Source organism: Erinaceus europaeus, chromosome 5 (genome assembly GCF_950295315.1).
Source record: "Erinaceus europaeus chromosome 5, mEriEur2.1, whole genome shotgun sequence".
Classification (NCBI taxonomy): Eukaryota; Metazoa; Chordata; class Mammalia; order Eulipotyphla; family Erinaceidae; genus Erinaceus; species Erinaceus europaeus.
In genome coordinates this window covers 72,545,646-72,789,438 of record NC_080166.1, presented here as the reverse complement: position 1 = coordinate 72,789,438, position 243,793 = coordinate 72,545,646, and the positions used below count along the sequence as shown (strand labels likewise).

The window sequence follows — 243,793 nt, the reverse complement described above, 5'->3', positions numbered from 1 at the left end:
TACTTACTTATCAGATAGAGACAGCCAGAAATCAAGAAGGAAGAAGGCGATAGAGAGGGAGAGAGACAGAGAGACACCTGTAGCACTGCTTCACCACTTGTGAAGCTTTCCCTCTGCAGGTAGGGACCGGGGGCTCAAACCTGGGTCCTTGCACATTGTAACATGTGAGCTCAACCAGGTGCACCACCACCTGGCCCTATAATTGGGTTTTTTTTTCTTCCAATAATATTAACATCTCATACATTACCATAGTCATTGGTTTTGCTCAAAATATTTCTGGCTTTTCATCTTCTGACACATGGACAATAACCTCATGTGCTTTAATATGTTCTGTTCTGGCAAACATTTCCTTTCTTTCTATTTTTTTTTTTTTTTTTGCCTCCAGGGTTATCGCTGGGGCTTTGTGCCTTCACTACAAATCCACTGTGGCCATTTTTTTTTTCAACTTTTTGAATAGGAAAGAGAGAAATTGAGACGGGAGGGGAAGACAGAGAGGGAGAGAGAAAGAGAGACACCTGCAGACCTGCTTCACCTCTTATGAAGTGACCCCCTTGCAGGTGGGGAGTAGGGGTCTCAAACTGGGATCCTTGTGCGGGTCCTTGCGTTTCATACTATGTGCGCTTAACCCAGTGCGCTACTGCCTGGCCCCCTAAACATTTCATTTCTTTCTTTTTTTTTTTTAATTTTTTATTTAAGAAAGGATTAGTGAACAAAAGCATAAGGTAGGAGGGGTACAACTCCACACAATTCCCAACACCCAATCCCCATAACCCACCCCCTCCCCTGATAGCTTTCCCATTCTCTATCCCTCTGGGAGCATGGACCCAGGGTCGTTGAGGGATGCAGAAGGTAGAAGGTCTGGCTTCTGTAATTGCTTCCCCGCTGAACATGGGCGTTGACTGGTCGGTCCATACCCCCAGTCTGCCTCTCTCTTTCCCTAGTAGGGTGTGACTCTGGGGAAGCTGAGCTCCAGGACACATTGGTGGGGTCTTAAATCCAGGGAAGCCTAGCCAGCATCCTGGTGGCATCTGGAACCTGGTGATTGAAAACAGAGTTAACATATGAAGCCAAACAATTTGTTGAGCAATCATGGATCCCAAGCTTGGAATAGTGGAGAGGAAGTGTTAGGGAGGTACTCACTGCAAACTCTAGTGTACTTCTGCTTTCAGGTATATATTTTGCAGTAGTTTATGGATACGTGTGCACATAAGCTCTCTCTCACAGAAACTGGTGTATATCTAGGTTATGGGACTTTGTTAGAAAGTGAACTACCTGAGATGAAATTAGAGTGTACTATTAAAGGAAAGGTCTCACCCGAGTAATGAAGCTGAAGGGTTGTCATTCCACACGTGAAGTCTCTGGATACATTCTGAGGTGAAGCATGTTGAGGTAGCAACCGTTGCTTTGGTAAACATTTCATTTCTAATGTGTGATCTTTCAGAGACATCCTTGGGTTCCCTGCTCTGATCAACAAACAACATTTCAAATGGGTTAGAGTTCTGTCAGAATCCTAAAATGACCATTGTGGTCACTATAACTCCTCCTCACACTCCAGACACTCATCTAGCACAATAACATGAAAGAAGAAGAAAAAAAATTATATAAACCATTAATATTTCAAGGCAAAACTTGTCTTTATAGTGATCCCTATGAAGAAACTTTTTTTTAGGAGACAAAGCTTGCCTGACATGATTTGGAATCATAACATTCTAGGAGTCAAACAATCTAGAAGTCAGCTATTTTTTTTTTTTTTGAGTTTGACAAATTTATTGGTATTTAGTAAAGACATTCATCGCAGTCATTTCTCTCTCCCATCTTGACCTTATGTTAACAGTTCATCTGAGTCAAGAAAATAATAGTAAGGAAAGGTATGTTATATTAGCATAAATAGTAAAATGGACAACAATGGAAAGGTTGCCTACATTAAAGCAAATTAAATTCATGAATCCTGATAAAATTAAATCACTTTAGTTAGTAAGAACTTATAGTTCTATATACATTTCCATTGTTTTACTTGGGACTTATGCAAGTGAAGTGTTAGAAATATATACAGGCTGCTTCTCTGCAGTTATTACCTATTAAAAAAGCTCAGTGAGTTACCACCAAATACAATAATGGAAGCTGCCCCCAAATGTTAACATTGTAGTTTTTCAAGAAAACCATTATAATGTATTTTCCTTTACCTGTAGCTATGCTTCTAAAGAGGTGTTTACCACTTAAAAAAAAAAAAAGACCTTATATATAATACAAAATACTTAAAGAAAAAGGACCAAACTCTGTAATAGACAGATCTGACAAAATATGTGATTGAAGATTTCATAAAGTATGTTTGAAGATGCATTTTCTTTTCAGTACCCAAGATGTGCTTTTGAGAGGCCATTCATTGGTCAATATGTATATACTTAAACCATATTACTGTACTAAGTAAACTCCTATAGTTATTAGATCAAATCAATAGCATTTCACAATTTAGTGACTGAAATATATTGACAGTTACAGGAATTGCATCTCCTTATTTTCCATCTTCATATAATGCTGCCCCCCCTTCCTTGGTACTTACACCTTTTAAAAAACAAAGGCAGCCAAATATTTAAATTTTATATACATTTATGTTTTTGGTGGTGAAATGCATTTTTAAAAGAAATAGCTTCCTTATAATTTGCTTCAAATTCTGGTGGAAACGCTGACAGGGTCTGTCTGACTAGTAAGAAACCAATAAAAGCACATTCAAAATACTGATTTACTTTGGTAGCAAAGGGTTTTTCTGTGAAAACTAATGAAAGTAGACAAGACCCATTAAAGAGAAATGGATTATTTCAAATAATCAACAGTTTACATGAAATTTAAAAAATTTTTTTTTAAGAGCCAAGCATTTATATCCAATGATAGCAATACAATACCTAGTTTATGATGGCTTGAAACAAAAGAAGAACCTATTAGGGGGTGGGGGGGAAGCGAAAACTTTATTTAATTTTATCTAGTTTACTTTCAACCAATAATCGTTAACATTACCTTCCCAATACAATACTCCCTTCTCTATAAGGCTGTTCCTGGGAGCCAGACAGTTTAGTTAATAAGGGAGTTAAGTAATTGGTTGCAGTTTCAACAAATACTAACTTGTTGCTTCCCTCTCAATTTGCTAATAGTTGTGTCTAAAAAAATATGCAATTCTTAAAAAGGTAACATTTCTGATTTTTTTCCCTACTATCTGTAACCTTTGGGAACTTAGTTGCATGAAACTACAAAACTAGCAAATGTCTTGAAATCTATATATAAAACACAAGTTACCTCTAATTCCAAACTCTCATTTATTAGTGTACCACTCAATCTTAAAAGAAAAAAAAAAAGTGGATCCAAAGATAGTCTTATACCATTCTTTAAAAAAGTAAACTGTTCCTTTTATCTCCACACCCACCCCCAACCCCAATTTCAAAACACATAATCATTTAATTATCTTGGTCATGAACATTTCCAAGATGAGATTTTATATTTTTCTCCCATAGCTTCTGGTTATCAGAAAATCCATGCTTTCCTTTACTGAAGGAGTTTGGTCCAGCTGATGTTGGTGTGTCCCTTCCAATATTCTTCATCTTCATCTTTGCTTCTGGAGGCATTTCCTCTGGTTCACTATCTTCATCTTCATTAAAAGCTGCTGCTACTATGAGGGTTTTTGGAGCAAGAGTTGGAACTGTTTCTTTAGGTTTACTTGATCCAAGTTTGATGGATATGGCTGAGGCTTTCTTTGTCGTCTGACTACCTATGGCAAATCCAAACTTGGAGATCTTTGTAGGCTTTGTGGGGAGGCCTGCAGCTTCTTCTTCAGCAGATCGCTTCTCAGCGTTGCGACTGGAACTTTCCCCTCCATTACTCCAGCGGCTCCAGCTCGCCGTGGCTTCTCCGGCTTCTCCTCTCCCACCTTCCCGTCCGCCATTTCCCCCGCCGTCAAAAGTCAGCTATTTTAACTCCTTTTCCTATTGAAAAGTTATCTTCTAAGTGATACATTCTAGAATCATGGTTAATAGTTTAATAGCAAATTCCTTGTCTTTATTTATAGAACCCAATCCTTTGATTCATCAGTTGAGGGACACGGGTTTTCACTTTTTGGCTATGAATGATGCTTTTATGAATATCCATATACATGGTTTTGTGTGGGAATATGCTCTAATTTCTCTTGAATGCAATTGCTGAGTCATGGTAACTCTGTTTAATATTTTAAGGAACTGCCAAACAACTTTTAAAGGTTAGCATGATTTTACACTCTTGGCAATGTATGATGGTTCCAATTCCTACATATTCTTACCAACACTTGTTATTGTTAATCTTCTTACCTACAGCCATTTTACTAGGTATGAAGTATGTCATTGTGGTTTTGATCTGCATTTTCTTTAGGGCTGATTGTAAACATCCTTTTATTTGCTACTTGGACATTTGTATATCTTCACTGGAGAAATCCTGTTCAAATATTTTGTCCATATTTTAGCCAAGTTGTCTTTTCATCATTGAATTATTTATATTTTCAATACAAATCATTCTTTTTTGCTTATTTGGTAGACTGCCTTTTTTGAAACAAATGATGTAAATTTCAATTTTCCACATTTTTCTTTGTTTCATTTATGCTTTGTATTTCATATTTATTGCCGAATTCAAGGTTTTGAAGATTAGGCTCTTAATTTTCTTGAAAGACCTTTGATTTTATTTTAAATACATAATTGATTTTGAGTTCATTTTTTGTGTTGATGTGTGAAAAGGTGCTGGGAAATTGTGCATACACAGTCACATCTGCCATGTTGTGCCCTCAGGGCACTGTTGATTGCCCCCATAGTTGGAGTGCTGTGGTTACTCCTCCCCCTTTCCATTCTCACAGAGTTATTATCCTACCCTGGAGTGCTGTGGTTACTCCTCCCCCTTTCCATTCTTGCTAGAGCTAGTCCCATAAAAGCCCTTCTTCTTCTGCACCTCACTCCTCACTCTCTTGCTGCCTTTCACTTGGGTGACTAGAGGCAGGATAGGTTGCTGCCCTGCGTTTGGCGGCTGCGCTTGGCGGCCATTTTTGCTACCTCCATGTGGCCCAAGCTGCTTCTCACTCACCCAACTCTGAGGTACCAGCGCAAATAAAGGATCGAGTTCCCTTTCTGCTCCAAACCTCCTTTTTCTGCATCCCGTCGCTTCAAGTGACAAAAAGGGTCTTACTTTTAATGTTTTCTGTGGTTATTCAGTTGATATGTCAGTTTGCTTTGTTTGTTTACTGACCAGAGTACCACTTGACTCTGGCTATTGGTGGCACTGAGGATGGAATGTGAAAACTCTCAGATGAAAGTCTTGCGCCTTACCGCTGTACAATCATCCCTGCCTCACTAGCACAATTTGTTGAAATGACTCTTTTCTCTTTCTTAAACCCAAAATGTGTTTGTCTGTTGTCATTCTTCTAACACATTTCCTGATCAATTTAGCAGTTCTTCATGGTTCCCTGGCATTGACTCGTCAGAGTCATTCACATGTTATTTTAGTATTGTCTGGGATAAAAATTACTTAAATTTCACAAATTTAGTATCCTTGAGATGAGCTTGGTACTCTGCATAATTTCATTTCCTTTGATTTCTATTCCTGTTATCCATATTCTTATATCCTTTCTCAGACTAAGAAGTTTTTCTTCACTGAGAAGACAGATGTAAAACAAAGGTGAATGACTCTCAGTTTCTCTGTTCTGTAAATTTATACCAAGAATCCAATAAATAGCTTTTTTTGTCCTCCTATACTTAAAGAAGATATTTTTATCATTCTTGGAATCTCTCCCAACTTTTAGCTCATAGTAGACTTTATATTTTCTGTAAGTCATTATTTATCTTATTAAAGTAGGAATACCTTTTCTTTTTAAATCAGCAGTTAGTATTTTCCATGGCACTTATTTATCTATACATATTATAATCCCAACCTAAAATATTCTGATAAAGAAGAAATATAATCTTTTTTCCTGAACTATTTTGCAAAATTTCAAATTAAGAAAAAAATAGATTATATATGCACACACATACATAATATATACATGCATATATATATATAAATATATATACACACACATACATACATTCCCCCCTCTATATATATGTATGTCACTCATATTCTCCATTGAGCTTCACCCATTTTCAGTGCTCTGTTACATTACCTTGTGCTTTGGATTTCATATTTATTGCCTAATGTAAGGTCTTGAAGAGTTGTATTCTATATTTTCTTCAAGGAATTTTGTAAGTTTTGCTTTTATTTTAAATTTATAATTGATTTTGAGTTATTTTTGTGCTGATTTATGAAAGAGGTCTTTATAACCTTTTCATGTGGTTCTGTAGTTGTTGCATCATTATAATTATTTATTTATTGACCATATATTTATGGATACTTTTGAAAATAAGTGGTAAGCACAATTCTTCTTTTAAAATATTTATTTATTTCCTTTTTTCTGCCCTTGTATAATTGTTGAAGTTATTATTACTGTTGTTATTGATGTTGTCGTTGTTGGATAGGACAGAGAGAAATGGAGAGAGAAGGGGAAAACAGAAACGGGGAGAGAAAGACAGACACCTACAGACCTGCCTCACCGCCTGTGAAGCAACTCCCCTGCAAATGGGGAGCTGGGGACTCGAACCGGGATCCTCCTTGCGCTCTGCGCCACATGCGCTTAACCCACTGCTCTACCACCTGACACCCGGTAAGCAAAATTCTTCAGCCATAAATGTTTGGTATACAGCTTCTAAGTTGTATAGAATGCCATTATCACACCTAGGAAAATCGTATTTCCATTGTACTATCCAACTTTCTAGTTCATATTAAAATCTACATATATATATTTGGCTAAAAAAAAATCTTTGCCCTTTTTTATCTTCAAAAATGTTAAGGAAAAAAAGTCCTTTAGGATTATAATTTGTCATGTCTCTTGAATCTATTTAATCTGGAAAAATGTTGTTGTGGTGGTCTGGTGTCGGGCTGCACCACGGAGAAGAGAGCGGACGTCCAGAGCAAAGGGGTACACAAATCTTTATTATAGGATGGGGGGGGGGGTTGGTTCAGACCACGTGGATCCAGCCAGCAATGGCTGACCACGGGGGGAGAGCAGGGAGCGAGACCTCAGAGAGGGAGAGCCGAGAGCCCAGAGAGGGGGGGGGGTGAGGGGGCTTTTTATTGGGCGACAACCAGGGGTGACGTGTAGGGCCAGGATTGGTTGAAAGGGGGCCCTCTAGGATTTTGCGGGGCGTAGAAAAACCTGGGGGCAGAGACTGCATCAGAATAACTCCTCAGCAACATCTCCTCCTATCCCTTTATATCTAAATGGACACAGTAAAGAAAAATGGAATGGAGCAGGCTTAAATGTTTTAGAGGAATGCCATGCTCATGTGGGAAGATGTAGGACTTTCTGTGGAGGATGGAAGGCTTAAATGGCTGCGAACCTTGTGAGATTTATGTGTCCTCCTGTGCTCAACCCCTCTTTAGAGAGAGAGACTTACCTGGAGAGACTCATCTCATAGGTTTAAGCGCAGCCTGCTCAACCATCTCTTCACAATATCTCTACATCTTTTCTATCTTTCTATCTAGTAATTACATAAGATGTACAAAGTCTGTAAAAGACTATCATGGGGCAGAAACCTTTTGGGCAAAAGCCTAAATGATATAACAAAATAGGAAGGGACAAGTAGGGGAATAGTAAAAGCCAGTGTGGTGTGAAGGGAAGGATTGGTGTGTAAAGGAACATTCCCTGCTTGGGTGGGGAAAGGGGCAAGGGTACATAATGAGGGGGAGGCGGGAGGCATGACCCACCAAACAGAGGGGCTATTTGGCATTGTATAGTCCTCAAGGCAATAGTCTGTAAACTCTATGAATTACTCAGGATCAGTCTATGAAAAACCAGCAGCGTGAAGGGAAATAAGCTGCTTCAAAATTGTGTAAAATGTATATAGGGTATGTCAGAAAGTCCGATACAAGTCTCAGTCCGAAGTAGATGGCTAGGGGAAGAATTGGCAGGGGATGCAACGCTGCATGAGGGAGGTCAGCTGCTGGAATGTTGCTCTTTTGTAGATAGCCAGCTGGAACTGCCAACACGTGACAAGCAGGTCAGAAGCAGGAACGGTAACCAGGCATGAAGAAAGTTCTGTCCTTGGAGTCTGTGTATCAGGTTCTTCAGATCGCGTTGAGTGACATCTAGGGTTTCGGGGGTGTGCCACGGTAGTCGTGCCATCTAGTGGGTGACGTCAGGGTGTGCAGGGGTTCAGATGGTTTTTCTGGGATTCCTGTGAAAGAAGCACAATCTGCTTCTCGTGGTTAATTTGAACTTGTAACAAGTTATAGGTTTGTTATAGTTGATACCTCAATGATTATAATTGGTTTAGAATCTCTTTATGATTTTATTTAAAGGTCATCTAATGTGACCTCCTGTAGCAGCCTCTACCGCAGGATCTTGAGACCAATTTTAGCTAAAATATGTATTTTAAACAGACTCAAATTGCTTAGAGAGTTAACGCATATTCATGACAATGATTTTAACGTTTACAGTGCCAGATTGATGCCAGATCTGTTGTGGATTAATTTCCACAAGATAGTTTACAGGGCACCTTTGGGGGCCCTTCAAAGGTGTCCTGTATATAAAATTTATATAGTTTAGTTTTGGGAATGAATAGTCACATTGAACATTTAGACTTTTACCTAAATAGTAAGTTACCTTAACAAATTAATTTTTACCTTGTCTGGTAAAAGTGTAGCTGTAGGGTTACACTTTTGACCGTTAATTTAGTGTTACCAAACTTGAGAAATACCCATAAACATTTAGTTATAACAAACTGGAGGAAAAAGAACTTTTGTTATAAAAACACATTATTTAAAAACAAATTTAAGTCTGTTATTAGTCACACAGTTTAAGACTAAACACTTACATATATACCAAAACTATATATAAAATTCAAAAGAGGGAGAAAGAAAAAAATTTTTGGAATGTTTCTGGACGTCTCCAGAAACTTTGGCTGCGTCCAGCATTTTTATATAAAGCCAATTACCTTTTAGAGTACTCCAAGCAGATGGGTCATGCAAAAAAAAAGTTTTTTTTTTTGTCATTCAACACACTCACTCACAAAAACAACTGGCCAGTAATAACATAAGACATACAGGGAAAAGGTAGGAGAGAGGTCTCTGTGAGCCAGATTTTGTAGGTTCTGCCATGTCGTATTACGGGTCCTGGGATGTATCCTGCATCTGGTCCTCTTGTATTTCTTGTTCTTCAGGAATAACAGCGCCATCCTGTGGGTATTGTCGGACATGGCGGGCAGGAACCCAGACAGGTTTAGAGAAATTTTGAGGGAAAATGCATGCGAAACCCCTTCCCATGGTCAATAATGGGTCAGGCCCTTTCCAAATTTTATTGAGTGGGTCTCTCCATTTGACCTTAATAGATGGGAGGGTAGATGGTGTTTGCCAGTGAAGAATAACAGGGGGTAAGGCCGAGTTATTGTAAATATTAAAGAGATTTAACGTAGTTAAGGCTTTTGCTAGCTGGATATTGGGGGGATATGTTCCTCCTTTATCTTTATTTAGTTAAGCCTTCAGAGTTTTATGGGCCCTCTCGACAATGCCTTGTCCCTGTGGATTGTAGGGAATGCCCGTGGTATGAGTAATATTCCAGAGGGAACAAAAATCTTTAAATTGTTTGCTTGTAAACATAGGTGCATTGTCTGTTTTCAAAAATAATGGGACCCCCATAACGGCAAAACAAGAGAGCATATGGCTTACAAGCTTTTTAGCACTTTCTCCTGTCTGAGCTGTAGCCCACATAAATTTAGAAAAGGTATCAATTGAGACAAACACATATTTTTGTTTGCCAAAGTTTGTTATGTGGGTGACATCAATTTGCCAAATAGCATTAGCTTTTAAACCTCGGGGGTTAACCCCAAGGGTCTGGATAGCAGGTGTCTTTATGAGACTTTCACAAGAAGAGCATGTAGCGAGGATATGTTTTAACTGTGGTACAGGAACATGAGGGAATCGAGCTCGAAGGCCTTTAAGATTAACATGGGTTAGAGAATGAAAATTAGCAGGATCAGAGACAGAGACTGGGAAAGTTCCTGTAGAGGCAAGACGGTCAACTGCGGAATTCCCTTCGGACAGGGAACCAGCAAGAGGGCTGTGGGAATGAAGGTGTTGAATATACAGTGGTTGGGTTCGAGAACAGAGCATAGAGGCAGTTTGAATCAAGAGAGGGGAAAGTGGGTTGTCATCAATTTTCACATAAGAATGAGCAAGCCATGGAAGTAAGTTAACAGTATACACACTATCAGAAAAAAGGTTGAAGGATTCTGGTATAGCTTTTAGTGCAAGAAAAACAGCATAAAGTTCTTTGTACTGAGGGGAATTATCAGGAAGCTCAGTAAAGAGAGGTTTAGGAGATTGTTTGTCTGGGTAATATATAAGGGCAGCAGCTCCCCTTTTTCCGCCATCAGTAAAGATTGTAGGAGCAGAGGGAATGGGATCCCGAGAGAAAAGTTTAGGTGCTAGTAGAGGCAGAAGAGGTAAAGAAGCTATCAATTTATTAGAAGGAAAATGGTTATCTATTTGTCCTGGAAACCCCACGAAGCTTACAGCAAAGTGGGAATGATGGCGTATAAGCCACTCTGTATCTGTGAGAGAAAAGGGCAGAATGATTAAATCCGGTTCTTTCCCTAAGACCTGCACAGACCTATTTCTCCCTTGGCGAACCATGAATGCTAATGCGTCTATCTCAGTAAGGAGTCTTGGAGCTCCTCCTACTGGCGTGTGAAGCCATTTGAGAACCCCATGGTCTTGCCACAGTGCCCCTACTGTGGGGGTGGAGTTGAAGATTAGAAGGTTTACCGGAGAGGAGGGGGAGAATCGAACAAGATGCATGTCCTGGAGGGCCTGGTTAACCCTTTCCAGTGCCAAGGAGGCCTCAGGAGTTAACTTACGTTTTGAAGAGGGCTGTTTGTTTCCTTTCAACAGGTCAAACAGTGGTTGGAGGCAGCTTGTGGGCAGATAGAGATACTGCCTAAGCCAATTTAAATTTCCTAGAAAACTTTGTAAAGAAGCAAGAGTAAGGTTAGAAGGGAAGGTAACATTAGGTTTTAAGGGACGAATTTGCGTTAGAGAAATCTCTGAACCTAGGAAGGATATTGGAGGGATTAGCTGTATCTTCTCGGGGGCTACATTAAGGCCGCTTTTCTTTAATGCAGGAATGAGAAAATCACGTAAGGCATAGAGATCTGTATCTGATTTTCCCCATATTAAAATATCATCTGTATAATGAAAAATATTAAGGCCCTTATGAATATATGGGACAAGGGCAGATTTAACAGCCTCCTGACAAATTGTAGGACTATTGGCCATACCCTGGAGCAGCACCACCCATTCAAATCTGTCAGCAGGGCTGGCGTTATTAATAGATGGAACAGAGAAGGCAAAAGGTTTACAATCTCGCGGATGCAAGGGGATAGAGAAAAAACAATCTTGTATATCAATAGCTATGATTGGAATTCCCATGGGAATTGCAGAAGCAAGAGGCAAACCCCTTTGGGGGGAGCCCCAGACCTGCATGGTTTTATTTACTGCATGGAGATCTTGAAGGAAGTGCCATTTTCCTGAGCGCTTTTTAATCACAAAGACAGGAGTATTCCATGGGCTTCGAGAATGACGAATGTGTCCCAAGGACAACTGCTCTCGGACGAGCTCTTTTAAAATTTTTAGCTTATCCCTAGGTAAAGGCCACTGTTCCACCCAGACAGGCTCATTAGAAAGCCAGCTTAAGCGGGGTGTTTGGCTACAAACCGTGGCATTTAGTATTGGGGATGCTGAATAGACCTGGTATCGCGGGAATGAGTTTTACACTCTGCAGAGGCGTCTGTGGATATCCTAACATCAAGACATTCCAGAAGATCCCTGCCCAGTAAGTTGGTGCTAATATTAGCTACCAAAGGGCGGAAGTGTCCGGTAGAACCTTCTGGGTCTTCCCACATAAGCGAGTCTCGTGTGCAAAATGCTCTCGTCATCCCTCCTATTCCATGTAAACTGGGTCCAGGGATGAGTTCCCAATCTTGGGGAACCTCTTCTTGACTTAAAATCGTCTTTTCTGCCCCCGTGTCAATCAAAAATTTAAAAGGAATATTGCCAATCTTTACTGTCATAGAAGGGTGGCCCCATTCTAAAACAGGAGTGGTCCACAATATCTCATGCCCTGAATTTGTACCATTCAGGGGTGAACCATCTTTATGAAATTGGGACCAACAATCTCTCTTCCAATGAAACCCCTTACGACATTTTGGACAAACAGTATGTGGTCTCTGGCTCCCTGACTGAAAGCGGGGTTGCTCTGGCTGGAGGCGTGGTTTCCCTGACTGGAGGCGTGGTCGCAACTTATCAGGACATTGGTTACGCCAATGTCCTTGGTGACCACACTGAAAGCAGGCCCCGTTTTGCTTATGTGGGGCAACTGCATAGACCTGTGTCATAGCGGGTGCCCCATAATTGCCTGATGTAAGTTCCTGTGTCGCTAGAATCCAATTATCTGGGTGTAGGTGTTTAAGATTAAGGCATACCTGACGGAATTGTGGTGTCATGCCTTCCCAGACAATAGAGCGCAGGAGTAGTTTGCGGACATCAGGATTATAAACCTTTCTCTCTAAGCTTCTCTTCACCCTTGAGATGAAGCTCGTCAATGATTCATCAGAGCCTTGGTGAAAAGAGTTAATGGGAGCTGACGGATCTACATCAGGTGTGGTCACCCTTTCCCATGCTTGTGTTGCACAGATGCGTACCTGTTCAAAATAACCGGTTGGAAACCTGGCTTCTGCCTGCTGAGCTCCAGATTCATAAGCTCCTGCTCCAAACAAAGCATCAGAATTCCATTCTACCTGTTTGTTACTATTTTCCTGCGATTGTCTGATTGTCTAGAGCACTCATCGTGGAAGCATGCCTGCCATTGAAGATAGAGTGGGTCTGGGAGTGCATTACGAGCCAGATCTTTCCAGTCTTGTGGTGTATTTAAATGCTGGTAAAAACTCCTCAAGACGGACTTGGTCCATGGAGAATGCATTCCGTCCTCCCTGACTGCTTTTCTGAGTGTTCTAATACCTTTAGAGGAATATGGCTGCCACGGCTGAGGGTTTTGTTTAGAAGGGGCCAAGTTTACCGGGAATGTGTGGATTTGGTCCGATGGCATGGGAGAGGGAGCTACAGAAGTGGAAAGTGCTGTAGAAACTGCTGTGGTGGCTGCAGGGGAGACTAAACGCATATGTATGGGGACGGAGCTCCCGGGGTGGACTGCACATGGTTTAAAATCCTTAAATGCTGAAAAAATATCCTTTAGCTCTCGTATCTCAGCCACTAGGTCCCTTAATGGTGACGTATCAGCAGGGGGAGGGGTCAGGGACGAGGAAGCCTCAGGCAGAGCTGAAACCGCGGTGGCAGGGGCCGGGGGCAGGGTCAGGAATGCAGAAGCTGCAGGTGGAACTGAAACCGGGGCGGCTGGGGCAGGTGGGGGGTTCAGGGTCGCAGAAACCTCAGGCGGAGCTGAAACCGGGGAGGCAGGGGCAGGGGTGGGGTTCAGGAACGCAGAAGCTGCAGGCGGAGCTGAAACCGGGGAGGCAGGGGGCGGGGTCAGAGGAGGAGTGTTCGAACACGTGTGCGTGTCTGTGGGAACGGAATTCTTGGGTTTAGCCGCTGATCACTTAGGACGTCTAAGTCTTAAGCACATGTGATTTAACTCTCGTACCTCAGCCTCAAGGTCACTTATCCTTATGGCATACCACGTTTTACATATCTTGAAAGTGGCGACCACAGTTAAAAAAATCCAAGGGGTAGCGAAAATTAAACCATTTATGACAGCGCGAATCTGTCCCAGGTCAAGAGATAATGACTGGGACACCTCCTCATAAAACGAGAAATTTCCCATGGTGGAGGGAAACGCAGGGCCACAGAAGTGGGCGGATGCCACTTACCTGTGTCTGGGCGGTTTCGGAGACCTCAGGCCGGGCGTGGTGTGGGTACAGAATACGATGGGCGCCAGATGTTGTGGTGGTGGTCTGGTGTCGGGCTGCACCGCGGAGAAGAGAGCGGACGTCCAGAGCAAAGGGGTACACAAATCTTTATTATAGGATGGGGGGGTTTGGTTCGGACCACATGGAGCCAGCCAGCAATGGCCAACCACGGGGGGGGGGGGAGAGCAGGGAGCGAGACCTCAGAGAGGGAGAGCTGAGAGCCCAGAGAGAGAGGGGGGGGTGAGGGGGCTTTTTATTGGGCGACAACCAGGGGTGACGTGTAGGGCCAGGATTGGTTGAAAGGAGGCCCTCTAGGATTTTGCGGGGCATAGAAAAACCTGGGGGCAGAGACTGCATCAGAATAACTCCTCAGCAACAGAAAAAAATACTTATACTGGCTTATTTAACAACTACCTGCCAAGATTCTTATAGAATATGCCATTTTGGATTTCTCCCGCCCCCCCCCCCCCATTTTCTCATGTTCTACTTGTTCAGATATCACCAATGTATTTCACCTTTGGCTCTGTTGACAAATAATTGTTGAAGGGTAGTTATCTGCTTTGTAGGTATTTAATAACACCACATTCTCCATGAGGTTGTGACCAATAAGAATGTCAAAAGTTCCACTCCCTGTTTGGGAACTATTTTCTAGGAGATTGATTAAATTCTAATTAAACAATTCCGACAAAAATATTAAATGATGCTGTATACTTTTCACTACATTACATCAGTGTATATTCTATTTTCCCATTATAATTATTCTAAATTTTATCACTTTTTTAAATTTAGTGTGGTGCTTACTTGTTTTGTTATTTTTACTAGGGCTTCACTGCTTCAGATGGGCTTTTCAGATAGAAAGGGTGAGATAGAGACAGACACCATAGCCGAAGAGTTATTTTTCAAAGCATGTAGTTGGAACCAGGCTCTCACAGTGATTTTTTTTTTGGGGGGGAGGGAAATAAGCTTTCCCCCTTTGTAATAAGCAAGTCATAGTTTGATGCTTTGAGATGATGTGAGATCTTTTCTGTATGTTTAGAGTCTTCCACCTAGAGGTTTTTAGTATACTCTAATGGACTGACTAAATTAATTGTGATGGATATGGGAAAAGTGATTTTCTTCCATCCAAGTATTAACCAGACATGACCCTGCTTAGCTTGACAGACAAAACACATTTGGGGTGTTATGGCTGTAGATTGATTCTCTAGTTCTATTATTTGTTCTTCAATTAATCCTAATAGAGGCTCTGACAAAGCTAATGCATTTTCTTTATCTACTTATTCTTTTTTAAGTGGTAATGGGGCCTTCTACGTTTGAGGTAGACTAAGCTATAGAGCTCCATTGCTCCCAGCCTAATTCTCTTTTTTTGTTGTTTTATTTCAGAAAGACAGACAGAAGGAGAGAAATCACAGTATTGCTCCACCACTTCTGGAGCTCCAAATTTCCTGGTGTTTCCCTATTTCCAGACCTCCAACCCAGGCTCTACATGTATGGGAGGGGCATTCTACAAGATGAACTATCTCCAGGATCTTTATCCAATTAAAAAATCAGTTTTTAATAAATTGATTTAATTAACAAATCAAGTGACTCAATCCTGGTGTGGAGAAAAAGGAACACTTTTCCACTGCTGGTGGGAATGTAAATCAGTTCAGTTCATGTGGGAACACAGTTTGGAGACACCTCAGGACACAAGACATGGACCTACTCTGTGACTCAGCAGTCCATCTCCTACGTATCCAAAGAAAACAAAAACATCCATCCAAAGAGATTTGTGCACTCTTATGTTCACAGCAGCAGTAGTTGTAATGGCCCAAACTTGGAAATAACTTAGGTGCTCAATGATATAGGGATGATTATATGTACTGCTCATCTAGTAAAGTGGATGAAATCATCTCCTTTGGCTCATCTTGAAGGAATCATGTTGAGTGAGATAAGTCAGAAGGAAAGTGACAAATACCAGTTGATCTCACTTAATAGATGGAAATTAAGAAAAAAGGGAGGAAAAGGCTAACCACAGGGTGAAATTTGGAATAGAGACAGTCTGTGGAAGCAAGACCAGGAGATGGGGGGAGAAGATTGAGAGGAGGGAGCTGAACTGGCACTGAGTACCCAATGCAGAAAGCTGGGGGTGGGATCAGTATGTAGATACCTATCCATGGAAGGATGAGAAATTCAACTAAGTGGTAACCATCCAGTAAACCAAACTATTTTCCCTACTAATACAAAAATCAAATACTTTTTTTTTCTTTTGATGCACATGACATTTAAAATTTCTTTAGTAGGAATGTTCAACCCAACTTTCAAAACATTTCTTAAAGTACAGGTAGGTGTGTATATGTGTGTGCGTGTGCATCTGTGTGTAGAATTTTATGATGTTTTAAGCAACGTGCAATGGCAAATTTTTAGTGTAACAGGTTGTGTAGATATGAGAACAAATGTGTAAGGTGTACTGTTTACCCATGGACCCATTTACAGAGTGGAGAATTCTCATGATTCAGACAACATACCATTTTCATGGATAACAATTTATGCTAATTAACATGAGATGTATTTACCAAGAATGTGGGGGAAGCATGAGGGGAGGGAGTAATTTAAATTCACAAGTGGTAAATCTTTTCCTGACTCTGGAAAAATGAAACATACTTGCAGCTCTGCATGACCTCAACATCATACACCACTGCAGACAGCAGAGACCATGAACACACAATTTCTGCTGTGAAATGTTTGCACACCTGTTTTGTTAAAATCCGTACCTACGCCACGTGCTTAGAAACACTTCATATTCATGAGAGTGATGCAAACGAGGGCAACTTGTATGACTTCTTGGCAGCGCAAACTGGCACACCTCAGTATAAACATGAGGATTTCTGTAATGGAATTTGAGCTCCACACAGAGCAATAATTCCCTACCTTCCGTAACTGTCAGTTACTCCCCAAGCCCAGGAGTGGCTCTGTCTCTGTCTCTTTAAGGCAGCCGCGGTGATGGAGTGAGTTTAAAAATGATTAACAGCTTTCCCGTGAGCATTTAGCAGTTGGGGCAGGAGCCAGAGAGAAAGTATCTCTCAGCTCTGAGCTGTCACTGAAGCGGGACACCCGGGAGGGTGGAGCCCACTCGGGAGACCTTCCCCTGAACCTCCGCCGGCTTCCTCCGATTCCTTCCTGAATGGCGGGAAGGAGTCTCGCTCGTCCAATCACGTGGGAGCGTCCTCCGCGCCACTGACTGACGCCACCGCGCATGCCCACTCGGGGACCCGCCCCTGCGCTTCAGTCTGCCGGAGCCGGGCACCACCGTGGTACGCTGGGGAGTTGACTGCCGGCTTCCCGGCTCGGCGCCAGCGTGCGTGTGGCCACCACGCAGTGAGCAGCAGAGACACTAAGCAGTGACACAACCGGCCCCATTGTCCCACACTACCCCTTAGGAGCAGCTTTTCTTGGAGTTGATCATTTTTTACTTTTACTGCGGTGTGGCCAATGTGACTTGTACATGGGGACTAGTTTTTATTTTATTTTATTTTTTTAATCTTGACTTAGTTGGAGGGCAAATGGGGAAGTGTCTTTATAGTCCGACTAACTTCTCCTCTGCAGAAATGGGCTGGGGACACCTTCCCTCTTGGAGACGCCCTGTCCCCCTTTCTTTAATTGTCGGTCGCACCCGTTGTCTTTGAGTTGACCGCCTGTGGGCGCTGGAGACCGGACCTTCCTTTCCCTTCTCTAAAGAGTCCCAATTCGATCCCAAGGCGTTGCGGCTGAGTAAAGGGACCCAAAGTCAGGCCGTCTCTGGGGAGGCAGCGTCTTCGGGGGCCGCCAGCTTACACACTGACGTCCGACCTCCGAGCCACCGCCGGTCCAGGGCGGATCGCGGCCCCCGGCGCGCCGCAGCCTCCCCGCCGACGCCGGCCCGGCCCGGCCCCTGCGGCCGCTCGGAAAACGCGGCGAGCGGAACCCGCACGCGGAAGCGCCGGTCGCACTGAGCATGCCCAGTCGCAGCCCGGCCGGAGGAGTTTTTTTCTTTTCTTTTCTTTCTTCTTATTTTCTTTTGGATTTTTTAAAGTCTCAAGTAGGAGGCGCCCTCCCCCCCCCCGCCCCCGCTCCAGCTCCCTTCACCACCACCCCTCACACACCCCCCTCCCCGGCCTAAGCAGCTACCATGGCCGAGGTCCCCGGCGTGGCGTTGTCCCAGGCGGGTTGGTAAGTGGCGAATCCTGCCGGCCGCGGGCGCGGGTCGGGTCGGGGGGCCCAGTAGAGGGTTGGGGTTGGGGGCGGCGGGGTGCGCGTCTCGGGAGGCGGAGGCCCCGGCTGGTCCCCGGCCTGGCCCTGGGCTCTCCGGCCGGGCTCCGCCCCCGGCGCCACATGGAGCCCAAGGAGTCCCCAGCTCCGCTCGGGGCGGCGGCGGCGGTGGCGGTGCGGCCTGGGCCCCGGGTGGCGGGCCCGGGACAGGCCGGGGGCCGCGGGGCAGGGCGGGCGCCGGCCCAGGCCCGAACGGAGCCGCGGGGGGACACTGGCAGCGCGGTCGGCGCAGCTCCGGGATGTGCGGCTGCGTCGGGACGCGGGGAGGCGAGGGCAGGGCCAGCGAGTGCGGCAGAGGGACGATCGCGGGCCCAGGGCAAGTTGAGAGGAGACGGGAGCACCGCCAGGGCCACCTCTGCTTTCATTTTTGCAAGTCCAGCATGGAGTGTTGTGAAGCTGGCCTCTGTGACACACACACACACACACAACTTCTGAGGCTAAGGATGATCGCATTGGCACCTCGTATGTGTCACCTCTGCTTTTTTTTTTCTTATTTGCAAGTCCAGCATGGAGTGGTGGGAAGCTGGCCTGTGCGACACACACACACACACACACACACACACACACACACACACACACACACACACACACACACACACACACACACACACACACACACACACACACACACACACACACACACACACCCCTTCTGAGGCTAAGGACTGGGCATTGGCAACTCGTGGGTGCTCCGTACTTAGGACTTTTCTTGCAAGGGCGGCGGTGGTCTGGTTTTCCAAGACGTTTCATGTCAAGATTTTAGAATTTGAAAGAACTGAGCAGATTACTTGCCAAATGAAGCAATTTCTCTAGTTGCTGAGGCCACAGACATTGTAAACATCCAGTTTCATTCAATGACATTTTCTCTGACCTGCCTAGGCACACAGTCTGCGCTGAGGGTGGTGCTGGTGGTGGTGGGGGAAGGTTTGTCTCCACTTTCTGGAAATTCTTAATCTTTGTGAAGAAAGGAGCGAGGGAGGCAATAAAAGAATCAACAACAAACACACACAGGAAGGTAATAGTGGTAAACTGTACAGAGGAAAAGGCCAAAGTGCAGTGGATTTTAAAGGGAAGTAAGAGTTATTTTCTATAGAGAAGTGAGCCTTGAAAGATGGTGAGGAAAAGATTTTCTTGACACTGAGCCCCTGGAAGTGAGGCACAGGAGGATATGTTTATTTGTTTATTACACTAGAATCTGTCCAGTACTTGGTTTCTGCAAGTAGGAGTGCATGCAGAAGGCAAGGCCAGGTTATGGAGGCTGCAGGTGCTTGAAGGATGTGGGTTTGATGCAGAGAATGAGGTTTTTAATCAGTGATCGAACTCCTATGTTCTCTCCTTTGGCTCTATAAGCACCCGTTTTGCGGATTGGGAGACTGAGGCAAAGAACTGTTAACTATGGGAAAGTGACTTTGCTACACTGGTGTTGAGTGAGTTCAGGGGGAGTAAGGGGTTTTATTGTTCTTACAGTTCTTGCACAGCATACCTTTACTTTGACAACCCACCTATTTTGTGTTCTTTTTTTTTTTTAAACTGGAATCTAATTTCAGTTTATTAACCTTAGTAGGTTGTCTTGAATTATCTTGGATCACACTTTAATTTGAACTTTCACCACTGTTCATTAGGTTGCATTTTAGATCTTCAAACTCATGATAATTTGAATAAAAAACATAGTCTTTTATGCTTTCTAGCATGACTATAGCATTTTAAGAAAGGCTAGTCTTTTTTTTTTTTTTTTCTTTTCTGAGCACATACTAAGTTCTTTGGGTTCTAAAGTCTTTAAAGACAGGAAGCCACATCTTGTTTTTCTGTGCATATGTAGTGCCAGGGAATACATTACAGTAATCTCCTCCCTGCCCCCTTCTTCAGGTTTTTGCTTTCTGATGTTTCAGTTACCTTTGTCAACCAAGGTTGGAAAATAAGTACATAAGAAAGTTTAAGAGAGAAATTAATTAATGTTAACTTTTATTATAGTGTACTATTACAGGTGTTCTAGTTTTCTACTAGTTATTATTAACCTTTTACTGAACCTAACTTATAAATTAAATTGTATTGTTAAAAATAGTGTATTTCTGTATTTCACGCTTTCACAGGAGATCTTGGAATATAGCCCTTGTGGGTTCTTAGTAATGTCTGACAAAGTTGTTCTTGGAATGCCCTCACAGATCAGAATTCCCTAGCTAAGGCTCCAAGTAAGTTTAAATAGAGCTTCCCTTCACTTTGCTATTTGTTATAAACTTTCAGCACTTTCATTGATTGTAGTAGTTACCACTTTCTGTTGTAGGTTTTCTGTTTATAGATTTTTTTTCTTTCACCAAACTGTTCATCTTTTCTAAGTTTGTTTAAGACATAGACTTGTTTAATAATTTCCAGATTTATTCATGAATTTTTTTTCCTCTTTGGAGATTTTCCTTAAGGGGAAAATTGCATGTTTCTACTAGGCTTTTGAATTTATTCAATACTAAAAAAATAGAAATATCAACCTGCTTGAAACTTTAAAATAGAGAAGCACATTTGGAGAACATAATCTGCTATGCTTGTGTTTTTTGCAAGGTATTTTCAGAGCTAGTGATTGTGTAGTTGGACTTTGTAGAGCCCACATATTCAGAATGAAGGTTCAGAGCTGGTTTCTTTTTAAAAAAGATTTTATCTATTATTTATTTTGTGGGTGCATGTGTGTATGAGAGAGGCACAGAGACCAGAGCACTACATGGTCATACACAGCACTAGGGACCAAACCTGGGGCCACACACATGCAAAACATGTACTTGGACCAGTTGATCCATTTCCCCTGTAATTCAGTACTAATTTCTTTAAAATCCTAGTGACCAACTTACATTTTAAATTATTGACCAGAAGTAATACATTGTAAAAACTAGCTTTATCATGTTATTTAGTATGTAATTTTACTTTCTTCTTTGAGAAAGATATAGTGCTTATCCTAGGAGTGTTGTGTTGGAATCAAATATTTATCTGGCAGTGACACATTGATTAGGTTTATTGATTAGGTTTATCTGATTTTATGAAGTTTAAAAATATTTAAAAGGTAGGCTGGGTAAAAATATCTAAAAGGTAAGTTATGCTATTGCGTATCTTTGTCTAGCCTAGCAGTTTGGAATGAAGACACCATGAGGTAGCTAGCATTAGAAATAGCATTTTGGGTGGCCAGGTGGTAGTGCAGCAGGTTAAGTACACTTGGTGCAAAGTAAGAATCCCGGTTTTAGCCCCCAGCTCCCCACCTGCAGGGGGTCTGGGGGAGGTCGCCTCACAGTGAAGCAGGTCTGCAGGTGTCTTTCTCTCTCCCTCTCTGTCATCCCCTCTCGATTTCTCTCTGTCCTGTCCAGCAACAGCAATGGCAACAGTAATGATAACAGTAACAACAACGACTGCAATAACAAGGTAACAAAATGGGAAAAATCCAGGAGCAGTGTATTTGTAGTGCAGGCACCAAGCCCCAGCAGTAACCCTGGAGAGAAAAAAAGAGAAAAGAAAAAAAGAAAAGAAACCCTGAGTTTCTGTTGTCCAAAATTTAACCAGGTTGTTCTGTATTATTATTATTATTATTATTATTTGTTTATTGTGAGGAGAGGCAATAGAGAATGAACATAATGGTCTTCTTACCTTGTCCTTCTTGTATTTCACCTTCCCTTTTGGGGTTCTCTCTTTTTGTTTACTGGTCCTAATACCTTATTGACATATTGACATCCTCTGGCCTGAGTGTATGCATATGTCAAATTCTTTTTTTTTTTTTTTCTTTTTTTCACGTTTGAGCAACTACAAAAGGCTACACCCTATACATCTTTATCAAAACATACTGCTAGAGGAAAAGAATCATGGAATAAATTGAGAAGATTAATGCATTGACAGTATTGGTTATAAAGTGTTAACTCTCTTCTCTTGAGGGCTGTGCCCTATTCCTTATGTTACTATGTAGTAAGCAGGGAGGTGGAATTTCAGAATATTTTGCTGGAATTTCTAATATCTAGCAAAGCTGCCGTCTATGGGTAGATTGTTCTGAACACTCCTGATCTAATAACTAGTAAAATTTTTGGAATTTAGGATTTTCTGTTCACATTTGAAGAGCTTCATATGCCACTAGATAGAAACTTCCACCTAAATACGTTAGTGATCAAGATTAGGAAAGTCAGGAGTTTCCTGTCAATCAGCTTATCCCTATGCCTTTCTTGTCTGTTTGGTTTCAGTTTTCTGAGAGACACACCTTTGAAAATTAATTAATTAATTTATAAAATGGAAAAACTGACAAGACCATAGGATAAGAGGGGCACAGTTTCCACCACCAGTGCTCCATATCCCATCCCCTCCCCTGTTAGCTTTTCTGTTCTCTATCTCTCTGAGAGTATGGAGCCAGGGCCATTATGGGATGCAGAAGGTGGGAGGTCTGACTTCTGTAATAGCTTCCATACTGAACATGGGTGTTGACTGGTCAGTCCATAGTCCCAGCCTGGAGAGACATACCTTGTCCCCAGGAAGAGACTGCTGGTGAACTTGTCAGTCTTCAAATGAGAAACAACCTTTGCAACATCATCAATATAATTAACTATACTTTCATATAATACACTGTTGACTCTTACACAATGTGGAAGTTTATACAAGGTTATCAGAAGTTTTGCTTCATATTATTCTAGCACAATTCTTAAGGCATAGGTGTATTTGTACAGAATATTAGTAATTCTTTACCAACTTTATTGGCAAAGGTTTTTTTTTGTATTAGTTAGAATTAAATTGTCAGTACTCACAGTACACTTTTCAGATGAGAGTTTAAAGGGTGAAAATCATTACAGTGCTTTTTAGCTGAAATAGTGTTTAATATGTGGGAGTTACTGGATGTGATTCCAAATAAAACAATATCAGACCAAACCAACCAAACACACAACTAAAACAAACAATAATAGGTCATATTGAAGAACTCTAGAAGAAACAGTCCCCCCCCCCGTCTGTTTTATTTTATTTAGTTAATTGGTGTGTCCCCCTCCCCCACCCCCACACACTATAGAGAGGCAAGAGGAGAAAGCAGAATGGTGATCAGAGCAGCTCTATAGCCCATTGCTTATGCATTGCTGCCAGTTGCACCCAGGACCCCATCCTTGCAGTCGAGCTTTTGAGCACTTCACTACTTTCTAGCTTGCTTTTTTTTTTTTTTTCTTAGACTTATAATAACCTATTGGTTTCTAGTTGGCTTCTCAGGAGAGCTTATTGAAGACATTATTCTGTCTTGTAATAGTTCCTGCTTTTTCATGAGTATTTGTAACTTCCCCTTTGGTTTATGTTTGTGAAATTATGTTTCAAAGGTATTAACCTTTTATTTATTTTTTTAATTGCCTCCAGGGTTATCACTGGGGCTCTGTGCTAGCACTATGAATCCACTGCTCCTGGAGGCTATTTTTCTCATTTTGTTGCCCTTGTCGTGGTTATTAGTGGTTGTTGTTGTTAGATAGGAAATGGAGAGAGGAGGGGAAGACAGAGAGGAGGAAAGATAGACACCTGCAGACTTGTTTCACTGCTTGCAAAGCGACCCCCCTACAGGTGGGGAGCCGGGGGCTTGAACCGAGATCCTTACTCCAGTCCTTGCGCTTTGAGTCATGTGCACTTAACCTGCTGTGCTACCTGTCTAGCCCCCTTAACCTTTCTATCCCAAATGTGGTACGTACTACTTGGTTACTTGAGGACTACTAAAAGTAACTGAATATTCTGTAAAACTACAAGTTTTCAGATTTGGGTAATGCTTGCAATGATACTTTTCCATGAATAGCCTATAAACCTACTTTCAGCTGCCTGTAGACTTGACTGCTTCAAGCACAAAGGGGGTATAAAAAGAAACTTGCTACCTCAGCAAGTTGAAAATAATTTTCTCTTCTCACACAGTAGCATTTGCTAAATCAAGAAAAGATTACATAGTAACATTTCAAGAAACAAAAATATAACTATGTCAACTTTTTTTACTTTGCATATGTTTCACATTGCATATGTTCTTTTTTTTTTTTTTTAAAGAGGAATTTTGATATTTGACTTGTCCTACTAAATTTAGGTCCTTTCTAGTAATTCTGACTCTTTGAAAGGTGTAAGACCTGGAACTACCTGAAGAACATTTTACTTTCAGACAATTTTTTAGAAGAGGTAAACTATACTTCTAGCTATGCAGACGTTTTCATGTAAAAACTTGAGACAAATTTGTGAAATCATACAATGACGAAGAAAAATAGAGGGAGAAGTTTGTGGTGAAAATATAGGACATCAACAAGAATGACAAATCAAAGTACTGATATCAGAAAAGTAGACACATTGCTGATGCAGAGAAGGATGAAAGAACTAACTACATCATGTTCTAGGACTAGACAGAGTACCGTAGTACTAGACAGAAGTACCGTAGTACTGTAATCCTGTGTGGTAGGTACACATGTGAACATTTCTCATTCATCTTGCAATCTTAGAGCCTTTAGCATAGAGACAATAGACAGCTTCATCTTAGTAAGTGCTGTTGAAGATAATTTTACAAGATTAAAGAAGTCACAATGTAGAGGAAATATGAAACCTCATATAGTAGTTTGTCTACTGAAATGCATGTGTGGGCTCTCTGAAAAGTCAAGTATTTTTGCATAGAAAAGCAGAAATAACACTTCATCTTTTCTGACAACCCAGTAGTAAATATTCATGCTTTTTATGCACAAGGCTCTATGTTTCTTATTGGGATATAATTGATGTACAAGACAGGAAGAATTAAACATGTTGTACATTGGTATTTTATTTGCAGGGTGTTGTTGAGAGAGGATTTAACTCAGGCTTGGGAAATCTAGAAGGCTTTCCACAACTAATGATGTATATGCAGTATATATTATATATGCCGTCAAGGGGGAAAATAAGGCAGAGATTCATGGATGCACTCATTCAGCAAATAATTATTGAACATCTTGTCGTGGCAGGCATTTTCTTTTAATACAATCAGATGTAGTCTTTGGGGGGAGAAAGCCATTAATTACATATTCAAACACATTGCATCTATTAGAGAGGAAAAGAAACATGCTTCAGCAAGGGCTTATTTAAGGAAAACTTGCTGACTTCATGGAGGCCATAGAATGCTTTCCTCAGAGCTGGAGGATAAATAGGACTTCAGTAAACCAAGTAAGCAGAACACTGTATATACAAAGATAATGTGGTTGTGGAAATAGTATGGCGACTACAAAGGTCTGGCGGGCCAGGATTGGTGGAATATAAGACAGAGTGGCAGTGTAGTGAAGTAGGGCTGGAGATACATATCTTTCTTGGGTCTTACAGGCCATGGTAAGCTTTGTTTTTATTCTGGAAGCAAGATAACATGAGTTGATAAGTTTTAGTAGAGTATGGAAAGGTTGAAGTTGGAATGACCTCGTAATTAAGTTTTGAGGCATCCTTGCATTGAGGATAATGAATTGGAATTTGGTCTTGGATAGAAGTAGTTGGACTGGGGTCATAATGCTAATTTGAGATGAAGAGCAGTTGAGAGTTGAGAGATGCTTAGAAGTAAAATAAACAGAACTTTTTGATGACAAGCAGTTGATTTCCAGGTTTCTAACTTACATACCCACATTTGATTATAATTCAATTAGAAGAGGACTACATATTTTTGAGGTGAATCATGATTGAAGTTGGCATTATTTGAGTGTGAGGTTCTTTGGAGTCATCTAAAATAAGATAATCTGTTAGGACTGAGGAATGCTTATACTTCCCTGTGAAGAAAGATCCAACTGGAAATAATAAATTTAAAATCATTTGAGCATAGCAGGTGATTGAGTCAGTGAATTGATGAAATTGTCTAAGGCTACAGTAAGCAATGTCGTAGACATTGGCCATGTGTAGCTACTTAACATTTGAAATGTCTTTAGTTCAAATCCAGATGTAAATTTCACCCAATTTTGGATGATAGTATACACACACACACACACACACACACACACACACACACACACACACACATTTCATAAACTTTTATACTGTTTATATATCAAACTGCTGTTTTTGACGTGTTAAATACATTCTTAAATTAATTTCATTGCTTTATTTTTATTTTTTAAGGTATTGCTACTAGACAATTTCAAATTGCTTATGTGACATTATTGATCTATTATTTAGTAGCCAAACATTGACTAAGAAGAGGCTAGGTATTGTACTGAGTAAATTTAGTATTTCTAGAGCAGAATTAGTTTTTTTTATTTTATTATTATTTTTATTTAAGAAAGGATAAATTAACAAAACCATAGGGTAGGAGGGGTACAACTCCACACAATTCCCACCACCCAATCTCCATATCCCACCCCCTCCCCTGATAGCTTTCCCATTCTCTATCCCTCTGGGAGCATGGACCCAGGGTCATTGTGGGTTGCAGAAGGTGGAAGGTCTGGCTTCTGTAATTGCTTCCCCGCTGAACATGGGCGTTGACTGGTCGGTCCATGCTCCCAGTCTGCCTCTCTCTTTCCTTATGGGTGGGTCTCTAGGGAAGCGGAGCTCCAGGACACATTGGTGGGGTCTTCAGTCCAGGGAAGCCTGGCCGGCATCCTGATGACATCTGGAACCTGGTGACTGAGAAGAGAGTTAAGATACGAAGCCAAACAAATTGTAGAGCAATCATGGACCCAAAGCTTGGAATAGTGGAGAGGAAGTGTTAGGGGGGTACTCACTGCAAATTAGTGTACTTCTGCTTTCAGATATATATTTTGCAGTAGTTTATGGATATGTGTGAACATATGCTCTCTCTCACAGAAACTGGTGTATATCTAGGTTTTGGGACTTTATTAGAAAGTGAACCACCTGGGATGGAATTAGAGTATACTATGAAAGGAAAGGTTTCACCCGAATAATGAAGCTGAAGGGTTGTCATTCCACACGTGAAGTCTCTGGACACAGTCTGAAGTGAAGCATGTTGAGGTGGCAATCGTTGTGTTGATTAGGTTGCGATTAGCAGATGCAATATTATTTGATATGGATTGGTAGAGGCATACGGGAAAGTGGGCCCTATCCAAGGGTTCCAGGACTGGGGGAAGTAGAGGCTCTATAGTGGAGATGTGAGGTTCTTGCTGTCTTAGGGTTCCAAAAGACAATCGATAGTTAATGTTATCATCACATTATTTGGTAATTGGGTTAACTTTGAAACGTCCTTTTGTTAGAGTTTGCTGTACACAGAATTAGTTTTTAAGGAGCTATCAGAGAAGGAAAAAAAGTATTATACATAATAAAAGTTATTGATCTTGTTTTTAAGATAAATTAATACATTTTTAACTTTTTAAAAAATATTAATGTTCCTTTTTGTTGCCCTTGTTGTTTTATTGTTGTAGTTATTATTGTTATTGTTATTGATGTCATCCTGGTTGGATAGGACAGAGAAAAATGGAGAGAGGAGAAGACAGAGGGGGAGAGAAAGTCAGACACCTGCAGACCCAATTCACCACCTGTGAAGCGACTCCCCTGCAGGTGGGAACTGGGATCCTTACACCAGGTCCTTGCGCTTTGCGCCATATGTGCTTAAGCCGCTGCGCTACTGTCCGATTCCCCATAAATAAATATATTTTTAACAGTGAGATTATGTTCTGTATTGAAGTTTTTGCTTTGCTGATACTAGAGACAAGCATTTTTTTAAAAAAAAATTCTTTGCAAATTTAGACATCTGAAGGTCCTTTAAAAATCCTCTCTCCACTCCCCCTCGACTCCAAATATAAAATACAAATAAAATGTAATTATTAACTTTAAAAAATTTGTCATGGAGACTAGGTGAAGATGCTAAGATAAAACTTGGATTTTGGGGTTGGAATGAAAGCACAATGGTTATGTAAAAACATTTTAATTTTATTTATTTATTTATTTATTTATTGACTCCAGGGTTATCGCTGCAGTTAGGTGTCTGCACTACAAATCCACTGCTCCTTGAGGCCATTTCTTTAATTTTTGTTGCCATTGTTGTTGTTGTTGTATAGGGCAGAGAGAAATGGAGAGAGGAGGGGAAGACAGAGATGAGGAGAGAAAGACACCTGTAGACCTGCTTCACCACTTATGAAGAAACCCCCTCCCCTCAAAGGTGGGCTCAAACTGGGATCCTTATACCAGTCCTTGTGCTTTGCACCATGTGTGCTTAGCCCACTGCTCTACCGCCCACCCCCCCAAAAAAAAATTTCCGGGGCACCAAAAGTCCCAGGTTCAGTCCCCTGTATCACCATTAGCCAGAGCTAAGATTGCCTTAGCTTCTCATTTCTTTTACACATTTGATATTTTATGAGATATGCTACCAATTTTTACTTTATACTTCATCATTGCATACTAAGGGTCCCTATTAGAAGGAGATTAAATGACGAGGTTGTAATTCATTCCAGGACCCTTGATTAGGTGAAGAAGTAGGTGTTTAGGTATTTTGCTGTGCACTAAGTTAGCATATGGTTCCAGCCCATTGTAGTCATATATGAAGTTTGTAAAGCACAGTTTAATTTTGTTAATTTTTGGTTATTAACCACCAGATTGATCATGTCTGTTATCCTGGTTACAAAGCATGTTAGGTAGACTTCTTTTCAGTGCCCTTCATTATAATTAAAATAATAATAATTAAAATAGGCAATACTGGACTCATTCTGCCTGAGCAGAGAATCCAAGATGGTATATGAGAACTTCTTACTGTGATCATTTGTCCAGACTCTCTGCTTATTCCTGTGCTTCATTCTGTTTCCCTTTAAATTATAAGGAAAAATTGAGTCTTATGTAGGATTGTGTAGATTTGTGTTTTTCAGAGGAGGGTTTGGATTTAGTCTCTTATCAGAATTTCCTTTGGCTGCTACATTTTAAAGTTTTATAGGATCAGGACATGCTTTTTCTTAACTTGGCTACTATTGATAAAATCTGACAACTTTTCCTGATAGTGGTTCTTTGTTTATATTTTCCCCTTTGTTTAGTTACATATCCATTAGAAGTCTTTGTGGGTACACATTGTTTCTTTGATTAAAACTGATAATAAAAGGAATATACTTCTATATATTCTATATAAATTTCTATATCAATGCCATGATGTATCAGTGCTTATTTTCATGACTGTATTTTTGTTGGTATTGGTGCAAAGTGGCCAACCAAAATGTGTTTATCTTTACTAGTACTCAGTCTTGTTACTCTTTGCTATATTGGCACCTGCCATACCACTTTTCTAGTTATAAAGACAAGATTTTTCTTTCAGGAATAGTCCAAATTGAAAGGCATGTTTATATAATTAGATGTAGTTTCTTTAAAACTTGAGAGTTTCACAGATTGAAATTTTGATTTGACATAAAAATGATAGTCCATTGGAGTGGTGTGTATTTTTAATGGGTACAGGCTAATGAGGAAAGACTTAATATTAAATGATACATGACAGAAATCATGGTGTGCATGTTGAAGTCTGATTATCTTGAAAAGGCAGTTGAACCTTGACATTTTTACCAGTTTATACTTACGATAAATATTTACATTGATTTTTCTTAGTCTATGTTTTGAGAGAAGAGAGAGAGAAAGAAAGAGAGAGAGAGATCAAAGCACTGCTTCTTCATTCATGTAGTTCCCTTGGTGTTGTCCATAGTGCTTCCAAGTGCTGGGGAGTGAACCCACAGCTTCATTCATAATAAGGCTTGCAGTTTACACACACACACACACACACACACACACACACACACACACACACACACACACACACACACACACACACTCACTCACTCACGAACCAGCAGAGTAGTTGGCTTTGGTTTGTGCTGTCATTTAGGGGCCCAGGTTTCTTCCTTCTTACTGCTTTTTTGTCCTTTCACCCCTGCTACTCCGAGTGTAGTGTTATCATAGTCTCCATCTCATAGCAGAATAGTGCCAGATTTGGGTTTCAGCTAGCAGGGAAGAGCAGTAAAAAGTCAGTTTTCTTTTAGGGGAGGTGGCACATATAATGATCTTGGTTTCTAAGAACTTAATCTCACATCTATCTGAAAAGGGACTTTGAGAAGTATGGTCCAATTCAGTGCTTCCTGAGCTGTCTACTATTTAACTCAGAATTCCAATTTATAGCAAGTCAGTATTTTGTAAACTATAAGCTTTTTTTTTTTTTTATTAATATTGCATTGCTCTATAAGTTTCTGAGTGCTTATTTCTGTTTTTGCATCAGCTCATCATAGAGCAGTATCACAAAGATTGTGAAGATTTGCACTGGTCCATCAATCACATGTGTAGTAATTCTTTTCTACCTGTACATATTTTGAATTTTTATTTATTTTTAGTTAATTAATTTTTGACACCAGGTTTGTCACTAGAGTTTGGTGCCTGCACTTCATATCCATCACTTCTGGTGGCTGTTTTTTGTTTCCTCTTCTCTTCCCCCCCCCCCCCAATAACATCAGTGAGGATAGAGAGAGGAGACATCTACAGCACTGCTCTACTGCTTGTGAAGCTTGCCCCTGGGGACTTGAACCCAGAGTGCCACTGTCAAATTATGGTAAAGTTGAGTATGAGTGAATGAAGTAATAGCTCTTGCTTTTGCTTTTCATTGATTTATCATTTCTTTTTGCTTTACATTGATTTAATTTACTTTGATAATGTTCTGTTGTAAACATTCTCATTCCTAGCGATAATCCTAGATTTCTGAGGGACTTTTCTTGCAAAGCCTTAATTATGTTATTCAGCCACAACATGTAGTATGTATGTACTTACTGAATTACTTATAAGGAGAAATCTTAAGCCTTTATGATGTAGTCATTTTGCTGATACCTAGTATGATACATCAGAGTGGTCATTATGAGGCATGCTATTAGATAATGCCCCATTTTTTATTTGGTGCCAGGGAATGAACCCCAGTGTTGCATAACACTGCTAAGCTTTCTCCCTAAAGCAATTCCCATTCCATAGTTTTTCAGAGAGAGGCAGAGGCAGGTGGAAAGATATTAAGGCACCACTTCACCATCAATACAGTAACATTTTCCCTTGAAAAATTGAATTGTTGATGTGCTTTTAAAATGTTTTATCATATCACATAACTTTCATGTGTAATTTGAATTATAATAGTTATTGATAGTGTTTTAATACTTAAGCAAAAAATAAACATCTACGATTATAGATTTTTATATGTATATAAGATTTAAATTTTTTTTTTTCTCACCAGGGTTTTGCTAGGGTTCAGTGTCTGCATGACAAACCCACTTCTTCTAGAGGCCTTTCTCTTTTTTCTTTCTTTTTTTTTTGGATAAACACAGAGAGAAGTTGAAAGGGAACGGGGAGATAGGGAGAGAAGAAAACCACCTGTAGTACTGCTTCACTGTGCTGCCCCCAGCCTTCAGGTGGGAACTAGGGGCTTCAACCCGAGTCCTTTCATATGGTAATGAATGTAGTGCTCTACTAGGTGTGTCGCTGCTGGACCCCATAGAAACATACTTTCTACATGAGACATTGATTAATGTGTGCTATTATTTTTTTATTTTATTTTATTCGTTATTGGCTAGAGACAGAGGGAAATTGAGAGGGGCAGGGGGAGTACTGAGAGACACCTGAAGTAGAGAAACTCGACTTCTCTCATGAAGCTTTCACCATCTAAGTGGGGACCAGGGGCTTGAACCCAGGTCTGGCGCTCTATAGTGTGTACTTAACTTTTGACAGAAATGGTAGAATTGGTAAGAATTTTTTTTCTGGCAGAAATAGTTGTCCAGTCTCATGGAATAAATTACTTTATTATTGAATATTATTTATATTAATTGATATATGTAGAATTGAAAGGTTTCAATTTTTAAGAAGCCATACATTCTTTACTAGTTGTAGTCAATAAGAACATTCTCTTTTTAAATGTGAAGCAAAATTTATCCTTTTCCTTTTAAGAACTCAGAAAATAAAGAGTACCATTTTTTTTGGAATATTTTCTGGAATAACACTGAGAGCGTAGCATTTAAGGTGGAAGGAAACTAGTATTTATTTAGCATCTACTTCATGCCAAGTATCCGCTAGTTATTTTATTCTGTCTTATTTATGCATTTAGAATAATTCTATAGAACAACTCATAGATAAGTGTTTTCAATATTGTCTCCTCTCTGTTGGAGAGAGAACTAAGGAACAGTAAGATTAAGTAACTTGCCTAGGATCCCAATATATTAAAAGATGATGTTGAGATTTGCATCTAGTTCCATCTCACTAAAATATAAATCAGATGACAATCTCTTTAAGATATTTATAAAAATGCCTTCTATCTTCTTTCTTTTTTAATTGAGGCAATGCTATCTTACAAAACTTGTCTCAGGACTACAGTTTTACATCTCCCCAAAATATATCATCCATTACCTGGTATCTTGAATTTTTGATATAAACTTAACCAAACAAGCATGCAGTCTTCAGGGGTTAATCCTGGGAGGTTTATGGAGTGGGATCTGGGCATTGATGCTGTATTATAGATGGCACTGAATAGACTATCAGACCTGACCTGGGCTCTCCTCCTCCTCACTTTTCTTCTCTCCTCCTTCTCCCACCTAGAGACAGAGAGCAGTGAAGAGGCAGGTCTTGGGGAGGGGGAGGAGAGGAGTGGTTGCAACCTAGGTTGTGCACATGACAAAGCATTGCACTATTCAAGGGAGCTCTTTTGCTAATTATTGAAGTGAGTCCTCCAAACTGATAAAATGTTTTTATAGCTGTCAGCTTTGTGCTTAGAAAAGATAGATGACTGAGAGGCCGGGCAGTAGCGCACTGGGTTAAATGCACATATGAAGCTCAAGGACCTGTGCAAGGATCCTGGTTTGAGCCCCCCTACCTCCTGTAAGTCTGCAGGTGTCTGTCTGTCTTCCTCTCCCCACCTCTATCTTTCCCTCCTTTCTCAGTTTCTCTCTGCTATATCCAATTTAAAAAAAGGCCTCCAGGAGCAGTGGATACAAAGTGCTGGCATGGAGCCCCAGCGATAACCATGGAGGTAAAAATAAGTGACAGAAATAGTCAAATGATAATACATTTTAAAATGTAGTTTATTAAAAAAAATAACCTTAGCTCTACTTCTGAATTAATAAATGTATGAATTAGGGGGCCAGGTGGTGGTGCACCTTGTTGAGTGCACATGTTACAATGCCCAAGAACCCAGGTTTGAACCCCCGTCCTCACCTGTAGGGGGAAAGCTTTACAAGTGGTAAAGCAGTGCTGCAGGTGTCTTTCTTCCTCTCTCCCTCTTTCTCCCCCTTTACTCTTGATTTCTGGATGTCTCTATCAAATAAATAAAGATTAAACATTTAAAAAAAGGAACGTTAAATTAGAGGAAGGACATAAATTATAAACTTCAGTGTAATTAAAAATAACTTGACTTTCATTTTAAATTTATGTGAAGGCTTGTTTTGTAAAAATAAATGATAGTAAGGGCCAGATTGTGACACATTCAACTGAATGCACATGATGCTGTGTGCAAAAACCCAGGTTCAAGCCTCCCAGTTCCAACCTACAAGGTAGAACTTCCCAAGCGGTGCAGATGCCTCTTTTATCACCCCCTGTCCCCATTTCTCTCTGTCCTATTAAGTAAAAAAAGGGTGACAAAAGGTTGCTTGGAGTGATGGATCTGTTGTCCACGCACAGAGCAGTAACCCTGGTGGCAACAAAACAAAATAAAAAACAAAATACAAAAAAACCAGCCGCGGTTAGGTTAGATTCCCATTACTAATATTTTTTTATTATAACTTTTAAATTTTTATTATTTATTGGATAGAGGCAGCCAGAAACTAAGAGGAAGGGGGAGATAGGGGAGAGAAACAGAGACAACTGAAGCAGTGCTTTACCACACCCAAAGCTTTCCCCCTGTAGGTGGGGACTGGAGGCTTCAACTCAGGTCCTTGTACATTGTAACATGTGCTCAACCAAGTGTGCCACCATCCACGCCCCCTACTATATTAATCATGGAATTTCAAAAGTATTATTCACAGATATCTATTTTCTTGGATATTGTGAGTTTTAATCTTAAACAAATATTTCACGGTTAACACTGCTACAGCTGGCTTATGTATTACACAGAGATATTTTAATATCTGAGAAAGGTCATAAAGATAAAATTTTTATCTTTATCGTCACACATCTTCTTAATTCTTAAAATTGACATATTTGATTTTATTATAGAGAGTAACAGCTATTGAAATACTGTTAACTTTTGTAACTGTTAATTTTTGTAACTGTTCCACAGGGGGAATCTATTTGGTTTTTTTTTTTTTTCTCTTATGAGGTGATACCTTTTTGTATGCTTGTTACAGCTTGGCCCCCAAGGTTGTATCTTTTGAATGCCTGCTAAATGAGTTAAAAATCCTGAGTAGTCTGTGTATATCAATCACACGTTTTGAAGGTTTAAGTATCATTTATTTTCTCTGATATCTCTGTCCCTCAGTGAAAAACAAATATTAGAAATCTTTGTTCTAAAGTCAGTTGCATCTTCTCACCTCTGATAGGAGAACAACAACAGTAAGGACAGTAATTGGATGAGAATGTTTTACTTGTAAAGCAAGGTTGTCATCTAGTGGCGTTTTAAAGTAGTACATTCTTCAAATTGTCTATAAAACTTCAGTTTTGTGAAGGAAGTACTTAACAACAATGAAACCTCCAATTAAACCTTTTATTTTTCTTAAGATTTTAAACTATTTTAATTGTTTGAAATTAGAGCACTACAAAGGATTTTTTTCCCTAGAGCTTTTTTTTTTCCTCTCTTTTTTTTTGATTTCTACCCACCACTCTTAATGATCTGTCTCTGGAAGAACAAAAATTCTTCCATAGTATTACATATTTTTAAGTTTCTTTTTTGCTTATTCTTTCTGTTGTGGCAGATTGATTTTATAGAGCACTTAGACTTAAATTGCTAAGGTTTTCAGGTTTCATGATAATTTCTTTGTTTTTGTGCTGTAAAAGTCTGAAAAGTTAGTGTAGAAGGAATTACAGTAGATTTTCTTATGTGTATGTGTGTTTTCTAGGTATATTTGGGAAAAAGTAATAGGTTTGCTAAATGCTTGCCGCGTGTGCACGTACACACACACACACACACATACACACACATATATTTCTACATGGAAAGAAATCATTAAAACTAAAAACTGCTAGCGCTTAATTTTTAAATTAATTTTATTATTTTGCCTCCAGGGTTATTGCTGGGGCTTGGTGCTTGCACTATGAATCCGCTGCTCCTGGAGGCTGTTTTTTCCCCTTTGTTGCCCTTGTCATCGTCATTGTCGTCGTCATTGTTATTATTATTGTTGCTGTCACTGTTGTTGGATAGGACAGAGAGAAATGGAGAGAGGAGGGGAAGACAGAGAGGGGGAGAGAAGCAACCCCCCTGCAGGTGGGGGGCCGAAGGCTCAAACTGGATCCCTGCGCTGGTCCTTGTGCTTAACCCACTGTACTGCTGTCCAATCCCCAGTAATTAATTTTTTTAATTTGATAATACAAAGAGAAATTGAGAAGGAAGAGAGAGACAGAGAAACACCTGCAGCACTGCTTCACCATTTGTGAAGCTTTCCCCTGCAGATGGGAACCAAGGGCTTGACACTGGGCCCTTGAGCATTGTAACATATGCACTTAACCAGGTGCACCAATGACTGGCCCCAAATTTGATAACAGTTTTTTAATTAAATTATATTTACATTAGATTGACTGTAATTTACTATATTAAGATCAACAATGAGTGCTTATACATTTATTTAATACATATATTTGGTCAGGTCATAAATAAGTCATAGAGAAAATTTAAATTTTTTTGGAAAATTAAATTAAAAAATTTTAAATAGCAATTGTTTGAGTTCCTCTTGTAGTTGTTGATTGAAATAAGGATTGTGGTATTCATTTTGGCATGGTAGGTAACTAATAGGAAAGGAAAATGGTAGTGATAGAAAAGGTGTACTGGGTTATTATCAGAAACTGAATATAATTTTTTTTCCATCTCTCACCTTTTGTGTGACATGGTATACTATTTTTTGATTTATCTTTGATAGGTCTCTGCAGAATAATTTCAAATCCAACATAGGTCCTTTTCTACCATCATGCAGCAGAATCCCAACTTCCTCTCCACTCCCACTTTCCCCCCTTCCCGGGAGTCCATTGCTGTGGCACAGTACACCACACTCAGCTTTTACTTCTTAAGTAAAAAAGTTGTGCAGGATTACAGATTAAGAGATTGAGGAAAACAGATTTTGAAATGTATTTATGGAAAAAGGAAACAATTAAAAATCGTTGTAAAAATTTGAAGTATTGGTAGGGGGTGGGGACCAGCGCAAGGATCCCAGTTCAAGCCCCCAGTTACCCACCTGCAGGGGTTTCACCTCGCAGGTGGTGAAGCAGGTCTGTAGGTGTCTATCTTTCTCTCACCCTATCTTCCTCATCTCTCTCAATTTCTCTCTGCCTTATCAAACAACAACAATGGAAGAAAGATGGCCAACAGGAGCAGTGGATTTGTGGTGCAGGCACTGAGCCCCAGTAATGGTCCGGGAGCAGAAAAAAAAAATTCAAGTATTTATTGAACTGTAATTAAGAATGTTTTATTTGAACGTAAATTTAATAATATGTTTTAATTTTGTGGCTGGGCAGTGGCAACCCAGTTGAGTGCAGTCCCCAACTGCAGGGGGAAACTTCATGTGAGAAGTTGTGAAGCAGTGCTACAGGTTCTCTCTCTGTTCCTGTCTGTTTTCTTCTTACCTTACAATATCTCTGTCTTATCAAATAAAAGAAAGAAAAAAGGGGGAGGGTGACTTCTTGGAGTGGTAGATTCATACATAGTACAGCCACATCAGTAACTCAGGTGGCAATTAAAAAATAAGTGTGATTATCATGCAGAAATTTAGCCCATTTGGTACCTTACTTGTAAAGTATTCCTGGTATTTTAAACTTTAAATTAGCAGTTATTAGTTTTGTAACATTGCTATTCCAAATTTGCCAAAAAAAAAAAAAAAGAAGAGGTAGGTGCCTTTGCGAGCTGTTATAGTAAGTAACAGGAACAACTCTCTAGGATTCATTTCATATTTCTTATTTAGGCACTGAGCCCTTGGGCTTTCATGCTCAAAGATGGGAACTGATTAAAATTCTCTTCCTTTGAGGTCCATCAGGTGGACATTCATAGGAATAAAATCAAGTGCACCTATTCTAATCTTTAGTTCCTTTCTTTCCCAGTGCCCACAATTAAATTGGTGATTTTTGTTGTTTTGTTCTTTCAGTTACTTTATTATATCTTAGCTGATTTGAGCATTTGACTCATTTTATTACTTGTTTTGCTCTTTGATAATATTAGAACTTTAAATGCTTACAAAACCAGAAAGGTTAATTGCAAATCCCAAGTTATGGGTAATTTAGTCCTTTTGTGAGAATGTATTAGTGTGTACTGAAGGATCACTCAATTGTTAGTTGGAGAAAGTTGTGAATTGGGCCTCCTGTTTCTTGATAATTACTGACTAAAACTGAACGCCTCAATTCTATTAAGTTTTCTAAAATATGAACAGAGGAAATCATGTAGAAATCATGTAATTAGACTGTACCATATTTTATAATTTCTTATATTCAGCAGGCCTTTGATAAGCATTATTTACAATAAGTTGCATATTTAACTTACACATATACAAAAACAGGTTTCTAACCCCTTTGACTATTTTTTTCAGAAGTTTCATTTTTTGTGCTTTCTGTAGTGTTTTTATTTATTTTTAATTATCTTTATTTATTGGATAGAGACAGCAGAAATTGAGAGGGGAGCAGGGGATAGAGAGGAAGAGAGACCGACATCTGCAGCCCTCCTTCATCACTCCTGAAGCTTTCCCCCAGCAGGTGGGGACTGTGAGCTTGAACCCGGGTCCTTGTGCAGTGTAACATGTATGCTCGACCACATGCGCCTCCACCCAGCCCCCCCATAGAGAAGTGTTTTTATTGATGTTATAATATTTAATCTCTTAAGTGTTAGTATTATTTCCTCGATATTTTCCTATGAAACTGGACGTAGTTTTGCTTAGTATATTTTAGAATTAATTGTTTAAACTTTGCCTGCTTGCTTGTGTGCGTGCATGTTTGTGTATTAGTGAAATGTCTAGTTGCATAAGTGATTTATATAGATATTGATTTTTATTTATGAGATATTCTCGATTGATTTTGTATTATTCAGGTTTGTATTTTGTGGCAATTTTATTTAACATCTTTCAGCCACCCTTTATCTGTAAAATGGAAGAGTTGAACCTTACATTTTATTGTATTTCTGTTCATCTGGAACCTTATAGATTTTTAATTTTTTTTTAATTTAAGAAAGGATTAATTAACAAAACCATAGGGTAGGAGGGGTACAACTTCACACAATTCCCACCACCCAATCTCCATATCCCACCCCCTACCCTGACAGCTTTCCCATTCTCTATCCCTCTGGGAGCATGGACCCAGGGTCATTGTAGGTTGCAGAAGGTGGAAGGTCTGGCTTCTGTAATTGCTTCCCCGCTGAACATGAGCGTTGACTGGTTGGTCCATACTCCCAGTCTGCCTCTCTTTTTCCCTAGTAGGATGGGTTGCTGGGGAAGCGGAGCTCCAGGACACATTGGTGAGGTCTTCAGTCCAGGGAAGCCTGGCTGGCATCCTGATGGCATCTGGAACCTGGTGATTGAAAAGAGAGTTAAGATATGAAGCCAAACCAATTGTTGAGCAATCATGGACTCAAAGGTTGGAATAGTGGAGAGGAAGTGTTAGGGGGGTACTCACTGCAAACTCCAGTGTACTTCTGCTTTCAGGTATATATTTTGCAGTAGTTTACGGATATGTGTGAAGATATGCTCTCTCTCACAGAAACTGGTGTATATCTAGGTTTTGGGACTTTGTTAGAAAGTGAACCACCTGGGATGGAATTAGAGTATACTATGAAAGGAAAGGTCTCACCCGAGTAATGAAGCTGAAGGGTTGTCATTCCACACTTGAAGTTTCTGGACACAGTCTGAAGTGAAGCATGTTGAGGTGGCAATCGTTGTGTTGGTTAGGTTGTGATCGGCAGATGCAATATTATTTGATATGGATTGGGAGAGGCATACAGGAAAGTGGGCCCTATCCAAGGGTTCCAACACTGGGGGAAGTAGAGGCTCTATAGTGGAGATGTGAGGTTCTTGCTGTCTTAGGGTTCCAAAAGACAATCGATAGTTAATGTTATCATCACATTATTTGGTAATTGGGTTAACTTTGAAAAGTCCTTTTGTTAGGGTTTGCTGTACAGTACCCAGTATCTTGTATATAGCTGTGCTATTGGATGCTTCTAATCTATTTGGTCTAGGCTTTTGAGAGAGTCCGCATATCAAATACACAGCCTATATATTGAAAAGATTCAGTTTGTGATTTGAAAAACTTTGAGACGTACAATTGATTTCCCCCCTCTCATATTAATTAACTAGTGATTTTATATGTCTACATTTTGCTAGGAGTGTACATAAACACCATTCCCACCACCAAAAGACTGTGACCCATCCCTCCCACCCACTCCCACCCCCCACTGGCCCAGGAAGCTGCATGTCTACCCCTCACCACAGGGCTTTTACTTTGGTGCCCTACTTATAGTTTGGTCAGGTCCTGCTTTTAGTTTCCCTTTCAGGTCTTCTTAGTCAACTTCTGTTGATGAGTGGGATCATCCCATACTCATCTTTATCTTTCTGACTTAGCTCACTTAACATAATTCCTTCTAGCTCTGTCCAAGATGGGTCAGAGAGGGTGGGTTCATTGTTCTTGATAGCTACATAGTATTCCATTGTGTATATATACCACAGTTTTCTCAGCCACTCATCTGTTGTTGGGCACCTGGGTTGCTTCCAGGTTTTAGCTATTATGAATTGTGCTGCTATGAACATAGGAGTACACACCTCTTTTTGGTTGGGTGTTATGGAGTCCTTGGGGTATAACCCCAGGAGAGGAATTACTGGATCATATGGAAGGTCCATGTCTAGCCTTCTGAGAGTTTTCCAGACTGCTCTCCACAGAGGCTGGATCAATTTACATTCCCACCAGCAATGTAAAAGGGTTCCTCTGTCCCCACAGCCTCTCCAGCATTTGTTGCTGCTGTCCTTTTTGATGTATGCCATTCTTACAGGAGTGAGGTGGTATCTTAGTGTTGTCTTAATTTGCATTTCTCTGACAATCAGTGACCTAGAGCAGTTTTTCCTATGTTTGTTAGCCTTTTGGATCTCCTCTGTAGTGAATGTTTTGTTCATATCCTCTGCCCATTTTTGGATGGGGTCATTTGCTTTTTTGGTGCTAAGTTTGCGGAGCTCTTTATATATTTTGGTGATGAGTTTCTTGTCTGATGTATGGCATGTGAAGATCTTCTCCCATTCTGTGAGGGGTCTCTTTGTTTGTTTAATAGTTTCTTTGGATGTGCAGAAGCTTTTCAATTTGATGTAGTCCCATTGGTTTGTTTCTGCTTTAGGCTTCCTTGCAATTGGGTTTGATTCATCAAAGATGTCCTTGAGGTGTAGGTGGGAAACTGTTTTAGCAATGTTTTCCTCTAAGTATTTGATTGTTTCTGGTCTGACATCTAGGTCTTTGATCCATTTGGAGTTGATTTATGTTTCTGGTGAGATAAGGTGGTTCAGTTTCATTCTTCTGCAGGTTACAACCCAGTTTTCCCAGCACCATTTATTGAAGAGAGCCTCCTTTTTCCATTTAATCCTTTGGGCCCCCTTATCAAAGATTAGATGTCCATAGGTGTGGGGATTTGTTTCTGGGCTTTCAATTCTGTTCCACTGGTCTGTGTACCTATTTTTGTTCCAGTACCATGCTGTTTTGATGATGATGGCTTTATAATATAGTTTAAGATCTGGAAGTGTGATGCCTCCATTTCTGTTTCTTTTCCTTAAGATGGTTTTGGCAATTCTAGGTGTTTTCAGGTTCCAGATAAATGATTGTAGTGTTTGTTCTATTCTCTTAAAGAAGCTTGGTGAAACTTTGATGTGTATTGCATTAAATTTGTATATGGCTCTGGGGAGAATATTCATTTTGATGATATTTATTCTTCCAGTCCATGAGCATGGGATATCTTTCCATTTCTTGGTATCAGTTTCTATTTCCTTGAGTAGCGACTCATAGTTTTCAGCATACAAGTCTTTCACTTCTTTGGTCAACTTTATTCCTAGGTATTTGATTGATTTTGCTGAAACAGTAAATGGGAGTGATTTCTGGATGTCTTCTTCAGATTTAGTGTTTGCATAAAGAAATGCCACTGATTTTTGTACATTGATTTTGTAGCCTGATACCTTGCTATATTGCCTAATAACTTCCAGTAGTTTTCTACTGGATTCTTTAGGTCTTTCTATGTATACTATCATATCATCTGCAAATAGTGAGAGCTTGACTTCTTCCCTTCCAATCTGTATTCCTTTGATTTGTTTCTCTTGCCTGATTGCGATGGCAAGAACTTCCAATACTATGTTGAAGAGTAATGGTGACAGTGGACAGCCCTGACTAGTCCCCTATCTGAGGGGGAATGCTTTCAGAGATACACACATAGAGAGTCCACTCTGAGTCAGATTTCTTCCCCAAAATAATTCAAAAATTTGGAAAGGCAAAGAAGAAGGAAGGAAGAAGTGTAGGACAAGATAAAAAAAAGAAGAAAAAAGAGATAAGTGAGAGAAAAGGGAAAAGATAAGAAAAAGAGCTGTAATTAAAGAGCAGTGAAAGGAAATGTTTTTTTTATGACTTTATTTTTAATTTAATTTAATGTTTTTTTTAATTAGCTAGGAGGAGGATGGAGGGGAGAACCTGTAGAGGAGGTAGGAGTAAGGAGACAAGTTCCTCCCACAATAGATAAGATGCCCACTACCCTAGCAATGAAAGATACCCTAAGAGTTAATTCTGATCAACCTAAAGGGGGGGGGGGCAGATATATGTCTTTATATAATATTAATAATAAAATAGAGCAGCGTAAAAAATAAAAAAAAAAAACCAGTCCCAGATTACCTCAAACCTCGTGATCAGAGGCAGCTGATTGTTAAGAATGAGAAAAAAAAAAAAAAGATCCTCAGGACTAGACAAGGATAGCTGAAATAGACAGTTATGCAAATCTACTATCCACTGTATATTCTAGGGGTGGCTAAAGGAGGAAGGGAAGTTGAGCAGAGACACAGTGAGAGTCCACACTGAGTCAGAATTCTTCCCCAAAATAATTCCCAAATGTGTATCAGTGAATTCAAAAAAGCACACTGTTTGGTGGTGTGGGGGCTGGGGCCTGTGGCTTTGGAAGCTGTAGGATTAAGGAAGAAAGGATGACAAGAATGTGAAAAAGAAAAAAAAAGGAGAGAGAAAAAAGAAATTGATAAGAAAAAGTACAGTCATAAAAGAGCGGTGAAAAGAAAGAGTTTATTTATTTATTTTTAATTATTTAATTAGCTATGTGGGGTGAGGTGGGGGGGTTGGTTACCTAGAAAGAAAAAAGGTCAGAGGTTTCAGGCTATAGACTTAGAATGAATGATACTCCCTGGTGGGGCAGGAATTTGGTAAAGACAGAAGCTCAGCAGGTGAGCCTGCTATGAGCTGGTCCCCAGGGACTGGTTATGGGGGGGGGAGGGGGAGGAGGTGTGCTTTATAATTAAACAGAAAAAAAATTTTCCCCCCCTTTTTTCTATTCTATTTCTTAACCCAAATTAAGTTATAGTCACCTCCTTGGTGTCACCGATAGGACCCCTTATTGACTGGCCTACTAAAGGCAGAAAATCCTACTGTTTCCAGAAGATGTGGTCAGAGCTCAAGCCACTTGCAGCTTCTCAGTCCGTCATCTTCCGGGAACCCCCAATTTTTTAATTTTAAAAAGTTATTGTTAATTGAAAACAAAGTGTTTTTTTTTTTTTGTCTCCAGGGTTATTGCTAGGGCTTGGTGCCTGCACTGAGAATCCACTGCTCCTGGAGGCTCTTTTCCCCCTGCTTTGTTGCCCTTGTCGTTATTGTTGTTGTCATTGCTGTTGTTGTTGTTGTTGTTGGATAGGACAGAGAGAAATCGAGAGAGGAGAGGAGACAGAGAAGGGGGAGAGAAAGATAAACACCTGCAGATCTGCTTCACTGCCCATGAAGCGATCCCCCCTGCAGGTGGGGAGCCAGGGGCTGGAACTGGGAGCCTTCCTACAGTCCTTGTGCTTTGTGCCATGTGCGCTTAACCCGCTACACTACTGCTGACCCCCACTATTTTTTTTAATTACAAATGTGTTCCCCACTGTGTAGGAATTTGGAAAGTTATGTTTTTGTAGTTAAGTAACATTTAGTATTTTCCTTATGTTCCTCTACCCACTTTTTATTTCTAAAATTGTGCTTAAGCTATACTAAAATACTCTTTTATGAGAGAGACAGAACACCAGACCATTACTCCTACAAACGCAGTGTTAGGGTTTCAACTCTGGATCATAGTTGTGCAAGTCTTCTGGGGCTACTGCAGCTAACTTATCTCTCACGGCTCCCCATTTTCTGTCTAAAATGTTCATATCTGACAGTGTACTTCACTTTTTTGCTTTATGCTTTATTCCATTTTGAGGGACTTTTTTCATGTTCCTAGCCACTCTGAGCCCTCAGAACATTTTATTTATAATTATTTTGGCCTTGTAAGATAGCTATTTATAGATTGTGTTATCCTGTATATGAGGCTATAAATGTCTTGCAGGCAGGTGCTAATTTTCATCTTACAGACTCACTGAATACTTTTCATATAAATAGGGTTTAATTGATATTTGAGAATTGAGTTTTTAAAGTGATTAACTAAAATTACAAATACCATCTTTGGAATTTAATTGGAACTTACAGATACTGGCTTGGAACACTGGAAAATCAAAAAAATGATAAATTAACTTAGTCATTTTGAATTACTGCACTCAGTCCATGTTTCACTTTGTTTTTCCTTTCTGTTCTGGCTGTAAGTGAGGTCATTCAGTTTTTGTCCTTCCCTTTTTGGATTATCTCACTTAACATGATTTCCTCAGGTTCTATGCAAGAGAAGGCAAAGGAGATGACTTCATTTTTAACAGCTGACTAGTAACCCATTATATATATATATGTATATCACAGCTTTCTTAGTCATTCATTTGTTTTTTTGGCATCCAGGCTGCTTCCAAGTTAGAGTTGTTATAGATTGTGCTGCTGTAAACATAGGTTGACATAGATCTCTTTGAATAGATGTTTAGTTTCTTTTAGAAAAATTATCAGGAGAGAGATTGCTAGGTGATACGATATATAAATTTCAAGTTTCCTGAGAAGTTTCCAAACTATTTTTTCATAGAGGATCTGGACCAGTGTACATTCCCACCAGCAGTGCAGAAGAATTTTTTGTTGTTGTTGTTCTTTCTAGTTATGTGACATTCTCCCAGGTGTGAATTAGTATCTTATTGTTGTTTTGTTTTACGTTTCTCTTTTTAAAATTTTTTAAAATTATTATCTTTATTTATTGGATAGAGACAGCCAGAAATCAAGAGGGAGGGGGTAATAGGGAGAGAGACAGAGAGACACCTGCAGCCCTGCTTCACCATTCATAAAGCTTTTCCCCTGCAGGTGGGGACCAGGGGCTGGAGCCCGGGTCCTTGTGCATTGTAGTACATGCGCTCAGCCAGGTGCGCCACCACCTGGCCCCTACATTTCTCTTATAAACAGTGCTTTGAGCTCTCTATTATGTGGTTATATGATGTCATGTCTGTTAGCTTCCTGGATCTATTTTTTGGTGAAAATTTTGTCTACGGCCTCACCCCATTTTTAATAGAGTTGCTTGTTCTTTTGCTGCTGACTTTAGTAAACTCTCTCTATATTTTGATTATTAGTTCTTTATTTGACATGTCAAGAGCTCCCATTCTGTATGGTTCTTTTTCTAGTTTGGTGATGGTTCCCTTTGTTGTGCAGAAACTTTTAGTTTATTTTTGTTTTCATTTTCCTTGCAGTTGGACTTCAGTCTTTGAAGACATTTCCTAAGCACAGATTGTAAGTGTCAGTATCTTCTGTGTGTTTAATGGTTTCAGATCTATTGTTTGTATTTTTGATCCATCTGGAATTGACTTTTCTATATGGTGATATGTAGTGGTCTTGTTTCATCTATTTGTATATTTCAACTGAGTCTTGCCAACACCATTTGTTGAAGAGACTCTTTTCTCCATTTAATATTCTACCTCTCCCCTATAAAAAAATAGTTGTCCATAGGTGTGTGGTTTTCTTTCTGGGTTCTCAATTCTATTCCATCAGTCTATCAGTGCCTGGTTTTGTTCCAGTACCAGACAGTTTCATTTACAATAGCCCTGTTTATAAGTTGAAGTCAGGAAATGTAATACTTCCAGCCTCCAGTTACTATTTTTTTTTCTTCCCTAGATTGCTTTGGCAGTCCTAGTAATTTTCTAGTTCCAGATAAAATTTTTGTAGCTTTTGTTCTATTCCATTGAAGGTTCCTTCTTGGTGGGACCTTGATAGTGATCACATTAAATCTGTATATGACTCTGGGTAGGATGGTTATTTTAACTGTGTTAGTTCTTCCAATCCATGAGCAGAGGATATCTTTCCATTTCTTTCTATTTCCTGGAAGAATAACTCAGTTTTCACCTCTTCCTTTTAGTCAAAGGTAGTTGTTTATGTTTGCTGCTATAATAAAAGGAATTGATTTCAGAATTTTTTCTCTTTAGTATTTGCATAAAGGAATGCTACTGATTTGTGTATATTGATTTTGAGCCTGCTATCTTACTATATTGTTTAATAAATCCCAGGAGTTTTCTACAGGATTCTTTAAAAAAATATATAGGACCATTTTACTTCTCTTCTAACCTTTCATCCCTTTAATTCCTTTCTCTTGCCTAATTGCTATGGTTCAGACTACCAAGACTATGTTTAATATTAATAATGGAGGGCAGCCAAGTTTCTTACTATTGAGTAAGTTGTTAGTTGTACGTTTGCCATATGTAGACTCAATTAGTTCTTCTTCCTTTTTTTTTTTTTTTCTTTTTTCTCCAGGGTTATCAGTGGTACTCAGTGCCACACAGTAAGAATTCTCTGCTCCCAGAGGCCACTTTCTCCATTTTGTTGCTCTTGTTATTGTTATTGTTGGCTAGGACAGAGAGAAATCGAGAGAGATTGGGAAGACAGAGAGGGAGAGAAAAAGACACCTGCTGACCTGCTTCACCTTTTGTGAAGCCTATGACAACCTACCCCCCCCCCCCATGGGGAGACAGGGTCTTGAACCTGGATCCTTATGCCAGTTCTTGCACTTCATACCATGTGTGCTTAACCCACTGCACTATCACCTGGCCTCCATGGCTTCCGTAATTTCTTCTCTGCTGAAAGTGTTTTTGTTGTTGTTGTGGTTTTACACTTTTAATAGTATCTAATTTGGTAATTAATTTATTATACTTTCTTTCTGTCTTATCTTCTTAATCTTGTTCATAGGCTTACTAACTTTAATCTCCTGTTAGTCTTTTGTACTCTTCCTATCACTTACTTTTAATTCACTTGCTCTTTTACTTTTAAGAACTCTTTTATCTGCTCTTTGCTGTCTCCAGGTAGACTTTATATTGATAAGTCTTTGAGTCAGCCTAATGCTGTAGGTTGATGGTGGAACTGCTAATCTTCGAAAAAGAGGTTTTGCTTCCTTAGACTAGTGTTCATAGATCTTTCTGTTGGGAAAATGTCTGCATTATGGTATAATGCCAGCCCACTGATATTGATTACAAACTAAATTGTAAGTTAAAACTGGATGTTGGTGGGGGGCAATGGGATTACTTAAATTATAAAGAATTTAAAAACTGACCATGCTGGATATAAATTAATGGATAGAGATGATTATGCTCACCAACCCTTGAAGTCAAAAACATTTTTGTTATTGAGTAAATCATTGCCTGTTACAGACATATAATTGGTTTTGATGGAATAAAAGAACAGAGGACAATAAAATAACCAGTAAAAATAATATTTGTACCATTGAAGTCTATAACATTAAAGGATTCTTGGAAGCACATTAAAGAAGCATGACTGTGCAGAAGATACGAGAAAGTAGCCCTGAGGACTTATTTACTGGACTAAAATTACATCTCCCGCTCTAAGATTATTACTAAAATTTGTTTGTATATAGTAAAGAGTAATAGTGGAGAGTAGATTGTTTTCCTTGAATATATTAATATTTAAATAGCTTTTTTTTCAGAAACCGTATGAATAATTTTCTTAACATAGTATCTCTTCGCAGTATGAAAGAATGAAGTTTTTTTTTAATCAAAGATAATAAATAGGGAGTATCCATAACTCATTCTTCTAATTTATAGTAATAAAATTTTACAGTAGAGAACAGAATTGCATATAGACTTATTAATTTTGGTTTTAGAAAATATTAAGCCATTTATTTTATTTTAACAGGTATCTTTCAGATGAAGGCATTGAAGCTTGCAAAAGTTCTCCTGAAAAAGTCAATATAAATGACATCATCCTGATTGCTCTCAATGTAGGTTATATTTATTAACTTATAAACATTTTTAATGTGGAGGCTATATTCATGAAAAACATCTAATAGAACAAACCTGATTTTATGACAAGTAATTTGATGAATATCTTTCATTTTTATTTCTATTTTTTAAGTCACAGTGTTGTTTGTTGAACTTGGCAATTTCACATCAGTCTCTTATTTCTTCAACATCTTATATAAAATATTATAAAAAGGAAGAATAAGTTAAAACTCATTTTTAACCTAGTTATCAATGATTGAATTTTATAGTGTTTATAGTAGCTATATATTTTCCAACACCATCTGTTGAAGAGACTACCTTTTCCCCATTTCCTTTAAGTATTTGATAGTTTCTGGTCTAGCATCCAAGTCCTTGATCCACTTGGAATTTATAGTAACTATAAAGTAACAGTGAAAGCATCATACTCATTAAATTGCCATTTAATATATGTAGAAACTGTAGCTAGATTATAGGTTTTTGAAGTAGAATTATTGTTTCAAAGTAACATTGTCTGTTAATATGATACATATATTCAAAAGCACAATTTTCAAAAGTTACTTATTACTGTTAATCTTTTGGCATATATTTTCAATTTTTCTTCATCCACTTGTCTGTGTAGTTAAAACTTTTCCATTTGGGGATTAACTTTTGGGGTTTTATTTTAGATTTAGAATTTTTGAAGTGCAGATGTAAGTAAATGAATGTAGCTAAAAGTCTTTTTTTTTTTTTTTTTTAAGAGACCAAAGTACCACTGCACCATTTTTTTTTTTTTTAATGTGTGCTGGAATCAAACCCAGAGCCTCATGCACTTAAGGCATATATACTGCTGAGCCACCTCTCATGTCCCTTAATACTCTTTCATTTTCTTTTTACTGTTGTGGAGATTTCTTCTATTTTGTAATAGCAGGGTTTTTAAAAAATATTTATTTATTGTTGCCCATGTTTTTTTTATTGTTGTAGTTATTATTGTTGTTGGATAGGACAGAGAGAAATGGAGAAAGGAGGGGAAGACAGAAGAGACGGGGAGAGAAAGACAGACGCGTGCAGACCTGCTTCACCGCCTGTGAAGCGACTCCTCTTCAGGTGGGGAGTCGGAGGCTCCAACAGGGATCCTTTCTCCTGTCCTTGCACTTTACTCCACCTGCGCTTAACCCACTGCGCTACCGCTCCACTCCCTTTAAAGAAAGACACCTGCAGACCTGCTTCACCACTTGTGAAGCGACTCCCCTACAGGTGGGGAGCCAGAGGCTGGAACTGGGATCCTCACGTGGGTCCTTGCACTTTGCGCCACGTGCACTTCAGCGGCTGCGCTACTGTCTGATTCCCGTAATAGCAGTTTTTAGTTAAATATATACTATACATAATTAATGAAATTCAAAAGATAATTACTGTCTAACAATTCCATCATACCATTGCAGAATAGTATATAAAACAGAGTGGCTATAATTAATAAGAACATTTAAACAGAAACAAATAAATATGTAAGTCTTTGGAACTTTTTCTTTTCAAATTACTTAATATAATTAAACGTGAAATTAAGCAGATACATTTATATTTTGACAAGTATCTTTTTTCCAGCTTTAAATTTATTTATTAAGACTGTAAAGAGCTTAGAAGCTAAGCATATTTTTAATGAGTAAAGGACTATAAAATCTTTATCAGGGCCCGGTGCACTTTGTTAAGTGCACATACCACAATGCGCAGTGATCAGGGTTTCGAACCCCCACTCCCCAACTGAAGGGAGGACACTTCATCAGTGATGAAGCAGGTCTCCAGGTGTCTTTCTTTCTCCCTCTCTCTCTCCTTCCTTCTCAATTGCTATCTGTCCTGTCAAATAAAAATAAAATGGAAAGAAGAAGAAGTAAAAAGGAAAAATAGCTGCCAGGAGCAGTGTGCTGGCACCAAACCCCAGTGATAACCCTGAGGGCAAAGAAAAACAAATAAATCTTTCTAATAAACATATTAGGAATGCTATATTTGGCCGTAGGGAAATGTATTCTTATACCCATAGTCAGTGAATTCTATCTTTAAATGTTATTAACTTTGTTGCACAGTGGAAAGCACATTGGACTTCTAGTGATAAAAATTTCACAAAGAACTCTACTTTCTTTATCTTTGAAAAAAAAATCCCAAGAATGATAAAAAAAATTTTTTTAAATTTACAATAGTCTGCTGTTCTTTATTTTTCTTTTTTCCCCCCCCCTTTTGTTGCCCTTGTTGTAGCTTCGTTGTGGTTATTATTGTTATTGCCATTGTTGACGCAATTCGTTGTTGGATAGGACAGAGAGAAATGGAGAGAGGAGGGGAAGACAGAGAGAAGGGGAGAGAAAGATAGACACCTGCAGACCTGCTTCACCGCCTGTGAAGCGACTCCCCTGCAGGTGGGGAGCCGGGGGCTCGAACCGGGATCCTTACACCAGTCCCTGCGCTTTGCGCCACATGCGCTTAACCCACTGCGCCACCGCCCGACCCCCTCTTTATTTTTCTTATTTATAGTCTTAGGTAGGTAGCAATGGGCTATCTGTAGTTGCATATGAAAGTTAAAAGTCATAAACTTTAAAAACATATTACTTGGTGTAAGCTTCATCATGATGAAAAAGGTTTTGTTTTTGTTTTTAACTTATAATATGGCATTCCATCTTTGGCTTTGGATTGATATTTTCAACTATATTATTCTAGAGAAAATCATAGCAGTGAATTAATTCATTATGATAGTGGCCATCACTACCTAAATGGCATATGGCAAATATTGACATAAATAAATAGACTTATTTTAAACTTTCACATGCAGTTATAGATAGTTCATTTGCTTTGAAGATTGTGTAAAATATAAAGTCATTTTCCAAGTAGATATTTTGCTAAAATAACTTGGGTAAATAGTCAATGTGTGTGTGTGTGTGTGTGTGTGTGTGTTTCTGTTCACTGTAATTACATTTTAGGGTGTGTGTGTGTGTGTGTGTGTGTATGTGTGTTTCTGTTCAGTGTAATTACATTTTAGGATCTTTTTGTCCTAATGATATATATAAACTTGATATATAAACTTGCATTTGCGGAAACTGCACATTGCTTTTGAATTTAGCATGTTTAATTTTTTTTAAATTTACATTGAAAATTAAATTAAAATTAATGAGATTATGCCTAGGACTTGCATATGTAAGGTTCATGGTTTGATCCCCAGCATCACAATGTTAGAAATGAATGGAGCTCTAGTTTAAAACAAAAAACAACAACTAAAAAAGTAGTATATATACATGCCAGCCTCAGTGATAACCCTGGTGGGGAAAATGTTATTATTTTATTTTTATTTATTTATTTATTGTTATTGTTGCTAGTGCTTCACTGCTCTGGGCTGGCTTTTCTCTTTTCTTCTCCTCTTTTTCCTGATAAAGGTCCAGATAGTGGGAGACAGTGAGAGAAGGGGAAAGATAATAAGTTTCTCCCAGTGGATGGTGACAGGTTTGAATTGGAGTTCTGTGCATGGTAAAGCTATACCTACCTTCCAGATGAACTTTCTCATTTCCCTTCCCCATATATTCTTTTTTGCTAGATATATGTATCTTGTGAAAGAAAAAAACAACAAAGTAACATTTATTTATGTATATGTTTTAAATGTTAGTAAACTGTGAATGTAGTGTCTCTTCTTAGCCTGAGAGATATTTGTATGCTAGGATTGGTGTTATTTTTGCCATTTTATAGATTGTATTTTTGATTTTATAATTTCTCATAAAAACCAGAAGTGAGGGGCCATGGTGTTTCTCATACATATTTAAACATTTCAGCCTTTGAATAGCTTCAGAATATTGTCTATGTATTTATGCACTTTTGTATTACTGCCTTTATAGGGCTATATGTGTTCAGAAATAACAAATGTATGTATATTTACTAAAACAATAGCTAACATTCTTTCAGTACTTAATTTTTAGAAGTCCGCATGTTTGGTACTTTGATATAGGAAAATGAGGATAAGTATTTTTTTTCCATGTATAGTCTGTATTTTCAAAAGTGAGAAGACACACAAATTGAAGTTTTTTGTTGTTGTTGTTGCTTTTTTAATTATTGCATATGGGGTTAAAAAAAGATAAACCTCTGTAAAGAAAAGAATCATTATGTATGCACTTGGATTTCTGGACTTACTTTCTTGGAAGTTCCTGAAAGTTTCTTGGAAATGAGTTTTCATCGAATAGTAACCTTTGCATTAAATTTCAATATTTGTATATTTTAAATTAGAGGACTTCATCATTATAGGTTTTCAGAGAAGACTATCCTTCTAGGTATCAATCTCATACTATTTTCATTAGCTAGTGTTTTCTCCGTGATTGTAAGTTTCTCTCTGATAGTCTATGTGAATAAAAACATTCTAAATCTTTTGTCTACTATTTTGTTATTAACATTGAGAACTGTGATTTACTGTGTTTTAAGGAATCCCAAAGCAATTGAAATTTAGTTATTAATCTAACCCGAATCATCTCAAGCTTTAAGATAATTTTTTAGCTTAACTAATTATCCAATTTTAGGCTGGGGAGACGGCATAATGGTTATTCAAAAATGGCTTATGCCTAAGACTCTAAGGTTCCAAGATAAAATCCCCAGCATCACCATAAGCCAGAACTGATAAGTGTTCTGGTCTCATATTCTCTCTCTCTCTCTCTCTCTCTCTCTCTCTCTCGCGCGCGCGCGCACTCTGTCTCTGTCTCTCTCATTAAAATAAGTAAATATAGTATTAAAAATAATTAGAAAATACACTATTTCAAGTTCTTAAAAAATAACAATTAGTCCATTTTTGTAGGCTTTCCTTTAGTTTTCACTTCTTAAAGAGAACAGTCTTTAAAAGTTCTACTTTTAATAATTTTGTTTGATGTCAGAAATACTGTAATTCTGTTCTTTTGTTTTGCTGAGCAGTATGTACTTACTTGTTACCATATAGTTAGTCACCAACTTTTACTTCTGTAATTTATTTAAACAATTGAAATATATATGTGCTTTTCCTCCAGTAGAGTCTCATTATAACTTCCTGATGTTGTAGTGATGCTGTTCCATGGATGCTTGTTAGTGTAATATGTAGATTTGTTGTAAGTATCACAGCTTACAGAGTATGCTGTGTTATGTTATACATTATAACATTAGTTAGAACTATCACAGCTTACTGTTTTCATTTCTCTTTATATCAGCATCATATGGAAACTAGTTGTTCAAGACATTACCCCGTTTAAGAATTGGGACCAGTGAGATAACTCACCTGGGACCTTGCCTTCTTTGCTATGTGTGTAACCCAGGTTCAAGCCCAGCCACCCATTCTACTTGAGAAAGCTCTGGTACTAGGGTGTCTCTCCCTCTCACTGTCTCTGAAAAAGTTAGGTCCTACCAACCAAAACCAAAGTGGTTTGGATTGTGGCATTAATTTTTAGTACAACTATAGTTTGAATAAGTTCAATTCCTAAATTATAATGAAGAAGATATAATATTAAAAGGTTACTACAGAAATACAACAAAAAATAATTAAAAAAACAGAAATATGACTAGAGAGACCAAGGAAAAGCTCACTTGGACAGTGTGTTGTTTTGCTATTCATATAACCCAGCTTCAAGCCCAGCCCCCACCTCAATGAAGGAAGCCTAGGTGCTAGTCTTTTTCATTCTCTCTCTCTAGAATTGAAGCCTCATATATTATCATGTAGCTTTCTGGTGCATTTTAAGCAACATGCATGGATATAATATTATCTAAGAATATTGACTATACATATGCAGGCCTCATAATAGTTAAAAGGCGTTTGTTTAAAGTTCTACAAATCTTAAGTAAACTTACCCTTTGTGAAATTAGATTTGTTTTCCCCATACCTGTATTTTTAATAATGATATTTTTTATTTTAGACAGACTTGAGAACAATCGGCAAGAAATTCCTACCTAATGACATCAGTGGTGGAAAGGTAGAAAAGGTAAAGAAATCATTTTCTTAGCTTATAGAAACTACAGTAAATATCAACAGCTACTAAATCAATTCGTGTGTGTGTGTGTGTGTGTGTGTGTGTGTGTCTTTGTCAGTAAAGACTGCAACTGTAAAATATTTTGGAGGTGAAGAGATCACAAAGTCATTGGTGTGGTCACTTTCTGTATACATGAAAAGTAAGATAAAATTTCGACTCCTGGGTAGGGGTGACAACATAATGGTTATGCAAACAGACTCTCATGCCTGAGGCTCCTAAGTCCCAGGTTCAATCCCCCACACCACCATAAGCCAGAGCTGAGCAGTGCTCTGGTGCTTCTCTGTGTGTGTCTCTCTCTGCATCTCTCTCAAAAATAAAAAAAAAATTAATAAAAAAAATTTAAAATTTCGACTCCTAAAGAAAATTTTTTGTTTCAAGAATTAAAACCATGAGGGTCCTGGTGGCAGTGCACCTAGTTGAGCATACATATTACTGTGTGCAAGGATTTGAGTTCAAACCCCCAGCCCTCCCTTTTAGAAAGGAAGTTTCATAAGTGGTAAAGAAGTGCTATAAGTGTCCCTCTCATTTTCTGTCTCCCCCTTTCATCTTAGTTTGTCACTGTCTCTATCCAATAAATGAATGGATAAAAATATTTTAAAAAAGAATTTAAACTGTGAGATACTCTACACACTAGACTTAAATAGTATGAGAACTCAGGACAAGTCCATTTCTCACTATCTTTTCAATTTAGTTAGCTGTTTATTTAATAAAATTATTAATAATTAGTTAATTATTAATAAGTTTATTTAATAAAATTATTAATACAAAAGTGAAAAATTGTGAGTGAATATTAGGTGCACTATGGCAAAGTAGTACAGATGTTTATAGTTTCATTGCAAATAATATATTTGTGTTAGTGAAATTTTCAGTGACTTAAAATACTAGGATATAATATTTAAATACCAGTATTATTCTTTATATTAATTTATGTTCAGCTTAAAAGTATATACTGAATACAAATTATGTCAGTCAAAAATTTTATACAAGCTATTGGTCACTTTAAAACTATTAAATAATTGAAGAATTTCTGAGATCAGACAAGATTGGGTGTGTTAAGGGTGGTGTGGCTGTAGACATTCTTACAATTTGAAGAGATGATTTCAGTATAAATATTTATGCTTGATAAGTTATTCTTATATTTTACCACGTACATATTTATGTTATTTTATCTCTGATTTAAATTTTAGGTGATTTTAAAATGCTTATAATTAATAAATTATATTTGCATTTTTGAATAATAGTTCGTTTTTGCAATCTGTGTGAACCATTTAGCTGGATAAAGCTGTGAGGGTTTCTAATCTATTCTAGTTTTTTAAGCAGTTTCTCAAAGGGTTCTACAAACTTCTCAGCAACTCTTTTCAATGTTTAACAGTACTCTGTGTCAGCAAACTTTAATTATATTCTAACCTAAATTTCCTATGCTGCAACTTAATCTGTAATGTCTTCTTTATCTTCCCTGGAGATATGGAGAACATCTGGTTACCTTCCCTTGTGAATACTTCTTCATACACTTGAAGACTTGTAAATGTCTCTGCCACAGATTTCTTTTTGCTGAACCCATCTATCTTTTACAATTTCTTTGTTTACTGTTAGCCTTAAACTTTTCAGTACTTACTTAGTGCTGTTCCTGGTGCTTCTGTTTGCCAGGAATTGAACTCAAGGCCTCCTCTACTGGGTGAGCTCTCTACTGGCTCTTATTTAATTTTTAACTTATACAATATTTTATTTTTTATTGACATTTCTTTTTTGATAATTGAGATAATGTTTTACAAAATTATTTAAGAGGTGTAATTTCTTTCTTTCCTTTTTCCTTCTTTCCCTTCATCCCTTCATTGCTTCCTGATTTAGAGGGGCAACAATGAAGAAAGTGAAAGAAAGAGCTTCCTTCAGTCTGGTAGGGTTAGGCTCAAACCTGGTTTGTACACATGACAAAGCAGTACATTATCCAAGTGAACTATTATACTGTTGTCCCCAACCCCCTTAAATTGTTTTATTGGGGAATTAATGGTTTATAGAACAGATATTAACACATGGGTTCAATTTCTCATCTTCCTGTGTTAAGTGTCTGTAGAATACTTTTACCTCTTTGGTTCTTTTCTACCGTCATGCTTCAGGACCCCAGTGCCCCTCTATCCCCTCCCTTTACCTCCTTAGGGCCCCCTGCCTTCCTGCATCTCTCTCTCCCTTCCTTCCTCCTTCCAACGATATTGTTGGGCCCAATTGTCTATACTATTCCTCTGTTCTCAAGTTTGTTTTTGATAGTGGATGAGAAACAAAGATAGGGATCTTCACGACTCAGGACGCTTTCCTCCAGCAAGTGGGGGTAGGGGAGGACTTGATAATATGTGTACTCAATCAGGTGAGCTTCCATCCAGCCCCTTGGGGTATAATTTCATGTCTTTTCAAAATTAGTGTTACCACACCCAGGTGTCAGTCTCCCTTTACCACAGACAGTCAGACCGCTTTTCCTCTCGGTTCTTCTTAAGGCTCCTCCAGTTCCATTCATTTTATCCCATAGAACACAATATCTTCTTTTTTGATTGCAGAGAATTATTACATGGAATAAATATCCTGTAGTTTCTTTAGCCAGTCATCTGTCAGTGGGCATTTAGGTTACTTCCACTCTGGCTATTGTGAATCATGCAGCTATGAACATAGGTGCACATATATCCTTATAATTAATGTTTGTGTGTCCTCTGGATAAATGCTTAAGAGTGGTATTGCTGGATCACAAGGTAATTCCATTTTTATTTGTTTAAGGACTCCCCATACAATCCTCCATAGAGGTTGCAACAGTTTGCATTCCCACCAGTAGTGTAGCAGAAGTCCTTTTTCGCCACAACTTCCCCAACACCTGTCATTTCCTGTTTTGTTGATGTAGGATATTCTCACAAGTGTGAGATGGACTCTCAGTATAGTTTTAATTTGCATTTCTCTAATGATAAGTGAAGTAAAGCATTTCTTCATATGTTTGTGGCCCATGTGTATCTGTTCTTTAGAAAACTGTTTAGTTCTTTGGCATATATTTATAGTAGTATGTATTCATTTTATAGAGCTCTATAATTTTTTATAGATGTTTGTTAGCAGTCAGTTGTCAGATGTGTAATGTGAAAATATATTCTCCCATTTAATGGGTTGCTTGGTTATCCTTGTGTAGTTTGCTTTCAATGTGTAAAAGCTTTTTAGTTTCATGTAATCCCATTTATTTACTCTTGTTTTCATGTCCTACGCCTATGGGGTTGAGTCACCAAATATATCTTTGACATGAAGATCCTGCAAAGTTTAACCAGTGTTTTTTGTTTGTTTGTTTTCTCTATAAATTTTAGAGTTTTCAAGTCTAATATCTAGATCTTTTATTCATTTGATCTGGTTAGGTGGTTATCTAGTTTTACTTATATATTAAGTGCTGCATATGTGTGTGTTAATTTCTAGGCTATCAGTTCTTTTCCATTGACACAAGTGTCCATTTTCTTTTCCCAGTATGATTCTGTTTTAATTACTGTTGCTTTGTAATATAAACTGAAAGTTTTTTCTTTTTTCTCAGAAGTGCTTTTGGTTGTTGTTGTTATTATTATTATTATTATTATTATTATTATCATTATCATTATCGTTATTGTGGTTCCACACACATTTTTGGACAAGTTCAATTCCCTTGAAAAGTGTCATTGGGATCTTGATAGGGATTGCATTGAAATTAACAATTGCTTTTGGTACAACAGCCATTTTAATAATGTTTACTCTTTCACAAGTCAGGAACAAGGAGTATTCTTTCATTTCTTTGTATCATTCTCTATTTCTTTTAATAATGTCATATAGTTTTCCCTGTCTTTTTTTTACCTCCTCTGTGAAACTCACCCCCGGTATTTTATCTTTTGGCATTTGATTGTAAGTGGGATTGAGTCTTTTATTTCCCTTTCCACGACTACTCTGTAAACAGAAATGCCACAGATTTATGTGTATTGATTTTTCATCCTGCTACTTTGCAGAATTTATTGTTTATTAACAAACTTTTTTTCTTTGGTGGAGTCTTTGTTTATTGTCATATCATCAGAAAATACTGATAGTTTGATTTCTTTCTCTCTAAATTGCACACCTTTGACATCTCTTTCTTGTCTGACTGCAGTGGTGAGGACTTGAAGAACTATATTGAGTAATAGTGGAGATAGTGAACATCCTTGTTAGGTTTCCACTGTTAAGGGGAAAGCTTTCAGTTTTCCCCCATTGAGAATGATGTTAGCGGGGCCAGGCAGTGGTGCACCTAGTTAAGTGCATACATTCCAGAGCACAAGTACCTGGGGTTAAGCTCCTCCATCCCACCTACAGGGGAGAAGCTTCACGAGTGGTAAAGCAGAGCTGCAGGAGTCTCTCTGTCTTTCCCATCTCCCCCTTTCCTCTCAATATCTCTCTGTCTCTGTCCAATAATAAGTAAATAAAAGAGAATGAGTGATGTTAGCTATGGATTTGCCATAGTTTTTATTATATTGAGGAATTTATCCTTCTATTTCCAATTTCAGGAGGGTCTTTAACATAAATAGATTTTGGATCTTGTCAAATACCTTTTCAGCATAAATTGATATAACTGCTTTTTTTTTTTTTACCTTTTAGTCTTTTTTTAAATATATGTATTTGATAGGAAAGAGAAATTTAGAGGGGAGGGGAAGGTAGAGAGGGAGGAAGATAACTGTAGTACTGTTTCGCCACTTGTGAAGATTCCCGTGCAGTTGGGAACCCATGGTCTTAAACCTGTTCCTTGTGCATGATAACATGTGGACTCAACAGGGTATGTGCCCCCCCCCACCTTCTTTTTGTTGATGAGTTGCATTGATTGACTTGCAGTTGTTGAACCATTCCTGTTCACCATCCCCTCTGGCCTTGGTGAAATTTTCTCTTGATATGTTGTCAGATTCAATTTTCTAGATTTTGTTGGAATCTTCTTATCAATGTTCTCCAGTTATATAGGTCTATAGTTTTCTTTTTTTTTGGTAGAATCTGTTCCTGGATAAGTAGAGAATTGGGGTAATTTTTCTTTTTTTCTTTTTCTTTTTTATCTTTATTGGATAAAGACAGCCAGAAATCAAGAGGGAAAGGGGGTTATAGAAAGGAAGAGAGAAAGAGATAACACCTGCAGACCAGCTTCACCACTCGCAAAGCTTTCCCCCTGCAGCTGGTGACTGGGACTTGAACCTGGGTCCTTGCACACTGTAACGTGCACTCAACCAGGCGTGCCATCACCTGGTCCCTGGATAATATTGCTATGATACCAGATACTGATGTATTGCCCTAGGCCACAAAAGTTAGTTTCTGCAAACTGGACTAATACAGAAAGGGGAGTGCTTATTAGAGAGTGTGACATTGGAGTACTTCTATTAGATCAGACCAAATCCTTTCTGGTAATGGCCACTCCTTAATATTTGTGTAGATAGGGGAAAGCTAGATGCCTGGCCACCTGACCACCCATCACCTGGCCATTGACTATCTGCCCATACAAGTCTGGTTCTTTCCTCCGAGAAAAGAAAAAGGGTGGGGATTATTGGTTGATGTTGTCTTTTGTTTTCAGAATCACATTATAGAGATAAATTTCCTCAATCCCCAACTACTCTTTTTATCCTTGTTTGTAAACATTCCTTTTGGGACTGTTATTTCACTCATACTTTGAACATGCCTGATTTTGGTTTAAATACTATATTCTGGTTTAATTTTTTTTAAGGGCTTAAGTCAGGATGATAATCCTTCTGGCTTCATTTTTACATATAAAAGATTACATACATTAAAAAAAAATAACATTGTTAACCCTCTTCCAAATAGATCATGTTGTCCAAAAACATTTATTTTTCACATTTCCCGCAAATTTTCCCAAAACAATTTTAGACAGAAAACTTAAAGATATGCAATGACTTGCTATCTCAGAAAGTAGAGACATAGTTGTGATATGAGAGGGTAGATAAATTGATAGATTGATATCATAATAGAAAGGTACAAACTGGGTAAGGAGGGGAAAATTACTAATTTTACGTTAATTGAGCTGAGTTCACATTTTAATTCTCCTGCATGTTAGTGTTTGTGACTTCTGGTAAGCTTTTAAATCTTGATCTATTTACCTTTTTTTTTTATTATTTAAATGTAACTCCCTTTGACATAGAAGAATTAAGTGAAATAACTGCATGATGTCCTAAAAGGTAAAACAATGCTTATGGCAAGTATTAAGGATTATGAGTAATTTAGATATTTTTGTTCTGGAGATCTAAGAAAGCCAATCCTTAGTCCCATTGGTTATCTTGTTTCTGAGAGATCTCAAGGGAACTCAGTGAACTTAGTGAGGCAAATGGATAGTTCATTGTTAACTAGGCCAATAACGGTCCAAAACTGGTATAGAACTCTATTACTTGAGCTAGGTAGTCTTGTAATAGAATCAAAGCAAGTTAAAAATCCCAAGCTTATATGTGATATCACCAATCCTAAGAAAGGAAACCTTGACAATTAGGATTTGCTTCAGTATTTAAAAGAACACACTTGAGAAAAAAAAAAACTTGTCGTGGTCGGGGGAGGTGGCACAGTGGCTAAGGCACTAGACTCTCAAGCATGAGGTCCTGAGTTCAATCCCCGGCAGCACATGTACCAGAGTGATTGTCTGCTTCTTTATCTATCTATCTTTCTCTCCTATCTTTCTCATTAATAAAGAAATAAATAAAATCTTTAAAAAGAAGAAAGTAAGAAAAAAGAACTTGTCTACGTTGGTGTTGCTTTTGTTCGTTTTGATTCATGTGAAGGGGGCCTCAGTCCACTATCTTCCAACTCCCTTGGAAATTCATTCCTTAAACCTAAGGTTTAATAATACAATGGGAGAGAGAGAGAGAGAGAGAGAGAGAGAGGGAGAAATTGGTTACTGGGATCAGTAGATTTATAGTGCAGCCATCAAGACCCAGAGAGAACCATTGGTGGCAAAGAAAAAAAAAGTAGATAACTGATAGATATATGATCAAACAAGAAATATTATACGTATGTAGTTCTGAGATGATTAATCCTGGACATAGTGAATTTGCAATTCTTTTGTTCTAACAGAAATCTGAGACTGCCAGAAGGATATTGTCGTTTGTTGTTTGAAATTCAAGCCTTAATTGCTATTAGGTATCTCCATCTGGGAGAAAGTAGAATGGTAAAAGCTGCAAGTAAATTTTAAATAAATAAATAAGTCGTTTTGATTACGTTCTTTTTTCTTCTCTCTTAGTTGCTTCTTAACAGTACGCCATAGTTCCTATTATTTTATTTTTCCTATAAAGCTGTTTATGATGTTGATGCAAAAGAGTCTTAACAAATGTATAGGAGTAATGGATAGATATTTTTCTCCTTACATTTTTCAGATGCTATAAAGTCTTGAATATTGCAGCATGTAAATTAAAAATCATGGGGAAAAGTCATGAGAAAAGTGAAAATTGTATTTCTTATACAAATGTTAAATATTCATTAATATTTTCTAAGTTTAATATTTTGCTGTATTTGTTTGCCCAGTCAGGGTTATCTTTTAGCTTAGTGCTTGCATGACTTATAGTTATTTTTGTATTTCTAACCTCTAAATCAATACCTGGAAGTTAATTATAAGATATAGGTTAGTATAAAATTACTTTGTTACTGGCCCAACTAAGAATCTTTTTTTTTTTGTGGAGTCCTTTGAGTAAAGACTTTCAGTTCTCCGTATTCATTTTTTTTTTTTTTATCTAAAGTGTAGGGGAGTTGGGCTGTAGCGCAGCGGGTTAAACGCAGGTGGCGCAAAGCACAAGGACCGACATAAGGATCCCGGTTCGAACCCCGGCTCCCCACCTGCAGGGGAGTCGCTTCACAAGCGGTGAAGCAGGTCTGCAGGTGTCTATCTTTCTCTCCTCCTCTCTGTCTTCCCCTCCTCTCTCCATTTCTCTCTGTCCTATCCAACAGCAATAAAACAACAAGGGCAACAAAAGGGAATAAATAAAATAAATATTAAAAAAAAATCTAAAGTGTAAGATTATATATGTCTTTTTAAATGTGAAACTGTGATTAAAGATATTTTTCCAAATGGATGTGATTATTTCAAAAGTTTTGGCAATAGGACTGGTAAGATAGCTCACTTGACTAGTGTGTTGCTTGGCTGTGTGTGCATGGTCCAGAGTGAAGCTCAGCCCCACCACACTGAAAGAAGATTTGGTGCCCTGGTCAGATTTCAGGCTCAGGGAAGAAAAAAAAAAAAAGAAACTAGTGTAGCCACAGGCCCTTTGGAATACAACTAAAATATGCCTACTAGCTATCTACACAAGGGAGACCCCCCCCCCCCAACTCATCATCTGCACTATTCCAGCCTTTAAGTCCATGATTGGTCAACAATTTGTTTAGCTTTGTATGTTAACTCTCTTTTTAGCCACCAGGTTCCAGATGTTAGCATGATGCCAACCAGACTTCCCTGGACAGACAACCCCACCAATGTGTCCTGTAGCTTCGATTCCCCAGAATCCCACCCTACTAGGGAAAGAGAGAGGCAGACTGGGAGTATGGATCGACCTGTCAGCACCTATATTCAGTGGGGAAGCAATTAGAGAAGCCAGACCTTCCATCTTCTGCATCCCACAATGATCTTGGGTCCATACTCCCAGAGGGTTAAAGAATGGGAAAGCTATCAAGGGAGGGGATGGGATACAGAGTTCTGGTGGTGGGAATTGTGTGGAGTTGTACCCCTCTTATCCTATGGTTTTGCCAGTGTTTCCTTTTTATATATAAAATTTTAAAAAATAAAGAAAAAACAAAAAAAAAATGTTTCAGCAATACCAACAAAAGCCACAAGATGGCTTCACTGCCTTAAAATTCAGCATGAATGTTCTCTTACTCAGATGACTTAAGAATTAGGTATCTTGAAAAGAAAAATATTTGAAAAAGTTTTCACTTAAAGTGTAACATACTTCACATAAAGTTCATCTGTGCCAAATAATATAATTCACTGGTCTTTTTTTTAGTGAATTATTAAACAGGTACTTTTATTTCTCAGAAAAATGCATTATTTGAAACTGATTTTACTTTACTTTAGTTGCAAGTACTTATTGTACTCATTAGTAGATCTGTTAATTTATAAATAACTGAAGGTGACAATACATAATAGAGAAATACTCTCTAAGAACTGGCAACAGCTTGTTCCTGGTGGTGACTATGTTAATTTTGGTTCTAGAGTTTAGAAAGCCAGAGAGGTAAAGGATAGAGCTGTGGAAATAGGGAGTTGGGCGGTAGCGCAGTGGGTTAAATGCATGTGGTGCGAAGCACAAGGACGGGCAGTAAGGATCCCAGTTTGAGCCACCAGCTCCCTGCATGCAGGGGAGTTGCTTCACAGGCCTTGAGGCAGGTCTGCAGGTGTCTGTCTCTCCCCCTCTCTGTCTTCCCTTCCTCTCTCCATTTCTCTCTGTCTTATCTAACAACGACAGCATCAATGACAGCAACAATAATAACTACAATAACAATAAAAACAAGGGCAACAAGAGGAAAAAATATATAAAATAATAATAGTAAATTAAAAAAAAGAACTGGTGCTCAACAAATTGTTTGGCTTCATATGTTAACTCTCTTTTCAATCACCAGGTTCCAGATGCCACCAGGATGCTGCCACCAATGTGTCCTGGAGCTCAGCTTCCCCAGAGACACACCTTACTAGGGAAAGAGAGAGGCAGACTGGGAGTATGGACCAACCAGTCAATGCCCATGTTCAGCGGGGAAGCAATTACAGAAGCCAGACCTTCTACCTTCTGCAACCCTCAACGACCCTGGGTCCATGCTCCCAGAGGGCTAGAGAATGGGAAAGCTATCATGGGAGGGGGTGGGTTATGGAGATTGGGTGGTGGGAATTGTGTGGAGTTGTACCCCTCCTACCTTATGTTTTTGTTCATTAATCCTTTCTTAAATAAAAAATTAAAAAAAAAAACTGGAAATAGGCAGTTGACGTCGTAGAAGAACCACTGCTTTTTATTTTTTAATTTTTTATTTATAAGAAAGAAACATTGACTAAACCATAGCATAAGAGGGTTACAACTTCACACAATTCCCAACACCAGAACTCTATATCCCATCCCATCCCCTGATAGCTTTCCTATTTTTTAACCCTCTGGGAGTATGGACCCAAGGTCATTGTGGGATGCAGAAGATTGAGGGTCTGGCTTCTGCAATTTCTTCCCCATTGAACATGGGCATTGACAGGTCGATTCATACTCCCAGCCTGCCTCTCTCTTTCCCTAGTTGGGAAGGGCTCTGGGGAAGTAGAGCTCCAGGACACATTGGTGGGGTTGTCTGTCCAGGGAAGTCTGGTTGGCATCATGCTAACATCTGGAACCTGGTGGCTGAAAAGAGAAAAAAAAAAAAAAAAGCCAAACAAATTGTTGAATAATTATGAACCTAAAGTCTGGAATAGTACAGATGAAGAGTTGGGGGCCCTCCATTTTGTAGATTGCTAGTAGGCATATTAGTTATATTTCAAAGGGCCTGTGACTATACTAATGTTTTTTTTTTTTTTTTGCCTGAGCCTGAAATCTGATATGCAGGTGGATCCTAATTATTGTCTGGGAAGGTGATGTCATGGCTGGGAAAAGGACCAGGAAGCTGGATCAGGGAAGAGAGTAGCTCCCAAATATGGGAAAGGGGTATAAATATTGTTGACTGTAAATCTCATTGGTTTGATGACCTGGGGCCCATATTCAGCTTAGGAGCCTATTTGACCTCTGCATCCCATGTATATCTGAGCTCACATTCTGTGGTCAAAAGTAGGAACCTTCCAAGCTGCCCCAATTTCAGGACCCATCTTCCTCTGGTGTAGCACAGAGTATGCTGTTCAGCCTCCCTTCAGAAGATGGAACATTCTCTACTATTGTTGATCCAAGTTGAGGCCAGGGTCCTATGGGGGGGGGCACAGAGGGGTCTATTATGTTGTTCCTGATAGGAATGACTGGTAACAATGGAGAGAGGGATTTATTCGAGTTCTAGGCCCATCATGTCTGTTTGGGAATCTTAGGACTCCCCGAATAGGGCCCCACTGATAGGTTGGCCTCATAGTGACTAAAGAGTCATTGTTTAAGTATGCCAGTCTCTTGCCCTTATTCAGCTTTTGCAGTCCTTGCTTTGATGAGCTTAGCTTTGGAGTGAGTGAGAGAACTGTAATAGGAAGTAGGTGTGGAGGGTATCTAAGTCTTCTATTTCATTATGAACTTTATACTGACTCACTACAGACTATTGTGTATTTTTGCTTTCAGGTATATATTTTGCCCTAATTTGTGGATACATGTGGACATATGCTCTATCTTATGGGACCTGGTCTATATCTAGGTTTTGGGATTTTGTTAGGAAGTGAACCACCTGGAATGGAATTAGAGAATACTGTGAAAGGAAAGGTCTCACCTGAGTAATGAGGATGAAGGGTTGGCATTCCATGCCTAACGTCTCTGGACATAGTCTGAAGTGAAGCATATCAAGGTGGTACTCATTACATTGATTAGGTTGGGTATGAATTGAGAGAAGCATGCAGGAAAGTGAGCCCCACCCTAGAGGTTCTAGGACTGGGGGAAATATAGGCTCTAAGGAGGATCCTGCTGTCTTAGGGTTTAAGAAGACAATAGATAGTTATTATTGTAATCACATTATTTGGCAATTGGGTTAACTTTTGAAAAACCCCTTTGTTAGGATTTGCTGTATCATATACAACATCACCATAATTTGTGTCCTTTGACATTATTTGTATATAGCTGTGCCACTGGTTGCTTCTGTTCTCCCTGGTCTAAGCTTTTAAGAGACTCAGTCTGTGATCTAAAATGTTTGAGACATTCAATCAATTTTTCCCCTCTCATATAAATTAAAGAGTGATTTATATGACTACAAATTGATAGAAGTGTCCATAAATACTATTCCCACCACCAAAAGACTGTGTTCCATTCCCCATACCCCTTATTCCCCCCACCACCACCCCATGAAGCTGAATATCCACCCTCACCCCAGGGTTTTTACTTTGGTGCCCTATTTCAGATTTAGTCAATTCCTGCTTTGAGTTTCCCTTTCTCTTGTTTTTTCTCAACTTCTGTTTATGAGTGGGACTATCCCATACTTATCTTTATCTTTCTGACTTAGCTCACTTAACATAATTCCTTCTAGCTCCATCCAAGATGGGCCAGAGAAGGTGGGTTCATTGTTCTTAATAGCTGCATAGTATTCCATTGTGTATATATGCCACAGCTTTCTCAGCTACTCATCTGTTGTTGGGCACCTGGGTTGCTTCCAGGTTTTAGCTATTATGAATTGTGCTGCTATGAACATAGGTCGACACATTTCTTTTTGTTGGGTATTATGGAGTCCTTGGAGTATATCCCTAGGAGAGGAATTACTGGGTCATATGGAAGGTCCATGTCTAACCTTGTGAGAGTTCTTCAGACTGCTTTCCACAAAGGCTGGGCCAGTTTACATTCCCATCAGCAGTGCAGAAAGGTTCCTTTATCCCCACAGCCTCTCCAGCATTTGTTGCTGCTGTCCTTTTTGATGTATGCCATTCTCGCAGGGGTGGGATGATATCTCAATGTTGCCTTTATTTGCACATCCCTGACAATCAGCGACCTGGAGCAATTTTTCATGTGTTTTTCAGTCTTTTGGATCTCTTCTGTAGTGAGTGTTCTCATATCCTCTGCCCATTTTTGGATGGGGTCATTTGCTTTTTTGTTGCTAAGTTTGCTGAGCTATTTGTGTCTTTTGGTTATTAGTCTCTTTTCTGATGTATGGCATGTGAGGATCTTCTCCCATTCTGTGAGGGGTCTCTTTGGGTGATGGTTTCTTTTGTGGTGCAGAAGCTTTTCAATTTGATGTAGAACCATTGGTTTGTTTCTGCTTTAGTCTTCTTTGCAACTGGGTTTGTTTCATCAAAGATGTCCTTGAGGTTTAGGTGGGAAAGTGTTTTCCTCTAAGTATTTGATTGTTTCAACCTAGTTTTCCCAGCACCATTTATTGAAGAGAGCTTCCTTCCTCCATTTAATACTTTGGGTCCCCTTGTCAAAGATTAGATGTCCATAGGTGTGGGGGTTTAGTTCTGGGCTTTCAGTTCTGTTCTACTGGTCTGTTTACCTATTTTTGTTCCAGTACCAGGCTGTTTTGATGATGATGGCCTTATAATATAGTTTGAGATCTGGGAGTGTGATGCCTCCATTTCTGTTTCTTTTCCTCAAGATTGTTTTGGGAACTCTAGGTGTTTTCTGGTTCCAGATAAATGACTGTAGTGTTTGTTCTATTCTCTTAAAGAAGCTTGTTGGAACTTTGATGGGTATCGCATTAAATTTGTATATGTCCCTGGTGAGAATATTCATTTTGATGATAATTTATTCTTCTGATCCATGAGCTTGGGATGTTTTTCTTGATGTCATTTTCTATTTCCTTGAACTCATAGTTTTCATTATATAAATCTTTCACTTCCTTGGTCAGCTTTATTAATAGGAATTTTATTGATATTGCTGCAACAGTGAATGGAAGTGATTTCTAGATGTTTTCTTCTTCAGATATGGTGTTTGCATGAAGAAATGCCACTGATTTTTGTACTTTGTTGGGGCTCTCACCAGATGCTGCTTGCAAGTCGCCATCTTGGCTCCGCCTGAACCATTGCTTTTGACGGGGATTTCCTGTTATTTTACTTTTATTTATTTATTTTAAATTTATTTTTTATTTAAGAAAGGATAAATTAACAAAACCATAGGGTATGAGGGGTACAACTCCACACAATTCCCACCACCCAAGCTCCATATCCTGATAGCTATCCCATTCTCTATCCCTCTGGGTGTATGGACCCAGGGTCTTTGTGAGTTGCAGAGGGTGGAAGGTCTGGCTTCTGTAATTGCTTCCCCGCTGGACATGAATGTTGACTGGTCGATCCATACTCCCAGTCTGCCTCTCTCTTTCCCTAGTAGGGTAGGTCTCTGGGGAAGCGGAGCTCCAGGATACATTGGTGGGGTCTTCAGTCCAGGAAAGCCGGGCCGGCATCCTGATGGCATCTGGAACCTGGTGGCTGAAAAGAGAGTTAACATACAATTTATTAAAAAAAAAATTTATTAATGATTTAATAATGATTGATAAGATTGCAGAATAAGAGGTGGTACAATTTCATAAAATTCTATATAGTTCCTACCACCAGAGTTCCATATCCCCTCCCCTCCATCAGAAGTTTCCCTATTATTTAGCCCACTGGGAATAGGACCAAATATCTTTATGGGTTGCAGAAGGTGGGGAGTCTGGCTTCTGTAATTGCTTCTGTGCTGAATGATCCATATCCCCAGCCTGTTTCTATCTTTCCCAAGTGAGGTAGGGCTCTGGGGAGATTAGGTTCCAGGACACATTAGTGAGGTCCTCTACCCAGGGAAGTCAGGTTGGTGTCATGGTAGCATCTGTAACTTAATGGTTATAAAGCATTAAGGTATAAGGCAGAACAAACTATTTATTAATCAGGAACCTAAAGGTAAAAGTATAGCAGATGAATTTGGGGTCTTCATGTTGGAAGATGCTAGGAATTCTGTTTTAGCTATATTCCAAGGGGCCCATCTACTTTATGACCTGGCAGTTCCTCACCTGGGAATATATCCAGGGGAAGTGAATGCATCTTTCCAAAGAGATCTTCATAAACCTATGTTTATAGCAACACAACATAGCTTCCAAGTATGTAATAGCCCATACTTGGAAGCATCTTAGATGCCCAACATCAGATGAATGACTAAGATAGATACGGTATATATACACAAAACACTGTTGAGCTGTTGTTACAAATGATGAAGACCTACAAATGATGAAGACCTACAAATGATGAAATCACCTCCTTCCCTTCTCTTGGGTGGAATGTGAGGGAATCATGATGAGATAAGCCAAAAAGAGAAAAATGAATACTGGATGATCTCAAAGTTGGAACTTAAGAAACAAGGACAGGGGAGTTGGGCAGTAGCACAATGGGTTAAGTGCATGTGGTGCAGAGCACAATGACCAGCGTAAGGATCCTGGTTCAAGCTTCTGGCTCCCCACCTACAGGGGAGTCGCTTCACAGGTGGTGAAGCAGGTCTGCAGGTGTCTATCTTTCTCTCCCCCTCTCTGTCTTCCATTCCTCTCTCCATTTCTCTCTGTCCTATCCAATAACAATGACATCAATAACAACCATAACTACAACAATAAAACAAGGGCAACAAAAGGGAATAAATAAATATTTAAAAAGGGAATAAATAAATAAATAAATGTTAAGAAAAAAAAAGGAACAAGGACAGAAAGAGAAAACACAGAGTGAAAACATGGTCTGGATTTGGTGTATTGCACCAAAGCCAAGGACTGTGGGGAAGGAGGGGAAGGGAAGGGGCTGGGGAACTTTGAGAAATTGGCTCATGGTGGACGAAAGTTCCTTAGATGAGAGTGAGAGTGTTTTTCAGATTCTACAGGGAGATGAGAGACTGGACCTATGTGTCAACAGCTATACTTTATATAATCCAGTAACCTTTCAATAAAGAAAAAAAATCAGAAAAATTTAGTGTATACTAAATAATACTTCATAGTGTATGAAGTATTATTTCTCTATAAAATTAAACAAAAGCTTTTGTATCACAGAAACTATGGAAAGTAAAACTTGGCAAATCATGATAAGTAGCAATACATGAAAATTATAGTACATATTTGATTACTGGAACATGAATTTTATTTCTGTTTTAGGGGAGTTTCCTGTCATCAGTTTTGGTGATGGATGAAGTGCCAGATGTATTTTCCTGAACCTTCTTTGTTGCCTGGCCATACATATTTACCTCTATTGTGCTGGTCTGGATTATATCCCCAGCATTTGGAGTAGTCATATCAACAAAACAAAACAAAACAAACAAACAAAAAAAAAAACAGCAAAGCTGCTGCAATATAGAGTTTGATTAAGTAAGATTAAGCTGGACGTGTGAGTGTTCTGCAGACAGCTTTCACAGGGAGAAGAGAAACTATATCCATGTGTCCACAACTGTACTGTCAATCATTAGCTTCCCTCTCCCCCCACCCCAATTAAATGATTTTTTAAAAAGATTGAGTTTCTAGGGTAAGAGCTGCAATAGCATTCTTGTAAGTATCCAGGGCCAGGGAAAGTGATGAAAGGAATAGTGCTAAATGATTGCAGTGTGCTGGATCCAGGTTGTTCCTGCTCATAAACTGTAAGAATCAGTGTTTTCTTCCCAATTTAAAGCTCAATGAGGTCTAGCTAATACTTAAAATTGGTCATGGAAATTAATAGATGCTATAAATTAGAACTTTTTCTTTCTCCCCATCCCAGGATTGTTTTACCAACACAACATTGTCATCAAAGTAGTCTCATGGTTTGATTTGAAGTGGTTTTTTTTTTGGTGTGTAGGTTACAGACCTTGCTCTTTAATTTGTATGACATTTAGTGAACTTAATTTCAAAAGATTATGTAAATTATTTTAACTACTTTAACTAAATATTTGGTATATACACACATATGTGTTTTGGAGCTTTGTAATAAAGTAAACACTTGTGAGAAACCTCAGCCTGAGGTAAGGAGTAGGACTTTGCAATACTCATAAACAGCTGTTGAGAACGAGAAACAGAAAGGGAATTTCAAAGCGGAATTTGACTGAGTTTGGGATATTGCATCAAAGTAAAAATCTCTGGGTGGAGGGCAAGGGTAGATTTACAGCTTCACTTTGGGGGGATGAGGGGAGGATACAGACCTTTGGGCATGGTGTTAATATACACTCATTAACAAAAATTAAAAAAAAATACTGGGAAGTATGGGGTAGTATTTTTTCAGCTTACGGAAATGCTTTTTCAATAAATCAAGTATAAATATTACTAATATTTTATTTATTTGTTTAAAAAATAAATTAATATCCACAGAAAGATCTTATTTTAATATTATAATAAAAGGTAGTCTTGTTCTTTCTGTAGACACAAAGTTACTTAGAGGCATGATTTATTTTAATTTTTTATTAGTGATTTAATAATTTAAAATATTATTTTTCAGTGGGTCATTGCTTTACAGTGCCACCAATGATAGATGAATACAATTTCATTATGAACGAGGACCTTAGTTCTCTTCCACATCTCCCCAGTCCTTCCCCAGAGTCTTTTGCTTTGATGCAATACACCATGCCCATTCTAGGTTTCATTTTGTGTTCTCCCTCCCTGACCCTATTTATTATGTCCTGCTCATAAATGAAATCTTTTAGTATGTTCTTCTCATTTTCGCTCATCTTACTTAACATAATGTCTTCTAATTCCATCCAAGATGACTCAAAGGAGACAGATGACCTCATCATTTTCAACAGCTGAGTAATATTCCATAATGTATATAGACTATAATTTTTTTTATTTAAGAAAGGATTAATTAACAAAAGCATAGGGTAGGAGGGGTACAACTCCACACAATTCCTACCACCCAATCTCCATATCCCACCCCCTCCCCTGACAGCTTTCCCATTCTCTATCCCTCTGGGAGCATGGACCCAGGGTCATTGTGGGTTGCAGAAGGTAGAAGGTCAGGCTTCTGTAACTGCTTCCCCGCTGAACATGGGCGTTGACTGGTCGGTCCATACTCCCAGTCTTCCTCTCTCTTTCCCTAGTAGGGTGTGTCTCTGGGGAAGCTGAGCTCCAGGACACATTGGTGGGGTCTTCAATCCAGGGAAGCCTGGCCAGCATCCTGATGGCATCTGGAACCTGGTGACTGAAAAGAGAGTTCACAAAGGAAGCCAAACAAATTGTTGAGCAATCATGGACCGACCCAAAGGTTGGAATAGTGGAGAGGAAGTGTTAGGGGGGTATTCACAGCAAACTCTAGTGTACTTCTGCTTTCAGGTATATATTTTGCAGTAGTTTATGGATACGTGTGAACATATGCTCTCTCTCACAGAAACTGGTGTATATCTAGGTTTTGGGACTTTGTTAGAAAGTGAACCACCTGGGATGGAATTAGAGTATACTATGAAAGGAAAGGTCTCACCCGAGTAATGAAGCTGAAGGGTTGTCATTCCACACGTGAAGTCTCTGGACACAGTCTGAAGTGAAGCATGTTGTGGTGGCAATCACTGCGTTGGTTTTAGGTTGTGATCGGCAGATGCAATATTATTTGATATGGATTGGGAGGGGCATACGGGAAAGTGGGCCCTATCCAAGGGTTCCAGGACTGGGGGAAGTAGGGACTCTATAGTGGAGATGTGAGGTTCCTGCTGTCTTAGGGTTCAAAAAGACAATCGATAGTTAATGTTATCATCACATTATTTGGTAATTGGGTTAACTTTGAAAAGTCCTTTTGTTAGGGTTTGCTGTACAGTACCCAGTATCTTGTATATAGCTGTGCTATTGGATGCTTCTAATCTACTTGGTCTAGGCTTTTGAGAGAGTCCGCATATCAAATACACAGCCTATATATTAAAAAGATTGAGTTTGTGTTTTGAAAAACTTTGAGACTTACAATTGATTTTCCCCCTCTCATATTAATTAACTAGTGATTTATATGTCTACATTTTGCTAGGAGTGTACATAAACACCATTCACACCACCAAAAGACTGTGCCCCATCCCTCCCACCCACTCCCACCCCCCACTGTCCCAGGAAGCTGCATGTCTACCCCTCACCACAGGGCTTTTACTTTGGTGCCCTACTTACAATTTGGTCAGGTCCTGCTTTTAGTTTCCCTTTCAGGTCTTCTTAGTCAACTTCTGTTGATGAGTGGGGTCATCCCATACTCATCTTTATCTTTCTGACTTAGCTCACTTAACATAATTCCTTCTAGCTCTGTCCAAGATGGGTCAGAGAGGGTGGGTTCATTGTTCTTGATAGCTGCATAGTATCCATTGTGTATATATACCACAGCTTTCTCAGCCACTCATCTGTTGTTGGGCACCTGGGTTGCTTCCAGGTTTTAGCTATTATGAATTGTGCTGCTATGAACATAGGAGTACACACCTCTTTTTGGTTGGGTGTTATGGAGTCCTTGGGGTATAACCCCAGGAGAGGAATTACTGGATCATATGGAAGGTCCATGTCTAGCCTTCTGAGAGTTTTCCAGACTGCTCTCCACAGAGGCTGTACCAATTTACATTCCCACCAGCAATGTAAAAGGGTTCCTCTGTCCCCACAGCCTCTCCAGCATTTGTTGCTGCTATCCTTTTTGATGTATGCCATTCTTACAGGAGTGAGGTGGTATCTCAGTGTTGTCTTAATTTGCATTTCTCTGACAATCAGTGACCAAGAGCAGTTTTTCCTATGTTTGTTAGCCTTTTGGATCTCCTCTGTAGTGAATGTTTTGTTCATATCCTCTGCCCATTTTTGGATGGGGTCATTTGCTTTTTTGGTGCTAAGTTTGCGGAGCTCTTTATATATTTTGGTGATGAGTTTCTTGTCTGATGTATGGCATGTGAAGATCTTCTCCCATTCTGTGAGGGGTCTCTTTGTTTGTTTAATAGTTTCTTTGGATGTGCAGAAGCTTTTCAATTTGATGTAGTCCCATTGGTTTGTTTCTGCTTTAGTCTTCCTTGCAATTGGGTTTGATTCATCAAAGATATCCTTGAGGTGTAGGTGGGAAACTGTTTTAGCAATGTTTTCCTCTAAGTATTTGATTGTTTCTGGTCTGACATCTAGGTCTTTGATCCATTTGGAGTTGATTTTTCTTTCTGGTGAGATAAAGTGGTTCAATTTCATTCTTCTGCATGTTACAACCCAGTTTTCCCAGCACCATTTATTGAAGAGAGCCTCCTTTTTCCATTTAATCCTTTGGGCCCCCTTATCAAAGATTAGATGTCCATAGGTGTGGGGATTTGTTTCTGGGCTTTCAGTTCTGTTCCACTGGTCTGTGTGCCTATTTTTGTTCCATTTACCATGCTGTTTTGATGATGATGGCTTTATAATATAGTTTAAGGTCTGGCAGTGTGATGCCTCCATTTCTGTTTCTTTTCTTCAGGATGGTTTTGGCAATTCTAGGTGTTTTCAGGTTCCAGATAAATGATTGTAGTGTTTGTTTTATTCTCTTAAAGAAGGTTGGTGGTGCTTCCAGGTTTTGGCTATTATGAATTCAGATGCTGTGAACATAGATTTACATACATCTCTTTGATAGGTTCTTTTGTTTCCTTTGGGTAAGTTCCTAGGAGAGAAATTGCTGGTTCATAGGGTATTTCTAGTGTTCTGAGAAATCTCCAGACTGTTTTTCACAAAGGTTGGACCAGTGTGTACTTCCACCAGCAGAAGTGGTTGCCCCCACATCCTCTTCAACATTTGTTGTACTGTCCTTTCTTGTTTTTTGCTTCCAGGGTTATTGCTGGGGCTTGGCACCTGTACCATGAATCCACTGCTCCTGGTGGCCACTCCCCCCACCTTGTTGCCCTTGTGTTGTGGTTAACTTGTTGTTGTTATTGATGTCGTTGTTGTTGGATAGGACAGAGAGAAATGGAGAGAGGAGGAGAAGACAGAGGGGGAGAGAAAGATAGACAGGTACAGACCTGCTTCACTGCCTGTGAATCGACCCCCTGCAGGTGAAGAGCCGGGGGCTCAAGCCAGGTCCTTGTGCTTCCCAGCAGGAGCGCTTAACCCGCTGTGCTGCTGCTGACCCCCTTGGCCTTTCTAATATATGACATTCTCACAGGTGTTAAGCAATATTTTATTATTGTCTTTATTTGCATTTTTCTGATGACTAGTGACTTTGAACACTTTTATATGTGTTTGTTGACCCTTTGGCTCTTCTTCAATGAAGTTTCTGTCCATGTCCTCACCCTACTTTCTAATGGGACTGTTTGTGTTTCAGTTTCAGGTTTATTGAGCTCTTTATGTATTTTGGTTATTGGTCCTTTATCTGATGTAATTTACAAGATTTTTTTTTAAGACTTTTAAAAAATTTTTTTATATTTATTTTATTTATTCCCTTTTGTTGCCCTTGTTGTTTTTTATTGTTGTAGTTATTGTTGTTGTCGTTGTTGGATAGGACAGAGAGAAATGGAGAGAGGGAGGGGAAGACAGAGAGGAGGAGAGAAAGATAGACACCTGCAGACCTGCTTCATCGCCTGTGAAGCGACTCCCCTGCAGGTGGGGAGCCGGGGTTCGAACCGGGATCCTTTTGCCGGTCCTTGTGCTTTGCGCCACCTGCGCTTAGCCTGCTGCACTACAGCCCGACTCCCAATTTACAAGATTTTAAGACTCACACCCATGATGTAGTTCTACACACTACACCCAGTACAAAAAGTAAAGCGTGATTTTTTTTTAATGTAGAAAGTATCCCTGTGTGTTAAATGTAGATTTCAGACATATAAGCAGATATACCTGTCATTTATCAACTATGTCATACACATATTATCACACAAACTTTTTTCTTTTTTAATTTTTTTTTTTAATATTTATTTTCTTTATTTATTCCCTTTTGTTGCCCTTGTTGTTTTATTGTTGTAGTTATTATTGTTGTTGTCGTTGTTGGATAGGACAGAGAGAAATGGAGAGAGGAGGGGAAGGCAGAGAGGAGGAGAGAAAGATAGACACCTGCAGACCTGCTTCACCGCCTGTGAAGCGACTCCCCTGCAGGTGGGGAGCCGGGGTTCGAACCGGGATCCTTATGCCGGTCCTTGTGCTTTGCGCCACCTGCGCTTAACCCGCTGCGCTACAGCCCGACTCCCCAAACTTTTTTCTTACTACTGAATTAGATCAAAAGTTTTACCTTTGTCTTAGAAATATGGACAGAGAGAACATTTTTTCTCATTACCAGCCAAAGCTTATAATACAGTATTCATTAAAATTTTTTTTAAATAGTAAATATAAAACATTTTTGAGGAGGTTTATGTTAAAATTTTATAGGATATTGTACATTTTATTTATATTGATAGATTTTTAAACTTGGCATTTTTAAACAAATAGTATTTCTTTCAACTGCTACGATGAAGTTTATGTACCTTAAGGATTTAACAAATTTTTAAGCTTCTGATTGTTTTTTAATTTACATGGGAGAAAGGGGATGCATATAAACTATTTAAAATATTTAAGACTATAAGAGCAAAAACTACTGATACACCTTTAATCCTGAAATATAACTTTTTCCCCCCTAGAGTTTTTTTTTTCAATATTACTTTCTGAATGTAAGTTTAAAAGTATTTTTAAAACGCTTTTACTTTTTATCTTTAACAAAAACCCTGATGAATATAATATAATATATAATGTTTCATTTTTCCCCTTGTCGTTTGAACTTTACCACTCCAAACCACCTCTATTTTATTTTAATTTAATTTAATTTAATTTAATTTTATTTTCTCCTTTCCTTCTCCACTTCCTCCTTCTTCTTGTTCTTCTCCCTCCTCCTCTTCAGATAGATAGAGAGTACAAGATACCACAGAACCAATATATCCTCCAATGCTGTCGGGGACTGGGAGAGGGATGGTGCTTGAAACAAAGCAGGTGCACTATCCAGGGGAGCTATCTTGCCAGCTCTAGCTTCAATTTTTTTTATCTTTTCTAATAGAAATAATTATAAATGATTAAAAATTCACTTGAAGCACTATAAATAAAAAACAAAATCTAGTCTGGAAAGTGATATTTATCCCTTTGTGTTTTCACAGCTTGAAGGTCCTTGTGTTTTGCAAATACAAAAAATTCGTAATGTTGCTGCACCAAAAGATAATGAAGAATCTCAGGCTGCACCAAGAATGCTACGCTTGCAGATGACTGATGGTCATATAAGTTGCACAGCAGTGGAATTTAACTATATGTCAAAAATAAGGTGATTGGCACTTTATTGTGTATATTTGCTGTAGTGTTTTACGATGCTATTTAAAGTGAATTTCTTTTTAAGAACTTTGGAAAAGAAGAAATCAGCCACTTATATTCCTGTTAAAACTTTTCAGAAGAATGTTGAGTTTATATTTCTACTTCTTTGTGAAAATTAGTATAAAGACTGTAGTTAGATGGTCACTCCTCACTAACTTAATACTTTAATACTTAATACTTAATCCTCAGTACTAACTTAATACTTTAAACATTTTTTAAGTTTATTTTTTGTTGCCCTTGTTGTTTTATTATTATTGTAGTTATTGATGTCATCATTGTTGGATAGGACAGAGGGAAATGGAGAGAGGAGGGGAAGACAGAGAGGGGGAGAGAAAGACACTTGCAGACCTGCTTTACCGCCTGTGAGGGGCTCGAACTGGGATCCTTAACCCCAGTGCTTGCGCTTGATGCCATGTGCACTTAACTCACTGCACTACCGCTGGACCCCAAAATTAATGCTTTTATGAGTGATTTACTGGTTTACAAAAGTATAAGATTTCAAGAGTATAATTTTACTCCATACCCCCCTGTTGGCTACCTTTAGTTCTGTCCATTTTGTCCTGAAGGATACAATATCATCTTCTTTCTTTTCTCTTCTTTTTCTTTTTTTTTTTCCCTTTATTTTTATTGCTACCACGGTTATCATTGGGGATCAACACTACAGATCCACTGCTCCTAGTGGCCATTTTTGTTTGTTTGTTTGTTTTTATTATATAGGACACAGAAATTGGGTGGGGGGTGAAAATGGGGGAAAGAAGATAGATGCCTGCAGACCTGCTTCACTGCTCATGAAGTGTCCTCCCTGCAGGTGGGGAATGGGGGCTCGGCCCAGGGCCCTTGCACTTGGTGATACGTGAACTTAACCGGATACACCACCTCCCAGTCCCACAATATCATCTTTTTAAATTGCAGAGTAGTATCTATCCAAGGAATATGTCCCATAACTTCTTTATCCATTTCTGTGTCTTTGGGCATTCAGACTGCTTCCATTCCTTGGCTATTGTGAATAATACAACTATGAGCATGGGGTGGGCTATTTCCCTTTGAATTAGCACTTTAATGACCTTTACAGTATATGCCTAGGAGTAATACTACTGAATCATAAGAAAATTTCCATTTTTATATACTATTTTCCATAGGAGTAGTGCCAGTTTGCATTTTCACCAACTGTGAAACAGATTTTCGTTTTCTCTACATCCTCAACATGACTTGTCACTTCCAGTTTATTTGCATAGAGAAATTTATATTATTTTTGTATTACTCTTAATTTCTCTGTATCATCAGTTGTAATTTCACCTCTCTTGTTTTTTTTAAATTTTAATTTATAAAATGGAAATATTGAAAAGACCATAGGATAAGAGGGGTACAATTCCACACAGTTCCTACCACCAGAGTTCTGTATCCCATCCCCTCCCTTGAAAGCTTTCCTATTCTTTATCCCTCTGGGTTTGGGTTCTCCATTTTGGGAAAAGCTAGTATATTTTAGGTGTATTCCAAGGGGTCCATGACTTTATTAGTTTTTGCCTGAGCCTGACATCTAATATATAGGTGACCTAAGTTATTGTCTGGGGAGATGGTATCATAGTTGGAAAAAGGACTAGAAAGCTAAATCATGGAGAGAGTAACTCCCAAATATGGGGCAAGTATATAGATATTAACTGTAAATTCCATTGATTTGATCTGGGGCCCATATTCAACACAGGAGCCTATGTAACCTCTGCATCCCTGTAGGTCTGAGCTCACATTCTGTGGTCACAGCTAGGAACATTCCAGGCTGCTCCAATTTCAGTACCCATCTTCCTCGAGTAGTAGGTAGAGTATGTTGTCCAACCTCCCTTCAGAGAAAGGAACATTCCTTGCCATTGTTGATCCACATTGAGGGCAAGGTCCTATGTGGGGGGGCCACAAAGGGTCCATTGTGTTGTTCCTGATGGACATGACCAGTGGCAGTGGTGAGAGGGATCTGTTAGAGGTCTAGGCCCATCATGTCTGTGTGGGAATCCCAGGACTCCCTGACTAGAGCCCCAGGTGGCCTGGTAGTGACTAAAGAGCCATCATTAAAGTATGCCGGGTTCTTGCCCTTATTCAGCTTTTGTAGTTCTTACTTTGTCTTAGCTTTGGAGTGATTGAGGGACATGTAATAGGAGGTAGGTGAGGAGGGTATCTAGGTCTAAGTAGAAACTATTTGATTAGGTATCTTATGGTATCTTTTTAGGTCTTTCAGCTTGCATTTATTGACTCACTGCAAACTACTGTGCACTTTTGCTTTATGGTATATATTTTCTTCTAACTTATGGACAAGACTTGTCAATTCTAATTTATTTACATAGAGAAATTAATATTATTTTTATATTACCCTTAATTTTTCTTTATCATGTCTTGTTTTATTCCTTTTTCTTTCTTTTTTTTTTTTCCTCCAGGGTTATCACTGGGGCTCTGTGCCTGCATTTATGAATCCACTGCTCCTGGAGGCCATTTTTCCTGTTTTTCGTTGCCTTTGTTGTTATTTTTATTTTCGTTATTATTGCTGGTGTTATTGTTGGTTAGGACAGAGAGAAGTCAAGAGAAGAGAGGAAGACAGAGAGGGGGAGAGGAAGACACCTGCAGACCTGCTCCACCACTTGCAAAGCACCCCCCTGTAGGTGGAGAGCCAGGGACTCAAACCAGGATCTTTGAGCCGGTCCTTGTGCTTCGTGCCATGTGCACTTAACCACTGTGCTACTGCTCAGCCCCCTGCTTTTTTTTTTTTATTGATATAATTAGATGGACATTGCTTTGTAATTCATTCAGTCCCTCTATCATTTTGTTGATAAATTCAAACCATTCACATTTACGGTTATTCATATATGTGGTTTACTGACAGCTATTTTGATTTTTGGTTTGAAGTTGTTTTACATTTTTACTGACCATTTCCATTATGCTATATTTTGACATTTTTGCTATTTTCAGATAGAAAAAATATTGTCATTTCTTTAGTGGCTCATCACTGAAGTAGTGTGCCCTCCAATGGTATGAGAACAAAAATTTACAGAACTATTTTTTTTTTTAACTGCTTTATCTGATAGGTCAGAGAGAAACTGAGAGGGGTGGGGAAGATAGAGAGGAGAGAAAAAAATGACACCTGCAGACCTGCTTCACCACTTGTGAAGTGTCCCCCTTGAAGGTGGGGAAGGGGTTTTGAACCTGGATCCTTATACATGGTATTGTTTGTGTTCAACCAGATCCACCACCACCTGGCTACCTACAGAATTATTCTTCTTACATGTGAACTTAGGAGACTATTTTCAAAATAACTTTGGCTAATTGTTATTTTAAAAGGGAGATAGATGAACTTAAGAGTTTATAAGGACTAATATTGGCTAAGTTGTCTGCAATGACTACTGCATTTCTCTGGGTTGATTTTACTATCTTACATCCTTCTCATCTCACCGTGTGTGTATTCGTGTGTATGTATTATTAATAACTGACAAGATTGTGAGATAATGAGTTTAATTCCGTATAGTTCCCACTACAATCTTTTTGTTGTTGTTGTGATTTAATAATCAATCATTATTGAGATTGTGGGATAACGGGGGTACAAATTCTTTACAATTCCTACCACCAAAGTTCCATATCCTTTCCCCTTCATTGGAAGATTCCCTATTCTTTTATCTCTCTGGGACTGTGGACCAAAGATCTTTATGGGGAGCAGAAGGTGGAAGGTCTGACTCCTGTAATTCCTTCTCTACTGGACATGGGTGTCCATATCCCCAGCCTGTTTCTGTCTTTCCTTAGTGGTGTAGTGAGCAGTTGGGGTTCTAGGACACATTGTTGAAGTAGTCTGCCCAGGAAAGTCAGGTTTATATCATAGTAGCATCTGCAACTTGGTGGCACTTCTCTGTACTTCTTTGTCCTCTTCAGTGCCCTTTTGCTAATTTATAGATGAGTTAGAATATTCCATTGTGGTTTCTCCCTGTCATTTCCTCTGTAGTTTCTTTACTACAGATCTGGAAATTCTACTCTCACTTGGAATTCCTAGGTTTGTTTGTTTGTTTGTTTTGTGGAGAATGGGCCAGGTGTTGTCCTCAAGCCATCATCTTGACTCCACCCTCCTTTTGTATTGTTTTAAATTGCAGTGAAAGAGTAACATCATCATGGGTATCAAAATAGGAATTAATTCAAAATAAGATATTGGAATAAAAGTGATAGTCCTAAAGTTGACAAAGTAAAAATAATTAGAATTTTAAATCCTATTTATTTATTTTTGTAGAACTAGAACTACAGTTTAATCTGGTGAGTAGAATTTTTTTTCCAGTTACCCTAAGTGAAATATTAGGTCTGTCTTCAAACAGTGCTAGCCTTTTCCTTTCAGCCTATAGAGATTTGGGGGGAAATACAATGATTTTACATTAAATGTTCTGTTATTTACTTTCCATTTGTTTATTTTTTATTTTGCTAATTTAATGTTTTTACATTTTTACTTTATTTTTTAACCAGTTCATAACAAAGTATTGCCCAAAATGGTTTAGAAGAAAACATATAGGTCTTCTGTAACACTAAATAGTGTTTGTTTGTTTGTTTTTGAAGTAAGGAATATGACAGCCTGATATCCTGGGTATTTACATTGTTAGTTATCCCTTCTTCTTCTTTTAGCGTCCCTAACCAGTGACTGCTATGAAGAAATCTGCTGAGTCCCAAGAAAAACATCAGTTCTTGGTGTACTTTTATTCAATTGCAGATGCTCTTAAAGTCTGTTGGAGATTTTTCTAGTTATACTACATTTATCACTTCAGAACTTTATACTTAATGGTTATTTAGGTGAGCCAGGACTCTTGATGACTATTTGTTCTGTCATTGACTTGAGTTTATTAGTGAAACTTGTCCTCAGAACATTTATTTTAACCAGGTAATGTCTTATACTACATGAGGTCATTGAGGCTTCAAAAATTGGCATGTTCTGTGACCTGGTTCTTGGTACAGTGAATAAAACCTTAGAGCCACAGGCATGAACTCCTGAGTTTGATCCCTAGTGGCACATGTGCCAGAGTGATGCTATTCTCTCTTTTTTTTCTCTTCGTGGATAAATAAATCAGTATATTAAAAAATAAAAACAAGTATATTCTGAGAGTATAGTCTGAAACAAGGCAACAAGAACCTATTATGTCTAAACCTACCTAGTATAATACAGAAGACTCAGCCCTCCCCCTCCCTCTCCACAACATACAAACAACATTGCCACAGTACTGACTGCTGGCTGAACAGCAGAAACCAGGCTTAACTAAAACACGGAAAAACAAATTCAACTATGGGAAAAATGTGTGTTTGAATTTAGAAAGCTTATTATGAAGGTAATTCATGACTCTATAACGTACGGACACAAATTCATGATCTCAGAGATCATTTCATAGAAGAGCTACAAAACACACAACAAAAACCTCAAACAGCTACAGGATGTGAGGGACCATTGGATGGAGTTAAGGCTTATATTAGAGGCATAGTAAGTAGAATATATCAAAGGAAATAACATCAGGTCTAGAAAATAAAATCACCACACTATTTGTGCAGAGTGATTGAAGAAGAAAACCATGAAAATGAAACAAAATCTGTGTAATAGCAGACTTTATCAGAAAAACTAACATGAGAGTTATTGGAATGCTTCAGGATGAAGAATAGGAGAGAGGAGCAGAACACATATTCAAAGAAATCATAGCAGGAATTTTCTATACCTAGGCAGCATTCCAAATATAGACATCTAAGAAGTTAAACGAACACTCAAATTCTTGAATCCCAAATGGCCACACCATGACACATCATGTAAAAGTATGAAGAAGCAAGGGCAGTAAAAAATATTGTAGGTGCTTAGGGGAAGGGGGGGATCTGATATACACAGAAGTAGAACTATCAGGCTTTTATCAAATTTCTCTACATAAACATCAAACATAAGCTCTATAAGGTCAGAAGGGAGTGGAATGACATATTCATAGTAATCACAAATAAGAGTTGCCAGCCAAAAATATTCTACCTTGTTAAATTATCCAAGTAGGAAGGAGAAATAAAAATCATCCCAAACAGACACACAGAAATTGAAGGAATTCATTACCACCAATCCTGCCTTGTAAGAATTATTGTCAAGAGTCCTACATGAAAAGATTCAAAGGAACTCCAACTCTAAATGAAATGATTTGTTGTAGAATAAAACCAGGAACACCAGCAACAGCAACAGTAGAAGCAAATACATAGGAAAAAGGAGGGCAGAATGGACAGTGTGGTAAGACCAGTGTGGGTGAATCAAAGGAAACCATTAAAGACCTAGATATTCAACCAGAAATTCTAAAATGCCAGTCTTTGCCTCACGTTGGTTTGAACCTAAAGTTATAGTGGTTGGGATGAGTCAGGAAGAGACGGAGGAATACTGGATGACCTTGCATGTATGTAGATCTTGGAAGACAAGAGTCAGAAAATATGAACACAGGATGGAACTTGGACTAAGGTTGATGTACTGCACCAAAGCAAGGGACTCTGGGAAAGGAATGGAAGAGAGGGGCTTGGTGGGATGGAGTGGTGAAGGAGGGGTTAGCGTCCTAGAGTAGTTTGCAGACAACTGTTATTGGAGGTAGGGAAATGTGCTCATGATAACTAAGCTGTATACCCCCCAATAAAATGCTAAAAACAAACAAAAAATACTCCATTTCTTCTTGTTAATAGCTGGTATCTTCAAAATAGATCAGACACACCAACATTTTCTATGATTTTACATTGCATATGTCAGCACATTATCAATTTCATTGTTTCTAAAATGTGAATATTGAAACCATATTAGCATAGTTTTCTAAAGAACCCTCTGTTTTATAGAACACTCTTGACTCCTACTTGGAGTGTTTTGTCTCTTATGTATGAAGAGATTAAATGGGGCTTGGTAGATGTGCTTTTACTTTAGATTAAACCTGTGTCACGAAACAGATTTTTTTATGTTGTTCCCTTTAACAAAAGATTAAGAATCTCACCTCTGCCTTTATTTATTTATTTATTTATTTATTTATTTTTTAAAGAAAGAGTTAGGTGTAGTTTTCCCTAAATTACTATTGTCCTTTTATAGAAAAGTACCTTTACAACTAGCATGTTTTTATAATAAATAACTTTCATTTGATCTTTAAGTGATTAACAAAAAAAAAACCATTATTTTATGTGATTTTTTTTTCACATGGAAACTGAAGTGCCTTTCATTGTCATTAAAATATAAACATAATACTAGTTTTACACCTAAACAAAATAATAGTCTTACAGTAAGTCCTGATTTTCTGACTTCCTCCCTGGTCATCTCTTCACACTTTATAACCAGCCTCCTCAAGGCTATCTTTCATAGTGAATTTTGAGAACTTGACTAGATGATTATTATATTGATTTCCAGCTTAAAGGAGGAGTTTCAATGTCTTTTTTTTTTTTAACTCTTTCTTTCCCCCCTTCTTTAGCTTGAATACACCTCCTGGAACTAAAATTAAGCTCTCAGGCATTGTGGATATAAAAAATGGATTCCTGCTCTTGAATGACTCTAACACCACAGTTCTTGGTGGTGAAGTGGAACACCTTATTGAGAAATGGGAGTTACAGAGAGTAAGTGTAAACTTAAGAATAGCTTGAATTTTAAAACACTTATACTCTTTTTATTGCATTCTCCACTTTAAGATCTTTTCATAATGAATAGTAAAATTAGCCCTTTGTGACAGTTCAGCGAAATGGAACGCAATGATCTTTAGAGAAACTAATGTTGTTTAACATATTTCTCCAGTAAAGAAGATGTCATTTTTCAGTATTTATTGGATCTTATGACATATTTTTAAGAGTCATGTGTTACAAATTTTCAAAACTTTCAAGATGCCAGTTAAACTGTGTAATGTGTCTCTGTATAGATATTTCTGTGTATGTATAGTTGTCTTATCTTCATATGTACAATAAATATAATTGGAATCTAGTTAAGTTTTATTATAATAAAATATTCTTGTACATTTGTCTTTTTATCAGATTAGTTGACATGGTCCCTGCTTATCTTATTTTTTTCTTCCTCCTAGTAATATTGGTTATCTAGTTATTGTTACGCTGTTATGTCCAAACTGTTGATTCACTGTGGTCTCATATCAGTCCCTTGATTTCATAACTGTCAGTCTAGTTTAAGTCATTAGCATTACTTGTCTAGATTGTTACGGTAGTCTTTTAGCTGGCTTGTTCACATAATCTTTCTCCATCTTCTAATTTATTTTATATATTCTTATAAGATTATCTTTCTTCAGCATAACTCAATACTCGCTTTATTTCAGATTCCTTAATTTGGGATTTAGAGCCACTTATAAATCTATACCCCTAGTTACAATTTACCTTTTTAGCTTTCTAAATAATTTTACATATGTTTTGTTTAAACAAGTGAAACTATGTAGTCTTTCCTCAGTTAAAATTTTTGGGGAAAATGTTTTGCTCTGATTAAAGTTGCCTATTTTTTCTTTTCTCTTCTAACTCCTATATGATCACATTGAGCCCATATTTTTGGACTCAGATTACACACTTCCTTCTTCACAAAGTGAAGTACTTGCTCCTTTATGGAATTCTTAGAACCTTTTGTTTTTCTGATAATTTTTTTTTTAATACGTAGCACTAAAGTTGTAATTTTAAAAAAAATCTTCTTTAGTAGATTATAAGTTTCTGAAGATCAGAATTTGTGTTTATGTCATCTTTTTTTAATTATTCAACACTGATTTATTTGTTGAGCCTTATACCTGGTACAGTCTTAGATCTATTTTATAGATTATCTTTATTTTTAAGTATTTTACTAATTTATTGGATAGAGACAGAAATTGAGAGGAGGAAATAGAGAGGTAGAGAGACACTTGCAGCCCTGCTCTACCTCTCATGGAACTCCTCCTCCACTCCCAGAAGGTGAAGCCTGGGGGCTTGAACTCAGTTCTTTGTACATTGTAATTTGTGCCCTCAACCAGGTGTGTACCATCGCACAACTCCCCAAATCTTATTAGTGTTTAATTTTTTTAAAAAGTGTATATATGTGTGTGGGGGGGTAGTAGCACACTGGATTAAGCGCACACAGTGTGAAGCATGCCTCCCCCCTCCACAAGGATCCCAGTATGAACCCTTGGCTCCTCACCTGCAGGGGGATTGCTTCACAAGCTGTGAAGCAGGTCTGCAGGTGGCTCTCTGTCTTCCTCCCCTCTCTTGATTTCTCTCTGTCCTATCCAGCATCAACAGCAACAGTAGCAACAACAACAATGGAAAAATAATGGCTTCCAGGAGCAGTGGATATAACCCTGGAGACAAAAAAAAAAAAGGCAATGATTGGGGTTGGGTGGGCAGTTTACTGGCTGAGTGCACACCTTCTTGTGCATCAAGGACAGAGAGCTGAACTCCAGTTCATTGTGGTGGTCTGCTGTATCTCTCTCTTCTCTACTCTCATAAAATCATTTTAAAAAAGTGTGTATGTATGCATATACTGTCAATATCTATATTGATAGAGAAAGAGAAATTGAGAGAGGGAGATAGAGACAGAGAAAGAGATATTTGCAGCACTGCTTCGCCACTGGTGAAGCTTAGCCCCTACAGATAGGGACCTGGGGCTTGAACCTGAGTCCTTGTGTGTTGTAGTGTGTGCTCTCTGCCAGATACACTACCACCTGCCTCCTCAGATTATCCTTAGATCTTTACACTCACTGTCTGATTTAGTTAGTTACTCTGGCACAGATCACTCCTGAATTTAATGTTATAAATACTTGTTCAACATTGTCTGTAAATATTGGCTAGTTCTATCATCTGATCATCATATCAACTTTATAAGGATGTATTATGTCCAAATATATTAGAAGATAAACTTTAAGAACTGTAAATAACTTTTAGTGTGATTAGATATGGCATCTCTGAACCATATGGTATCTCTATGTCTAATTTTTAAATAACTAGTAATGTTTTCCATTATACCACTCTACATTACCAGCAGTACAATAAGAGGGATCAAATTTCTTTACATTCCTACCAAACCCTGGTGAGTTTATTTCAGGAAGTGTGTTAGGTCCTTGCTTAAGCAGGATTTCATTGCTTATTGGTCACCTTTCATTTATATAGAGACAGAGAGGGAAAGACAACTTTTATTGATATGTGAAGCTAAGACTCAAAAACATGTACCATATCCAGTGAGCTACCTTTCCAGTCCCTTTATTATTATTTTTTATAATAACCAGTCTGTTAGGAGTAGAGTGGAATTTCATCATGATTAAATTTACATTTGCAATCTTATAGTTTTTGATATGCACATCTTCTGCCTCTTTGATTAAGTTTATTCCTGAGTATTTTATTCCTGTGCATGCTACTGTAAATGAAAGCATGTATCTTGCAGTTTTTTTTTTCTTTTTCTTAGTCTTATTCTCAGCAGTGACTTAAGGATATTTCCATGTAGCTTTCAGGAGCTTTTATCTGTAACTCTTTTCTGAAAATCTGCTCACTGACTCTACATGCTTCATTCTTCCTAGACTATTAGATTGATTTTTCTCAGCTAAACTCTGTGCTTTCTGTCTGCATTATGCCTCCAAACAGAAAGTCAGTACTTGGTTTTATTTTTCTTTCTCATAAATTAAGTCCAACTGTCATATTCATGAGAATGGGAAATAGAAATTCTCTAATGTTTTAAATTATATTGTATGTATTGAGAAACAGTAGTATTATTGGCAGTTTGTGTGAGTTTTTTTTTTCATTTCTTTATTTGGGGATGAATGTTTTATGTTCAGCAGTAAATACAATAGTATGTACACGCTTAACATTTCCCAGTTTTCCACGTAACAATACAACCCCCACTAGGTCCTCTGTCATCCTTTTTGGACCTGTACTCTCCCCAGTTTGTGTGAGCTTTTAAAAGGAAATTATAGTGTCTAATTCCCCCTAAACTACCCAAACAAATAAAATCAAAGTATAAATTAAAATTATGTATTACTGTTTAAATAATTGAAAGGGCCATAGATAAAAGATATAAATGAGTAGCTAAATGAAGAGGTATATAGGACAAGATCTGGATGAATTTTGAGCACAGAAGCTTCTTTCCTAGTATGCACTAGCTTTCCAGTATGTGGATCTCTGAATTCCAATGTTTAAAGTCTTTATGGAGGGTCTGGGTGGTGGGTCACCAAGTGAGTGCGCATATTACATCTGGGTTCAAGCCCCCAGTCCCCTCTTCCAGGGAGGAAGCTTCACAAGAGGTGAAGCAGGTCTGTGGGTGTCTTTCTGTCTCTCTCCCTCTCTCCCAATTTCTCTCTCTCTCTCTCTCTCACTATATATATAATAGTTTTTAAAAAGAAATTCAACAAATAAAAAAGTTTTTGTGGAGGCTCATTATTGCTTAAAACATTGGCTATTGATAATCAATTTATTCTAGCACATGACTGGTTCCTTTAGCAATCAGCTGTCATCTGGAACTGTCAAGGAACCCATCAATCTGGACTCATTAGCATAAAATATTACTCTGAATGATAAAAGATAACCATATCACCCTCTGTAACTTAGGTAATTTTAGGGATTTTGGGAACTCCATTGTTTGTTTATAGATTTTATGTCTATTAAAGTCATTTTGAAGATAATTTTCAGTTAATATTGCTTGTTAGACTGTAGTTTTACTATTTCAAAGTGATATTTTTGTTAACAAAGTTTTCTTTGGGGGTCAGGTGGTGACACACCTGGTTGTGCATATGTTACAGTGCACAGGGACCTGAGTTCAAATCCCCATTCCTCACCTGCAGGGGGAAGACTTCATGAGTGGTGAAGTAGGGCTTAGGTGTCTCTCTGTCTTCCTCTGACTGTGTCTATCCAATAAGTAAATAATAATAATAATTTTTTTACAGTTTACTTTGAATTTACTGTAAGTAGGGTTTTTTTTTTAATCATTGTATTGAGGGATTGATGACTTACAGTGCAGTTTGTGACACATGGGGTATACAGTTTCTTTCTCACTATGATACATGTCTATAAAACATTCCCAGGGGTCGGGCGGTGGCGCAGTGAGTTAAGCGCATGTGGCACAAAGCGCAGGGACAGGTGTAAGGATCCTGGTTTGAGCCCCGGGCTCCCCACCTGCAGGGGAGTCACTTTACAGGCGGTGAAGCAGGTCTGCAGGTGTCTATCTTTCTCTCCCCCTCTCTGTCTTCCCCTTCTCTCTCCATTTCTCTCTGTCCTATCCAACAACGAACAACATCAACAATGGCAATAATAATAACCACAACGAGGCTACAACAACAAGGGCAACAAAAAGGGGGAAAAAATGGCCTCCAGGAGCGGTGGATTCATGGTGCAGGCACCGAGCCCAGCAATAACCCTGGAGGGGGGAAAAAAAAAAACATTCCCTCCCTCTATCATCATGTACCAGGATCCCAACACACTTGTAAGTACACACACACACACACACACACACACCCCAAATCTTTCCTTGACCTTCATCCCCAGAGTGAGAAAAATCAGAAAGAGAATGATAAATATTGGATGATCTCAAAACTGGAACTTAAGAAGCAAAGACGGAATGGTAAAACACAATGTAAAATATATTCTGTGTTTGGTGCATTGCACCAAAGCCAAGGATATTGAGGAAGTAGAGGAAAGGAAGGGGCTAGGGGAATTTGAGGAACTGATCCATGATGGTAGAAAAGTACCTAAGTTGGGAGTGTGTTTGCACACTCTTACCTCTTAAATATTACACTTATATCACAAGGACATGAGAAATTGTACCCATGTGTCAGCAGTTGTGCTGTATGTAATCTATTAGCTTCCCAATAATGTTAAAAAAAACAAAAACTAGAGGCATTAATCTATGTAACTAATAAACTAGAAAAGGAAGAAATCAGGAAGCAGCCATGCTTGTAATAGCATCAGAAAGAATTATATATCTTGGACTATTTAAAACAGGAGACAAATGATTTGTGCATTGAAACTTCTGAACCATTACAAATAGAAGTTAAAGATGACACAGAAATCGAAAGATACCCATATTCCTGAACTGAGACAGTTAACATAATTAAAATGACTATCTTAGCAAAAGCAGTATCCAGACTCGATGTAATTCCAATCAGTGTTCCTATGAGCTTCTTTAAAGAAATAGGACAAATCATACAGAAGTTTATCTAGAATCACAAAACAGCAAGAATTACCAGAGACATCCTTAAAAAAAAAAAAAAGAATAAGAATGGAGGGTTTGCACTCCCTGACTTGACTTTAACTACATTACTGGGCTGTAGTAATCTATGTGGTATAGGATCCGAGAGTGGCACATCTGGTACAGCACACATTAGTCATGTGCAAGGAGCCAAGTTCAAGCCCCCAGTCCCTACCTCCAGTGGGGAAGCTCCACAAGCAGTAGAGCAATGTTGCAGTTTGATCTAGTTTGTTCTCCCCCACCCCCCTCCTCCTTCTCTGTTTCTGTCTCTATCAGAAAAGAAACAAAATGGGAAAATAAATGCTGCCCGGATCATTAGCTTCTCCCTACAGGTTGTGAACTACAGTGATAATCCTGGTGGCAAAGTAAAATAAAATATTGGTACTAGAACAAAAATAGATACTCAGATCAATGGATAGAACTGAGAGCCTAGAACTAAGCCCTTATATTTTTATACACAATTAATCTATGACAGAGGCCCAGAACATTAAGTTGAGAAATGTTGGGTAAATTGTATGGTCATATGCAGAATAATGAAACCACCACCACATGTCACCGTACACTTAAGTAAAAGCTCAACAAATTAAAGACTTCAGATGTTAATGCATAGAAGAAAACATCAGTGAAATACTACATGATATCTGCTTTGGGAATGCCTTTGAGAGACTTGAGCCCAAGAGCAAAGAAAACAAGCAAACCAAAAATTACGTCATTGGGACTATATCAAATTGAAAATCTTTTGCACAGCAAAAGGAACCATCACCAAACAGACACTCTATAGAATGGAAGAAGGTAATTTATGTTTCATATGCCAGACAAAGGGCAGATAACCGAGATATGTAAAAAAAACAAAACAAAACAAAAAAAAAACAACAAAATTCAGAAGCAAATAACCCAGTTAGAAAATGCAGCAAATAACTGAATAGACCTTTCATCAAAGAACATATGCAGACAACCAAAAGGTATATGAATAAATGCTCAACATCAAGACTACAATGTGATACCATCTCCGCTGTGAGAATTGCCTACATCAAAAAGGACAGAAACAGTAAGTACTGGCAAGGATGTAGGGAGAAGGGAAGCCTTCTACATTGTTGGTGAGACTGCAAATTAGTACATACAGCCTTTGTGGAAAATAATTTGGGTAATCCTGACAGCATATACAATGAACCCACCATGTGATCTATGACTCAGCAACTCTTCTATGCCTTTGTTCAAAGAAGACAAAATTTTTGTTCTGAAAAGATCTGTGTACACCCATCTGCATGGCAGTGCTATTTGTAATAAACAGCCAACATTTGGGAACCCAAGTGGCGAACAACAGGCGAATGCTGAAAGAAGTGGTAATACATATCTATAGATTTGCATCTGTATGTGTATATATATATATATATATATATATATATATATATATATATGTATGAATATTATACAGCTATAAGAAACAACAGCACATTCTCCTTTGCTGCAGCATGGATGGAATTAGAGGGAATCATGTTGAACAAAATAAGCCAGAAAGAGGACAAATACTAGACGATCTAATAAAGCAAAGGACAATAAAGAGTGCATTTGCAATGCATTGTAGCCTTCTGCAACAGTTTTAGGGACTCACAAGGGGGATGAGAGGACCGTTGAGGAGAAATTGGGAACTTAAGTTTTAGAGTGGAACGAAATGATGTTAGTTGAAAGTGAAATGATACCTATCTTGGGAAAATGTAGACATGTACATGTATGACATCAGCAATGCTGTAAATCAACATTTTCTCAATAAAGTGATATTTGAATAAAACAATTTATACAAGTATTTTCCCTTGTTTTAAGAATCTACTAAAATAGGTGAATTTTTCATATTAATGCAATATGTTGTTATGTGTAATTTGTTTTATGACCTGTTTTTCTTACAGAGCTTATCAAAACACAATAGAAGCAATATTGGAACTGAAGGAGGACCACCTCCTTTTGTACCTTTCGGACAGGTAATGACTTTCATGATGGCAGATGAATTTTAATCAACAAAACTTTTTTTTTCCCATTTGTATTCAAGCAATACTTATTTTTTGACGAACTTCAGAGGTCATATGACTGGACAGAAATACACTAAGTATAGGACTATAATAATTATGCTTTTTAAAAAAACTATGCTGGGAGTCGGGCAGTAGCGCAGTGGGTTGAGCGCATGTGGCTCAAAGCACAAGGACTGGTCTAAGGATCCCAGTTTGAGCTCCGGGCTCCCCACCTGCAGGAGAGTCGCTTCACAGGCGGTGAAGCAGGTCTGCAGGTGTCTGTCTTTCTCTCCCCCTCTCTGTCTTCCCCATCTCTCTCCATTTCTCTCTGTCCTACCCAACAACGACGACATTAATAACTAAAACAATAAAAACAACAAGGGCAACAAAAGGGAATAAATAAATAAAATAAAAAAATTAAAAAAAACTATGTTATAGGCTGCTGGGAGGTAGGGCAGCAGGTTAAGCAGACACTGTGTGAAGCACAAGGACTGGTGTAAGTAAGGATCCTGGTTGGAGCCCCCGGCTCCCCACCTGCAGGGTGGGGGTGGGGGTCACTTCACAGGTGGTGAAGCAGGTCTGCAGGTGTCTTTCCCCCTCTGTCTTCCCCTCCTCTTTCGATTTCTCTCTGTGCTATCCACCACCAACAGCAATGGCAACAATAATAACTACAAGGGCAACAAAATGGGAAAAATAGCCTCCAGGAGCAATGGATTTGTAGTGCAGGTACTGAGGCCCAGCGATAACCCTGGGGGCAGAAAAAACAAACAAACTATACTGTAATTAAATTTTTGATATAGATTATTTTCTCAAGAGTTGCTAATTCAAGGAGTGAAGCAATTAAAGAGCACACCTGAAGAACAACTTTTCTGAGAGAGAGTCTAAAAACAAATGTAGACACAAATATAAGATGTAAAGGTAAAAGCACAAGAGACGGGGTGACATTACACTTTAGGAGTTGCTGTCCCAGTTTGTCCTTTCCAAGGTTCTATTCTGCCTTGATTGAAATACCCTTTTTCCTTTTAGCCACAATAGCCCTGAACCTTCTACATAAGCTGAAGATTTTCTATTGCCTATTTTTTCAGTTTTTGTGCTCAAGCAGGTACATCATCGGTCAACCCCTACTATTTCTCATTTTTCTTTTCCCTACTTACTATAAAATGCAATTTTGAAATAGTTTATTAGATAGCCAATATCTTGTTTTACTAACGGAACCTAGCAGTAAATTACACTCATAGCAATCACTTCCAGCCTTCCCCTGTTTTATTCCTGACTAGTGTGAGAATAAACACTGTGGCAGTCTGTCCTTTGCCTTATGTTGCTACCACAATTTGGCTATTGGTAATCTCCCATGCATTTACTTCCTTGTTATTTTTCTCTAAGAGTGCTGTCTCGGGTAAAGATGAATTAGGAAACAGAGAACTAGATAACTTTTTTTTTTTTTAAATTATGGGATGAGAAACACTCATCCATCAAAAATATAACAAGTTAGTGTCATTTGACTGACAAGCTCTTTACAAATGTTTTTGTGAAATGTACTCAGAAGAAATTAAAATCTTCTTGGCTATTTTGATATTATTTATTAAATAGATTTTTACTCTGTTTTAGAACAAGGAACAACCAGGATAAAAGGAAACAGGATGCCTTTTTTATATGATTCATATTGATGATGTTCTCACTTTTATCAGTGCATTCATTAAATACCACTGCAATGAAAATAGAGAATAAATATTCTAATAATTTATACTTGAAAATAATAGATATGTTTCAAATGATTGCTTTTCCATTAAACTCTCATTAATTTATAAACTTTCATTTGATAATAAATGGTCATTCAACTTTGGTAACATTTATTTTGTAAGTTTCTCAAAGAACTTCCAGCAATTGATTATTTTCATTTTAAAATATTTTAATGAGAGATAGACATATAGAGAAAGATACACAGAGACAGAGAGAGATAGGCACACACAGAGAGATACCATAACACTGCTCACTTCTGGCTTATAGTAGTGTTGGGAATTGATCCTGGGACACTGGAATCTCAGGCATGAGAGCCTTTTGCATAGCCATTATGCTATCACCTCAGTCATTCAACTGATTATTTTCAAGAATTTAAAATTGTTTTATAGTATTAAGAGAGATAATAAAAGCTCTAGCTTTAATAGTGTTGTTTATAAAGTATGTTTTCATAATACCTTTCTTTGCCTTGCATGTGAGTTAAAGAAGCAGTGCGGGCTATGTGTTAAGGACAATAGGGTATATTTATTTTCCAAAAACCATTATAGATATTGTGTATTTGTTTGAGAGTATTTTATTAATGAATTGAAGTTTCATTTTCTAGAATTTTAAAGTTAACTTTGTTATACTGAAAATCAAACTCCATGTAGTCTGATTGAAGAAAATGGCAGTCTTTTTTTTTTTTTTTTAACATTTAGTTTGTAAGTTTAGGGACATTTTTGTTTTTTCCTCTCACCAGGGCTTCAGTGTCTGGCTTATTTTTTCAGGCAGAAAAAGAAAAGCAAAGCCAGAGAGGCAGAGAAAAGATACCACGGCACTGAAGCTTCCCTCAGTACAAATGGCCTGGCCCTAAACTGGGTAGCATGCGTGAAAAAGCAGACAACCTTGAGATGCGCTATCTTACAGGCCCACAATTTTTTTAATGAGATTAAGTAACTACCAATGAATCTTCCTATAGATGGTGTGTTATAATGTGGGAATCAATCTATTAATATAATATGAAGTCAATTTATTTTTGCATAGTAGTCTAAACTCTTTGAAATAAAAAAAATTTAAGTTGGTGTTCTAGAATGAAAATTGAATTTCTTAATTTGCTTTATGTTTGAAGTATGTGCCTCATAATAAATGGCCGTATTTTAGTATAGCTTTTCTTAAAATTTACTTTACTTAATTATATTTACTTAAAAGTTACTTCGATTAGTTTTCTACCTTAATTTTGAGTTATATGGGAAAGAATCATAATGGGCTGTCAACTGTTGTGATAAAAACAAACAAAAGTATTACTTTCTTATAAAAAACTAGAGTCCCTTTTAGAACTACTGAATTAACTTAATTTTTATTTACTATCACCAGAGGTGTACATCTCATGTCCAAGTGGATAGCAGAGAACTTGATCGAAGAAAGACGTTGCAAGTTACAATGCCTGTGAAACCTACAAATGATAATGATGAATTTGAAAAGCAAAGAACTGCTGCTATTGCAGAAGTTGCAAAGAGCAAAGAAGTAAGAAACTAAATTTTAACTTCTCTTATTTTTTATCATGTTCTATTTTTATTACTCAGAATCATTATTCTTTTCACATCAGATAGCAAATTCAACCAACTTTTGACATTCTTGTAGAAATTTGGTAGAAAATGTCCTAGAACATGGAGTCCTAAGCTTATGTTTGTACTCATAGTCCTATTTCCAAATCTCTGTGACAGTTTAATTTAATTACTTTCCTAGCAAATGACCCGTCTTTTTTCCTTTCTTCTTCTTTCATTTTGTGATTTAATACTTATTTACAAAATCAGAAGATAACAGGAGTATAATTCCATACTGTTCCCACCATCAGAGTTCTATGCCCCCATTCCTTCCATTGGAAACTGCAGTCGTTCTCCCAAGGTCACAGATAGAGGCTGACTATTCTTTCTATAATACAAATATATAATGTTCTCATTTTATTCTGTGGACCTTCTTTTCTAAGTCACACTGACACCTATTACTACTTCTTAGTGGCCTTTCTTTTTTTCCTCTTTGCTCTCTGGGCCTTGATGGAATTTTGTTAATGAAATGGAATTAGGTAGTCCCATGTGTTAGGAAAGGTCTCACCAAATTATTGGAGTTGGAAGGTTGACACCTCAGGCTCGATGTCTCTGATTATAATCCAGAGCAAACAGACAGTGACAGCATAATGTGGCATGATGGCGCTGGTACTGCTGATTTTAGTTGAGGTCAGCAGAGGCAGTATAACAAGAGTAGAGGATTGAGAGGAGAGGCATCAAGAAATACAAGCAAAGTCCCAGAGGTTCCAGGACTGGGAGAAATATAGATGTTAAAGAGAATGGGCAAGCATCCTTGTAGTCTTGGAGTTTAAAAAGGCAATAGATAATTATTATTATAACAAAGTTAGTTGGAAGCTTGTTTTTCTGCGAAAAACCCATGGCTAAGATTTATGGTACTATACTTGACATTATCATGATTTATGTCATTTAATGATATCTGCTAACAACGTTTAATATGTCTGGAAAATTGATTTAATATTTCAAGTTCTTTATCTACCTAAATTTTAGTTCTGAGCATGTTTTTTTTAGTCTAAATATTTAATGTTTCAGATTTGTAAGATTGAATTCTAACACTGTGCTTAAATAGTTTTAAGGAGTTCTAAAAACAAATTTTCTCTAAAATACCTAAGGTACCTAAAACGTTAGACCAGATTGATCAAAGTCATTTGGTCCTGGCAGTGTCTAAGATATAGTTATTAGTAGATGTTATTAATTTGGAGTTTACTTTATTTGTGGTAAAATGTAGTAGTTCAGTTTCCTTCTTCTGCAAATTTCTACTCAGTTTTTCCAACACCATTAGTTAAAGAGATTCTCCTTTTTTCATTTAATATTTTACCTCCCCCCCCCCATTGTAAAATATTAGATGAATGGGCGGGGAGAAGATAGCACAATGGTTATGCATACAGACTCTCATGCCTGAGGCTCTGTCAAGTCCCAGGGCCAGGGTTAATCCCCCGTACCACCATAAGCCAGAGCTGAGCAGTGCTCTGGTTTAAGTAAATAAATAAATAAAATAAAATAAAGTAAAATAAAAATAAAATTAGATAACCATAGTTGCAGGGGCTTGTTTCTGAGCTCTCAATTCTATTCCACTGATCAGTGTGTCTATTTTTGTTCCAGTACCAGGCAGTTTTGATTACAGTGGCCTTATATATCAGTTTGAGATCTGGGAGTGTGATGCCTCCAGTTCTGTTCTTTTTTCTCAAGGTTGTTTTGGCAATTGTAGGTATTTTCTGGTTCCAGACAAACATTTGTAGCTTTAGTTCTATTCTCCTAAAAAAAAAAACAAACAAACTGGGTAGACTATAGAAATTGCATTAAATTTATATACAACTTTAGGTAGGATATTCATTTTGATGGTGTTAATTCTTCCAGTTCATGAACCTGCAAGATCTTTCCATTTCTTTGTATCTTGTTCTATTTCCTTGAATAGTGACTTAGTTTTCAAGTCTTTCACTTCTTTGGTTAGGTTTGTTCCTAGGTATTTTATTGTTTTTGTGAATGGACTGATCTCTGGATTTCTTCTTAGTGTTTGTGTAAAGGAATTTCACCAACTTTTATATGTTAATTCTGTAACTTGACACTTTACTATATTGCCTGATAATTTTGAGGAGCTTCCTGCTGGAATATTTAGGTTTTATGTATACTATCATATTATATGCAAATAATGACAGTTTGACTTCTCTTCCAATCTGTATTCTTTTAATTCCTTGCTTATCACTTTGCTCTTAGTGTGAGAACTGAACACAGATTTTTTCCCCCCTCCATTTTCATTCTTTACCAGAGTACTTCTCAGTTTTGGCTTGTACCAGGGATTGAACCTGGGACGTTAGGCCATTTTCTTGGCCCAAGACTTTATAACATAGAAAAGCATTTCCTATTAATGAGACAGAATGCTACGTTTTAAGGACCAATTTTCCTTAAATAGCAACTTCTGAAGAATAAAAGTTAAATCATGAGGATAAATCAGTGATTCAGGATTAACACTTCGATCAATTTTCAGTCTTAAATCTATTTAATATGTAAGTATATAAATAAAATTTATATAAATGCATTTTGAATTGTATATAGTGCATACATCTGAAGTATATTGTTGTTATTTGTTAATTTTTTTCTTTCTTATTTTCTCATTGACAGTAGGATTATTGCTGGTGCTTTTAGCCTATAGAGTGAATCTAGTGATCCTGATGGCTATTGTTTTTTTCTCTAAAAATTATTAATATTTTTCATTTGGTAGGACAAATAGGATTTAATAGGAGATAGATATGGAGAGAGAAAGAGAGACACCTGCAGACCTACTTTACCACTTGTGAAGCTTCTCTCCTGCAAGTGGGGAGCGGGAACTGGAACACCTCACACATGGTAATGTGTTTGCTTTACCAGGTGTGGCACCTTCCAGCCCCCTCTCCTTTGAATTTAAATATCAGACTTCTTGAATTTTTATTTTCCTATCAATCTAAAATGGGAGCAGTTTTTTAAATCCTATATATTTTTATTTATAAAAAGTGGATAACAGTATTACATGCTTCACCTGGGTACTGTGAGAATTAAAAGTAAGAATGTTTAAAACAATACATGATACATATTTGGGTTTCTCTCTCCCTCTCTTTTTCTGGTGATGCTGTGGGCTCATGCACACACAACTCCACCACTTGGCTGATATTTCATCCTTTCAGTTCAGATTTATAAAGAGAAGATCGAGCGATAGTGGGAAGACTGTAGCACTGGATCATTGATAGGTTAGAGTTGCTTGTCTAGAATTGAGAAGACTAGTGTAGAGTAAGTTTTAGAGAAAGAAGACCTGTTTTCTGTTTTGAACATATTAGCATTGAGGTTGACTCTCAGCCAGATAATGTTCAGTAGGACAGGGCTACGGAAGACAGTTGTTGAAAGATGAACGTTGGAATGAATACATTTGAGAGTTTTAGGCATTCAGATTAAATTTAAAATAATGAAACCAACATAGATCAACAAAGGAATGAGTGCTAAAGGGAAGAAAAGGGTCAGGAGTGAACCTGATAACTTTCCAACCCTAGAGGCTGAATGAAAGAAGATGAATCTGCCACTATGTGACCAGTAAGAGATGAGCAAAACAAAGAAATACAAAAAAATTGTAACACAAAGGGTTATCATTGTAGTTAAAAAAAATTCTTATTTAGAATAGTCAAGAAAATAATGTTAAGATGTTACCTGAGGCTTAACACACAACTGGGAAGGTTGTTCATTTTCTCAGCATTTCTTATTCCTGTGAATGATGATAAGATGCAAAATATGATGTGAAGATAAAGTATAAGTGTTCAGGCATCAATGAATGGGTTAATGTGATGAAAATGGATTTAAGTTCTATAGTATTATTTCAGTTTTTCAGTGGGGTTATAATAAGGCTAACATTGTCAATGTGGAAGAAGATGCTAGTTTTATTTTCGTCATTGAGGAATTAATGTTTTACATTAGACAATAGTTTGCATAACATTTCCCACTTTTCCATATAACAATACAACCCCCATTAGGTCCTCTGTCATCCTTTTTGGACCTGTATTCTTCTCCCCCTTCCCTCCCCCCACACACATACCCCAGAGTCTTTTACTTTGGTGCAATACACCAACTCCAGTTCAGGTTCTACTTGTGTTTTCTCTTCTGATATTGTTTTTCAACTTATGTGTGAAAGTGAGATCATTACATACTGAGAATGATTTTAAAATAATTAATGAACACTTTAATTTCTCACATATTAGATTTTAACTACAGTTTTGCTAGTGCTTCTAGTTGTAATAGTCTTTCAAGCTGTTTTTTAAATTTTTAAATGGTATTTATTTGCATGTCTTTTATCTTTCTCTTATCTAAAGACCAAGACATTTGGAGGAGGTGGAGGTGGCGCTAGAAGTAACCTCAACATTAGTGCTGTTGGTAATCGAAACCGGGACGTTTTACAGAAAGAAAAGCCAATCAAATCAGAGGGGAAACATGAAGGTGTCTATAGAGAACTGGTAAGGCTAAAGAACCAGTGACAGAGTTAATGTGTTCTTTCTTTAACTGTCTTTACTTTTAAAAATTATTTTTCACAGCTACCACTTGTTTTGACAAGTGTACTACAGATGTCACAACTAGAAGAAAGCTTTCATTAAGATTTACAGTGAATTTGTTTAGGTTTGTGTTTTATTTTTTTATTCAGGTAGTATTGATTTGCAATATTAGGGTTTTAGATATACAACTTTACCTATTTTGAAATAGTGTGTTGCTAAGCCATGTAAATCAGCAAGGTATATGTCGCTCTTCTTCCTCTGAAGTTCATGAGGGCCCCATCCTTCCTATCCCTTTTTACTAGCTCAGTTCTGCATCAGAGTCCTTGGTCTTTTTTTGATCTATTTCTTTATTTTTTATTTTTTTATTATCACGTGAGTGTGAGCATCCAGTGTTTTGCTTTTCCCTTCTGCCTCATATGGCTACAATTGAGCCACTCTAGTTCTGTTCATGTTGTAACAAAAGATAAGATCCCGGTCTTTCTTATAGCTAAGTAGTATTTCATTGTGCAATTATATAACATCTTTTTTATCCCTTTTGTTGTTGGACACTTGAATTTTTTTTTCACAGATCTTGACTATTCTAAATAAGACTGCAATGAACATAAGTGTGCATATATCTCTTGATCAGAGTTTTCGTGTACTTTGGATAGATACTTAGGAGTAGAATTATAGATCATAGTCTACGGCCATACTACCCTGAACACACCGATCTCGGAAGCTAAGGAGGGTCGGGCCTGGTTAGTATTTGGATGGGAGAATTACAGATCATATTGTAGGCCTGTTTTTAATGTTTCTAGAAATCTCTCTACTGTCTACTCTAGGAGGGAAGCCAACAGTTAGACACTGAAATGGTCCCACAACATCATACACTGGGTCTCTAGTGCCTTCCAACCTCCTCCTGCTTCCCTCCTTTAGAGTTTTAGAAAAATTTGTCTTGTTTAAAAAAATTACTTAAAACTTCTATTTCACTTAAATATCCAAAATAAGAATTTTTTTTAACTACAATGATAACCCTGGTGGCAATTTAAAAAAAAAGTGCTATACGTACACAATGGAATGCTACTCAGCTATGAAGAATGATGAAGTCACCTTCACCTCATCTTGGATAGAGTTTGAAGGAATCATGTTAAGTGAGATAAGCCAGAAAGAAAAGGACAAATATGGGATGATCTCACTGATGGACAGAAGTTGACAAATCAAAATAGGAAGGGGAAACAGAAGTGCGCCTTGGGTTAGGTCTGGTGTACTATATATACCAAAGCAAAGGGTGCTGGGGGTTGGGGAGCTTTCAGGTCCTGGAGCAGGATGGCAGAGGAGGACCTAGGCTGGGGGTAAAAGAGTGTCTTGCAGAAATTTTACAACTGTTACCCATGTACCAACAACTGTATTTACTATAAACCATTAATGCCTCCAATAAGAAAAGAAGAAAGTCTTTATCTGGGCAAATAATTGGAAGGAGGCACTTTAAGCTATTGGATAGATTTGCTTCTTGTCATTCCTAGATATAGCTGTATGAGAATTTATACTCCTTACCATTAAACTCCCCCCCCACGGATTAATCATTTTTAATAACAGTGTCAGAGGAGTCTGCTTTATGCTGCTAAATGTAAAGCCAGATAATTCAGAAGAAAGCACATTCACCGGAAACCTTTGTATATACTGCTGTCATTGCTAATAAAAAAAAGTGAGATACAGTTATAATTTTAAAACAGTAAGTTTAAAAAAAACAGTAAGTTTTTAAAATTATAAAAAACAGTACTTTTGGTATTTTTCTATTGTATAGGACAGTATTCTTAAAAATTTATTTAGCAGATAATTTGGAGAATTACTGGCTTTAGAAAGTTTGGTTTTTGGGACCAGGTGGTGTGGCACACTTGGTTAAGCGTTCACATTACAGTGTGCAAGGACCCAGGTTCAAGCCCCTGGTCCCCACCTGCAGAGGGAAAGCTTTATGAGTGGTGAAACAGAGCTTCAGGTGTCTCTCTGTTTCTTTCTTTATCTCCCCTCTCTTCTCAATTTCTCTCTGTCTCTATCTAATAATAAATAAATAAAAATAAAAAAGTTTGATTTGGGGAGTGCAGGCGGTGGTGCATCGAGTTAACCACATATAGTATGAAGCTTAAGGACCCACATAAGTATCCAAGTTTGAGTTCCAGCTCCCCACCTGCAGGGGAGACACTTCACAAGCTGTGAAGTAGGTTTGCAGGTGTCTTTCTCTCTTCCTCTTTATCTCCCCTTCCTCTCTCAATTTTCCCTATCCTATTCAATAAAAATAAATGGAAAAAGTGGCCTCCAGTAGTGAATTTGTGGTGCTGGTACTTCTTCTTTCTAGCGTTTGCCCTTCTTCCGTAGCCAGTCAACAGTGTCAGGTTGAGCCTGATGTAAAGTTTCGAGACCTCCTTTGAATCTGGAGAGGTGGCAGTTGTTGACTATGTGGGTCATAGTCTGTCTGTAGCCGCAGGGGCAGTTCGGGTCGTCTCTGGCTCCTTAGCGATGGAACATAGCGGCGCACCGGCCATGGCCTGTTCGATAGCGATTGAGAAGGGCCCAATCAGAACGTGCTAGGTCAAAGCCGGGTTGACGCCTGCAGGGGTCTGTGATGAGGTGTTTGTTCTTTACCTCAGCTGACTGCTAACTCTGTTTCCAAGAGTCTGGAACAGAGAAGTTCAGTGTAGGCGTAGGAGACCAGATTGGATGACAAGACGTCAAGCGTTGAACAGGGTGGGTGAAGATATCCGCGTATATTGGCAGGTCCGGTCCAGCGTAGATGTGGGAAATGAACTTAGATGATGCCGCATCCCAACGAATATCTGGCGGGGCGATGTTGCTAAGAACTGGCAGCCATGGAACCGGGGTGGAACGAATGGTTCCAGAAATTATCCTCATGGAGGAATATAATTTGGAATCGACCAAGTGGACATGGGGGCTACGGAACCATACTGGGGCACAGTATTCTGCAGTGGAATAGCATAATGCCAGAGATGATGATCGTAGTGTGGAAGCTCTCGCGCCCCATGAGGAGCTGGCCAGTCTTGCAATGATGTTATTCCTCGCGCCCACCTTTGCTGCAGTTTTTATGAGATGTTCGCGAAATGACAGGGTGTGATTGAGAGTAAGGCCAAGATAGACTGGCTGGGCTTCATGCCGGATTCTCGTATCGCCAAGCTGCACATTAAGCTCACGCGAGGCCGAGGCATGGTGTAGATGGAAAACAGATGATACCGTTTTTGCAGTGCTAGGGATTAGTCGCCATTTTTTACAGTAATCAGATATCAGAGACATGTCTTTCGTGAGTGTTTCCTCGAGGATGTCGAACTTGGATGCCTGAGTTGCACAGCAGATGTCATCAGCGTAGATGAACTTCCTTGAAGAAGTTTCTGGGAGGTCATTGATGTAAATATTAAATAGCGTAGGAGCCAGAACAGAGCCCTGGGGGAGGCCACTTGAGACAAGTCTCCATCTGCTAGACTTGTCACCCAGATGCACCCGGAATCTTCTGTTTTGGAGAAGAAACGATATAGTGTTGGCCACCCATGGAGGCAGGCATCTTGAGATCTTGACTAGGAGACCAAGGTGCCAGACCGTGTCATAGGCTGCTGTGAGATCAACAAAGACAGCACCCGTCTTTAAATTCTTCTGGAATCCATTTTCATTGTAAGTTGAGAGGGCCAGGACTTGTTCGAAGGTAGATCTTCCTGGGCGGAAACCAGCTTGGCCGGGTGATAGGAATTTCTCTGTAAGAGGAGAAATACGTGACAGAAGCAGCCTCTCAAGGAGTTTGTAACACACAGAGAGGAGAGAAATTGGTCTATAGCTGGCGGCTAAAGACCCAGTGTTGGGTCTTTCTTTGGTTTCAAAACTGCTATTATCTTCGCACGATGCCAAATTTTGGGCATAGATTCGGATTCCAAGATGTGGGACAGGAATGTAGTGAGCCACTTCTTTGCCACGGGGCCCAAGTTAAGAATGAGTTCTGGGGTGGTGTTATTATAGCCAGCAGCCGTTCCCAGTTTAACCCTCTTCAAAGCGTCTTCCAGTTCAGACAGTGTAAAGGGAGAGAGTTTTGGAGATGGACAAGATAAACGGAAGTGGGATGACCACTCATGGGAAATTTCTCTTTTCCAGACTGGGTCGATCTTAGCACGTCCAACTTGAGTTAGGTGACTGGCCACTGAGTTTGGAGATACGGGAGGACGGGAGACAGGAGAGGGTTGGCTACCGGCACCCAGACTATGAAGAAGCTTCCAGGCTTTCCTACTTGAGTGGGTGAAGTTCAGACTTTCCGTGAGTTGTTGCCAGTGGGCTTGGCGTGCTGCATCCAGGGAGGCAATGAGGTGGTCGGCCACATCTGGGTCGCCCGACTCATCATACTGCTTTAGTAGTTGCTCGCATTCAGCATCAAGACCAGGCGTATAGTTAGCACGTCTCCCACGAGGAATAGCTTGGGAAGCTGCTTTGAAGATGGCTTGGCAGAAGCGCCTGTAGGAATCTTCAGAGGGGAATAGAGTTAATTGGAATTGCAGGAATAGATGTGTTGGTAAGATCACTGAACAGACGCCAGTTTGCTTTCCGAAAGTTTTATCTTAGTTTGTCCGAGCACAGAATCAGTGGGAGCTGGAGACCAATGTGGATGATAGCTGGGCGGTGATGACTATGCTGGTACTGAGCCCCAGTGATAACCCTGGGGGAAAAAAGGTTGTTATTTTTTTCAGATCATTTTTGTAGGGATAATGATTTATAGTACAGATGCTAACACATCAATACAATTTCTTTTCCTTTTATTGAACATTAATGGTTTACAGTATTGTTCTTGTCACAGGTACAACCTTTCCTCTCTTCATGATAGGTGTTTGTAAGATACTCTTTTTTTTTTTTCTTTTCCTATCTTCCTTCCTTCCTTAATCCCTTCCTCCCTTCCTCTCTTCCTCCCTCCATCCTTTCCTTCCATCCTCCCTTGATCCTCCCCCTTCCTTCCTTTCTTTTGATAGAATATAGAGAAATAGAAAGCTAGAGGGAGGAAGAGTGGAGTTTCCCTCACTATTTCCAACAAGTGGGGTCTAGGAGCTTGAACCAGGTCCTTCTGTATGGTAACATGTATGCCCTACCCAATGTGCCACCATCTGGCCCCTACATTAGGTTTTTAATGACAAGGGTGAATCACAGTTTTGATGAGCAGCTCTCATTACATTTACTTTAGTATATTGACAGCAGAGAGATATAGTGTATCTTATATAGCAATTCTGATCTGTTGACAGTAACTAATATAAATAGTCTGTATTTGGAAAGGTACATTCAAGATTTGTACTTTGTTTTTATCAATGAATACATAAAGATCAGAGTAAGTATATACAACATATTCTGTTTTTTTAATATTTATTCCCTTTTGTTGCCCTTATTGTTTCATTGTTGTAGTTATTATTGTTGTTATATCATCATTGTTGGATAGGATACAGAGAAATGGAGAGAGGAGGGGAAGACAGAGAGGGGGAGAGAAAGACACCTGCAGACCTGCTTTACTGCTTGTGAAGTGACTCCCCTGCAGGTGGGGAGCCAGGGGCTCAAACTGGGATCCTTATGCTTTGTGCCACCTATGCTTAACCCACTGTGCTACCGCCTGACTCCCACAATGTATACTGTTTTAAGGCCTATGTTAATTAAGTCTTAGCTTTATAAACTTTACATGTGAATAATTTTTTTTCATGTAATATATTTTATAACTTAAACAGTTCTTAAATTCTATTCATGTTCAGATTTTTTTAAATAAAACTTTGGAATCTGATATTTGCAAAGTAAAATTTTCCTCTTTGAACTACAGAGTGTCAAAGCACCACAGATAGTATGTATAATGAATATACATCAGAATACTGAAAAGAACAACAACAACAAAATATTGAAAAAAGCAAAATTACTGCATTACAGTTTTTTTCCCTAAGGCTTACAACTATCAACCTTGAAATCTTTTCATTAAGTAGTATTCACTGTCAATATTATTTTCAAAAACCCGATTCTTATGTAGTATACAATTTTCATTTTTGTTTCATACATGTGAAATCAGAGAGTGCTCAAAGCACAGTCCCACTTATATGAGATTTTTCTTTGCCTTTTTATACATAGAATAAGTGAGTTAGGGGGTCGAATCAGGTGGTGATGCACCAGTACACATATTACAATGTACAAAGACCCAGGTTCAAGCCCCTGGCCCTCTCCTGCAGGATGTTAACTTTGTGAGTTGTGCAGTAGTGCTGCACGTATCTTGTTTCTCCCTTTCTATCTTCCCTTTTCTTCCCAATTTCTGTCTCTACCCAATAATAAATGGGTAAATTATTAAGAAAAAGCCCAGATAAATGCTACACAATAGTTTTTCTATAATCATGAGATAAAAATTCAGTTTAAAGCAATGTATAAAACCTATGCTTTCTTTATTTGTCAGCTAATAGCATACTTTCCATTTCATGCAGGTTGATGAAAAAGCTCTGAAGCACATAACAGAAATGGGCTTCAGTAAGGAAGCATCAAGGCAAGCTCTTATGGATAATGGCAACAATTTAGAAGCGGCATTGAATGTGCTACTTAACAGCAATAAACAGAAACCTCTTACAGGTCCACCTCTGAGAGGTATAATTTATTAGGTATAATTTATTAAGCAGTGTGCCAAGTAGTATTGTCTGTTTCACAGAGAGTGTGTATTGTTGACAAAAGTTGGATTTGTTACTTTGTAAGCTGTAACACCATGCACATTGTGGTAAGTGGAAGTAACACTGATTTTGGAACCATAGACTTATGCAGATTTCTCTTGTGTCATTGTCTTAATCTTCATATAAGGTAGACCTAATAATTTTTAGTTGGGTTATTATGAGTAATAGAAAACTATATATTGGGAGTCTAGCAGTAGGGCAGCAGGTTAAGCTCAGGTGATGCAAAGTGCAAGGACTGGTATAAGATCCTGGTTCAAGCCCCTGCTCTCCACCTACAGAGGGGTTGGTTGCTTTGCAAGTGGTGGAGCAGGTCTGCAGGTGTCTATCTTTCTCTCCCCCCTCTGTCTTCCCCTCCTCTCTCCATTTCTCTCTGTCCTATCCAACAACAATGATATCAATAACAACAACAATAACTACAACAATAAAACAACAAGGGCAACAAAAGGGAATGAATAATAAATATTAAAAAAATCTTTAAAAAAGAGAAAAATATATTGGTGAGTTCTTTTCTTCCCATTTTATCAAGAGGTTAATGGTTTATCGCACAGCTGTCAACATGGGGACTTCCTTTCCCAACTCTGCATGGGTGTCTGCAAAATACTCTCAGCCTGAATCTAGGAGCCCCCCCCTTCCCCCTCCTCCACTCTTTCCCCAGAGTTCCTTGCTTTGGTGCAGTTCCCCATCCCCAGTCCAAGTTTCACCCTGTATTGTCCTTCTGAGTGTGACCAATGAGCAGTCCTCTCTCTCATCCTGACTGGTCCCACCCAATACTTTTCCTTCAAGTTCCAACCAAAGTGAGGCAAAGATTAGGATTTTAGAGTTTCTATTCTAGTATTTGGCCTTGATTCCCCAGAATTGTTCATATTGCTTTGTCCATTTTGTTCTCACTTTCCTGATATCTTTGCTTCTTTTGTTGTGTTGCTGCTGTTTGTGTTTCCAATTCTATTCTACCATTGATCAATTCATTTAAAATTGGAGTTTGTTTACTACTAATTGTGTAGGACTCCTTTCAGTAATTCAGTAATTCTTTTTTTTTTGTAATGCCACCAGACTTATCACTGGGGCTCAGTGCTGGCATTATAAATCCACTGCTCCCAGCAGCCCTGTTTTCCTTTTATTTTCTTTCTTTCTTCTATACTTGATAAGACAGAAATTGAGAGGGCAGGGGAGATAGAGTGGAAGGGAGAAAGACACCTGTAGATCTGCTTCACTACTCGTAAAGTGCCCATCTATAGGTGGGGAGCAGAAGCTTGAACCCAGGTCCTTATGTATGGTAATATGCGCACTTAACTGGGTGCACCACTACTCAGCTCCCTCAGTATAAATCTTGCAAGGCACTATTGGTGGTGTTGAATTGTTTCATTTTCTAAATGTTTGGGAAGGTTTTATTTTCTCTTCCATACTTGAAAGATCATTTGACAGGGTATAGTATTCACGGTTGGGAAATCTTTATCCTTTAGTACAGTTAATATGTCATTCTATTCTCTTGTTTCTAGTGTTTGTGGTGAGAAATATGAAGGTAGCATGATGGTTCTGCCTTTGTGTGTCAATATTTCTTCCCTAGTGGCTTTCATTAGCTTTTCTTTGTCTTTACTTTTACATAGTAGTGTATGGACCTTTATGAACTTTGTCTGTTTTTCCCTATAAGTTATATATGTCCTGCTTTAGTTTGTTGATTTGTCTTTTCTTTTTTAAATATTTTATTGAGGTATTCATGGTTTACAGTATAGTCATTGACACACAGGCTCAACCTCTCATCTCCGCATGATAGTTGCCTAGGTGGCACTCACTCCCCCAACCTACACTGTTTCCCCTCATCATGCACCAGGACCCCAGTGACTCTTTATCCCATCCCATTCGCTCCTTTCCTTGAGTCTTTTGCTTTGATGTAAAACACTATGCCCAACCCAGGTTTCACCTTACATTTTCCCTTAACTTTTTTTCTTTAAGCTCACCCATGAGTGAGATCAATTGGTACTGGTCCTTCTCTTTCATCTCCTTTGCAATATCTTGATCAAAACTTGAATGTATCATGTTTTTCTTCTTTTTAAGGTAAAGGAAAAGGCAGGGGGCGAATAAGATCTGAAGATGAGGAAGACCTGGGAAGTGCAAGGCCATCTGCACCAAGTACATTATTTGATTTCTTGGAGTCTAAAATGGGGACACTGAATGTGGAAGGTAAGCTAACTTAAAGTAGATTTCTTTTTAAAAGATGAATGCCAGATGATCTTACCTAAGGTAGAACTTAAGAAAACAGGGACATAATGGGAAAAACACAAAATCAAACTTAGATTGGATGTGGCATATTGCACTGAAACAGAACCCTGTGGGAGGCCCAGAAAGTAGGAGATAGAGAGGGTGTTGGGAGTCCTGGTGTATGATGGATGAAAAGGACCTAAATTGAAGGTGAGAGTGTTGTACAGACACCTATCATGGGGAGATGAAAAGTTGTATCCATGTGCTAGTAATAGTACTATAAGTCATTAACTTCCCAACAGAATGAGAAAAGAAAAACAAAACAAAAAAAAACTTTTATTTGCAATTATAAAAAACATCATAGTAAACAACAATATTTTCCTCTACCTCAGGTGTTTATAGTTTTAATTACCAATTTCATGTTTGACCAAAACAAAATAAAATATAACAAAAACAAAAAAATTCATTTCTGCATTCTGAAAATGCTAAGTGAAGGCTTATTTTGCTATATAACTATATGAGATCACCAAGATGATTTCTCCAAGTTTATTAGATAAAAGACTTAGCATGAACAGATTGTTTTATTAGAGAACAGGTTATTGTATATTTTCATTGTAAAATATACATTTCATATGTAATGTATGAACATATTCAGACAGTGAATGAATATTAACCTACAATATTAGGTATTTTATAACATATTTTAGTGATTAACTTGTTAAAAGAAACGTGTTAAATGGATATCATTTTAAGTATAGAATTTGGTAAATATGTTTTCAAAGTATAATTCTAAAAAATTAGGACAATATACTTTGAATTTTCTGTCTGAATAAAACTAAAACTCAGAAATACAATACTTATATAGCAAATGGAAAGTTTCAGATTTCATTTTTGAATGAACAGTGTCAAATACTTATTATACATGTACTATATTTAGAGGCTCTATCTGCATCTGTCTCAATCTGAGGACAAATATGCATATAAACAACTAACAATTATTCATTATCGAATGGATTGAGTACCATAGGCTAGAGTTATAATCTTCAGTTGTAAACCTGAATATTCTTCATTCTTTTCTTTCAGGCCTTTTGATTTTCTTTTTCTTAATGTAAATGAGACTTAATAGACATAAGAGCAGTATTTTTATGATATATTGGCTTTCTTTTGCTGTATAACAAATTACCACAAAAATCAGTGACTTAAATAAATTAAAATTTATTATCATAGTTTAAAATTTATCATTAAAATTTATTATTAGGATTTCAGGGACAGCTTAGTTGAGTTCTTGACTCAAGGCCTCAGATACTGAAATCAAAAGCTTAATTTACTTGGTCTGTATTCTTATTAAAGAGATTTTGGATCTTCTTTCACTTGTTAGCAAATGCGGTTATATATGGTTGTAAAACTGAAGTTCCTATTTTCTTTATTCCTGTTGCTTCTCTGATGCTTTTAGTACTAGTTGCCCTCATTTGTTGCCACGTGACTCTTTCAGTCGGATGTTTACAACATGTATGTCTGCTTCTATGTGTCCTACTTTGTCCCAAGGCTTGAACCTGGGCCATGGGCATGGCATGGCATGGCACGCACCCTACCTGGTAGACTCTCTGCTCTCTTTATTTTAATCAAGTTTCAGTTCAGTTAGTTTGACTTATGAATTTCCAGATTTAATTTTGTTGGCTCAAGAGAATTGATCGTAGGAAGGAAATATACAATGGAAATAGCTTGAGTTGAAAGGCAGCAAACCAGGTCAAAAAGGCAGAAAATATGTATATGTTAGGCTGTGTGTTCTTCTGAAATGTTCTCTATGGAAAATTTCACCCATTCTTCGATTCTTGTGTACATTTACATCCAATTGTGCCAAACATCATCACTCTTCATTCTCCCATGCAACTGATTGCAATTAATGGGGGACACAGGGATGAATGTTTACTAAGTTGGTGGCCATCAACTCTTGGTATAATAGGATGTGTAACTACTAACCTCTACTTGCCATCATCTGTTCCTACCCATCCATAACTTTTTATTGCTTATAGGTCTGATTCCTTTCTTACCATTTTCTTTGTTTGTTTATTTATTTATTTGCCTTCAGGGTTATTGCTGGGGCTCGGTGCCTGCACCATGAATCCACTGCTCCTAGAGCCTATTTTTCCCCTTTTGTTGCCCTTGTTGTTTTAGCCTTATTGTGGTTATTATTATTGTTGTTCATGTCGTTGTTGGATAGGACAGAGAGAAATGGAGAGAGGGGAGACAGAAGGGGAGAGAAAGATAGACACCTGCAGACCTGCTTTACTGCCTGTGAAGTGACTCCCTTGCAGGTGGGGAGCCGGGGGCTCGAACTGGGATCCTTATGCCGGCCCTTGTGCTCTGCGCCACGTGCGCTCAACCCACTGTGCTACCACCCAGCCCCTGATTTTGTTTATTTTTTAAGTGCAGTATTGCTCTAAGTTTTTAGATAGTGCTTTTGGATTAACAGGAAATTATTTCTATTCTGTTTTTTGAGTTTATTACATATATTAATAGTGAATAGTGCTACTTAGTGTATTGCCACAAATAAGTACAGAGAATAATTGATATTGACAGTTATTATTCAGAAACTCTTTTAGCAGCTTGAGTTGTTGGAATCCTCATTCAAACCTTTGAATACATGGTAAAGCAACACACTATACAAGTAAACTGTTTGACCAGCCCTAGAAGTCATATATTTTTAATCCCAATACTTATCAATTTAAGATCCAGAAAGATTCTAAGGCTGTACAGAGACTAATCCTTGAATGACTGTGATAGGTATGTACTTCTAAACTGGCGTAGGATTCAGAAAATGAAGTGAACAAGGACTGTATATGTGTAACTTGCAGTTCTATTTTATGAATGTCTTCTGAAATAAATGGCCAGAATAACATACATAGATAGCTGTACTAGAGGAAAACAGTTATTTGATGACAAAGACAAATCACTTATTAATATGACTAATTAGGGACATTACATTAGAAATATAGAGCTCTAAAGAAGTAGAGAAGATTAAGAGAATAAGGTATGCAAGATGTTAAAATAATAATTTTCTATTAGCATAATAACTTTAGGCTTTTAAAGATAATTGTGCAGTCTGTGTGCTAATATGTATATTATTTATTTTTCAGAACCTAAATCACAATCACAGCAACTTCATCAAGGACAAAACAGATTATCAAATACTGAGCAAAATGGAGTAAAAGATAATAATCAACCAAAGCATTTTCCACGAAATGATACTAGGCAGCCGCGAAATGAAAAACCTCCGCGTTTTCAAAGAGATGTGCAAACTTCCAAATCAGTTTTAGAAAGCAGTGGATTACCTAGAAACCGAGGTTCTGAAAGATTGAATACTGCTTCACCTGAAGTTTGGACTGAAGAGAGAATTAAATGTGATAGACCATATTCTAGATATGATAGAACTAAAGATACTTCATATCCTTCAAGTTCTCAGCACAGTGACGGTGCTTTTAGAAAAAGGGATAACTCTATGCAGAACAAATCAGGCAAAGTTCCCTACTATGCAGAAGCAAAGGAAAGTCCACTTCCTCCAGAATCTGTGGATTATTATAATCAAAAACGTGGGAAAAAAGAAAACCAAATTGTAAATCCTGACCAGTTTTATGACAGGAAACCACGAACAGTAAGTAATGAAGCTTTCAGTGGTGTAAAAGTTGAAAAGCATTTTAATGTAAATACTGATTACCAGAATCCTGTCCGAACTAACAGTTTCATTGGAGTTCCAAATGGAGAGTCAGAAATGATACTGAAAGGAAGGCGAGTAGGACCTATTAAACCAACTGTTCCCATCACAACTACATCCTATGATGATAAAATATTTTACAATAGTGGACCCAAAAGAAGATCTGGGCCAATTAAGCCAGAAAAAGTACTAGAATCATCTATTCCTATGGAGTATGCAAAACTGTGGAAACCTGGAGATGAATGTTTTGCACTTTATTGGGAAGACAACAAGGTATGTATACTATAAAGTTATATGCCAATATCACTAAATGTGACATTCTTATAAGACTTCAGAGAGTTTTTGGGACTATTGAGTTTAGTTCTATATATGAAATTATAATATTTGAACAAATTTATACACATAAAATTAGAAAAGCAAAGTATGTAATATTTTTATGAATGCTTAAAAAATTCTATAGATCTGGCGAGATTTAGTTTGATTTTAGCTTACTTAACCAAAGAGTATTATAGAAGTGATTATGTGATGTTTAGTAATTTCATTTATCATCAAATGAACTATTAATAATTGTTTTTCTCTATAGTAAAATTACACTGACTTACCAATCATCTGAGGTATTGGTCTTGACGAATGGAGGAAATAAGTGATTATATTCCAAATCTAGTAATGTTTGAAATGTTTGGTAAACAATTCAAGATTTTATTTGAAATTCTGTAAGAATTGTATATCCGCCAACTAATACCAAGAAGCCATGAAAAAGCCTAAAAACAAGCCTCTACAAAATCAGGGCTGTATTTGTGAACTATGTCTGCTAGAAGAAAATATAGTGCTCTTTAGTAGAACCTCTTCAGTATTTCATCTGTAGTATATAGGCATTCTGCAGAAAATCGGGGGGCATCATTTAAAAAACAAAATATGAATGACTAGAAACAGAATAATAACACAACTAAAGATATTTAGATATTAGACTTAGCAAACAAATTCTTGAGTGAATATTGAGTATTCAATAAACTGTAATTGAATGGCTGCTGTCAGGCTTTTGAAATATATAAGATAGTTCTAACTGTTCTATCCAAAGTACCCTGGTACCTTCAAATACCTGATGAGATTGTCAATAAAACCTTACTTTTAACTATAATTGCCTCAAAAAAATTGGTAATTTCATCTGTTGCTTTTGCTGGAAATATTTAAAATAATGACAAAACTTCTAAAGTCACAGCACCCAGGGATACCCAAAGTGTTTTTGAGCTTTTTGAATATTCTTGAATCATTCAAGGATCTTTCAAGGTAACTGCTTCAATTTTAACTGGATATATACTGTTATTTAAGAGCGAAAGACTGTGAGTTAGCTCTTCATAGATTATACCATTAAGAATATAAGGTAAACAATAATAATCCTTCAAATGAAATGGCTTTAATTATCTTCTGAAACCACCTGATCTTAGAGATAGTTTTTAAATGTTGTGTTAAGATTAGTTTCTTGTTTCAAAGATTTGTGAGAATTACAGTGGTTATCTTTGGAAGGTGGGAGGGTGAGGATACAGAACTTTGGTGGTGGGTGTGGCATGGAACTATATACACTGCAATCTTATGATCTTGTAAACCACTGTTAATCACAAATACAAATTTATAAAGAGATTAAATTTCTAATTTTCCAGCCAGAGACCAGGGTCAAGTTTTGATTTAGGATAAGGTACTAGCATTGTGGGAATATTTGAGGGATAGTATGAGCTATCATTTAAAAGAATTCTCATAATATATTTATTTATTTATTTATTATTTTATTTATTTATTTTTTTCCTCCAGGGTTATTGCTGGGCTCGGTGCCTGCACCATGAATCCACCGCTCCTGGAGGCCATTTTTCCCCTCTTTTTGTTGCCCTTGTTGTTGTAGCCTCGTTGTGGTTATTATTATTGCCATTGTTGATATTGTTCATTGTTGGATAGGACAGAGAGAAATGGAGAGAGGAGGGGAAGACGGAGAGGGGGAGAGAAAGATAGACACCTGCAGGCCTGTTTCACTGCTTTTAAAGCGACTCCCCTGCAGGTGGGGAGCCTGGGGCTCGAACCGGAATCCTTACGCCAGTCTCTGCGCTTTGCGCCACATGCGCTTAACCCACTGCGCCACCGCCCGACCCCCCATAATATTTTATATTCTCTCAAGTTTCATTTCCACAGGAAGAAATTGGACAGCCCTCCTTTTTCTTTATTCTTTTTTTTTAAATATTTATTTATTCCCTTTTGTTGCCCTTATTTTTTTTATTGTTGTAGTTATTATTGTTGTTGATGTCGCTGATGTTGGATATGACAGAGAGAAGTGGGGAGAGAAGGGGAAGACAGAGACGGGTAGAGAAACATAGAGACCTGCAGACTTAATTCACCGCCTGTGAAGTGACTCACATGCAGGTGGGGAGCCGGGGGCTCGAACCAGGATACATGCGCTTGGTGCCACCTGCGCTTAACCCGCTGTGCTACCACCCGACTCCCAGTCCTCCTTTTTCTATAGACTGCCATAATTCAGTTTTCTGGCTATAATACTGTTTTCTTAACTATAATACTGTATCAGCTTCCAAATTACTAACCTTGCCTTGATCATACTCTTCTTAAACATCATGAAAATTGCCACTACTGTGATCCCTGTTTTAGACCATATCATTCTTTCTAGTTAAAATCTAAACAACATGCATACAACGCCTCTATCAGATGGTTCTTACCATTTAGTCCTGTGTAATTTCGTATAGATTGGCCCATCTCATATTATACCACAATTTACTTTAAATTACTTCTTTCCTGCACTCATGTTCATATTTTATGTCTCTGCAATTTTCCATGAAACAAACTCCTCAGTTCTTCAGTTGACTAAATCTTCACCTGCAGAGATTTTCTAGCCTGACACAGTTGTTATCTGTTCCAAGAAGTGCTTTGCAAACGTGTCTACTTTAAGTATTGTATTACCACACTTAGGTTACAATGCTTTCCACATTATATAAAAGTTATTTTACTACCATTTGTCTTTTTTTAAACTCTAAGTTCCATAAAGAATGTCCAACTGGCTTGTTTTTGCTCACTATATCATAAATCGCTGCTGCTGAACTTAATTTGGACTGACATAATTATTACGGAAGTTTACAATTGATGTAGAGGTTTAGAAATACTGTCAAAAATGGCACTTTCTGTAGAAGGCCCTAGGCAGTTTTGTCCTGCCTGTTCTCCCCTTTACAGGGACTGGAAATAAGAAAGTCTCACTTGGCAGCACCCCACAAAACGAGAAGGGATGAACCCCACAAAAAAATCACCCAAGGTCCAATAAAATGCCTCAATCACTGAAAAACAAACAAAAAAGGAAAAAAAGAAAGAAATACTTACAAAAATTTATAGACCACACAGTATGAGGATGAGAAGTAAAAGAAGAGAAGTGAACATGATTGTATATCAAGAATTCAAATATGAAAGAAAAGGCCATGGATTAGCTTAACCTTTTTAGCAAAATGCCTGTTAGTAAAAGCTGACTTATACGTGTACTTTATCCAGGGTAATTATTTTTTTTTAGAAGAATGTGGAGCATATGGCTTGGCATCTTTACAATGTTCTGAATATGATGTCCATAATAAAAGACTGTTAGAATATGATAATGTTAAAAAAAAGAATATGGTGATGTTGTAATAGAGAGCCCAGTTACCCTCACTTGAAGAAAACACTCCTTTAAAAAGCTTTTCATTTCCATTTCATGTTCACTAAACAAAATTCAGATCTTTTAAGTTGGGTCTTAAACCAAAATTGGTTTACCTATAATAGAAGAGTATTCCAGTCAACTGGACCGATTACCTTGAAGAATAAAGTTAAGCAGTGTTGATTTTTATATGAATAGATTGCATATAAATTGTTAATATACATCAGTTTTCAGAGCAGCTAAATAACACTGGGTAAACTGGTAAAGGTATTTGTTCTTACGGTATCACAATCCTAATTGCAGCAATTGCTTACTCCTTATTCTACATTCTCCACAATCCAGTTGTCTCTGATGACAGCAGCAATGGACATTCCTCTTTGATAGCTATTTATTTATTTATTTATTTATTTATTTATTTATAAAAAGGAAACATTGACAAAACCACAGGATAAGAGGGGTACAACTCTACACAATTCCCACCACCAGAACTTCGTATCCCATCCCTTCCTCTGATAGCTTTCCTATTCTTTAGCCCCTGGGGAGTATGGACCCCAAGGTCATTGTGGGATGCAGAAGGTGGAAGGTCTGGCTTCTGCAATTGCTTCACCACTGAACATGGGCATTGACAGGTCGATCTATGCTCCCAGCCTGCCTCTCTCTTTCCCTAGTGGGGCAGGACAGTGGGGAAGCGGAGCTCCAGGACATATTGGTGGGGTTGTCTGTCCAGGGAAGTCTGGTTGGCATCCTGCTAGCATCTGGAACCTGGTGGCTGAAAAGAGAGTTAACATACAAAGCTAAACAAATTGTAAATTAAAGGTTAGAATAGTGCAGATGAAGTGTTGGGGGGTCCTCCATTTTGTAGATAGCTAGTAGGCATATTTTAGTTACATTCCAAAGGGCCTGGGGCTATACTAGTTTTTTTTTCCCCCTGAGCCTGAAATCTTTGATAGTTTTTGTCATTTATTTGCTATAGAAACTACACCATAATTCTATATTCCAATTGGTATGAGAGAATCATTTTACATTCAAGGGTTTCAGTAGCTAACACCAAAAAGTAATACAGTTTTCTTTTTGATACCCATTAATATGTAGATATTCTTCTCTACCAGTCCTTTTAGATCTGTTCTAAAATTTTACTTAACTACTCAGTGCATGGCATAACTCAGATAAATCAGAGAAATTTTCATTTACTAGTCAATATATGAATATCCAGAGTAAACTTTAAAGTAGTATTTTCTTTAAGAAAAATACTGTGGTTTTAAGGCTGCTAAGAGTAGATTTGAAAAATTCTCATTACAGTAATTAACTAATTATTATTTTTGCCTCCAGGGTTATCACTGGAGCTCTTTGCCTATACTATGAATCCACTGCTTCTGGTGGCCATTTTTTCCTTTTTTTTTTTTTAAATTGGATAGGACAGAGAGAGGAGGGTGAGATGGAAAGGGAGAAAGACACTTGCAGAAATGTTTCACTGCTTGTGAAGTGAGCCCCCTGCAGGTGAGGAGTGGGGGGGGGGCTCAAACTCATATTCTTGTGCAGGTCCTTGCACTTACAGTGTGTGCTTAACCAGGTGCACCACCGCTCAGATATTTGACATTAAACTGACAGTCATTTTGCAGTATATGCATACATCAGGTAATTATGGTGTACATGTAAGATACTTTGTCATTTACTTATTTATTTATTATTTGATAGAAACAAAGAAATTGAGAGGGGAGGGGAGATAGAGATGGGAAGAGAGAGACATACCTGCAGCCCTGCTTCACTCATGAAGTTCTTCCTCCCCCTTCAGGTGGGGACCAGGGGCTTGAACCTGGGTCTTTGCGCACTGTAGTGTATGCACTTAACCAGTTGTACCACTGCCTAGCCCTTCAGTTTTCTTTATAAAAGAATAATTTAGAAAAGACTCTAGATTTCAAAAATTATAACATTTAGTAATTGCATTTTAAATCAAATAATGCCCTTTGTGAACTATGTGGTCATATTTTTAAATTCTTTTTTATCATTTTGTTGGTGGGTGTGATATGGAATTATATCCTGTAATCTTATAATTTTGTAAACCACGCTTAGTTACAAATTAAAAAAAAGGCTTGGAAAAAAATAAAATGAAATTCCCTTTTATCTCCTCAGTTTTATCGAGCAGAAATTGAAGCTCTCCATTCTTCAGGTATGACAGCAGTTGTTAAGTTTATTGATTACGGAAACTATGAAGAGGTTCTATTGAGCAACATCAGGCCCATTCAAACAGAAACGTGGGTATGTGATCCAAATTCTCTACAAAGGCATAAGCTATTTTGAAGAAAACATATAACTCTAAAAGATTAGTTATAGTTGCACAGTTTACAAGTGGAAAATATTTCACATTTGCTCAAAACTGGCTACGCCTGAAGTAAGACTTTAATAATTATAACTAAACTACAGTAAAAATAAATGCACTGGAGACATTTTTCTTGTATAATGCTATTTATTATATTATGCTTTGGAAAATAGATGCTCTTATTGATATGCTTGCCCAAAGTTTGTATGTAGAAGATGGATTTTATGCATATTATGTTCTTTTGTAGCATGTTACCTTAAATTTGACTAGATTATTCCCAGCAGCTGTCAGTTTTAAACTTCTGCTGGATACATATATATTTTTATTCTCTTAGTTACAAACAGAACTATAAAAACACTTTAAATTATATATGAATGCATACTGCATTGACTACATATATATTTACATATGTGTATTTATAGATGCACTATAATATCTGTTTAGTAACTGTTTAATTTATTGTCATATGTTATCTCAAAACTGTGTGGTAATTTTGATGATGTAAGTTAGCATATATTGATCTAATGGAGATCATCTTATATGGGATTTATGTGGCTATATTTAGAGAAATATTCTCAACTGTACGCAAAGGCAGGACAGGCATATTAAAATTTGTTTCATAAAGTTTTAAATTTTTCTTTTTTAAATTTGTAGATAGTTTTTTTTAACTTGCCATTAGAAGTTTAATATGCTGTTATTTTCCTAACATTTCAAGATACACTAAGAAAATATGTTACGTAGTCAGTTACATAATTATATAAACATTGGGTTTCAGAAGTCATTACATATTTTTGCATAGAAAATACATCGTGGCATTCCTGATAACCCAACATACAGGTTTTTTTTTTTATCTGTTTTTAATTTAGTTTTAGTTTTGTTCTTTTTCAGTTTCTTTCTGGCATGTCCTTTATGTCACTCTCAGTCCCCAAAGATAAATAATAAAAACCAAATACCTAGTAGTAGTATTCATGTTTTAGACTGTTAATCTTTATTTTCAACTGTGCTATTCTAGAATAAAATAATTTTCTTGATAATTTGCCATTTAATATATTATAGTATATTATTACTTAATGGTTATTTATGTTTAATTGAAAGATTATATCTTATTATTTTCTAAAGTTTATCTGCTTTTTCCCTTAAAGACTAAAATACTATCAATATCTAAAATACTACTATTTCTTTTGCCCTTGGATAAACTTTATTTTTGCCCTTCTGGCTTTCATATAATGGCTGTTTTCATTAAAAAAAATTTTTTTTAGTGTTCTTTTAAAAATGTTTATTTACTTATTCGAGAGAGACAAAAAGAATTTAAGAGCAGAGAGAGAGAGAGAGACCTGCAGTACTGCTTCTCCGCTTACAGACCTTTTCCTCTGCAGATCGAGGATTGGGGACTTGAATCTGGTTCCTTGCACATAGTAAGATGTGCTCTCACTTGTGTGCGCCACTGCCAAGCCTTTTCTTTTTATTTATTAATCCATCTTAATTTAGTTTTGGTGGTAAAAATATTTAAGTCTACTTCCCCTCCACCCCCTCCTCCTCCATCTCCTTCGTTTGAACTTCAATTTTCTGCTCCAGGATGACCACCACTGATGAGCACATTTGTCCTTCCTAACTTTCACCCCGAATTATTTGATTACTCTCTGGTTGCTTTTGCAATGGTTTTAAACAATAAATTCATCAAATTTGCCCATGTAAGGATTCTGTTTAGATCCACGGCAATCCTTCCATATTCTTCTGTTCACTTGTGGTCTGTGGCTTATTGTGTTTTTTTTTTTTATTTTTTTATTTTTGCCTGTTTACTTTTCTGCAATCAACTTGAAAATTCTCTATAGAGTGCTTGAAATTTATTGATAAATAAATTTCTGGTTCTTTTTGTAAATAATCAAATGATTATTAGTGCTTCATAATTTTGCATAAATTAATATAACAAATATTTTGAGGTCATGTGCACCATTATTGAAGAAAAGATCATCCCTTATTTAGATGAATAGTTCATTAACTTTAGAAACATATTTTTGATAAAGAGAAGTTATTACTTAGTATAGTTTTTCCCTCTCCATTTTTTAAAAGATTAAAATGTGGATATAAATACATAGTAAGTCACTGAAGAAAAATCTATACACTTGTCACCACATGTAATGTAGAGTTAGATTTCTCTTAGCTCCTGCAAGTATTAAACTTGGTATCCATGAACATTAACTCTTATTCAACAGTGGAATTTCAGCATGCTTTAAGATAATTAGAATGCACAGAATCATAAGAAAACATTTTCTGTAGCAATATCAAAGTAATTCTTTGCAAATAAATAAATCATGCAATAAAAATAAATGGGTGTACAGATGCATCAGAATTGTTAGAAACTTCAGAATAATTATTTACTCAAATTAGGGCATTAAATTTTAAAAAATTATTTCACTACATATAATACATGTACATTACTTTCTGTTATGATTAATATTGTATCTTTTGTTAAGATTCTGCTCATTATTACTGCAAAGTTTTGAAATATTCTTAAAGTTATCAAAAATCATTCATTGATTTTTTTTTTTTAAAAAGTAATTTGCAGTAAGAATAGCCTAAAATGCTACATATAAACCAAAAGCTATCAGAAATCAGTTTTCTATACATTCTCTTAAAGGTGTAAAGAAAAATCATTACATAAGAATCATACAGTATTAAGAGATTCAATCACTAAGTTAGTAGTCTATGGAAATTAAAATTAAAAATCAACTTAATAGTTTACATGTATGTGTTGATAATTTTCTCATGAGAATTTGGTTATCATGAGAATTTTGGTATCAATTTAACTTTGTAAACTAAGGGTCAATTTTCCTTTTCCATCTAGACATAACTTTTAGTTCTATAACAAACTAGTGATATTTTAGAAGTTTTGATTATGACTAAGTACTGTCTTTGTTCTTCAGAGTTGTTTACTAAAGGACTTGATGAGTCATCCTTGAATTTTTTTGTTCTAGGTAGATTTCACATTTTTTTAAATTAACTATCATGTTATTTTTTAAAATTATTCACATCTCTATCATAGTGAACTGGCTAGTTATTGTACATAATATAAGGTTAACAACTCCTAACTGGGGAGTCAAGCGGTAGCGCAGTGGGTTAAGCACATGTGGCGCAAAGCGCAAGAACCAGCATAAGGTTCCCAGTTCCAACCCCCAGCTCCCCACCTGCAGAGGAGTCTCTTCACAGGCAGTGAAGCAAGTCTGCAGGTGTCTTTCTCCCCCCCCCAGTCTGTCTTCCCTTCTCTCTATTTCTCTCTGTCCTACCCAACAATGAAGACATCCCTTCTTCTCTCTACTTCTCTCTGTCCTACCCAACAATGAAGACATCAATAACAACAACAATAATAACTACAACAATAAAACAACAAGGGCAACAAAATGGAATAGATACTTGAAAAAAAATTTTAAAAAACTCCTAACTGTATAAAAGTTCAGATTTTGTTCAATGTTTTTCCAACATTGTAGAATTTTCTTTAATAATGTAAATGAAGAATTTATTGACTCATAGTGAGAAAAATTATATTTCTGACCATTGTATGAGAAAATATTCATATTTCTGACCATTGTATGAAAAAAATTGTGTTCTGCACAGTCGTCAGATTTTTTTTAACTTTAAAACTAGTACTAGGTACCCAGTTAAAAAAAAAAAAAGATGAAAGCAAAAATGTACTATACTACAAGCAATTTAAAATTACTTTAAAATATTCTCACACTGGACTGTTTAGATAAATATTTTGTCTTTTTAGGTTGTTGCTTCTAAATTGTTTTTTTTTTTTCTAATTTGGAAGAACACCTTCAATTCCTGATTTTTCAGTTATATTTATTTATGTTAGAGAGTTTTTTACACAGTGATGGAGATGAAACCTAGCATCTCACTCATGTGCTTTACCACTGAGCCACCTCCCACTGATTGACTTTTTTTTATGTCTTTTGGAGTGGGGTGGGGGGAGGGAGAGATAGAGAGAGGTAACAGCCTGGTGCCATCATCCCTGGAGCTCTCCTTGTTGTTCCCATATGTTTGTACCTTATCCTCCCGACAGTTAAACCCAGAAAGAAACTCTGGCACTCTCCTACTTCCTTGTACTCCACCTTAATTTGAAGGTAAAATTAGCATGATAGAAGAAAGTATGGCTTAGTAAATTTATTTGTTTTAGAAGTCCTTATATATTTTATAAAGCAAAAAAAAAAAATTAGGAAGGTTTGGGTTCTGCTTTTGTAATAATAATATATTATCATTTTTTTAAAAAACCTTTCAGTCTTGTTTTACTTTTGAAGAAACTACAAAAGTACAAAATATATTTTATAATGACATCCTGGGAACATATTTGAAAGTTTCTTTCAAATTCAAATAACATTCATAAGCAGCACATAAATTATTCTATCACTTAAAAGTATTAAAAAGATAAACAACAAGGGCAACAAAAAGGGAAAATAAATAAAATTTTAAAAAAAGTATTAAGAAGAAACATAATAACAGAATCCCTCATCTACTTAAAAGAGCAAGGAGATTGAGAGTTGCAGTATCTAAATTAATGAGTTAAAGTGGATAAGAACAAGGTCATGTTAGTGATTTTAATGGCCTATTAATAAACTTAAGCTTTATCTAGCTTGTATGCGATATCAAGAGAGCATAATCTACATTAAAGAGGGCAATTGTTATAGAAACCATTAACTTTTTTTTTCCTGTTTTTTTGCCTCCAGGTGCCAGCACTATGAATCCACTGCTCCTGGAGGCTATTTTTCCCATTTTTGTTGCCCTTGTTGTGGTTGTTATTATTAGTGTTACTGTTGTTATAGCAGTTGTTGTGGTTGGATAGGACAGAAAGAAATCAAGAGAGGAGGGGAAGACAGAAAGGGGGAGAGAAGGATAGACACCTGCAGACCTGCTTCACTGCTTGTAAAGCGACCCCCCTGTAGGTGGGGAGCTGGGCTATCGAACCCGGATCCTTATGGCGCACATATCCTGCTGCGCTACTGCCCAGCCCCTGAAACCATTAACTTTAAGGGAAAATTGAAAGTCTGTAACAGTGATATTCTGCCAATTAGTGTCTAGTAAAACGTTCAAGCACATATCTAATCGTAGTCCAGAGATTGTTTGCATCCTTGCTTATGAAGTTTTAAATAAATTAGTGAGTGCAATTTTCCATTTTTCCTTTTTTGCATTAAAATATACTTTTATTAAAGTCACCGAAAGATATTTTCTTTCACCATATTTTGGGAAATTTTCCTTTCAAATCTTGCCATATGAGCAGTGCTTATTTACTTTTGAAGTATAAATACTAAATAGGCAGAATGTTCCTATAGAGCTAGTTAAATTCTTTTTATAATCCAGTAGTCAAACCCTAGGTGGTAGAATTTGGGGAATTTTATGCAATCTGTTTAAGCTTTATTTTAACAAAATTTGGTTATATTTGATTACTTTTTTATTTTTCCATCTTATTTACCATCTCCACATGAAATTCTACATTATATAAAAAAAAATAACTGGAGATATGAAAAATGCTAACATAAGGAAAATAATTTATTTGTAAACGCATTCCATATGCATAGATATGTCAATTTAGGTATTGTTCTTATATACCTATTGAATCCCAAATTTAGTTTGTAATGGAAGTTAACAGATTATTGTGAAATATTTGTGTTCTAGTTTTAACTTGACTGTGTCATTCAATAATGCCTTTTTATGTCACCATTTAAATTAATACTGTGAGAATATTGTTATTTTTACTAGGCATTGATGAATTCCTATATACTTTTTTCAAGTCTATACAAAAAAACCTCCATCCAAAATTAGTTAAATATTATGAAACAGAAATAGGGATACTCTTAAAGACCTAACAACTCATTATCTTGTGATCTTTGGAAGAATAATGTACTATCTAATGAACCTATGCAAAAATATTGTTCGATTTTCAATATTTAATAAGACATTGTAATCTGTTCAAGAAAGTGTTCTGAAGAACATCTTTTAAACGTTTCTGGGTAATCTGAGTTTTCTTTCACTGAGCAATGAAAGTACAGATTATAATGTTTTATGTCACTTTTTCTTTTCAAAGGTGATATGACTCCTAAATTAAAAAGAGAGAGACTTCATGCTTGCTATTTTTCTTTTAAAGTTATTTTAATGGCATTATTCAGATGTAACTGTAGTTTATAATACAATATAAATTCAGTATCAAACTAGCATAATTGAAAAATTGGCAGCAATCCTTTTAGTATGCATGGTAATACTAGAATACCAGCAGATACAATGTTAACTTGCTGTCATTGAGTTTTCCCTTTATTAATGGATATCTGAAGTATGAACTTTGAATTCTGGTGTTGGTTAAGAAATAAATTCACTGTACTTTAGATATATGCTGAATATTATACAATCCTAATTTTTCCTATAAAATAGTCTTATGGAGGCATTGTGGGTGAGACCTGTAGTTTAAGAGGGCTGGGATTGTCGGATGAATATACATTTTTCTTTGACATATTTGATTCAGTAGATTCAAACCTTGCTCTCTTTTTAAATGTAAATTTTGTTTCTTAATTACTCTACTAATAGAGCTTTTGAAGATGTAATTTAAAATTGCACTGTTTTACTGTTCTTTCGCATTCTGTATGCAGAAGACTTAATAGATTCTCTACTCAGGAAATCAATTAGTTAAATAAACAAGTCTGATAAGTATTTTGTTTTATTTCTTTATTTACAAAGATATTAATCATATATTGGACATGTCCTTTGACAAGGTACTTATGTCAATGTATTTAAAGAGTTTTATAAGTCTGAAGAAACATTCTTTTTGATTAGCAAGAATACATACACTTCTGTTTTAGCTTCTAGTGCATTTATAAGCCCCTACCATGGGCACCTGTACAAACAAAAAAATAATGCTGTTTATTGCGCTATAGACTTCATCCTCTTTCAGATGGAGCTCATAAACACTGCAACTTACCTCAAGTCAACTTTAGAAGTTTGATACTGATGGACTAAAAATACACCTATATGTCAGTTGTCTATCATTGTGATTTGTCAGGTGTACCTTTTCCTTTTTAATTTTACACAGTCATCTGTGTCTCTGCTAAATACTCTTTTTCTACATAATTGCACTTATCTTGTTTATTATGTTTTCATTCTTTAAATATTACTTTATTTTTTGAACTTTACTTAATTTTTTTTCACTTCTAGTGTTTTATGTGCACTATTGTTCCTGCTAATCCTAATTTCTTGAACTTTGTCAGACCTGTACTACTAACTATAGGTTCATGTGCAATAGATTTCACTGTCACATATCTAATAAAAGAGCGAAGTTGATCCTTTTCCTTGTGAGAATTACTCTAGTGTCATAGAGCTTCCAGTTCCATTAAACTTGGGAACTACTGGCAAGAATTTTATACCTTGATTGAAATAACTCCTTTTAGTGTCCTGTCATTGGGTGAGAGCTCCATTCAGAAGGGAAAGGAAATACTGCAACAGTGAGTACATTTTATTTCCCTTAAAAAAGGAAGATGCTTTTTTTTTTAACTTATATAATAAAGAGGCTCTAGTTAAGCAGTTTAGACCATCATAAGGATACAAACAAAAGTGACAGTATACTTTGTCTTCAGCCTAATCCAATTAGCTCAGGTTTCCAAAATGTGTTCTGAAAACAGTTAAGCTCCATAGTTAAACAATGTTAGGAAACACTAGATTAAAAAAAAAAATCAAGTAGGGACTCGGGCAGTAGCACAGTGGTTTAAGCGCATGTGGCATGAAGTGCAAGGACCAGAGTAAGGATCCTGGTTCGAGCCCCTGGCTCCCCACCTGCATGCGGTGAAGCAGGTCTGCAGGTGTCTGTCTTTCTCTCCGCCTCTTTATCTTCTCCTCCTCTCTCCATTTCTCTCTGACCTAACAACAATGACATCAATAACAACAACAATAATAAAAAAAACAAGGACAACAAAAGGGAAGAGAAATATTTTTAAAAAAATTTTTAAATCAAGTAAAAATTTTAATTAAGACTCCTCTGAGCCAAGTAACAGGTTAATTTGTTATAAGTCTCCAGGCAAGAGATCTGATTGCAAACTTACTTGTCCACAGAACTCCTTGCACTCCCATCCCACTATAGAAGCTGCTATTGAAAGCCTACGGGGGTACTTTGGAAAATGTCATGACTGTCTTCTTAATTTCTTTCTCATTTTTAAATTTCCCATCTTTAGTAAGTGGTGACAGTTTATCTTTAAAATATACTTCTTTGTATATTACTAATTTCTCAATAGTAATAACTGCGTTGTCGGAAAAGTCATTACATATTATTTTCTGTTTTTTATGCATAAATGTGTCATGACTTTTCTTACAACTCATTATACCACTGCTTTATAATATTTAATAGAGACTATGTAAAAAATAATCTCGCTTCAAACATGTGCCAGGATTCTTTACTTTTCTGTGAATAGGGGAAAATATATAAACAATTATAATCCTATGTATGTATGCAATTGATAATAGTTTTATTATGTGAAAAATAAAATTAATACTTTATTTTACATATAAAACGGCTCAATAACCTTTCAACTTTAACAATTAAATCTGGAAACATTTACCTTGATTTTTAGAAATTATAGTTTGTGAGAAAAACCAGTGTAGCTTTTAAAATCTTGATGTCCTTTCATATATGATGTGTATAGTTTTAACAGTAAGGCATTTTCATCATTTGGGTCATCTATAGTCCAAGACACAATCTAAACCCCACCCCACCCCTTTTTTCTTAAGTCCTTATTAGCTACTAAATCAAAGCAAAGTATAAACATATTCTATTGGGTATGTGGACATTTTTAGAAATAGGCATCATACACACACATAATAATGATATATATGTTTGTTTGTTTTAGTTTTTGTTTTATTGCTACCAGGGTTGTTGCTGGGGCTCAGTGCCTGCATTACAAATTCACTGTCTATGGCTGCCTTTTTCTTTCTTTCTTTCTTTTTTTTTTCCTCTTTATATTTTTTATTTTATAGGACAGAGTAATTAAAAGGAAGGGGAAAATGGAGAGGGAGAGAGTAAAATAGACAGGTGGGGAGCAAGGGCTTGAACCCAGCTCACCTCTAAAGGTGCCTACTTTGCCAGCATGCAATCCAGGTTATAGCCTGATCCCACTATACTAGAGAAGCCTTCGGTGCTGTGGTATTTTTCTCTCTCTCCTTCTGCTTTCCTGTCTCTCTCTCTCTCTCTCTCTCTCTCTCTCACTCTCTCCTCTCTCTCTCTCTCTCTCTCTCTCTCTCTCTTTTTATCTGAATAAAGTTGAACTGGAGTGGTAAAACCTAGGTGATAACAAGAGGGGGGACAGAGACAGAGACAGAGAGAGACAAGAAAGCAAAGGGAAGGGAAGGCAGAAGGAAAGGAAGGAGAAACATCTTTTTCTAAATACTCATAAGCAAGGACAGAATTTATGGTAAGATGGTAGCTTGTGATAGGAACTCTACAAATAAATGATAGATATAAAAGTACCATCAGGAGGGTCTGGGTGGTGGTGCACATGGTTGAACGCACATGGCTACAGTGCTCAAGGACCCGGGTTGGAGCCCCCGGTCCCCACCTGCAGGGGGAAAGCTGTGCAAGTGGTGAAGCAGTGCTGCAGGTGTCTCTCTTTCTCTCTCCCTCTCTGTCTTCCCTCCCCTCTCGATTTCTGGCTATCTTTATCCAATAAATAAAGATAATAAAAAAAAAATTTAAGTACTATCTATTTTAGAACTTGAATCTGGGTTTTAAGTGAGCACATACTAACTTGGTAATTCAGATGGTAGAAGGAAGTTAGTAATTGTTTCAAATGACCTGTAAAGCCCAAATGTTCACCATTATTTCTACAGAATTCTTTAGTCATGAAGTCCAAGTTTGAGGACCTAATTTGATAGTTTTTCAGCAAAATTTCTTTGAGTGTTTTGAGGAACAAAATGGCTTTGGAAAACAGATTGACCTATATACAGAAGGGATTAAAAAATTTAAAAGAGAAGTAGAAGAAAAATTCCCATCTGATTGGTTGGGATGTTATCACTTTGGTTCTTGATTTCAGTTTTGTTGTTGTTAAATTAATAGCATAGTTTAAGGACATAGTCGGGAAAAACCTCTTGAAGCAAGTAAAGTAAGCTTGATTTCTCCTATTGTGTGATTAGAAGACTCAGTCCTCGTAGTCATGCTTGGCAAAGAGCTTCTTTGTATAAAGCAAGAAATCAGAAGTCAGTTTATTTATGTTTCCCTGTATGGTTCAGTCCTAAACCTTAGGAACTTAGGACTTTATTTTCTTTAGAATGTTGATAAGCACTTTTGGCATATTATTTAGTGAATAATTTAAAAGACTATAATGAACATTTAAAACATTCACATGTTTTAAAAAGTAAGTCTTAAAATAATGTATAGAGAATTATACTAATGTATTTCCTTCTCATAAAATAGGTGATCACTATTATAAATAGTATTATTAAGAGTTCATGAATTTGACTATCAAAATCCAAAAGATTATTAGCTTTCATTAGATTTTAGTGGAATTCCAGTCTTTAACACAGAGGCATTTACCAAGACCTTGTGACTATTAATACTTCTTTAATAAACTTTATTCTAAGTAAATACCTTTCCTCTTCCTTTGGTCTCTTTTTATCCCTTTTTTCTTTCTCCTTACCAAGACATCTTGTTTGCATTTAGTGTCTTGTGTCTGAATGTTTTCATTTTTGTTACTCACCTCAAAGTTTTCAAGTGGTTTTCCACTATTAGGTTTTATATGCTCCATCCTAGCTAGGGCTGATACTCAAATGAAGTTTATTTAAGTAGAATATCTTTTTGAGTTTAGGTAATCTCTAAATTCTTTAGGCACAAATAAATTGATGTCTCTGATTGTTCTTCTATAATAATTTGTATTTGTACTTAATTAGTACCTGGTCCTACTGATGGTAGTTTTAATAATTAAAGGGTCTGTTTAGTGGCTAACATGTACTGGAGCTTATTACTAGTATATCTGAAAATGACAAAAAGATTGGTCACTTGTCATCCATTTGAAAATTAGCAAAGCAAAGAAATATATTTAAAATGTTTAAAATTTATTAGAGGGGCTTGGGTGGTGGTATACCCAGTTGAGTGCTACAAGGACCCAAGTTGAAGTCTCTGGTCCCCACCTGCAGGGGGAAAAGATTCCTAAGCAGAGAAGTAGTGCTGTGTCTGTTTTTCTTCTCTCCCTCTTTCCTCTCAAATTTTCTATCTGTATCCAATAAGTAATAAATAAAATACTTTTAAAAATTTATTAGAAATCTAGTCAAGATATCTAATCATGCTTTAGTTTAATTTTTTATACATAACTTTGTAAGAAAAGTAAAGGAACTACTCAAGGATATAGAGACTGAAAACTTTAATTTTTTAATAAAAATCATATAAAGCTACACATTAAAGGCATTTTAAATATAATTTAGAAATGCATATAATATTTACAACTCTAGAAGATAATACAATTTCCCACTTATTTGTTAAATGATTGAATCTTCTGTTTATTCTAATTGTTATAATTGTTTTTTTAGTGAAAAAAATTACCAAGGGACGATGATTAAAATGTGAGAAAATGACCATAGAGTTGGTTATAGGTAGTTTTATTATTTTGGTCCAAAGGTGTTTATTTTATTTATTTTATTTTTTGTGCCACCTCCGTAGCTTCACTGCTCTAGGCTGACTTTTTCAGAGAAAGGCAGAAAGAGAAGAGGGAAAGAAACCACACCACCAAATCTTCTTTCAATGCAATAGGATCTGGACTTGCATCTGGATCAAAAAGCATGGCACTGTTCAAAATATTATAATGGTATAAGCTTAAAATTTGATATTACTTAATAGACTACAGAAAACTTAATGAAAATAAATTCTACTTTCTGAATTGAACATTGTTATTCTTCAAGGTTCCAGTAATTTTCACATAAATGGGAAAATTCAGGCAAAAACACTTCTGATATTGTTTACCCAAGAAAGCCACATTTTCAGATTCTGTGTGCTTTGTCCTGAAAGAGTTTTATGAAAAGGGGTCAATGAGAGAATTAAATGTCTACTCTGCTTGACCTCTGGAAGGAGGGGAGCAGGAAAGGCTGGTCTTGGGCATATTACTTCCACCTCCCTTTTTGCCCCTGCTTCAGCTCCAGGGGAGCTGGGAATGCACAGGAGGAGTAAGAAGACCTGGGTCGAGTCCCGGCTCTGCCACTTACTACCTATGTGACTTTGGGTAAGTTATTTAATATTTTTGGGCCCCAATTTTAGTATAAGACCATGTGAGGCTGAAGTATCATGGTTAATTAAAAATGCATTTGGTAAACTCTTAAATTGAATAAAACATAATTTTGCTACTGTCATAAGGCTTAGCATCCTTCTTCCCTATTTTTCTATAGTCAAGCATACTCAGTCCTCAATTATGCATTTTTTAAAGTGACATAAGATGACTTAACTCTGTGTCTTGCCTAAACTGGAATTCTCATTCTGGTTCTCCGCATGTTTTAGAATTAAATATCCACTTTATACAGAATGAGGCTGGTTAAATTAATCTTCATTATATTTTATGAATCACTGCTACCTTTCTTACTCTTCATACTTTCATCTTTTTTTTAATCTTCTCAAGATTAGTATTCTCAGGATTAAATGCTGAGAAACATAAAATAATACCTAATGCATAGAAATTCAGACTATCTAGGGGAGAAAGCTATTTGGCAAAGGGAAACTATTTAATCCTGTTATCAGGTCATTCATTAGTGGGTAAGGTTGACTAGGAAAATAGGAAGATAATTATGCCTCTAGTTCTTTATCAGGAAGGGAAGGAAATAGCTTATAGCTCTTGAACTATTTCACTGAAAACTTATATCCTTAGCTTGAGGAAGAGTCATGGAAGGAAGAGACAAGGGATGGTGACCATTTATTTTACTACCTTTGAATTATATCTGACTTTGCTATGTCTTTGTGTCTGAATAAAGTAATTTCTAGCCTACTTTCAATCAAATTTAGAATGCCAACTGTCAGTACTGGGTGTTTGGATATTAAAGATTGTTTAGAGATAAAGAAGATAGAACTTGCCTTCTGGATCATGAGCTATTTAGAATGGTATAAGAAAAGGGTCTACCTCTGCTTGGTTCATCTCTCCCCACAATCTTGATATGGCTATATAAAAATAATAGTAATAATAACCACTTACATGAATTGCTTGCCATTAATGCTTAATTCCCATAGAGCACAATAATTGTTACTCATGTCATGGTTAGATTAAGTTTCTTAGAGATTTTGCTTTTCATTTTACTTTTATAGCTTTGAACCCTTTATTTATGCTCAATGTGGTTTCTTGCTGAAGTAGCAATGTCATCTTTCATACCTAAAACTTAAAAATATTGAACTCTGGTAGTAATCAAAGAAAATAAAAGAAAGTAGTATGAAATTTATAAATTAATGGGATATTTTTTAACAATAACATTCATGCTGACAAAGATATAGTGGTTTGAATACTTATACATTGCTGATAGCAATGTAAATTGGCTGATTTTCTAATATTTTCTAAACCTTAAATGTCCTTTATACCAGTAATTCCATAATTGTTGATCTCTCCTAGGGAAAGAGGAAAGAAAATAAGCTTATTTCTACCTAATGATCTTTGCTACATTATTATAATAGTGAGCTTGAAGCTATTTAAATGCCTATCAATAGTACAGTGGTAAACTAAATTATTATCTGTGTGTTGGAGAAAGCATTACACAACTGTGATAAAGTTATCAAAGCTATAGTAGCTTAGAAATATCTATTTTAACTTAGTGAAATGAATTTATTGATTTGAATGAGAATACACTTAAAGTAGTAATTGTTTTGGTATAGTAGAATTATGTGCAGTGTTGGTCTGCTTCTAAATTCTGCTTCTAAGACCCCTTCTGTTGCAGTGCTTGACGCTGTAGTCTATTTACATAATCATTGTTTAATCCCCACTGGTTCTCGCTCTTTTTCCACTCCGCCCCCTCTCCTAGTCACATCCTGTTTTCCACATTTTAATCCCCACTGGTTCTAGGGTTTTTTTTTTTCCTTCTCCCCACCCCCTATCCTATGTAATCCTCTTCTGACCTGACACTTACACCTCGGGAGATTATAAAGGATAGGGCTTTCTAATGAAGAGAGATTAGATAGCTTGCATTGCATTCCTCATCAATAAAGATTGAACTGCGTTCCCAGCTCAGCCATGAGTCCCTGGGTCCCTGGTCCTCTCTCCTGCCCGCGAAGCTAGCCCGGCAGTGCAATACAGTATGTCTGGAGTGAATGTCTGTTAATTGATTCATAAAAGAGTCAAGACCTGGAAGTAGGGCTGTAGCACAGCGGGTTAAGCACAGATGGTGCGAAGTGCAAGGACCAGCTTAAGGATCCCGGTTCTAGACCCTGGCTCCCCACATGCAGGAGAGTAGCTTCACAGGCAGTGAAGCAGGTCTGCAGGTGTCTGTCTTTCTCTCCCCTTCTCTTGTCTTCCCTTCCTCTCTCCATTTCTCTCTGTCCTATCCAGCAACAATGACATCAGTAACAACAACAATAAAACAACAAGGGCAACAAAAGGGAATAAATAAATAAAATAAAAAATAAGTTTAAATTTTAAAAAAAATTTAAAGAGTCAAGACCTTCCCTAACTATCCTTATAAACCAACAACGCACAATTACAATAATTTTCTATGCCTTTGTCCTGCTTTATTTTTTGCATATCCCACTCCTTCATCTAACCCTTAATTGAAGTGTTTATGCAAACAAGGGCTTTGTTTCAGGTATTACTTCAGCAATCAGAATAGTACCTGAAACATGGAAGCATTCTCAGACCCCTGTTAAATTTGAAGGAACAAAGTTTAATGTGAGTCTTGAAGATCTTGAGGGAAAGTTGGGATTTAGTTTGGACAAGAGAGGAAACTGACATTAAGATAAGTCAGAGAGCATAAAGGGGCACTGTGTTTTGACAGTGTTGTAGGGTGAGTGCAGTAAATGCCATTAATGAGACAGCCTGTCTATTGACTTACCCATCTGTTACTGACCCATTCATGAAGAGAGGTTTTCCAACATGGGTGCAGTTTTAAATGAGGAAGAAATGCTTTTAAATGATTATCTTAATTTTGCATGAGAACTGTAAAGTTATCAGCAACTATTTATGGGATTATAAAACAAAATCCAAATAACAAACCAGACAATTTTTAAGAGTATGTGCTCTTCATACTCATAGAATCAATTTATAAACTATGATTGGGTAGTCTTGATCAGGTAAAATGAAGGCAACTAATCATAGATACTTGTTTCCTTTCTAATTGCTGCCATACCAAAATTAAGATAAAGGTTAAAAAAATAAAGCCTAGAACAGCTTACAGCCTCTCACTAAAGCCAGAGAGACTATAGAAAAGTTGTCTGCTTTAAAGCTTATGCCACTAAGTGTGATAACATTCATAAGGGAATATGTAATGTGAGTTTTATCAAACTATGAAATCCATTAACATCCTTTATTTCTTCTTCTAGCGTTTGCCCTTCTTCCGTAGCCAGTCAACAGAGCGTCATCCTTTATTTAAATTGAATTACAATTGCAAGTTCTCAAGTCAGTTTAACACCTTGCCAATTAAATATTAAAAAGACAACTACTTATATTAATTTAAGCCTGTGAGGATAAATGTCTTTAGCACATAATAGTTAATATGAAAATATTTGTGTTGATGAGTTTTATTGCTTTGTAATACTTTCCTCTTATTAGCAATATTTTCAGAGGAGTTAGTGCTTTATATCAGTAGAAACCGAAAAGTAATATTTTCATGGATTATTTTTTTTCCTTCACCATGGATAAACTATATAAAGACAGTCACTGTATTTTGATAAGCTATAGAATTTGTCTTAGTAAAGATGAGGCAAAAATTCTTCTGGTCCTTTTCTTCAAGGGAAGAAAAATGAACAGGTTCACCAGGTTCTTGGCCTCTCTTGTGATTATTAACACCACTAATTATAAAATTACTTTGTAAAGTGCTACACAAAGGTTCATTTATCATTATGTTAGACTCTCAAATTTCTATAATTCACTAGGATAATATAGTCAAATTGTTTGACTCAAATCAGAAAAATTAAAAATGCATATATGGAGTATTATGAAGAATAGAGCTTTTCACTTGTAAAATGGTAATAATCATTTTACTGAATACTTAATTTTGTACTAGATATTATTTTAAGCCTTCCAATTACCATTAATTCCTTTAAGTTGTAGTTGCTGTTTAATAGTGTAGCCATTTCAGGGTAGTTCATTTTCTCAGTTGACAACAAAACCAGGCACAATCAGGGTAGGAGGGCGGAACTGAGTCATTCAGAGTGTATGATGTTCTAAGTAGAGTAGCATTGTGGATAATTTGTGTTTAACAGTAAGAACTTTACTTTTTCATTAATTTAATGATGTATTAAATTAATGAAAAAGCAATTGGTTTTGATCTGTTTGTGTAAACCTTATAAGAATTTGACATAACCGTTCTAATTCTCTGGTTTAGCTCTGCATATATATATATATATATATATATATATATATACTATGTATAGTATGTATGGAAACAGTATGTATGGATTTTAGAGGCCAACATAGCCTGTGAAAGATTTATGATTTTTTTAACCTCAATGTTGTTTTATTTTTTTTAGTAGTAATAAAAACATTATCTTTTAGTCTTGTGAGGAAAATAGTAACTGCTCAATAAACCATTTTGTCATTCAATGATTGAAATGCCTGGCTCATATATTTTTTTCATTGCCACAGTTCTATTCCTTTAGGTTTCCTTCTGTGTTTTGGAAGGAACCAATTCCTTTTGATCATATCTTCAAAGTAATATTTTTTAGTACTGAATTGTAGCAGCAGATACTAACTGACCATTCCCAATTATTTGAGTATTCCAAATTATTCCTCTTAAAAAAAAAAATGAGGCCAGGCGGTGGCATATTCAGTGAGCATACATGTCATAACGTAGAAGGACCTGGGTTCAGCCCCCGTCACCCACCTGCAGAGTAAAACTTCAAAATTAGCTGTCTGTCTGTCTCCCTCTTGATTTCTCTCTAACTTTATCTAATAATAGTAATAATAATAATAAACCCAAACTGTTATTTTGTATCTGATTTTTCTTCAAATTAGCCTTTGCCCTTCTCTTTTTCTTTAATATAATTCTATTCTATTTGAATGTTAGTAAAATGATGACCTTCTACATTAGTAGTTAAAATATAACCCTATCCTTTAAACGCAAACTAGTTTTTCTTACAAAATGAAAGAACTGTGTTCCATTAATAGTACTGCCTGCAGATTTATAAAAAATTTTAACATTTCACTTTATGGCAAACTGTATGCCTTTGCAATTTCTATAGTTTCTAACCGCTTTCATAAATTGGCATTTTCTATCTTAGCTCTGACATAAAAGTTTCAGCTCATCCTGATGTCAATGTACCTACTGCTTGACATTGACAGGATTCTTGTCAGAACCAGGAGTTTGAATAAATTAATGATTATTAACCTTGGGCAGACATTTCCTTTTTATTTCAGTTCAGCTTTTAAGATTGTCTTCATAGTGAAAGTGGAATTTGACTATGTATCATACATTGTATAGTCTAAAGAAGTTTATTAACTATGGAGATAAATAACCTTTCCTAGCTATATTGATTTCTCATTAAGCCTTAGCAGCAAGCCTCAGTTTTACAAATTGCTGTGTAATATGGGGATAATCACTGACACCCCACTAGTATTTTCTTTCAGTGTAGAGGGTTCTTACTTTTAGTGAACAGTTTACATTCCTCTCCAAGAGAAGAGAAATAGAACGTAGTTTCTAGATGCATGAAAAGTAACATTTAAATAATTTTTATGGATATATATATATAGAGAGAGAGTTTATTTTAAGTTGTTTAGGCCAGGAGTGGTGGCTCAGTTGATAGAGTACATGCTTTCCATGTGTGAAGTCCTGAGTTCCAATTTTAACTGCCACATAAGAACACCAGAGACAGACCAGTGGCATTCCTTGGGTTGTGAATCAGTGCTTTGGGGTATCTCAAAAATAGACAATGAAAATAGGGCCATGATGATTTAGGGGTAGAGGGCATGTGTAAGGAGTCTTTGCGTTAATTTTCATGCACTGTATTAAAGAGTTGTTTTACTTAATGCTTTTCAGAAAGGTGCATACTGATACTTGGAAAAAAAATCATTTCATTTTGTAATATAGACTTCATCTCTTCCTAACTTGTTATCATTGTTCAGCTGTGCTGAGAGGGAGTAGAAATAGCTTTATTTATTTATTTTTAACAAGATAGATAGAATAGCACATACGTAATTCTTTCTTTGGGTAAAATGATGATCAATTTACTCTCCAGATTTTATTCTTAGCTCTTATACTATGTATTTTTTCTATAAACATATCAGATGTTTCAAGTGGGGGATTAGAGATAATTAAAATGTAGTTTCAAGGGGGCTTGACAGTGGTGTGCCTGGTTGAGTACACATATTACTATGCTCAAGAACCTGTGTTCAAGATCCTGGTCCCCACCTGCAAACAGCACATTTCACTACTGGTAAAACAAGTTTGTAGCTGTCACTCTTCTTCTCTCTCTCTGCCTCCCACTCCCTTCTCAATTTCTCTGTCTTATCATATAAAAAAAGATAAACAGATAGATAGACAGATAGTTGAAAGAAGGAAAAAAAGGAGAGAAAAAAAATCTGCCCAGAACAGTGGATCTAATGCTGGCTCCAAGTCCCAGCAATAACCCTAGTGGCAAAATAAATAAATAAATAAATGTAGTTCCTGATTTTATTCAATACATCTTCAATAGTTTATTTCAGCAAAAGGAAATATAGTTGATTGATTTAATTAATTCAGTTAATATATACTGTCTCATTGCTTTTTAAGTTCATATAGATACCTTTTTCTCATATCAGTCTAGTGCTTTAATTTTTTCAGCAGCTGTTCAGTCACTACTTACTCATGTCATCAAACAAAATCCCCACAATCAAAAAAAAAGGGCAAATATACATATAAATATAGATAGGTAGTTATAGAATTAATAGTCAACAGTATCTTCCAGTAGAGGGAATGAGGATACAGAACTCTGGTGGTGGGAACAGTGAGGAATTACACCACTGTTATCTTATTAATTTTAAAATCATTATTAAGTCACTGATAAAATTATATATATGTGTGTGTGTGTGTGTATATATATATATATATATATATACCCCTACAACCAAGTTGGTAGATTTATTTCAATTCTATATTCAAAGAGTGAATTTCCCAACCTAAATATAAAATCTTACATTAATTCACAGTTGAATATAATGAAAGATAATGTTTTGGCACGGTATTATCATTGATGTATTTTGAATAATTATATAATATTAAATCTTTTTTTCTGACAGGCTCTTTCAGTGATTTGTTAGCCCTTTTTTTCCCCTAAATGTAACTCAGAACACTATCAGGCGAATAACACTTGTACATTTAAGCCTGAAACAAGATTCTAGGCATTCATGAAAGTATTCTGGCTTATAGTGGTATGAGGGATTGAACCTGGGACATTAGAGCCTCAGGCAAGAGAATCTATTTGCATAACCATTATGCTATCTTCCCACTGCCTGCCAGGAAGGTATTTTTTATCTGTAGAATCATGAAGTTAATTAATTCAAAAGTAGTATTGTAAGGATGAATAAGATAAAATGCAAACTGTCAAGTACACAAATATTCCTTCCTTCCCCCCCCTTAACATTACAGATAAACATGTGTATTTTTAAATGAACGAGAATGAGGAATTAAGATGACAGAAATAGCTCCTTTGTGTTAAGAGTATAAGATCCTAAAAAAAAAAAAAAAAAAAAAAGAGTATAAGATCCTGATGTTAGGGGAAGAACAATAATGAATAGAGAGTACTATATTTGCTTGTACTGTAATTAAACATCTAGTTTCCGTCCATGTTTGTTTTTTGTTATGTTTATGTTGTGTTTTAGTTGGCAAAGCATAGGATTAAAAACACCATTGATCTAGGTATTTAGATGATTTGATTTCATTTTATTATATGAAATTAGCAACTTCAGTTTTTGCATGGCTTTAGAAAGTAAACTTTTCTAAAAAGAAAAATCAGAACCACAATAAGAATGTCTCAGAGTCCTGAAATTTTTTTAAAAACTTTTTAGTTGTGAATCTGGAAACAGTTGTTTAATAATTAGATTTAAGTCAGCTTTGTCAACAGTGAAATACAATAGTTTATACATCCATAACATTTCTACATAACAATATAACCCCCACTAAGCCTTTCTCTGCCATCATCTTCCTGGACCTGAACCCTTCCCCCATCCCCACCCCAGAGTCTTTTACTTAGGTGCAATACACCAACGATGTATTTTTATTATTTTTTTTCCTCCAGGATTATTGCTGGGACTCAGTGCCTGCATTATGAAATCCACTGCTCCTGGAGGCCAATTTTTCCCAATTTTGTTGCCCTTGTTGTTATTATTGTTATTGTTGCCATTGTTTGTTGTTGTTAGATAGCACAGAGAGAAATCGAGAGAGGAAAGGAAAACAGGGAGGGAGAGAAAGATAGACACCTACAGACCTGCTTCACCTCTTGTGAAGCCACCCCCCTGCAGGTGGGGAGCCGGGATCCTTACACTGGTTCTTGTGCTTCCTGTCATGTGCGCTTAATTGCTGTGCTACCCCCCCCCCCCCCCCCGCCCTCGATGTATTTTTTTTTTCCATGAAATTGGTTTACATAATAGCCTTCAGCCAGGACGGGTGGGGAAGTCTGAGGCCAGGTGCCTGTGCTACCTGGTGGATTTTAAAGAATAGGAAAGCTATCAGGGGAGGGGCTGGATACAGAGTTCTAGTGGTGGGAATTGTGTGAAGTTGTACCCCTCTTATACTATGTTTTAGTCAATGTTTCCTTTTTATAAATAAAAATTAAATAAAAAATCGGTTTAAATATTACGGGATATGGTACATAATAGTAAAAAAGCAATATTAGAGCTACTCTAAGAAGAAAAGTCTATAAGAGAAACTAATTCCCCATGATATTTTCTTTTAAGGAATATTATATTACTCCTTTCAAAGCCAGATTAATTCTATTATAAAATTTACAAACTTTGTCAAGCAAAGTATCAAATGTATATTACATACAATAAATGTCTTATGTTAATTTGGGTCTTTTTCCCCCATTTAGGTAGAAGAGTTTTAGTATCAGAGATACTTAATTTATAATAGAAATAGTCTTTCTCTGATTTTTAATATTTTATTTATTTTAATGAATGAGAGAGAGTTACCAGAGTACTGCTTACCTCCGGCTGATGGTGATGCTGGGGATTGAATCTGAGCCTTTTTTGCAGAACCGTTATACTGTCTGCCCAGCTCTAAAAACTATCTGTTTTAAAAGGCAAAAGTAAAGGGTTCTGGACTCAGTCTGAAACCACTATCTCATGGTCCAAGAGGTGGCGCGGTGGATAGAGGGTTGGACTGTCAAGCATGAGGTCCTGAGTTCCATCCTTGGCAACATATGTACCAGAGTGATGTCTGGTCCTTTCTCTCCTTCTCTACCTCTCAATAAATGAATAAATAAAGTATTTTTTTAAAAAATGCCATTTTAGGCTTGCAAAAATAGTTTACTTGGATAGTGTGCTGCTTTGTCATGTACTTGACCCAGGTTCAAGCCCAGCCCCCATTGTACTGAAGGGAGCTTTGGTGCTGTGATCTCACGTTATCTCTGCATCTTATGTCTCTCTCTTTATAAAGAAAATTAATAAGGAGATGGGTGGTTGTGCACTCAGTAGAGTTCACATGTTAACCATGTTCAGGAACCTGGGTTCAAGATCCTGGTCCCCACACTAAGAGGTAAAGCTTTAAGAGTACTAGAGCAAAGATGCAGGTGCTCCTCTTCCTCTCTCCCTTTCTAGCCCTTCTTCCCTCTCAATTTATATCTCTATCCAAAAGAAGAAGAAGCCACCAAATCATTGCCTGTTTGTGATTTAATTCACCTTCTTATAGTAGACAAGTTATTCATCCTACTTGGTATCGAGTGTATAGCAGAGATGGCCTAAACTGGTTTTAAATTTTGTATCTTAGAGGTAGAAGAGTTTGTGGGATCTTAGAAAGAAAAATTCAAGGTGATATAATATGTACACGTGTGGGTACCTTACTCTGAGCACATCTATTTTACATAGGAATCCTTCAAAAATGTTTTATTTAAAAGTGTCATACTTATCCCCAAATACAAATAATAATACTTGGGGTTTTTTTTTTGTTGTTGTTGTTGTTGTTTTTTTTTTTGCTGTCACAGTTATCACTGTGGCTCCAAGCCTCCACTATTCCTGACAGCTCTCTCTTAAGAGGGTCAAAGACAGGGATAGAATGAAATGGGGGAGGTAACACCTACAGTAATGCTTCACCTCTCATGAAGTTTTCCTCCTGTAGTTAGAACCAGGGACTCAAACTTGGGTCCTTGGGCATGGTAACTTGTGTACTCTGCCAGGTGAGCCACCACCCAGTCCTCTGATATTTTAATATTAAATTTAGTTTAATTTTGTTATCTAAATTCATTGTACCTTTGTTCCTTGATCTCATTATCTGGAAGCTGAGAAGATAGCAGTATGAATCAGAAAGATGATTTCTAGTTTAGGATAGGTAGCTCTTAATTTCTTGAACAAATAGTAACATACTTGGATGAATAGACAGGACTCTGCAGAAGTTTCCTGTGTTGCAGACTGGGGTTCCAGGCTACCCTGAGTATAGCTTATTTTTGGTAGAAAAAAACATTGAAATGAAGCTTACTCCTAAAACAACGATCATTGGTAAAGTAAAGCTCTATTAACCATAATGCATGACTTCTGTGGGCACAAATGTTATCTGTGATTTTTACAGAGAATGATTTGAGCCAGCTGTTACTTTTCATTGCCCTTGTTGTTTTGTTGTAGTTATTGATGTCATCCTGGTTGGATAGGACAGAGAGAAATGGAGAGAAGAGGGGAAGACAGAGAGGGGAGAGAAAGACGCCTGCAGACCTGCTTCACCACCTGTGAAGGGACTCCCCTGCAGGTGGTGAGTCAGGGGCTCAAACCGGGATCCTTAGGCCGGTCCTTGCGCTTTGCGCCACATGCACTTAACCCTCTGCGCTACCTTCTGACTCCCCAGCTGTTACTTTTCAAGTTTTAGTTATTCTAATATGAACAGACGATAATTGGTGTAAACTATATCCTAAATTCTATTTTAAAAAAATGTCTTGTATTATAGGATGCTAAGCAGCATTCTTGACTTTACCCATAAGATGTAGTAGCAATTCCTCCCCTACATTCCCACCTCAATTTTTAAGAACCAAACTGTCTCCAGACTCTCTAGATACCAGCTGAGACAACCAGAGATGACTTCAGGCATTACCTTGATGACCCCTACAGGCCAAAAGTACTCCAGCTGAGAAACACTAATCTTATAGTATAGTTGATATGCCAATTACTCTTCACTCTACACAAGAGTATCTGGCCATTATTTGTGTTTCTACCTGTGGAAGTAACTGAACTGAGCATTTTATAAAAGGGCATCTATTAAGGACTAGAAATGGATACAACATATCATAAGAAGTGGTTATTATGGGTAACCACGTTTACCCTTAACCATTCTGTCGCTGGAATATTGAAATTATCATTGGTTTACAATGCTAAATAGATTTCTGGAGCATAATTCTATACTTCAGAGAACTATTTAATTTTTTTTAAAGATGTAAGATTGTTTCTTTGACAATAACTGTGAACCAGGTTGTCTGAATTGTTTTAGTTTTCAAGTCCACTTCATATTTAAGACTGTTATGCATGTATAAACTATTGTATTTACTGTCGAATGTAAAACATTAATCCCAAAATAAAAAGAAAAGACTGAAGGGGGACCTGGTGGTGGTGCACCTGGTTGAGCATACATTACAATGTGCAAGTACCTGGGTTCAAGCCTCTGGTCCCCACCTGCAGGAGGAAGCTTCACGAATGGTGAAGCAGGGCTGCGGGTATTTCTCTGTCTTCTTCCCTCTCTAACTCCCCATTTCTCTCAATTTCTGGCTGTTTCTATCCAATACATAAATAAATAAAGATTAAAAAATTTAAGACTGTGACAGCATCAAATAACGTGAAAGAAAGCTCATAGTTGGGGGGTTGGGTGGTGGCATACCTGGTAGAGGCACATGTTACAATGTCCAAGGGCCAGGTTGAAGCATCTGGTTTCCACTCACAGGGGGTAAGCTTCACAAGTGGTAAAGCAGTGCTGCAGGCACCTCTCTTTTCTCCCTCGCCCTCCTCTTCCCTTGATTTCTCTGTTTCTGTCCAGTAAATAAATAAATAAAATATTTAAGAAAAGAAAGCTCGTTGTTGGGTATCTCTTTTAATCCATGTAATTGTCTCTAGTATAGTCTGAATCTTAAATGAAAAGGAGTCAGCTTTTCAAATAGGTATACCATATTTAATTAATCCAGTTAACTCAGGAAGTAAAGTCTCTTTAATAGTGAACTTTATTGACAAAATATAGAGTCCCAGATGTCTACTAGCCCCTTCTGCAACTGGATGTGGAATAAGTAGCTTTCCATTTAAATTCTTGAAAGATTTACTCGAACTCTTACAGCAATATCAAATACATTTTCATGTAATATGCCGAGCTTCAAATTTTGTTGTGGCCTATAATATTAAATAGCTCCTTTTCAAATTTAGTTGTACTATCTGACAACCATTCATAACATTGACCAGCATAATAAAAAAATTCTTGACTTAACTGAATACTTTAAAAATGTCATTCCTACATTTTAGTTGTTTTACTGTAACAGATGTAAAAACTTACATTTTTTAAAGTTTTTTGATAATGATTGTTGAAAAAGGGCAGCTAGTCTAGAATTGTGTCTTTAGAATATAGTTATTGAGTTATGCCTGGTATATTGTCATATTCCTGAATTTTCATGGTAGTGTTTTTGAATATTTTTCTCACATGCAGATTGGAGTCTTAAAGACTGAAGCAGCAGTATTTAAATCACAACCCTTGCTTTCCTTAGATGTATTAGGGCAAAGTTACCAAACTTTGAGTGTCCTTTATATAAAGTGGAAATAATGATTCTTAGGAATACTGTTATTGCAAAGGAAACTTAACAGTGAGAATTATGTTTGTGCTAAACATTAAGTATCATTTCTAAATAACAGGACTTGATCAGATTACTTCAGCATCTTGCATAGTTGAAGCTGTAAATTTAAGGAATAGAACTTAGCCTTTCATGTAATTGTCTATATTATTAATAGGGTCAAAGGAAAATAATCTTTTGGGAGTGAAGATTCAAAGATAAAAGGTAGAAAAAAATAGCATACATTTCCAAGAACATGAAAATTATTGTGCTCTGATAATTCATTTGGAACTTAAACTTTGCTTTTGAAATAGATGCTATCTCTTTCACAAACAAAATTGAGAGCCATTTTTTTCCTTTGCTATCTCTAAAAAGGAACATTCTACATAACTGCATTAATTTAAAACACTAAAATAGCAGGGTGGCAGCACTCAGTAAGAAACCAATGTGGTGTTTGGCTACATTTTTGTTGCTTCTAAATCTTTTCATATATTATGAATAACTCTAATCTTTGGGCTTTTTAATCTGCTTATCCTAATTTACCCATGCTATCCCTTATGCTGATAGATCTATCACCTCAGTAAGAGAGAAGGAAAAAAAAAATAGGTGTGTCTTACAGTGTTGATTGCTATGTCTTGCATGAGGTTTTCTTTTATATGTAAAATGTATTTCTCTCTTCATTCCATTCCATTTATAGCCTATTTCTGGACATTATTTTTTTTTTAATGATGTCAGAGATTTTGTCAGACAAAAGCAGGTAGCGGGTGAAAGTTCTCTGGTTCTTCAGCCCCCTTTATTACATCTTTACTCAGACTCCTTTCCATGTTAATCAGAAACAAGTAGAAGCTCAAATATCAAGAAAAACCATATGATAGTGCTTGCTTGTCTTATCTTTTCACCACAGTGTGTCAAGTTATAAGTCATTTGGTGAGGTGATCATGTTCTCATACAGAAATAGTTTCCTTTTCTAGGATTAAATTTGATTCTAATACCACCACTATAAATTTCATTCTTATATTATAAAGAACCAACAAAATTGTTAACACTGTTAATATTGTCCCCCTCCCCCCCATCTCCATCTCCATCGTAAAAATTGACAGATATGAATCTTAGGACAACTTAACAGACTATATAAAAATGGGAAGCATAAAGTGCATCAAACTTTGGAAACTAGGACCTATTTTTTTTTTTAAAACACATTTACTCTTTGTAAATAGGAGGAAGAAGGCACCTATGACCAAACTCTTGAGTTCCGTAGAGGAGGTGATGGCCAACCAAGACGATCCACTCGGCCAACCCAGCAGTTTTACCAACCTCCACGGGCTCGGAACTAATATGGAAAGGTACATTTGGCATTGTGAAGTGATGTTTGTTTAAAGAAAGGTAACATTTATGTTGACTATAAGCTTATTCAGGAGTTCATAATACAGTGTTCAAAAGCTGATGTTTAAAATGTTTCAGCTGTAACGTATGCATATCATGCATACTTTTGACATTATGCGCAAGTTAAAAGCTACTTTAAAATATTTATTTTTTTGTAAACCGATAGGAGAGGAATTGAGAGGGATGGGGAGATTGAGAAGAAGTAACAAAAATGCCATCGGGAGCACTGCTTTACTGCTTGTGAAGCTTCCCCCGCCTGCAGGTGGGGGCTGGGGACTTGAATTCAAGCCCTTACACATGGTGATATGGGCACTCAACCGGGTGGTAGCGCAGTGGGTTAAGCGCACATGGCCCGAGCACAAGGACCAGTGCAAGGATCCCGGTTCAAGCCCCAGGCTCCCCACCTGCAGGGAGGTCGCTTCACAGGTGTTGAAGCAGGTCTACGGGTGTCTGTCTTTCTCTCTCCCTGTCTGTCTTCCCCTTTCAATTTTCCCTTCTCTCTGTCCTATCCAACAACAATGGCAACAATAATAAGGGTAACAACAAGGCCAACAAAATGGGAAAAATGGACTCCAGGAGCAGTGGATTCATAGTGCAGGCACTGAGCCCCAGTGATAACCCTGGAGGCAATAATTATTATTATTATTTATGAAAGAAAGAGAACCAAAACATCATCCTGGCATATGTGATATCAGGATTCTAACCCAGATCTAATGCTTTCAAGTTCAGTGCTCTTGCCACTGCACACACCTCCTCCTAGGCTACAGTTAGAAACCATTTTTCTACTATCCCTCTCTCCACAAGTACTATCTCTAGACCCCTTGGTCCTTCTCCTCCACCTCAATATACTCAGATTATGGTTTATAACAGTGAAAGAATAAAGATCAGAACTGACAAAGAAAAAAGATACACAGGGCAAACTCTGGGAGAATTCTACACATGAGCAAGCTTTCAATTTCCTGTTCCCAGTGAATTTATGTGAGTAGTGCTTACACTTTTCTCTGTAATGACATGTGGCCACACTTATGGAGTAGTGCGAAACAGGGGAGCTTAGCATAGTCTCACTCAGAGTTTTACTAGGGTCCGCCACCTACACATAGGGAATGGCATGTGTGGCTGACCTTAGTTTCTATACCCTCTAGAGATCAGACTGCTGCATATGCCCTAAGTGCTCCATTAAGATCATATTATTGGTGTAGTCTATAAGGTGAAGACCGTGGGCTTCCAGGTAAATTTAATGCTAATATTATTCTAATACTCTCATAAGACAACATATTCCAAGAACTTGGAGCCTCTGTCTTGGGTAACTGGGGTCAAGGACCAGTCTTCTTTTAGGGAATGTAAATTCTTTCCTGCACAGCCACTGTCTTTATACTGGTCAAATCCACAATGCCTTGCTTCGCCTTTGATGTACTTTAGATCTGCTTTGATGTTCTTAACAATCTGGCTTTTCTTTCTTTCCCTCTTTCTCCTTTTTCCCTCTGGCTAGAAAACTGATTCCCTTTGCAATTGCCTCTCTTTTTAATTTTACTGGCCTTTTGAGTATCTCTTGAGTCTATACCATCTTTTCATTCTCACTGTCAAAGTGACTGTAGCCCACATAGTAGGCCAGGATGAACACCTGCTAAATCTTTCCACCTGGATGTCTCCCTTATAGTCAACCCTCCATATAGCTCCTGCAACAATGCTAACTGAATAGCACCATTAGTCTTACTCTTCAATTTAACCATCTTTGGAGATTTACCTTATGCTTAATACTCAAGCTCTCTTGGCACTTCTATTGGCCTAAAAACATGTGTTGTTTCTTTCAATTCCATTCCCTGTCATTTCCTCCCATTAATAGAATTTATTATTCAAGTGTGATTATACACACCCTTATGTATTAGCTCTCTACATGTGGATTATTTTCCTGTCCACTCTCAGTACTTCCCCAAGGCTGGATTCCTGTGTCCTCCCTTCTGCCTAATTCTTCTCGCCAAGATAAACCATAATCCCCTTTATTCTCTATACCTGCCTTGTATTGTAAGTGATGACAATCTTTGAAATGATTATAAATTTGAAAACAGGAAGATGATGAAAATAAACAATAACCACCAGATTGTATAACATTTTTGTTTAATTAATTTTAACCCCTTTTAATAATGAAAAAAAAATCTTACGGTGCATCTTTAGAAATTGAGTGGAAACATGACTGCTTATTGAGATTCAATTTTGGGGTTCAGTACTGTCAGTCCAGAAGTTTTTATCTTAAAAGCTGTAGAAAGAGTGATCTGAAAATCACCATCAGTACGAAGTTAAATTTAACAACAAAAATTAGGAGAGTAGGGGATGAATTGAAAGCATCTCATTTTGATGGTTAATACTTAGTTTTTTAATGTTTTATTTTAAAATCAGTGATTTAATATTGATTTACAAGATTATAAGACAACAGGGGTATAACTCCATATAGTTCCCACCACCAGGGTCCTGTGTCCCACCCCCTCCATTGGAAACCTCTCTATTGTTTGCTCCTGGGAGTATGGATCAAAATTCTTTTTTGGAGGTGCAGAAGATGGGAGTTTTGACTTCTGTAATTGTTACTCCATTGGATATGGACATTGGCAGATTGATCCACACTCCCAGCCTGTTTCTGTCTTTCCCTAGTGGAATAGGGCTCTGGAGAGGTGAGGCTTTAGGGCACATTGTTGAGGTCGTCTGTCCAGGGAAGTTAAGATGGAATCATAGTAGCATCTGCAACTTGGTGGCTGAAATGTAGTAAGATGGAAGGCAGGAATAAACAAGAACCATATAATAGAAATAGAACAGATGAAAGTAAGTACTTTAGGGTGGGAAGAAGCTAGGAAGTACATTTTAAGTACATAGCTTCTAGGAACCTATAACTTAATAATCTTTGCTTGAGCTTAATAGCTAACATGAGTTGGACCAGAAATACTGTCTGGGAAGTTGGTGTCACAGCTGAGAGTAGAACTAAGAAGCAGGATTAGGGCAGAGAGTTGCTCACAAGCTTGAAGAATATACATAAGTACAATTAACTGTTTTCCACAGTGATCTAACTCAAGGCCCATATCCATTCATATTTAGCACAGTAGCCTGGACAACCTCTGAGTCCCTGTTAGACAGCTCATAGCTCATAGTCACAGCTGGGAACATTCTAGGCTACACTCATTTCAGAACTAGTCTTTTTTTTTTTTTTTTTTTTTTTTACTGGATAGAGACAGAGTTGGAGGGGAAGTAGAAGGGGAGCGAGACAGATACCTGCATCCCTGCTTCACCGCTCGTGAAGCTTTACCCCATGCAGGTAGGGACTGGGGGCTTGAACCCAGGTACTTGTGTACTTTAATGTGTGAGTGCTTAACTGGGTGCACCACCACCACCTGGCCCCCAGAGATAGTCTTAACACCTAATTTCTTTATATGTATTTGGAGGGAAATACATATTGTCATCTTTAATAGCATTTCTTCCTTTCTTTTCCTGTTATACTATGATTAAAATAAACACTCTAACTGGACTGCTAATAAGTCCTCAAATCCTTTCCCCTCAGGTATTCTTGTCCATCTTATATCTGGCAATATAGAGATTAATTTTAATCATAACATTCTTATTCAGAAGTTCAGGGTAGTACTAACCACGTAAGGTTCAAATTCTGAATGTGTCTGAAAACATAATATTTCTGTCTCTTAACACCCATTGTTTTGGTTTACATACTCTACTACACAGTCACATAATAGTCGCTGTAGTTTTTTATTTTTTTTATGACCTTAGAATGTATTTAGAGAACTCCACTCTCCCATGGAAATGAAACATATAAATAAATGTCTGAGGTCTGTCATTATTAATTGGTATCTAGTTCCTAGAACTTCCAGCATGTTAAAAACCTCTTCTAATTCAGGGTTTGGGTCAGTTTTACTGATTAAAGAACTATGTATAACATCTCTGTCCATACCTACTCATATATCTATGACATTTATAATGTGTCTGGAAATATGAACTGTGGAATTTTGGACTCTTTTTCCCTTCAAGGTTCAGTTCTAACTTCTCAATAATTATTCTCAAATGTGGGTCTATTTCTTCACAATTATTCCTTGAGATCTCCTTCTCACACATAGCCCTACTTTTAGTTATCACCTGCTTTTCTTAGACATTGATGTTGTCCTTAGTCTGAACTTCAAGTGAAATCTAGTTCCCTTTTGGGAAATTACATATATATGTGTCAGGTGGTGGTGGCTGGGATAGTGTAAGTGGCCTTGTACAAGTGTTTTATGTCTTTCTGTGAAAAGAGAAAAAGTGTTAGAACTATATGGGAAGAGTTTGCTAAGACATAACAGCATGAAACTCCTCAGTATAATGAAGGTTACAGTTCAACATGTAATGTCATTTAACAAATGTATACTCACTTTGTAAACTTCATTTCTGATTTCTCGCTTGATAAAAGTATGGTCATTACAGCTTTATGTATTAGCGAAAATCTTAAGATTAATGACTTGATAAATACTTAATTTTATTTTGTAATATGCATCATTTAAAACAGTTACTGACTTTTTGATATTTTTATTTATTTGTTATTGGATAGAGACAGAGAGCCATCAAGAGGGGAGGAGTGGTGACCAGGGGCTTGAATCTGGGTCCTTGTGCACTGTAATGTGTTTGTTTAGCCAAGTTTGCCACTACCTGGCCTCCTCATTTAAGACATTTATAGCTTATAAGAAATATTATTTTTAAATTTATTTTTTTTAGACAGTGTGGTCCAAGATCCCTTTGCAAAATTTTTCAAATTGAGGTCAGAGAAATGATCACTATAAAGCTAGTGAGCCCTATAAAATTCCAGCGGGATATGCATCATTTAGGATGATAGTACCCCAGACTCTTTATTTTCTAAGCAGGAGATTATGCACTTTGGATGACTTATTAGATATTTGTGTAGTAATGGGAACTCTATCCTTCCCTTTCCAAGCATTCTTATCTTCACAAAGCTGGACTAGGACTAGAGCAAGCAAGGATTGCTTATCTGCCTTTTCAGCATTTTCTAGTATTGCCAATCAAAGTGGCTCATTAAGAGTGTTACCTGATAAATAGTGGGAATAGGCATGGGGAAATTAAAATTAATTACCTATATAAACAGAACCAATTCAGAGGTTTATAAAAAGAATTGTTTGGGGTCGGAAGTAGTTTATTGGCAAACTACGTCTTTTATGTTGTGGGTCATCTTCTGCTAAAAAATGATTCAGTTGATCGAAATTCCTGAAATCAACATCCTGGCAGTGACTGGGTGGACTTTAAGTACAGCAGTAGACTTGCAAGCATGAGCCCTCAGGCTCAATCCCTGACATTCTACATCTCAGAAATGAATAGTGTTGTGATCTTTCTGTTTTCTTTTTTTCATAAAAATAAATAAAGTTTGCTTTTTGGTTTACATATTACTTTATAGAAAATATGTACAAATTAGACAGTAGTATCCAGTTTATTCTACTTGAGATCTATTGTTTCTGGCTTTAGCACTTCACTTTGACAGGTAAGTTTTAGCAGAAGTACATCAAAGTTTAGAAAAGTAAATCTGGGGTTCCTATTTAATTTTCATCTCTCTTTCTCTCTTTTAATAGACTCTTTGTAAAGAAAACTGATGACTGAAACATCCTGGTCAAAACATGGTTGGTGATACACCTCCTGCTTTCCCTTAAGAAGATGTAAACATGGTGGATATTATTTGATGAACTAAAAGCACTAGGGGGTGGGGGGGATTCAACCCTTGCAAAGAAAGATAAAAACACTGGGTTAAATAAATACTTTTTACAAGTGAAGCAAGCATTTTTCTCTTTTTCTTAATTTTCCTTTCTTTTCTCCTATTTTTTTCTCTTCTTTTCTTCTCTGTTCTTTTCCTTTCTTTTCTTTTTTCTTTCTTACCAGAGTACTGCTCAGCTCTGGCTTATAATTGTGCCAGGGGTTGAACCTGGGACCTGTGGTGCCTCAAGCATGAAAGTCTGTCATGTTGTACAGATGGTGCTATCTCCCCAACCCAAGCAAATAGTTTTTCTTTGACTTTCAATAAAACCAGTATACTATTATCTGGATTATTTTACTGTACATTTTGTCTGCTGTTATCTTTCTTGTTCATCTGGCATTAACCCAGCACTAATTGCCTTCTGTACAGTAGCAATTGTAGAATACAGAAAATTTCTCCTATAGTTAAACAATAAAGTGATTTGTACAGCTTGCTACATACATTTCTTGCAAAAATAACTTGAATCTAAATAACCATTCGTAGTATGGTAACAGCTGTTAAATATGATAGAAAAAAGAAGTTAAAACTTGAAGGTGCTTTTTTTTTTTAGTTTTTATTAATATTTATTTATTTATTCCCTTTTGTTGCCCTTGTTGTTTTATTGTTGTACTTATTGATGTTGTCGTTGTTGGATAGGACAGAGAGAAATGGAGAGAGGAGGGGAAGACAGAGAGAAAGATAGACACCTGCAGACCTGCTTCACCGCCTGTGAAGTGACTTCCCTGCAGGTGGGGATCCAGGGGGGAGGTTTTGTTTTAAATATTCTACTAGCTTTTTCAAATACAATTTGATTAAAAATCTGACATCTTCCAGAAACAAGTATCACCTTTCCTGATAAAATGTGTGATGTATCTTTGGTTTTTTTGTTTGTTTGTTTTGTTTTAAAGCCACATCTGGTTATAGATAACAAAAAAACCAACTCAAACTCACAAATACTATAGGAATTGACAGGCTCACTTTACCAATCAGAAGCACAGTAGGCTTTGTTTGACTTAATTCACAGGATGACTACAACTCCCCAAATTGTTAAACTCAGGGATGGATGGTAGTCACCTCCAGAAATGTACTCAGAAAAGAAGCTTTTCTCCTTAAGCCACATTTATCCTTATTGTATCAATTTTCTGCCTGTGAACCAGTAACTTCAGCAAATGTTTGGGTGTCCCAAATTTTTAAGTGGGATGGTTTATAATCAGAGTTTTTAAAATAATTTTTATTGAATATTTGACTCGAGGCATAGGCTAGGCATCTGAAAGCAGATACTTACCAAAAGAAGAGGTAGGAGGTTTTAGAGACTCAACAGAAAAGATACATGTCTTAGCTATTCTTAGCTATAAAGTCTTCATTTAAGAGAACAAATATGGTCTTTCAGTAATGAGAGGGGAGATGGGAGGGAGAAGGAAGCGTGGGAAAATAGGACCTCTTCCAGAATAATTGACAAAATGTACTACTTTGCTACCAAGGAGAGGACAAATCTATTATTAGCCCAACATCATGTAATTTTCCTTTTTTTTTTTTTTCTTTCTTTTCTTTTTATTTTATATATCAGAGTACTGCTTAGCTCTGGTTTATGGTGCAGGGGATTAAATTTGGGGCTTTGGAGCCTCAGGCATGAGAGTTTTTTTGCATAACCATTATGCTGTCTACCCCTGCCCTTTCCTTTATTTTTGTATAGTGCATCTCTTGTTGGTCTTTCTTTGTTACTCCTTAACTCACACATTGTAACTAGTTCATATCTAGTAAGGTGAAAACAAGGAGTAAATACAGAAGGAGCAACTAAAGAAAATGTGATTGATTGTCCAAGAAAGGTGTTCCCACTATGACAGGTCCTATATGTTATTATTTTGGGGTGAATAAATACAATGTGCTATTTTTCAGAAGTAAAAGATGTGCAGAATGTTTACATTCATCTCTACTTCCTATTCTGATAATACTTAATGAAATCTTTAATATAAAATTTTTCATTAGGACAATATAATATGTTTACATAAAGAAAAACAAAGGCCATAGATGTGAAAAATTGTTTTATAAACATAGTAAAAGGGATCAGATCTTTATCGTTTTAATAGCAGAAGGAAAAATCTTAAGTGCAATACTGTAGTTTATAAATAATGGTGAAAACATTAGTCAAGAGGAGCAGGCATTTAGGCACTGCTTCTCTTCTCTGAGAGGGAAGAGGGAAAAAGAAAAAGTACGGGAGTCGGGCTGTAGCGCAGCGGGTTAAGCGCAGGTGGCGCAAAGCACAAGGACCGGCATAAGGATTCCGGTTCGAACCCCGGCTCCCCACCTGCAGGGGAGTCGCTTCACAGGCAGTGAAGCAGGTCTGCAGGTGTCTATCTTTCTCTCCTCCTCTCTGTCTTCCCCTCCTCTCTCCATTTCTCTCTGTCCTATCCAACAACGACAACAACAATAATAACTACAACAATAAAACAACAAGGGCAACAAAAGGGAATAAATAAAATAAATATTAAAAAAAATTAAAAAAAAAAAAAAAAAGAAAAAGTACCTGGAAGTAGTAGTAGGTTTAGGAGCAACTTGGAAAAGAAGGCAGGACCATTGCAAAACTGGGGGAAAATCTATCTACATATAGATATAGGTAATCATAGAATCATTCTCTGTTGATAACCTTGGGGGAACTATTATAGTTTTCAACAAAGGGTACTAGGACACAGAACTCTGTACAGTGTGGTAGTGGGAAGCATATGAAGTTATACCCCTGTTATCTTAAAATTTTGTACATCAATATTAAATTACTAATAAAAAGTAATTTTTTTAAAAAAAAGAATAGGCATTCAGTCAGAGAAATAGATTCTCCATAAGCTGGGAAAATGTTATGCTCTCTAATTGTTAGGGATGTTGAAATTCGAGGAGACAGCAGCCAACATTGGGTGATGGAGAAAGGTAGCTTTATTCTCACACGTGAATTGAGAGCCCTGGTCACCCTGCAGACTCTGGTCCGGAATGGGCATTGTAATATTTTATACCTGGATGTAGAAGCAAGCTAAGTTAGCTTTAGGTTACGGAAGCAGTACTGGTGGTTATTGTAGTTACATAATCATTGGGATCAGGGTACAGGGAATCTTGTCTTTCAGGACCAGAACCAGGAATGAGGGAATGTGTGTGTGGGGGGAAGGGGGAATCTTATCTTTCAGGTCCAGGGATTAGGGAGTGGGTAGACTTACTGGAATTCCCCTCAGCTAAAATTTTCTGAATTCTTTCTTGATTCCCTCTCATACTGCTGAGGTAAACTGACAAATCTCCTTCAGCACCATTGAACACTTGTAGATAGGTAGAGGTGATACCATGTTCGCACTGAACTCCCACAGCACACACTGGATCCACTACCAGAAGAACCTCTGGCTTGTCTGGCACCAAGGTACAGTACCTTAAGATGTGCAAGGCTCAAACGAGAGGCTTAGTGAGATCACACACACAAGCTCAGCTGTCTAGGTTCTCTATCCTTTGTTAAGTTTGTCAAGCTATAGAAAGAGCGAATACCTATCAAATTACTTAGAAGATAGGGTTACTTACAATCAACTGCTCTTGTAAAAGAAACCTCAAAAGATGAGATATTTGGGTTCCATACCAAAAGAAAAGTTATTAATACTTCAGTATTTAAAAGTCTGAGCAGTGGGAAGGTTGATAAGACACATGTGGTGAGCATCCTACTACAAAAGACTCAGTGTCCTCCTGCACTAGGGAAATAACTGGCAAAAACTAGGGTTGTTACCTCGAGAATATGGAACTTCAAGCCGTGCTTGTTAAAATATTAGATTCTGCTCACAAGAGGCAAGACTGCTTCCTTCCACAAAGTCTGTTGGGTGCCAGAAACACAGGAGTTAAAGGGGAAATGGAACTAAAGTGAAGATCATCAAATAAACAAAAGAGCTCATTGGGGAAATGCCTGCAAATAAAGAGAAGGCTTTTTCAGCTTCTGTTCTCCCAGAGAAGAGGCCATCTGCATGATGGAACTATTGAGAACCTCTGACCTCACCATCTAGGATGCAGAAAATCTACCTCTCATGCTAACTCCTAAGTGTTCTGAAGGTGGTCTCTGAGCATAGTAATCACATTCAGTGAGGGTTTTTTTTAAATTTATTTAAAAAATTAACAAAACCATAGGATAAAAGAGGGGTACAACTCCACACAATTCCCACCACCAGATCTCCATACCCTATCGCCTCCCCTGATAGCTTTTCTATTCTTTATCCCTCTACGAGTATGGACCCAAGGTCACTGTGGGTTGCAGAAGGTAGAAGGTCTGGCTTCTGTAAGTGAGGGGGGTTTTATTGAATTTCTAGAGATTAGCTGCTCGTTCACATGGTCTAAGTAGTTTTTGAAAGATGATACATTTGAGGCTGGGTGGTGGTGCACCTGGTTGAACACACACATTATAGTGCACAAGGACCCAGGTTTAGGCCCCCCCATCCCCAGCTGCAGGGGGAAAGCTTTGCGAGTGGTGAAGCTGTGCTGCAGGTGTGTCTCTTATTTCTTCCACTAGATTTCTAGCTGTCTCTATTCAATAAATAAAGATATAAACAAAATAAATTTTAAAAAATAAAGATGATGCATTTAAAACAGCAATAGAAAGGAAAAATGCCTTCATGAAAAAGCAATCACAGGGCAGGGGGTAGATACCATAATGGTTATACAAACAGACTGTCATACCTGAGGCTTCAAAGTCTCAGGTTCAATCCCCTGCACCACCATAAACCAGAACTGATCAGTGCTCTGGTAAAAATAAAATAAATTAAAAAATCATCAAAAATTAAAAAAAAAGAAAAAGAAAATAAATCATCAAAAATTAAAAAAAAAGAAAAAGCAATCACCACTTATTTTTGATAATTGCTTTTATATTAGCTGGAGGGCCTTCAGAACTAACCAAATTATAGGCAGTTGATTGTTTTTGAGATTTAAAGGAAAAGAACAAAATCTAGAGGTGACATTCTGATGTTAGGTGGCAAGACCTTACATAACCTTTTCATCACTAAAGAAATGCAATTCTGTTAGTTCAGGCTTTCACAGGTCATATACTTACGGTTAGAGTAGAACAACAATGGATACATTTGCCTTCCTGTCTGAAACACTCAACTGGACAAAACCCTGGAACTCGACATTGGATATGAAGCATCTAGATGCAGTGACTTTCAAGAGATGGGAAGCAAGTAAGTGAATATTTAGGTTGCTCCTGTTTTACTTCCTAGAGGAAGGTTTGAAATATAGGGAGGGAGATTGAAAGTGGGGACATTTTGTACTGTTTTATATAAAGTTGAAGGTAAAATTGTCAAAGGTTTTTGGATATTCAAAAGTAAAATTTAAGAAATAGTTGGCCAGAAGTTGTCAGGCTTTTTTTTTTTAGTTATGAAATAGCAACTTTATTATTATTATCTTATAATAAATTCATGGGGGGGTGTCAGGTGGTAGCGCAGCAAGTTAAGCGCACATGCGCGAAGCGCAAGAACTGGAGTAAAGATCTGGGTTCGAGCCCCCAGCTCCCCACCTGCAGGGGAGTGGCTTCACAGGTGGTGAAGCAGTTCTGCAGGTGTCTGTTTTCCTCTCTCCCTCTCTGTCTTCCACTCTTCTCTCCATTTCTCTCTGTCGTCCAACAACGACGACAATAATTACTACAACAACAATAAAGGGCAACAAAAGGGAAAAATAAATATTAAAAAAAGATAAATTCATTCAATGTAAAAACAAAATAAAATTTTATTTTTTTTTAAAGCAAGTTTTTTTTTTTTTAAGATTTTACTTATTTATTAATGAGAAAGAAGAGAGAAAGAACCAGACATCACTCTGGTAGATGTGCTGCTGGGGATCAAACTCAGGACCTCATGCTTGAGAGTTCAATGCTTTTTCTACTGAGCCACCTCTCAGACCACTTGAACTTTCTTTCTAAACTCGGTGGTAGTTTTACTTAAAACTATACCATTTTACATGTGTAGTTTTAAAGTAATGTGCTATGCAACTTAAATTTATACTAAGTTCTAATTACATTTTATGTAGTCTACAGGTAAATTTTATGTGGGTAGGGTGGTAGCGCAGCAGTTTAAGCGCACATTGTGTGAAGCACAAGGGCCAGTGCAAGGATCCCGGTTCGAGCCCCCGGCTCCCCACCTGCAGGGGGGTTGTTTCAGGGGTGGTGAAGCAGGTCTGAAGGTGTCTCTCTTTCTCTTCCCTTCTCTGTCTTCCCTTCCTCTCTCGATTTCTCTCTGTTCTATCCAACAACAACAACAGGAGTGGCAACAATAACAGTAACAACAAGGGCAACAAAATGGGAAAAATAGCCTCCAGGAGCAGTGGATTTGTAGTGCAGGCACCGAGCCCCAGGGATAAGCCTGGAAGCAAAATAAATAAATAAATAAAGTAAAAAATTAACTTTCATGTTTACTGTAAGATCAGTTAAAAAATTAAAAATACTCATGGAAATAATACAGATTATAGACACTTGTGCAAATCAAGGCCAAATTCATGTTATACAGGTGAATGTATAATCCTGTTTCCTCATAAATGTTGTATTAGTAAAGAGGGGAATTCATGAATCATCTGCCTTTCTATCCATCATTTTAGTCAGTCACTAAATTAAACTTAGCATCATCTACTGTTGATACTATTTTAGGTTCTAGATTTTTAAAATTAGGGGACTGTGTATGGGGAGTAGAAATCATTTCTGTACCCCTTTGAGCTCTTCAAGATGTGCAAATAATCATACAAGCATGAAGTAGATGAATAAGGGATAAGGTCAAGAGGAATGTATTAGCAATATGTATGCCTTCAGTACCTTCAGGAGAGATCTGTGTATTCTGAGATTGCTCACTCAGAATTTCCTGACAGCCATATCAAAATCCTTGTAAACATGGGGATTTTGTGAAGGGAGGGCAGGTTAAGTTGATGTAAACTCCACCTTCCCCAGTAAGGAGGAGGAAGTGCTGTAAATGTGACAGCAAGTGCCAAGCCATGGTTCCACTCCAAGTTGCTTCAGGAAATCCAGACCAAGCAGCTCTGGAACTCAGCTCTGTAGAGTGACCATGATGCTTCTTCACTGTCTTTTGCTGACCAGTTTCTCCTGGGAACCTTCATCATTAAGTTAAGAGGAAAGATGAAGTGTGATGTGTCTTTTATATCTATGGTTTTGTACTTGAAGGTAGCTTTCAGAAAGATAGGAATCATCTTGAAAAGAAATAAGGGTATAGATAGAAAAGAGTGTCTACAGCCATACCAGCCTGAACAAGCCCGATCTCCTCTGATCTCAGAAGCTAAGCAGGGTTGGGCCTGGTTAGTACTTGGATGGGAGAAAAAAACTATGAACTTCTGATACAAAGAAATCTGAGTTAACTTCTGAATATATGTATCTGTATATATCCTTTTTTTTTTTTTACTAGCTTTGTGATTCAGAGCAGTCTATTTGAACTCTTAAATTTTAACTGCCTTCTTTATAAAATTGAAAATACAGTATTGCCTAACAAGTATGGTCTGATGATTAGTTCAGTTAAAACAAGAAAATTGCTATACTTTGCATATGGTACTCAAAAAATTCCACCCATCTATTTTAGTTCTGATCTCAATCTTTGGATCAAATCATATGTTCAGCCAATTAAAAATTCATTAAATACATACATTATACTTAGTATTGTGATAGATGCTGAAGATTCAAAGCGGAATAATTCTAAATCCTTTTTGGGCATTCTAACTTATTAGTGGAGAAAGGCCAATAAATAAATAGATATAGTTGATGATAATAGAAGAATAGAATGGGAAATGCGGTTCAGAAGAGAACACATTGCCTTTGCCCAAGAAGATAGAGACTTGAAAGGACAGAGGTTAGTACAGATTTCTGCTGTATTGGTCCTTGGTACTCCATAAATGTGTCCACTGAAAACCTCTCTTTTTCCCCAACCAAGTAGTCCAAAAGGAAAACAAAACAAACAAAAAGAGAATCTTAAGTGCTGTAGTGCTTTTCCTCCATCTTAAAAAAAGAAGAAAAAAAAAATCCTTGTACCAATAAAAAGTAAGGAAGGCCATATATGATTGACAACAAAGGTAGGCAATCTTGTATCCATAAATGTGTTTCATCCTTTATTAGCTGTATGCCCTTAGGCAGATTTATTCAGTCTCTGAACATGGATGCTCATGTGAGGGTAATAATGGCACCTACCTCATTGGTTTCTTGTGACTGGTACAGGAAAATCTTTACATAAAAAACTAAACATGAGTAGCTTATGTTAAATATTCCATATTGGCTTATTATTATGAGTCTTAAGAATTCTTACAAACATTAAACTTTTTCATTTTGAAAGAATATGCTCCATTTATAATGGCTAAAGTAAAAAGGCATGTTCAGTCCAGTTAACAGGTTAGCCCAGTTGCTTATTCACAGTGCTACTTTAGAATGGTCTGTCAATCATAGCATCAAGAAGAACCAGTGGGAAATCTTTACAAATCCCTCTCATTATAGCTTCACACAGAATCAGTAACCTCTTCCACAAAGTGGGTGAACTGGTCTTATCCAAGGATATCCAAAGAATAGAAGGTGATCTCTATGAAATATCCTTTTTTTGTAGGAAAATATTGTGTTTTCATTAAAATCTTTATTTTATGGGCTGGGAATATCATATGGTTATGCAAGAGAACTATCATGACTGAGCCATCAAAGTTCCCAGGTTCAATCCCCAGTGCCATCATAAACTAGAGATAAACACTGCTCTAGTAAAATAAACATATGTGTATATATATATACATATATATGTATATATACATATGTTTGTTACTAAAATAAAATAATAAAGTTTTATTTTTACCATTCTGAATACAATTTCTCAAAAATTCTAATAGCATAAGCCCTTTTTAAAAATTTTTTTTATCTATAAAAAGGAAACATTGAGAAAACCATAGGATAAGAGGGGTACAACTTCACACATTCCCACCACCAGACCTTCGTATCCCATCCCCTCCCTTGACAGCTTTCCTATTCTTTAACCCTCTGGGAGTATGGACCCAAGATCATTGTGGGATGCAGAAGGTGGAAGGTCTGGCTTCTGTAATTGTTTCCCCGCTGAACATGGGTGTTGACTGGTCGATCCATACTCCCAGCCTGTCTCTCTCCCTAGTGGGGGAGGGCTCTGGGGAAGCAGAGCTCCAAGGCACATTGGTGGGGTTGTGTGTCCAGGGAAGTCTGGTTGCATCCTGCTAGCATCTGAAACCTGGTGGCTGAAAAGAGAGTTAATATACAAAGCCAAACACACTGTTGAATAATCATGGACCTAAAGGTTGGAATAGTGCAGATGAAGTGTTGGGGGGGGTCCTCCATTTTGTAGCTAACTAGTAGGCATATTTTAGTTATATTTCAAAGGGCCTGTAGCTATACTAGTGTTTTTGTTTGTTTGTTTTGTTTTTTTGCCTGAGCCTGAAATCTGATATGCAGATGGATCCAAGTTATTGTCTGGGAAGATGATGTCATGGCTGGGAAAAGGACCAGAAAGCTGGATCAGGGAAGAGAGTAGCTCCCCAATATGGGAAGGGGTAAAAATATTATTGACTGTAAACCCCATTCATTTCATGTGATCTTGGGCCCATAATTAGCGTAGGAGCCTGTGTGACCTCTACATCCCTCTAGATCTGAACTCACATTCTGTGGTCATGAGTAGGAACATTCCATGCCGCCCCAGTATCGACCCATGTTCCTCAGGTGTAGCATAGAGTATGTTGTCCATCCTCCCTTCAGAGGATGGAACATTCTTTACCATTGTTGATCCAAGTGGAGGGCAAGGTCCTATGGGATCCCACAAAGGGGTCTCTTTTGTTGTTCCTGATAGAAATGACCGGTAACATTGGGAGTTGGGCAGTAGTGCAGCGGGTTAAGTGCACGTGGCACAAAGCACAAGGACTGGAGTAAAGATCCCAGTTCGAGCCCCCGGGCTCCACACCTGTAGGGGAGTCGCTTCACAGGTGGTGAAGTAGGTCTACATGTGTCTATCTTTCTCTCCCCCTCTCTATCTTCCCCTCATCTCTCCATTTCTCTCTGTCCTATCTAAGGACAACATCAATAACAACAACAGTAATAACTACAATAATAAAGCAACAAGGGCAACAAAAGGAAAAATAAATAAATATTTTTTAAAAATGCAAAAAAAAAAAAATTAGTGGTAACAATGGAGAGAGGGATTTATTCAAGTTCTAGGCCCATCAAATCTGTTTGGGAATCTCAGGATTCCCCGATTAGGGCCCCAGCTGGTAGCATAAGACCTGTTAAACCTAAAAGTCTTGGGGGTTGGGCAGTGGCACACTAGGTTAAGTGCACATAGTATGAAGCTTAAGGACCTGTGCAAGTATCTCAGTTTGAGCCCCAGCTCCCCAGCTGCAGGAGAGTCACCTCACAAGTGGTGAAGTAGGTCTGCAGGTATCTGTCTCTACCCCTATCTTCCCCTCCCCTCTCCTCTCAATTTCTCTCTGTCCTACCCAATAAAATAGAAATAACTGGCATCCAGGAACAGTGAATTCATTCAAAGTGCAGGCACTGAGCCCTGAAGGCAAAAAATACAATAAACTTAAATGTCTTTACTTTTTGCCCTTCCCTACCACTTACCACAGTGCCCTATGGATAAAATGTGCTCTCAAATAAAGGCACGTTTTTAAAAATGATGCAAAGTAAGTGTGACCTGTGCTGAAACTATGTTCAGAGATAATTTACATTTTATATTTTTGCCACAACAAAAGTTTATAACTTCATGTTGGTGACCTGGACTTAACATGGTACTCACATCACAACATACAGTATACAAATATAGTCATTATCTTATACATCTAAAATTAATACAATGTTGAATGACAATTACATATGCATTAATATATATGTATAAAACATCTTTTTTTAAATTAGTGATAACAGGGCTTTAATTTCAGACCATTCCTACCACCTGAGTTCTGTGTCCACATTCCCTCCATTGAAAACTGCAACAGTTTCCCCAAGAGACGGATTGACTGTATATATATATGTATATATATATATATATATACATATATATATATATATATATTTGCCCTTTTTTCCCTATGATCCTGCCTTCTCTTCCTTTTTAAGTCTCACCTACACCTATTACTACTTCTGAATATATATATATATATTTCCCTCTTCTCTCTGGGTCCTGACAGAATTGGCTTTCAGAGCCCTATAATCATCTTCCCATAACATGTCTCTCGTCTGGGACTATGGACCAATGTTTTTTTGGGGGGGTACTGAAGGTAGGATATCTGACTTCTGTAATTGCTTCTACTAGACATAGATGTTAGCAGGTCAATCCATACCCCGAGCCTGTTTCTCTTTCCCTAGTGGAGTAGGGCTCTGGAAAGGTGAGGTTCTAGAACACATCGGAGAGGTCATCTGCCTAGGGAGTTCAAGATGGAATCATAGTAGCATCTGCAACTTGGTGTCTGAAATGTAGTAAGTTATGAAGCAGGACAAACTATTTGGCAAATAGGAACCAGAAAGTAGGAACAGAGCAGGTGATAATAGGGATTTCTGGTTGGTAAGAAGATAAGAAATCTCATTTTAGTTATGTTCCTAGGGGGTCCATGACTTCAGTGATTTTTGCTTGAGCTTGATAATTAACATGGAGGTAGGCTAAAAATACTGTCTGGGAAGATGTAATTAGAGTTCAGAAAAGAACTAGATAGCTAGATTAGGGCAGAGAGTAGCTCCTAAAATTGAAGAAAAGTATCTAAGTACAGTTAAGTGTTTACCACATCAATCTGACCCAGAGCCCATATATATATACATATTTAGCAAAGGAGCCTATATAACTTCTGAGTCTCTGTCAGACTGAGCTCACAGTTCATGGTCACAGCTGGGAACATTCTAGACTGCTCTCATTTCAGGACCAGTCTTCCTTGAGTGGCAGAGTAGGATGACCCAGCCTCCCTTTGGAAAGTGGGGCAGTGCTGGGCTATCGTGCTGGCGGGAGACCAGGAACTCATGGTGGCATGATAATACAATTCTTTATTGATGCGGGAGCCCCAGAGTTGGGTGTGAGCACAGCGGGTTAAGCCATGTGGTGCCAAACCACAGTGGCCGCCTCCCCCTCTGCACGCCAGCCCTTCTCCAGGTCAGGACACAGAAAAGAAAAGAGAGCGAAACCAGGAACAGAAGTGGGCTTTATGGGATAAAACCGGAAGTGGCAAGTGGAAAGGAGATGGAGAAAAGAAAAAGGCACACTATGAACTTCCTTAGCTACTGTTGCTATGGTTTTAGCTGGCTGGAATAATGTACCCTGCATGCAGGGCGGGTCTTGAGGTAGAAAGAAGATAGATCCGGCAAAACAATGATTATGTAAATAGGCCACAGTGTCAGCAATGCAGGGTGGAGCAGGGGGGCTGCCCGACAGAGCAGTCCATACCGTTGCTACATTATAGGGAGGGCAAGGACCTGGAGAGGCCCTTGAAAGGGATTATCCTTGATGGGAGTGGCCAATTATGGTGGATACAGGCATGCATTAGAGGTCCAGGCCTATCATATCTAGGAGAATCCTAGGATTCTCTGACTTGAGTCTCAGGTGATAGGGTGGCCTGGTAGTGGCCAAAAAGGCTACCATAAAGTTAGCCAGTTTCTTACCCTCCAGCTTTTATAGTCCTTTCTTTATCTGACAAGCTTAGATTTTTTCCCCAGCTGTTAAAATATTGCCATTTGTTGTATCCAAATTGGTCTATGGGGTCTGGCCTTAAGTTGGGGATAAAATATAGTTAGGGCATCTACTTTTTTTTTTTTTTTGCCTCCAGGGTGCTGCACCACGAATCCACTGCTCCTGGAAGCCATTTCCCCCCCCCCTTTTATTGCCTTTTTTTTTTTGCCCTTGTTCTATTGTTGTTGTGGTTATTTATTGTTGTTATTGATATCATTGTAGTTGGATAGGACAGAAAGAAATGGAGAGAGGAAGGGAAGACTGAGAGGGGAAGAGAAAGACACTGCAGACCTGCTTTACCGCTTGTGAAGCAACCCCCCTGCAGGTGGGGAGCTGGGGGCTCAAACTGGGATACTTACACTGGTCCTCATGCTTTGATTAACCCGCTGTGCTACTGCCTGACCCCCAGGGCATCTACATTTTTTTAGAGGAATATTCTTTTAAAAAATTTTTTTGAAATTGTTTTTTACATTGTGTTTAAATGTAAACACTTCAATTTTGTTTTTATGCCAATAGAATATTTTATTTCTTGGCTTTGTTTCCACATGCCCTGTAACTCTGTAACCCAAAGGTAGATGAATGGACACACACACACAGAGACACACACACACACACACACACACACACACACACACACACGGGGGGGGGGGGAGGGAGAAGGGAGAGAGAGTGTTACCACAACAGCCAATTATACTGCAGATTAAGGTTTGATTTTTTTTTTTTTTTTTTGCTTTCACAAAGTCCACATCAGGATTACAGTGTGACTGCTCAGGCAATAGGGACAGATGCAAAAGTCTTAACTCCTGCATAATTGTTGACTTTCTGCTCGCAGGAGACATATAATTCAAGGATTTAGAGAAGCCTGCCACACCTTTCAGCTATATTAGACTGTAATTCATCTTTGGAGCAAAGGGGATCCAAATATAAAGGTCAGACTACTGGGAAGTTGCCTCGGCATGTAATAGAATGATTTTATGTCCCAGGGCATTTATCAGTCCTCCAAGTGAGGCTGAGCAGTCCTTTTCACCTCAGCTTCCCTAAATTGTCCTGAATAGCATCGTGTGTTCTCTCCTAGGCCATCAATCTCAGATTGATCTTACTTCCACTTTCAAAGAAGAGGGTGGATCTTGACTTAAGTAATTACCACATATTACTACCCCTACCCCACCCCTAACACACACACACACACACACACACACACACACACACACACACACACCTCTCACTGAAGCCGTCTAGGCAGGAGACCCAGGTTGGTCCCTGACTGCACAGGCTTTTCTTGGCACCTATAGCAAAGGCTTCAGGGAACTTTCCATTTGTCATTTGCCAAAAGGCTGCAGGCAGTGTGCAGTCCAAGTGCTTGGCTTGAAAGCATTCCAGAGCAATGTTCTGTGGGTTTGAGGTTTGCCCTTACTCGCACACGCTGTGTGTGGGAAGTTCCCCTGGGAAATGAGGCAGTGGCTGGGCACGCCAGACTTATCAAAGATCTTCTGCTGTGTGGTATGTGTCTGAGGCCAACACCAAGAGAAATGGAAGATAGCCAGGTTCTTTGAGGAGGATTACAACTAGCCAATTATTTTCTATTGCATTTTTGGTGTGTTAACTTTCTCCTACTTATCCAGTCTGAATGTTGTTTGCATTTCCTAATCATATTCCTTTTGTAAAACTTCTGACATTGCTGTTCAAATCTGCCAATATAATCAGGTATCTCCTAAGTAAGAAAATACTTGTTAATAGACACTATTCCCTCACTCCCTCTATGCTCAAGATTTTATTTTCGTTTAGCATTTAGTGTATAATGGCTTTTATTAAGATCAGAAATTTAATTATGTACATATTTGAAACCTGAACCCATTAAGTCTATAGATCCCTTGAAAATGCCATTTGCCAGGTGTGCATTCACAGTGGATGCACAAAAATGTCATGCAATTAGTTTTTAAAGCTGAACTTAAAACAGGCTGAGGCTTCCTCTTTTAGGAAGAGAAAAATTAATTCCTAGATTTTAGACCAAGTATGGAAAATGCATGAAGTGAAGGAGAAATGAAATTAAGAACATTATTTTCTTATATAAAAAATATTGAGGGGTAAGATATTAACTGGAGAAAAGAAAATAAAAAAAGTTTACAGTGTAAACATCAGCAGATTCCTTTCACCAAGGAAGACTGGCTGCTCAACTAACTCCCTCTGCTCTTCTCTCTCCTTGGATCCTCTCTAGCCTGAGTTAATCATCTCCTCCTTTTGCATTTGTTTACCTTTGTGTGTACATGTTTATGGGAGTTGACCTCTTGGGTAGAATGCAAACTGAGACCCAGAGTTTTATACCTGGTACTGCCATATATTTATATGTTTCACATTATCATCATGATTTATGAACTGCCGCATCAGACTAAGCTTCTTACAAACAGTATTATGACAAGTGTCTAGAGACTTACAAAAGTGTATCTGGTAGGGGAATCATGTCTGATGGTCATGGTCCCCATCAACGGAGGACATCTGTCAGCCTATTGATGGCCTTAATTGTTTTGCTTCTTGTCTTGCTCTTCCTGGAGTGGCCTATCTCCAGTTACTGGGACCAGTCATCTCATCCTGGCTTGGAGGTAAGTCCAACCCCACCCCACCCCACCCCCAATTCCAGAACTTTTCTGTCAGCTTGGCTAAGCTTTCAACTTCCTACATTATCGCTTGACTTTTTTTTTTAAATTTTTTATTTAAGAAAGGATTAATGAACAAAAACATAAGGTAGGAGGGGTACAACTCCACACAATTCCCACACCCAATCTCCATAACCCACCCCCTCCCATGATAGCTTTCCCATTCTCTAGCCCTCTGGGAGCATGGACCCAGGGTCGTTGAGGGTTGCAGAAGGTAGAAGGTCTGGCTTCTGTAATTGCTTCCCCGCTGAACATGGGCGTTGACTGGTCGGTCCATACTCCCAGTCTGCCTCTCTCTTTCCTTAGTAAGGTGTGTCTCTGGGGAAGCTGAGCTCCAGGACACATTGGTGGGGTCTTCAATCCAGGGAAGCCTAGCCAGCATCCTGGTGGCATCTGGAACCTGGTGATTGAAAAGAGAGTTCACATACGAAGCCAAACAATTTGTTGAGCAATCATGGATCCCAAGCTTGGAATAGTGGAGAGGAAGTGTTAGGGAGGTATTCACTGCAAACTCTAGTGTACTTCTGCTTTCAGGTATATATTTTGCAGTAGTTTATGGATATGTGTGCACATAAGCTCTCTCTCACAGAAACTGGTGTATATCTAGGTTATGGGACTTTGTTAGAAAGTGAACTACCTGAGATGAAATTAGAGTGTACTATAAAAGGAAAGGTCTCAACCGAGTAATGAAGCTGAAGGGTTTTCATTCCACTTGTGAAGTCTCTGGACACAGTCTGAGGTGAAGCATGTTGAGGTGGCAATCATTGCGTTGGTTAGGTTGTGATCGGCAGATGCAATATTATTTGGTTTGGATTGGGAGATGCATACGGGAAAGTGGGCCCTATCCAAGGGTTCCAGGACTGGGGGAAGTAGGGGCTCTATAGTGGAGATGTGAGGTTCCTGCTGTCTTAGGGTTCAAAAAGACAATAGATAGTTAATGTTATCATTACATTATTTGGTAATTGGGTTAACTTTGAAAAGTCCCTTTGTTAGGGTTTGCTGTACAGTACCCAGTATCTTGTATATAGCTGTGCTATTGGATCCTTCTAATCTACTTGGTCTAGGCTTTTGATAGAGTCCGCATATCAAATACACAGCCTATATATTAAAAAGATTCAGTTTGTGTTTTGAGAAACACAATTGATTTTCCCCCTCTCATATTAATTAACTACTGATTTATATGTCTACATTTTGCTAGGAGTGTACATAAACACCATTCCCACCACCAAAGGTTGACTTTTCTTTTTTCCTACATCCTGTTTTGTCCCTTGGTTCCACAGTTAGTTGTCTTGGGGTTATATGTGAATGAGCTTTTCTTACTACAAATTCTACTTCAGAGTCAGCTTCTGGAAGAAACCTGGCCTAAGGAGTAAAGTGCAGGTGGTGCAAAGTGCAAGGACCAGTTTGAGCCTCCAGCAACCCACCTGCAGGGGAGTTGCTTCACAGGCGGTGAAGCAGGTCTGCAGGTGTCTATCTTTCTCTCTCCCTCTCTGTCTTCCTCTCCTCTCCCCATATCTCTCTGTCCTATCTAACAACAACAACAATAACCACAACAATAAAACAACAAGAGCAACAAAAGAGAATAAATAAATATATATATAAAAAAGAAAAAGAAACCTGGCTTAGAAAACATTTTACGGGAGTCAGGCAGTAGCGCAACAGGTTAATTGCAAGGACCTGTGTAAGGATCATAGTTTGAGCCCCCGGCTCCCCACCTGCAGGGAAGTCGATTCACAGGTGGTGAAGCAGGTCTGCAGGTGTTTATCTTTCTCTCCTCTCTCTGTCTTGCCCTCCTCTCTCCATTTCTCTCTGTCCTATCCAACAACAATGACACTAATAATAACTACAATAATAAAACAACAAGGACAACAAAAGGGAATAAACAAATATAACAAAAGGAAAACATTTTTCTTGGGACTGAAAAAAATTGAGGCAGAGAATTAAGGGGGCTAAATATTTTAATGTTTCATGTTGTATGGAGTTTTAGGAAAATGCTAGCAATTGTAAAAACCAAGAGAACTTCAAATGCCAAATACTGTACTATAAACCACCTAAGTGGTTATACTTCCCCACTAAGTGTTAAAAATAATAAATGAAAAGAAAAACCAAGAGAACCATGTAGGCTGGTGGAAAGACTAGTAACTTGTGTTTCCATAGGCCTGGTACTCATACTGAACTGAGTGGGTGACCTGGAGGTAGTCACAATACATCTAAGTCATCTACAAAGGGAAAACATTCGAACAAGGTGACTCTAAAGTTCAGCTCTCCCTCTGGCATTCAGTGGGAGTGGATTAGTAGTTCTAATTTGGTTGTGAGTAAAAGGTTTCTAAAGATGACCTCAAAACTGCACATCCTGGAAACAAACTTGAAAGAAAAGAAAATGAACTATCCCTAGTAGAACAGTGAGATGACATTCTGCCCACCCTGACATTCTGACCACAGGATGAATATGAAGTCTAGATTCCTCTGGTGGCTGCTTGTCTAGAGATAACTGATGCCTTTCAAGGGGAATGAGGTTAATAAGGGGGTAAGTTGGAAGGCAGTGGGAAGTAGGATAGAAACACCATGGGAGAAAAAAAAAATTAGATAGAAAAAGTATAATCATAGACATTTTACATAGAGATTGACAAAAAAGGAACATTTTGTAGACACAAAGGTAAAACTCACAAATCAAGAAGTTTGGCTTAATATGAAAAGTTGGAATCTGTTTTCATTTGAGTTTCACTGTGTTTTAACTCAACTTGCCTTTAGTTAAAACTATAGTTACATAGTAATAAATAATAATAGTTTAATACCTATATTTATCAGAAATCTTTCATGCAATTAATGGGGTAAATGCACACTAAAATAAGGGGTGTCTGGGGAGGAGGGGACAGAATGATTTTTCTTTAAAATTTATGGTCAGAGTAGAAAGTGGTTAAGGGGGAGGGGCTGTAGGTGGCACACCCCGTTAAATGCACATATTACTAAGCACAAGAAAACAGGTTCAAGACCCCAGCTCCCCACCTGCAGGAGTGACGCTTCACAAATGGTGAAGCAGGTCTACAGGTGTCTTATCTTTCTCTCTCCCTATCTCCCTCTCCCCTCCCTCACTTTCTGTCTTATCCAATTAAAAAAAAAAAAAAAAAAGGCCACCAGGAGCATTGGATTCATAGTGCTAGCACCGAGCCCCAGTGATAACCCTGGAGAAAAAAAAAAGTAAAGAAAAAAAGAAAGTGGCTAAGGGAATTGAAGATAAAAAAATGAGTCAAGCAGACTCCTCAGGAACCAGGAGACTGCCTGGACTCTTAACAGCATAAATAAGAGACTTTCTGTGTATCTGTGTCTCCAACCTTTTTGTCTTCTGAAGAGTTAATTTTCTGGGGAAGAAGGTGAAATGACTGAGTCACTTCCCACACCTTAGCTGAAAACAAATAGAACCCCGTGACTGACAGTTCTATCATGACTGAGGGTCATTTCCTAAAGGAAAGCCAGGATCTGCAATCAAAATAAGGGGCACAAAATGGCTGCTGCTGAACGAGCAGCATTTTCAGATATTTCCTTCAGATACAGCTTGTTAGATGGTATAAATCAGTGACCGAGATAGGCATTAGCCCTGCTTAAAGTTCTGCTCACTTCCACTCACTAGAGGGAGCATGTAGTATGGAGAATATGGGATAGTACTGTAAGTTACTGCCCTTCTCAGCCTGATGCTTTTCTTTCTTTTTAAAAATTTTTTTATGTTTATTTATTTATTTATTTATTTATCCAGGGTTATTGCTGGAGCTCGGTGCCTGCACTACAAATCCAGTGCTCCTGGAGGCTGTTTTCTCCCTTTTGTTGCCTTGTTGTTTATTGTTGTTGTTGTTTTTGTTGGATAGGACAGAGAGAAATGGAGAGAGGAAGGGAAGACAGAGGGGGAGAGAAAGATAGACACCTGCAGACCTGCTTCACCGCCTGTGAAGCGACTCCCCTGTAGGTGGGGAGCCGGGGCCTCGGACCTGGATCCTTATGCTGGTCCTTGTGCTTCGTGCCACATGCTCTTAACCCACTGTGCTACTGCCCAACTCCCCTTTGTTTTTTTTTAAACATTTATTTATTTATTTGATAGAGGCAAAGAGAAATTGAGAAGGGAGGGGGAGATAGAGAGGGAGAGAGACAGAGAAACACCTGTAGCCCTGCTCCACTGCTTGTGAAGCTTTCTTGCTTACAGGTTGGGACCAGGGGTGTGAGCCTGGGTCCTTGCACATGGTAATGTTCACTTAACCTGGTGAGCCACCACAGCTCCCCTCTATTTCTGTTTGAATTGTGTTGGTGGATAACTTTAGAAGAAGGGATTGGCAACTAGGCAGCATTGGACAGATGAGTTTAGTATGAACATTGGAGTGATATGTCTTGTGTTCTGTGATGTCCTCTGAAATTTTACCTGTACAGCTATTCTACATTCTCTGTCTCCAGGAGATACTTTTAAAAAATGTTTATACCCAGGGTCTGTGAGCATGTGTGGGAACCAAGTAACTGAGGACTCCATGGCTAATCCACTTCAATCTGCCTAGGATTTGCTGTGTGGTCTTCAGCTAGTCTCTCTACTTCTCTGGTTCATCTTCTGTGAGGGTGTCATAGACTTTTTTTTTTTTTTTGGTGCTAATGCTAGAATTAGTTCTAGGTGTTAATAGCAGATAACATAGATTATTAAAACTCTACCCAGAAAAAGAGAGAGAGAGAGGAGACGCCAAGGTTCTAGGAGACTAAAATGGTACTTTCACATTGTAAATGTGTCTTCCAAATAGAACTAATTCCTTTCCTTTACATTGACTTGGGACTTTATATAGAACTTTACCCAGCAGTTGCAGCATTTTTATTGATAACATTTGTTTGGTTAACCCTAAAGGAACAGATTACATCACAAGTTGACATACTTAAGACCTAGCTTACTACCTGGCATAGAAGTTAACTCAAAAATGTTAACTGAAAAAAGTGATCAAATGGTCAACCTATAAAATTCAAATTATCATGTTAGTTTAGCATATCTTAAAAAGTGATTGATAATAAGTACAAAAATTTTTAAATAATACAGTTGTAATTAGATTTTTAACAATGAATTTAGGTTTCAGTTTATTACTTGATCTTGTATATAAATGTACAAAAATAGTGAGTCACTTTCAATCCTTAAATTTGTGGAACCTTAGTTGTGGAATCCTGAAAATACATTGCTGAAAAAATAAGGAAATTGAAAAACAACAACTGTGCCCACCATTATACAAACCACTACTGTCAGCACCGGGGCTCTGATTCCCTGTCTTAACATAGACTGCTTCCAGTGAAAACAGAAACACTGCAGTTAGATTGGTTTGAGGAAGGGGAATTTAAATTTAATTCAGCAAAGAAAAGAGAGATCAGATTTACATTTATAAAACTAATAGAAAGACCCAGACTCTTAAATTGTTTCTAAATAAAATATTGTGAATGAACTTCATCCAATATTGATATATCCTTTGGCAGTGGGACATTCTAGAGTATTTATTTGTTATTGTGAAGAATTGCAGTTGAAACAGTTGCATAATGTATAACAAGATGTATATTCAAATTGCCTTTGAATAATGTATAACAAGAAAGGTTTTCTTTATTCATTTAATGCCTTTCTTTCAAAGAATTACAAGTGATTTTTGCACTTTAGGTTAGGTGTGATTTGTTGGGTACATGTTTTGTCACTTAACCTTAGCATTTTGGATTCCACATTATTGATTTGAGCTTGCAGCAGCAGCTTTCAGAACCTGAGAGACATGGTTTAGACGGAGTAGAAAATTTACTTTCTCCACTTAATCCATTAATGCAACTTGAAACCACCATCATGTCAGTGAAGAATATTGAACTTAATGTTGCAATTGCTGGTAGAATTTAAACATTTTTTGAATGTTTAGAGGGAACTTTAAAGCCAATATCCCACAGCCTTCTGTGTGCAAGCCTGTTGTGGTGGCCAAATTACAATGCATGACCCCAATGAAAAAGAATTAAATTCTCTACTGTTTCCAGGACACAGTACCAGTGCAGTTAGGGCTGCATGGAACACAGCACAGCTTTGTTGCTTTGGAGTTTCAGGAAACTGTGTTCATAACTCAGAAGGGAGAGAGTTATAATAGTTATGAGGCTGAAAACAGAAGTAGATAGACAGTTTCCTCAAGAATTATCATTAACAACAGCTGTCACCTGTACAAATGAATGAGCTACTCACAAATGAGACATTCCTAGACTCTTAAACTACTGGGCAAGGCTATTCAGTTTCCTTTTATTTGACAGAATAGAGGGAAATTGAGGTGGGGGGGAAGGGAAGTAGAGAGGTAGGAAGAGAGACACCTGAGGCACTGACTCACTGCTCATGAAGTCTCCCCTCTTGCTCATGAAGTCTCCCCTCTGCAGGTAGGGACCAGGGACTTGAACCAGGCCCTTGAGCTTTATAATGTGTGCACTCAACTCGGTGCACCACTGTCTGAGCAAGGCTTTGATGGGGTGTAGTGGGATAAGAGTCACTCAGTCATTAACAAACCTGTACCAGACACTCTTCCTGGAGATCCCTGTTCATGAGGAGTTTATACAGAGTCAGAGGATACAGAATATATTTTACACACTAACTTGTATTCTCCTAAAATGTTATGTGTTGAATTCCTAAATCTCAATGTGATAGTATTTGGGAGCTGTTGGATGGTAATAGTACTTAAATGAGGTTATGGCAGTGGACCCTCATGAATGTATTAGCGCCCTTTTAGAAAAGGCAGCAAAGAGCTTGCTTTTTTTTTCTATTTTATTTTATTTTATTATTTATTTTCTCTTTTGTTGTCCTTATTGTTTTTTATTGTTGTTGTAGTTATTGTTATTGTATTCATGTCGTCGATGTTGGATAGGACAGAGTGAAATGGAGAAAGGAGGGGAAGACAGAGAGGGGGAGAGAAAGATAGACACCTGCAGACCTGCCTCACCGCCTGTGAAGTGACTCCCCTGCAGGTGAAAAACCGTGGGCTCAAATCTGGATCCTTACTCCAGCGCTTTGTGCCACGTGCACTTAACCCACTGTGCAACTGCCCGACTGCCCTTTTCTATGTTTTTAAAACTCATTTTATTAATGATTTAATATTGATTTGCAAAATTACAACTTAACAGGAGTATAATTACACACCTTTCCCACCAGAGTTCTGTGCCCCCTGGAGACTGCATTAGTTCTCCCAATGTCACAGATATAGGTTGACTATTCTTTCTAATATATATATACTTTTCTATAGTCCTACCTTATCTTCCTAAGTTACATCAGCTATTTCTGAGTTTCTTTCCTCTTTTTTTTTTCTTTTTTTCTCCCTCTTCTCTCTCTAGGTCCTGATGGAATTGGAGTTCAGAGCCCTCTAGTAATCTTTTCTTAACATTTACATCTCTGGGAATATGGACTCCTTTCTATCTTAAAAGAAACAGATGGTTTAAGTCAGAGAGAGAGGCCTCATTAGGGAATTAAGTTGCCTGGCACCTTGGTCTTGGAATTGGCAGTATCTGGAATATTGAAACATTTCTGTTTAAGTCACCAGTCTATGGTGTATTTTAAGACAGGTAAAGCTAATACTGTAAGTAGTAAGTATATCATGTAAAATAGGATATAATGATAGAGTAATTCATGTTATCCAATTTTCTAAGAAGAGTATAATAGGTCAGATTGTCAGTACCAGAAAAGAAGTTAGACTGGGACTCATTAAAAAAATATATATATATATATATGTATATATATACATATATACATATATATATATATATATATATTTACACAAAGAATTGAGAAGTAAAAGAATCAACTAAGCAGATATACAAGGCATGTATGTTTCAGGCAGCAAGTATATCTACTACTATCTCTAAAGCAATAATCCTACAGTGGGAATGTAGCATACTCTATCGATCTCAAAATGACTAGTGTGATTAGAAGGATAAAAGAGGAAGGATAGCAGTACATGATGTCAAAGAAATGATCTAGGTAGTGCAGCGGGTTAAGCGCACATGGTGCAAAGCACAAGGACCAGCGGATGGATCCCGGTTGGAGCCCCCCGCTGCCCACCCGCAGGGGAGTCGCTTCACAGGCGGCGAGGCAGGTCTTCAGGTGTGTATCTTTCTCTCCCCCTCTCTGTCTTCCCCTCCTCTCTCCATTTCTCTCTGTCCTATCCAACAACGACAACGTCAGTAAGGATAATAATGAGCACACCAATGGTAAAACAACCAGGGTAACAAAAGGGGGAAAAAATGGCCTCTAGGAGCAGTGGATTTGTGGTGCAGGCACCGAGCTCCAGCAATAACCCTGGAGGCAAAAAAAAAAAAAAAAAAAAAAGAAATGATCTAGGACCAGATCAGAACTATGCAGACCCTTTTTTTCCTCCTCATCTTTTTCTGTTTTTACTGTCTTTATATCGGCATCATTCTACCACTCCTAGTGAACCTTTTTTTTTTTTGTCGTTTTCTTCATTTTTAGAAAGTGTGAGACAGAAAGGGAGAGGGGGAGGGGGGAGAGAAAGAGAGGGAGATGGAGAGGGAGAGGGAGACTGCATAGCACTGGTCCACCAGTTGTCAACTTTCCCTTTGCATGGTGCTCCCATGTGGTGGTCAGGGTGTTTGAACTAGGGGTCTTGGTACATGACGAAGTGTACACACTAGTGGGTGAGCTATCTCCTGAATCCCCCATGTAGACCATTGTATGGACTTACTTTGAGTGCAATGCCTCAGTACTGTAGAGTTGTTCTTTATAGGGAATGGCAATATGAAATTTAAGTTTAAAGGGCCCCTTTGGGCAGCTGTGTTAACATTAGTGTAGATGTTGATAGATCAGCTAAAACTGTGGTAATGTAGTAATGTAGATGAAAGTTTAGACTAGATGATAGCTGAAAGTAAAATAAGTGGGTATATTATGTATATATTTTGTAATAAGACTTATTATATTGGGGAATGATGTAGAGGATTTGTTTAAATAACAGTAAGAATGAAGTTGACATCCATTGAAATAAGAAAGTGATAATGGTGCAGATTGAGAACATTCAGAACTTAGGTGCTGGCCAGTGTGCTATCAACTGATTATCCAAGTGGAGACCTTAAGATTATGCTTAGTGATGCCTAATCTTCTAAACAATTCTTTAGTTTTCTTAATGAGACTTCAATGGCTGACTATTTAGATCAATAACTATTTAAAAGTGATAATTAGTGTTTATAAAAGTGGCTAGAAAATGATGCTCTCTTATCATTTTATTAAGCACAGAGAAACAACTCAGAATGAATGTCCAAATTAATTAGTCCTTTGGTATTGATGTGGATTTCCTATACAGGAGAAAGAAATTATTTGTGAGATTTATAACAGATTGAACATAGTAGAAAATAAAGATACAAGTTGTAATAACTAAAGAAAAAGCATGTCAAATATGGAAGAAAAAAAAAAAAGAAAAACCACATGAGAATAATTTTGATACAAGATAAATGAAAAAAAATTAAGGCCTGAACTGTGAGATTATACTACTAGTGTGTAATTAAAACATTTTCTTCCCACTAACTTGTAATTTACAGGCAATATATGCTATTACCTCCTGCTGACATTTAAGTTAATCTCCAGTTACTGGTTTAGATACTTGACAGAGATATACTCCTCTAACTTTGATTGGTGTAAACTTTCTCAAATGTAGCACTGAAAGAAGATACCACATGTCTGAAGACTTCCAGTGGATGTGCTCCCATGGCTTGCCCAAGCTATACCTACTTTCAGTAGATGATAGCTGAGCTCTATCCAGGAATAAATTGTTAATACTTGTTTTGCTTCTATGTTTTTTTAAATTAAGAGCTTAATAGTTTGCAATACAGTTGTTGACACAAGTACAGTTTCCTGTCTTGTAATACACACACACACACACACACACACATACACATACACACACACATAGTGGAATGCTACTCAGCTATTAAAACTGATGAAGCTGCTATCTTCTTCACCTCATTTTGGATGGAGCTTGAAGGCATTATGTTAAATGAGATAATCCAGAAAGAGAAAGATAACTATGGGGTGATCTCCTTCATGGGCAACTTCGATGTGGATTTACTTGCTCAGAGTCTGAGACTATATTCCCATCTGCCTTTCTGTACTGGTTTTGGCATTTCTATTTGGATGTTAACCCTAGTAGGCTAATTTGATATTTCTTTCACTAACTACTCAGTGCCCATAATTCTGTCCTTAGCTTGCCCTCTTGTTGTGGAGTACTTCCATACCACTCTTGGAGAACCAATGCTCTAAAAGGATTGTGATTTTTTTTTTTTTTTAACACTTGATAATCTGGCAAGCCTGCATTTCTTTGCCTATCTTTGCCACTGTTAATGAACTGTTGACTTGATGATTGGCACTATAGATCAGAATGTTTTCTGCAGTCTGCTGTGTCACCATTACAATATAATGAAAGAAGGAAAACTTCACCCACGGAGAGAGGCACAATTTGAATGAAGAGTTTTGTGATGCTTTTTGCCTCTGTTATTCATAGTGCTCTGAATTGTAAAGAGAAGGGAGTGAGGTCAGAGGTTAGGACATTTTTTTTTTTCCTCAGATGGCTGTAATGATTTTGGAGGCTTTTAAACAACTGGAATGTATTTATTCATAAATCTAGAGGCTAGGTGTCCAAAGTTAAGATGTTGCCAGAGTCATGCCTTCATAGAAGCCCCTTGAGGAAGGTCCTTTCTTGTCACTCAGCATCTTCGGGTAGTTTCAGGATTTCATTAAACTATTGGTGGCATAAATCCACTCTTGTCTCTTTGGTCACACGACAGTCTCTTTTTAAGTATACTATTTGTATTTGATTAAGGATCCATCCCATTCCAAGGTGATCTCATCTGAGTTAAATTATATCTGCCAGGGCGCTGTTTCCAAACAAGATCATGTTCTGAGGTACTCTAAGCTAGGACTTCAGTATATACTATTGAGGATCACAATTTACACCATAACAAGAAGGTAAGACCGGTAATTATTCAAGGAATTATTCGGTGATTGCCCACTGAATTTGTAAGTGTATTCTTTATTTCTATGATGAATTGTTTTATTTCTCTCTTCTTGAAATACTCAATGTCTTACTCTATTTTTGTTTTTGTTTTTCTTTAAATTTTTCCCCTTTTTGTGCCCTTGTTGTTTATCATCATTGTTATTATTATTATTGTTGTTATTGATGTCATTGTTGTTGGATAGGACAGAGGCAAATGGAGAGAGGAGGGGGAGACAAAGAGGGGGAAAGAAAGACAGACACCTGCAGACCTGCTTCACCGCTTGTGAAGTGAACCCCCTGCAGGTGGGGAGCCTGGAGCTTGAACCAGGATCCTTATGCTGGTCAGTGCACTTTCCGTCATGTGTGCTTAACCCACTGCACCACCGCCTGGCTCCCTCTATTTTTGTTTTTCTTACATAGATATAAAGATATACTTAATTTCATAGCTATTAAAATACTATACTATAAAAATTACAAAATCAGGGTCTGAGGAGATGGTATAACTATACAGCTTGCGTGTGTGATGTCCCGGGTTTGATTCCCCAGCAGTGGCACACCTGGTTGAGTGTACATTTTACCATGCTCAAGGGCCAGGGTTCAAACCCTATACCCTACCTGTAGGGGGAAGCTTCTCAAGCAGTGAAGCAGTGCTGTGAGCCTGCCTCTCTCTCTTTCTCTCTCTCTCTCTTTCATCCTCTCCCTAGCTTTCCTTCACTCTTTGCCATATCAAAATTGAAAAGTAGTAAGAGTACGGATGGGGAATAATATAATAGCTATGGAATAATATAATAGCTATTCAAAAATACCTCTCAACAGAGGCTCCAGAGTCTCAGGTTAAGTCCCCCACACCATCATAAGCCAGAGCTGAGCAGTGCTCTGGTGACAAAAAATACTTTACAAAATTTAAGTCAGTAATGAATATCAACTAAGATACTGGTGTCAGAGAAGTATTAAGGTGTAATGATACAGTGAAGACTTCAGCAAATTTTAGTTTGTGCATGCACTAGAGAAACAATTGCTATTTTGGTTAATTTGTAAAATTTCTGTGAAAAAAAAGTATTGTCTCCATTGACGTTCCCACCTATAAATGTGTCATATACAACTAAACTCTGATAAATAAAGGCAGATGATAATTGTTACTTCCAGACAGAAGCTTTGACAAATACTAAGTAGTTCTATATGCTCTCTTTTTGCTTCCTTTCCAATTATGATAGCACATCTATGGATAGATAGGCTAATTAAAGAAGCCAGGGACTAAATCTTAATGTCTGTATAACAATAGGGATTCTCCAATCCTCAAACAGTTGTCTGCTACCAGGTAAGTGTTCTGTAAGTCAAATCAATTCTAGCACATTTATCTGGAAGTTGCTTCAGATTCCACAGGTTGTGAGTTCAGTCCAGAAGATTGCTCTCTATTTCAGATGACAGTCATAACTGAAGATTGCTATCTGTATTTCTGGCTTACTGATTAGAATTTCTAGTAGCCACCTCTTTGGGTTTGGTTAGTTTGCTAAAATAGCTGATAGAACTCAGGAAACTTGTTTACTCACTGGATTACCAATTTATGGTTTAGGATAATAAAGGATATAAAAAGCAACCCTTTAATGGAAAATTTTCCTTAACAGTAATTTCCTGGGGCCAAGTGGTGGCACACTTGGTAAAGCACATGTTACAGTGCACAAGGACTAAGATTTAGGTCCCCACCCCCACTTGCAAAAAGGGAAGCTTGATGAGTGGTGAAGCTCAGTGCTCAGGTGCCTCTATTTATCTCTCTCCATCTCCCTCTTCCTTCTCAATTTATGTTTTTATTCCAACTAATAAGTAACATACTTTACAAAAAAACCCAAAAACCAGCACCTGTTTTTGTTTTGTTGGTTGTTTTCTTGACTCACTGCATTGAAAGACGTTTCAATGCTATAGTCTTTCTCCCTCTTTCTATTTCTGCCCCTCTGTCTCTCTAAAAAATAATAATAATAATAAGTAGGGTGGGAGGTAGATAGCAACAGCTAACATGTAGGTGGGCCAAAGGTATTGTCTGGCCAGTTGATGTCAGAGTAGGAAGTAGGACTAGAAAGCTGGATCAGGGAACTGTAAACTACATCAATTTGTTCTGGGTCCCATATTCATATGTAACCTCTACATCTCTGTAGGTCTGAGTTCACATTCTGTGGTAATAGCTAGGAACATTCCAGGCTACACTCATCTTCCTCGAGTGGCAGAGTATGTTGGCCCAATCTCCCTTCAGAGAAAGGGGCAGTGCCCACCATTGTTAATCCACTTTGAAGGCAAGGTCCTGTAGAGGCCCACAAGAGGGTCCACTATGTTGTTCCTGATGGAGATGACCAGTGACAGTGGAGAGAGGGATCTGCTAGAGGCCAAGGCCCAACATGTCTATGAGGAATCCCACAATTCCCTGACTAGGGCTTTGGATGATAGGGTGGCCTGGTTTTTGTTTTGTTTTGTTTTGTTTGTTTGTTTCCCCTTATGGAGCTTCCATATATCAATATCACTAGTGGTATTTCCCCCCCCTTTAATGTGTTTCAGGTTGTCAAAGAAGTTTTCCTAGATGCCCATACAGGTTTGCTGGTGCTCTAGTGTTGGGGAGGTAAAGAGAAGAATTTGGGTCTTTCAGTAGCTTTATATGTAAACTTTCAGTTCATTTCCCTGTCTCAGTCTTCCACTGTTTGAGAAGTCCTGGAGTCTAGAGTGACTCAGATTCAGTTCCTCAAAAGTAAACAACTTATCTCCTGGTGGAGGAAGAAGACCATAAACACATCAGAATTGTCTAACCACACATCAGGAAAGGGATGTGAATGTCCAACAGTTCCTTTAAAGAGACCTTTCATTCATTCCAATATTTAGCTTTCATGTGTAATCCGATGTTATTTCTGAGTTCCAATATTTCCTAAAGTCAAGCTGAGTTACATTGCTTCTAGTTACTACTGCCCTCTGAAGATACACAAGTTCCAGCCTCTTTATTCAGTTAATTATTACTCCTTAGTTCACATTTTCCCTTCCAAAAATTTCTTTGTGTTTCTTATAGCTTAACATTACTTTTTCATCATCAGGATTTTATATGGTTTTTACTATTTTACTGTCAATTCAGTTACATGTCATTAACGGGGCAGTGATAAGTATATGACCGGTCTGTCATCTTAATCCTATTAGAAATTAAAAAACAAAACTAATAATGCAGAGCAAAATAGTGGTTCTCCTTATCTGTGGGATGTCAGTTTGTGATATAAGGTCTAAATAGACTGTTTGGATGCAACTTTATCCCTGATAGACATAATTCTAGGTAAGTAATACAAACTAGAAGCTAGGAGTTTCCATATTCTTGAATTAATTTGTATATATGGATTTTGGACAGTTTCCTACTTCCTTCATTGGTTTTATTTTAAAATCTTATAGAAATTTCTGTCAGATAAAGAGTCTTCAGTTCTGACATTAAAGTCTCTGGCATCCAGAAACAAATCAACAGTATTCTAGTATCACTGGAGCGTCTGGTATAATTGGGATCAATTGGATCCTTCAGCAACAGATGCTTTCATGTAGAAAATCTCCACATACCCGAGTGATTAACAAGGCTTAGCTAATGCTTATCTTATTTCTGTGTTGGTGGAAGTTCATGGTAATGGAATCTGACTGATTTAATGTTAATGAATTACACTCCATGGCTAGGTGGCTGCCTTTTGTCTTAAGCACTAAAATGAGACTTACAACTATGTTTATTGTTAAGCAGATGCTTTGCCTCACCACTTGTCTTTCAGTTGCAGAAAGTATCTGTTTCATTGCAAAATTAAATTGGTATAGTTGTCTAATTAACTGCAAGAATCTGGGAAAATTCTTTCCCTTTCTTCTTTTATTCTATAATCCTATTCAAAACCAGATCCCAGAAGGAGAAATAGCATGTCCTTACCAGCTCAGCAAGTCTTTTATGAGGCAATGCTTCTTCCACTCCAGTCTCTACTGCATTAATAAAGTGGCAAGAATGTGAATGGTGACTTTTCAGTGGCTTAGGGAGTCTAATCTCTTCCCATGTCTCACAGTGTGAGCCTCTGGGGATCCCACTTCATCAGTGACTTAAGGAGAAATCCTTGAACACATTATGCTGTGTAGTATCTCATCCATCAAACTTTCAAAGTTTGCTTGGGACTGAGGGCTTGCACTAAACACAAGACTTTGAATGCTATAAAGGGGAAGTCCTGGAAAATTAGGAAGTTAGTAAATTTAGATGATTCAGATTAGGATTCTACCACCTTCTGATGGATTTTTTTTTTTTTTTTAAAGTTATAGGGTTGAGAGACTGAGAGGAAGAGAGAAATAGAGAAATGGAAAGACACTACAATCCTACTCAACTATGCATGAAACTTTATATGCAGATGCTTCCTAGTAGTGGCTGATGGTTTGAATCTCACTCAAAGTAAAGTCTGTTCTACCAATTGAGACATCTCCCAACCTCTGAAGACTTAGCTTTAAGACAGACAATCAGGAGAGTGTGACTGCCTTTTGACCCTGAATGTGGACTTAGGCAATCAGAGGCTTCTCACTTTTCCCCTTGGAATGTGCATTCCCTTTGCCTTCCCATTTGCAAACGGTGCTCCAAAAATGCAGCCTTTAGAAAGTCGTGTGATAATGTGCAGTGTGTTGTTGATACTATCTAAACTGGATATGTGACTGAATAAAATGTAAATTTCTAGATAAACTTTTGAGATTTGGAATGCAGGCTCAGAAAAAATTTGTATAGCAGCATCCGAGAAGCTCCTTTAAGTATATTCTTTTGTTTAGTAAAACCTTCCAAACTGGAGTTGTCTGCACTTTTATTTAATCTCTTCTTGTCCTCAGTTTATGGGGACCAGTTTTAGATTATGACTAGGGAAGGTTACAGCTTGGTAATTGTCTTAACCACAGTAGTACTGAACTATCCACAGTAGATGTAGAAATGCAGCTTAACATCTAGAGAGATCGGCATGACGCAGCTAAAGATCAAGTGACCTACCATCATCCCTATGTCTGATCTGGGCGTGTTGGCCACTTCCATTATGAGAGAATTTTGGTAATTCCTATGCTGAGAGAATGCGCACTGTTTCCTTAGCATGTCAGACTGTAATATAATTATAGAGGCATTTATTCTAGATGAAGGGTCATGATAGGGAGTTGGAATCAGCCTGCTTACTTTTTATGTAAAAATCTTATTGTGGCAGTTAGAGACAAGATGAAATAATTGGCCTCAACTCTACCAACTCCTGTTCATCTCAGTTTCCCACCCTTAACTTCCCCACTGTCTAGAAGATGCACTGGAAGTCATAGTATTTCATAAAAAAAGATCCATGACACCTAAATTGAAGCAAAAAAAAAAAAGTCATTTAAAATAATCTGTTTTGAACGTGTGTCCCATATACTTTGGTAGATTTGAGCACTCTGAGAATGATGTACTAAGTTTTGTCAGCAAAATAGGAAAGAAAAAAAAACAAACTGTTTCTTCTGCCCTTGCTTTCTTCTTCCTTGCCAGTCCCATTTCTCTCCTTACTGATCTGGTTTGAAGGGAGAAAGTCCTGACAGCCTGTAAGGAAATGCTTTCCTTTGGATGGATGTAATTTTCTGCCAAATGTCATATAATTGACCAGGTGCGTCCTTCCAGCTCCATTTTCAGGAGCTTGTTCTGGCCTAGGGAAAACTGAGTGATCAGATAAGGGCTCACAGCATCGTTGAGGCATATACTCTTGTCTCAAGTGCCTCTTGTAGCTCATGTACCATTTGATTCTATTCATCAGAGTATGGTGACAATCTGATAAGGTTGTCTTGCTCTCATGAAATCAGTTACTCTTAAGACTAACTTAAAGTTAGAGACTAAATAATCAATAGATTAATTACTCTTTCTTGGAGGACACACCTAGGTATTTAAAAAAAATTATGACTCGGGCATGTTAACCAGTACAGAATTCTTTTTAATTCATTATGACATATAAAGCATAATACTATGCATTCTCTCCCTCAGGGATTTTTTAAAATTTATTTAAGAAAGGAGACATTAACAAAACCGTAGGATAGGAGGCTTACAACTCCACACAATTCCCACCACCCAATCTCCATATCCCATCCCCTCCCCTGATAGCTTTCCCATTCTCTATCCCTCTGGGAGTATGGACCCAGGGTCGTTGTGGGTTGCAAAAGGTGGAAGGTCTGGCTTCTGTAATTGCTTCCCTGCTGAACATGGTCATTGACTGGTCTATCCATACTCCCAGTCTGCCTCTCTCTTTCCCTAGTGGGGTGGGTCTCTGGGGAAGCGGGGCTCAGGACATGATTTTTATGCCTGCACGATTCCACCACTCCCATGGACTACTTTTTTCCCCTCCTCGTTCAATATCAGGTCCCGGGGAGAGAGAGAGAGAGAGAGAGAAAAGAAGGAGGAGGAGGAGGAGGAGGAGGAGAAAAAGGAGGAGAGGAGGAGGAGGAGGAGGAGGAGAAGGAGGAGAGGAGAGGAGAGGAGAGGAGAGGAGAGGAGAGGAGAGGAGAGGGAGAGCAAAAGAGAGAATAAGTAGCATTGCTCCATCCCTCATGAAGCTTCCTTCCCCTGTATGAAATATTCCATGTCATGGCTGGAGGCTAGGACCAGACTCAAAGCATGATTCTCTTTGTTTCCTAGCCAGAGTGTGTCTATTTCAGATAGAATTTTAATAATTACTTTTGGGGTCAGCGAGATATCTAACCTGGGATGATATCTGCTTTGCTATGTGTATAACTCAGGTTCTAGGCCAACTCTTAACTGCACTGGGGGGATGCCTCCTCAGTGCTGTGGTGTTTCTCCTTCTCATCCTATGTGTCTCTCTCTCTATCTGAAAAAGTTGTTCTGGAGTGATGAAGTCCTGACAAGAACAACAATGGGATAGAACTTAGACTCTCTTATGTATTGATGTAATAAAGGCATTTTTTCTTTTTTTAAAATTAAAAAAATATTTATTCCCTTTTGTTGCCTTTGTTGTTTTATTGTTGTAGTTATTATTGATGTCATCATTGTTGGATAGGACAGAGAGAAATTGAGAGGGGAAGGGAAGACAGAGAGGGGGAGAGAAAGATAAGATACCTGCAGACCTGCTTCACCGCCTGTGAAGCGACTCCCTTGCAGGTGGGCAGCTGGGGGCTCGAACCGGGATCCTTATGCCGGTCTGGTCCTTGCGCTTGCGCCACTTGTGCTTAACGTGTTGCGCTACCACCCGACTCCCAATAAATGCATTTTTAATTTGATCTGTTTTGTGATAATGGTGTAAATAAAATGTCTATTGAATACCTACCACATGTCAAACATTTAAATGCTAAATAATCTGAATTATTTAAACAATACAATTATTCAACTATCCTATTAAGTTAGTATTCATGTTCCCATCTTATATGAACAGTTGAGTGATTCATTTAGGACTACACACCCAGAATGGAAGAGCTGTGCCCCTACTTCTCTTGAGTTTGACCCCAGAAGTCATTGTCTTCCTTCCTTCCTTCCTTCCTTCCTTCCTTCCTTCCTTCCTTCCTTCCTTCCTTCCCTCCCTCCCTCCCTCCCTCCCTCCCTCCCTCCCTTCCTTTCTTTCTTTCCTTTCTTCTTTCTTACCTTCTTTCTTTCTTCCTTTTTTTCTTCAGGTTTATTTATTTAATTTATGAAAGAGAGAGAAACCAATTTGGTATATGCAATGCTGAAAATAGAACTCAGGACGTCATGCTTTTCAAATCTTGTACTCTCCCACTGAGCAACCATTCACAGAGCTCCTCTTCTTTCACTTACAACATGCTGAGAGATACTTTTTATCTTGCATGATTTTAACACAATGTGTGTGAGGAGGGTAGAGTCCGTCTCAGACAGATGTTAGAGAGAGAGAGAGAGAGAGAGAGAGAGAGAGGGAAAGGAGAGGGGGGAGGAAGATAGCGATTGTGATGGTTAATTTAATATGTGAACCTGATTGGACTGAAGGATACCTAGTAGTAAAACCGAGTGTCTCTATGCGGATGCCTCTCAAAAAGTTTAACAATTGAATTGGTATATGTGGATGTGTATCATATAATCTCTTAAGGACCTGAATAGCACAGGAAGATAGAGAAAGGGAAAGTTCCTCTCTTTAGTTAAAATGAGGTATGTTTTCTCTCACTGTGGAAGATCAGCAGAAGGATTCTTGGTGTGGGTTTCCTTTCTCAGTTTGAGATTTATATCATTAGCCATCCTACCCCCAACTCCTGAGTCTCAAGTCTTTGGATTGAATTATACTACCTGATTAATCACCTTGCAGATGGCAGATTATAAGAACTTTTGCTCTCTACACTGCAAGAGTCTACTTTATAATCTCTCCTACTCTCTCCTCTCCTGTGAGAGAGAAATTTAAGGAGTCAAAAAGGATGATGTCTGTATTAGTCATGTTAGAGTTCTCTAGAGAAACGTAACCAACAGAAGATCTGTTTCTTTTGCTTTCTCTTTTTCTGATTGTTAAGTCTTTTCTGAATTACTCAAAGTAAAGCTTTCTAGCTTAATGTGAATAATGACTAAACCATGAATATTCATCTCCTTTAATCCCTTCATATTTAATCCTTTCTTTTGCCCACTTTGTATTTTGTTAGTTGGTACTGGGAGATTTGACATTGCCTAAATTCCCTGGTCCCTATTTCATTGAGTTAAAAACACATTTTTCTCCCAAATCAACTACTCTTTTAATTTTGGTACTTTACCTAATTGTAGATTCTTCCCAGATTTACGTTCAAAAACATCCTCTTCCTGTTTGCATCCTGTGTGGAGTCCTTTCAAACAGTGTGTCCTGGGTCTCTCGAATATAAAGTAGCCTGATCATCACTCTTTCTGATTTAATTATTTTGTTTACTTTATTGGGGAGTGGGGTTAATGGATTACAGTATAACTATTGATGCATGGGTACAATTTCTCATATCTCTGTGGTAGGTTTGTGCAAAACACTCTCACCCTCAATATAGGTCCTTCTCTATTATCATGTATCAGGACCCCAAAGTCCCCCATTTCAATAAGTCTTTATTTTTATGTATTTGCTGTTGGATAGAGACAGAGAGAAATTGAAAGGGGTGGGGGAGGTAGAGAGGGAAAGAGACAGAGAGACATCTGCAGACATGTTTGCCTGTGAAGCTTCCTCCCTGCATGTGGGGACCAGGGGCTTGAATCTGGTTCCTTGGACACTGTAGTATGGGTGCTTAACCAGGTGTGCCACCACACTGAAGCTCCAGACTACTTTCCACAGGGTTGAGCCAATTTATTTTTTTTTTACTAGAGGGTTAATGGTTTGCAGTATAGTCTTTAACACATAGGCACAACCTCTCATCTCCTTTTGATGGGTGTCTAGGAGATACAACAGGATCCCAATATCCCTTCATCCTGTCCCTTTCCCTTCTTCCTCAGAGTCCTTTGCTTTGGTGCAAGATACCACACCCAGTCCAAGTTTCACATTATGCCTTCTCTTACTGTTCTTTGTTCTTAAGTTCTATCTATAAGGGAGATCATTTGGTATTGGTCTTTCTAGTTTGTCTCATTCAACATAATAACTTCAAGTTCTGGCCACAGTATTGCAAAGGAGATGACCTTATCATTTTTAACAGCTGCATAGTACATTGTGTATAGCTATAACTTCCTTAGCCATTCTTCTGTGATTGGGTATCTGGATTGCTTCTAAGTTTGGGCTACTATAAACTGCTGCTCTGAACATGGGTGTGCATAGATCTTTTCAGATAAGTGTTTTCTCTGGGTATTAAATCCCTAGAAGAGATTGCTGGGGCATGAGGTAGGTTCATTTCTAGATTTCTGATCAACCTTAAGACTGTCTTCCATAAGAGTTGGACTAGGGAGTCGGGCGGTAGCGCAGTGGGTTAGGCTCAGGCCACCTGCACAAGGACTTGGGTAAGGATCCTGGTTGTAGCCTCTGGCTCCCCACCTGCAGGGGAGTCGCTTCATAGGCAGTGAAGCAGGTCTGCAGGAGTCTATCTTTCTCTCCCCCTCTCTGTCTTCCCCTCCTTTCTCCATTTCTCTCTGTCCTATCCAACAACGATGACATCAATAACAACAACAATAATAACTACAATAATAATAAAACAACAAGGGCAACAAAAGGGAATTAATAAATATTTAAAAAGAGTTGAACTAATTTACATTCCTACCCCTAATGTAGGAGAGCCCCTTTACAGCCTCTCCAACAGTTGGTGTTTCTGTCTTTCCAGTGTGTGACATTTTCCACAGGTACAAAGTGGTATGTCATTGCTCTTTAATTTGTACTTCTCTGATCATCAGTGACTGAGCATATTTTCAGGTGTGTGGTGGCTCCTTGGATCTCTTCTTTGGAGAAGATTCTGCCCATATCCTCTACCCATTTTTCAATGGCTTGCTTGTCTTTTTTTTTTTAATTGTTAAATAGTTTTATTGTTTAATTTATTTAATTATTTTTTTATTATTGGATAGAGACAGAGAAATTGAGAGGGGAGGAGATAGATAGATGGAGACAGCTGCATCCCTGGGTCACTACTCATGAAGCTTTCCCCCTGCAGGTGGGAACCAGAGGCTTGAATCTGGGTCCTTACTGTAGTGTGGATACTTAACCAGGTGCGCCACTGCCTGACCCCTTGTTTGTCTTTTCATTGTTGAGTTTGGTGAGTTCATTGCATATTTTGGTTACCTTTCCTCTGTCCTCTGTCAGATGTAAGACACATAAAGATCTTCCATTCATTGGGGAGTCTCTTTGTTATGGTAATGATTCCCTTTGTCATACAGAAGCTTTTCAGTTTGACATAGTGCCATTGGTCTATTTTTGCTTTGGTTTTCCTTGTGATTGGGGATATGATATCAAGTAAATAGCTGTACCGCTGAAAATAAATTGTCTTTTTTTTTTTCTTTTTCCTTCTCCAGGGTTATTGCTGGGCTCGGTGCCATTTTTCCCCCCTTTTGTTGCCCTTGTTGTAGCTTCCTTGTGGTCATTATTATTGCCCTTGTTGATGCAATTCGTTGTTGGATAGGACAGAGAGAAATGGAGAGAGGAGGGGAAGACAGAGAAGGGGAGAGAAAGATAGACACCTGCAGACAAGCTTCACCGCCTGTGAAGCGACTCCCCTGCAGGTGGGGAGCCGGGGGCTCGAACCGAGATCCTTACTCCGGTCCCTGCGCTTTGCGCCACATGCGCTTAACCCACTGCGCCACCGCCTGACCCCCGAAAATAAATTGTCTTACAAGCAAAAGAAGGATAAAGGCATGGAGTGTTGTGGAAGGGTGTATGTGCAAAAGTGAAAGCAAGGACAATAGAAACCTACAGGCAAAAAGGAAAGCTCACAACAGAGTTCAAGATGATGGCAGATAGAAAGGCTTTCTTGGAGGCTAGAGGTTAATTCGGATCATGGTATTTTTTCACGCAAAGTGATCTAACCACCAAAATCTTTTACAAAATATAAAAAGCCTTAATGGCAGGAAGAGTGGCAAAACCCATTTTAGACAAATTTAAGAGTGTCTGGGGCTGGGTGGTGGTGTATCCTGTTGAGTGTTCCTGTTGCGGACTTGGGTTCAAGCTCGTGGTTTCCACCTGCAAGCAGAGAGAAGCTTCACTAGCAGTGAAGCAGAGCTACAAGTGTCTATCTCTCTCCCTGTCTTCTCCTCCTTCTCACTTCCTGTCTTGTCAAATAAATTTACAAAAAAGAAAGTGTCTGAGAAAGGGAGGAAAAAAAAAAGAGACAGACAAGTTAATATATGGAGTCGACATTATCTTAATCTCTTGGCCAGTATTCTCCCAGGTTTTGGATCGTTTTAATTCCCTTCCAACTTTCAAATTACTTTAACGTTTCTAAGGGACACAGATGTGTCTTAAATTGATGAGTGGTGTGTCAAGCATCACTTCCAGTAACAGGAACAGAATCCACAGTCTAATTTTTATGTCTAATTGACTTCAGCTGAGGTGTAGTCAAATGTATATTATTTCATAATTTGACACCTTCCACTTTAGAGGTCTTATTTTATATGTATCAGCATCACAGGTGTGAAATTAGTTATAGGGAAGGCTATGCCCTAGATTCTTTTGACCTTATGGCTGGAAGGAATTTAATTGGAACCTCATAAAAAGAAAGGAATTCTGGACACTAGGGACGATGATTACATGGTCATTGACAGTGTGAACTTGAATGGCTACATTAGCCCTTTAATTATAATGAATGAAAAAGAAATGTTCAAGGTTGGAAAGAAGACATTTGATAGGGTATAATGATAGGTACTTATGCAAATAGTATCAACACTGACAGGATGAATAGGCTGGATCTTCTTTGGGCCAGCTGGAGGTTTCATCCAGGTGTGAGAAGTGTGAGACCTACCAGCATTTATCATTTATCATTTATCATTAAAATTATCATGTGAAATGAAAATTTTTTATTCACTAAATCTCAATGTAAGAGTTTTTCTTTGTTAGAATGGTGGCTTTGTTGTCTTTTCCCTTTTGATGTTTTTCTTGATAATTTAGTGTGAGTTTCCCTAAATATGAATAGGGGGAGGAAAAAAAAACATAAATGAGACTGTTGTGTCAAAAGTTCCCAGAAAATAAGTTTTCTTTACATAGGCTCTCATTAGTAAGGAGAAAAAAAATTCTATTTGTTGTTTTTATTCACAGCTCTGGCTTTAACATTTGTCATGTCAAAGGACCCAGGGAAGTTTTTAATGCATAGAGCACACTCATTAAGATTAAATGAATGAATAAATTAATTATTGAACGAATGGGTGTTTATGAGGACATGAATGTTGTAAAGAGAAATGAGAAGAAGCAAAACTGAAATAAGGGAAACAACTTCAATATTAAATTTTAATTCACATACCTTTTACAACACAGAAACTAGGTATATTTCTTGGAATTCTGTAACAAAAATCTGTTGAGAACACCTGAGATAATCATTTTTAGTCAGAGATTGTTTAATTAAGACAAAGCTATATAAACAGCTTTTACCACCCACAGGCAAAGTATTGCTTCTTGTCAGAGTAATGAAACTGGTTTCTGTTTATCCAAAACCAGGAAGTCCCCTATTAAAGCATCTTATTCTGTTCCTGTCAAGGAAAAAAAAAATCTCTTTTCTACTAAGTCACTCACCCCATTCCACATTCCCCTGCAGTCAAAAACCAGTCAGAACATGTCCCCACAGCACAAAGTATCAAATATCTGGAAAGGTCTTTGTTTTAGGAGCAAAAATTTAATCTAATCTGTTACTAGAGACATAGTTCAACTGGTAGAGTTTGAGACTAACATACCTGAGGCTTCTGGTTTAAGCACTAGTATCACATACGTTGACATTATGTTCTGGCTTCTCTCTCATGTGCAATTCTATTTAGTGTGAAGTTAAAGAATATGTTAGTGATTTAATAATGATTAACAATATTATAAGATAACAGGGGTACAATTCTCTACAGTTCTCACCACCAGAGTTCCATGTCCCATCCCATCCATTGGAAACTTCCCTACTCTTTATCACTCTGGGAGTATGAACTCTTTATTCTTTATGGGGTACAGAAGGTGGAAGGTCTGGTTTCTGTAATTACTTCTCCACTGGACATGGATGTTGGCGGGTCAGTCCATACCCCCAGGCTGATTCTATTTTTCCCTAGTGGGGTAGGGCTCCAGAGAGGAGAGATTTCTGGAGTCTTCCTCACTTTGGTGAAGTTATATGCCCAGGGAAGTCAGGTAATAAGAAATTTTAAACAATGTCAAAAACTATGTTATCTTAGGACATGGATTCATCTTGTCAGGTATGTTTAGGTGAGAAAATAGTTTTACTCAGCTTTAACCCATGAGGATAGAGCTTCTCTCACAATTCTCTCCCTTTGTTTTCCTTCTTTTCTCCAGGGCAAGACAGTTTACTTGAGATGTCCATTTAAATTAAACGGAACCTCCTATTCTGTTTGCTCATAGAATCTAGTTTCCGCTCATGTATGTCAGCATTTCTCACTGTGTTTTTGGACCAGCTATATTAATAGCCCCTACATATTTGTGAGAATTTGTTAAAAATAATGATGTCCTCTTCTTCCTCTATGTTGTTTACTTCTTCAGAAGTATGGAAAGCACACCCATTCCAAATTCAGTTTTTTAAAAATACTTACTTATTCCCTTTTGTTGCCTTCGTTATTATTGTTGTTACTGATGTCATTGTTGTTGGATAGGACAGAGAGAAATGGAAAGAGGAGGGGAAGACAGGGAGAGAAAGATAAACACCTGCAGACCTGCTTCACTGCTTATGAAGCGACCTCTGCAGGTGGGGAGCCAGGGGCTCGAACCAGGATCCTTGCGCTGGTCTTTGCACTTCATACTGTGTGCACTTAACTCTGTGCACTACTGCCCAGCCTCAGCAAATATTCTTTAATGTGAGACTTGACATATGCATGATTTCTCCACCCATGCCTCCGCTTTTTTTTTTTTTTTTTTTAAAGAGAGACAGGGAAGAGATTCTACAGCATTAGAGCTTCCTCCAGTGTGGAGTCATCTTATTTATGGTGAGAGAGCTAGAATCTGGAACATGCACATAGCAAAGCAATGCTCTATCAGGTGAACTATCGCTCCAGTCCCAGTAAATAGGTCATAGGTCTTCCCTGTCTTGCTTACCTCCATGAAACTGTAACCAACAGCTTCTAGCCGTAGATAAAGATAAATGTGGTAGTTATAAATAAGACTACAAGTTGCTGCTGCTATTCAGAACTTTTTGACCCAGAATCTCTCCATTGAGTGGCTGAGTGACATTACCAAAACATTTAATTCCCCTCTCTAGTCATCTCTGGGTGTTCCTTTGCTCCCTTGCTTTCTGGATGGTCGTTTTTGCTTTGTCTGAAATGAAAGATTTCCTCCATAAACAAACAAGTCAGAGTGTTACTGCCATCTCAAGGTCAATTTTCTTTGATCAGCAGTCAGACCTCTGGAACTTACCATAGATTTGTTGCAATGGTGAAGAAGGTAAGTTGATTAATTTGGGAACTAGTCAGGAGATAAAATGAATAGAAAGTTATGACTTTTTGTTTTCTAGAATATTATTTGCTTTAAGTCTTCTTTTTCTCTCAATACCTACCCCACTTTTTTTCCTCAAAACCCCAATTTCTTTCTTTCTTTCTTTTTTTTTTTTTTTTTTTACCAGAGCACTACTCAATTCTGGCTTATGGTGGTGGAGGATTGAACCTGAGACTTTAGAGCCTCAGGCATGAGGGTTTCTTTGCATGACCATTATTCTATCTGCCCCCCAAGCCCCAATTTCAAGGATGCTTTTGTATCCTTGGTTTTTCTGTTGTGCACTTGGCGCACAAGTTACTCAATTTTGAGAACTTTTCTGTGGGGATGTTTGGAAAAGATGTTATAAATAAACTGAAAAATATGAAACTATTATTAATAAATGCCCAATTCTGTGCTGAATGTTCCACTCCATATCTGGGTATTTGCACTGATAAATACCTGCTAAAACCCTGGACAAATTGTGTAACAAATGAGTTGTCTGAGAACTAGTGTGCACACTGCTGCCTGCTCTCCAAATGGTAGTGGAACAGCAGCTACATTCTGATCCCAGATCTTTAGGCTGACATCGGAGGCACAGCAAGTCACTGTCCTGTTTTGCCTGGGTCTTCTTCTTTTTCTTCTCCTCCTTCTCCTTCTCCTTCTCCTTCTCCTTCTCCTTCTCCTTCTCCTTCTCCTTCTCCTTCTCCTTCTCCTTCTCCTTCTCCTTCCCCTTCCCCTTCCCCTTCCCCTTCCCCTTCCCCTTCCCCTTCCCCTTCCCCTTCCCCTTCTTCTTCTTCTTCTTTTAGTTTTTCTTTTTTTGTTTGTTATGTTTGCTTATTTTTATTATTTAAAATTTTTGTTGTTGTAGTTATTGATGTCATCATTGTTGGATAGGACAGAGAGAAATGGAGAAAGGAGGGGAAGACAGAGAGGGGGAGAGAAAGACACCTGCAGACCTGCTTCACAGCTTGTGAAGCGACTCCCCTGCAGGTGGGGAGCCAGGGGCTCGAAACAGGATCCTTATCCAGGGGCTCGAAACAGGATCCTTATGCTGGTCCTTGCGCTTTGCGCCACATGCGCTTAACCTGTTGCGCTACTGCCTGACTCCCTGCCTGGGCCTTCTTTTGTGTCAGCCCTGTGCTAGTTGCAGTGGTCAGAGCTTGCAGCTCTGATTAAAAAATGTGGTTATGCTACCTGCTACCAAGCTGACATCACCACTAAGGGGAAAGTGCCACTGCTCTCTGAGAATAACCAACATCTCCCTTTCCCTGTGCCTGTCATTGGCTTGCTTGTGTAAGCTGTTATTCTATTATATTTTATGTGACATGCTATGGAGTGAGTTAAGTCTGCTAACCTTATGGAAAGATAGCAGCGAGTCCACAGTGAGCTCAGAGGATTGTGCTCATGCCAACACTATACTCAGCTGGCCCAAACTTCCCTCAGACTATGGTTGCCTATTTATGCTTACTACCACACTTATATTTATTTATCACCAGAGCCAGTTCTGGCTTACATTGGTGCTCAGGATTAAATCTGGGATGTTAGAGCTTTGGATATGAAATCCGTAGCCACTATATTATCTCCCTGCCCACGATACCATTTTCCTTAAAGTTTGTTATTTATTATGCTTTATGATTTTTCTATTGGGGAGTTAATGGTTTACACTGTAGTTATTTATACATGGGCACAATTTCTCATCTTCCTGTGAAAGTTCTTTGCAGAATATTCTCATCCATAGCTTAAGTCCTTTTCCAACATCATGCACGAGAACTCCATGGGTCTCTTCATCCCCTTTCTTCTCCTCCTTCCCCAGAGTCCTTTTCTTTGATGCAATATACCATATCCAGTCCAAGTTTCACTTTATGTTCTCCTTTCCTGTCCCTATTTATTCAGTCCCACTTCTGAGTGAGATCATTTGGTATTTATATTTCTCCTTGTGGATTATCTCACATGATGTCTCAAGTTCCATCCAAGATGAAGCAAAGGAAATTACTTCATCATTTTCAACAGATGGGTAGTATTCTTTTGTGTATATATACCACAGTTAAAAAATTTTTAAAAAAATATTTATTTCCTTTTGTTTTCCTTGTTGTTTTATTGTTATTATTATTGTTGTTGTTGTTGGAGAGGACAGAAAGGAATGGAGAGAGGAGGGGAAGACAGAGAGGGGAAGAGAAAGATAGACACCTGCAGACCTGCTTCACCGCTTGTGAAGCAACTCCCCTGCAGGTGGGGAGCCAGGGACTCAAACCAGGATTCTTATGCTGGTCCTTGTGTTTTGTGCCACCTGCACTTAACCCACTGTGCTATCTCCCGACTCCCTGTTTTTTTAGCTACTCATCTGTCATTGTACATTTTAGTTGTTTCTAAGTTTTGGCTTTTACAAATGGTGCTGCTATGAACACAGGTATACATATATCTCTTCTAATAGGTGTTTTTGTTTACTTGGCTAAATCCCAGGAAAGAAATTGCTGAGTCATATGTAGGTCCACTTCTAATGTTCTGAGAAATCTCCAAATTGTTTTCCTTAAGGTTTGGACTAACTTACACCCCCACCAGTAGTGCATATGTATCCTTCCCTCCCATATCATCTCCAGCATTTGTTGCTACTGTCCTTTCTAATGTATGGCAGTCTCATGAGTGTACAGGGGCATCTCATAGTTGTTTTTATTTGCATTTCTCTGACATTGCAGATGATAGGATTGTATATTTAGGAAATCCTAAAAATACAGTAGGAAATTCTTAGAAATTATTGCAAATGTAGTAAAATGGCAGGCTGCGAGATCAAGATACAGAAATCAGTGGCACTCTTCTATGTAAAACTAAACTAGAAAAAGAAGACATCCAGAAATCAATCTCATTTACTATAGCAACAAAAAAATAACATATTTAAGAATAAAGTTAATAAAGGAAGTGAGACTTTTACATCAAAAATTAGGAGTCACTCTTCAAGGAAATAGAAGAGATACAAAGAAACAAAAGTGAATTGGGGCTGGGAGGGGGCTGCACAATGATTATGCAAAAGACCTTATGCCTGAGGCTTAGAGGTCCCAGGTTCGATTCCTAGCACTACCATAAAACAGATGTGTGTAGTACTATAGTGTCTCTTCCTCTCTCTCTCTGTATCTCATCTTCATTGAAAAATAATAAATTATTTAAAAGGTAATGAAATTGTACTTATATATAATGACTGTCCTGTAAAGCATTAACTTCATCCAAGCACAAAAAAGAATATATTATGTTCTTGGAACAGAAGAGTTAACTTCATCAAAATGACCTTCCTACCCAGAACCACATATAGATCTGATGATATCCTTATCATGCCATCGCTAAATTCCTAAAACACAGAAAACAAAAGCTACGAAAAATTATCTGGAACCAGAAAGTCCCTAGGATTGTGAAGTAATCTTGAGAAAAAAATAACAAGATTGGATGCATAACACTTCCTGACCTCTAAATATATACTGCTGGTCTACAGTAATAAAAACTGCCCATGACTGGAACCAGAACAGACTCACAGGCCAATGGAATAGAATTAAAAGCCCAAAGGGGGGTCCAGCAGTAGCACGGCGAGTTAAGTGCACACATACTGAAGCGCAGGGGCCAGACCTGTATAAGGATCCCAGTTTGAGTCCTGAACTTCCCACCTGCAGGGGGTTACTTCACAAGCAGGTCTGCAGTGTCTTTCTCTCCCCCTCTTTGTCTTCCTTCCCACCTCAATTTCTCCTAACCAATAGCAACAACAATAATAACAACAAGGGCAAGAAAAAATGGCCTCCAGGAGCAGTGTAGAACTTTGTATAAGACCAGAGACGTGATGCATTTGCCCAGTCACATGTCTCTCTTTATCTTCTTTATGAAACATACAAATATACCTGAGTGAGCAAGTCTACTGGGTTCCATTTAGAGAAATATGCTTGTGAAGGACAGAATACTAAGGCTAGCTGTGGCACTTCACAGTGTGTGAGTAGATGTGAATATGGCTACCTCCAAAATTGCATATTATGGAGACTTCTATGACAAAAGTGTGCTAAATCTCTAAAGAAAAAAAAAGTCTCTGAAGAAAAAAGGCAGAAAGGAAGAAAGAAAGAAGGAAGGAATTAATAGCATTTCCTAATTATGTTATTGTGAACTGCTTTTAATCAAGCAGACTCCATTTTTTCTCTGACCATGATGTTGAGACTTCTAGGTAAAAAGTAAACAGACAGACTCAGGACTCAGCTCCCTATTGGCAACAACATAAACACATCTAGCCATCCCCCCAAAAAAAAGCAGTGACTACAAAAACAGCAGCTTCTGTTCTCTTCTTTCCTAGTGATTAGAAAACTAGACAGCCACAAAAGGTCCTACACAGCAGTTCTGTGTGAAGACCTCAGTCAGTCAATCCAAAAGATTCAGAGCAAAGGAACTAGGGATAAATCACGTCCCTGTTTGATCTTTTAAAACTCCTCTGTGTTCTACACCTTGTAGACTGGAATCATGATTTCTGTTCTTGAATAATCCTCCCTTAATTATTCCACACTTTGATTGTTTCTTGGTGGACAGTTTAAAAGACTTCTATCATGGCTGATTTTAAGATGTCAATATGACAAAGTACATTTTAGGAAAGTGGGATTTGGAATTTAGCCACAAAAAGTTGTAAATCAGGAATTCACTACAGTGGCCATTTCCTTTACATTTAAAATAGTATAAACCAATCTGCCAAGAGGGGAAGCAACAGGGTATGGAAAGAAGTGGTTTCTAGGTTTCTATAGATCTTTATTACCTAGCCATACGTGGGGCATCTGCCAATGGATCTGTGAGGCTCCTGTATTCTTAGCCTACTTTTGCTTAAGTAAAATCCTTTTTATTTGAAAAAACAGATGTTAGTTAGCTCAGGGAATCTGATGGAAAAACAGCAACCTAAAAATCCCCAGCACTACAGAGCTATGCAGTTCTGCTCTAGTGTCTCAGTCTTTCTTACTCTCATTCATTCTCTCTTTCCTCTCTCTGTATTTTTCCTTGTATCTTTTATTGAAAAATAATTGACACAGGTGGCCTGGCAGTGGTGCACCCTGTTAAGCGCACATAGTACTAAGCCAAGGACCCATTCAAGGATCTGGGTTCGAGCCTCCAGCTCCCCATTTGCAGGGTGAGGGGGTGTCCATTCAAGGATCTGGGTTTGAGCCTCCAGCTCCCCATTTGCAGGGTGAGGGGGTGTTTCATGAGTGGTGAGCAGGTCTGCAGGTGTCTTTCTTTTTTTTTTATATTTATTTTATTTATTTATTCCCTTTTGTTGCCCTTGTTGTTTTATTGTTGTAGTTATTCTTGTTGTTGTCGTTGTTGGATAGGACAGAGAGAAATGGAGAGAGGAGGGGAAGACAGAGAGGAGGAGAGAAAGATAGACACCTGCAGACCTGCTTCACCGCCTGTGAAGCGACTCCCCTGCAGGTGGGGAGCCGGGGTTCGAACCGGGATCCTCATGCCGGTCCTTGTGCTTTGCGCCACCTGCGCTTAACCCGCTGTGCTACAGCCCGACTCCCTGCAGGTGTCTTTCTTTCTCCCTCTTTATCTCCCTCTCCTCTTTCAATTTCTCTCTGTCCTATCCAATAAAATAGAAAAAATGTCCACCAGAAGCAGTGGACTTGTAGTGTTGGCACCCAGTCCCAGCAATAACCCTGGAGGCAAAAATAAATAAATAATAATTAATACACTATATATATTTTAAAAGGCTCAATACTGGGGACCATACAGAAGCGCAATGGGTTGAGCGCACATGGTGCTAAGTGGGAGGACCAGTGCAAGGATCCCAGTTTGAGCCCCCGCCTCCTCCCCCAAATGCAGGGGGAGCCTCACAAGTGGTGAAGCAGGTCTGCAGTTGTCTGTCTTTCTCTTCCCCTCTCTGTCTTCCTGTCCTCTCTCGATTTCTCTCTGTCCTGTCCAACAACAACAGCAATGGCAACAATAACAGTAATAACAACAACAAAGGCAACAAAATGGGAAAAATGGCATCCAGGAGCAGTGGATTTGTAGTGCAGGCACTAAGCCCCCAGAGATAACCCTGGAGGCAAAAAAGAAAAAAATAATGAAAAGATTAAAACCCTCACTAACCTATATAATGTGTTTAGTTCTTGTATTAATCCTCTCAATTCTCCAGGAAATACCTTCTAAAATAATAAATTCTTTTTTTTTTTTTTTTACAAATATTTATTTTCATGAAAGAGAGAGCTTGGAATACTACTCAGCTCTGGAATATGGTGGTGTCAGGGATAAAGCCTGGGGCTTCTGGGAGAAGTCCTAGACTCTAATGGTGGGTTATATCCCAAGCTTTGGAATCTTAAGTTATTGATTACAGGTTTAGGAGGGAGCATGACTCTTAAACATGAGAAGAGATCTTGTATCATTACAATTTTCAATAAACCAGTGGCTTTCCAAACATGTTTCCTAGATCCCTAGGTAACCACTAAGCTGCCTCAGGGACTAGGACAAGTCTAGTGGGTAGAGGCCCAAGTTCTAAATATAAAATCAGAGCAGCTTAAGATTTATTTACTTTGTGTGTATTTTATTCTAGTTAGGTCAAATTGTAGGAAAATCAGCTTGATTTCAAAGTCCTTAGTTCTTTCTTCTAAATTCTGTTTTTCTTCCAGGCTAGTATATCTTCACACACACACACATACACATACACACACACCCAACATTTGGAGTTTTCGACTGGGGACTGAGAGCTTAGACTATACAAGTGTGTAACTGACATAAGGCCCAAGGCATTACTTGCATCTAAATGGAAGACAATGACTAGGAAACAAAAAATAAATACACTAATAATGATAATAGTAATAATTTTAGTCATCTAGGAGATGGCAAAAGTACATTTTTGTGTATATGGTATATTTGGAATGGGGATGATTTTCTGGTATCTCCGAAATTTACTTCATAGGTAATTAACTCCGCTAGGGTGTCTTGAGAGCTTTTCTGAAGTTACAGGCTTGATTTCTCAAATAGGATTTTGAGATGGACTGGTATGTCCAGCTTTTATTATGGTTTCACTTAGAAAAAAATATTCACATTGTTAGTATTAACATTTGCTTTTCTTAAGTTTCATTTTTCAAAAGAAAGTATGAATCACTGTGAGGAGCTATGTCTGTACAGTGTCTGAATGCTCCTTTGAGACAATAGTTCTTATGATACTTAGTCACCTTGGCTCAAGATTTAAGAATGTGTTTTTTCTCTCTCTCTCTTTCTTTTTCTTTTTTCTTTTTATACCTCCAGAGTTATTGCTGGGGTTTGGTGCTGGCACATGAATCCACTACTCCTGGAGGCTGTTTTTTTCCTCCTCATTTTATTGGATAGAACAGAGAGAAATTGAAAGAAGAGGGGAAGATAAGGAGGGGGAGAGAAAGACACTTGAAGACCTGCTTCATTACTTGTGAAGCGAGTCTCCCTCCCCCTGCAGGTGGGGAGCCAGGGCTGGATCCTTGCTGGAGTGTTTGCACTCTACTATTTGCGTTTAACTTGGGGCCCTACTGCCTGACCCCCCCCCCCAATGTTTTCTAGTAGACTTCACAAGTAGCAGTGACTTGTCAAATTTAGTGCATTAGTAAAATAATCAACAAGAATCTTGGCATGTGGATTTTGAAAAGCAAATCAAAACAAAGCAAAAAATTAGAGGATGTTCTGTTCATAAGCACAATCACCTCTATAATTTTGTGAGGCACCGTATTCAGTGTGAAGGGGAGGCCAGCGAGCTGAGTCTATATAGGCTGTGAAGTTCTAACAAGTTTCAAATAGAATAGAATACATTATAGCAGGCTTCAAATGGGTTAGAGGACATTCCTCAGAAACATCTGGGAGAAGAGGTAGTATACCATCTTCCACACACGTATACCATTTGGAATTTCCTTGATTCCTATGGACTTTCCTAATGAGTCTGGAAATGTAGTCATATTTAATGGGATTTTGTGTTGGACACATTCACTTTGACTATGTTTGCTATAGTCCTTAGATTTTATTGTGTGCAATCTAGTTAACAAAATGCACAATAGTTCTAGAGCTCGTACATTAGAGATAACTGCTACATGAACATTTAAAAATGTTAGGGGAAAAAGAAGATAATGTCATTGCTAAATAATATTTAATATAAATTATCTTGTGCTTTTTGTTTTCTCTCATCTTTTGTTTTAGGTCTGCCTTAGAATCATTAAATTCTGAAAACTTGCAGGGGGCTGGGTGGTGGTGCACCTAGTTATGCACACATTTCAACATGTGCGAGGACCCAGGTTTGAGACCTGCCTCCCCACCTGTAGGAGAGATGCTTCAAGAGCAGTAAAGCAGGTCTGTGGATGTCTTTCTCCCTCTCTATTTCCCTTCCTCTCAATTTCTCTGTTTTACCCAATAAAATAGAAATAAAGGAAGGAAGAAAGAAATATAAAGTAGGAAAGAAAGGAAAAGAAAGAATAGAAGAAAGTTAGCTGCTGGGAGTGGTGGGTTCATGTGCTGGCATCGAGCCCCAGCAATAACCTGGTGGCAGAAAAAAAAACAACACTGCTTGTTTTCTCTTTTCCCCCTCATGATACCATCTTCTCTTCCTTTCCAAGTCACACATACACATATTACTGCATCCAGATGTCCCTCCCCTTTCTTCTTCTCTCTCTGGGTCCTGATGGAATTGGAATTCAGAGGGGGTTGGGCGGTTGCACAGGGAGTCAAGTGCATGTGGCACGAAGCACAAGGAATGGGGGGCGGGGGGGAATTCAGATACCTCTGGTCATCTTCCTCTATCATTTCTCCTTCTCTGGCAGTATGGACCAAAATTCTTTTTGGGGAGCAGAAGGTGGGGCTTCTGGTTTTTTGGACACTGGCAGGTTGATCCATACACCCAACCTGTTTCTATCTTTCCCTAGTGGGGTAGGGCTCTGGAGAGGTGAGGCTCTGGGACACATTAGTGAGTTTGTCTGCCCAGGGAAGTCAGGATGGAATCATAGCAGCATCTGCAACTCAGTGACAGTAAATTGGTAAGATATAAAGCAGGAAAAAATGTTTAATAAATTGGTGTAAGTATTAAGGATTTTTTAAAAGAAATAAAATATGTAATGTGATGTAATTTGCTAGCCACACCCACAGCTGCATATCCTCAAATCATTTTTTTTTTCTTTAAACAAATCTCTTAGAAACAATTGTGCTACTCTATTTAAGATCCTCTCCCCAGCGGCTTCGGCAACTCAGGGTCTCAGTCCCACCCAGATCTTCTGAGTTCCTATTTGCTTTTTAAAACAAAGTATAGAGATGGTTCATAAGTACATTAAAGTTTGAAAAGTAGTGCTCTAAGGCAGTTTTAGAATCTCAGGAGGATTAAAAATATCGAGAATGGTCTTTGCCTTGCCTGAGCTTGTTATAATGGCAGTGAGTTGAAAGCGCATGAACTGGCAATTAACACATGTCAGTAAGTTAAAGCCAAGCCAGTGGTACCAAATGGAAAAAGACTCTGTAAGTGTTCAAAGGAAAGAGCAATCACAGAAAATTAGGTTCACCAGGGAAGATTTCAAAATTACTACCTTCCAACACTTCTAACTTCCAGGACTTGCTATTGACTCCTGCAACCCTAGGGGGCAGTGTGGGATAGTGAAAGTCAGTTTGGAAAGTGACTCAGTTTTCCTATCACCAGCCCCTGACCTTGAGGGATTACTTAATAACCTTTTTAAGCCTCAGTTTCCTCATTGGAGGACTGAAGTAAAATAATGCTTTCCTTACTGGTTTGTTGCAAGGATTATATAAAACATGAAATGTCAAACAGTTTTAGCTACTTAATCTCTACTTGGTATGGTCAATTAGTCCAGTTCATATACAATGAAGTAAATGATACTATTTATTGATGCTCAGAGAGTGAGTGTTGGCATGTTATATTGAAGCACATTCATCTGAAAGAAACTGCTTGTAGTGTCTAGCTTGACACCAGCTTAATTTCACAGATGGTGATGCTTATAAGGATTTTCTCCAATTGCTAGCTTGGAAATGGGTAGGAAAAAAAAATCTAAACTCAAAGATCATGGTTATGGGAATTCAGATGGCTTCAGCTTCTTGCTAATTTTTAAAATTTTTGTAAAGGTGACAACAGGCACAAGAATTTGGCTCTATTGTAGCTATAACAATCTACAGAGGCTTATGTTTAAAGCAGTGGTTCTTAAGTTTGGTTGCCCTGGTGCATAATGGTGGAAAAGGTCCTAAGTTTTGGGAGAAGGAGTTTTGTAGACACATATCAAGGGGAGATGAGAAATTGGACCCATGTGTCATTAACTGTACTGCAAACCATTACCTGCCCCCCCCATAAAATTATAAATAGCAGGACTTCCTGTAGTGAAAAAAAAACTACATGAACTTTTTAAAAATGAAGAAGAATTTCCTAGGGATTTGTAAATACTTGTTCTCAGGGATCTACCTAAGAACTGTTACAAAAGAATTTCTGGGGGTGGAAAGGTACTTTGATATTCTCAACAGGCAATTTTAATGTGTAGCCAAAGTTAAGAACTACTATAAACTGTGCATTATAGACTCAGTACCTCTATAAACCAGTTATTACAGACTTAGTCCTTAAGTGCAAGTGAGTGAGCGACTTCCTTCCTAAGTCACTGTTTCTCTGTCAACACATTCACAGGGATCTTGTGGTTTCTGAGAACATTTTAAATTTAATCTGCAAGAATATAATAGTTGAAACAAAACAAAATTGAAATAGCAGTTTTGTATACTCAGATGGTACCTATTTTTTTTTCTTGGTTTTAAGTGGAAGTCAACATCTTGGCTACATTCTATGTACAATGTAATATTTGGAATGCTTGATAATAAAGACTATATTCTTAGAAATGTGCTTACACTTTTAGTTCCTCTTTATACCCTTCTGATAAAGGAAGCATTTTTTCTCAATTCGTATTGGGGGGAGTTTGAATTGTTTCCCCAATATCTCTTATCCTTTTGTAAAAACATTTTTATAAATCTTTTTTATTTAAACTTTTTATTATTTTAGTAGTGTTTTAATATTGACTTATAAAATTATAAGATAATAGGGTATCATAATTCCACACCATTCCCAATATAAGTTCTGTGTCCCTGTCTTCTCCCATTGAAACTCTATTATTTCTCCCAAAGTCACAAATAGAGGCCAATCTTATAACTACCTTTTTTTTTTTTTTTTGGTATAGCCCTGCCATCACTTTCTTCCTAAGTCACACCTGCACATACATATTCTTCCTTTTTTCCTCTTTTCTCTTAGAGAAAAAGTGCCTGACTTCTTCTGGTGCTTTTCCCTTTCAGTGATGATATAAAAACAAGATTCCTGGTAACATATGCTTTGGGTCCTGGTGGAATTTAGGATTCAGAGCCCTCTGGTTTACTTCCCCTATCACTTACCTCTCTGGGAGTATGGACCAACATTCTTTTTAGGGTGCAGGAAGTAAGAGTTCTGGCTTCTGTAATTTCTTCTCAACTGGACATGGACATTGGCAGCTTGAGCCATACCCCCAGTTTGTATATATATATATATGATAGGACAGAGAGAGATTGAGAGGGGAAGGGAAAATAGAGACGGGGAGAGAAAGACACCTGAAGACCTGCTTCACTGCTTGTCAAGTGACCCCCCTCCCCTCCCGCCCCGCAGATGGGGAGCCTGGGGCTTGAACCAGGATCTGAGTCCTTGTGCTCCCTACTATACGTGTTTAACTCAGTGCACCACTGCCCAGCCCCATTTCTATCTTTTCCATTGGTAGTTCATCATAAGGGTACAGTCCTGAAGAAGCCTACAAAAAGGCTTATAATGATGTTCCCAATGGGTTTGACCAATGATGGTAGAGGGGGGGGATCTATCAGAGGTCTAGGCTCATATAATCTATGGGGAAATCCAAGGATGGATTCCCTGTTTAGGACCCCAAATGATGGGGTGGCCTGATAATGGCTAAAAAGGCCATCACTGGGAGTTGGGCGGTAGCGCAGCGGGTTAAGCGCAGGTGGTGCAAGGCGCAAGGACCGGCATAAGGATCCTGGTTTGAGCCCCCGGCTCCCCACCTGTAGGGGAGTCGCTTCACAGGTGGTGAAGCAGGTCTGCAGGTGTCTGTCTTTCTCTCCTCCTCTCTGTCTTCCCCTCCTCTCTCCATTTATCTCTGTCCTATCCAACAATGACATCAATAATAACAATAATAACCACAACAATAAAACAACAAGGGCAACAAAAGGGAATAAATAAATAAATAAATAAATAAATATTTTTTTAAAAAGGCCATCACTAAGTAAGCCAGTCTGTTGGCCTTACCTAGCTTTTGTAGTCAGTTTTTTTTATCTGGCAAGCTAGGCTTTCTCCCAGTTGTCGAAGTATTGAGTGTTCTTTGTTGTACCCAATCAAGTGATATTATGGGATCTGGCCTCAAGTTAGGGAGGAAATAGACCTAGGATTTTTCTGCATTTTTTGTTTGTTAATTCTAACAAAGGTTGTCATATGGACAATAATTAGCCAGTTGTACAGTGCTTCTTCTGAAGCTTATCAAAGGGTAACAATAATGCTTATGCTCTGTTAGAAGAGATAGAAAAAAATGGAAGAATATTTCTTCCTTCTGTCCTTTCAAATAGTTAATTGAGTAGATAGAATGATTGAAGGAAGCAAAGTAAGGATAGGAGAGGAGGGTGTTTTGTTCTACATAATAAATAGATGATTAGAGAATTTATGATATCTTCTTTAGGCCATTCTATTAGGATGCCAGGTTTATTAGATCTGAATCTAATCTTGGAGAGATAGTAAGCACTTTTATTTTGAGGTATATAACTGCCCCCTGCTTGTGGGGGATAGAAGCTCTTTAATTTGATATAGACCCATTTGTTCAATCTTGTTTTTGTTTTGGGGACTCTAAATGCCACCAATTTAATATTAATGTCATGAAATGTTTCACCGATATGTTCTTCTAAGTATTTTATTGTTCAGATCTAATATCCAGATTTTTGATCCATTTTGAGCTAACTTTGGTGCATGGTATTAATTGGTGGTCATTTCATTTGTCTACCTGTGGCTGTCCAGTTCTCCCAGCACCATTTGTTGAAGAGATCTTTTTTTAAATTGATTAAGTTTATATTTATTTATATTTATAAAAAGGAAACACTGACAAAAACCATAGGATAAGAGGGTACAACTCCACATAATTCCCACCACTAGATCTCCATGTCCCATCTCCTTCCCTGATAGCTTTCCTTTTCTTTATCCCTCTGGGAGCATGGACCCAAGGTCATTGTGGGATGCAGAAGGTGGAAGGCCTGGCTTTTGTAATTGCTTCCCTGCTGAACATGGGTGTTGGCAAGTCAATCCATACTCTTAGCCTGTCTCTCTCTTTCCCTAGTAGGGTGAGGCTCTGGGGAAGTGGGGCTCCAGGACACATTGGTGGGATCATCTGCCCAGGGAAGTCAGGTTGGCATCATGCTAGCAACTGGAATCTGGTGACTGAAAGAAGATTTAAGATATAAAGCCAAACTAATTGTTGACTAATCATGAACCTGCATGGAATAGTACAGATGAAGATTTATGTATAATTCCATGTGATTTTTTGGATAAGTTGTTCAATTTCCATGAAATATATCATTGGGATTTTAATATCGATTGCCGGAATCTATAGATTGCTTTTGGTAGGACTGCCATTTTTTTTCCTTATAATATTTATTTATTCCCTTTTGTTGCCCTTGTTGTTTTATTGTTGTAGTTATTATTGTTGTTGTTATTGATGTCATTGTTGTTGGATGGGACAGAGATAAATGGAGAGAGGAGGGGAAGACAGAGAGGGGGAGAGAAAGACAGACACCTGCAGACCTGCTTCACGGCCTGTGAAGCGACACCCCTGCAAGTGGGGAGCCAGGGGCTGGTCCTTGCACTTTGCACCACATGCGCTTAACCGGCTGCTCTACTGCCCGACTCTCAGGACTGCCATTTTAATTATATTTATTCTTCCAGTCCATGCACAGGGCAATGTTCCATTTCTTTGTGTCATCCCTTATTTATTTTAACACTGACATAATTTTCATTGTAACAGTCCGTCACCTTCTTTGTTAGATTTATTCCGAAGTATCTTGTCTTTTTGTGTTCAATTGTAAATGGGATTGCCTCCTTGAGTTCCCTTTCCTCTGGCCCATCTTTTGTATGAAGATATGTCACAGATTTATGAGTATTGATTTTGTAACTTGCTACTTTACTGAATTTATTGATAATTTCCAGTAGATTGGGTGTAATAGCATATCACCTGCAAATAATTATCATTTAATTTCATACTTTCCAGTTCGAATTACTTTGAAATCTTTTTTACCTGATTGCACTAGTGAAGACTTCTTGGACTATGCTGAATAGAAGTGGTGAGGGGGGACATCCTCACCTAGTTCCTGATTTTAGGGGGAAAGCTTTCAGTTTCCCCCCATAGTTTGATGAAGTTTGTTAAGTTCAGTAGTCACTGATCTTTGCTGCTTTGGGGGGAGAATTTATACTGGTCTCTGGTACTCCATAGCCACACCTCCTGGAAGTCTTATAAATCTTTTCCCCAGCATGATTCAGCAAAGAAATTTAAGAAGTTTCAGGTGAAACTATACAATGTTTGGCGTTAATGTGGTTCCAATCTCCCCAAACCTAGCTTTTGGTAAACAAAATACTTGTTTGAATTTGCTTATAGTGAATAATGATAATAAGAGTTACTTCTTTTTAGACTGAAGTGAAGATTGAAGCAAGTTATTATTAGCATTATTATTATTTTTAATGTATTTGTCTACTTATTTTAACCCACATACATTTCAACTCTGGCAATTTTGTGGTTCCAGGGATATTTTACATGTAATTTCTTTATGTTAACATTCATCTCTTTCCCTGACCTGAGCCAGTTAATTTTCTGTATCTGGTGTACAGAATTAATAACTTATTATGTACTAGGAAGCAGAGTTGAAGGATTTTACAAATATCTTTGGAAATAGAAGTGCAGATTAGTTGCCAGTGGTAGTAAAAGACTTTAATTTTCTATTTTTTTTTGAAAAATTAAGATTTACAGTATAGATACTATGATGATGTATGTCATGGCTTTTATAGATGGTTAAAAGAATGGCATTATATGTTTATGATGCCTTTGTTGTTTTGTACATGTAAGATATGCCTATAGTGTCATGGTTAACATGTTAATACTATAACTAGTCAGAAGGGATCTATTTTTAAGTTTATAGAATTTTATGATGATAATAGATAGCAAGTAGAAACAGTAGAGCACTTCTAGAAAATGAAAATTGTAGGGACAATATCATATTGCCGTTCCATGCCATTTTCACATCAACAACCTCTAATACTATCTTCAAAATATACCTTGAATAATTTTATTTCTTTGATCACAGCTATAATCCTATTTCTTATTTATGTATTTGCCTCGAGGGTTATCGCTGGAGCTTGATGCCTACACCATGAATCCATTGCTCCTGGAGGCCATTTTCCCCATTTTTTTTTTTTTTTTTGGCCTTTGTTGTTGTATAGGACAGAGAGAAATTGAGAGAGGAGGGGAAGGCAGAGAGGGGGAGAGAAAGATGGACAGCTGCACACCTGCCTCACCACTTGTGAGGCGACCCCCTGCAGGTGGGGAGCTGGGGGCTTAAACCTGGATTCTTGAGCTGGTCCTTGTGCTTCATGCCAAGTGCACTTAACCCACTGCGCTACCGCCAGGCTAACTATAATCCTAGTTCTAGCCTCTACTTTTCTCTAATCTGCTACTGTTCCAGTAGTTGTTTCCCTGTTTCCACTATTCATCAAATAGCTGTCAAAGTAAATATTTCAAGTATAAATTGAACCATATAGTTTCTGCATTTCATAAACCTTCTTTTCTTCCTATTGACATTTGCAAAAGCAGTGTACCCTTAGCACCGTCTTTAAGACCCTGCGTATTCTGGTTCCAGCCCACTTTTTAATCTCACCTTTGATATCCTTGCCCTTCCTCCATTCAGTTCTTAGAACAGGGGAGTGTATGTATCTCTCTGATTTATTATTTTTGAATTTTCCAGGACACAAAATTTGTATTGTGTATATATTTCTTTGAATTAGTGTTTTTGCAATATTTTAGCATAGAAAACTTGTATTCTTAAAAAAAAAATTCTATGTTTTTCAGGATTTCCATAAGTGGGACAACTGTATCATATTTAATTTAAATTTTTAATTTTTAAGAGAATTCTGTACTGTTTTTCATAATAACTGTGCCTCTAGTCTTCTGTGGTGCACTTGTTATTCATACTTGTGCGACTTTATTTGTAGGTTCTCACTTATGTTCCACTGATCTATATGTCTGTTTTTATTCCAGTACCATGTTGTTTTGATGACTTGCTTTGCAGTATGGTCATGTTTTAATATTTTTCCCTCTCAAGATTGATTTTTCTTTTTGAGGACTTAAATGTCATGATTTTTTGTTCTATTTCTTATGAAAGCCATTGGAATTTTGACAGGAATTGCACTGAATCTTTAAGTAAAATAATCCTTTCAATAATTCTTTTCCATGAGCATGAAATTTCTCTCCATAAATTTTTTTTATTCCTTTCAACAGGGTCTTGTAGTCTTTTTTTAATGTTCAATATTTGCACTTCCTTGATAATATTCATTTCCAGTATTTATTTTATCTTTTCTTATTTATTTACACAAGGGATTCACTGTTCCTAGTGGCCATTTTTTTTCTCTTTTTACTTAAATTTTATGATCTTTATTTATTAATTAGATAGAGACAGCCAGAAATAGAGAGGGTAGGGGGTGATAGAGAGGGAGAGAGACAGAGAGACACCTGCAACAATGCTTCACCCACTCACAGTGCCCCCCCCACCCCCCGCAGGTGGGGACTGGGGTGGGGTGGGGCTCGAACCTGCGTCTTTGTGCATTGTATCATGTGCAGTCAACCAGATGCCCCCCTCTTTTTTTCTTATAGAGCCAGAGAGAAATTGAGAGGGGGGTTGGGAGGAAGAGAGCTAGAGAAAGAGAGAGAGGGAGAGAGGGAGAGGGAGAGAGAGACCTCTTCATTGCTTCACTGTTCATGATGTTGCCCCTATAGCGGCCGGGGGCCAGAGACTTGGTAATAAGTAATATGTGTGCTCAGATGTGAGGCCCATCTGGCTGTGACAACTGTCACCCCATTGATTGCCAGGGTTGATTTAGCTGATCTGACTGGCTAGGCGGGTGTCCCCTTCCTCTCTCACTGCTTCATGTGTGTCCCTCCCAAAGCTGCACGCTTGGAGGCTGACCTGTCTTTGCTCCAGGGTATATGGAGTAGCTGCTCTCCCCTGCTGGAACCTCCAAAGAAGCTCTCAAGGTAATGTGCGTGCTCGCTGAGTCACTGCCTAGCCCCCAGGTAGTTAGTATTTTTGATGTGACTTAAATGAGATTATCTTCTTGATATCTTTTTTAGTTCATTATTTATTTATAGAAAGTACTGATTTTTGTGCATTAGTTTAGTAGCTTATTTTACTGTATTCATTTATCATTTCTAATAATTTTTACTGAGGTCTTTGGAATTTTTATGACTGTTACCAGCAAGCAGTGACAGATTTATTTATTATTTATTTTTATTGTCACCAGGATTATTGCTGGGGCTCGGTGCTAGCACTACGAATCCTCTGCTCCTGGTGGCCATGTTTTCTTTTCTTCCTTTTATTTTCTCTGCCTTTTATTTTATTTAGCAGGACAGAGAGCCTGGTGATGTGTGTGCTTAACCGGGTACCCCACTGTACAGCCTCCAATTTTATTCCTTTTTAATTTGGATTCATTTAATACTTTTTTCTTGTCAATTTTTTCTTGCTTAAGTACACTTTAAAACAGAAAAATCTAAATTTAATATTTTTAACTGTTTCCTTAAAATACATTCTCCCACCAATGTGTCCTGGAGCTCCACTTCCCCAGAGACCCACCCTACTAGGGAAAGAGAGAGGCAGACTGGGAGTATGGACCGACCAGTCAACGCCCATGTTCAGTGGGGAAGCAATTACAGAAGCCAGACCTTCCACCTTCTGCAACCCACAGTGACCCTGGGTCCATGCTCCCAGAGGGATAGAGAGTGGGGAAGCTATCAGGGGAGGGGGTGGGATATGGAGATTGGGTGGTGGGAATTGTGTGGAGTTGTACCCCTCCTACCCTATGGGTTTTTTTTTTTAATTTATCCTTTCTTAAATAAATAAAAAAAACCATTCTTGTTAATAATGAATTAGTATGGTACTGCAGTATTTCAGTTTTACTTTGATTTTTTGAGATCTCTAAAAACTGGACTTTGTAGTCTTCTCATTATGTAGTTGATGTTTATTTACCTTCACCCCATATATATCATTTTCAAGGTTAACAATTTCTCAATTTCTTTCTGTGTCTCAGGACTTCCTTCTGAGATAATTTTTATTTTTACAGACTGGTATCTATCTTTTAGAAATTTCTCCAGAGTTCTATTGGCACAGAAAACTCAGTTTTTCTCTCATCTGTTTTTACAGGGTTTATTGCAATCATTTTTTCTTTTCTTTTCTTTTGTTTATTTTTTATTTTTTTGCTTCCAGGGTTATTGTTGGGGCTCGGTGCCTGCACTACAAATCCACTGCTCCGGAAGGCTATTATTTCCCTTTTTATTGTCCTTGTTGTTTATCGTTGTTGTTATTATTGTTGTTGTCATTGCTGTTGTTGTTGTTGTATAGGACAGAGAGAAATTGAGAGGACAGGAAGACGGGGAGAGAAAGATACACACCTTGGGAGTCAGGCAGTAGTGCAGCCGGTTAAGCGCACGTGGTGCGAAGCGCAACCACCTGTGTAAGGATCCCCACCTACAGGGCAGTCACTTCACAGGTAGTGAAGCAGGTCTTCAGGTGTTTTTCTCTCCCCATCTCTGTCTTCCCCATCTCTCTCCATTTCTCTCTGTCCTATCTAACAACTACATCAATAACAACAACAATAATAACTACTACAACAATAAAACAACAAGGGCAACAAAAGGGAAAATAAATAAAATATATTTTTAAAAAGACACCTGTAGACTTGCTTCACTGCTCATAAAGTGACCCTCCTGTAGGTAGGGAGCTGGGGGCTTGAACCATCTTTACACCAGTCCTTGGGCTTTGCGCCATGTGCACTTAACCTGCTGCGCTACCGCCTCCCCCCATTTTTACTATTTTGAAAATATAACTTCATTCCCTCTGACTTCTATTGTGATTCTTGAAAGTTGTGTGTGTAACTGTTATATGAAAACTATCATATGAATCTGTCATTGCCTAGTGAAGGCTATTTTCTTTGTAATTTGTTTATATAATTTGTCTCCCCATCTGTTTTTATTTTATATATTTATATAATATTTTGGTGCTTTGCAGTAACAATATAATGTGTATTTATTTAAAATTATTTTGTTGAAAATATGCTGTTTTTATAAAATTTTCCTTATCATCATTGGAGCTTGACTACTCCAAGCTGACTTTTTGAGGTAGAAAGAGACAGAGAAAGAGAGGGAAAAATCCCATAGTGCTAAGGCTTCCTCTGATGTGGTGGGGACCAGGCCTCAACTTGGGGTTCCCACAAAGTGGGGATGCTCCCAGGTCACTTAACCTTGATATATATTAATTTGAAAAATAGATTTTATTCCTTCTGGAGTCCTGGAAATTCTTTTATTCTACTTTCCATTATGATATATATGTATATTCTATCTGAAATTCTGTACTCTCTACATTTTTGTGTTAAACTGGTGATTTCTTCAGAGCTTCCTTCTAGCTCATGAAATCATTGTTATGCTGTGCTTTATATACTCTAATCTATAGCTCAAATTACAAGTTTAGGGGGCCAAGTGGTGGTGAACTTGGCTAAGTGCACATCATATGAAGCACAAGGACCCCCAGCAGGCTTCAGGTTGGAGCCCCCAGTTCCCCTCGTGCAGGGGGTGTGGGTCACTTCACAAGTGTGAAGCAGATATGCAGGTGTCTATCTTTCTCTCCCTATGTCTTCCCCATCTCTTTAAATTTCTTTCTGTCCTATCCAATAAAATGGAATAAATGTCTGCCAAGAGCAGTGGATTCATAGTGCTGGCACTGAGCCCAAGCAATAATCCTGGAGGCAAAATATTTAAGTAAATAATAAAACTTAAATTTAGAATTTGTATCCCTATAGTGAGCTTTGATATTAGCATTTCCTTTTTAAAATCTTCATTTATAAAAAGGAAACACTGACAAAAACCATAGGATAAGAGGGGTACAACTCCACACAATTCCCACCACCAGAACTGCGTATCCCATCCCCTCCCCTGATAGCTTTCCTCTTCTTTATCCCTCCAGAAGTATGGACTCAGCAGGTCATTATGGGGTGCAGAAGGTAGAAGGTCTGCCTTCTCTTAATTGCTTTCCCACTGAACATAAGTGTTGACAGGTCTATCCATACTCTCAGCCTGTCTCTCTTTCCCTAGTGGGGTGGGGTTCTGGGGAAATGGGGCTCCAGGACACATTGGTGAGGTCATCTGCCCAGGGAAGTCCAGTGGGCATCATGGTAGCATCTAGAACCTGTTGGCTGAAGGAAAAGTTAACATATAAAGCCAAACAAGCTGTTCATTAATCATGAACCTAAAGGCTGGAATAGTTCAGATGAAGATTGGGGGGGTCTCTGTTTTGTAGATAGTTAGATAGTTAGTAGTCCTATTTTAGTTATATTCCAAAGAGCCCATGACTATACTAGTTTTTTTTTTTTTTTTCCTGAGCCTGACATCTGATATGTGGGTGAATCCAAGTTATTGTCTGGGGAGATGATATCATGGCTGGAAAAAGGACCAGAAACCTGGATCAGGGAAGAGAGTAGCTCCCAAATATGGGAAAGGTGTATAAATATTGTTGACTGTATAAGTAGGCTTCTTAGCTTAATCCCTCACTCCTAACCCTAACCCAAGAGATAAAGCAGGGTGGGGCAGAGATAATCCAGTGGTTATGCAAAGAGACTCTCACAGCCCCACCACTAGACCACCGAGGTATAGATCTTCTCCTGAATGGGATTATGGATCTACCTGTCAATGCCCATGTTCAGCGGGGAAGCAGTTATAGAAGCCAGACCTTCAACCTTCTGCATCCCACAATGATCTTGGGTCCATACTTCCAGAGAGTTAAAGAATAGGAAAGCTATCAGGGGAGGGGTTGGTATATGGAGGTCTGGTGGTGGGAATTGTGCGAAGCTGTACCCCTCTTATCCTATGGTTTTGTCAATATTTCCTTTTTATAAATAAAAAATAAAAATAAATAAAAACAAAATCTCCTGAGTTTCCTGGTTAGTTCTCTGTCCCCTAGTGTCAGCACAGGGACTCCCCCCTGCTGCTCCAGCTTCTGAGAGCAGTAGCAATGGAGACTCGCAGTTGCATTTAGTAAGCCTTAGGGAAGTCCTCTCCTCCCTTCAGTTGTCTTTTTGTTGGTGAAACAGACTGGAGGTAGTATCTCAACTGGTAAACTTCTGGACTGTTATAAGACACTTAATCTCTCCCTAGGCTCCTCTCTGTTCATTAGCCACACCTATTTGCACTCAGTGGTGATTTGGTGGGTTCCCAAAGTCATTCTAGACCTGTCTTGTTGAGGTCCCAGATGATCTCCCTTGGTATTCCTAGTTGACTCAGGAGAGGAGAGGAGAGAAACACAGCAGCTGCTGCTCCATAGCCCCACCTCCTGAAGTCCCTAAATATTACTGACTGTAAACCCCATCGATTTGATGTGATCTGGGGCCCACATTCAGCTTAGGAGCCTATGTGACCTCTGCATCCCTGTAAATCTGAGCTCACATTCTGTGGTCATGACTAGGAATGTTACAAGCTGCCCCAATTTCAGGACCCATCTTCCTCAGGTGGAACATAGAGTATACTATCCAGCCTCCCTTCGGAGGATGGAACGTTCTCTACCATTGTTGATCCAAGTTGAGGGTAAGATACTGTTGGGGGCCCACAAAGGGGTCTGTTATGTTTTTCCTGATAGAGATTACCAGTAACAATGGAATCTCAGGACTCGCTAACTAGGGCCCCAGTTGATGGGGTGACCTGATAGTGACTAAAGAGGCATCATTAAAGTATGCCAGTCTCTTGTTCTTATTCAGCTTTTGCAGTCCTTACTTTGATAAGGTTAGCTTTGGAGTGAGTGAGGTAAGTCTAATAGGAAGTAGGCAAGGAGGGTATCTAAGTCTAAGTAGACACTATTTCATTAGGATCTTTATGGTGGTTTTTTTTTTTTTTTTTTTTTTTAGGTCTTTCTACTTGCTTGCTGCATATATTGACTCACTGCAGACTATTGTGTACTTTTGCTTTCAGTTATATATTTTGCCCTAATTTATGGATACATGTGAACATATGCCCTATCTCATGGGACCTGGACTATATCTAGGTTTGGGGACTTTTTTAGGAAGTGGATCACCTGAAATGGAATTAGAGAATCGTATGAAAGGAAAGATCTCACCCGAGTATTGAGGCTGAAGGGTTGACATTCCACACCTGACATCTCTGGACACAGTCTGAAGTGAAGCATACTGAGGTGGTACTTTTTGTGTTGATTAGGTTGATATTGCAAATCCAATATCATTTGGTATGAATTGAGAGAGGCATGCAGGAAAGTGAGCCCCACCCTAGAGGTTCCAGGACTTGGGGAAATATAGTCCCTATAGAGAAATCGGGAGGTTCCTGCTCTCTTAGGGTTTAAGAAGGCAATAGATAGCTATTGCTGTAACCAATTATTTGGCAATTGGGTTAACTTTGAAAATCCCTTTGTTAGGATTTGCTCTATCATACACAACATCACCATAGTTTATGTCTTTTGACATTATTTGTATATAGCTGTGTCTTACAGAGTAATGCCACCTGTTCTCCCTGGTCTAAGCTTTTAAGCGAGTCTACATTTCAAAGACTCAGCCTATGGTCTGTGCATTAAAAAGTTTGAGACATTCAATCAATTTTTTCCCTCTCCTATTAATTAGTGATTTATATGACTACAAGTTAATATGAGTGTACCTATACACCATTCCCACCACCAAAAGACTGTGTCCCATCCCCCCCTCCCCTCTGGCCCCCCCCCCCCCCAGTAAAGCCGAGCATCTACCCTCACCCTGAACCCAGAGATTTTTACTTTGGTGTCCTACTCCAAACTCAGTCAAATCCTGCTTTGAATCTCCCTTTCTGTTCTTCTTTCTCAACTTCTGTTTATGAGTGGGAACATCCCATCCTCATCTTTGTCTTTCTGACTTAGCTCACTTAACATAATTCCTTCTAGCTCCATCCAAGATGGGTCAGAGAAGGTGGGTTCATTATTCTTAATAGCTGTGTAGTATGATCTTGGCATTTCTAAAGTGGCTGGTTCCATTTTTATACATTCACTAACATATTTTATCTTTTTCATATATTAAACTCATAATTTTATAAATTTAATTCTGTGTTGTTTCAATTAACTTCTGCTGAAGTTTCTTGATTCTCATATGCTTCATAAAATTAAATTGTGAATTCATATACCTTGGAGAGTTTTTTAAAACATTTATTGTGTGAGAGAGAAAGTAAGAGACCAGATTACTGCTCTAGCAATTTGGTGCTCTGAATCCCAGATCTTTATTATGCAAGTTCTGTTCTCTACTGTTGAACATATATTTATTTATTTATTTATTTATTTATTTATTTATTTACTGTTGGATAGAGACAGAAAGACATTGAGAAGAGGGGGAGACAGAGAGGGAAAGAGACAGGGAGAAACCTGCACCCCTGCTTCACCACTCGTGAAGCTTTCCCCTTACAGTTGAGGAGCAGGGGCTTGAACCTTTGTCCTTGTACACTGTACTCTGTACACTTAACCAGGTGCACCATCACCTGGCCCCCTGCTGAACATCTTCTGCCTCCTTTCCTGTACATCTCCAGAACTTCTTAGACTTATAGAACCTTTTCTCCTGTATGTAGATTTGCGCTTGCTTATGTCAGGAACTAGAAGATATCACCACTGAGTCCATTTTCTAGTAAATTTAATAAACATCTTTTGGTTTACTTTCTCTCTTTGGGATTTTGATCTATACGGGAATATTACTTCTAATTCTGACTGCATGTGAATGTGGGCTCTATTCACAACTCAGCAAGTCTCTTCTGTGTCTCACTTTTATCAAAGGGACTTTAATCTAGATCACTTACTGACTGTTGCATTATGGAAGCTCCAACTTTTTTCAGTTGTCTCTGATAAAAATGTCTCTGTTCTGAAGACACGGGCTTTGCTTCCTAAACCGCAGCACTGTGGAATCCATTAAAACTCAGCATCAAAAACAAAACAGACTGTCATATATACTGAAAGAAATTCTACTTCAACACTTTCCTATCTCTCTGGAAATATACTTTCTACTTTTCTTCCTAGAATTTGTAGATTTCCCTTAATTTAACATTAGTTTATTCATTTAATATAAATGCTGGGTGAAAGTATTTTAAAATATTTAAAACTTTTGATTGACTTTCACTAAAAGAACTTTTTGGTAGCTAGTCTGCTATATTCCTATCATGTATCTGGTTTTTATATTTTAGCTAATACACCATTTCAAAGAAATATTTTAAGATAAGATTATAGCAGCTAATATTTATTTTATCTAGGTATTAGGACTCTGCTCAGTGTTTTGTATATGTTATATAATTTAATGTTCATAACAGACCATTCTGTCATGTAAAATGACTATTTTGAAGAAACAAAGGAACTGATATCTTTAGAGTTTATTAACTTTTATAAGTTGATATTGTCAGGCCCCTTTGGAGTCAGCTGATAATATAAGGTGATATAATTTATTAATGATTTTGTTCTCCTTCCCATTTTTTATAATGAAATATATCAAACATTTAGAAAAGCTGACATAATAATGTGATGAGCATACACTCAATATTCAACTGTTGAAAACAGTTTATAATTTGCTCTCTCTCTGCATGATTTTTGCTATACCATTTGCAGTTAAGTTTTAGAAATCAGGATACTTACTTCCTAATATTGCATTTTCATTTCCAAATTAAGCATTTGGCTGTCTTCAAAATGGCTCTACTGGTGAATTTTTTATTGAGAGTAAGGACTCTTGTTTCTTTGAAACATGGAGTTTTGCAAAAGTGCCTGTACCTGGTAGGTAAATCAGTGAATAATTGTTTGTTAAAAACAAACAAACACAACCTAGGTAGACAGAAGTGGGAAAAGTTAGCTAAAATAAGTAAACTGTCCCAATTTAAATGGCAGGACAAAGAAATACATTGAAGAGTAGCAGGGGATGCAGGAGGGGGTGAGAGTGGGGGCTAATTATCTGTCTCTTAGAATTACACTATAGCTTTTTACCCTGAAATGAAGTGAGGAGAAAACAATTACCTATGTGTATAGTAGTTACTTCTCTGTCATGACTGTTTATCCCCCAGCTGGACAGTGATTCCCTGGGGCAGAAATTCTTTGTTTTCCTTTTCTATATATACATATATAGAGTCAGTTACATAAATGTAGTCAGTTTCAAATATTTGAATAAAAGAATCACTGAATTTCTCTCCATGTAATATTTACTGTAAATGCACTTTCTACCTTATTACTGCTAATGTAGCCAATTCTACTGCTATGGAAACCATTACTACTGTCATCAGTGTATCTGAGGAAGACAGGACCCTACAGGGGCTGTTATCCTCCTCCTAAAGTTGAGAAAAATTTAAAGTGTGCAGTGAATCTAAACACTCTATCTTTAGTCTCATATTTCCTCTGTGCCATTCCTTTGGGATCAGTATTACTTGAGCACTCAGTAGATATAAGGAGCTATTCTGCAGGTTAACGTATCTATGAAGGAGGAGCAGAAAGGGTGTTTGCAGAACCTCTGACTGCACTATCACCGGATATCTGATAAGGACATGACTGTTATTAACTGCCTTTTCAAATTCAAGCTATTAGAGAAGGCTTGTCACATACTACTAGAATACTAAAATATACATTTAGAATGAATATATACTTTTATATATTTATTCCTTTAGCAGCTTTTAAATTATTTATTATAGAGAAGCAGAAACTGAGAAAGAAGGGGGAGATAGAGAAGGAGAAATAGAGATACCTGAAGCACCATTTCACCATTTGTGTAGCTTCTCTTCAGGCGGGGATCAAGTGCTTGAACCAGCATCCTTGTGCATTGTAACCTGAACACATAACTGGGTGCACAACTGCCTGGTCCCTATACTTACATATTTAAAGGCATCACTTACCACATAGTTATTTATAACATATATTTCATATGGAGACATTTCTTTCTATAAATGTATGTAAACAGTTTTATGAATTTGTGTGTCCCTATATATACTGTTGTGATTTGTGCTTAATTCTGTACTCAGTAGTGGAAAATCCATATAAAGGAAAAGAAGAAGGCTGAAGTTCTTTGGGCCTGCAGGTGAGAGATAAAGTCCAAGGAAGAGTGAGGGGATTACTGCCTTGAGTGGCAGCTGAAGTCAGGCTCTGTGTTTTGGGACCTAGATTATGTATGATGTACTTGCTGATGTCCTAAAGTATAAACTTTGGAATTGTTTAAGTACCTTTTCCCCTCTAACCTCAATGTACCACATACTGGGGCACTGCCCATACTGAGGCATATGGAACATTTACAGAAGGTGGCACATGAGGTAGCATAAGAACTAGTAATCCTTTGGCTTGAGTGATTTTTTTGAATTGATTTTCTCCTATTTCTGAATTTATTTCTACATTTGTACTAACTTTCCTTTCTCTTTTTATATTTATGTATTCCCTTTTGTTGCCCTTGTTTTATTGTTGTAGTTATTATTATTGTTATTGGTGTCATTGTTGTTGGATAGGACAGAGAGAAATCGAGAGAGGAGGGGAAGACAGAGGGGGAGAGAAAGATAGACACCTGCAGACCTGCTTCACTGCCTGTGAAGCGACTCCTCTACAGGTGGGAAGCTGGGGGCTTGAACCAGGATCCTTCCGCCGGTCCTTGCACTTTGCGCCACGTGCACTTAACCCACTGTGCTACTGCTCGGTTCCCCTAACTCCTTTCAAAAAGAAAAAGGTCAGTACATCAATTACTACTCGATTATTTCATTCTGACCTCATTAATGCTCAAGTTTTTGTAGAAAAGTATTTCTAATTTTTGAATGATTGTCTTATGAAACAAGTTTGCTTAGTAGTGTGATGATTTAGTACATTGGTTCATCATGTTTCCCCAAAGACAGAGGATTTTCTTTGTTTTTAGATCTTTAAATTCATACTTGGAGAAAAATCTGTTATCTCTCTGGCATTCAGTAATTTGTCTGATGTTTACCTCCCTTATCATCACCATCACCTACACATTCATCACATGTAGCAGAGGAATCACCAAGGATAGAAACATTACATAGCTGCTGAAAATCAACTGCAAACTGTCAGTTTTATCTTATGCACCATTCAACCTTTTGTCAATAAATGTCTGTATATAATCTTCAGACTCTTCCCATTTCAAGGTGCTTTCCTGGCAACACATACTGTGAATAGTATAAATGCAGTCTTAAAAAAAACTTGGAAGTGTCTGTCATCTTTTGTATCATAGATTTTAGCTTTGTTAAAGGGATATCAAATGTAGTTGTAGCGAGAACAACATTCTCATTGGCATCCTGATTTTATTTGTAAACAAAATGAAAGGAAGGAAATGTACCAGCTGAGGTTCAGATCTTGTATGTATTATCATAAACTAACACAAGACATTCTAAATACTTTACTAAAACAAGCATAAAAACATCATTATAAAAGAGTGAGGGAGGGAGTCAGTCGGTAGCACAGCGGGTTAAGCGCACGTGGTGCGAAGTGCAAGGACTGGCTTAGGGATCCTGGTTTGAGCCCCCTGCTCCCCACCTGCAGAGGAGTCGCTTCACAGGCAGTGAAGCAGGTCTGCGGGTCTGTCTATCTTTCTCTCCCCCTCTGTCTTCCCTCCTCTCTCAATTTCTCTCTGTCCTATCCAATGACAGCAGCAACAATAACAATAATAATAACCACAGAAATGATGGGACAACAAGGGGGAAAATGGTCTCCAGGAGCAGTGGATTTGTGGTGCAGGCACCAAGCCCCGGCAATAACCCTGGGGGCAAAAAAAAAAAAAAAAAGAGTGAGAAAAAAAAAAGGTGGATTGAGAAATCTTTTACTGAGACTTGATTCATGAAGGGACCTGTGGACTCCATTCACGTGAAAAATAATTGCATGCTCTGTGGGGGGGTGGATTCAGTGGCCATCTGATGAAACTAACTTCTTGTGACCCCAGGTTGCCACCTAGTAGTACCAAACCAGAGAATGTATTTCTCTACCTGCTCTGTTTCATAACCATTTCTCATGTGAAAATGAGTTAGGATGGAAGGCAGATTTCTATTATCCTAATTGAATGCATAGGAAAGAGAGAACGCTAGAGTATGAGGACAAGGAAATGTGAACAAGAATTTAGCTTTAGTTTAATTATTTTATTTATTTAGTTTATGATTTTGTTTTTGAATGCTTTCACTTTAAGTTGAGAGTTGAGATACTTGGAATATGGGGCTTCATAGAGAGTTTCACAGGATTCTATTATTCCTTTCTCAAGAACTGGCAGACTGTTTCACACCATACAGTTGAAAACAGAAAGCTCAGTATTTAGTATTTTCCCTGCCACTTAATAGTACTGTGACACCGACTGACCTTATGAGCCACAGTTTTCTTATGTAAAATATGGGATTATTGCTAGTTTTCATAGGGTTTGATATATAATTCAAAAGTCTGACACCAGGTGCATAGTGCTGGTAACTAGGTGTTAAATTTGCAAATCCCAAAAGCAGGTTGTAATATTATAAGTATCTATCTGTCAGAATCACACCTGATGTGCAGTGCAGTGATGAGAACAAGACGGTGTCTGTGTCCCTTTCATCTAGTTCTTGGTGTGCAGTCCTCAGGGCTTGACTGACTGCCAGTGGAGTCCCAGGACCCCCAACTATGATGACCGTGTTCAGGACCTTAATGCTGGGTGCTTATGGTGCTGCATGCTCTGGTGTGTCACTAAATCACAGCCACACACTGATTCCATACAGAAGGGCTGCAGTGCCTCTTCTTATTCTGAAGCTTCGCCTTACCATGATTCCAAAACACTGCCACTCAGATTAATAAAAGGCTCAGCGTCTTAATTTCTGATTTTAACTCCCTTCCCTGGAGATATAGCTGCTTTCTAGTTTCTGGACTGTAGCAGGAAACACATGCATCTCTATCCCCCACATTTTTGGTCTCTGTCTACCACATTTTTGGTCTCTCTTCTAAGGAGATTGGGGGCTCTCTTCTCAGAAGTACCTTCCTGGAGGAAATCATTTCAGGAGAAATATTCTCAGACTTTATGCCTGCCAATTTCTTGAAGCTCCAGGTGGAAACAAAGCTCCCTCTGAGTCTAGGGCTTTACTGTTCTCAATCAGAACACCATTTTGGCCTGGGAGGGATAGCATATTGGTTATGTAAAAGGTGTTCATGTCCAAGGCACTAGAGGTTACTGGTGCAATCCTCTGCACCACCATAAGCCAGAAGTGAGCAGAACTCTGGTCAAACAACACACAACACCAAGTTTTGCCTATTGTTCTCTCCTGATTAAAAATGACTCAGTTTATTAGCTTCTTGCTTATTTTCTATCTTAGTACTTAGTAAGCACTCTGAAGACAAGGTCAATCTTTAAAATATATCTTTGCTATTGTATTATAATGATAGTCTTTGATATATAGACATTTGGATTAGTAATGGAGTGAAATTTTCTATTTTGGGTGACTTAATTCAGTATTGTACTTTACTGTTTTAAATTAGAGGATTTAAAAATATATATTATTTATTTATTCATTCATTCATTGGATAGAGACAGAGAGAAATTGAGAGGTAAGGAGAAGATAGAGAGGGAGAGGCACAGAGAAATACCCACAGTACTGCTTTACCACTTGTGAAATTTACTCCCTGCAGGTGGGGGCATGTGCGCTCAACTGGGTATGCCACTGCCTAGCTCCTGTGGATTTTTTTTTTAAGAGATTTATCTGCTTTTTATAAGAGAGAATGAAAGGAAGAAGGATCAGAGAACTATTTATCTCTAGCATAAAGTGGTGCTAGGCATGGGATCCCTGGTCTCTGGGACTACAGAATTTGATACTCTAATAACCCTATACTTCTTCAGTCCTCGTGAGCTGTGCTCCCTGTGGACGGAGGGCCCATTTCACAGCACAGCTCTCCTCTTCCCCCACCACGAATTGGGTCTCAGCTATGCTTGTATTGTGTGTGACTGACTGGTGCATGCTGCATAGTGGAACTGCTATGGAAGATGATATGTGTACACAGAAGCTGATTGAGGCTGGGATGATCCACACAGTGATGACACAACTTGTGTGGCCTGAAATGTTCTTCCTTCCTGGGAAACAGAGTAGCAAGCATTACTTCAGTGGATTTTCTCATCTTGGCAGAGAATGGAATCAGCAATTTACTGGGTCAGTTCTAGTTCTGATCTACATGTTTGCATTAGAAGGTTGATTGCTTTACACCTACACTTCCACAACCTGAATTCTCTAAAAGAGAGAGAAAAAAGATACAACAACAACAACAACAAACAGAGAATGAGAGCTGCAATTCTATCCTACTATCATTTGCTACATCAAGAGCCCAGAATCTCTTTATTTGAAGCCAAATGCACATTCCCATTTAAGAAAGAGTTTCTGTTGGCAGCAAGTAGTGGCTGACTGGATAACTGCTTGTTCTGAAACCCTTGAAGATATTGCTTGGTCTTTCTATTTACTGTTGGCTGGTGGAAAAAGATTCCTTGTTTTCTAAAGGCAGCCTTTAATGAGTACCCGGTGGCTTTTTGTTGTCTTTCCACAGACTGGGTAAAAGCAGTGCTAAGAATAATACATTTTCATTTGTGGAAGTATTTTGTATTGAACCCTGTCAGAAATAACACTGCCTTTGGGACATTGAAAATCCAATTTGATAGCAATGCTCCAGCTTCTCCCCGCTTCTTTTTCTTCTCATCTACACATTTTATCAGATAGAATATAGTCTTTGAACCTCCACTATTTTTCACCTGGAAAGTAATTTGGAACAGGTTTCTGTAGTGCTGCTAGTGATGATTTTTGAATAACCCTATTTATAAGCATCCTTATCCTGAAATGACCCAAATTAATTCTTAGCAGAATAAAGGGTGGTGAGAAGAAAGAAGAAAAACAATTAGTCCATGTTATTTTATTGAGAACTCTATATGCATAATGTAAGTACTCTAAAATTTCATGAGGGCACTTCTTACTTAACTGCTTCCCACCCAAGAAATCCTTTGAGAAAGAGAGGGATGGATTTTGAGACTGATGGGAGGTTCTGACACCTAGAATTATTCCCCTTTAAATAAATGTGATTTGGTGAGGAATTGTTTCTCCCATGATCAAAAACCGCTGTGCTGAGTTTGTAAATGGTCATGCATATGATTTATTTGTTAACAATATATTCAACATGTACTTAAATGTTTACTGTATCACCCAGGGCTAGAAAGAATAAAGCCTGGATCTTGTGCACAAGATCTCCTAACATCTAGCCCCTATAGCTGGAAGATATGTGTGTGCGTGCGTGTGTGTGTGTGTGTGTGTGTGTTTGTGTGTGCAAAAAAGCAGCAAAACGTTGGCGGTACTAAAACTCTGTTATGCACAGTTACAATGTCAGCTCAATGCCACGCTTCTCAGCCTCCACTTTTGATTCCCATATCATGCCCACCAGAAAGCCACTTAAGGCATTTTGTCCTAATCATTTTCCCATATTAAATATTTATTCCACAATACACTGTCTATATGTCTATGTGTTATACATACCTATGATTTATTAAAAAAATAAGATATTTATTTTTACCCCCTCCCCAAAGCCAACATTTACCCATTTGTATGTGACATAATCACTATTAAGAATATATGAAGGAAAGAAAGGTGAAGTCACTTCTTCAGGAAATTCCAATAGGACTTTAGAAAATGTTAACAGGGGAATCAGGTGGTAGTGCAGTGGGTTAAGTGCACGTGGCATGGAGTGGCACAAGGATCCCGATTCGAGCCCCTGGCTCCCCACCTGAAGGGGAGACGCTTCACAGGCGGTGAAGCAGGTCTGCAGGTGTCTATCTTTCTCTCCCCCTCTCTGTCTTCCCTTCCTCTCACCATTTCTCTCTGTCCTATCTAACAATGGCGACATCAATAACAACAACAATAGAACTACAACAGCAATAAAAAAACAAGAAGGGCAACGAAAGGGAAAATAAATAAATATAAAAAATTGATATAAAGAAACGTGTTAACAAAAGTACTTGAAGATTGGGTAGGCATTCTCCTAGTTAGAAGAAAAGAGAAACAGTTGTGTAGGTATATGAAAAAAATGTGCAAAAGTTCCGACAAATGTGAAGAATGGTTTAATCTGAATACAGAGTTTTTCAGCTTTTTAAAAATATATTTTATTTTAAATATTTATTTATTTATTTATTTATTTATTTATTTTACCAGTGCACTGCTCAGGTTCAGGGGATTGAACCTGGGACTTTGGAGCCTCAGACATGAGAGTCTGTTTGCAAAACCATTATGCTATCTACCCCTGCCAGTTTTTCAGCTTATATTCTATCCAAGGCACTACTTATCTTATTTATCTATTACATGGACCAAGATATTGACTATAATTTATAGTTTGTACCTCATTAAACTATCTATAACATTTGAAATTATTCTCATTTATGAAACATCTGAAGCAATAGAGTTTTTCAAGAATATTTAAGCTTAAAATATAAAATAAAACTATGTTAACTATCCAAAAAAAACTACAAAAGCCTGGGGATGGGAGGGAAAGATAAACTGGTAGAACACAGAGAATTTTTAGGGCAGTGAGATTTCTCCTTATGATAGCATAGTGAGAATATATGCCATAATACATTTATTCAAATGGTAGACTGTGAGTGATAATGAGGTGTCAATGTAGATTTTTTAATTGAAACCAAAGTATTACTCTAATTAGGGATGCTGTAATATGGGGGCATGTGATGACAGAAGGGATAGGGTGCACTTCTTCACCTTCCACTCAATTTTGCTGTGAACTTAAAACTGTTCTAAAAGACATAGTCTATTTTTTTTTAACCTTAAGATGTCTAACTAGGATGTGAGGGTGATCTGGCTGCAACATCTATCACCTCATTGATGACTAGGGTTGATTCAGCTGATCTGGCTGGCTAGGCAGGTGTCCCCTTCCCCCTCACCACTCCATGTGTGTCCCTCCTGAAGCTAAGCACTTGGTCGAAGAGGACGGCCTTCCCGGAATAGAGACGGTCTTTGTTTGAGGTTATAGGAGTAGCTGTGCTCCCCTGCTAGAACCTCCAAACAGCTCTCAAGATGTCTAACTAAAATAAAGTCATACTTTTTGTGACTGTGGATTTATGAGAATCACATTTTATTGTCATATGGTATTGTATTCAAATTCTGAAAACATGAATCAATTGAATGACCTTGAGTAAATAGTATCTCTCAATTTCCTTATCTGTAATATGGGGGACTATACATCAGAGAGGTGCCATGTAGATATATGTTCACCTAACCTTTAAAAGTACCAACTGGGAAAAGGTGGTGTAGAAAATACTCCATTTACCAAGATACTTAAATACACTTATAAAGTTTGCATGAGCATCTATCTGTGAAGAACTCTGTGGATGTTAGTTTCTATAATCTATAATTTGATGTTAGTTTCTGTCACTGACCTATGTCCTATACTATGAAGGACTAAGGTAAGTCAGATAATCAATGAAAGTTTGAATTATATTCCTCTGAAAGATGCCCACTTTCTCCCCTAATTAGTGATCCCAATGGTGTTTACTTCCAAGTCTGGAAGTTATTGTTGGAGGATACATAGCCCATGAAAGAAGCCTTCATAGCTTAAAGAGAGGTGTTATGGTAACACAAGTTATAGGGAAGTTGCCAGAATGATTCTTTTTCCCTCCAAGGATTATTGCTGGGGCTCAATGCCTGCATTACAAATCCACTGCTCCTGGAGGCCATTTTCCCCATTTTGTTGCCCTTGTTGTTGCCCTTATTGTGGTAGAATGGGTTTTTTAATTTCAAAAATAGTAAGATAGAAGCTCTACTACATTCCTGGATGAACTGTAGAGCATATTAGAAGAACTTGAAGGATGCAGGAGTGGTGATCCCTAGCATGTCTTGATTAGAAGTACCTATTTGGCCTTTGTAGAAAATAGATAGATTAGGGTAGAGAGTAGCTCCCATTTTTGAAAAATTTTGATGGATAAAATTAACTATTTGCCCCCATCCATTCTAAACCAGGGCCCACCTATATATTTATATTTAGCACCAGAGCCTGTGTAACCTCCCGTTTCTCCACTCTGACAGCATTTTCTCAAACAATAGTTTTATCCAACTTCATGTTAGCTATCAAACTCAAACAAAAACTGCCATAGTCATGGGCCCCAAGAAACATGCCAGAAATGGACTTCCTAGCTTCCTTCCACCCTATGATCTCTAACTTCATCTGTTCTGTACCTACTTTTTGGTTCTTGTTCATTAGCCATTTTGTCTCTCTTTATATCCTGCCACCTCCCAGCCACCAAGTTACAGATGCTACCATGATTCCACCCGGACTTCTCTGGGCAGACAAACTCACCAATGAGTCCTGGAACCTCATCTCTCCAGAGCTCTAGCCCACCAGGGAAAGATAGAAATAGTCTGGGGGTATGGATTGATTTGCCAATGCACATGCTCAGCAGAGAAGCAATCACAGAAGCCAGAACTCCTACCTTCTGCACCCTTAAAACAATTTTGATCTATACTCCCAGTGGGGGAGATGTGATAGGAGGAAGAGGATAAAAGAGCTCTGAATTCCAGCTCCATGGGGACCTGGAGAGAGAGGAGGAAGAAGGGAGGGACATTTAGTTGTAGTAATAGGGTTTTGTGTGGCTTAGAGACGAAGAGGACTGGACCTGGAAGAAAAAAGGGGGCAATTATGTATAAATGTAGACAGTTGTTGAGAGGCTGGTCAACCTATATCTGCAACCTTGGGAGAATTGTGGCTTACAACGGAGGGATTGGGGATCTAGAATTCTGGTGGTGGGAATGGTGTGGAATTATACCCCTGTTGACATGTAATTTTGTAAATAAATATTAAATCACTAATTCAATAAAAACAATAATAAAAAATAAAGCAAAATACAAAAAAAAGAAAATAGATGGATTTTGAATCTTGGAGAATTACAATGGGAATTTTACATATTTAATCAAATGATGAGTTCAATTCCAACTGCTATATTCAATTCCAAATATGATTTCTTTATAGGAGGAAATTAACACCTTGATAACAGATAAAGAAATTGGATAGCCTGTGGCCACTAGTTATCCACTAAAGTACTAATGTAGTATTACTGTGAGGATACTTTGTAGATGGAATTTAAATCCATATCCAGTTGATTTTAACTAAGAGAAATTATCTTGAGTAAACTTGATTTAACCAGTGGATAAAGCCTTAAGAACTGAAGTGAAATTTCATTTTTCTGTAGCATCAACACATGCCTAAGAATTCTAGTCTGTCTCTCCTTATAGTATGCCCCATGGATTTTAGATATGCCCAGTGAGCCTTTATAATCATATAAGCCAATTGTTTGTCTTCCACCCCCCTCCATATATAGTGGGAGAGAGAGAAAGATAGACACCTGCAGACCTGCATCACTACTTGTGAAGCAGTCCCCCGCCCCCCGCCCCGGCAGGTGGGGATCCAGGGGCTCAAACCGGAATCCTTGTGTGGGTTCTTGCGTTTCGCACTATGTGTGCTTAACCTGGTGCGCCACTGCCCAGTCCCCAGGACTTTTCTTGTTTGAAATGTATTCCTCCGATTCAACCTTTACTGATTCAGTAATTAATATGGTGGATGCTTTTACTCTGTAGTTATTAATAAATAGCAAAATCAATTTATTTTCAATAGGCAAAGCCAGACATGTTCCTTCCATGTACTCTCAGGATTATTTTTCTCTGTTTTTATTATGATCTTATTCATAGGGACCTTAATTACTTTTTAATTCTACAATCCATCATATTATTCACTAATTTGGATTAGTGAGAAGGAAGTAGTAACTATGCATTCTCTACACACACACACACACACACACACACACACACACACACACACACAATCAGTGGGACCCTACACATGCATGATGACTCTGGGATGATTTTATTATATATATTAGATAACCACAGCAACAGAACTTCCCCTAGTGCCACTGTAGCAGTGTCCATGTGTTATATCAGGATTCCAGTCTGAGCCAAGCATGGCAAGGCTGGCATCCTGCTCTGTGAGCCATTTCTTCAGTCCCTTAATGTAGATATCTTAGTAAAATATATACAAAGGAGATGGCAGGGAATAATCTCCTTCTCAATATCTAGAGGCCTTCCACCTTGTTAAATTTCTAGGTATCTCATGGTACACTGACATAGCTCTTCCAAATTAATAGACAAGTGATTGCATGTTGTCTCACTACAATAAAACCTAAAAATCTAATGACTCTTTTTGTATTTGGGGGACAACACACATTCATTGTGGTATTCTATCCAAACCAGTTGATCAAATAACCTGAAAAATCTGATAGTTTTGAGGAATCGCAAGCCAGTGGAAAGTGTTACATTTCTTCATGACTCAACAAACTTGATGGTTTTGAAGTGAATGTGACCAGTAGGGGTGCTACGTGGAGCTATTGTAGAACTTGATATGTGACTCACACCATAGACCTTTAGAGATTTAGGTTCTACAGGTAACTATTGTCCTTTTGAGAAACAAATTTTGACTTGCTATTTGGATGCTTGACTTTGGATTATCAAGATGACTGTCATAAATTTCTTGTTGTAAGACTCAATAAAATATAATCTTGGATGTATTTAGCAGCATCCTATCATCAACTGTAATAGTCTATAGGAGGACAGGTTCAAGCTGATCTTTAAGACTCTATCTAATAAGTTGGATGGGTAAGTGCCCCAGTTCATGGTCCCTGCTTCTGTCACCACCCAGCCTCGTAATCAGAGTTGTCCAATGCATATTTTTTTTTTTATCCTTGTCGTGTAGTCACTTTCTCTGTAAATGACATTACCTTCCAGTCAATTGCTGAATTGTGTGGTAAACCAAAGCCAACTTCCAGATATTTGAGATTCTTCTATATGTGCCCTTTCTCTCAAACTTTCAGTTCCATTTCTCGAATTCATTCTGTTCTCCTAACTTCTATGTTAATGGCATGGTCCAGCCTACTAATTTCACACAAAATAAAACATTAGATTTTTGACTAGTTTTCCTGACTCTATTCCTAAAAGATATACCTTATTATATTGATCACTTACTCAAATAGTTATCAGATTAAGGTATAAATTTTCACAAGTATTCCAGTTTCTCTGGACTTTATCCTAACAGTACACAACTTCCTGTTAGTTCTGTCTTTTCTTAAACTCCTGCCTGTGTACCCTGAATACTTGGAAGTACTCAAAGTATGCAATGCTTGTCAAATTCAGGAGAATTTGTGAGAGTCTTGAACTACCCTCTGATTTCTTGAAAGTTCCTTCTATTTTTCCAATGACTGTTTTTGAAACAAATAGTTCCCCATTTCGGTGGTAAATTTCACTAAGAATAGAGAAAACTGTGGAGCTCTTGAAATCTGAAGTTGAGTGTTGGTTGTCTTTCGTAGCATTTGTATTTCAGACAGTAGCTGAATGACTGTTTCATGAGGTCACAGGTGAAAAGCCGAATTTCCTATAATCTCATGGACACATTGTGGTTAGCAGAGAAAAAGTGTTTATGTGCTCATACTGGCAGCACATATACTAAAGGTGGAAAAAATACGGAGAAGGTTAGCAGGACCCCTGTGTAAGGTGGCACACAAAATCATAGTTACATATAAAAAAAGAAAAACTGCACAAAGCAGAACTCAATGTTCCATAGTGAAGTAGTAGTGAATAGCTAGAAGCTAGGGTTATGGTCTTTTAGGCCACTATCAGGCCAGGCCATCACCTGGCATCCTACACAGGGAATCCTTGGGCCTGCGGTCCAGGCAGTGGCGCACCAATTAAGTGCACTTATCATCATGTGCAAGGAACTGGGCTCAAGCCCCCATTCTCCACCTGCTGGGTGAGGGGTTAGGTGGGAGTGGTGTTTCACAAACAGTGAAGCAGGCCTGCAGATGTCTATCTTTCACTAACCCCTCTCAGTCCTGTAAAATAAAATAGAAGAAAATAGAAGAAAGAGAGAGGGAGAGTGAGAGGGAGAGAGCAGGAGATGGAGAGAGAGAGAAAAGATATGAAAACAATAGCTACTAAGAGTAGTGGATTAATAGTGCCTGCACTGAACCCCAATGATAACCCTGGTGGCAATTAAAGAAAAAAAAGAAAAAAGAAAATATGGGCCTAGATCTCCTATAGATCCTTCTCTCTACCATCCTTCTCTCACTGGTTAAATCCACTCCGTAAGTCTTTTCTTTCACCATATGAAAAAAATAGATTTATTTGACTATATAAACTTTCATATTTACAAAATGTGTATTTCAGTGCAGTTTCAGATGTTAAACTATCAATAATTATAGATAATTATGTTGCAGTGAGTAATAAATTTTATGATACTGTACATCAAACAGATAACATTTTTATTTTTTAAATTTCTTTATTGGATGGTTGATGGTTTACAGTTGGCAGTAAAATATAATAGTTTGTACATGCATAACATTTCCACATAACAATACAACTTCCACTAGGTCCTCCTCTGCCATCATGTTCCAGGACCTGAACCCTTGACTCCCACCCCAGAGTCTTTTACTTTGGTGCAATACAACAACTCCAGTCCAAGTTCTGCTTAGTGTTTTCCCTTCTAATCTTGATTTCCAACTTCTGTCTATGAATAAGATCATCCATAGTAATTTTTTTTTGTTTCATGACTTATCTCAAGTCTTCTGACTTAACATGATTTCTTCAAGATCCATCTAAGATGGGATTAAGAAGGTGAACTCACCATTTTTAATAGCTGAGTAGTATTCCATTGTGTATATATACCACAACTTGCTCAGCCACTCATCTGTTGTTGGACACCTGGGTTGCTTCCAGATTTTATGAGTAACTTTTTGTCTTAATACTACTTCCTAGTTATACTCTTAATTCTGACACCATCTTCTCTGACAATATTTCTGGTCCACCCCCATGTTAGTTATGAAGTTCAAGCAAAGACTACTAAGACACAAGCTCTTAGGAACATTACTAAAATAGACTTCCTAGCTTCTTTCCACCCTGAAGTACCTACTTTCATCTGCTCTATTCCTAATTTATGATTTCTGTTTATTAAACATTTTGTCCTGCTTTATATCTTACTACCTTTCAGCTGCCAAGTTTCAGATGCTACTATGATTCCATCCTGACTTTGCTGGGCAGATGATCTCACCAGTGCTTCCTAGAACCTCACTTCTCCAGAGCCCTTCCCCATTAGGGTAAGAGAAAGAGGGTAAGAGTATGGCTTTACCTGTCAATGTCCATATCCACTGGAGAAGCAATTACAGAAGTCAGAACTCCTGGGTGGGCAATGTGCAGAAATGTACCCCTCTTATCCTATGGTCTTGTCAATGTTTCCATTTTATAAATACAAAAAATGAAGAGGGGAGGGTGGGTGATGGTGCACCCAGTTAAGTGCACATATTACCAAGTGCAAGGTCTGGGGTTTGAGGCCCTGGTCCCCACCTGTAGGGGGTCCACTTCATGCATAGTGAAGTGGGTCTGCTACATAGCTCTGCTAGTGTCTATCTTACTCTCTCTCTTTCTCCTTTCTCAATTTCTCTCTGTCCTATATAGTAAAAGCTAAAGAGAAAAAAAATAAATTTAAAAAATAATAAAGGGAAGATTAAACCTTAATCTATTTACTAGGCTATTGTTCATAGGTGTCAATGATACCAATAAAAATATTGTCTTGGTATATCTAAGTGCACTTAAGCAATGGGTGTTCCTTGAGCCATACTTCGAAGCATAAAATTATTTAAATGTTGATTGCTGTTATATCAAACTATTTCACTCTTAGAATAATATTATTTTGAATCAAATTGAATAAAAAGTTACTGTGTTCAGATTCTTAAAAAATTAATAATAATAAAGGGAAAACAGTAAGGAAAAATATGGGAGAACTAACTAAGGACAGATAAAGGTATTAATTAATTAATTTTTAAGAGAGAGTAGAGAGACTGAATGAAAGAGACCATAACACCAAAGCTTCTTTCAATGCAGTGGGGCCTAGGCTCAAACCTGGGTTGTGCACATGGCAAAGTAGCACACTACCCATGTGAGCTATTTCATGGACCTGCTCATGTAGGAAGGTCATCTTGACTTGATCCCTGGCTTCCTTCCATGCTAAGAGCTGCCCTTCTCTCCCTGCTGATCACAGGGAAACTTCTTTAAATGTAAATTTATGCCCTAAGTTTAGGAAGATAAACAGGAAACAGAGGACTCTTGCTTTATCTGTTGATTTCCAGCTGCCTCGGGAAGCAAGGCTCCAAAGTGTTGGTATGCATCTAGTTCTGCTTCTGGGATCTAGTTCTGCTTCTGGTACATTGCTTGACATTGTGGTCTATTTACATGGTCTTTTCTGTTACATTGGTTTGGTCTCTCACTCCCTCCACCTCTGGGAGATTTGGTTTAGCCCTTGCTAGTCTCACACTTCTCCCTTCTCCCCGCCCCCTATCCTACCTACTTCCTGAGTTCCTGACTCTGCAGCCAGAGGAGAAAGATGGAGGAGCACCTGGTGATTAGGTGTTGGACTGTTTGCTTGCTCGTGAATAAAGATTAAACTGCGTTCCCAGCTCAGCCATGTGTTTCTGGTCGTCTGTTACCCGCCTGTGAAGCCAGCCCGGCGAAAATGACACCAAAGGTACAGGACAACGTGTTATGTGGGTGTCTGTCTGTCTCCCTACTTTCCCCTTCCATCTCAGTTTCCCTCTGTCTTTATCCAATAAACAAACAAACAAATAAATAAATAATAAATTAAAATGGAAAAAAAAGAAGTCAGAACTCCCACCTTCTGCACCCAAAAAAGAATTTGGTCCAGACTCCCAGAGGGATAAATAATAAGGAAAGTAAACCAGAGAACTCTGTACCCCCAATTCCATGAGGATTCAAAGAGTTTGTGACTAAAACATCTTGTTTTTATAACATCAATGAAAGGAAAGTGAATTTAGAAATCACCAGAGAAAGACAGGCACTGTTTCTCTTATTGAGAGAGAAGTGGAAAAAAAAAGCAAAGACACTTGGAAATATTAATAGATGTAGGGATGACTTAGGCAGTGAAGGCAGGGCCACTGAAAAAATGGGAATATATATATATGTATGCATAGATACAGATGGATGTAGAATCAGCCCTATCGATGACCTTGCGAGAACTACTGCAGTTTCCAACATTGGTTGGGGACACAAAACACTAGTGGTGGAAAGTGTATGGAATTGTACCCGTATTATCTTACAACTTTTTTTTTCCTCCAGAGTTATCACTGGAACTTGGAGCCTGCATTACAAATCCACTTCTCCTGGAGGCCATTCTTTTTCTGTTTGCTTGGATAGGACAGAGAGAAATTAGGGGGTAGGGGAGGATAGAGAGGAGGATAGATAGACACCTGTAGACCTGTCCCACTGCTTGTGAATAGACTCCCCTGCATGTGGGGAGCCAGAGGCTTGCAAGATCCATGTGTGTGTCCTTCTGCTTCGGTCTACGTGCCCTTAACTTGCTGTGCTACAGCCTGACCTATTTTACAATTTTGTACAATTTTTGTACAATATTAGATCACTAATAAAAAATAAAACTAGGTTGATCAGTATTCCAAATGATTCTTTTTAAAAAATATTTTTATTTATTTATTTTGAGTAGAAAATAAGAGAAGGGGGCTGGGTGGTAGTGCACCTAGTTGAGTGGACATGGACACAGGTTCGAGCTCCCGGTCTCTCCATCTGCAAGTGGGGAAGCAGTGCTACAGGTCGGTCTCTCTCTCTCTCTCTCTCTCTTCCTCTCCCCCTTCACTCTCAATTTCTAGCTGTCTCTATCCAATCACTAGAAAAAAAATAGAAAAAACAGAGAAAGAAAGAAGTTGAGAGGGAAGGAGGAGATAAATAGGGAAATAGAGAGAGCCACCTGTACCTGTAACACTGCTTCACCACCCATGAGCTCCCTCCCCTTCCACCAACAGGTGGGGCTAGGTGCTTGAACCTGGGTCCTTTCACACTGCGATATATGTACTCACCCAGGCGTGCTACCATCCGGCTCCTCAAATTAATGTTAATGTTTGCATTGTTCACATTCTGTTATTGCTATCTTCATATCATATTGTTATTTAAGGGAAGCAGAAAGAAACTTTTTGAAAAATACATATTTAAAGAGAACCAGAGACATAAACATTCTGCTGTAAAAAAAAGTGTTTTTTCCCCAACATACTATAACTCCCTCCTTGTTTTAAACATGCATGTACATATATCATTAAACCTACGTACAAGGTTACACAGAACATAGGAAGAATGCCAACCTACCTCCTAAATAGACAAGCCATCTTTTTTTTTTTTTTTTGGAGGGGGGGGTTAGGTTAGGTTAGGTTAGGTTGCCTTCCCTAGTAACTAAAGAATATTATATAAATGATACACAGCTGAGCTTTGAGAAATTTCATCAACCATTTGATTTCAAGTGATTTCATTCTGTCCTTAATTCTGCAGTATTGGACTTTGATATTAAAAAAGAATAGAACATTGAATCAGATATTTTTCTTCTTGTACTTGCCATTTCAAAGAACTTTACATTATTATTTCATTTCCAAGAAGCAGGTAGGATTAATATCCTTATAAAGTGCTTTGGTTTTCTATTGTTAAGAGTACGAAAAGTCCTAAATGATAAATGATTTGGATGTTAGCATAGAGCAAATCAGGGCCAGAACAGTCTTTAAAATTCAGATTTATTATTTTCCAGGATCACAAGTCACTCAATTGATCTATCCTTCTTTTCAGTTTCCCGGAGCATAATACATTGGCTTCTATATGTAGAAGTTAAAGTCTGGTAAAGTTATTTAACCAAAAGTTTTGGAACTTACCAAAAATTGTAATTCCCATCACAACTCTTAAATTCAACTATGTCTCTCTCCTCTCTCTCTCTCTCTTTTTTTTCCTGGAACTAGTTTTATAGTCTATCAAACTATTGAAATTAATTTGATTTAAGTTAAAAGATCGTTCCAGGTAACTTTCTCTTTTGTGTTTTTTCACTTTGCTTTTTTTCTCCTTTCTTTTCTTTTTTCTTTCTTTCTCTTCCTTCCTCCCTCTCTTCCTTCCTTCCTTTCCTTCCTTTCCTTTCCTTTCCTTTCCTTTCCTTTCCTTTCCTTTCCTTTCCTTTCCTTTCCTTTCCCCTTTCATTCTTTCTTCCTTCCTTTCTTTCTTTATCTCTTTCCTTTCTTCCTCCCTTCCTTTCTTCCTTCCTTCCTTTCTTTCTTTCTTTCTTTCTTTCTTTCTTTCTTTCTTTCTTTCTTTCTTTCTTTCTTTCTTTCACCAGAACTCTGCTCAGCACTGGATTAGGGTGATACCAGAAGTTGCCCCTGGGGACCTCTTAGCTTCAACAATGAGAGTCAGTTTCATCAATTACTATGCTATCTCCCTTCCCCTTTTTTTAGTTTTTTTTTTTTTAAATCAGTGTTTATTTTTCAGTGTAAAATAAGATACTCTAAAGAAAGCACTTCATAGAGCCATGAAATTAATAGAATTCTGATTTATTTTTCCATTTTTCTCAACAGCATCTTTTTAAAAAATTCAAGTAGAATAGTAAATCCCTTTTATAAAAAGAGACACAGAGTCATTGAATACATAGTGTATTCCATGTTTCTACCCCTCTGATACTATACCTCTGATACTATAACTACTCAGTTCTATCCTACTACTTTTTATCACACTGCTTAAAGTTGTTATTTTTAATAGTTTATTAATAGTATTCAGCATTCATTGTCTTTAAAATTTGACAATTCCTCAAGAATTTAACTTTGTTATTTGTAACTAGTATTTTTACCATAAAAATTAAATACCTATTTTTAGAATGGAAGTATAAATTCCCAAGAAAACATCTCTACAGAGTTAACAACAAAATGCCCCCCCCATTCCACATTTATCTAACTTTTGGTATTTCAATAGAGTGCTTACTTTATATAGTATTTGTTATTTATGTACTTTTTTTATATTTAGTAGATATTTAGCCTATGATGCTAATTCAATATCAATAGGCTCTTCAGTTATATTAAGCATTATGTATTGTTTGGTTAGTTTAGACTAGTCTTTGTGATTTCAAATAATCCTTTAGCAGTAGGGGAGATGGAACAGTGAGTGAATGTAGAAGTTGCATGTATAAGGTCTTAGGTTTTATTCCTTGCAACACCATATACCTGATTCATGTTCTCCTTTTATTTTCTTACAAAATATATAAATAAGTCTTTAAAAACAAACAACCAACCCTTTAAGTGTTAGTGGCTTGAGACATTAAAGTTCATTTCTAACTACTGCAAAATGTACCATCCATCTGGGGACTCTCCAGAACTACTCCTTTCCAAATGGTAACTCCAAGGTCCAGGACTCTGGCATCTTGTAGCTCTACCATCTAAAACAAGAGGCTTCCAGGTGTCCATGGCAGGAAAGAAGAGCCGTGCGCTGGCTCCCAAATGCTTTGGCTTGGAAAGGACATACTTTTGCTCACAGCCCTTTGCCAAAAATTAGCTATTTGGCCAGGCCTATCATAAGAGGGCCGGGAAATGCGAGAGAGCAGCATGGGATGCCTCCAATATTAAAGGGAAGCAAAGTAGGCTCAGTGATAAATATTCATATTTAGTTTTCAGTCTGATGTGCTCATTTAATTAACAAATGCTACTTAAACACTTATTTAATAAAATTGTATTAGTTATGCACATTAGTCAATGATAATATATATGTTATATCAGTTGATCATAGCAGTGTTCCATCACTTATGTGATACATTACTTGCAAGCAAGCCAGGACCTAAATATCGGGCAATAGCCAGTTTTTCCCTCACCCCCCACCTACATTTCACTACCCGTCCCCTAAACAAACAAAATAAAAACAGATAAAACTGTGAACATAGGGACCGGGTGGTGGCGCCCCTGGTTGAGTGCACATCTTACAATGCACAAGGACCCAGGTTCGAGTCACCAGTTCCCACCTTCATGGGGAGAGTTTCACAAGTGGTGAAGCAGTGCTGCAGGTGTCTCTCTGTCTCTCACCCTCTCTAGCCCTCCCTTCCCTCTCAATTTCTGGCTGTCTCTAATAAATAAATAAAGATAATAATAATAAAAAATTGAACATTTGGCGTCTCTGGCATCGTGCTATGTGACTTTGAGCGTGTAGGGGTTAAGGTACTGAAGGAAATGGGCGGTGTGGAGATGTGCAGAGTGCAGGGTAGCTGAGAGGTCAGCGCCTCCCACCCACGTGAGCGATCTGGACTAGACCACGTTTCCCAGAACAAGCTGCTTGGTTCCTGATCTCTCGGGATCACAGTCGCCAGCCCTCCACGTTGGGCAGTCCGGGAGCCCGGGGATGAGGAACACCTGCTTGTATGCACCATGCGTTGAGGAAGGCTGGTCCCACTGTTGTCTGTATAGCTCATCCACCTTCAGGGTGAACCCCAGTTATTTGTGGACGACTTGCCGGTCCATTTTCTGCCCCTCTCCTCACTGGCGTCGATGCCTCACCCTGGCACCCAGCCAGGGGGGGGCTGGGGAAGGGCTGTGCATGCAGGCCATGCAGGGGAGGGGCGGCAGACACCAGAGCCAAGCGAGGGATTAGCTGTACTGCACAGGCGCAGGTCTACAGCCTTCCAGGAGCCCAGGGATCCGCCTGGAGCTACTACGTGAATTTCTGCTGACTCTGCAGTCCCAGTGCAATGTGTTGCAAACTCCATTTCTCCTAATCATCTGTTCCTGCAGGTAACTGTGACTTGTTTATAATCAATCCCAGGAGACCCTGGCTACCTGTACCCCTCCTGCTTTTCTCCTGAATAACACGCTTCAGGACGGTACTTTGTTTTTATTTTATTTTATTATTTTTTTGTTAGCGATTTGATACTGATTTTTACAAAATTACATGTCAGCAGGGGTATAATTCCGCACCGTTCCCACCACCAGAGTTCTGAATCCTAAATATCTCCATTGCAAATCGCCACAGTTCTCCTGAGGTTGCAGATAGGGATTAACTGTCATCTCTATAACTATCCGTCTATATTTGTACATGTTTGCTCTCTTTTTCTTCCAGGTCCAATCTTCTCTACCCCTCCAAGCCACACATAACCCTATTACTACATCCAAATATTTCTTTATTTTGTCCTCTATCTCTCTGGGGCCTGATGGAGCTGGAGTTCAGAGAGCCCTCTTTTCCTCTTTCCCCCTCACTTCTGCCCTACTGGGAGCATAGATCAAAGTTGTTTTTGGGGTGCAGAAAGTAGGAGCTCTGGCATCTGTAACTGCTTCTCCACTGAGAATGGGCGTTGACAGATGGATCCATACCCCCAGTCTGTTTCTGTCAGGACATTACTTTGTTTCTGATCCAGCTTTCTGCAACAGCAGGAAATAATTCCCACCTAATCCTCTCTCTCCATTAGGAGATTGCCATGAAATTGACAGTGGTGAGGCTGCCACAGTAGGAAAAAAAAAAAGAGTATTTATATGTTATAATTCTCACTATCCAAATGAGTTGTCCATTACTTGACTTTTAGTTAGTTGTCCTTTGTATCCAAATCAATACATCTGGCTTTTAACTTTTTTAAAAAATTTAGTTATTGGATAGAGGTAATCAGAAATTTAGAGGGAAATTTAGAGTGATAGAGAGGGAGAGAGACAGAGAGACAACTGCAACACTGCTTCACCACTGGAAAAGCTTTCCCCCTGTAGGTATGGACCAGGGGCTTGAACTTGGGTCCTTACACACCACACATGTGTTCAACCAGGTGCGCTGCCACCTGGACCCTGGTTTTTAATCTTGATTTTATTTTGATATTATACATTTATTGCCACCAGAGCTTTACTGAGGCTTCCTGTTTGCATGATTTCTTGGCTCCTGTTATATTTGTTCTCCCCCCACTCTCCTCCCTTTTCCTTGTAGATAGAGGGTGAAAGACAGAGGGAGACAGAGAGGAGAGACACCACAGCACTGCTTCATCAGTGGTGAAGCTTCCCCATGCTGTGTTCCATGTGGTGGCTAAGGCCTTTAATCTTGTGCTTGGTAAAGTATACACTCTATCTGATAAAGTAAACCTCTCCCAAAACATTCAGTCCTTATTTTAATTATCTTTTTTTTTTTTTTTTCCATTTTGGTGTTGGGCTCCAGTACAGGAACCTTATCTATGGAAGTATAACCCCCTTACCACTATGCTGCATCCTAAATTTTAATAGTTTCAAAAACGAGTTAGCAAATGAAAGAAACAAACTTAAGTTAGAGGACTCAATCCAAATGTTTTCCTTCAAAGAATAATATTAAGAATTCAGTGAATGGTAGTATTAATAGTTAGCCTCCTGATTAGCTTTCTGTTCAAACTGAGTTTTGTGGCTTTTCCTATTTCTGTCATTTTTTTTTTTTTTTGTAGAAAAACTTGCTGCAAGAAGTATGTCAGCTTTAACTTGCTGCAAGAAATATAACGCCAGTTTTAACCTTCTCATTTCTGATTCCAAAGAGGTGAGTTTCTTCAACTCTTGAATAGAGATGGTAAAAAGTACACGCAATTTTTATGGCAAAATGTAGGACTTAAAGACTGAAGAACTTCTAAATGTAACTTTATTTGTTGTATCTTATATAATTACCCAATGACCCTTGAGTAACCCCCACTTTGTTATACCTTGGTTTTCTACACAGGCCTATCAAATCTGTTCACTGTTAAAGGAAACATTGTAACATGGCACTCTGCCAAGAAAGTACCCTTGTCTGTTTCTTCTTGACTGTCAGAATTCCCAAGACGTCAAGGGAGGCTTCATAAAGGCATTTAATTTTGAAAGCATTTGGATGACCTACATTTCCCAGGTCCCAGCGTATCAGTAAGATAACGTCACTGGAAAATGAATAGTGATGGCAATTGAGAAAGAGTGTGCTTTTTCTGTTTTTCGTTCTCCTCTGGGTCCTACTGGATGTGAAGGAGCTGGCAGATGGAAACAGTCTTCCATCTGCCAGCTCCTTCACATTCAGACTCCTTGGGTCACCTTCTGAAGGAGCTTCAGGCACTAGGATCTCTGGTCCCCATAAGACGCTGATGTCAATGAAATAAACCTCTGATGTGTTAAAACTCTGAAATTTCAGGACTAATTGAGCAAAGTGTGTAACACCTAGCCTGCCTAATAAGGACATAGCATTTGCATATGGGACATTAGATGCATTTTATTCAGGAGATATAAGATGCCTCACATCTCCTTTGCCAGAGGCAAACTCTATTATTAATTTCTTTCAGGGAGATGTAACAATGATGAAATAATGATAACCACGGATAATTAAGAGAGCCAGAAGAGAAACATTAAGTTTGCTGTAACAGTGGCTTTGAAAGTTATTACTTTTCCAACCCAAAAGAAAATGATTTAACTTGTTATGACTGGGGACAAAGGGTGGTGGTAAAGGTAGTCTTTGCTCCACCTAACTTCTCTGAGGCTTTGCAATCTTCAGTGTGTTTTTCAAAACAGATCCAATCATCAATACCTGCCTGACAAAAGGGCAAAACTTAAGAGGATGGCATGCAAGCGGCTTTTTTTTTTTTTTTTGCCTCCAGGGTTATCACTGGGGGCTCGGTGCCTGCATTACAAATCCACTGCACCTGGAGGCTATTTTTTTCCCTTCTGTTGGCCTTGTTGTTTTATCATTGTTGTTGATATTATTATTATTGTTGTTACTGTTGTCATTTTTGTTAGGACAGAGAGAAATGGAGAGGAGGGGAAGACAGAGAAGGAGAGAGAAAGATAGACACCCGTAGACCTGCTTCACCACTTGTGAAATGACCCCCCCCCCCCCAGGAAGGGAGCAGGGGGCTCCAACCTGGATCCTTATCCTGGTCCTTGCCCTTTGTGCCACCTACACTTAACGCACTGCACTACCGCCCAGCCCCTGCAAGTGGCTTTTATGGTTAATGTCTTCCAGTCATTGATTAGAATTCAGTTACATCCTGACACTGTTGACTGGCTACGGAAGAAGGGCAAATGCTAGAAGAAGAAGTTACATCCTCACATCTTACTGCAAGAGACAAATTTCTTTTTAAATATCTTAGACTCTTATCAATTTTAATAGGAAGAGAACCTATTTATTTTTGTATATAAATTTCTCATAGGCATGTTAGGATGGTTATTATGTAGAGATTGTGGTATAATGGGTATGGCCACATGGGTCAGTGCCAGGCAGCTTGTATTTGAATCCCAGTCCTGCCACTTATTGACTCTTATTGTAAATCATTAAAGTTAACTCATGAAAAATACTTGTGGGAGTCAGGCAGTGGCGCAGCAGGGTAAGCGCAGGTGGCGCAAAGCGCAAGGACCTGCATACGGATCCCGGTTCAAGCCACAGGCTCCCCCCCTGCAGGGGGAGTCCCTTCACAGGCTGTGAAGCAGGTCTGCAGGTGTCTTTCTCTCCCCATCTTTCCCTCCTCTCTCCATTTCTCTCTGTCCTATCCAACAATGACGACAGCAATAATAACTACAACAACAAGGACAACAAAAGGGAATAAATAAATAAATAATAATAAAAAAAGAAAAAATACTTGTAATAGTGCTTAGTCAGGTTAGTCATTACTTTCAACCAGATATTGATGCAGTCACTTGCTTCTGGAAAATAATTGTAGTGCTTTTATGTTTCTATAATGGTGAAAAGACTAAGACAAAGGAGACACATTGTATTCACTGGCAATAAACTGTTTTCATTCTGTTTATTCATCCATATCTCCCTTGATGGAAATAAAACTGTATTAATTTCATAAATGTGAATTTTATGGGGAGGGGAGAAAGAGAAAAAAAGGGAGGGAGGGGGGAGGGGAGAACAAAGCACTGAAATGAATTTAGACAAAGACAGTATTAAAATACACCTAAAAAAATTGAAGGGAAGACATTGCCATTTCATCCAATTATATTTCATATGTTATATATTATATAAAAATATTTTGTCATGTCATAAGTGTTTTAATATTTCACTGGTTAGTAACATAGAAGAATCCAGCAAAGTAAAAGAATCTGAAATGTTTCAACTGAGATTTCCTGTTCTTTAGATTAGATGATGGAATATTGAGAATATTTCTTTTCTTCTTGTCAGTTTAAAAATATAACTTTCCAACTGCCATTTTCTATTTATCATGTGACCTATACTGAGTACTGTAACCTGTTCCTACAGAAATACTGTGATAAGATATCTAGCAAAGAGGGTTGGGTGGTAGCTCAGCAAGTTAAGCACACATGGTACAAAGCTCAAGGGTGGGCATAAGGATCTGGGTTCGAGCCTCCAGCTCCCCATCTGCAGGGGGGTTGCTTCACAAGCGGTGAAAGACAGACATCTTTCTCTCCTCCTCTCTGTCTTCCCCTCCTCTCTCAATTTCTCTCTGTCCTATCAAACAACAACAGCGATGACAACATTAACAATAACAACTACAACAAGTGCAACAACAAGGGCAACAAAATGGGGAAAATGGCCTCCAGAAGCAGTGGATTCATAGTGCAGGCACTGAGCTCGAGCTCCAGTGATAATCCTGAGGCAAAAATAAAAAATTAAAAAAATATGAAAAAAAGAATTCTAGCAAACACATTTTGGTGATCAGAGAACTTTCTGTAAAAGATTTGTTGCTTTCAGATAGTTTAAGGGTTCACTGGCAATAGAAGATGGGAATAGAAAGTCCTAGCTGTCCTTCTCTGAGTGATTAGACACAGTCTATACACAGTGACTACCAGCTCCTCACTGCAAGAAGGTTGCCATTTGTTTTTCTTTTCTTTTACTTTAGCTTTTCTTGTCATCTCTTTAGATTCTTTTTTAAAATGTAGTCACTTGATTGAGTGAATACTGATTTACTTGGATGTTGTTACAAAATAACAGCTCCACATTTCCCCAAGATAGGTGTCACCAAATCCCACCCTCATCGTCCTCCACCATAATGTACTTGATTCCAACTCTCCTCATCCACCTTCCTCCAGCCCATTCTGTCCTACTCCCTTCCCAAATTCTGACCTACTCAGTCTTCAAGTCTTCTGTGAAAGACTTCAGCCCGTTAAAGTTTCATCCTGTGTCATCCCTTGCTTTGTTTCTTAGGTCACTGTTGATATCATCTTCCGTTTGGCTTATTTCTCTTAATGTGAGTCTCTCCAGTTACATCCACATTATAGAAATAGAGAATATTTCATTATTTCTTATAGCTGAGTTGTATTCTGTTGGATATATACATATATATAGGTATATATCTACATATATGTATATCTATGTATATCACATATCTATCTATCTCACAACTTCCTTAATCATTCAAATATTTTTGGACATTTGGGTTGTTGTCTAAGTTTCAGCTATTACAGATAGTACTCCTGTGAACACAGGCATGCATAGATCTCTTTGGATAAGTTTTTTTTTTCCCATAGTCTTTGCATAGGTTCCTAGGAGAGGAATTTATGAATTGTATGGTATGTCCGTTTTCGATATTTTGAGGAATCTCCAGACTGTTTTTCACAGTGACTGGAGCAATTTACATTCTCACTAATAGTGTAGAAGCGTTCCTTTAATTCATATTCTTTTTTTTTAAACCATATCCTTGGGATTTTATTGATACTTCTTTAGCACATCATTACATATTATTAGTTTTATATGCACTATCCATTAGATAGCTTTAGAGCCATGTTATTTTATTTCTTTTTATTTACAATATTATTATTTTTTTATTAGTGAGAAACTGCATTAGTTCATTAGTTCTTCCAGGATTCCAAGATGACAGCTATGGGTTGACTATTATTTCTATAACTATTTATGTGTGTGTGTGTGTGTGTGTGTGTGTGTGTGTGTGTGTGTGTGTGTGTGTGTGTATATATATGACCCATTTTTTTTCTAAGGTCCTGCCTTCTCTTTCTTTCTAAGTCACAACTACTAGTTCTGTGTGTCCCTCCCTCTCTCCTTCCTCCCCTTACTTCCCTCTCCAATTCCTGGTTGAACTGGAGTTCAACTGGAGCCCTCTGGTCATCTTCCCCTGACATTTACCCTTCTTGGAGTATGGACCAAAATTCTATAT

At 38.0% G+C, this 243,793-nt stretch overlaps 1 protein-coding gene, 1 non-coding gene and 1 pseudogene across 5 annotated transcripts; 2 read left to right on the top strand and 1 right to left on the bottom strand.

The window, feature by feature from the left end:
- Positions 1–1,739: 1,739 nt before the first annotated feature.
- On the bottom strand, positions 1,740–3,931 carry LOC132538623 (PEST proteolytic signal-containing nuclear protein-like; annotated as a pseudogene).
- A 13,350-nt stretch (positions 3,932–17,281) lies between these two features.
- On the top strand, positions 17,282–150,700 carry TDRD3 (tudor domain containing 3). 4 transcript variants are annotated; one of them, XM_060191421.1, is made up of 15 exons: positions 17,282–18,200; positions 47,598–47,682; positions 53,551–53,616; positions 76,233–76,393; positions 83,889–84,030; positions 91,504–91,575; positions 94,693–94,842; positions 99,230–99,370; positions 105,865–106,021; positions 108,154–108,279; positions 111,435–112,282; positions 117,810–117,935; positions 130,141–130,226; positions 144,319–144,444; positions 150,082–150,700. In XM_060191421.1, the coding sequence occupies exons 1-15, from the start codon at positions 18,160–18,162 to the stop codon at positions 150,107–150,109; spliced, it is 2,355 nt and encodes a 784-aa protein (XP_060047404.1). In that variant the 5' UTR covers positions 17,282–18,159; the 3' UTR covers positions 150,110–150,700. The 4 variants fall into 4 exon arrangements, with proteins under 4 accessions (XP_060047404.1, XP_060047406.1, XP_060047405.1 ...); XM_060191422.1 differs by lacking the exon at positions 130,141–130,226 and having other exon boundaries at positions 17,285–18,200; XM_060191424.1 differs by lacking the exon at positions 17,282–18,200 and having other exon boundaries at positions 53,555–53,616.
- A 78,638-nt stretch (positions 150,701–229,338) lies between these two features.
- On the top strand, positions 229,339–229,446 carry LOC132538835 (U6 spliceosomal RNA). The gene has a single exon (XR_009550148.1). It is a non-coding gene; the product is annotated as a U6 spliceosomal RNA (small nuclear RNA).
- The last annotated feature ends 14,347 nt before the right edge of the window (positions 229,447–243,793 follow it).

Coding starts and splice junctions, on each gene's coding strand:
- TDRD3 (XM_060191421.1), top strand. CDS start 18,160: ATGGCCGAGGTCCCCGGCGTGGCGTTGTCCCAGGCGGGTTG. Junction 47,683..53,550: donor TCATCCTGATTGCTCTCAAT/GTAGGTTATATT, acceptor TTTTTATTTTAG/ACAGACTTGAGAACAATCGG. Junction 53,617..76,232: donor GTGGTGGAAAGGTAGAAAAG/GTAAAGAAATCA, acceptor GTGTTTTCACAG/CTTGAAGGTCCTTGTGTTTT.